Source organism: Pituophis catenifer, unplaced genomic scaffold (genome assembly GCF_029215685.1).
Source record: "Pituophis catenifer annectens isolate HBS135680 unplaced genomic scaffold, rPitCat1.0.hap2 SCAF_7, whole genome shotgun sequence".
Taxonomy (NCBI): Eukaryota; Metazoa; Chordata; class Lepidosauria; order Squamata; family Colubridae; genus Pituophis; species Pituophis catenifer.
Genome location: NW_027256887.1, coordinates 36,252,470 through 36,540,827, shown reverse-complemented (window position 1 = coordinate 36,540,827; position 288,358 = coordinate 36,252,470). Strand labels below are relative to the sequence as shown.

The 288,358-nt window shown below is 40.2% G+C and overlaps 1 protein-coding gene across 1 annotated transcript; it reads left to right on the top strand.

The window, feature by feature from the left end:
- Positions 1-54,195: 54,195 nt before the first annotated feature.
- On the top strand, positions 54,196-174,869 carry PNPLA8 (patatin like phospholipase domain containing 8). Its single transcript, XM_070946877.1, has 10 exons — positions 54,196-54,229; positions 55,894-57,049; positions 58,720-58,869; positions 59,976-60,127; positions 111,044-111,138; positions 113,335-113,506; positions 115,588-115,645; positions 153,649-153,843; positions 172,602-172,797; positions 174,179-174,869. Exons 2-10 carry the CDS (start codon positions 55,979-55,981, stop codon positions 174,451-174,453), a joined length of 2,364 nt encoding a protein of 787 aa, XP_070802978.1. The 5' UTR covers positions 54,196-54,229; positions 55,894-55,978; the 3' UTR covers positions 174,454-174,869.
- The last annotated feature ends 113,489 nt before the right edge of the window (positions 174,870-288,358 follow it).

Genomic DNA, 288,358 nt, shown 5'->3' with positions numbered 1-288,358 from the left:
TTGGCCTAACTTCTCAGGGAAAGCTCATACTTCAAAATTGAAGGCGTTTTTGTGCTTTTCCAGACCGTGAGGAGCATGAATATGTTTCTTCTGCGAATCTGAGCTCTCTGTCAAAAGTTACGTTTTCTAGCTGAAATGTGCCCTATTGCGAAATCTGAGATGCACTTTCGTCTAACTCCTGAGGGAAATCTCGTACTTGAAAATTGAACTTGTTTTTGTGCTTTTCAGACCGTGTGGAGCATGAATATGTGTTTCCTCTGCAAATCTGAGCTCTGTGTCAAAAGTTATGTTTTCTGGCTGAATTGAGCCCTACTGCCCATTCTGAGATACACTTTGGTCTATCTCCTCAGGGAAAGCTCAGATTTGAAAAAATTGTCTCTTTTTAGAGCTTTTCAGAATGTGAATATATGTTTGGTTTGCATATCTAAGCTCTGTGACAAAAGTTATGTTTTCTAGTTGAATGCAGTCCTACTGCCTATTCTGAGATACAGCTTTGGTCTAAACTCCTCAGGAAAGCTCGTACTTGAAAATTGAAGGCGTTTTTGTGCTTTTCAGACCATGAGGAGCATGAATATGTGTTTCTTCAGAAAATCTGAGTTCTGTGTCAAAAGTTACGTTTTCTGGCTGAATTGAGCCCTACTGCCAATTCTGACATGCACTTTGGTCTAACTCCTCAGGGAAAGCTCATACTAGAAAATTAAATGCGTTTTTGTGCTTTTCAGACCGTGAGGAGCATGAATATGTGTTTTCTTCTGCGAATCTGAGCTCTCTGTCAAAAGTTATGTTCTCCAGCTGAAATGAGCCCTACCGCCAAATCTGAGATGCACTTTGGTCTAACTCCTCAGGGAAATCTCGTACTTGAAATTGAACTTGTTTTTGTGCTTTTCAGACCGTGAGGAGCATGAATATGTGTTTCTTCTGCAAACCTGAGCTCTGTGTCAAAGTGACTTTTTCTGGCTGAAATGAGCCCTACTGCCAATTCTGAGATGCACTTTGGTCTAACTCCTCAAGGAAAGCTCGTACTTGAAAATTGAAGGCGTTTTTGTGCTTTTCAGACGTGAGGAGCATGAATATGTGTCTTCTTCTGCGAATCTGAGCTCTCTGTCAAAAGTTACGTTTCCCAGCTGAAATGAGCCCTACTGCCAAATCTGAGATGCACTTTGGTCTAACTCCTGAGGAAATCTCGTACTTGAAAATTGAACTTGTTTTTGTGCTTTCAGACCGTGAGGAGCATGAATATGTGTTTCTTCTGCAAATCTGAGTTCTGTGTCAAAAGTGACTTTTTCTGGCTGAAATGAGCCCTACTGCCAATTCCTGAGATGCACTTTGGTCTATCTCCTCACGGAAAGCTCAGATTTGAAAAATTGTCTCTTTTTTGGGCTTTTCAGAATGTGAATATATGTTTGTTTTGCATATCTAAGCTCTGTGACAAAAGTTATATTTCCTGGTTGAATGCAGTCCTACTGCCTATTCTGAGATACAGATTTGGTCTAACTCCACAGGGAAAGCTCAGATTCGAAAATTGTGTGTTTTTGGTGTTTTCATACTTTGAGTAACATAAATACCTGTTTCTTTTGAAAATCTGAGCTTGTGTCAAAAGTTAAGGTTTTCTGCCTGAATTGAGTCCTACTGCCAATTCTGAGATAAAGGTTTGGTCTAACTCCTCAGGGAAAGCTCGTACTTGAAAATTGAATGTGTTTTTGCGCTTTTCAGACCGTGGGGAACATGAATATGTGTTTCTTCTGCAAATCTGAGCTCTGTGTCAAAAGTTCCGTTTTCTGGCTGAACTGCGCCCTACTACCAATTCTGAGATAAAGGTTTGGTCTAACTCCTCAGGGAAAGCTCGTACTTGAAAATTGAATGTGTTTTTGCGCTTTTCAGACCGTGGGGAACATGAATATGTGTTTCTTCTGCAAATCTGAGATCTCTGTCAAAAGTTACTTTTTCCGGCTGAAATGAACCCTACTGCCAATTCTGAGATAAAGGTTTGGTCTAACTCCTCAGAGAAAGCTCGTATTCAAAATTGAATGTCTTTTTGCGCTTTTTCAGACCTTGGGGAACATGAATGTGTGAATGCAAATCTGAGCTGTGTGTCAAAAGTTAGTTTTCCTGGCTGAATTGAGCCCTACTGCCATTCTGAGAGACACTTTGGTCTAACTCCTCAGGGAAACCTCGTACTTGAAAAATTGAACGTGTTTTTGCCCTTTTTCAGACCGTGGGGAACATGAATATGTGTTTCCTCTGCAAATCTGAGCTCTGTGTCAAAAGTTATGTTTTCTGGCTGAATTGAGCCCTACTGCCCATTCTGAGATACACTTTGGTCTATCTCCTCAGGGAAAGCTCAGATTTGAAAAAATTGTCTCTTTTTAGAGCTTTTCAGAATGTGAATATATGTTTTGTTTTGCATATCTAAGCTCTGTGACAAAAGTTTATGTTTTCTAGTTGAATGGCAGTCCTACTGCCTATTCTGAGATACAGCTTTGGTCTAACTCTCAGGAAAGCTCGTACTTGAAAATTGAAGGCGTTTTTGTGCTTTTCAGACCATGAGGAGCAATGAATATGTGTTTCTTCAGAAATCTGAGTTCTGTGTCAAAAGTTACGTTTTCTGGCTGAATTGAGCCCTACTGCCAATTCTGACATGCACTTTGGTCTAACCTCCTCAGGGGAAAGCTCATACTAGAAAATTAAATGCGTTTTTGTGCTTTTCAGACCGTGAGGAGCATGAATATGTGTTTCTTCTGCGAATCTGAGCTCTCTGTCAAAAGTTATGTTCTCCAGCTGAATGAGCCCTACCGCCAAATCTGAGATGCACTTTGGTCTAACTCCTCAGGGAAATCTCGTACTTGAAAATTGAACTTGTTTTTGTGCTTTTCAGACCGTGAGGAGCATGAATATGTGTTTCTTCTGCAAACCTGAGCTCTGTGTCAAAAGTGACTTTTTCTGGCTGAAATGAGCCCTACTGCCAATTCTGAGATGCACTTTGGTCTAACTCCTCAAGGAAAGCTCGTACTTGAAAATTGAAGGCGTTTTTGTGCTTTTCAGACCATGAGGAGCATGAATATGTGTTTCTTCGGAAAATCTGAGCTCTGTGTCAAAAAGTTACGTTTTCTGGCTGAATTGAGCCCTACTGCCAATTCTGAGATGCACTTTGGTCTAACTCCTCAGGGAAAGCTCGTACTTGAAAATTGAAGGCGTTTTTGTGCTTTTTCAGACCGTGAGGAGCATGAATATGTGTTTCTTCAGAAAATCTGAGCTCTGTGTCAAAAGTTACATTTTCTGCTGAATTGAGCCCTACTGCCAATTCTGAGATGCACTTTGGTCTAACTCCTCAGGGAAAGCTTGTACTTGAAAATTGAAGGCGCTTTTGTGCTTTTCAGACCGTGAGGAGCATGAATTTGTGTTTCCTCTGCAAATCTGAGCTCTGTGTCAAAAGTAACTTTTTCTGGCTGAAATGAGCCCTTCTGCCAATTCTGAGATGCACTTTGGTCTTACTCCTCAGGGAAAGCTCGTACTTGAAAATTGAAGGCGCTTTTGTGCTTTCAGACCGTGTGAGCATGAATATGTGTTTCCTCTGCAAATCTGAGCTCTGTGTCATAAGTTATGTTTTCTGGCTGATTGAGCCCTACTGCCCATTCTGAGATACACTTTGGTCTATCTCCTCAGGGAAAGCTCAGATTTGAAAAAATTGTCTCTTTTTAGGGCTTTCAGAATGTGAATATATGTTTGTTTTGCATTATCTAAGCTCTGTGACAAAAGTTATGTTTTCTGGTTGAATGCAGTCCTACTGCCTATTCAGAGATACAGCTTTGGTCTAACTCCTCAGGGAAAGCTCGTACTTGAAAATTGAAGGCGTTTTTGTGCTTTTCAGACCATGAGGAGCATGAATATGTGTTTCTTCAGAAAATCTGAGCTCTGTGTCAAAAGTTACGTTTCTGGCTGAATTGAGCCCTACTGCCAATTCTGACATGCACTTTGGTCTAACTCCTCAGGGAAAGCTCATACTAGAAAATTAAATGCGTTTTTGTGCTTTTCAGACCGTGGAGGAGCATGAATATGTGTTTCTTCTGCGAATCTGAGCTCTCTGTCAAAAGTTATGTTCTCCAGCTGAAATGAGCCCTACTGGCCAAATCTGAGATGCACTTTGGTCTAACTCCTCAGGGAAATCTCGTACTTGAAAATTGAACTTGTTTTTGTGCTTTTCAGACCGTGAGGAGCATGAATATGTGTTTCTTCTGCAAATCTGAGCTCTGTGTCAAAAGTGACTTTTTCTGGCTGAAATGAGCCCTACTGCCAATTCTGAGATGGCACTTTGGCCTAACTCCTCAGGGAAAGCTCGTACTTGAAAATTGAAGGCGTTTTTGTGCTTTCAGACCGTGAGGAGCATGAATATGTGTTTCTTCAGAAAATCTGAGCTCTGTGTCAAAAGTTACGTTTTCTGGCTGAATTGAGCCCTACTGCCAATTCTGAGATGCACTTTGGTCTAACTCCTCAGGGAAAGCTCATACTAGAAAATTGAAGGCGTTTTTGTGCTTTTCAGACCGTGAGGAGCATGAATATGTTTCTTCTGCGAATATGAGCTCTCTGTCAAAAGTGTCTTTTTCTGGCTGAAATGAGCCCTACTGCCAATTCTGAGATGCACTTTGGTCTAACTCCTCAGGGAAAGCTCATACTTGAAAATTGAATGAGTTTTTTGTGCTTTTCAGACCGTGAGGAGCATGAATATGTGTTTCTTCTGCAAATCTGAGCTCTGTGTCAAAAGTTACTTTTCTGGCTGGAAATGAGCCCTACTGCCAATTCTGAGAGGCACTTTGGTCTAACTCCTCAGGGAAAGTCGTACTTGAAAATTGAAGGCATTTTTGTTCTTTTCAGACCGTGAGGAGCATGAATATGTGTTTCTTCTGCAAATCTGAGCTCTGTGTCAAAAGTTACTTTTTCTGGTGAAATGAACCCTACTGCCAATTCTGAGATGCACTTTGGTCTAACTTCTCAGGGAAAGCTCATACTTCAAAATTGAAGGCGTTTTTGTGCTTTTCAGACCGTGAGGAGCATGAATATGTGTTTCTTCTGCGAATCTGAGCTCTCTGACAAAAGTTACGTTTTCTAGCTGAAATGAGCCCTATTGCGAAATCTGAGATGCACTTTCGTCTAACTCCTGAGGGAAATCTCGTACTTGAAAATTGAACTTGTTTTTGTGCTTTTCAGACCGTGAGGAGCATGAATATGTGTTTCTTCTACAAATCTGAGCTCTGTGTCAAAAGTTACATTTTCTGCCTGAATTGAGCCCTACTGCCAATTCTGAGATGCACTTTGGTCTAACTCCTCAGGGAAAGCTCGTACACTTGAAAAATTGAAGGCGCTTTTGTGCTTTTCAGACCGTGTGGAGCATGAATATGTGTTTCCTCTGCAAATCTGAGCTCTGTGTCAAAAGTTATGTTTTCTGGCTGAATTGAGCCCTACTGCCCATTCTGAGATACACTTTGGTCTATCTCCTCAGGGAAAGGTCATACTTGAAAATTGAATGCGTTTTTGTGCTTTTCAGGACCGTGAGGAGCATGAATATGTGTTTCTTCAGAAAATCTGAGCTCTGTGTCAAAAGTTACGTTTTCTGGCTGAATTGAACCCTACTGCCAATTCTGAGATGCACTTTGGTCTAACTCCTCAGGGAAAGCTCATACTAGAAAATTGAATGCGTTTTTGTGCTTTTCAGACCGTGGAGGAGCATGGAATATGTTTCTTCTGCAAATCTGAGGTCTCTGTCAAAAGTTATGTTTTCCAGCTGAAATGAGCCCTACTGCCAATTCTGAGATGCACTTTGGTCTAACTCCTCAGGGAAAGCTCATACTTGAAAATTGAATGAGTTTTTGTGCTTTTCAGACCGTGAGGAGCATGAATATGTGTTTCTTCTGCAAATCTGAGCTCTGTGTCAAAAGTGACTTTTTCTGGCTGAAATGAGCCCTACTGCCCAATTCTGAGATGCACTTTGGTCTAACTCCTCAGGGAAAGTTCGTACTTGAAAATTGAAGGCATTTTTGTTCTTTTCAGACCGTGAGGAGCATTGAATATGTGTTTCCTCTGCAAATCTGAGCTCTGTGTCAAAAGTTACATTTTCTGTCTGAATTGAGCCCTACTGCCAATTCTGAGATGCACTTTGGTCTAACTCCTCAGGGAAAGCTTGTACTTGAAAATTGAAGGCGCTTTTGTGCTTTTCAGACCGTGAGGAGCATGAATTTGTGTTTCCTCTGCAAATCTGAGCTCTGTGTCAAAAGTAACTTTTTCTGGCTGAAATGAGTCCTTCTGCCAATTCTGAGATGCACTTTAGTCTAACTCCTCAGGGAAAGGTCATACTTGAAAATTGAATGCGTTTTTGTGCTTTTCAGACCGTGAGGAGCATGAATATGTGTTTCTTCAGAAAATCTGAGCTCTGTGTCAAAAGTTACGTTTTCTGGCTGAATTGAGCCCTAACTGCCAATTCTGAGATGCACTTTGGTCTAACTCCTCAGGGAAAGCTCATACTAGAAATTGAATGCGTTTTTGTGCTTTTCAGACCGTGAGGAGCATGAATATGTTTCTTCTGCGAATCTGAGCTCTGTGTCAAAAAGTTACTTTTTCTGGCTGAAATGAGCCCTACTAGCCAATTCTGAGATGCACTTTGGTCTAACTCCTCAGGGAAAGCTCGTACTTCAAAATGAAGGCGTTTTTGTGCTTTTCAGACCGTGAAGAGCATGAATATGTGTTTCCTCTGCAAATCTGAGCTCTGTGTCAAAAGTTATGTTTTCCTGGCTGAATTGAGCCTACTGCCCATTCTGAGATACACTTTGGTCTAACTCCTCAGGGAAAGCTCGTACTTGAAAATTGAAGGTGCCTTTGTGCTTTTCAGACCGTGAGGAGCATGAATATGTGTTTCCTCTGCAAATCTGAGCTCTGTGTCAAAAGTTATGTTTTCTGGCTGAATTGAGCCCTACTGCCCATTCTGAGATTACACTTTGGTCTATCTCCTCAGGGAAAGCCCAGATTTGAAAAAATTGTCTCTTTTTTGAGCTTTTCAGAATGTGGGGTACATGAATATATGTTTGTTTTGCATATCTAAGCTCTGTGACAAAAGTTATGTTTTCTGGTTGAATGCAGTCCTACTGCCTATTCTGAGATACAGCTTTGGTCTAACTCCACAGGAAAGCTTCAGATTTGAAATTGTGTGTTTTTGGTGTTTCATACTTTGAGTAACATAAATACGTGTTTCTTTTGAAAATCTGAGCTTGTGTCAAAAGTTAAGTTTTCTGCCTGAATTGAGTCCTACTGCCAATTCCTGAGATAAAGGTTTGGTCTAACTCCTCAGAGAAAGCTCGTATTGAAAATTGAATGTCTTTTTGCGCTTTTTTCAGACCTTGGGGAACATGAATGTGTGATGCAAATCTGAGCTTTGTGTCAAAAGTTAAGTTTTCTGGCTGAATTGAGCCCTACTGCCAATTCTGAGAGACACTTTGGTCTAACTCCTCAGAGAAACCCTCGTACTTGAAAATTGAACGTGTTTTTGCCCTTTTTCAGAAGACCGTGGGGAAAATGAATATGTGTTTCTTCTGCAAATCTGAGCTCTGTGTCAAAAGTTACGTTTTCTGGCTGAACTGCGCCCTACTACCAATTCTGAGATAAAGATTTCGTCTAACTCCTCAGGGAAAGCTCGTACTTGAAAATTGAATGTGTTTTTGTGCTTTTCAGACCATGAGGAGCATGAATATGTGTTTCTTCTGCAAATCTGAGCTCTCTGTCAAAAGTTTCGTTTTCTGGCTGAATTGAACCCTACTGCCAATTCTGGATTGCACTTTGGTCTAACTCCTCAGGGAAAGCTCGTACTTGAAAATTGAATGTGTTTTTGTGCTTTTCAGACCATGAGGATCATGAATATGTGTTTCTTCTGCAAATCTGAGCTCTCTGTCAAAAGTTTCGTTTTCTGGCTGAATTGAACCCTACTGCCAATTCTGGATTGCACTTTGGTCTAACTCCTCAGGGAAAGCTCGTACTTGAAAATTGAATGTGTTTTTGTGCTTTTCAGACCGTGAAGAGCATGAATATGTGTTTCCTCTGCAAATCTGAGCTCTGTGTCAAAAGTTATGTTTTCTGGCTGAATTGAGCCCTACTGCCCATTCTGAGATACACTTTGGTCTAACTCCTGAGGGAAATCTCGTACTTGAAAATTGAACTTGTTTTTGTGCTTTTCAGACCGTGAAGAGCATGAATATGTGTTTCTTCTCCGAATCTGAGCTCTCTGTCAAAAGTTACGTTTTCCAGCTGAAATGAGCCCTACTGCCAAATCTGAGATGCACTTTGGTCTAACTCCTGAGGGAAATCTCGTATTTGAAAATTGAACTTGTTTTTGTGCTTTTCAGACCGTGAAGAGCATGAATATGTGTTTCTTCTCCGAATCTGAGCTCTCTGTCAAAAGTTACGTTTTCCAGCTGAAATGAGCCCTACTGCCAAATCTGAGATGCACTTTGGTCTAACTCCTGAGGGAAATCTCGTACTTGAAAATTGAACTTGTTTTTGTGCTTTTCAGACCGTGAGGAGCATGAATATGTGTTTCTTCTGCAAATCTGAGTTCTGTGTCAAAAGTGACTTTTTCTGGCTGAAATGAGCCCTACTGCCAATTCTGAGATACACTTTGGTCTATCTCCTCACGGAAAGCTCAGATTTGAAAAAATTGTCTCTTTTTTGGGCTTTTCAGAATGTGAATATATGTTTGTTTTGAATATCTAAGCTCTGTGACAAAAGTTATATTTCCTGGTTGAATGCAGTCCTACTGCCTATTCTGAGATACAGATTTGGTCTAACTCCACAGGGAAAGCTCAGATTCGAAAAATTGTGTGTTTTTGGTGTTTTCATACTTTGAGTAACATAAATACCTGTTTCTTTTGAAAATCTGAGCTTGTGTCAAAAGTTAAGTTTTCTGCCTGAATTGAGTCCTACTGCCAATTCTGAGATAAAGGTTTGGTCTAACTCCTCAGAGAAAGCTCGTATTGAAAATTGAACGTGTTTTTGCCCTTTTTCAGACCGTGGGGAAAATGAATATGTGTTTCTTCTGCAAATCTGAGCTCTGTGTCAAAAGTTCCGTTTTCTGGCTGAACTGCGCCCTACTACCAATTCTGAGATAAAGGTTTGGTCTAACTCCTCAGGGAAAGCTCGTACTTGAAAATTGAATGTGTTTTTGCGCTTTTCAGACCGTGGGGAACATGAATATGTGTTTCTTCTGCAAATCTGAGATCTCTGTCAAAAGTTACTTTTTCCGGCTGAAATGAACCCTACTGCCAATTCTGAGATAAAGGTTTGGTCTAACTCCTCAGAGAAAGCTCGTATTGAAAATTGAATGTCTTTTTGCGCTTTTTTCAGACCTTGGGGAACATGAATGTGTGAATGCAAATCTGAGCTGTGTGTCAAAAGTTAAGTTTTCTGGCTGAATTGAGCCCTACTGCCAATTCTGAGAGACACTTTGGTCTAACTCCTCAGGGAAACCTCGTACTTGAAAATTGAACGTGTTTTTTGCCCTTTTTCAGACCGTGGGGAACATGAATATGTGTTTCTTCTGCAAATCTGAGATCTCTGTCAAAAGTTACGTTTTCTGGCTGAATTGAGCCCTACTGCCAATTCTGGATTGCACTTTGGTCTAACTCCTCAGGGAAAGCTCGTACTAGAAAATTGAAGGCGCTTTTGTGCTTTTCAGACCGTGAGGAGCATGAATATGTGTTTCCTTTGCAAATCTGAGCTCTGTGTCAAAAGTTATGTTTTCTGGCTGAATTGAGCCCTACTGCCCATTCTGAGATACACTTTGGTCTATCTCCTCAGGGAAAGCTCAGATTTGAAAAAATTGTCTCTTTTTTGGGCTTTTCAGAATGTGAATATATGTTTGTTTTGCATATCTAAGCTCTGTGACAAAAGTTATGTTTTCTGGTTGAATGCAGTCCTACTGCCTATTCTGAGATACCGCTTTGGTCTAACTCCTGAGGGAAATCTCGTACTTGAAAATTGAACTTGTTTTTGTGCTTTTCAGACCGTGAGGAGCATGAATATGTGTTTCTTCTGCAAATCTGAGCTCTGTGTCAAAAGTGACTTTTTCTGGCTGAAATGAGCCCTACTGCCAATTCTGAGATGCACTTTGGTCTAACTCCTCAGGGAAAGTTCGTACTTGAAAATTGAAGGCCTTTTTGTGCTTTTCAGACCGTCAGGAGCATGAATATGTGTTTCTTCTGCAAATCTGAGCTCTGTGTCAAAAGTTACTTTTTCCGGCTGAAATGAACCCTACTGCCAATTCTGAGATAAAGGTTTGGTCTAACTCCTGAGAGAAAGCTCGTATTGAAAATTGAATGTCTTTTTGCGCTTTTTTCAGACCTTGGGGAACATGAATGTGTGAATGCAAATCTGAGCTGTGTGTCAAAAGTTAAGTTTTCTGGCTGAATTGAGCCCTACTGCCAATTCTGAGAGACACTTTGGTCTAACTCCTCAGGGAAACCTCGTACTTGAAAATTGAACGTTTTTTTGCCCTTTTTCAGACCGTGGGGAAAATGAATATGTGTTTCTTCTGCAAATCTGAGCTCTGTGTCAAAAGTTCCGTTTTCTGGCTGAACTGCGCCCTACTACCAATTCTGAGATAAAGGTTTGGTCTAACTCCTCAGGGAAAGCTCGTACTTGAAAATTGAATGTGTTTTTTGCGCTTTTCAGACAATGGGGAACATGAATATGTGTTTCTTCTGCAAATCTGAGATCTCTGTCAAAAGTTACGTTTTCTGGCTGAATTGAGCCCTACTGCCAATTCTGGATTGCACTTTGGTCTAACTCCTCAGGGAAAGCTCGTACTAGAAAATTGAAGGCGCTTTTGTGCTTTTCAGACCGTGAGGAGCATGAATATGTGTTTCCTTTGCAAATCTGAGCTCTGTGTCAAAAGTTATGTTTTCTGGCTGAATTGAGCCCTACTGCCCATTCTGAGATACACTTTGGTCTATCTCCTCAGGGAAAGCTCAGATTTGAAAAAATTGTCTCTTTTTTGGGCTTTTCAGAATGTGAATATATGTTTGTTTTGCATATCTAAGCTCTGTGACAAAAGTTATGTTTTCTGGTTGAATGCAGTCCTACTGCCTATTCTGAGATACCGCTTTGGTCTAACTCCTGAGGGAAATCTCGTACTTGAAAATTGAACTTGTTTTTGTGCTTTTCAGACCGTGAGGAGCATGAATATGTGTTTCTTCTGCAAATCTGAGCTCTGTGTCAAAAGTGACTTTTTCTGGCTGAAATGAGCCCTACTGCCAATTCTGAGATGCACTTTGGTCTAACTCCTCAGGGAAAGTTCGTACTTGAAAATTGAAGGCCTTTTTGTGCTTTTCAGACCGTCAGGAGCATGAATATGTGTTTCTTCTGCAAATCTGAGCTCTGTGTCAAAAGTTACTTTTTCCGGCTGAAATGAACCCTACTGCCAATTCTGAGATAAAGGTTTGGTCTAACTCCTGAGAGAAAGCTCGTATTGAAAATTGAATGTCTTTTTGCGCTTTTTTCAGACCTTGGGGAACATGAATGTGTGAATGCAAATCTGAGCTGTGTGTCAAAAGTTAAGTTTTCTGGCTGAATTGAGCCCTACTGCCAATTCTGAGAGACACTTTGGTCTAACTCCTCAGGGAAACCTCGTACTTGAAAATTGAACGTTTTTTTGCCCTTTTTCAGACCGTGGGGAAAATGAATATGTGTTTCTTCTGCAAATCTGAGCTCTGTGTCAAAAGTTCCGTTTTCTGGCTGAACTGCGCCCTACTACCAATTCTGAGATAAAGGTTTGGTCTAACTCCTCAGGGAAAGCTCGTACTTGAAAATTGAATGTGTTTTTTGCGCTTTTCAGACAATGGGGAACATGAATATGTTTTTCTTCTGCAAATCTGAGCTCTCTGTCAAAAGTTACGTTTTCTGGCTGAATTGAGCCCTACTGCCAATTCTGGATTGTACTTTGGTCTAACTCCTCAGGGAAAGCTTGTACTTGAAAATTGAAGGCATTTTTGTGCTTTTCAGACCGTGAGGAGCATGAATATGTGTTTCTTCTGCGAATCTGAGCTCTCTGTCAAAAGTTATGTTTTCCAGCTGAAATGAGCCCTACTGCCAAATCTGAGATGCACTTTGGTCTAACTCCTGAGGGAAATCTCGTACTTGAAAATTGAACTTGTTTTTGTGCTTTTCAGACCATGAGGAGCATGAATATGTGTTTCTTCGGAAAATCTGAGCTCTGTGTCAAAAGTGACTTTTTCTGGCTGAAATGAGCCCTACTGCCAATTCTGAGATGCACTTTGGTCTAACTTCTCAGGGAAAGCTCATACTTCAAAATTGAATGCGTTTTTGTGCTTTTCAGACTGTGAGGAGCATGAATATGTGTTTCTTCGGAAAATCTGAGCTCTGTGTCAAAAGTTACGTTTTCTGGCTGAATTGAGCCCTACTGCCAATTCTGAGATGCACTTTGGTCTAACTCCTCAGGGAAAGCTCAGATTTGAAAAAATTGTCTGTTTTTTGGGCTTTTCAAGAGGTGGGGTACATGAATATATGTTTGTTTTGCATATCTAAGCTCTGTGACAAAAGTTATGTTTTCTGGTTGAATGCAGTCCTACTGCCTATTCTGAGATAGAGCTTTGGTCTAACTCCACAGGGAAAGCTCAGATTTGAAAATTGTGTGTTTTTGGTATTTTCATACTTTGAGTAACATAAATATGTGTTTCTTTTGAAAATCTGAGCTCTGTGTCAAGAGTTACGTTTTCTGGCTGAATTGAGCCCTACTGCCAATTCTGAGATGCAGTTTGGTATAACTCCTCAGGGAAAGCTCGTAATTGAAAATTGAAGGCGTTTTTGTTCTTTTCAGACCGTGAGGAGCATGAATATGTGTTTCTTCTTCAAATCTGAGCTCTGTGTCAAAAGTTACTTTTTCTGGCTGAAATGAGCCCTACTGCCAATTCTGAGATGCACTTTGGTCTAACTCCTCAGGGAAAGCTCGTACTTGAAAATTGAAGGCGTTTTTGTGCTTTTCAGACTGTGAGGAGCATGAATATGTGTTTCTTCTGCAAATCTGAGCTATGTGTCAAAAGTTAAGTTTTTTCGCTGAATTGAGCCCTACTGCCAATTCTGAGGAACACTTTGTTCTATCTCCTCAGGGAAAGCTCAGATTTGAAAAAATTGTCTGTTTTTTTGGGCTTTTCAGACTGTGGGGAACATGAATGTGTGATGCAAATCTGAGTTGTGTGTCAAAAGTTACGTTTTCTGGCTGAACTGAGCCCTACTACTAGTTCTGAGATACACTTTGGTCTAACTCCTCAGAAAAAGCTTGTACTTGAAAATTGAATGTGTTTTTGCGCTTTTCAGACCGCGGGGGAACATGAATATGTGTTTCTTCTGCAAATCTGAGCTGTCTGTCAAAAGTTAAGTTTTCTGGCTGAATTGAGCCCTACTGCCAATTTTGAGATAAACTTTGGTCTAACTCCTCAGAAAAAGCTTGTACTTGAAAATTGAATGTGTTTTTGCGCTTTTCAGACCGCGGGGAACATGAATATGTGTTTCTTCTGCAAATCTGAGCTGTCTGTCAAAATTTAAGTTTTCTGGCTGAATTGAGCCCTACTGTCAATTCCGAGGAACACTTTGGTCTATCTCCTCAGGGAAAGCTCCGATTTGAAAAAATTGTCTGTTTTTTGGGCTTTTCAGACTGTGGGGTACATGAATATATGTTTGTTTTGCAAATCTAAGCTCTGTGTCAAAACTTATGTTTTCTGGTTCAATGCAGTCCTACTGCCTATTCTGAGATACAGCTTTGGTCTAACTCGTCAGGGAAAGCTCAGATTTGAAAATTGTGTGTTTTTGGTTTTTCATACTTTGCGTAACATGAATATGTGTTCTTTTGAAAATCTGAGCTTCTGTCAAAAGTTAAGTTTTCTGGCTGAATTGAGTCCTACTGCCAATTCTGAGATAAAGGTTTGGTCTAACTCCTCAGAGAAAGCTCGTATTGAAAATTGAATGTCTTTTTGCGCTTTTTTCAGACCTTGGGGAACATGAATGTGTGATGCAAATCTGAGCTTTGTGTCAAAAGTTAAGTTTTCTGGCTGAATTGAGCCCTACTGCCAATTCTGAGAGACACTTTGGTCTAACTCCTCAGAGAAACCTCGTACTTGAAAATTGAACGTGTTTTTGCCCTTTTTCAGACCGTGGGGAAAATGAATATGTGTTTCTTCTGCAAATCTGAGCTCTGTGTCAAAAGTTACGTTTTCTGGCTGAACTGCGCCCTACTACCAATTCTGAGATAAAGATTTCGTCTAACTCCTCAGGGAAAGCTCGTACTTGAAAATTGAATGTGTTTTTGTGCTTTTCAGACCATGAGGAGCATGAATATGTGTTTCTTCTGCAAATCTGAGCTCTCTGTCAAAAGTTTCGTTTTCTGGCTGAATTGAACCCTACTGCCAATTCTGGATTGTACTTTGGTCTAACTCCTCAGGGAAAGCTCGTACTTGAAAATTGAAGGCGTTTTTGTGCTTTTCAGACCGTGAGGAGCATGAATATGTGTTTCTTCTGCGAATCTGAGCTCTCTGTCAAAAGTTACGTTTTCCAGCTGAAATGAGCCCTACTGCCAAATCTGAGATGCACTTTGGTCTAACTCCTGAGGGAAATCTCGTACTTGAAAATTGAACTTGTTTTTGTGCTTTTCAGACCGTGAGGAGCATGAATATGTGTTTCTTCTGCAAATCTGAGTTCTGTGTCAAAAGTGACTTTTTCTGGCTGAAATGAGCCCTACTGCCAATTCTGAGATGCACTTTGGTCTATCTCCTCACGGAAAGCTCAGATTTGAAAAAATTGTCTCTTTTTTGGGCTTTTCAGAATGTGAATATATGTTTGTTTTGCATATCTAAGCTCTGTGACAAAAGTTATATTTCCTGGTTGAATGCAGTCCTACTGCCTATTCTGAGATACAGATTTGGTCTAACTCCACAGGGAAAGCTCAGATTCGAAAATTGTGTGTTTTTGGTGTTTTCATACTTTGAGTAACATAAATACCTGTTTCTTTTGAAAATCTGAGCTTGTGTCAAAAGTTAAGTTTTCTGCCTGAATTGAGTCCTACTGCCAATTCTGAGATAAAGGTTTGGTCTAACTCCTCAGAGAAAGCTCGTATTGAAAATTGAACGTGTTTTTGCCCTTTTTCAGACCGTGGGGAAAATGAATATGTGTTTCTTCTGCAAATCTGAGCTCTGTGTCAAAAGTTACGTTTTCTGGCTGAACTGCGCCCTACTACCAATTCTGAGATAAAGGTTTGGTCTAACTCCTCAGGGAAAGCTCGTACTTGAAAATTGAATGTGTTTTTGCGCTTTTCAGACCGTGGGGAACATGAATATGTGTTTCTTCTGCAAATCTGAGATCTCTGTCAAAAGTTACTTTTTCCGGCTGAAATGAACCCTACTGCCAATTCTGAGATAAAGGTTTGGTCTAACTCCTCAGAGAAAGCTCGTATTGAAAATTGAATGTCTTTTTGCGCTTTTTTCAGACCTTGGGGAACATGAATGTGTGAATGCAAATCTGAGCTGTGTGTCAAAAGTTAAGTTTTCTGGCTGAATTGAGCCCTACTGCCAATTCTGAGAGACACTTTGGTCTAACTCCTCAGGGAAACCTCGTACTTGAAAATTGAACGTGTTTTTGCCCTTTTTCAGACCGTGGGGAACATGAATATGTGTTTCTTCTGCAAATCTGAGATCTCTGTCAAAAGTTACGTTTTCTGGCTGAATTGAGCCCTACTGCCAATTCTGGATTGCACTTTGGTCTAACTCCTCAGGGAAAGCTCGTACTAGAAAATTGAAGGCGCTTTTGTGCTTTTCAGACCGTGAGGAGCATGAATATGTGTTTCCTTTGCAAATCTGAGCTCTGTGTCAAAAGTTATGTTTTCTGGCTGAATTGAGCCCTACTGCCCATTCTGAGATACACTTTGGTCTATCTCCTCAGGGAAAGCTCAGATTTGAAAAAATTGTCTCTTTTTTGGGCTTTTCAGAATGTGAATATATGTTTGTTTTGCATATCTAAGCTCTGTGACAAAAGTTATGTTTTCTGGTTGAATGCAGTCCTACTGCCTATTCTGAGATACCGCTTTGGTCTAACTCCTGAGGGAAATCTCGTACTTGAAAATTGAACTTGTTTTTGTGCTTTTCAGACCGTGAGGAGCATGAATATGTGTTTCTTCTGCAAATCTGAGCTCTGTGTCAAAAGTGACTTTTTCTGGCTGAAATGAGCCCTACTGCCAATTCTGAGATGCACTTTGGTCTAACTCCTCAGGGAAAGTTCGTACTTGAAAATTGAAGGCCTTTTTGTGCTTTTCAGACCGTCAGGAGCATGAATATGTGTTTCTTCTGCAAATCTGAGCTCTGTGTCAAAAGTTACTTTTTCCGGCTGAAATGAACCCTACTGCCAATTCTGAGATAAAGGTTTGGTCTAACTCCTCAGAGAAAGCTCGTATTGAAAATTGAATGTCTTTTTGCGCTTTTTTCAGACCTTGGGGAACATGAATGTGTGAATGCAAATCTGAGCTGTGTGTCAAAAGTTAAGTTTTCTGGCTGAATTGAGCCCTACTGCCAATTCTGAGAGACACTTTGGTCTAACTCCTCAGGGAAACCTCGTACTTGAAAATTGAACGTTTTTTTGCCCTTTTTCAGACCGTGGGGAAAATGAATATGTGTTTCTTCTGCAAATCTGAGCTCTGTGTCAAAAGTTCCGTTTTCTGGCTGAACTGCGCCCTACTACCAATTCTGAGATAAAGGTTTGGTCTAACTCCTCAGGGAAAGCTCGTACTTGAAAATTGAATGTGTTTTTGCGCTTTTCAGACAATGGGGAACATGAATATGTTTTTCTTCTGCAAATCTGAGCTCTCTGTCAAAAGTTACGTTTTCTGGCTGAATTGAGCCCTACTGCCAATTCTGGATTGTACTTTGGTCTAACTCCTCAGGGAAAGCTTGTACTTGAAAATTGAAGGCATTTTTGTGCTTTTCAGACCGTGAGGAGCATGAATATGTGTTTCTTCTGCGAATCTGAGCTCTCTGTCAAAAGTTATGTTTTCCAGCTGAAATGAGCCCTACTGCCAAATCTGAGATGCACTTTGGTCTAACTCCTGAGGGAAATCTCGTACTTGAAAATTGAACTTGTTTTTGTGCTTTTCAGACCATGAGGAGCATGAATATGTGTTTCTTCGGAAAATCTGAGCTCTGTGTCAAAAGTGACTTTTTCTGGCTGAAATGAGCCCTACTGCCAATTCTGAGATGCACTTTGGTCTAACTTCTCAGGGAAAGGTCATACTTCAAAATTGAATGCGTTTTTGTGCTTTTCAGACTGTGAGGAGCATGAATATGTGTTTCTTCGGAAAATCTGAGCTCTGTGTCAAAAGTTACGTTTTCTGGCTGAATTGAGCCCTACTGCCAATTCTGAGATGCACTTTGGTCTAACTCCTCAGGGAAAGCTCAGATTTGAAAAAATTGTCTGTTTTTTGGGCTTTTCAAGAGGTGGGGTACATGAATATATGTTTGTTTTGCATATCTAAGCTCTGTGACAAAAGTTATGTTTTCTGGTTGAATGCAGTCCTACTGCCTATTCTGAGATAGAGCTTTGGTCTAACTCCACAGGGAAAGCTCAGATTTGAAAATTGTGTGTTTTTGGTATTTTCATACTTTGAGTAACATAAATATGTGATTCTTTTGAAAATCTGAGCTCTGTGTCAAGAGTTACGTTTTCTGGCTGAATTGAGCCCTACTGCCAATTCTGAGATGCAGTTTGGTATAACTCCTCAGGGAAAGCTCGTAATTGAAAATTGAAGGCGTTTTTGTTCTTTTCAGACCGTGAGGAGCATGAATATGTGTTTCTTCTTCAAATCTGAGCTCTGTGTCAAAAGTTACTTTTTCTGGCTGAAATGAGCCCTACTGCCAATTCTGAGATGCACTTTGGTCTAACTCCTCAGGGAAAGCTCGTACTTGAAAATTGAAGGCGTTTTTGTGCTTTTCAGATCATGAGGAGCTTGAATATGTGTTTCTTCTGCAAATCTGAGCTGTCAAAAGTTACATTTTCTGGCTGAATTGAGCCCTACTGCCAATTCTGAGATGCACTTTGGTCTAACTCCTCACGGAAACTCGTACTTGAAAATTGAAGGCGTTTTTGTGCTTTTCAGACTGTGAGGAGCATGAATATGTGTTTCTTCTGCAAATCTGAGCTATGTGTCAAAAGTTAAGTTTTTTCGCTGAATTGAGCCCTACTGCCAATTCTGAGGAACACTTTGTTCTATCTCCTCAGGGAAAGCTCAGATTTGAAAAAATTGTCTGTTTTTTGGGCTTTTCAGACTGTGGGGAACATGAATGTGTGATGCAAATCTGAGTTGTGTGTCAAAAGTTACGTTTTCTGGCTGAACTGAGCCCTACTACTAGTTCTGAGATACACTTTGGTCTAACTCCTCAGAAAAAGCTTGTACTTGAAAATTGAATGTGTTTTTGCGCTTTTCAGACCGCGGGGAACATGAATATGTGTTTCTTCTGCAAATCTGAGCTGTCTGTCAAAAGTTAAGTTTTCTGGCTGAATTGAGCCCTACTGCCAATTTTGAGATAAACTTTGGTCTAACTCCTCAGAAAAAGCTTGTACTTGAAAATTGAATGTGTTTTTGCGCTTTTCAGACCGCGGGGAACATGAATATGTGTTTCTTCTGCAAATCTGAGCAGTCTGTCAAAAGTTAAGTTTTCTGGCTGAATTGAGCCCTACTGTCAATTCCGAGGAACACTTTGGTCTATCTCCTCAGGGAAAGCTCCGATTTGAAAAAATTGTCTGTTTTTTGGGCTTTTCAGACTGTGGGGTACATGAATATATGTTTGTTTTGCAAATCTAAGCTCTGTGTCAAAACTTATGTTTTCTGGTTCAATGCAGTCCTACTGCCTATTCTGAGATACAGCTTTGGTCTAACTCGTCAGGGAAAGCTCAGATTTGAAAATTGTGTGTTTTTGGTTTTTCATACTTTGCGTAACATGAATATGTGTTCTTTTGAAAATCTGAGCTTCTGTCAAAAGTTAAGTTTTCTGGCTGAATTGAGTCCTACTGCCAATTCTGAGATAAAGGTTTGGTCTAACTCCTCAGAGAAAGCTCGTATTGAAAATTGAATGTCTTTTTGCGCTTTTTTCAGACCTTGGGGAAGATGAATATGTCTTTGTGATGCAAATCCGAGCTGTCTGTCAAAAGTTAAGTTTTCTGGCTGAATTGAGCCCTACTGCCAATTCTGAGATAAAGGATTGGTCTAACTCCTCAGGGAAAGCTCGTACTTGGAAATTGAATGTGTTTTTGCCCTTTTTCAGACCGTGGGGAACATGAATATGTGTTTCTTCTGCAAATCTGAGCTGTGTGTCAAAAGTTAAGTTTTCTGGCTGAATTGAGCCCTACTGCCAATTCTGAGATACACTTTGGACTAACTCCTCAGGGAAACCTCGTACTTGAAAATTGAATGTGTTTTTGCCCTTTTTCAGACCGTGGGGAACATGAATATGTGTTTCTTCTGAAAACCTGAGCTCTGTGTCAAAAGTTCCGTTTCCTGGCTGAATTGAGCCCTACTGTCAATTCTGAGGGACACTTTGGTCTATCTCCTTAGGGAAAGCTCAGATTTTAAAAAATTGTTTTTTTGGTCTTTTCAGACTGTGGGGTACATGAATATATGTTAGTTTTGCATATCTAAGCTCTGTATCAAAAATTATGTTTTCTGGTTGAATGCAGTCCTACTGCCTATTCTGAGATACAGCTTTGGTCAAACTCCTCAGGGAAAGCTCAGATTTGAAAATTGTGTGTTTTTGGTTTTTCATACTTTGCGTAACATGAATATGTGTTTCTTTTGAAAATCTGAGCTTGTGTCAAAAGTTAAGTTTTCTGGCTGAATTGAGTCCTACTGCCAATTCTGAGATAAAGGTTTGGTCTAACTCCTCAGAGAAAGCTCGTATTGATAATTGAATGTCTTTTTGCGCTTTTTTCAGATCTTGGGGAACATGAATATGTCTTTGTGATGCAAATCCGAGCTGTCTGTCAAAAGTTAAGTTTTCTGGCTGAATTGAGCCCTACTGCCAATTCTGAGATACACTTTGGTCTAACTCCTCAGGGATAGCTCGTACTTGAAAATTGAATGTGTTTTTGCGCTTTTCAAACCGTGGGGAACATGAATATGTGTTTCTTCTGCAAATCTGAGCTTGTGTCAAAAGTTACGTTTTCTGGCTGAATTGAGCCCTACTGCCAATTCTGAGATACACTTTGGACTAACTCCTCAGGGAAACCTCGTACTTGAAAATTGAATGTGTTTTTGCCCTTTTTCAGACCGTGGGGAACATGAATATGTGTTTCTTCTGAAAACCTGAGCTCTGTGTCAAAAGTTCCGTTTCCTGGCTGAATTGAGCCCTACTGTCAATTCTGTGGGACACTTTGGTCTATCTCCTTAGGGAAAGCTCAGATTTTAAAAAATTGTTTTTTTGGTCTTTTCAGACTGTGGGGTACATGAATATATGTTAGTTTTGCATATCTAAGCTCTGTATCAAAAATTATGTTTTCTGGTTGAATGCAGTCCTACTGCCTATTCTGAGATACAGCTTTGGTCAAACTCCTCAGGGAAAGCTCAGATTTGAAAATTGTGTGTTTTTGGTTTTTCATACTTTGCGTAACATGAATATGTGTTTCTTTTGAAAATCTGAGCTTGTGTCAAAAGTTAAGTTTTCTGGCTGAATTGAGTCCTACTGCCAATTCTGAGATAAAGGTTTGGTCTAACTCCTCAGAGAAAGCTCGTATTGATAATTGAATGTCTTTTTGCGCTTTATTCAGACCTTGGGGAACATGAATATGTCTTTGTGATGCAAATCCGAGCTGTCTCTCAAAAGTTAAGTTTTCTGGCTGAATTGAGCCCTACTGCCAATTCTGAGATACACTTTGGTCTAACTCCTCAGGGATAGCTCGTACTTGAAAATTGAATGTGTTTTTGTGCTTTTCAAACCGTGGGGAACATGAATATGTGTTTCTTTTGAAAATCTGAGCTTGTGTCAAAAGTTAAGTTTTCTGGCTGAATTGAGTCCTACTGCGAATTCTGAGATAAAGGTTTGGTCTAACTCCTCAGAGAAAGCTCGTATTGATAATTGAATGTCTTTTTGCGCTTTTTTCAGACCTTGGGGAACATGAATATGTCTTTGTGATGCAAATCTGACCTCTGTGTCAAAAGTTATGTTTTCTGGCTGAACTGAGCCCTACTACCAATTCTGAGATACACTTTAGTCTAACTCCTCAGAAAAAGCTCATACTTCAAAATGAATGCGTTTTTGTGCTTTTCAGACTGTGAGGAGCATGAATATGTGTTTCTTCGGAAAATCTGAGCTCTGTGTCAAAAGTTACGTTTTCTGGCTGAATTGAGCCCTACTGCCAATTCTGAGATGCACTTTGGTCTAACTCCTCAGGGAAAGTTCATACATGAAAATTGAATGCGTTTTTGTGCTTTTCAGACCATGAGGAGCATGAATATGTGTTTCTTCTGCAAATCTGAGCTCTCTGTCAAAAGTTATGTTTTACAGCTGAACTGCGCCCTACTACCAATTCTGAGATAAAGGTTTGGTCTAACTCCTCAGGGAAAGCTCGTACTTGAAAATTGAATGTGTTTTTGTGCTTTTCAGACCATGAGGAGCATGAATATGTGTTTCTTCTGCAAATCTGAGCTCTCTGTCAAAAGTTACGTTTTCTGGCTGAATTGAACCCTACTGCCAATTCTGGATTGCACTTTGGTCTAACTCCTGAGGGAAATCTCGTATTTGAAAATTGAACTTGTTTTTGTGCTTTTCAGACCGTGAAGAGCATGAATATGTGTTTCTTCGGAAAATCTGAGCTCTCTGTCAAAAGTTACGTTTTCTGGCTGAATTGAGCCCTACTGCCAATTCTGAGATGCACTTTGGTCTAACCCCTCAGGGAAAGCTCATACTTGAAAATTGAAGGCGCTTTTGTGCTTTTCAGACCGTGAGGAGCATGAATATGTGTTTCTTCAGAAAATCTGAGCTCTGTGTCAAAAGTTACGTTTTCTGGCTGAATTGAGCCCTACTGCCAATTCTGAGATGCACTTTGGTCTAACTCCTCAGGGAAAGCTCATACTAGAAAATTGAATGCGTTTTTGTGCTTTTCAGACCGTGAGGAGCATGAATATGTTTCTTCTGCGAATCTGAGCTCTCTGTCAAAAGTTATGTTTTCCAGCTGAAATGAGCCCTACTGCCAATTCTGAGATGCACTTTGGTCTAACTCCTCAGGGAAAGCTCGTACTTGGAAATTGAAGGCACTTTTGTGCTTTTCAGACCATGAGGAGCATGAATATGTGTTTCCTCTGCAAATCTGAGCTCTGTGTCAAAAGTTATGTTTTCTGGCTGAATTGAGCCCTACTGCCAATTCTGAGATACACTTTGGTCTATCTCCTCAGGGAAAGCTCAGATTTGAAAAAATTGTCTGTTTTTTGGGCTTTTCAGGAGGTGGGGTACATGAATATATGTTTGTTTTGCATATCTAAGCTCTGTGACAAAAGTTATGTTTTCTGGTTGAATGCAGTCCTACTGCCTATTCTGAGATAGAGCTTTGGTCTAACTCCACAGGGAAAGCTCAGATTTGAAAATTGTGTGTTTTTGGTATTTTCATACTTTGAGTAACATAAATATGTGTTTCTTTTGAAAATCTGAGCTCTGTGTCAAGAGTTACGTTTTCTGGCTGAATTGAGCCCTACTACCAATTCTGAGAGAAAGGTTTGGTCTAACTCCTCAGGGAAAGCTCGTACTTGGAAATTGAATGTGTTTTTGCGCTTTTCAGACCGTGGGGAACATGAATATATGTTTCTTCTCCAAATCTGAGCTCTGTGTCAAAAGTTACATTTTCTGGCTGAACTGAGCCCTACTACCAATTCTGAGATACACTTTGGTCTAACTCCTCAGGGAAAGCTCGTACTTGGAAATTGAATGTGTTTTTGCGCTTTTCAGACCGTGGGGAACATGAATATATGTTTCTTCTCCAAATCTGAGCTCTGTGTCAAAAGTTACATTTTCTGGCTGAACTGAGCCCTACTACCAATTCTGAGATACACTTTGGTCTAACTCCTCAGGGAAAGCTCGTACTTGAAAATTGAAGGCATTTTTGTTCTTTTCAGACCGTGAGGAGCATGAATATGTGTTTCTTCTTCAAATCTGAGCTCTGTGTCAAAAGTTACTTTTTCTGGCTGAAATGAGCCCTACTGCCAATTCTGAGATGCACTTTGGTCTAACTCCTCAGGGAAAGCTCGTACTTGAAAATTGAAGGCGTTTTTGTGCTTTTCAGACCATGAGGAGCTTGAATATGTGTTTCTTCTGCAAATCTGAGCTGTCAAAAGTTACATTTTCTGGCTGAATTGAGCCCTACTGCCAATTCTGAGATACACTTTGGTTTATCTCCTCAGGGAAAGCTCAGATTTGAAAAAATTGTCTGTTTTTTGGGCTTTTCAGACTGTGGGGTACATGAATATGTGTTTATTTTGCATATCGAAGCTCTGTGACAAAAGTTATGTTTTCTGGTTGAATGCAGTCCTACTGCCTATTCTGAGATACAGCTTTGGTCTAACTCCTCACGGAAAGCTCGTACTTGAAAATTGAAGGCGTTTTTGTGCTTTTCAGACTGTGGGGAACATGAATATGTGTTTCTTCTGCAAATCTGAGCTGTCTGTCAAAAGTTAAGTTTTCTGGCTGAATTGAGCCCTACTGCCAATTCCGAGGAACACTTTGGTCTATCTCCTCAGGGAAAGCTCCGATTTGAAAAAATTGTCTGTTTTTTGGGCTTTTCAGACTGTGGGGTACATGAATATATGTTTGTTTTGCAAATCTAAGCTCTGTGTCAAAACTTATGTTTTCTGGTTCAATGCAGAAAAGATTTTGAAAATGCAGATTACAAACAAAGTGAAATATTTGGGGATACATTTAACACCAAGATGTAGTGCTTTGAAAGAAAACAATTACAACAAGCTTAAACAACAGATAGGGCAAGATTTGTTGAAATTGGGCAATTTACAATTGTCTTTGATTGGTAGGATTTCAACCATTAAGATGAATTTCTTGCCTAGAATTCTGTATTTATTTTAGACAACTCCAATCAAGCTGGATAAAGAATTTTTTATAGACTTAGATAAAATGATAATGAGATACATATGGCAAAGGAAAAAGGCGAGAATAAAGTTAAAGCTATTACAAGATGCTAAATCAAGGGGGGGGCTTCGGTCTGCCCAATTTTGAATGGTATTATCAAGCTGCAAGTTTAACGTGGGTGAAAGAATGGATAACTCTGAGGAATACTAGACTATTAAATTTGCAGGGACATGATTTGTTGATGGGTTGGCATGCTTTCTTATGGTGCAAAGGAACAAAAATACAAGGGTATTTCAGAAGACATCAAATACATGAAGCTTTATGGCTGAATTGGGCGAAGGTTAAGAAACTTTATTATTTGGCTTCCGGTTTGCTGCTGGCCGCCGCCAGATGCTCCTTCGGGATCGTCAGCTTCCACTGCCTGTCAGAGCTGCCTTCACAACGGAATGGCGGCTCGAAAAAACTCCGTTTCCATGAGGAAACGGAGATAGAGCCGGCAGGGGTGGGTAGAACTCTCTGCAGAGTCCCAAAAGTTTTTCTTTTACTTTTGGGACGGAGCGGATGAGATGCCCCATATCCACAGCCGCTGCTCCGGGCTTTGGGAGACCTCTGCTGATGCAGAGCCAGGCGTCAAGAGCAAGCCTGCGAATTTAACAGATTATTCAAAGAAAATGTGAGCTGGACCTGTAATACTGAATCGCAAGTATTTTACTTATCTTTTAAAAATTACTTAAGAGAAAAGAGGAAAAGAAAGGGAAAAAAAAACCTTTTAAAATGGCGTCTGCCGCGGCTGGAGAAGAGGCTGAAAGGGAAAGTCCTTCCGTTTTCTACTATTACAATGTAGCGGAATAAATACCACTAGCTACATTTGCAGACAAAACTTCGCTCCTGTGTTTTTTTTTTCTCTTTTTCCCCTGGAGACTTGACATTGTTGTTGATTGGAAAGAAGTCTTTTTTCCTGTTTTTTTTTTTTTTTAACAAAGCCTGCCTGGGCGGAAACATGGCATTGAGACTTATAAAGTCAGATAAACAAGTAGGGGGGGGATTCCCCCATTAACAACTTAAAGGAACAAGTTTTAACTCTTCAGTCTCAGAAACCTGATTTTAATATAATAGAATTTCTCTTAGAGGAGATTGAAAGACGGGATGAGATTGTGAATCAGCGTCTTGAAAAATTTAAGCAGGAAATTAAAGAATTGGTGAAATCTAAGTTTGATTTTTTGGAGCGAAAAATTTTAAAAGTGGCTAATGGTTTTTCAGAATTTATGATACAGCTGGATACAAATACTAATTTACTAGAGTCTAAAATGGAAGAAATTCAAGATAAATTGGACAATAGAATTCAAAAAATTGAAAATGATTTGATAAACACTCAGGATAATAGCTCAGAAGAAAAACCTAAAATGGATGCTGTTCAAAAGTCTGGTAATGTAGAAAATCTGCAACAGAGGATTGAAAAAGAGGTTCTAATGGTACAATATAATTTCACAGAATATGCGATAAGATTGAGAGGCTTGCAGGAAAATAACGGAGATGATTTAAGGAGAATATCTTCTGAAATTCTAGCTGGGATTTTAAAGGTTCAACCTGACGAAGTGTTTTGTAGGATTGACAGAGTTTACAGAATAAACTCCTGGATTGCCAAGCAAAGGCAACTGCCTAGAGATGTGGTGATTTATTTCACAGATAAAGAAATTAGGAATAATATTGTGCAAAATTCCTTCAATTCTAATTTGCAATTGTATGGAAGAAAGATTTGGATTTACAAGGAACTCCCACCTAAGATATTAATGGAAAGGAAGAAATTTGGTTTTCTGGTGACTGAGTTAAAAAAAGAGAAATATCCCATTTAGGTGGGATGCCCCAGTTGGTATTATATTGAGATATCAAGGAGAAAGATACCAGCTAAATACTGTTGAAAGAGCGGAAGAATTTTATCAAAATAGGTTGAAAATGAATTTAACATCTTCAGGTATAATACAGGATAAGCAGAAGGAGCTGGAAATAAAGGGAAAATATTGAATTACAGAGACTGTACCAGATAAATTGCCTTTGGATTTATCGGATATCCCAGCTGGATTATCTACAAATTTGAGAAAAGTGGCATCTGACTTTAATGTGATGACTTATCAAGGCAAGGACAAGCATGGAAAACAATTAAGGGATATACAAGGGATAAAAAAGAAACATGAGACACAAAAACAAAACCAACAAGACCAATCTACAAAGCAGAATGAAAACCGACTAGGTGATACACAATCTGTAGAAAGGAAACCACAAAAAGAAAAGAAAAAAAGAAATAGGTTGCATAAAAATAGAAATTTCTAAATCAAGCAACAGTGAAGCCAGTGACTTTAAAATATGAATGATTATGTGAAAACATAGAGGAGGCGACGTATTGGTCAATATCATCCTGAGGATAGTGGCAGATCTCTGCATTGCCGTAATCTTGGGACGTGAAAAGAGCCTTAAACTGATGGATTTGAATTATCCACTTTGGAATTTCTTTTTGTGTTGATAAATATATTATAATTATCTTGAATCAGGCAAGAGAATTATGCTGGGGCACGCAGAAGATCGGGTTGTTACCCACTACGATGATGGGAATCAATAATCCTGATGAAACCCACAATTATTACTATATGGAATATAATTATAATGTCACTCGGGTGGTTGTTTTTACTTTTATACATATAAGAAGATAAATTACTACTGATGGGGGCAGATATGATTGAAGATTTTGAATAAACTGTTGCATTAGCAAGCTATGTTACCCTATTATGGATGTTGGTTCTAATAATCCAGTGGAAAGACTTCAAAGAAGATATTATATGGACGATAAATTTAAAGTCATTGTCTTTTCTTTTTTTATTTAGATATAATGGAATATATATACATATATTTTTAAGTAGTGTGGGCAGTGAATCAAAGATATTAAGAATTGTTGTGTATGGTAATTTTGCAGGACAGTGGGTGAATAAGTTAGTTGGCAGACTGATTAGTTTAAGAAAAGGGATTTTAAGTGATATACTTAGGGGAGTGGAGGAAATGGATAGAGTGGAATAAATGTTAAACTAGATTTTATGGGGAAGGCCGCTTTGAAATGTTATAGTAATATATATAGAAGATTAAATGTTAAAGTAGGACTTATCGTATAGTCTTAAAGTGGAAGGTGGTTTTGAATTGTTGTAATAATATATAGATATAAGTTTGGGAGAGGAGAAAAAAGGGCAGATTATTGCCAAATTGGGAGTTATAATACTATTATGCTAAATTAGAAGTTATTCTACAATGTTATAGTATAATGTCTTTTTTTTTTTCTCTCTCTTTTCTGAAATGTATGGATAAAGGGGGATGTTATAATATTAATAATATTTTTAGTAAGTAAAGGTCAGTATTTAGAGGAGGGAGTAAGTAATCTGTTATGAATTAGGTTTTTTGTTACGAAGAAGTCACAGGGGGGGATGGGTGGGGAGGGGGGGTTAGGGAGGGGGAGGGGGAGGGGAAAAAAAAGGGGGAAAAATTTGTATTTGAAAACTTTTTCAATAAAAAAAAAAGAAACTTTATTATTTGAAAATACCTGCTTGGATATCTACAGCAGAGGCTTTTTCTTATGCCGTAATATTTAGAAAGGAACAAACTATTAGGTATAGTGAACTATTGGATGAAAAGAGTGAACTCAAATTAAAAAGAAACTAGAGGAACAGGGATTTAAGATGGATTGGTTTTCATATATACAAATATTTTCCAGGTATCAAGAAGATTGTAAGCAAGAAGGGTTTTACAATGCTTTGACTAATTTGGATAAGATTTTAATGGGAGCTGATGATCATATTATTAAAAAGCTGTATGGGTTTTTGCTAGAGTTAAAACTGGAAGAAGAACAAGTTAAAGAATCGATGGTAGCATGGGGGAAAATTTTGGTTATGGGATTGATTTAGAAAAATGGCAAAAATTGTGATCTCATAACTATAAAATGACAATGTCTACAGCATATAAGGAAAATTTGTATAAGATGTTTTACAGGTGGTATTTATCCCCATTGAGAATCGCCAGAATGTTCCAGAACAAATCGGAGAGGTGTTGGAAATGTCATCAGACCCCAGGATCCTATTACCACATGTGGTGGACATGCCTAGAAGCAAGGAGATATTGGACTAAGATACACACGTGGTTGGAAACAATGACCAAGAGACCCATAAACTTTAAACCAGAGATATTTTTATTAGGGATTTTACCAGAAATATATAACAAAGAGCTGCAGTATTTAATTGTGAATCTTCTAACAGCAGCTAGAATTGTATTTGCTAAAAATTGGAAAGTAGAAATGATACATACAGATGAAGAAATTATTAGGAAAATGTTGGACTGTGCCGAAATGAGTAAACTGACATTTGAAATAAGTGAGCAGGAAGAAAAACAATATTATTTGATATGGGATTTATTTACCATTGGGTAGATAATAAAAAATTGTGATATATAAGTAAATGTTGAAATACTTTAAATGATGATACAATTGATATATTTTACATAAGAATAAATTTTGGATATGTAATGATATTGTGAAGAGAGGAGAGGGCACTAGGGATGCAAACCGACCGATGTACTGTCTGTACTTGATTGAATGAATGATGTTTGTATGTTTTATTTTTATTTATTTTTGTTTTTGTTTTAAAACAAAAACTTTTACATTTTATATGTTGTGTTTTACTGTGGCTGTTCACCGCCCTGAGTCCTGTTGGAGAAGGGCGGTATACAAATTAAATAAAATAAATAAATAAAATAAAATAAAATAAATGATTTGGGAAAAAAAAAGAAATAAATGTTATGGCAAGAATAGTATATATAAAATTGTGTTAAAGATGGAGCAAAAAGTTGACAAACTTATGACCGGATCAATGCTCTGTTCCAAAAAGATGTATTGTTTGTTTGTCTGTGTGTTTTAAAAAATAAAAAAAATGTTTGCAAAAAAAAAAAAAGAATTTCCCCCTGAATTGGGGTGGCTTGTTCAGCGCTGCTCCTCCCTCCTCATGTTGTCCCCCAAGTGCCTGCATTTGGTATGTTTGGCAGTCTCCCTCAGCTCTAGTTCGTAGAGAGGGGAGGGGCAGCCTACCTTGGGTGGCTTGCCTATTGCATAGGGGAAGCACTGGCTGAAGCCTCGGGCTCATTCACCTTCTGGTGGGTGGAGAAGGAGGGCTGCGTTCCTGTCTGCATCTTCTCACTTCAAAGGGCTCAGTTGTAACCCCCCTCTCTTTTGGGTGGCACGACAGCCCCTCATTCCAAAGGGTGGCTTGGTCAAATTCCTCCCTCAGCTGTTCTTTGGATCTCCCCAAGGGTTCCATCAGAGTTTTTGGGAGTCTGGCCTGTTCCCAGTCCCACATCCATTCCACTCTTTCTATCTCACTCAGGGGTTTTCTCCAGCCCTGAGCACTAGGGTGGGGAAACTCAACCTCATCTACTTTAGGGACTTTTTTCCACCAATACTCAACCCTTTTTGTTACAGTCGCTGGGATGGGCATCTTGGCTGTCTCGGCTTTGATGGTCAAGGAGGGCTGCACTCCAGTACCAATTGGGCTGCTGGGTCCTGGAAGTCCCTAGGTGGAGGCAAATTCTGCCTCTTTCTAGGTCACCTGGAGCAGGCTCTCTTCGGATAGTCCACCCTTTGCCATGATAGCCTGAGTTTCTCTCCATGCACCCCAGATGTCAGGGAGTGCCTGGAGACCCCAGGGCACAGCAGTCCCAGTCGTTTTGATTAGTTTTGAGAGAGTTGGCTCGCTGTCAGGGTTCCAACCGATGCCCTAATTAAATATGACCTTGACGTGGTCAGCTGAAATGTACTTTGTTTTGACTGAAGTGCAAGTTCCTCAATGCATCTGAGATGTTCAATTCCCCACCCCCCTGCCTATTGCAACTTGAGAGCAGGTCAGGAATGCTTTGTGAATTGACACAACCACCTCTCCCTGCCCCGGAGGTGCTTTTGGCTTTTGAGGATATTTATTGTGAAATTGCTTAGTCTATTTGCTTTTACATCCCAGCTCTTTACCCAAGTGGCTTCGGACAATGGGCATCCCTTCCATTACACTAAGTATTGTAGTCTCCCCTTTTACAGTCTAGAGTCTAGGATCCTTTTTATCTCGCAATGTGTTTCTCCCTGAACTACAATTGGCTTTGGGGCTGCCCGGTCCACTGGCCTCAGCTGAGACCCTATTGCTGGCTTTAACAACAAGCTGCTGTGGAAGACTGGATGTACTTTCCCTAGCAGGCAGGGAAGCTTCAGCTCCACAGTGACAGGGTTAATAATCTTCATGATGGGAAAGGGTCCTGTAAATTTTGGTCCTAGCTTTTTGCAGGGTAGTTTTAACCATAAATACTTGGTGGAGAGGTAAACCTTGCTCCCTATTTGAAAGAGTATTTGGGGGGGAATGATGTTTATTGGCTTGTACTTTTTGGGTTTTTGTAGCTTCCTAGAGGGCTTATTTTACATTCTCCCATGCTTTCTTCAGTTACTCCATCCATTCATTTAAGGTCATGGAAGAGGGTGGCTCTCTTGGAAGTTCCAGCATGGGGACAAACTCCATGTCACTGGTGATTTGGAAAGGGGTTAGCCCAGTGCTGCTGTGCACTGCATTGTTGTATGCCACCTCAGCAAAAGGAAGCTGGTCTGCCCAATTAATTTGATAATTTACATAACATCTTAAGTACTGTTCGACCATGGCATTAGTGCATTCCACAGCTCTGTTAGTACTTGGATGGAATGCAGAGCTAAGGCCCTGGGAAGACCCAATGGACCTTATAAACTCCCTTCACAATTTGGCTATAAATTTGACACACACACACACACGCACACACACACACACACACACGGTCAGAGATGATTCCCATAGGAACACTGTGCAGACTGTAAATGTGTTTTATGAATAGTTTGGCTAGTTTATGGGCTGTTGGGAGACTGGAGCAGGCTAGAAAGTGGGCTTGCTTGGAGAAGAAGTCAATCACTGTCCAAATGACTATAACTCTCTGGAAGCTCTACTATGAAATCCATGGCAATTTTTTCCCAGGACTGGGACAGGGAACTACTTGTCCCAGCTACTTGTTCAGCTACTTGTTGAAGCAGTCCTGGGAGCTTCCTTGGTGGTTTTTCATTGCTGCACATGTTGCACAGCTTTTGACTTAGTCCTCAATGCCCTTTTTCATCTTTGACCACCAAAATTGCCTCCTTGCCAGGTGCAGGGTTTTCAGGAAGCTGAAATGTCCTGCTTGCTTGGCGGTGTGACTTCTTTGATGTACTTAGAGGTGCAGGCTGTTGGGGACATACATTTTAGAGTCCTTCCAGGCTAGTCCATCTCTGATGGACCTTCCAGGCTAGTCCATCTCTGAGGGTCTCTGTTGTCCTTGTACCATGGATCAGCTGGTAGCTCAGTTTTTAACTTTTGAGTCAAATCCCCTCCCTCTTCAGCTCTCCGTCTTTGCATTTGTTGTCTGGTGGTGGCTTGTGTGGCTTGTTGGGGGGGAGGTAACATGGCGTGGATGACTTCCTCACACTTGTTATTATATTGTGGTATTCACAACAAGTGTTGGCAACACGGTTGGTCACCCCTAGGGATGTATTTTAAAATGAAATTGAATTGGTTGAAGTACTGCACCCACTGGATCTGTTTTGGTGAGAGCTTCCATGGGGTCCTAAGTGCCTCCAGATTTTATGGTCCATCCATACTTCAGACAGCACTTGGCTCCCCTCAAGGAAGTGGTGCCAGGTCAGCAGAGCACAGCAGACTGCGTATGCTTCTTTTTCCCCACACTGCCCACCTCTTTTAAGTCTCTGTTAGTTTCTAGGAGGTGTACATGCATGGCTGTAGGTTCCCCTCTGCATTTTCTTGGAGGAAGACTGGCCACTGCTACATTGCTGGCATCCGCTTGGATGATAAAAACTTGCTCTGGGTCTGGTTGCTTAAGGATTGGCTCTTTGGCAAATAGTCTTTTGAGCGTCTAGAATGCTTGAATGGGGCTGACTTCATTCCCTCCCCTCCAGTCTTTAATAGCTCAGTGATTGGGAGGGCGATCTTAGCAAAGGAAGAAATGAACTGCCTGTAGAAATTAGCAAACCCCAGGAAGCTTTGGAGTTGCTTGCGGGTTCTAGGGGGTTGCCAGACAGCTTTGACTTTCCCTGGGTACATCTCTATTCCCTCACTGAACACCCGATACCCTAGATAGTCTAGGCTGGACTTGTGGAATTTTCACTTGGATAATTTGGCATACAGGTTTGCCACTAGGAGTTTCTTGAGCACCTGGTGCACGAGCTTGATGTGCTCTTCCAGTGTTTCGGTGAAAATGAGCATGTCATCTTATATACATGTCCTCATATACTTATATGAGGGCCCCTTTGTATAAGTGTTCATGCAGCACCTCATTAATTAGTTGCATAAATACTGCGGGAGGGGGGGCTGCAAACCGAAGGGCATGATTTTAAATTGGAAACTCCCAAGGGTGCAACTGAATGTGGTTTTCCATTCATCCCCTTCCTTAATCCTCACTCAGTAGTATGCCTCTCGCAGGTCTAGTGAAGACTTTTCCCTTTGCTAGGTGGGCTAGCATGTCTTTCAATAGGGGGAGTGGGTACATATTTTCCATGCAGACCACATTAATTCCTCTAAAATCAATGCAGAGCCTTATCAACCCATCTTTTTTTCTTTGAATCGCACCAGTGCGGCCACCCTAGACTTTGCTGGATGCATGAACCCTCTGGCCAAGTTTTTATTGATGTACTCCTTTAACTCCTTCATTTATCTGAGGGTCATGGAGTACAGCTTTGGTTGGGGTAGCTTCACCCCTGGAACAATTTCTATTGTGCAGTCAGTGAGCTGGTGAGGGGGCAGCGTGTTGCATTCTGCCTCGCTAAAAACTTCTGTGAGGTCTCAGTATTCCTTAGGAATCGGGGGGTTCCTGGGGGCTGTTCAGATGTTGCTTTATCATTTTGCTTAGTGTCCTTCAGCCGCTGGACAGCTCTCCCTTTAGGATTGCTGGGACTGCTACGATCCCTAGCCTTAGCTTTCTCTTCAGCCATTCCCACCAGATGGTAGAGGCCACTTGTCTAGCCAGGACAACCACTTTGGTCAATTTTGGTGCCACCATGAAGTGGATGTTTTCCCAGTGCCTGCCCATCTCTAGCCTCACTAGTTTGGTGAGGAATGTGGTGAGGGCTCCCTATCAACAATTCGTTGACTTGCTCAAATCTTATGGGTCAGATCAGGGTTCTCAGCCTGATTCCTAGCTTCATGTCAGTTTGCAAGCTGATTAGGCAGCAGGTGCATCCCAAGTCTATTATGGCCTCTACATCCCTCTGGGCTCTGGATTTCAGTGCCACAATTTTTGCTGGGATGGCAAAGGGGCGGATGGTTTCACTTACCATTGGGTCATCCTCACCCTCATCATTGCTGTCGCTGGGAACTGGTTGCTGAATATCCCTAGACAGAGCTTTGGGTCCAACTTCACTTCTATTGGGAAAGTGCTGTGGGCAACAGAGAAAAGCTCTGCCACCCGCAGCATTTTCCGGACTGGGACTTACAGGAGGACCCAAAGCGGCAACTCCCAGCAAATAAATTTCACTGTGCTGCATGGGATGAAGAGGGGTGGGGAAAGATTTAGAAAACTCATCTTCATAAATGGGGGAAAAAAACTGATGGGGAAGCAACATGCCAAGCGTAAAAAACCCCAAAACCAATCCCACACATGTGCACCCCCGGGTGGACAGGCATATACCATTTTCCCATCTCACGAGGGTACAAAGTGAGGCAGTGCAATGATGGAGGTTTCTGAGTGGTCGCTTTCACCACCAAAGAAGCCTCGCACTGCCCTCCCGGAGTTGCCATGTCGGTTGAGTTGCCACCTGAGTTGAGGTTAGCTGGAGCTTGCCTGGAAGCCGGTAGGCTGGGGGAGTGGGAGAGTACACACAACAGAGAAGCGCGAGCGAGGGAGTCTGTTAGGGAGTGACTGACTGACGTGCATGCACGGTGGTTATTAGGGAGGGGGGAGATGGTGAGGCAGGAAAAGGGGAGCTTTCGTGGTCAACACTCCTAGCCCCGTTATCTGCTTTCCCAACAGAAGGTGCGCCGTAGCAAGAGCACCTCTGACCATGTACAGAGCATGACTTCCTTTCCTGACTTTGTCCTCACTAGCGCCTCGTGTCATCGTTCCTCCTGATTGTGTGAGGGAGAAAGTTTTCGCTGAGTGGCCAGGCAAAGACCACAGTTTGGGTTTCTCCAGGATTCCTGCAGGGTCAGAGCAGAGCTTCAGTGAGGTCCCCAGCAAAAGTAGTGGGGGGGGGAGAAAACAGGTCACCAGAGAACACATGGAGGGCACATGTGGTCTCCAGGTCAGCAGCTGTTTCTCTCACCTGCTGTCCCTCTTGCATGGGAGAGTGAGAGAGAGTCTTTCACAGCACGGCAAAATTTAGCTTTGGGTCAGATTTCACTCCCATCGGAAAAGTGCTGTGGACAGCAGAGAAAAGCTCTGCCATCCGCAGCGTTTTCCGGACTGGGACTTACAGGAGGAGCAACTCCCGGTTGCTAAAGTAAATTTCACTGTGCGCTTTCCCAGGGCCCCGAGGGCCGCCCCCTGGAGCGCCACTGCCACCGTGCTCCTTCTGCCGCCACTGCCACTGTGCTCCTTCCGCCGCCACTACCATGGCTGGAGCTCACCATCAGGATCAGGATCAGTAAGTTCTTGCTTTGCTCCCCGGGAAGGGCTCAGACCAGGCATTTTTTCTTGTGCCTCCTGCCTTGCATATCTCTGGTGGTTCTCACTCTCTTAGCCTTTGAAGGAGGAAGGGAAGGGGGAGAGAGAGAGAGAGAGAAAGAAGAGGAAGGACCACAAACCCTGGCACTAGACGTGGCTTCAGAAGATGCTTTGAAACAGCACAGCAATCTAGGGCTGGAAGGGATCTCGGAGGTCATCTAGTCCAACCCCCTACTCCAGCAGGAGATCCTTACAGAATCATAGAATGGACGTTGGTCTTACCTGATACGTCCGTTCTCGACATGAGGAAAAATGTCAGTCATACTGGGGATACGTCCCATCCAGCCAATGACCGAGACCTTTGAAAGTCAAGGCACCGCCCCTCTGAGGCCGCCCCAGTTCTTCGTTGAGGCGAAGCAAAGGACTCGATGGACGTGTCCTCCTGAAATGACAAAAAATTAATATCACCCCCCCCCCCGACCACCACCGGAACGTACCCCAGGGTGGGGATGACTGACGTTTTTCCTCATGTCGAGAACGGGCGTATCAGGTAAGACCAACGTCCATTTTCCAACGAGAGGGAAAAACGTCAGTCATACTGGGGACATACCAAAGTTCGATGTCGCCCCGGGAGGGAAGGTACAGGTCCGGAATCCGTCAAGCGAGATGCACCGACTGGAGAACCCGTCTGCCGAATGCAGCATCCGAGGAGGCGAAGGAATCAACCTTGTAATGCCTTATGAAAGGACTGATAGTCGTCCATGTGGCCGCTCGACACACTTCCTCGAGGGAAGCCTGAGTTGCCCAGGCGGCTGACGTAGAGGCGCTCCGCGTTGAGTGCGCAGTGATGGAAGGAGGAATCGGAGAATCAGATTGACGGTAGGCTAGGGCTATCACTGCCCGTATCCAGCGCCCTAAAGTCGTACTTGAGACGCGGGTCCCAAGTGAGGAAGGATGGAAAGCCACAAAAAGAGCTTCTGTCTTACGATGACCAGCAGTCCGTGCTATATAAATCTTCAGTGCCCGGCGGACATCCAGTGTGTGCCAAGACCTCTCTAGCCGATGAGAAGGGCGAGGACAAAAATCCGGAAGGACGAGTTCCTGCGCTCTGTGAAAGGGCGAGTTTACTTTGGGCACAAACGAGGGGTCCAACCGGAGCACCACCCTATTGGTATGGAAGATACATAAATCCGACCGCACGGAAAGGGCTGCCAGCTCTGAAATCCTACGGGAGGAAGTGATTGCTACTAAAAAGATAACTTTCAAGGACAAAAAACGCAAGGAAATAGAACGGAGAGGCTCGAAAGGAGGGGACATGAGAGCCGTAAGAACTTTATTTAGGTTCCATGTAGGAAAACGATGTACTGTCGGAGGTTGCAAATTAGTAGCTCCGCGAAGGAAGGCAGTGATAACCGGATGATGGGAGATGGAATCCTTCGAGCCGCAAGACAAAATTGAGGCAATGGCGGCAACTTGACGACGTAAGGTATTGGGTCGCAGTCCCTTACGAAAACCAGCCTGAAGAAATCTCAAAACATGGAGGATTGAGGCTGACGTGGGCAACACCGGAACGGTCGAACACCAAGAAGCAAAGGACCTCCACGTGGCTTCATAAATTCGGAGCGTAGAAGGACGGCGAGCTGCCTGAATCGTGGGAATGATGTCCAACGGAACCTTAGCCATCGCTAGGAGGAGCCGCTCAACCGCCAGACGGTCAAGCAAAGCCAGTCCGGGTCCGGGTGAAAGAGCAGGCCCTGGGACAAGACGACCTTGGAGGCAGGGATCTTCCAGGGAGGGACCACTGAGAGGTTCATCAAGTCCGCAAACCATGGTCTCATTGGCCAGAAAGGGGCCACCAGAAGAAGTTGGGCTCTCTCCTCCAGTAGTTTCCTTATAACCCTGGGAATCACAGGGAGAGGGGGAAAAGCATATAGCAGGCCGGAAGGCCAGGGGCTGCGGAGGGCATCTGTAGCTTCCGCCTGAAGGTCCAGGAACCTGGAAAAATAACAGGGTAGAAGATGATTTGAACGAGAAGCAAATAAATCCAAAACAGGGCAACCAAATTTCGAAATGATGTCCTGGAAAAGGTCCTGGGAGATCGACCACTCGCCCTGGTCCACCTGCGCCCTGCTGAGGGAATCGGCCTGGGTGTTGTCAGAGCCAGAGATGAAATCAGCTCTGATGGAAGCTAGGTGCTCTTCAGCCCACCTGCCCAAAAGAAGAGCCTCGTCCATTAAGGCGCGTGATCTAGTACCCCCTAGTTTGTTAACGTGGGCCTTGGCTGTCGTGTTATCAGTAAGGACTAAGATATGATGACCTTCCACGAGATCCTGGAAATGCAATAGAGCGAGGCGAATGGCCCGCAATTCCAATAAATTGATATTGAGAAGGACTTCCGGAGGGGACCACTGACCTTGAGCCATACGGTGAAGAATGTGGGCCCCCCATCCGGATAGACTCGCATCAGTAGTAAGCTGGAGTCTCTGAGGTTCCCTGAAAAAAGATCCTCGGGACAAGGACGGAGAAATCCACCAGCGTAGGGAACGGAGCACCGATTCTGGAATCCGAATACGCCGGGAAGATGCCTCTAGGTTAGCCCGTTGAAAGGGCAACAAGAGCCATTGAAGCTCCCTACTGTGCAGGCGAGACCAAGGAGTGATGCCGAAGGAGGAGACCATCATGCCCAACAGGCGGGAAAGAACTAACACCGTTGCAGTGCCCGCAGATAGACATTTAAAAACCAGGGCACGCAGGTTGGATTGACGGTCCGGAGATAAACAGACTGTGGACGAAACTGTGTCGATCAAAGCCCCTAAATGCAGGATTCTAGTTGAGGGAGACAACTGGCTCTTGGACCAATTGATCGAAAAACCATGTTCTTGAAGAGAAGTGAGAACCAGAGACAAGTCCACTAAGGCTGTCCGACGGGAAGAGGACATAATCAAAATGTCATCCAAATAAAACTGGAGGCGAACCGGGTGAGAACGGATGTGTCCTATCAAGGAGGCCATAATCTTGGTAAATACCCTAGGGGCCGAAGACAGCCCAAAGGGCAAAGCCCTATCTTGATAGTGAGCTCCTTTAAAGGCAAAACGGAGGAATTGACGATGAGCAGGCAAAATGGGGACATGAAGATAGGCCTCTTGCAAATCAATAGAAGAAAGAAAGTCAGAAGGCCGGATAGACTCAAGGATAGACGAGAGAGATTGCATTTTGAACCCGCGGTATTTAATGTGCCGGTTCAAAGACTTCAAATCTAAAATGGGCCGCCATCCCCCTGAAGCCTTCTGGACAAGAAAGAGGCGGGAGTAAAAACCATGGCCTTGCTGAGAAGCAGGGACTCGTTCAATGGCAGCAATCTGTAAAAGATGATCAATAGCCTCCGAAACTAAACTCGATTTCACAGGATCCCGTGAAACAGGACAAGGAAGAAAACAAGAAGGAGGGGAAGAAGAAAACTCTAAGGTTAAACCGAATGAAATGGTGTTAAGCACCCAAGTGTCAGAAATGGAGGCCGCCCAACACTCCTGAAACAAGGAGAGACGACCTCCAATAGGAGATAGAAAAACTTGTTTATCGAGCCCTACGAGCCCAACGACCTCCCCTGCCTCCCCGATACCCCCTCCTAGGGGGGGTCTAGGTCTCTGTCTAACCTGGGACTCCGGCGGAGGTCTGGAAGGAAAGGATCGCTGGGTCCGAGGTTGGAAGGATGAGGGACCAAAGGCACGAAAGGATTGATATCTTGAGGACGAAAAACGAGAGTCGGCCCGACGAGAGGCAGGAGGAAGGATTTTGCGCCGATCCTTGGTCTCAACAAGTAAGGGCTCTAAAGCAGAACCAAAAAGTGGCCCACTAGAATACGGGGCCGAAGCAAGTTGCCATTTACTGCGCATATCGGCCTGCCAGTTCCTGAGCCACAGGAGACGGCGGGAAGTAACATTGGAACCTAAAGCCCTGGCCGAAAAACGAGTAGAATTCAGTGTGGCATCAGCTGAATATTCGAGAGCCGCTGCGATCTTATTCAGATCCTGGTGTGATCTTGCGTCAGAAAGAGGAAGTATGGCTTGTAATTGTTTAAGCCATAGCAAGGCCGCTCTGTTAAAGAAGGATGCTGATGTCGAAGCACGAATGGACCAAGCCGTCGCCTGGTGCCCCTTCAGGAGGGTTTTTTCTGCTCTCTTGTCCTCGGGTCGAAGAGATTCTTCAGGGGGACCAGTGGGATGAGGAGAATCTGTTAAGGCCACAATGGGAGGATCCACAGCCGGAGCCTGGAGAATATCTGACAGAGGAGGAGCTGAATTATAGAGGCGTTTATCCAAACCATTTGGGCTAGGACCAGCCCCTGGCAAAGCCCACTGACGCTGGAGCACATCAATAAACAATTTAGGAGCCGGGATGGTCTCGGGCTCACTGGTAGGTTCAGCAAACATGGCAGCGGCTGGATCAGTCGAGGATGAAGGAGCAACAGTAGGGGGAGAGGCTCCCAAGCGAGTGACCGCAATAGCTTTAAACAACAGAGAACGAAAAAGATGTGGTTTGAAAAGTCCAATAAAGGCCGGTTGGTCAGGCCCCAATTCTTCATCATCTGACCAGGCCTGGTCTAGATAATCCTCCCCTTCTGAAACCGAGGCCTGATCCGGAGAGGCCAGAATGTCAGGACGCTCATTGTCAAGTAAGGCACTCTGTTGAACCCTTGACCCAGGTTGAGAGGGGGTTGTAACTGCAGGAACAACTGGAGTCTGGTTAAGGCATTCAGAAATAGTCTGGCGGATAGCTCTAGAAATCATTGCCTCCAAGGAATCAGCCATAGGAGTGGGAGGCAGAGAAGGAGGAGGAGGGGGAAGGAGGAGCTGCCGGAAGGGCTGAAGCATGACCAGGGTCAGGCATAGTTTGAAAAAGTCTCTGCGGCTCAGAAGGAGAAATAGTTTGAACATCTCCTAGAATGTCAGGTGATAAATCTCTCACAGATCGGGGAGAGAGTGATCCAGGAGGAGGGCGAGCAGAGGAAGGCTCAGAATACAAGGCCTGATTCTGGGCCTTCAAAAACGCCTTCTCCATTGCTTTGTGCCTGCGCTGCTCCTCACGAGAAGCCCCGGCTGTAGCCAATTGATTATTATTCTTTTTAGATCGTGATTTCTTACTTGGGGGGGGCATTGAGGAAGATGATCCCTCGAGGGGATCGCTGGGGTGGCGCCTGCGAGAAGATGAGGAATACCCCTCCGAACTTTGCCTTGCGGCCGCCATCTTAAATCAATTAGTGCGGACAAGAATGGCGCCAAAAACAAACAGAGGCCAGGCAACTCCTTTAACGGCCAAAGCTCCGCTCCACAGGCAGTCTGCAAGGTCGCAAGCCCTCCGGCTAAAAGCGACTGCTGGAAACTCGGCTGACCTCCGTTCCAGCCGATACGCTAAAGATCGTCCCCCGTTGTGCCGTCTGAGATAGAAGGAGGCAGAAATTAGTCGCTAGCCCTCAGGTTACAGGAGCGACTCAGGCAGTGGTGGGAAGCCTCCGACGGCGGGGAAAAGCTGCTTGGCAAATGCCGTTTAAACGCAGCAACAATTAGAGCCAAAGGGAGCCTCCAGCTGACAGGCGCTCAGCCTGCCGCTCGAATTACTTGCCAATAGGAGAAGATCGCTGAAAACGCTAGAATTGAGGGAAAAAAATGTTCGTCAGGAGAGGATCACGTCCTGTCAGGCGAAGACCGAGACGAAGAACTGTAAAACATCTTATACAAATTCTCCTTATATGCTGTAGACATTGTCATTTTATAATTTTGCAACCACAATTTTTGCCATTTCTCTAAATCAATCCCATGACCAAAATTTCCCCCCATGTTATCATTGTTTCTTTAACTTGTTCTTCTTCCAATTTTACCTCTAGTAAATAACCATACAATTTTTTAATTACATAGTCATCAGAACCCATTAAAATCTTATCTAAAATAGTCAAGACATTATAGAAACCTTGTTTAGAACCTTCTTCATATCTAGAAAGTATTTGCAAATAAGAAAACCAATCCATCTTAAAACCTTGTTCTTCCAGTTCTTGCTTCGATTTAAGTTCACCCTTTTCATCCATTAATTCACTATATCTAACAATTATCCCTTCTAAATATTACTGAGTATGAAAATGCTTCAATCATTGATACCCAGACTGGAGTTTTCAAATAGTGTTGTTTTTTAATCTTCTCCCAATTTAATAACAAAGCCTCACGTATATGATGTCTTCTGAAATACCCCTGTATTTTTGTTCCCTTATACCATAAAAAAGCATGCCACCCCATCAACAAATCATGACCTTCTAAATTCAATAATCTACTATTTCTTAATATTATCTATTCTTTGATCCACATCAAACTTGTCACTTGATAATAAAGTTCCCAATTAGGTAAACCAAAACCCCCTCTCATTCTAGCATCTTGTAACAACTTTAATTTTATCCTCGCCTTCTTTCCTGCCAAATATATTTTAGCACTATTTTATTCAATTATTCAAAAAAGTCTTTCCCCAATCTAATTGGGATTGTCTGGAACAAGTATAAAATTCTAGGCAAAATATTCATCTTAATAGTTGATATCCTTCCAATCAAAGAGAGCTGTAAATTTTCCCATTTCGCAAAATCTGTCCCTATCTGTTGTTTGATTTTATTATAATTATTTTCTTTAAGTGTGCTACATCTTGCTGTCAAGTATATCCCCAAATATTTGACTTTATTTGTGACCTGCATCTTTGATATGTCCGCTAATTCTTCTTTTTGCTTTACCAACATATTTTTAGTCAGAATCTTTGTTTTGTCTTTATTGATTTTCAAACCAGTTATTTTCCCAAACTCTCCAATTTTTTCTATCAATGTAGTTATTGACGTTAGTGCTTCTTCAAGAATAAAGAACAGGTCATCTGCAAATGCTTGCAATTTGTATTCTTTTCAAATTTTCATTCCCTTTATGTCTTTTTCTTCTCTAATATTTCTATTTAGCACTTCTGTTGTTAATATGAACAACAGACGGGACAATGGACAACCTTGTCTGGGACCTTTTTTATCTCAATAGTGTCTGTCAATTCTCCATTTATCATTACTTTTGCCGTTTGTTTATGATATATAGCATCTATTGCTTGAACAGTTATGCCAGTTATGCAACAAGCTATTCACAATGACCAATCAGGTTTCATAAAAGGGAGGCAGATGAAATATAATGTTAGACAAATTATAAACCTATTGGAATATTTGGAAAAAAATAACCAGGTCCCTGCAGCGTTCATATTTTTGGATGCAGAGGAAGCATTTGATCGATTGAATTGGCAATTCCTGTTTAAGATAATAGAAAAAATGCATTTTGGGGAGTATTTTATACATTCAATTAGAGCAATATATCAGGAACAAACAGCACAAATAATAGTTAGTGGAGGTTTAACAGATGCGTTTAAAATTGAGAAAGGTACTAGGCAGGGTTGTCCCTTGTCGCCATTGTTGTTTATTTTAACTTTAGAAGTTTTGTTGAATAAGTTACGTGACTCTGATAAAATAAAAGGAATTGTAATTAGACAGCAGGATTATAGACTAAGAGCGTTTGCAGATGACCTGGTTCTTACTTTATCTCAATCTATAGAAGTGGCTCCCTAAATGCTGGACATAGTAGCTCAATATGGCAAAGTATCTGGATTTAAAGTAAATCTTCATAAAACAAAGATGATAACTAAAAATATGTCCATAACTCAAACAGAAGACTTAGGGAGAATAACGGGGTTTGAAATAGTTAAAAAGGTTAAGTATCTAGGAGTATATATTGCAGCCTCAAACACGAAATTGTTTAAAAATAATTACGAAATTCTTTGGCAAAAAGTACAGAAAGAAATGGAAAATTGGAAAAAGTTACAACTATAATTACTGGGAAGGATAGCAGCAATAAAAAATGAATGTACTACCTAGGTTCTTATTTTTGTTCCAAATAATACCGGTGCTTAAGAAAGATGGAAATTTGATGGAATGGCAGAAAGGGGTTAATCCTTTCATCTGGGCTGGGAAGAAACCAAGAGTGAAACTGAAAATTATACAGGATATACGTGAGAGAGGAGGTCTTAAAATGCCTAACTTAAGATTGTATTATGAAGCAGCTGCTTTATCACAAATTAGTGATTGGTTTAACTTAACTGAAGAAAGAATGTTAAACATAGAAGGTTATGATTTGTTATATGGATGGCATGCTTATTTGTTATATGGAAAAAAAGTGGATAAGGTGTTTAAGGGTCATATACTCAGAAATGCGTTGTTGAGGGTTTGGAAAAAGTATCAATACAAGCTAAACTATAAGATACCCATATGGGCAAATCCCAGACATGCAATAGAAAATATAAGTATAGAGCAAAAAACAGAGGTGATTACTTATAAAGAGCTTCTTTTTTTGGAAAGGGGTAAGTTGCAATTGAAATCTTTAGATGAATTAAAAGAAGAAGGGATAATTTATACTTGGTTTCAGTATGGTCAACTTCAAGCTAGATGGAGGGAAGATCAAAAATTTGGTGTTATGCAAAATGAGGAAAATTTGGTGAAACAGATTAGAGATCAAAGCCAGATGCATATTAAAAGGTTGTATAATGCATTATTGGAAATAGATTCAGAAACGGAATTGGTTAAGGATTGTATGATAAAATGGGCACAAAACTTTCAGGAACCAGTGATGATGGAAACGTGGGAAAAGATTTGGGTCAGAAATGTTAAATTTACGCAAGCACAAAATTTGAGAGAGAATTTTTATCAAATATTTTATAGATGGCACTTAGATCCTAAAAAATTATCATGTATGTATTCTAATTTGCAAGCTAAATGTTGGAGATGTGAATATAATGATGCAACCTATTATCATATATGGTGGACCTGTAAGAAAATCAAGGCATTTTGGATAAAAATTTGGTGGGTGATGCAGAATATTTTGAAAAGAAGGTTGAAATTTATTCCTCAATTGTTCCTATTGGGTATAACTATGGACTGTACAGTATCAGAGACTAAGTTGATTTTGAATCTAATATCAGCAGCTAGGCTGTTGGTAGCACAATATTGGAAGAAGGACTCTTTGCCTACTATTGAAGAGTGGATATTGAAAGTAACGAACCTAGCAGAAATGGCAAAAATCTCAGCATACTTGAAGAACTATACACAAGAAAGATATGTATCGGAATGGAGAAGATGGATTGACTATATTCAAAATAAGTATCAGACAAGAAAATATCAAATAGCTTATGAATGAATGTTAAGTATTAGAAGTATTTTGTTATCTATAGTGGAGTTAAGGTTTCGGGGGGGGGAGTTAGTAGTCTGAGGATAAGTAGGTTAATCTACTTTATGATTGTTAAATGAAACACCTTGTATTTTGCTCTGGGAAGTCTGGGGGGGGGAGGGTGGGATGAGGGGAGGGAAAGGGTGGGGGGAATATGGGGGGGAGGAAAATTTTTGTTTTTTGTAAAACTTTTCAATAAAAAATAAATAAATAAAAGTGGGAGACTCAAAGATTCCTGCAATGCCCTATAATATTCCGCTAGCAAACTATCTGGCCCTGGTGCCTTCCCATTCTTGTTTCTTAATTGCTTCAGTTAATTCCCTCTAACATCTCAGTTATGTTTCCCTCTAACATCTCCTTAATATCTTTAGGAATCCGAGGTAAATTTGCATTTTGAAGATATCATATCACATTTTCCTACTCTATCTTTTCTTTCTCATACAGTTGTCTACAGTAATCCTGTATAATTTTTTTCTTCTCTTTATTTCCAAATTTACTTTGTCCATGGTCATTGATTAATTGTATTATTTTTCTTGATTCTCTCTCTTTTTTCAACTAACCATCTTCCTGGTTTATTAGGAGAACAGAACTAAATAGTTCTGTTTAGTATTTCTAATTTTTTGAGCTAATTCTTCTTTCTCCAGTATTTTATTTATTTATTTATTTATTTTAAATTTATATACCGCCCTTCTCCCTGAGGACTCAGGGCGGTGTACAGCCAGAATTAAAAAACATAAAATACAAATATTAAAAAACAATTAAAATATATATAAATTTGGCCCAAAATTAAAAATACAAACCAATTAAAACATTTAAAATTTCTTCTTAAGCCAGCCCGGCTTGCTGGAAAAAGTGGGTTTTAAGGGCATGGCGGAAGGCACTAAGGTCTTGGATTCTCCTTATCTCTGGGGGCAACTGATTCCAGAGGGTAGGTGCCCCCACAGAGAAGGCCCTCCCCCTGGGGGTCACCAGCCTACATTGATTGGCTGATGGCACCCTGAGGAGGCCCTCTCTGTGGGAGCGCACGGGACGATGGGAGATCGTCGGTAGCAGCAGGCGGTCTCGAAGATAGCTAGGCCCGATGCCATGGAGTGCTTTAAAGGTGATAACCAGCACCTTGAAGCGCACCCGGAAGACCACTGGGAGCCAGTGCAGCTCGCGCAGGAGCGGTGTTACATGGGAGCGCCATGCTGCTCCCGTCACTACCCGCACTGCTGCATTCTGGACCAGTAAGTCCATTTTATGTTTTATTGTATCCATTTTCACTTTGACATCTTTTTTGTGTGGACATTTCTGAAGCTCTTTTTCAAATCTCTTGTAATCATCTTCCAATATTTTATGTGTTTGTCTTTTCTTGGCATTTCTCTTCCTTGTATATTCCATTATCAAACCTCTGGCATAGACCTTCATCGTGTCCCAAAGATTTTGCATCGATGTCTCTTCTTTCTTATTCTCCTTGAAGAAGAAAGCCAATTCTCTCTCCGTTTTTTGTACAAAGTCCTTTTCTTTTAATATGGTATTATTTAAAGTCCATCTAAATCTTCTCCTTTGTCCTTTCCATTTCAATGTCACTAGATTATGATCTACCCAGGTATTTGCTTCTATTTTGATTTGTTCTATGTTCAAAGTCAATTCCATTGCTGTCCATATCATATCTAATCTAGACCAATATGAATGTCTGTCTCCACCATCAGAATTCTTCCTTTGTCGTCTGCATATATTTGCTCAGCTGGTATTGCATTTCTAATATATAAGACCACTCCTCTTTTTTTGCAGTGTGGCAATGATGTAAAGATTTTCCCTAATTTTGAATGTACCAATAACTGTTCATATTGCTTTTTAATATGTACTTCTTGTAGGCAAATTATATCAAATTTTAATTTCTCTAATTTGTGAAATACCTTTCTTCTTTTAACAGCTGAATTAAGTCCATTTATGTTTATTGAAATCAATTTTCTCTCTTCCATATTCATACTTTATAGGCCGGCTTTACTGCTCTAGTTGACCTTAATTCACACTGTTCTTTGTGCTCCACAATCCCCCCTACTGCACCTTCTGCTTTTTCTTTTTTTTTTTATTGAAAAAGTTTTCAAATACAGATTTTTCCCCCTTTTTTTCCCCCCTCTCCCTCCCCCTCCCTAACCCCCCCCTCCCCACCCCACCCATCCCCCCCTGTGACTTCTTCATAACAAAAAAAACCTAATTCATAACAGATTACTTACTCCCTCCTCTAGATATTGACCTTTACTTACTAAAAATATTATTAATATTATAACATCCCCCTTTATCCATACATTTCAGAAAAGAGAAAAGAGAAAAGAAAGGAAAAAAAAGGGAAAAAAAAGACATTATACTATGACATTATAAAATAACTTCTCCACTTTAAAACTATACAATAAGTCCTACTTTAACATTTAATCTTCTATGTATATTACTATAACATTTCAAAGCAGCCTTCCCCATCAAATCTAGTTTAACATTTATTCCACTCTATCCATTTCCTCCACTCCCCTAAATATATCACTTAAAAATCCCTTTTCTTAGACTAATCAATCTACTAACTAGCTTATTCACCCACTATCAAGCAAAATTACCATACACAACATTTCTTAATATCTTTGATTCACTGCCCACACTACTTAAAAATATATGTCTATATTTTCCATTATATCTAAATAAAAAAAAAAAAGAAAAGACAATGACTTTAAATTTATAATCCATATAGTATCTTCTTTAAGGTCTTTCCACTGGATTGGTAGAACCAACATCCATAATCGGGTAACATAACTTGCTGGTGCAACAGTTTATTCAAGATCTTCAATCATATCTGCCCCCATCAGTAGTAAATATCTTCTTATATATATAAAAGTAAAAACAACCACCCGAGTGACATTATAATTATATTCCATATAGTAATAATTGTGGGTTTCATCAGGATTATTAATTCCCGTCATCGTAGTGGGTAACAACCCGATCTTCTGCATGCCCCAGCATAATTCTCTTGCCTTGTAATTCAAGATAATATAATATATTTATCAACACACAAAAAAAATTCCAAAATGGATAATTCAAATCCATCAGTTTAAGGCTCATTTCACGTCCCCAAATTACGGCCATGCAGAGATCTGCCACAATCTTCAGGATGATATTAACCAATACGTCGCCTCTTCTGTGTTTACACCTAATCATTCATATTTTAAAGTCACTGGCTTCACTGTTGCCTGATTTAGAAATTTCTATTTTTATGCCACCTATTTCTTTTTTTCTTTACTTTTTGTGGGTTTGGTTTCCATCCTGGTTTCTTTTCTACAAATTGTGTATCATCTGGTCGGATTTTGTTCTGCTTTGTAGATTGGTCTTGTTGGTTTTGTTTTTGTATCTCATATTTCTTTTTTATCCCTTGTATTTCACCTAATTAGTTTCCATGCTTATCCTTGCCTTGATAAGTCATCACCTTAAGGTTAGATGCCACTTCTCTCAGATTTGTAGATAGTCCAGCTGGGGTATCCAATGAATCCAAAGGCAATTCATCTGGTACAGTCTCTATATTTCGATATTTTACCTTTATTTCCGGCTCCTTCTGCTTATCCTGTATTATACCTGAAGATGTTAAGTTCATTTTCAACCTATTTTGATAAAATTCTTCCGCTCTTTCAACAGTGTTTAGCTGATATCTTTCTCCTTGATATCTAAATATAATACCAACTGGGGCGTCCCACCTGAATGTGATATTTCTCTTTTTTAACTCATTCACCCGAAAACCAAATTTCTTCCTTTCCATCAATATCTTAGGTGGGAGTTCCTTGTAAATCCAAATCTTTCTTCCATGCAATTGCAACTTAGAATTGAAGGAATTTTGCATGATGTTATTCCTAATTTCTTTGTCTGTAAAATAAATCACCACATCTCTAGGCAATTGCCTTTGCTTGGCAATCCAGGAGTTGATTCGATAAACTCTGTCAATCCTACAAAACACTTCATCAGGTTGAACCTTTAGAATCCCAGCTAGAAATTCAGAAGATATTTTCCTTAAATCATCTCTATTATTTTCCTGCAAACCTCTTAATCTTATCGCATATTCTGTGAAATTATATTGTACCATTAAAATCTCTTTTTCAATCTTCTGTTGCAGATTTTCTGCATTACCATACTTTTGATCAGCATTCATTTTAGATTTTTCTTCTAAGCTATTATCCTGAATGTTTATCAAGTCATTTTCAATTTTTTGGATTCTATTGTCCAATTTATCTTGAATTCCTTCCATTTTAGACTCTAGTACATTAGTATTTGTGTCCAACTGCATCATAAATTCTGTAAAACCATTAGCCATTTTTGAGAATTTTTTCTCCAAAGAATCAAACTTAGATTTCACCAATTCTTTAATTTCCTGCTTAAATTTTTCAAATTGCTGATTCACAATCTCCTCCCTTCTTTCAATCTCTTCTATAAAAAATTCTATTATATTAAAATCAGGTTTCTCAGACTGAAGAGTTAAGACTTGTTCCTTTAAGTTGTTGGTGGGGGAATCCCCCCCCTTCTTGTTTATCTGACTTTATGAGTCTCAGTGCCATGTTTCCGCCCAGGCAGACTTTGTTAAAAAAAAAAGCAAGAAAGACTTCTTTCCAATCAACAACAATATCAGGTCTCCAAGGGAGAGAAAAAGAGAAAAAAACACAGGAGCGAAGTTTTGTCTACAAATGTAGCCAGTGGTATTTATTCTGCTACATTGTAGTAATAAAAAATGGGAGGACTTTCCCTTTCTGCCTCTCCTCCAGCCGACGCCATTTTAAAAGGCTTTTTTTCCTCTTTCTTTTCCTCCTCTCTCTTAAGTAATTTCTTTTAAAAAATCAGTAAAATACTTGCAGTTCAGTATTACAGGTCCAGCTCATATTTTCTTTGAGTAGTCTGTTAAATTTGCAGGCTTGCTTTTGACGCCTGGCTCTGCATCAGCAGAGGTCTCCCAAAGCCCGGAGCAGCGGCTGGGGATACGGGGCATCTCATCCGCTCCGTCCCAAAAGTAAAGGAAAAACTTTTGGGACTCCGCAGAGAGTTCTACCCACCCCTGCCGGCTCTATCTCCGTTTCCTCATGGAAACGGAGTTTTTTCGAGCCGCCATTCCGTTGTGAAGGCGGCTCTGACAGGCGATGGAAGCTGACGATCCCAAAGGAACGTCTGGCAGCGACAAGCAGCAAACCGGAAGTCCCGCACCTTCTGCTTTTTCAATCATTGCTAGTTCCTCTTCTTGAAATTCTACTGGCACTATAGTCGTTTGAAATTCCATTTCCATTTCCTTCTTTTTGAAAAATTCTGCATAAAATGCTTTCGCTTTGTCTATTGTATCTATTCTGTATCTTTGGAGTTGCCACGTTAACACTAATCCTTCTGGTATCAGCCATCTATAATTCACACCTTTTTGAAGTAATATTTTGGTCAAAAATTGATATTCTCTTCTCATCTCCCTCACTTTTCTTGGTATTTGCTTCAGAACCACAATTTCTTTCTCCTTACACTTCAATGTTTTTTCTCTTGCAGTCTGCAGTATTTGTGCTTTAATTGATTTCTTACTAAACCTTATATGTACTTCTCGTGATAACTTGTTGCGCATTGCATACCTGGTGTAAACTTGATATATCTCATCCACGCCATCCATCATCTTCTCCTTGGTAATTTCTAGTGCTTCAGCCAAAATTCCTATCATTATTTCTGCCAGATTTTCTCTTCTTCTACATTTTGAAATCTGAGATAACATTCTGATCTGTCCATCTCCCATCCAATTAGTCCACTCCTGACACGCTCAACTTCTCCCAATCTATTATCTATATCTTTAATTTTTTCCTCCCTTTGCTCCTCATTTTTCTCAGCTTTTGCAGTCTCTCTTAATATTTCAGCATCATTTGCTGTATACTCGCCACTTTTTCATCTGTTTTGAATTGTTGTTCCACCCTCTGGACTGTTTGGAGAATCATCTGTAGTGTCGTATCTTTCTCTCTCTCTCTTTCTTTCTCCTTCTCCTGCTTGAAGCATCATCTGAATTGATCGCTGTCCTCCAGATGGCGACGAGGAGGGTGTAGTTAAAGAGGATCCAACTGCCGTTACCTTTCTACTCATTCTGTCCAGTAGTCACCAAAGGCCAAAAAAAAAAAAAAAGCCAAAAAAGAAGAGAATGTGAAAAACAGGAGGAAAAAGGGAAAATAAACAATTCTTCAGGTTCTTCAGTACCCTAATCCACTTTGAGAAAGACTTAAATTAATCCCAATGTCAATAAAAATAAACTAAAAGAAAGTTAAATTAAAAAAGAAAGAAAAAGAAAAGCCAAATAGCCAACCAAAGAGAGAAAAAGAAATCAAAAATAAATCTTCAGGCACTTGTACACCTTAATCCAATTCAGTTATATATGAACAAAGAAAGGAAAGTCCATCAGAGATATTTTAATCAGGGGAAGCATACAAAGAGTTATCACTTAACAGGAACAACAACAACAAATAATAGAAAAAGATTTCAATTTCTTCTGCAGTATTTCTGCCCAAACATTAACAAATCTCTCTCATTCTGCCTTAGACTCCTACTTCTGATAGTTTCCCGAAGAGCACCTGAGTAAACAATACAGATAGTTCCAAATCCCTCAGATATGCTCCAACTTCCAATTTTCAGCAAGAAAATTCAGAGTCCTTGGGTTGTAGCAATAATATAATACAATTGTTTCAACTTGCTACTTAAGTAGAAAAAAAAATAACAAAGTTTCCAGTCCAGTAGATGGCAGTATTTCACACGCCTCTAATATAATCTTTCTTCCCCTCTAATATAATCCAAGAGTTCTTTGTCAGTAAAATGAAAAATGAAAATTTAAAACAATCTTCAGAAAGAGAAGGGAAAAAAATTAAATCCCAAAAGGAAAATATTTTAAATAAAAGGCACAAAGTCTTAAAAATGTAAAACTCTCAATTCTAACAGTCCTTTTCAATCCAGTCCCGGTCAAAGACAAAACAAAGATTTATAGTTCCACCAGTGTAAATGGTTTAAAAATAAAAAATCACTCCAGCTTAATTTCGCCGCTTAATTTCCTTTTATCTCCGATTTAATTTCCACTTCAATCTCAGGGTATCCTTTTATATTGATTTAAACTGAAAGTCTCTCACCGCATCGACTCACTGTCGTTCTATTCTTCTTCCGGAGCTGTCCCAAGTTCAGCAGCTACGATGGCTGCCGTCCCGCCGCTAGAAAAAGGGCTTCTCCCGATCAACCAGGGACTTTGCAGTGTCCCTGGGATCGTCAGGATGTGCCCTCCACTATCACAGTCAAAACAAGACTGCGAGGTCCAAAAAGGACCATCCAGCAGCAGGGTTTTCGGCAGCGATCCTGGAGTCCAGTAATCCTCCGACCGTTCTGTCGTGACGTCAACTCCTCCCCCTATTGTCTGGATTATTTTGGTGCCTCTAACAGAGAGGAAAATTGCTAGAAAGGAGAAGGGATTTACTAGGACAAGGCTGCCATGCAGAGGAAGGCAGAGATAGTCCTTGACTTATGGCCACAATTGAACCCAAAATTTTGGTTGATAAGCAACAGCATTGTTAAGTGAGTTTCACCACATTTTACTCAATCCATGACATCTCCTGGCTCTAACAGTCATGTGCAAGCTAGGGAAGAACATCTGAAGGTGTGTGTAATGTCCTAACATACAGAAGTTATAGTTAAATGTGTGGCAGAAAGTGAACTCTGGGTGTTTTTCCAAATGCAGTAAGTGAGGTTGAATGTGTATAGTTTTAGAAGAGGGGTGTGTGTGTTTGTGTGTACATACACATACAGTATATATAGTAGATAATGTCTCTTTTTGTGTGCCTATACACACTCTACACTATGTAATATGTATGTACACATATGGCATATATACATAGAATTAAATAGTATATTTTGGATGTTCAGTTAGTAGTAAATAAATAGACAGGAGATCTCATATCTCGTTGAGGCCTTTGAGGCAAGGAGAGGCCAGGCAAGACGCCCCTTGATGTGAGTAACTTCAAGTTGGCCACGCCCACACAGTCACATGACCACCAAGCCACACCCACCAAGCCACACCCACAGAACTGGTAGTAAAAATTTTTGAGTTCCACCACTTGTATAAATCCTTTCATTCCACACCATCCAGTCAGAGCTGAAGCAGCTTCTTGGATGAGAAGCGAAATATCTTCAAAGAAAAACCAGAAAGTCCAGTTGCCTCTTGAAAAAGCACCTTTGGAATAACAATTACAATGATTTACTTAACAGCTTAAGTGAAAGGCAAAACTCCCTTAACAAAGATCTTGCTTAGCAGCACAAATTTTGGGTTCAATTGTGCTGATAAGTCAAGGAGTACCTGTATGTATGTCTGGAAGCATAAATTTAGGAGTATGTTTTCTTCTAGAAGCATTTTGCAAAATGTCAGCTACTACTCTGAATTTAAAAAAATAAAAAAGCACGGTATAAATAGGTCATTATTATATGCCCAGATATATATGTATGTATGTATGTATGTATGTATGTATGTATGTATGTATATATATATATATATATATATATATATATATATATATATATATATATATATATATATATATATATATATATATATATATATATATATATATATATATATATATGTGTGTGTGTGTGTGTGTGTAATTGTGGATATATCCCTAAAAGGGTAGAAGCGACGTTTCGGCAGAATCCCATCTGCCATCATCAGGCTTATGTCAGCAGTCATTTTGCACTAACTGACGTTGGTATTTCAAATCTGGTGCTGGTATTCTGGGATGGCTCCACCTTTTCATTCTGATTGGTTGGGAGTCCCAGTATGTGTTTATTGGCTTGGCTTCGGGTGTATGGTCGGTTTTTCTCCACTAGGTGGCAGGGCTTCATCTTTGTGGCTGATTTGAATATGATTCACAAATATATATATTTATAGATATATATATATCAATTTTCTTACTTCTTCGTAGGGTTTATGTGTGTTTTTCTTCTAGCCAGGTTTTCCCTACGTAACCAAGGTTTTTTTGTAGCTCCAGCTCAGTAGAATCACATCTACTCAGTTCTGGGCTTTTTTCCTTTCTAACAGCTAAGAAAATTGATACTGTACCTTTACAGGGAGGATACATAAGATATGGGTGTGTTTGATGAAAGCAAATGAGCTAGAAATGGATCTATTTAGGTCTCCCCCCTAGCAGTTAGAGCTTTTTTTTTTTTTTTTTTAAATTTGATTTATATGCCGCCCTTCTCCGAAGACTCAGGGCGGCTTACAATGTGCTCAGCAATAGCCTTCATCCTTTTGTATATTTATACAAAGTCAGCTTATTGCCCCCACAACTGGGTCCTCATTTCACCTACCTTAGAAAGGATGGAAGGCTGAGTCAACCTTGAGCCTTGGCGAGATTTGAACCTGCAGTAATTGCAGGCAGCTGGTCTTAATAAGCTTAATAACAGGGTGCTTTAAACCCCTGTACCACCAAGGCTCTTCATCTTGCTAGCTGTTAGAAAGGAAAAAAGCCCAGAACCGAGTAGATGTGATTCTACTGAGCTGGAGCTACAAAAAAACCTTGGTTACGTAGGGAAAACCTGGCTAGAAGAAAAAAAAAAAACACACACACACATATATATACCTATATATATATATATATATATGCCCAGTTTTTTTTATGAGCGCCCTCCTCCACGGAGAAGCAATACGAGCAAGGAGAATTCTATACCGTAATATGCAGTATAGGGTTTGGTGGCTTTAAAAGCCAAGATGTGTTAAGCCGATTTTGTTTTGCGCAAGATACGAACGTAAAGCCCCTACACACATTTTACGAAAAATCTGTAATTGCAACCTGAGCTCCGCCCCGGGAAGCCTCCCACACTTACCCATAATGCCCCTCTCTCCCTCCTTCTCATCCTCCTCCACCACAGAGATTTTCAGCCTCGGTCCTCCCGCTCGGCCCAGCTACCATAGAGATTACTGAGCACAAGCCCGAGAGTAGACGCTCTGGCTCCTTGAGTCGGAAAAGCTCTACGGTGTTTGGCCTTTGCAAGAAGAGTCCTGAAGGAAATTGGGAACGGCGACTGTAATCGGTATGGAAAGGAGAAGCGGGGCGATAGGAAGAGGGGAAGCGGGAGGAATGAGGTGCTGGGGGATCGTTCTTATGTCGAGGAAAACCTTTAACCTCCCTTCTTTTTCCATCGAGCTTTTCAAAGCCAGAAAGCTCCAGAAAGTGAGAGGATTTTGGGAAGTCGCATCCCCTTCCCTGTACTTGATTTAAAGCTCGGCATTTCCGCTTCTAAAGGGAGAATGAACCTTCTGGAATAAGAGCAATAGAAAGTGAAAAGCTTCTTATTCTCCCTTTAAGAACACTTTATCATCTCTGATGTTAGCAGCGGAGAAGCAAAGGTGGAAAGAATCCCCCCCCAATTCGCCCCCCCCCCCCAAGTTCCCAGACCAGTTCAGGAGTCCCGAGAGGAAACCAACTCCTCTTTTTCTCCTAGAGGATCCTTTCTTGAATGCGATTGTATGGTGTATATCTGCCCCTATGTACATTCTGGGGGTGCACAATGTATGCAGCCAGAGTATGTATTTCCTAAATGACTCTAACTCTTCCAAAGGATTTTTTTTGTGGTTGTAAAAACCACAAAACTTTTGTCCCATGACCTGTTGACAACTATTTGCCATCTTGTTGCTAGTTTGTGTCTTAAACATCTTGCTTTGCCAGATGCAGTTTTTCTTTCCTGAAAATATTTGCGTGACCCACAGCATGACATGCTGCAAATGGTATAGGGATCTAGTACCCTTTGAATTTGATACAGCTTTTTAACAGGCTTTATTATGCTAAGCACCTGTTTCCCTAGACATTTCTCAAAAGTACCCTTTTAGAGAGATTGACTGCTGTGTTGAAGGTGGATTATTAAAAAAGAATGATTTGTGCAAGAATAGGATGGAAAATCACAGTATTGAAAGAAGAATTAATTGACTGATGAATGATTGGGAAGTTTTAGGGTGTTGTCAATATTTCTGAAATGACTGGGGCTAACAGTTGAGTAATTTATGTTTATTTACTTTGAATTATTCTCATGTTCTTGCAGGCATGTGCCATGCATTTTGGATTTCTCATAATGTTTGTGTGCTAAATTTCTAATTTTATTGATGTGTAGCATATCTTGCCTCTGTATAAGAAGCTAAATCAGGACGTTTAGCACTTTCCTAGATAACTGATCCTGTGTTTCTGGTGATCTTTTTTTCTTTATCACTATTGACACAATTATTAATTTGATGAGCTTCCTTATCAGCCTTTTTTTAGTACTGATAGCACTTAGATTTATATACCATTTCACAGTGCTTTATAGTTCTCTTTAAATGGTTTACAGAGTCAGCATGTTGTCCCCAACAATCTGGGTCTTCATTTTACCAACGGAGGAAGAATGGAAGGCTGAGTCAAACCTGAGCGGGTGAGACTCGAACTGTCAAACTGCTGGCAGACAGCAGTCAGCACAATTAGCCTGCAATACTGCATTCTAACCATTGCGCCATCTCTTTAAACTGGTATTCTCCATGTATTGGAACTACAACTTGGCATTTGTTCAGAATGATTTGGAATTTTGACAGTTGTGTCCCCAACATATGCTTTATGGTTGGAGAAGGCTTTTCTAGGCGAGGAACAAATATATTTCTCTTTAAAATCTTTGTTTACATATGGAACCTGATGTACATAATAAAGTGATGCTCTTTCCTTCTTCTGTTCCAGGTAATATTATGAACCGTAATGTTTGTTTCTAAAATAAGATTTTTTGAGGGAAAGAATTTATGGACAATTTCTATTTTTATAAGTAATGTCAATTCAGTTTCTTTTAGATAAATATGTGTACCTAGCATTTAGTACAAAAAGTCTTTGGAGTGGACAGAGAACTGGAAAACTACACTATTTTTACAGACCTGAACTTTTTTGGAGGACAAGCTATACTCCTTTTAGAGTGTTACACACAAGCAGCCAATACTATAAATGGACAAGAAGCAAAACAGAGTGGCAGAAGTACCTCTACTTCCATTACTGTTTGGGTTACAGAATTTCTAAATTTAGCACTTCTAAGGAATTGTCCAAAAACAATCGCATGTCACGATTGAAGAACACTTTAGAATCTGTCTCCAAGGCTGTGTCTGGCACTCACAGTGAACTAGTTTCACGGCTAGCTCGTCTAAAACCTCAATCTGCTATACTGAAAAAATCGGTTGAAGCTGATGGGAAGGAGAATGGTTTTTTAATCAGCTCAGAAAAATACAGAGAAGTCCCAAGTGTCTATCAGGAGGATTATGATGATAATTTACATGAAAAAAAGACTGTGTCTGCAGATGGAATCTTAGCGTCAGTCAATACCAGTCAAGGTTCTTTGAAAGATCCCTCAGATATCAAAAATAATCTTTTTCATGTTAGCAAATTTGCTACAAACTTTGGGGAAACATACAACTTTGTAGCCCATCATATCAACTGGTACTTTAGCACTGTTGGAATGGATCAAGAGAAGAAAGTGAGTGTTCTCCCCCCTAACCCACCCAAACAAGGTGAAGAAACATTCAATTCCTCAGAAGATGACATTTTAAGTGATGAAAACAGGATGAGCGTAGTATCTGCTTTAGTACCTGCCTCACGGTCACCAAATGCTGAAAAAGTCCCTTCTTCAATTTCCAGTAAAAAGGGTATTTCAAGTTTTCTTTCTTATCCTAGTAATAGTGTACAGGCCTTCGTGGATAGTTACATTGGAGGCCTGGTACCAAAATTACGATCTGATACAAAATCTGCTGTGCAGGAAAAGACTAAAGAACAGGAACAAGAGGACATGTTGAAAGATGATGAGGCTAAACGTGCAGAAGAGAAGGAAAAGAGGCTAAATCTTCAAAGAGAAAAGGTACATGTCTTTCCTGTAGATAAGAATTTATAACTCATTAATTGGCAACAATACAAGAACAAGTTTTATCAACAGCAGTAAATTGAAATCCCCCTCCTCATTGTTATTTCAGGGGAAACTCTCAGTGTATAACTGGAGTAGGCAGCCAACGCTGTCCTCTGCTGTTTTAGACTTCAAGTTCAATCAACTTCAGCCAGCATGGTAGATAGCAAGGTAACATTTAGAGGACATGGGGCTACTTATTCTTGGTATATTTAGAGCCATACACCCTCACTCACAGTTACATGACAATATTCATGGTAAAATATATTTTGGCATGAATGTTTACAGTGGTATCTTAAATGAGGACAAACAATTTATTTGAAGTAATTTTGTATTAAATAGAATAGATGGGCACCATCTTAGTCTACAGAAGGTGCTATCCATGTATATGCAAAAAGTTCATTGTTGCACATCACTATCTTGGGAACAGAAGATAATCCATTGTAAATGGATTTATAATAACCAAATACTGTTTATTTCAAGGCAATCTTTAGTAATCATAAATAATTCATTGTTTTGGACTGGGGTAATTCTGTGTTACAGAACTGTTGTAGACTTACTAGAATTATTATGCAATATGAATACAGATTCATGTCCATGAGCACATGCAATACAGAAATACATGTATTGAACACTTTAAGTCTTTATTGAACAATAAAGACTGAAGACCTAATTTGTTTTTGTTTTTTAAAAAGCTAAACTTATGTTTCCTTTATGATGCCTATATTTTGGTCAATTCTCCCAAAGTCACAGCAAAACTGTAAACTTATTAGTGGCCAGAAATATGATTATTAGATAATCTTTCCTAAACTGATTTTTGTGGACCTGAGAAGAAGAAAAAAAATCTTTGATAAAAATAGTGTCTGACAAAACTAATGATTGTGTTACCAATCAGTTGCCAGTTACCAGGAAAAAAAAAATCAAGTGCAAAATCCATGGTCTTTTCCCTGTTGTGAACTACAGTTCATATCAATTAGTGTGATTAGTAATGGGAATGCCAAAAGTTATATGAAGTGGTATCTGAACAATTGGTATCTGAACTGTTGTAAATGATTGGCTGCTTAAAGATATATTTATTTCATTTTATATAGCTGCTAATCTTGTGAAAATGACTCTGGTAGGTAACAACAATTAAAACTAGCAAGAACATAAAATAAATATGTAACTAGCAGCTGAGATAAACCAACAGACAATAAACACATTCACTTCACAGGCAAACATCTTTTCTTGAAAGATAAAGTTACAAAAATAATTTGGTTTAAAATATGTTTTTGATGTATTTCAGTAACATAACCTTAATATATTTATTTTTAAGCAGTGAAACCAGTCTAAGGTGAAAGCAGTAAGGCTTTATTCACATATTTAATAAGAAGCAAACCATATTCAGCTCAATAGAACCTACATTTCTGAATACATAATTCATTTATTATTATGAAAGGTTTACAAATTAAAATTTCTATCAAGGTGCATAAAATTACTGTTTCACTGATAAAATATTTAAATATATGCTATATATTTGGAGAAGAGAATAAATTATGTGGCCATAGCTTTTTCAAATGGATCAATGCACTTAATTGTTTTGTGAACATTTCCTTGATATTTATAGGGTTTTTTTGTATTGTTTTCAGATTATTGCAAAGGTTAGTGTAGATAATAGAACTCGGGCTTTAACTCAAGCATTGCGAAGATCGTCTACTAGAAGAGTCTGTATCAACAGAGTTGAAGAACTGACATACCATCTGTTGGAATTTCCAGATAGTAGAGGCATCGCCATAAAGGTAATATTTGACTTTAAGGGGGCGTGATTGCCCAGCGGTTAAAGATGCTGGGCTTGTCAGCTGGAAAGTTGACAGCCCAGTTTCAAGACCCGAGCACCGCACAGTGTTACTTGCCCAGCTCCAACTAGCAGTTCAAAAGCAGGCAAATGCAAGTAGATAAATAGGTACCTCTTTGGTGGGAGTGTGACAGCATTCCATGTGCCTTGGCATTCAGTAATGCTGGCCACAACGCTGATTCCCTCAGTTAAGAAACGGAGATGAATCCCCCTAGAGTCAGACACAACTGGACAGGGGAAACCTTTATCTTTACTTTATCTGACTTTAAATAGGGAATAGATCCTAATTGTGACAAAGAGGGAAAAGAGTGAATAGGACATTTTATCCTGTAACTTTTAGATATAATGCTAAATTTGCATACTACTTTATACCTGAATAGGAATCAAGTATTTTAATATTTCGTATAATGGTGGGCAACCTATGAACCTTCAGTTGATTTATTTGGCCTGCTAGCAGTCAGTCTCTTCATTACTTGGCAATCTAAAAGGTGAGAAAGGGAAAAGAATCAGAAATAATACTGTGGATCTAATGTTTCATTTTAATAGCCATAGTTTGCCAACCTGCAATTGTCCCCACTCCAGATAAATTGACTTTAAGAAATAAAGTCCTTGACAGATTTCTGACCTCATATCAAAATTGTACCAGTCACTATTTCTAGTTTTTATAATTTTTTAAAGATATAAGACTGTAGTATAAAGTGTTCTGAAGATAACTGAATTCATTTCTTTGTGATAGTAGAAACTGGCTAACTATATGTGTAGTTATAGCCACTGTATTCTTTGTAATTCAATTCTCTTCTTGTACTGATCTGTGATTTAAAACGTTAGCCATAATTACACTTTAGACAGCTGAAAGATTCCAGCAACCTGTTAATAGTATATTTGTTCAGAAATAATCTTGGCTATTTCACCAGTGTTTATTTTCTCACAAATTGCTCAAGAGTTGAATCAAGTGTTAAATGTCCAAGATTATCCTTACTTTCATTTTAATCTTAGGGAAGGTGTGTGGTATAACAGGATTATCAGCAAAAATCTTTATTTTTATTAAAGGAAAATGTCATTCCATGCTTGCTGAAACTTAGGCAGACAAAAGATGAAGCACTACAGGATGCTGTGAGAGAGGCCTTGGCTGTGATTGGTTATACAGATCCAGTTAAAGGGTGGGGCATTCGAATTCTTTCCATTGATGGTGGAGGAACAAGGTATTTATTTAATTTAAATGCTGTCATATAAACATTTTTCTCTTAGCTCACCAGCAAAACAAATTCCCATAAAAAAATTATGCCTTGAAAGGGATTATGACTAGAGAGAAATGGAGGTTTTGGTGATTTATTTTTACATTTTTATATTGTTATCTTGTCCGTTATCAGGCATGATAAAATACAATATATTTTATCATGCCTGATAGATGTGGGGTAACATTTGGTCGATTTGAGTAAAAAGAAAAAAGATTTAACTTTGTTTGCATGTTCAGTCTGGAGGTTACATGGAAATATAGGGCAGAAGGAAATTTAGATATCATTCATCTGATGCTAAATGATACATTGCTGGTATTCCTCTTAGTATCTGAGAATAGCATTCAGACTACTCTCAATTTGATTTGCACAAATCTCGGTGATACATTAAATTGAAAAGTTAATAATAATGTGTCTTCAAAGATTTGAATATATATTTCCCAGTACTAATGTAATAAGAAAACAACACTGGTAGTTATCTGAATTAAACTAAACTGAGTTTTTAAATTTATATTCCATTTATTTTCTGTTGTTGAGTTCAAATTGGCTAAAATGATTAAATGAAAGTATAAAAATATTAATTATAATTGATATTAAATTAAACCAAATGTATTTATTAAATGTATATGCTGTCCATCTTCCTTTCCAAAGTGTCACTTGGAGCTTACAATACCATAAAATCATAAATATAGAAACATTAAAATAACAGGACTTGGATAAAAACTATTAAGTTTGATAAATAAAATAGTTTTAAAAACTAATAAATTGGCACTAATGAGAACTCTTTCACAATTATGATAGCCAGCAAATTGTTTTCATAAAACTACAAATGTAACTTCCCCAAATCATTTGAGTTGGGTAGTACACATATTCATATTATTAATTTTATTAATAATTCTGATGAAATTTTGTAATATTAACTAGAGGAAATTTCTCTCTCTCTCTCTCTCTCTCCCCCCTCCCTCTCTCCCTCCCCCCCTCTCTATATATAGAGGGGGGGGAGAGAAAACCGTGTATTGTCCAGACACTTCATTTTAGAAGAAAAAAAACATGTCTACTAGTAGTAAAACTAATAATATACATAGTGCTTATAACAATTATTATATATATTAACTTATTTGTAGTCATATTAATTATACTAGCATGCTTATAGTCATAATAGTACAAATAATATATACAGATAACAATAATCTTTCTTCCAACTTCTACCTCTTATATCCAACCACTGATAAAACCAGTCCCATGTTGAATAATACTCTGTCTCCTTTATCTTTTATTTTTAATGTCAATCTATCCATCTCTGTGCAGTCCAATATTTTTCGAATTGTTTTTGTCTGGTGGGGTGTTCTCATTTTTACAATATTGTGCAAATACAATTCTTGCTGCTGTCAATACATGAAGATTAAGTATATAGTCCAGTGTTGAAATCTGGCCGGATATATCCGGCTCATGTGAACCAGTAGCGCCAGCAGTGCGAGGCTCCGCCCACCCACCTGGACGTCATTACGTCCTGTTTTTGATCCTCTGCGTGTGCTCTCATTCCCGAACCAGTAGCGAAGGTAAGTGCATTTCACCGCTGATATAGTCCCTTTATCATAAATTTCTGGTATTATACCTAACAAAAATATTTCTGGCTTTAAATCTATGTGCTGCTTAATCGTCTTTTCCAACCATGTGTGTATTTTCATCCAGTATTTTCTTGCCTTTATGCATGTTCACCACATATGATAATAGGTACCTAGTGTCTGGTTACATTTCCAACATTTGGCGGACATGTTTCTAAACATCTTTGCTAGTCTTGCTGGTGGCAGATGCCACCTATAAAACATTTTGTATAGGTTTTCCTTGTATGCAGTGGCCATTGTCAGTTTGTAATTTCTATCCCAAAGTTTTTGCCATTTATTTAATTCTGTAGCATAACTGAAATTTTTTTGCCCATACTATCATTGTTTCTTTGACTTGCTCATCTTCCATTTTAAAGCTTAATAGGTAACTACACTGCTCAAAAAAATAAAGGGAACACAAAAATAACACATCCTAGATCTGAATGAATGAAATATTCTTAGTAAATACTTTGTTCATTACATAGTTGAATGTGCTGACGACAAAATCACACAAAAATTATCAATGGAAATCAAATTTATCAACCCATGGAGGTCTGGATGTGGAGTTACACTCAAAATTAAAGTGGAAAAAAACACTACAGGCTGATCCAACTTTGATGTAATGTCCTTAAAACAAGTCAAAATGAGGCTCAGTAGTGTGTGTGGCCTCCACGTGCCTTTATGACCTCCCTACAATGCCTGGGCATGCTCCTGATGAGGTGGCGGATGGTCTCCTGAGGGATCTCCTCCCACACCTGGACTAAAGCATCCCTCAACTCCTAGACAGTCTGTGGTGCAATGTGGCGTTGGTGGATGGAGTGAGACATGATGTCCCAGATGTGCTCAATTGGATTCAGGCCTGGGGAATAGGCGGGCCAGTCCATAGCATCAATGCCTTCGTCTTGCAGGAACTGCTGGCACACTCCAGCCACATGAAGTCTAGCATTGTCGTGCATTAGGAGGAACCCAGGGCCAACCGCATCAGCATATGGTCTCACAAGGGGTCTGAGGATCTCATCTCGGTACCTAATGGCAGTCAGGCTACCTCTGGCGAGCACATGGAGGGCTGTGCAGCCCCCCCCCCAAAGAAATGCCACCCCACACCATTACTGACCCACTGCCAAACCGGTCATGCTGGAGGATGTTGCAGGCAACAGAACGTTCTCCACGGCATCTCCAGACCCAATCACGTCTGTCACATGTGCTCAGTGTGAACCTGCTTTCCTCTGTGAAGAGCACAGAGTGAAGTTGCCAATCTTGGTGTTCTCTGGCAAATGCCAAACGTCCTGCATGGTGTTGGGCTGTAAGCACAACCCCCACCTGTGGATGTTGGGCCTTCATACCACCCTCATGGAGTCTGTTTTTGACCGTTTGAGCAGTCACATGCACATTTGTGGCCCTCTAGAGGTGATTTTGCAGGGCTCTGGCAGTGCTCCTCCTGTCCTTCCTTGCACAAAGGTGGAGGTAGCGGTCCTGATGCTGGGTTGTTGCCCTCCTACGGCCTCCTCCACGTCTCCTGATGTACTGGCCTGTCTCCTGGTGGCGACTCCATGCTCTGGACACTACGTTGACAGACACAGCAAATCATCTTGCCACAGCTCGCATTGATGTACCATCCTGGATGAGCTGCACTACCTGAGCCATTTGTGTGGGTTGTAGACTCCGTCTCATGCTACCACTAGAGTGACAGCACCTCCAGCATTCAAAAGTGACCAAACCATTAGCCAGAAAGCATAGGAACTGAGAAGTGGTCTGTGGTCACCACCTGCAGAACCACTCCTTTATTGGGGATGTCTTGCTAACTGCCTATGCTTTCCACCTGTTGTCTATTCCATTTGCACAACAACATGTGAAATTGATTGTCAATCAGTGTTGATACCTAAGTGGACAGTTTGATTTCACAGAAGTGTGATTGACTTGGAGTTACATTGTATTGTTTAAGTGTTCCCTTTATTTTTTTGAGCAGTGTATATAGTTTGCTTATCAATTTTTCCTCTGTCCCTAATAGTATCTGGAGGATACTATTGAATGAATGGAGAGGAGGCAGAGTCAGCGCAGGCCGACTTCTCAGGAGGAGTTCACCTGGAGAGTAGAATTTAAGGAGACACCATGAGGAGGGGCTTTTGCCAGGAACAAGTGGTTTTTTTCGGATTACACTCCTCTGGCTTTGAGTCAGACCTTTTGCCTTGCTTCAAGGAGGATGTTTGCCTTGCTTTGAGGACTGTTTTTGCCTTGCTTTGAGGACGGCTTTTGCCTTGCTTTGAAGACTGCTTTTACCTTGCTTCGAGGATTGCTTTTCCTTGCTTTGAGGACTGTTCTTGTCTTGCCCAAGCCTTGAAGAATTTGCCTTTGGAACTTTTGTGTTGGATCCCACCTTTTGTGTTGTTTTATGCCCTGCTATTTGTTTTGCCCTAGCCCTGAAGACTTTGCCTTTGAAACTGCCCTTTTCTTAAGTCTGGACTTTTGACTTATATACCCTGAGGACTGCCTTTATCTTATGCCTGGACTTTTGCCTTGTGGACTTGCCAGGTAATCTATGGGCTGTTGTTTGAAGGACTGAGGTTGGAACCTTACTGATCGGTGGAGGGCCATATTTAACCATTCCCAAGAGAAATAGAGAACTTTCGGGTGGCTTGCCTAACCATGATCACCTGGGTCATAAGGATGTATTTAGGATATAATAATTCTTGTTCTTCAGAATGAATTAAACTTTCATTGATGAATCTTATTATTGTATGGATAAAGAGCCAGTTCAAAAACTGAGAATGCATACAGTTCTTCAAACTAATATTTAACATCTATCAGAGAGAACTACATTACAGGTAGTCCTCGCTATCAGCTACCAAATTCAGTAACTGTGTTGTGGCTTGCCAGCGACCAGCAGAGCTGGCAGCAGTTTCGGACAGTTAGAAGATTGGGGAGGAACGTGGGCCAGTCCTGGAGTCTGGGGAAGGCTCGGATGATGGCTCTGAGTTGGAGACAGAGAGGGGGCCAAGGCCATCGGGTAGTTCTTTGCTGTCTCCGGAGTCTGACATCAGCGAGGCAGAAGAACAGTGTGAGCCTGTTCCCAGTGTGCACATGCGCAGAGCTGCCAGGAGACAGGAACAATTAAGGAAACAGGTCGACTTGGGAGTAAGGCTTGGAGGTGATTGGCCCCTCCCATAAGACATAAAAGAGAAGTGGACAGGACATGAGTTTTTGCAGGAAACAATTAGTTCATCTGGCCGATTCAAGATTTGAAAATTCTGTTTGTGACTGTACCAAGCTCTGCTGTTTCTGGCTCCAGATGCCACTAGATGTGTTGCTGCTCCTGCCAGCTATCTTAGTCAGTTGGAATCAGCAAACCACTGAAAAGCATTTTCACTTGCACTTCCATCATTTTGTATGGCAAATATAAAAGAATACCATTCACAGAAAGACTCTGTCCCTGTGGCCCAGGAGAGGTGGAGACTGTGGGTCCCATGCTCCTTAGATGTTCCTTTTATACGGAGATTAGGAAAAAACATATTCTGCCAATAACTGCAAGCTATCCTGGCCGCGCTGACACTACCTATCTTCAGTGGCTGCTTAAGGATGAACAGGCCAAAACTACAGCACAGGTGGCCAGATTCTGTGCAGCAGCACTGGGGATTCATCGCAAATACGTGTCTTCTTCACCATAGCAATGTATATAACAACTGTGGCTAACCCTTGCAGTGCTTAGCCATTCCCCTTCTAGCGTTGAACCCATAATGGGCCACACAGTTTAGGGATTGCAATAATTGTATAGTCAGACCATGTAAAATGGACACTGGATTTTATTATAGATTTGGCTGTCATTTATTATTTTAAACTAGAAGTCTTAAGTGTATATATACTGAGTGCTTTTATTTGTTTCTGGTCTAAGACTAATAAAATTGAAATTGAAATTGACTCTGTGCCAAGTTTGGCCTTGTCTTGCGCCTGGAAATTAGCTCTTTGGCAGCGTTCCACTTTAGATAGGTGGGTGTTGATAACCTTCCTCTGAAAGACTGTTCATCAAGTCTTGCGGATTGTAAATGAAAGTAATTTACAGCCGTATGAATTAAAGAGGTTTGCCGGGACTAAGTTTGTGCTGTTTAATTTCTAAGGAAGCCTAGGTCAGAACAGACTGTTTGAATTTACAATGGTACTAAAAAGTAAGTTTACAATTAGTCCTCAAACTAGTGACTGTCACATTTCCCCCTCAGTCATGTGACCACAATTCAGGTGCTTTGCAACCAGCATGCATTTATGATGGTTGCAGTATCTTCCAGTCACATGGACACCATTTGTGACCTTCACAGCTGACTTCCGACAAGCAGTGGGGAAGCTGGCAGGAAGTTGTAAGTTGTGGCCACATGATGTTATGCTTAACGGTCTCTGGTGATTTACTAAATCAAGTCCCCAACCCCTGGGCTGCAGCCTACTACCAGGCCTTAAGCCTTTCCTAACCAGGCCTCAAGCATTGAGCAAGCACATGCACACTGTGGGCAAGCACAGTGGGCAAGCACATGGTCCATTTATGCAAGCAGTGGGTGCATGTGCCTGCCGCTTGCACCAGTAGAGCTGTGTGCAGGTGCTTGCTCGATGCACAAGCAGAACCATCCCCTCTTTTTCCTCCCTGTTGGCCACAAAGCCAAAAAGGTTGGGGGACTCTGTGCTAAATAACTGCAGCAGAAGTGACATAGGTCCTGCACTGTCCCCATGATGTTTCACTTAACAGCCTCATCACTTAGAGGTAGGGTTGCTAGTCCCAATTGCAATCAGTAAGTGACTACCTGTATTAACATCTTTATTGCAACAATCCAGACAACCTAAGATTCAAAATTTTTTAAAAATATAAACATTTCAAAAGTTTGGAAATAGTTCATTGACATTTTTGAGTTTTAAGTTCTTTACTAAAAATGTAGCCTTACAATTAAAATATTAGTAATGATCTAGGTTTCCTGATCAGGAGTACTTTGAAGGACTGACACTGTTTTCCCTCTGTTGGCTGAATAGTCTTAATAATTAAGCATAACAATTATGCAATAATAATAAGGGCTATATGTAATTATAATACTAATTTTGCAAAAGGAAGCTTTACTTAGAACAGCTTTCATATTGCAACAATACCTTTAATACTATCAAACAAAATATCCCAAAGGTGCTTTTTTTTTTTCCTCAAGAGGCAACTAGACTTTCTGGTTTTTCTTTGAAGACGTTTCACTTCTCATCCAAGGTTACTCAGGGCAGTTGAATCCCGTGCTTTTTTATTTTTTTAAATTGAGAGTAATATCTGACATTTTGCAAAATGCTTCTAGAAGAAAACATGCTCCTAAATTTATGCTTCCAGACATACGTTCAGATGGTCCTTGACTTACCACACAATTGAACCCAAAATTTACGTTGCTAAGCAAGACATTTGTCAAGGGAGTTTTGCCTTTCACTTAAGCTGTTAAGTGAATCACTGTAATTGTTATCCCAAAGGTGCTTTTTCAAAAGGCAACTGGTTTTTCTTTGAAGACATTTCACTTCTCATCCAAGAAGCTACTACAGCTCTGACTGGATGGTGGGGAATGAAAGGATTTATACTCTTTGCAGACAGCTGGTCATTTTCATTCTTTCAGAGACTCCTTGAGGCCACCTGGAGTTTTTTCTGTGTCCTCAGGGTCACCTGAGTGATGCAAATGTGCGTGGAGCCTTCTAAGAACTGTTGAAAAGATTGTGATGTAGACTGGAGATAGATGATGTTGTATCCCGCCTCTCTGCTGAGAGAGCTATTCAATTTTGACAAACATGGCCGCTTTGACCCCTCTTTCAAACCAGTGGTCTTCTCTGTCCAAAATGTGGACTTTACTGTCTTCAAAAGAGTGATCTTTGTCTTTTAAATGCAGATGGACAGTTAGATTTGGTGGAGTTCAAGTGGCATGTTAGATTTGGTGGAGTACAAGTGGCTTGCTGGGTTTAAGAGCTGATCCCAGAGGAGCCAAGAGAGACGCTCACTGAGACAGAAGACCCCTGAAGCCCCCTCCTCGGCCCCAAGGGAGACTCATGGCACCCAGTGGGAGCCTGTTTCCAGTGTAGGAAGGAGGGCCATCAGGTTGCGACTTGCCCAGCGCCACAACCGACGGCAGCCCAGAGAGTCCCAAGCCAACCAAAGACCAAGGAAGTGCCAAAGAAGGCAAAAGAGAAAATGCAGGTGGCACATCAAGTTGCGGAGGTCTCTCCCCAATCCAGCGAAGGTGAGGGAATTCTGACCCCCATCAAACCCAGACTGGTCTTCTACAAAAACAACAGTGAGGGGAGGGATGACCCAATGATAAGCGGAGCCATTGCCTCTTTCACTGCCTAAGTGGAGATTATGATACCCCATCAGGAGCCTGGGGGTTTTCACCACCCTGATAGACTCGGGTTGTACCCGCTGCTTGGTCAGTTTGCAGATGGTAGAGAAGTTAGGACTAAGAGTAAGGAAGCTAAGACAACCTATGAAGTTCAAGCAAGCTGATGGCTCAATCATGGCATGTGTACCCACCACATGCCTGACTGAACCAGTGAACATGAGAGCAGGGAGCCATGAAGAGACTGTCCAATTCGTAGTGGCCCCAAAAATGGCAGAAGCAGTAATACTGGGTCAGGGGAGCCACACATCCCGAGAGAGTACAGTGACCTGGTGGAAGTGTTCAGTGAGAAGGAGTCCGACATACTCCCTCCCCATTGTTCCACAGACTGCAATTGAGATATTACCGGGGGCAAAACTGCCTAAGCTGTTGTATGCGATGACCCCCAGGGAGATGGAGGATCTGAGGAGTTTCATGGACCTGATTAGAGGATTTATTCAGCCAGCGAAATCACAGGTGGCAGCCCATTACTTTTCAAGGAGAAGAAGGATGGGTCCATGAGGCTGTGTGTGAATTTCTGTGGAATTAATAGGGTGTGCATCGAGAACATGTACCCCCTCCTCCTCATGAAGGACATACTGGGATACCTGTCCAAAGGGAAGATATTCACCAAGCTGGACTTGAGGGAAGCATATTACCAAGTAAGGATTAAAGAGGAAGATGAGTGGAAGACAGCTTTCAATTGCCCCCTGGGATGCTACCAGTTCCAAGTGATGCCATTTGGGCTGCAGCGCCCCCCCCCGCCATATTCATGCAATTAATAAACGTACTGCACAAGCATCTATATAAAGGGGTCCTGATGTACCTGGATGACATCTTCATTTGCTCTGAGATGGAAGAGCATGTGAGTGTGTGAAGTGCTGAGGAAACCCCTAGGTCCATGATGGCGAACCTATGGCACGCGTGCCACAGGTGGCATGCATAGCCATATCAGAGGGCATGCCAGCTCAGCTCTGGCGTGTATGCACGCGCCGGCCAGCTGAATTTCGGGCCTTCTGGGCCCCCCAGAAGTAGGGAAACAGGCTGTTTCCTGCCTCCGGAGGGCCTGGGGGTGGTGGGGAAGGCCCGTTTTTCTTTCTTACCTGGTTCTAGATCCTCTCTATGCATCTGTGGAGGGCAAAAACAGCCTTTCCCACTCCCTCAGAGGCCCTCCGGAGGCCTGAAAGGGCCCATTTCCCAACTCCCGGTGGGATAGGAAGTGATGTTTTTTGTTGTCCCCAGCCTCCAGAGACTCCTAGAACCTTGGTGGCACAGCAGACTAATGCACTGTTTAGTAACACCAGCTGCCTGCAATTACTGCAAGTTCAAATCTCACCAGGCTCAAGGTTGACTCAGCCTTCCATCCTTTCGAGGTAGGTAAAATGAGGACCCGGTTTGTGGGGGCAATAAGCTGACTTTGTATAAAAAAGAACACCGCTTGGGGGGACCGAAAGCTCTACTAAGCAGGTATATACAAAAGTATGAAGACTATTGCTTAACGCATTGTAAGCCGCCCTCAGTCTCCGGAAAAGGATGGCATATATAAATCAAACCAATAAATAAATAAATAAACTTGCCCTGATCAGCCAGAGGCCGAGTTGGAGTGAACCTGAGCGACCTTATCCTTCAGATATTTATTTGTTAATTTTTATCCTGCCTTTATTATTTTTTAAATAAAATCTGATACAATAATAATATACCGGTAATTATGTTATTGCGTTACATTATATTATATTACATTAATTCTAATGAAACGTTTAAGCTCCCGATATTAATAAAGATAGAATTGTCTACCTCATAGACAATTGAAAGATAACGTGAGAACTATAATGAATATATTTATTTTTTATTTTATTTATTTATTTTTATTTAATTTATATGCCACCCTTCTCCGGAGACTCAGGGCGGCTTACAATGCGTTAAACAATAGCCTTCATACTTTTGTATATTTATACAAAGTCAACTTATTGCCCCCACAAACTGGGTCCTCATTTAACCTACCTTAGAAAGGATGGAAGGCTGAGTCAACCTTGAGCCTGGTAAGATTCGAACCTGCAGAAATTGCAGGCAGCTGTGTTAATTACAGGGTGCATTAAACCACTGTACTACCAAGGCTCCTTAGAATTAGAATTAGAATATTATGAGTGTAATTCTGATAAACAGGTGGCCCTGGTCTCCGTGGATGCACAAAAAGCCTTTGACAGAGTGAGCTGGAACTTTCTCTTTGCACAGTTGAGCGAAATGGAATTCGGGGAAAGATTTACCAGGGCCATCCGGACAGTATACGCAAAATAGACAGCGAAAATACTTATTAATGGGGAGGAGTCTGAAAAAATTGATATAAGTAAAGGTACTAGACAGGGATGTCCATTATCTCCACTTTTATTTATTTTAACCCTAGAGTTATTATTGAATGAGGTCAGAAGAAATCAAGGAATTAGAGGGCTAAGAACCAGAGCGGAAGAGTTTAAGCTCCAAGCCTTTGCGGACGATTTGATATTTGTCTTGGAAGAACCTTTGGAATTGGGACCAATCTTGCTCCAGGAGTTGGAGGCTTACGGGAAAGTAGCGGGATTTAAATTAAATAAAGATAAAACCAAGATCCTAATTAAGAATATGACGAAGAATCAAAAAGTGCAGTTAGAGGAAGAATTAGGGATCCAGATAGTTGAAAGCCAAATTCCTAAGTATTTTAGTTTTTTATCTAAATGCTCGACCATTAAAGAAGACAACTACCAAAAACTACTTGGTCAAACTAAAGAAATGTTGGAAGGATGGAAAAGTTTATAGTTATCATTATTATTTATAATTGCAGTAGTTAAGACGTATATCCTGCCTAAATGGATTTTTCTCTTTCAGACAGCCCCAGTTTTATTAGATACAATTTTTTTTCATTCTTTAGATCAGTGTATACGTAGATTTGTATGGCAGAACAAAAAACCAAGAATTAAATTGAAAATGCTTCAAGAATCCCCTTCCAGGGGAGGATTTGACCTACCTAAATGGGAGCTTTATCATCAGGCAGCTGCCTTAACTTGGATCAGAGACTGGATTGCTTTGAGGAGGAGGAGAATCCTTAGCTTGGAAGGCCACAATTTGCAACAGGGGGTAGCACTATTATCTGAGTCAGGAAAGGCCCAAAAAACATAAATACTTTATGGACCACTTTATTCAAAAGGTTTTGATGACCATATGGGATCGAATAAGAAATAAATATTACCTGATGACTCCGATTTGGCTTTCCCCTTTAGAGGCGATGATACACCCGACTCTTTATAACAGAAATAAACCATTAATTTACCAAGCTCTGTTGGATCCTTCAGGCAAAGTAAAATCTCGAAATACGCTGGTGGAATTAGGCTATGAGCTAGATTGGTGGTCATACAATCAGATCCAATCCAGGACAGCTCAGGATAAAAACAAAGGAGGACTCTATAATTCCCTACAGGAACTTGATAAGATTTTGTTGGGGAAGGATGAGAAGGTATTATCCAAACTGTATCAATTCCTCTTAATGGATTGGATTGGAGAGGAGGTCATCAAGGACTCAATGATGGCCTGGGGAAGAAATTTGGGATACTCAATTGAACTTGAAAAATGGGAAGAAATTTGGGGGAAAACCTTAAAATTAACAATGTCAGTTTCCTATAAGGAAAATATATACAAAATGCTGTATATACCTGCCCCTGGCTAGATTATCGAAGATGTTCCCGGGGACCTCTCCGGTTTGTTGGAAATGCAACGACGCTATGGGAACTTACTTTCATAGTTGGTGGACCTGTCCCCGAGCAAAAGAATATTGGGCTAGAATTCAAAAATGGATTTTAGAAATCATAGGATGTAGAATAGATTTGAACCCGGAAACATTTTTACTAGGCATGAAACCAGAGAACTTAAACAAATCTAATTGGTATCTCGCTCTCCACATCATCATTGCAGCCAGGATCTCGTTCGCGCAAGAATGGAAATCCAAAAATATCCCATCGGAGGCTACGTTAATTGCAAAGATCATGGACTGTGCAGAAGCAGACAAGCTTACTGGACTTTTGCAAGATAGACAAGAATTGGGGTTATATAGGAGCTGGGACAGATGGCATGCTTGGCTGCAAAAAAAGAAATCTTAAGAAGAATGAAAATATTAACCTTAATGTGAATGTGGGTAAATATTTATAGGAGCATTGCATGACAATTGAGAATTCTTTCTTCTGGATAAACTTTTCTTTCTTTTGATTAGTTGGCTTAATGGAAGTTTGTACTTTCTCTAGGCGAAAATTGATACTTTAAAACTCTATATGTATTATATTACTCTCTGCAATTCTATCCATATTATATTTTTTTCTGTATTTTTTAAATAATTTTCAGTAAAAAATTTTTTTTAAAGAAAAATATGGAGAAATATCCGTCCTTAAAATCAACAAGACAAAAACAAAAATGATAGTCAAAAATATGACAGAACAACAAGAAAAAGAATTAGAAGGGAAATTGGGATTACAAAGCGCTAAAAAAATTAAATATTTAGGAATATGGTTGACAGCAAGGTGCTCCTCAATAAAAGAAGATAATTATACAAAACTTATACAGCAAATAAAATTGGGTTTAGAAAGATGGGGTGCACTACAAATATCTATGTTGGGCCGAATTGCAGCCATCAAAATGAATATTCTGCCAAAACTGTGATATGTTTTCCAGACCATGCCCATAAAATTAGATAGGGAATTCTTTATAGAACTGAATCAAATTACACTGAAATTTATATGGGCTGGCAGAAAACCACGAATAAAACTAACAGACCTCCAAGATAGCAGAAGCAGAGGTGGTCTAGGGTTCTCAGATTGGCGACTCTATTATTAAGCAGCAATTTTAACCTGGATTAAGGAGTGGACAAATTTAAGAAATAAAGGATTACTTATATTGGAAGGGCATGATTTTCAAAAAGGGTGGCATGCCTTTCTATGGGATAAAAAAAATAAATCCCATTCATATTTTTTTCATCACAAAATACGAGAGGCTTTAATGCCAATTTGGCAAGAAATTAAAAAAAAATTATATGAAAATACCTGGGTGGGTGTTGACAATGGAGGCAATGATACACCCAAACGCTATGGATATGAACAAAATGGTCAAATATTTTGAAATTTTAGACCCCCAAGGAAATTTATAAAGGAGGCAAGAGCTGGAGAAACAAGGAATTATTGATTGGTGGCCATATTTACAAATAAAATTGTGGTATTCAAAAGACAAAGAGGATTATAGTATTGAACTGGTTCCACAATATTTAGATAAACTACTGATTGGCCCAGATGAAAAATTAATAACCAAATTGTATAATATTTTTTGGAATTTGATAAAGCAGAGGAAATAGTGAAGGGAACGATGATAGCAGGGGCAAAAAAAATGTAGGGCACAATATTGAATTAGAGAAATGGGAAATAATTTGGAAAAAAAAATATAAATTAATAAGATCGGTAAAATATAAGGAAAACCAATATAAAATGTTTTACTGTTGGCATTTGGCTCCCTCAAGATTGGCAAAAATATATCCAAATTTGACTCCAAATTGCTGGAAATGTGGACAGAAAAAGGTACCTTCTACCACTCATGGTGGCTGTGTCCAGAATTAAAAAAATATTGGAAAAAAATTAAAAAATGGTTGCAAGAAATAACAGGTGTTCAATTAGAATTTGTACCAGAACTATACCTACTGGGAATAATGGGAAAAACTTACGATAAGAAGACGAGAGATATGATTTTACATATAACGACAGCGGCGAGATTGACTTTTGCGCAATATTGGAAAAATGTGAAGATCCCCTCCAAAGATCAAATAATTAAAAAAAATTACAATTGCACTGAAATGGACAAACTAACATTGGAACTGAAAGAAATGACATACTCGGAGTATCATGGGAGAAATGGTACAAATGGATTAAAAAGAGAAAGATGAAACAGGCTCAGACATAACAAAATTTGATGAAGTAAAATATATAGACTATAAGTATTTTATAGGGATAAGTTTTGCAAATAGACACAGTTCTGCATAAAAAAATGTTTTTTTTTCTTTTTCTTTTTTCCCCCTCTCTTCCCTTTTCTTTCTTTTTCTTTTCTTTCTCTCTCTCTCTCTCTCTCTCTTTCTTTTTTTTTGTATCTCTTGTATTCTTTTTTTTTTTTTTGCTTGTATTTTTATATGTACGTTTTTGGTTTTGTGTTTATTGGAAAATTAATTTTTAAAAAAAATTTTTTATAAAAAGAAACATTTAACCTGAATATGTCAGACCTGGAAGCCATCTTTTACATCTTAGTGGTACATTATATTCGGAATTATTGAGGTTCCTAAGTCATCAAAGCATTTACAGCGTGGATCTGAATCAATACAAAGAAATTGCCAAGCAGCTACCGCTGTACACTCTCAATCTGATGGTTATCCCAAAGTTTCTGAGCATACATATGTATGTACATGCTTGAAGGCTGGTGTAGCGGAAACTGTTGTGATTTGTCAGCTATTCCAGTAGAAGTATCTTCTGGGATATGCATAAAAATACCCAGACTTTAGAAAAGTCTCAAAGAAATTGGATCAAGCCTTCACATGGTTGCTTTAGGTCTTCTCTGAACAGATCAAATGGGATGCTTCGCTCATCAACAAAATTTATTTTCAAATGATTTGTATAGACATAAAAGGCAATCACTACATGATGATCTTAGTAGATCTTTCATGTTAGCAAAATTCTCCTTAGTGACTACAAAAGCTTCCCCTTCCCCTCCTCCCCCCATTTTAATGTTTTAAATTTCTTTGGTACTTTTAATAGACTACCCTAACTTGATTTGTGATCAAAAGCCACAATTGATTTAAAGACAAGATGACAAAAAGCACTCTGAATAGATTATTTTTCTTGATAATTTACCTCTGTAAAATTCATATTTTGTTCAGTCACTGATTTTTTTTTTGCACTAGTTTCTCTAATACCATATATTATACATTCGATATCAGTCAGAAAATAGTAAAAGAAAGCAAAAACCTGGGTTGGACCCAAAGTCCGTTTTCTTTGATAGGAATCTTTGTTAGTCATAGGAAAATAATCTTTAGATCTAATCGACTGCTATTGAACAGAGTATCTTTCCCGCAGTTCTGTACATAAACTAATTTAGTACACAACATAGCAATTTTAAGGTTTAGCAATATTTAATAAAAATATTGCAGGTTGTAAAGGAAATCCAGCTGTTAAAATATTTTTCATTCTATTATAAATCATTTTCCCCAAATTATTAAGCTTTTTTTGGTATATGCTTTATTTGTAGTTTTCCCTTAACAACCAGCATATTTTATGGACAGTGTAATGACTAGGTCAATACATTTTTTACCCAGTTCTAACAATAATAATACAATTACATATACATGTATATGTATATATATCATTATAATTATAATATATTCTTTTATGTATCAATATAATATAAATACATCTTTTATGTATCAATAAATCAAATAAAAAATAATAAAAAATAATGTATAATACTATTTTCCCAATTTGTACTCCCCCCTTCCCACTTGTTGGAGTTCTTCCATATTCGCCTCTTTATCTTTAAACAGTACTATTCCCTCTTTATGGTACTTTATCGCTTTCTCCAAAAATATATTTAAACATCAGTTACATTTCTTCATACAATGTGTTTGTTGACCCCTGTTAAATCACCAATATTTTAAGTATTACTCAAGTTCCACCATATTTCCAATATCTCAGTTTTCTATAAATGTCAATAAAAATTGTTAATAAAATTTAATTGGTCCCAGGATTATATCTCTAAGTCCCCTGAATTTCTAATCCTTAAAAGCTATAGATTCCAATATATTTTTTGCACATTGTTAATCATAATAATATATTTAGATATGCCTAATCACAGTCTTTCACCTCCTAACCTCAGTATATTTATGGTTATAATAAATTCTATTATATATTTATATATATATATATATATATACGCGTGTGTGTGTGTGTGTGTGTGTGTGTGTGACTATTTTCCCCATTTATACTTTCTATTTGTTTCTATTAGTTTTTAATACAATCACATTATTACAAAATATTATGTCTCTATCTGTCATCTCTCAGCCTTTTTAGAATTTCATCATTTATTGACTTTTTGGTGATTCTTTTATATTTCTCTCTTGGGATCCTGTATTTCTTTCTAACCTTTTTACATAACTAAATGCTCCCTTTGCCTTACCCCTTATCTCCTTCTGTTGCATCATTTGGATCAGTGGTGGGTTTCTGTTACGAAGTGGGGTTGAGGGGTACCCCAGACCGTGAACCAGCTCATGAGCAAACACACTGGGACTGAAATAAATCTGACAGAGGCGTCTTGTGTAAAAATATAATTTACCTTAAAACACTTAAAAGACACTATGTCTTTAAAAAAGCACATTAGTAACAAAGTCTTATCTTGGTTATGTGAAGCCAGGCTATCTCCCTAGATTCCTCTCCACAATACCGAAACAGTTCACAAGAGAAAAAAGCTAACAAGACATTAAGCAGCTTCGGTGTCGATACATCATCGAGGTAGTAGAAGGGCAGCAGCATAAACTTCACAGCTAAAAAGTCACCTGAAGAAAAAACAATTTCAATCTGCAAACGTAGCTTGAAGCTTATAGGAGGAAGAATGTCCAGCAGCAGCAGTCCTGATGATGGCTTGCGTGCTTCAAAACAGCAAAGGCAAGCATCCGTAGGAGTATCTCGGCAACAGCGTCTGGAGTCCTTATCTGTGTTCTCCTCCCTTCTGTAACATTGCATTGAGCTCTGCATCCAGCTTCCAGCAGGAGCTTCTGCATCTAGGTCTAAACAGCGTTTAGGCCCGAGTAGCAAGCGAAAAGGTCCTTGCTTATATGGGGAGTTAACCTGCAATTAACTAGGGCGGGGAAGGCTTGCAGGTAATTGCAAACAGGAGATGGCTTGATTGAAACCATGCTGTTTGTGACTGATCAAGTAGCCACAGCAATCCTGAAAACACTCGTGACAATCCCCTTCTCTGTGGCTATTTGATTTGTTAACAAAACATACATTCATCATTGGGTACATTTACACATCAATGGTAAGTACATTCACATAGCCATCGATATTTTACTCAGGAGATAGTGGTGTTGGTCACGGGGCAGCGGTTTGGTAAACACATCCGCTACCTGTTCCTTAGTTTCACAATATACAGTTTTAATGAAACCTGTTTTCACCAATTGCCTTACATGTTTGCTTTTAATATCAATATGGCGCGATCTCTGGCATACAGCATCGGCTTCCGATATGTTAATGGCAGCCATGTTGTCCTCATAGATATTTATAGGATGCATGGGCTGCCTCCATAAGCTTACCAAAAGATCGTCAAACCAAACTAGGTTATTGGAAGCTTTGAACAAACTCACATACTCGGCTTCCGCTATGGAAGTTGCAATTAGCTTCTGCTTCCCAGAGTACCAATACACGGGGCTACCATTCAGGTATACGATGTACCCCGAGGTACTTTTTCTAGATCTAACATCCCCTGCCCAATCAGCATCCGAAAAACAACTCAATCTTAATTCTCTAGTTGTTTCTGGTTCCAACAACAATGAATAGTTCACAGTACCTTTTAAGTATCTCAGGAGTCGTTTGATTCCACTCCAATGGTACTGTGTGGGATGTTCCGAATGTCTAGATAACACATTTACACTTAGACTGATATCCGGTCTAGTCCAATTTGCAGTGTACAACAGTGACCCAATCACGGACTTGTAAAGGGTCTTAAACTCCGTGCTCTCAGTGTACATATTCTTAAGGACGTCTGTTGCCATAGGGGTATCACATGGTTTCGCCTCTACCATGCTACATTTTTTAAGCAATTCAAGAATCTTATTTTCCTGAGAGAGCCGAAACTCCTTCTCAGTTTTTACGAATTGCACCCCTAAAAATTTGTTAATGCGACCTAATGGTTTTAAAGCAAAACTTTTGCTTAGGTCCTCAGAGAACTTCTTATACCTGTTCTCTGATTTACAAATATATAAGATGTCGTCAACGTACAACAGTACCGTTTCCCTAATGCCCTGATCTTCCTTGACAAAAACACACTCGTCAGCCGACGATGTTGAAAAGCCCATCTCTCTCAGGCTTTTAGTGAGACACTCGTACCATCGCTTACCAGATTGTTTTAAGCCATATAGGCTCTTGTTCAACAACCAAACATCGTCTTCTCGATGGCTTACTCCCTGAGGAATCCTCACGTACAGCTCTTTGTCTAGTTGGGCGTGCAAATACGCGGTCTGAATATCAAACTGATGTACATGTTCGCCTTGCATGGTAGCAATAGTGAGAGCCATTCTCACGCTCTCAGGGCGCACCGTGGGTGAGAAGGTGTCCTCGTAATCATCAGGGAATCTCTGTGAGAATCCCTGTGCTACTAATCCCACCTTATAAACAAAACCTCCATCCTCAATGGGCTTTTTCTTAAAAAGCCACCTGGTGCCGATCACCCTCTTATCCTTGGGCAATCTTGTTGGCATGAATACGTCTAGCCTTTTCAAGCTATCTAATTCTGTATCCATAGCGGCAAGCCACTTCGGTTGTTCATAGTTAGGTAAGGCCAGCACATCCTCATATTTCTGAGGTGTGGCCGAAACCTGGTTGACTGAGGTAACAAAATCGTCATACCTCCTAGGTTTATTGCCTCTGGTAGTTCTAACTGGCCTGTCTCTAGGCGTGTCACTCACGTCAGAGTCATCTGATGAGTCATCTTCCTCGTGACCCTTGCTATGCGTCTCAGAAGCTGGGTGCCTATCCTTCCCGGCCACCCCCATCTTATGCTTTAATATCCCTTTCGAGGGTACCTGGGATGCACGCTTCCCAGAACCAGATGTATCCCTATCATCAGGTAGGTTCTCCGATACATTCTCCGATTGTCTACAACAACTACGGGAAGGGTTCTGAGTAAGAATCTCATTAGCATGGATCTTACTCCAATTGGCCCCTTCATGAAAGGTAGCAGACCTTGATATAACCAGTTTCCCATTAAGGTAGGCAAACCTAAATGCCTTGGAGCCCTGCTCGTAACCAACGAACCTCAGTTTAACTGAGATTCGGTCTCCTTTCCTCCTGAGCTCCTTTGGGACATGAACATCGGCCATCACCCTGAAAATGTGGAGGTGTGCCAAGCTGGCCTTATGGCCGTATAGCACCTCATATGGGGTCTTCTGCACCATGCTAGACCACACTCGGTTCAAGGTGTAATTCGCGTATCTAATTGCTTCCACCCAGTATGCGAAGTTTAATTCAGCATCCTCTAGGGCGCACCGCATCATGGTTTGTAATACACCATTGAGTCGTTCTGTGACGCCATTCTGAAAAGCAGAGTAAGGCGCGGTGCGTAGGTGGACTGTGCCCTTACTCCTCAACCAGCTAGAGAACTGACTCGAATTAAATTCAGTTCCTGTCAGTTAAGATCTTCTTAACCCTGACCTTATGCTGGTTCTTGACTAAGTTACAAAATTCCTTAAACTTAGTCAACGTTTTGTTTTTGGACATCAAGGGGAAAACGAACCCAAATCTGCTATGGTCGTCAACTATGATAAGGAAGTACCGTCTCTTACCAACGGAAGGTGCGAATGGACCCACCAAATCCATATGGACGAGCTGAAACGGGTGTTCGGAGTACCTCTGAGACTCACTTTCAACTTTGCACTCCTACAAATTGAACAATCTAGAAATGTGTTACAATCATTGATCTTGGTTCCCCTTGAGTGTTCGGTTACCTTTTTCACTATAGGAAAACTCACATGACCTAACCTATGATGCATCAAGTGAGCACATTCATTGTGCAACGGCTCACCTATAGAAATTGCATTAGCATTTTCAGGTTCCCTATTATCTGACTCTAAATTAAAATTTAAAAACTTTTTATTGACTTTAATTCATCATTGCAAGGCTTCCTCTGATGAAAGTCTTGATCCTCATCACCTAGTTCTAACTGTGATTCATTGTTACTACCAAATGAGATAGCATAATTGCTAGCACTAAGTGTTTCAGCATTCGTATTGGGGGAATAATAAGGCAAACCACCTATCTTCAAAACCTCCCCAATCACACATTCGTTATTTTTGATCACAGCTGTTCCTCCTGAGAACAAAATCTCCATTCTGGGATTCTCACATATCCTCATTAAGCTTAGCAAATTATGATCTATCTCAGGTACATACAGTGCTCCATGAATCTCTCCTATCCCAGGGATATAAACATCTCCAATGCCAACAACATTCACCTTTTTACTGTTTGCAACTTTGACCATGGATTGATGCCTTCTCAAATTAACAAACAACCTTCGGTCACTAACAACATGGTTACTGGCCCCACTGTCCATTAACCATAGTTGCTGTCGCTGTTCCTTCGTAAGCTCTGACTCAGTAGTTTCCAATATGCCTACAGAATCATCATTAAACCTAAGATCGTTCCCTTTGTTGTCTCCATTTGGCTTTTTACGCCTTCTGTGGTTAGGAACATCTCCACTTGGCTTTCTGCCTGGAGGGAATGACCTCCTTTTACATTTACTATCAGAAGGTGTCTTTAAACTTGCCCTAGCATTCACTTTTTGTGGGCAATCCCTTCTATAATGTTCTCTTGAACCACAATTGAAGCATTCTCTGATAGTATATGCTCTATCTGAACTATCGGGCCTTCTTAAAGGTTTTTCCTTTTTGTGGAAAGCCGCCCTGCATTTTCGCAAGTTATCTTCAGCTATTAATTTGCCAGATAACACTTCTAAAGATAAGTTATTACAATCAACATTATCCAATTGCGATATAAAATTATCCCAGCTAGAATCAAGGGAATTGAGTATAACAGTAATGAGGGTTTGTTCAGACACTGTTTCCCCCCTCAACATCAATTCCTGCCTTAACCTATTTAACTCACATAAGTGTTCATTAATATCTACTCCCGCCTTCAACCTCGCGGAATAGAACTCCCTATAAACTCTGTTTGTAGCATGGGAGCTTTTAGAATAAAATAGCTTATGCAGTTTTACCCAGACTTCTGTTACGGTCAGGTTACAAGGTATACTGGGATATGGTGCAGGGTTAATGGACATCAATAAGATACAAAAGGCCTTATGATGTAAAAGATCAACTTCCAAGGACCATGGTCTAGGTGGGGGTTTTAACAACAATGATAAAACATTCTCTTTCATTAAAATTATTTGAATACTCTTAACCTATTCCTTAAAATTTCCTCCACCCACACTTAAACTTTTAAAATTAGGAGGAAGAACCTGTACATTATTAAACATGGAAAGAGACATTAATTGATGTTCAGGGTGTGGTCCATCCTGGAAAGGGCAATAAGCCATTGGAATGGAAGCACACAACACAGTGTCTTCCATCTGGCATTCTGATGGTCGTTCCTCTCCAATGGGAGGGATTAAAACCTCACGTGGCTTTTAAATACTTTGTCGACTTTGTTATCATAAAATAAGTAGGCATGCCATCCAAATTCAAGATCAAAACTTTCTACATTCAATATTCCAGTCTTTTTCCTTCCAAACCAATCACTTGTTAGAGTCAAAGCTGCTGCATCATAATATAGCTGTAGGTTTGGTAGTTTAAGACCTCCCCTTTCTGGAACATCTTGCATAATTTTCAATTTCACTCTCGGCTTTTTCTCGTTCCAGACAAACTTATTCACTCCAGCTTGCCACACTTTCAATTGTTTATCACTTTTAAGCACCGGAATCATTTGAAACAAAAAGAGAAATCTTGGCAAAATGTTCATCTTAACTGCTGCTATTCTTCCAAGTAGAGACAGTTGCAGTTTTTTCCAAGTCTCCATATCTTTCTGCACCTCTCGCCACAACACCTCATAATTATTTTGAAACAATTTCATATTTGATTCTGCAACCTGGACTCCTAGATATTTTACCCTTGGTACAACCTCAAAACCTGCCCTCCTTTCAAGCTCGTGTTTACGATCTTGTGTCATATTTTTAACTATCATCTTAGTCTTTTTGTGATTCAGTCTAAAACCTGAAACTTTACCATAGTCTTGTATAATGTCCTTCATCAGGATTATTGATTCCATTGGCTGTGTTAGGGTAACAACTAGATCGTCTGCAAATGCCTTTATTCTGTAATCCTCTTGCCTTATCATTATACCTTTCAAGATATTAGAGTCCCGTATTGTATTTAACAAGACTTCTAGTGTTAAAATAAATAAAAGTGGGGACAGCGGACATCCCTGTCTTGTTCCTTTTTCAATTTTAAACTCTGTTGTCAAGCTTCCGTTAATAATAATCTGTGCCTTTTGCTCTTGATAAATTGCTGAAATCGCCTGTACAAATTGATCCCCAAAGTTCATCTTTTTTAAAGTCTTTAGTAGAAAATTCCAATCCACTCTATCAAAGGCCTTCTCTGCGTCCAAGAAAACCAGCACTGCAGGGATCTGTTTGTTCTTCTCAGGATATTCCAATAGATCTATTACTTGCCTTACATTGTCCTTCATGTATCTAACCTCGATAAATCCCGCTTGGTCGTCATGAATCACCTTTTGAATTACTGGCATCAACCTGTTGGCTAATACTTTCGCATAAATTTTATAGTCGGAGTTCAAAAGAGATATTGGTCTATAATTCTCCGGTTTTTTAGGACCGGCTTGCTCTTTTGGTATCAAAGATATGTAAGCTGTTGTCCATGATGGGGGTATTTTACCCCCTTGTTGAATATTGCAAAATAAATCTCTAAGTTCCACCATTTCGACTTGCAGAGTTTTATAATAGGCACAGAAAAAGATACATTGTCTACTATACTGTATGTGTATGTATACGTACACACACAGAGAGCTCTTCTAAGACTATACACATTCAACCTCACTTACTACATTTGGAAAAACACACCCAGAGTCCACTTTCTGCTACACATTTAACTATAACCTCTGTACATTTAGAACATTACACACACCTTCAGATGTTCTTCCCTAGCTTGCACATGACTGTTAGAGCCAGGAGAGGTGTTGGATTGAGTAAAATGTGGTGAAACTCACTTAACAACGCTCTTGCTTAGCAACCAAAATTTTGATGATAAGTCAAGGACTATCTCTGCCTTCCTCTACATGGCAGCCTTGTCCTAGTAAACCCCTTCTCCTTTCTGGCAATTTTCCTCTCTGTTAGAGGCACCAAAATAATCCAGATGATATAAGGCTTCCTGCTGGAGTAGAGGGTTGGACTAGATGGCCTCCAAAGTGCTTTCCAGCCCTGGATTGCTGTCCTGCTTCAAAGCGTCTTCTGAAGCCACGTCTAGTGCCAGGGTTTGGGGTCTTTCCTTCCTCTTCGTTCTCTCTCTCTCTCTCTCTCTCTCTCTCTCTCTCTCTCTCTCTCTCTCCATTCCTTCCTCTTTCTTCTTTCTTTCTTTCTTTTTCTTTCTTTCTCTCTCCCCCTTCCTCTTTCATTCTCTCTCGCTCTCTCTTTCTTTCTTTGTCTCTTTCTCTTTCTTATCTCTCTCTCCCTTCCTCTTTCCTTCTTTCTCTTTCTTTCTCTTTCTCTCTTTTTCTTTCTTTCTTTGTCACTTTCTTTTGTCTCTCTCTTTCCCTTCCTCTTTCTCTTTCTTTGTCTCCTTCCTTCCTTCCTTCCTTCCTTCCTTCCTTCCTTCCTTGTCTCTCCCCTCCTCTCTTCCTCTCTTTCTCTTTCTTTGTCTTTGCCTTTTCTTTCTTTTCTCTCTCTTTCTCTCTCTCTTCCTCTTTCCTTGTCTCTTTCTTTGTCTCTCTTGCCTTCCCTTCCCTTCCTCCTGAAACACCAGCAAAACACACCACTTTGCTCCTGAAGAACTCTGGGAGTTGAAGTCCACACGTCTTAAAGTTACCAAGGTTGGAGACCCCTGGCCTAGGGGAACAATCCACGTTGCTCAAAAAAACCAAAGAAACCCCAAAACAATCCATGTCGCATCTGTTTTAGGGGAGGAGGTTCAATTCATTGCCCAGTTAAAAACTGAAATTAAATGCTCCAGGCTGACAGCATTGCTTCCAATGACATTTGGCTCCAGATCAGATCGGGCTTTTTTTTTTTTTTTTTTTTTTTTTTGCATGAAGGAGGAACACGGAGCAAACAAAAAAAAAGAGCCTCCAGCCTCCAACAAATGCTGAAGTGGCCATCCCCAGTGCTGGATGCCGGGTATGCCTCATTTTTGTCAGACCGCTACCTCTTTGGGGCAAGGGTTGCTTTCTCCTGTGTGCTGCTTAGAGAGTCCAAGCAATGGGTGATAACCTTGTTTGATTGGTCAGAGACTGAGTTGTAATTTGAATGTTTGGTCATGCCTCCTCCTTCCTGTTTAGACTCAGTTTGTTAACTCAGTCAGCCTAGAGAGACATATTCTGGATATCTCCACTGCTTGGACTGATTTAGAAACATACAGCAGAAGAATTATTTGTTAAAAGGCTCCATTTCGGCTGGGAAGCAGTTTCTGGCACTGCGCCCAGCCTAGTGCTGAAGAGCTGAGCTGTGGGGCTCTGCGCCTGCGTTTTATTCTGCAAAGAGGCCTGCATGGCATGTGGAGCCTCCAACCTGTTATTGGATCGTCCTGGACCTGGTACTGTGAGTTTTGGCTGTGGATTGGTGCGGGGAGAGCCGTGGTGTCGGCTCTGCACATTGGTTAGCTGGGCAAGGTCCATGGTGTGGGATTCCAGCTCCCTGGGCAGGCTGTGTTGATATTCACGCTTAAAGCCGTGGTGTAGGCTCAGCGCCATCTTGGATTTCCCCCCCATAGCAGCCTTTATTCCACTTTTCAAGCCGTGGTGTCAGCTTGGTTTGATTGCAGCCCTTAACTGTCCTACACACTGGGGTTTTTGTACACCAGGGAGGTGATTTCAAGGTAATTGGCAGCAATTACCAGTGGTTTTACAAAAGAGAAATTTTTGGCTGATTCACAGTTTCCTTGTGCTTTCAAATGGTGTCTCGTAGTAGATCTCCTTCTCATTCCTCTGCCTCTCCCTCCAACAGGCATCAAGCCTTGGAGGCTTCAGTTACAAAAAAGGGGAAATCTAGATCCAGGATACCAGGTACCAGATCCCAGATCCCAGTCATCTGTTCAAGCCTCAACTTCATCTGCATCTGATAAGGATGCCATGAGGCGACAACCTGTCTTAGATAAACAGTTTGAAATTGCTAAGAAAAGGGCAGAGGCTAACAAAGCTCCTACTTCTGCTTGCAGCAGGGAAATAACTGCCTCATTAAACAAGGAACCTCTGACTCTGGAATCCCAACTGGGTCAGTTTGGTTGGTCTCCCAATGCCTCCACTAGCACTAAGCAACTGCAGACAGCAGATATGGCTGCTCCCTTAGGTACAGCCATTCCTGAACCAGGTTCCTCACAGCAGCACAGGGGCTCCCATGCCTCAGCTTCCTTCACACTTACAGCGGTGGGGCTCCACCCCAAGGAAGGCCAGGGCACTGCACTGTCACAGGACTAGTGCGATATGATTGCCCAAACTATTACTAGGGACATTGATGTTGCCCTTATGCAATGGGGTTTTTCAGCCCCACTGCCAGCGACAGACCCAAATCCAAGAGCCATTGCACCTGTGGATCTGTCAGACAAAGAGTACATTCTAGACTCTTGTTCTCCTTCACCTTCGCAACAAAGTGACTTGTCCTTTCACAGCGATGAAGGGGAGGTGCTGGATTATAATTTTTCTGAGGATGAAAGGTTTATCTGTGAGAAAGCTCCTGTCACAGGTCTGTTTCATCATGATGTATTTAAAATGTTATTGTACAAGGCAAAGACAGCTGCCAATATGGGGGCATTGATTGGGCAACTTGAGGGATCCTCGGACCCTCAAGATTCCATGGCTCTTCTTTTTACTGAGCCTGTCACAGAGCAAGAGGTGGTTCCATCCCCTAAGCTTTTTGTAGACATCATACAACAACAGTGGAATCAGCCCGGGTCCATCTCTATCCCTAGTGGCATGGATCGGAAAATGTATACGGTGGAACAAGAACTTGAGGATCTCCTCACACTTCCATCCATTGATGTTCCAATGGCTAGTTTGGCATCCTCCAACATATCCCTTCCGATTCAGCTGACAGCCTGAAGCTGGAAGATCATAGGGCGGTGTTGTGTCCCAAGCCCACGTAGTTAGTATTAAATACAAAACAGTTCCAAAAAACAAACATATTTTATTAAAACAGCTGAGAATTAACTCATTCTCAGCATATTACAAATTAAATGAAAGCAAAGTTCTCAAAACACCATTCTTCAGTTTATCTCTCACCTTTGGATAATTAGGCAAACTGCCAAAGGCTTTTCTTAGCAACAGTTTAGGAACAGAAGACACTGAGAAGAAAGAAATACATCCAAACACGAAGCAAGTCTCTCAACTGTTGTTTTCCGGCAAAGAGGCCAAGAGTCGTTGCTGGTCTTTTAAACCTTATGGGACGGGCCAATCATCTCTTGGCCCTACTCCCAAGTCGTCCTCTCTGCTTTAGCTGCTCCTGCCTTCTGGCAGCTCTTCTCATACGTGCACTAGGAACAGGCTCCTCCTGTTCCTCTGCCTCTCTACTGTCAGCCTCTGGAGGCTCCAAAGTCTGCACATCACTCCCTGATGGCCCCGGCCCCATCTCTGCCTCCAACGCAGAGCCCTCATCCGGGCCTTCCCCAGCCTCCAGGACTGGCCCATGTTCTTCCTCAGCCTCATTGCTATCCGACTCCACTGTCAGCTCCGCAGGCTGCTGGCGGACCGCAACAGGCGGAGCTTGCTGCTCGTAAGACCCACCAAGAGGCCACCTGGGCCATTCGTTCTGCCACAGCGGCATCCTTTTTCCCTAATTTGGCTTCGTCAAATGCAAGGCAGGGCGTCACCTGAGGACATCCGCTTGCATCAGGACTTGAATAAACTAATTGCTGTCACAGAATATTTGATGAGGTGATGCTACCCTCACCTCTGCTAAGTTTGCTTCTCAAGCCTTAGCGTCTAATGTCCAGACGCCTCCTATCGCTGAGGCACTGGCAGACCGATATGAAATCTAAATGCCGCCTGGCAGTGGTCCCCTTCAAGGGCGGTTCCCTCTTCGGGGAAGCCTTAGAACCTGTCTTCGATCCTTTCTCAATATCCATGGGTGTTTAGCTTTCTAAAAGGGCCCTCCACAGTTCACAGATCCCTTCTTGGGATGTGCACCTCAATAGCAAGCTCTCACGTCCGTTCCATTTGAGCCGTTGAGTTCCGCTCCTCTCAGACTTCTGACTTTTAAGGTGGCCTTTTTCATCGCCATCACATCTGCTCGGCGAATCTCAGAACTGGCGGCTCTTTCAGTAAGGGAAGACTTGTGTATAATACATCCAGACAGAGTTGTCCTCCGCCTTGACCCGACATTCATCCGGAAAATCAACTCCTGATTCCACAGGGCCCAGGAGGTTATATTACCAGATTTTTGTCCACATCCCAAACATCCCAGAGAATGCTGATGGCACACCCTAGATGTCCACAGAGCTCTACGTACATACATCTCTAGAACAGCACCGTTCCGGAAGATGGAGGCAATATTCGTCTTGTTCCAGCCCAAGTCCCTAGGCACGAAGGTGACTCTGTCCACAATTGGTTGTTGGCTCAAGGCCTGTATTTCTCTGGCTTACAATCATCAGGCTCGACCAATTTCTGGATGCATTACGGCCCATTCTACACAAACTGCAGCCACCACGGCGGCATGGGCTACTCAAGTTTCTATCTTAGAGATCTGCAGGACAGCCACTTGGGCATCGCCTTCTCCCTTCATCAGAAACTACAAACTGGACAGGTTTGCCTCAGGTGAGGCAGCCTTTGGGAGATGAGTCTTACAAGTTCTTCCGGTCGATCGGCCCCTGGACGATTCTAATTCCCACCCTAGGAATACTTCACTTGGATATATCTCATTGCTTGGACTCTTTAAGCAGCGCACAGGAGAAAGAACGTTAGTGCTTACCTGAACGTTCGTTCTATGTGCCCTGCATGAGAGTCCAACCCCGCCCTAAACTTCTGGACAGGATCCAGGGCCGGGAGAGTGTGTTTTTTTTCTCATTACAAGTTATGTCTTCTCTAGATCCAGACCTTCATTTACAAACTGAGCCTAAACAGGAAGGAGGAGGTGTAACCAAACATTCAAATTACAACTCAGTCTCTGGCAGTTGCTTTGCTGGGCGTTTCTCCGTATTTCCATCCCAAGTCAGCCACAGCCGCCAACTCCCATCTGCCACAAGTATCACCTTCCCAACAGCCCCAGGTGGCAGCAGGCGGGGGGCCTGCCCTTGGGGCCCTGGGAAAGCACAGGCTTTCCAGATGGGACTTACAGGAGTCCAACTAAAGCGCAGTGCTCCAAAAGACTTTCTCTCCCAGGCAAGAAGCAGCAGGGGTCAGAAGCAGCAGCCACTGACCTGGAGACCACGTGTTTTCCGGTGACCTGTTTTCTCTCCCCAGCTCTCTTGCTGGGAGAGAGAGTGAGTTCTTTGCAGCACTGCGCTTTGGGGACCCATCTGGAAAGCCAGGCACAAAGAAACAGCCTGGTTGAAGGCCAGTACTTTCAGCGTCCATGAGGAATGGCTCCTCGGCCCCAGCCATGCGTTTTCAAGAATGGGCTGTGTGAAATGAGGGCACAGAGATGGACCCAGCCAAAGTACAAGCTGTCCTAGGCCGCAGACAGCTACAGAGTTTCCTAGGATTCGCAAATTTTTGCAGGCAATTCATCCCCTCCTTCAGAAGAAGTTACAGCCCTGCGCCTACACCTCCTGTAAACTCACAGACACAGAGAGGCGATGGGCTGCATGGGAAAAAGGTTTTGCAGTAAGGTGGGCATTACTAACCTGGTTGGGTCCATCTCTGTGCCCTCATTTCACACTTGGTAGCCCAGGTAGTCTAGCTGTTTGTGATGAAATTTGCATTTTGACAGCTTGATGTACAGGTTTGCTGCCAGATGTTTTTCCAGTACCTGGTAGACCAGGGGTATGTGGTTCTCCATGATATCAGTGTAGACAAGGATGTTGCACAGGTAGACAAGGACCCCCTTATAGAGGTGCTCATGCAGCACCTCGTTTATTAACTGCATAAACACCGCCAGGGTCCCCTGCAGTCCGAATGGTATTACCTTGAATTGGAAGCTCCCTAGGGGTCAGTTGAATGCTGTTTTCCATTCATCTCCCTCCCTGATGCGGACTCGGTAGTATGCTTCTCTGAGGTCTGATTTGGTAAATGTTAGGTTCCGAATCAGGATAAGAAAATAAATCGCAGACAACAGAGTGGATGTTGTTCTAAAGGTTTATCTTCCTAAATTTGGCACGCTCCGACAATCACCCAGTGCAATTACAGTGAAATATTGTCAGCTCTAACCTTATCGTGCTTTCCCTTCCCATTTTAAACATAGTGCTACTCCCCCCCCAGATTCCACCCCAAATCCCTCTGCTGATTGGAGGGCTCCAGCTGCCTTCCTCCGGCCAGTAATTCAGTGCAATTAGTTCTGGTTCATTGGGGCCGTTCCGATCGGGATAGGTCTGGTAAGCCTCCGTTAATGCTGGCTAACGCAGCCGGCACCTCATCCACACAAGTGCAGTCCTATCCGCCCTCAGCTGGAGGCCTTGTGAACAGGTGAAGGAAGAGGATTTCACCGTCTGTATGCAGGAGGAGGCAAGTGACAGCAAGGCAAGATATCCGGGCAGGAACGTGGGCTGCACACACTGTCTCCCTCCGTTCCCACTGGAATGACAACCCCGACGACGTGGGCTGACAGTAAAGAGTTTTCCCTTGGCTAGGTGAGATAGCATGTCCTTCATGAGATGGAGGGGGTATGGGTAGTGTACCCACATGTAGCTTCGACCTTTGCTTCTCCCTCTAGGCCCCCCAGCAATGGTATTCACCATGGCTCTGTGCAATTGGTAGAGGTGGCCGTAGTACTCTAGGTGGACTCTAGCAGAGTCAAGGAATAGAGCCAGTTGATCTGAGTCCCTATCAAATTTTCCCCTGAATTGTGTTGGTTTGTTCAGCCCTGCTCCTCCCTCGCCATGTTGGGCCCCGAGTTCCTGTGCTTGATGTGTTTGGCAGTCTCTCTTGGATCTGGTTCGGAGGGAGTGGTGAGGCCTCCTCCCTTCAGTTTGCCTGTTACACAAGGGAACCACTGGCAGCAGCCTCTGGCTCATTCTCCCTCTGGGTAGTGGAAAAGGAGGGCTGCATTCCCATCTGCTTCTCCTTGCTTCAAAGGGCTCAGTTGTAACCTCCCTCTCTTTTGGGCGGCACAATGGCCCCACATCACAAATGGTGGTTTGTTCAAATTTCTCCCTCAGCTGTTCTAAGGATCCCCCCCAAGGGTTCCATCAGAGTTTTTGGGAGTCTGGCACCTTTCCAGTCTATCATCCATTCCACTCTTCCTAGGTCACTCAGGGGTTTCCCCCAGCCCTGGGCTCTGAGGTGGGGGAGTTCAACCTCAGACACGTTAGGGATTTTTCCACCAATACTCATCTTTTCTTGTTTCTTCCTTGCAATGGGCATCTCAGCTTTGATATCCAGGGAGGGCTGCTATTTGGTTCCGTTTGGGCTGCTGGTTCCTGGAGTTCTGCGGGGGGGGGCATGTTCTACCCTGCTCAGGGTCGCCTGGAACAGGCTCTCTTCAGATAGTCCTCTGCCATGGTAGCCTGAGTTTCTCTCCATGCACACCAGGTGTCTGGGAGTGGATGGAGAGTCAGGGGCTCAAGAATCCTGGTCGTTTTTATTAGTTTTGAGAGAGTTGGCTCACTGTCAGGGTTCTGACAGATGCCATAATTAAATCATGAACCTCAAGCCAAGCTTCAAAAGAAATCCAGTTATTTTTGTTATTTTTTAAAAGTTTTTTATTTCTATCCTACCTAACTTCTAATCATGTCACCTACCTAAAAAAAAAGAAAATAAAAAGAGAGAAAAGGGAAAGCAAATCAAAACAACAACAGAGAAGAAAAATCATCTATCCATCGTCCCTTGCCCACTTCAATACTTTAATTGCTATGCTTTTTTAAAAACTTGGCTCCCAAATTCCTCTCCTGGATCTCTATCTCTGTCAGAATCTGCTTCTTGGCTGTTCAATCTAGGTATTTCTCCCACCCAGGGGTGAAATTCAGCAGGTTCTGTCAGGTTCTGGAGAACTGATAGCAGAAATTTTGAATAGTTTGGAGAACCAGCAAATACCACCTCTGGCTGGCCCCAGAGTGGGGTGGGAATGAAGATTTTGCAATATCCTTCCCCCAGGAGTGGGGAGGGAATGGGGGATTTTGCAGTATCCTTCCCCTGCCATACCCACCAAGGCACACCCACCAAGCCACACCACGCCCACCAAGCCACGTCCACAGAACCAGTAGCAAAAAAATTTGAATTTCACCACTGCTCCCACCTCTACCCTCTTCCACTGCCTAGTTCCCAAAATTTCTGCCCAGGCCCCTATCTCCCTTTCAAACATCTCTTCCAACTCTCTTAATGGGAAACGGCATTGGTCGCGTTGGTTGATGATCTCTGGAGGGCTTGGGACAGGGGGTGCTCCTCTGTCCTGGTCCTGTTAGATCTCTCAGCGGCTTTTGATACCATCGACCATGGTATCATGTTGCACCGGTTGGAAGAGTTGGGGGTGGGAGGCACTGTGTTGCGGTGGTTCTCCTCCTTTCTCTCTGACCGGTCGCAGTCTGTGTTGACAGGGGGACAGAGGTCGACCCCGAGGCCCCTCGTGGGGTGCCGCAAGGGTCGGTCCTCTCGCCTCTCCTGTTCAACATTTATGTGAAGCCGCTGGGCGAGATCATCCGTGGTTTCGGGGTGAAGTACCACCAGTACGCTGATGACACCCAGCTGTGCATCTCCACCCCGGACCACCCCAACAATGCCCTTGAAGTGATGTCCCGGTATCTGGAGGCCGTGCGGATCTGGATGGGGAGGAACAGGCTCAGGCTCAACCCATCCAAGACTGAGTGGCTGTGGTTTCCGACCTCCCGATATAGTCAGTTGACGCCATCACTGACTATTGGGGGTGAATCATTGGCCCCCACGGAGAGGGCTCGCAACTTGGGCGTCCTCCTGGATTCACGGCTGTCTTTAGAAGAGCACTTGACGGCTGTGACCGGGAGGATTTTTCATCAGGTTCGCCTGATTCGCCAGTTGCGTCCCTTTCTGGATCGGGACTCGTTACGCATGGTCACTCATGCCCTTGTCACCTCCCGCCTGGACTATTGCAATGCTCTCTACACGGGGCTCCCCTTGAGGAGCACCCGGAGGCTCCAACTGGCACAGAGTGCGGCCGTGCGGGTGGTAATGGGAGCGACATGGCGTTCCCATGTAACACCCCTCCTGCGCGAGCTGCACTGGCTCCCAGTGGTCTTCCGGGTGCGCTTCAAGGTTTTGGTTACCACCTTTAAAGCGCTCCATGGCTTAGGACCCGGGTACTTGCAGGACCGCCTACTACCACCAATGGCCTCCCACCGGCCAGTATGCTCCCATAGAGAGGGGCTCCTCCGGGTGCCGTCAGCCAAACAATGCCGACTGGCGGCCCCAGGGGGAGAGCCTTCTCTGTGGGGGCACCTACTATCTGGAATGAGCTCCCCCCAGAGATACGGAGGATCCCGGATCTGCGCACCTTCCGCCGCGCCTTAAAGACCTTACTATTTCACCAGGCCGGCCTGGCCTAATTTTCCCCCTCTTTTATAAAGATTTTTAAAATTTTAAATATCTTTTAGTATTTATATATTCAATTTTAAATTGGTTTTAAAAGTTTGGGGTTTTAAGTTTGTCGGGCCAAAATTATTTAATTTGATTTTATTCTATTTTTTAAATTTTGTATTGTATGTGTTTTTATTGTTTGGCTGTGCACCGCCCTGAGTCCTTCGGGAGTAGGGCGGTATAGAAATCTAATAAAATGAAATGAAATGAAATGAATACATTTCCCCCCTGATTTAATTCATCAATCACTCTTATTTCCATTGTTATCTCCTCTTTGTCATCTTCTTCCTTCGTTTCTTCTGCTGACTCCTTTTCTTGGAAGTCTTGTTCTTTATTCATCATCCCTTGTATGGTGTTTTCCATTTTTTCCATAATCTTAAATCCTTTCTCCATGGTATCTTTTGTGTTTTGGAAGAGTAACGCCTTCTCCTTCGAAATTCCACCCATTTCTGTCTCATAAAACATCTTGTTTTATTTTTTAAAAAATTCAACTTTTGTCCAACAATCCAAGAACTCTTTATTCAGTCCTTGAGTTGCCCTTCAGTGAGTGCACTAGTCCCAGTTTTTTATATCCCATCGATAAACAATCAGGTCAATTTAGATCAGCGGTTCTCAACCTGGGGGTCGCGACCCCTTTGGGGTCGAACGGCCATTTCACAGGGGTCGCCAAAGCCCTCTCCCGCCCCCCCACGCCTTCACTCACCCTCAACTCTCTGCTCTGTTGGATCGCCGGCCGTTCGCTTACCCCTCCCACTCCCAATCTATTGCTGCCTCCTGAGTCCCAGCTGATGGCTAGAGGGAAAAAAACTGTTTAAATTCTTGCCGCGGGGCTTTGTTAAATTGCTGGCTCGCCCTGCCCCCTTCACCACTATTTATTGCCAATAAATAGTGGTGGGCGAGGGGCGGGCGAGCCAGCAATTTAACAAATGGTTCGGTGTTTTTTTGTAATTTTATTGGCCTGCGGAGCATCAGCATAGGCTAATTAGCCCTTGATTAGATCGGCTCCCGACTCTCAGCTGATTTGCTCTCAGCTGTTTTGCTCAGGGCTCTGCTGCTTGCTGGAGAGATTTTTTCCCCCCTAGCTATGCTGAAAAATGAAACTGAAAGTAAAGCAGGCTGTTGGCTTTGCTGTTGCTGCAATGTTAGAAAATTAGCTAGGCAGATTTCTTTTCTTTTTCCTCACCAAAAAAGGTAGGTGCAAACAATGGGAAATTTAGGGAAAAAGAGGAGAGTTCAAGATTTTAAAACACAAAAGAAAAAAAGCTCTATTTAACTAGGGAATTGTAATAATTGAGATACTATTAATTGTATATTGTGTTGAAAGCAGAAATGGTTAAGTTGTGGTTTGGAGGAATATATGGGAGAAATTATTTGGTTTATTATTATTGGTAAATATAATTAATTGATTTGTAAGAAATTGGATTGCATGGAAATAATTGGAATATTCATGTTCATATTGATTAATATGCAAAAAAGGTAGTTATATAACTAAATGATTTATATTAAAATGTTGAATTTATATTAAACTGTAATATTACATAATTAACCAATGTGAGGATGGATATAAAAATAGATGACTGGGAAGGGGTATAATATAGAATAGAAGGGAAAAATTGAATTTGATTAAGATTAGAGGTGAGGATGAAGGGTAATATTGGTTTTTTACAAAAATAGATAAGGAATAAATATGGCAAAAAGGAAATATAGAAATTATAAATTTAATTGAAATGACTAAACACTGTTTAAATTTGTGAACCGGCCAAATACTCTGTTCAAAGAAAATACATTGTATGTTTGTATGTGTGTTTCTAATTATTGTTATTTATTCATATTTGTTCTCTTTTATTCTTTAAATTTTAACAATTCATTCTTTATCTTAATATCTTTATATTTGTTTGGGGCTGGCTTTCTTCCCTTTCATCTTTTTTATTGTACAGCAATCTTTCTCCTCAAACCTACCACCTCTCTCTTTTCTTTCCTTCTTACTTTCTCTTCCTCCCCCTCTTCTTCTCCTCCCTACTTCCTCTTCCTTTCTCCTTCTCCTCCTCTCTTCCTCCCTCTCTTACCCTCACTTCTACTCTAATTTCCCTTCCCTTCCTTCATCCCTCTCTATTGCTGTATCCTTTTATGCATATGGACTACTCAGAGGGCTGAAAAAGTTATTTCTGACTGGTCCTCACACTTTTGACCAGTCCTCGAACTTACGACTGTCCTCACATTTTACGTTTTTGCCCTATCTTATCACCATGGTGAAAAGAAGCAGTTGTGAAATGAGTGACATGGTTGTTAAGAATGCTGCATGGGCATAAATGTGAGGATGGTCATAAGTGTGAGGACCAGTCAAAAGTGCGAGGATCTGTCAGTAATGACTTTTTTCAGCCCTCTGAGTAGTCCCTATACACATAGCCACGCCCACCCGGTCACATGACCTCCAAGCCACGCCCATAAAATAAGCCATGCCCACAGAACCGGTAATAAAAAAATTTAGAACCCACCCCTGGTTGGGGGTCACCACAACATGAGGAACAGTATTAAAGGGTCACAGCATTAGGAAGGTTGAGAACCACTGATTTAGATAATCCCAAAAATTATCCAAAGCTTCTTTATATCCCCTTTACAGGTTCGATCTTTTAGCAAAGGGGTGGGTAATTGTGGCTCTTTTACAACCTGTGGACTTCAACTCCCAGAATTCCTGAGACAGCCAAACTTGGCTGTTTCAGGAATTCTGGGAGTTGAAGTCCACAGGTTGTAAAAGAGCCACAATTGCCCACCCCTGTTCTAGCATAACATTCAGGGGTCCCTTTAGTTAAGACGACTTCCTTATTTTCATATTTGGATCTCCAGTAGTCATAAAGTAGTTAAAAGTATTCCAATAGCTATTTTAACAATCCTTCATGTAATTTTTCCTTTCATCAGCTGGTGGCACTCTCAGCTTAAATTTCAGTATTACCACTAATCAAGCAATCTTTTAGTTGTAGACCAATTATAAAAGCAGAATAAGTTTTGTGAGTAAACGGTTCCAGCATTTTAAAATGCCTTCCCAGTACCATGTCTTCCCAATTTGAGTCCAATTTTCTGTATATTTCAAAGTTTGTTATTTTTCTCTTCTATGCCCCTCATTTCTGGTCTGGTAGTTTTTCAGAATGCTCAGACGCCGCTTAAATAGATAATTCTGAGCAAATAGTTCTAAATTGTTCCTTGTTAAATTTAAAACAAAAGGAAATCCTCTCCCCCAGTTCATGTCACTGTTCACCTACTTCGCTCCAGCACCAGTCTAAGATGTTCATCGGTTGTCCCAGCTTTGTAGCAGCCATCTCTTGCTGCCTCTTCTTGCTGTGGCTGAGAGGGAAAAGAAACCCCAAGTCAGATAGGAGAGCTGTGACTCTCTTCGACTTCACAGGGTGCCCCTCTTTGCTTTACCACCCATATAGGGCAGCTTTGGCTCCTCTCAGAGCCCACAAACAGGGAGAAGTCAGCATAGTGAATGCGGAAACCCGTTCACTGTGTCTGAGGGCACCGTGACATCAACTGGAAGTCAGAAATCCAGTTATTTATTAGGAGCTTCATGTCGGCATTGACCAGGTGGAGCCAACTCTGACCTCAGTTAATTAGCGCTTTGCCTCTGACCCTGTTTCCCCCTCCCCCCCAACATGTGTCATTAGTCATATTACCCAACAAAGCAATTTTGTGGGTTGTAAAAGTCACTCCTTCTGACAACTGTGGGTTTCTGTGGAGATGACCTCGGCGTATTGGTTGGAATATGCTTTCTTTTGACTGAGATGCCAGTTCCTTGATGCAGCTTTGAACTTTGCTTTCCCATCCCTCTTGCCTATGGCAACTCAAGAGCAGGTCAGTGAGGCTTCAGAATTGACATGTCCAAATTTTAAAGTCTTATTTGTCTTTTCTTGTTTTTCTCTTTCTTTTTTCCTTCCCCCTCCCCTTTTCTTTCTCTTCTTTTGCCTCATAGGATGATCTATCAAATAATGTTAGTGAATCAAATCCAGCTTGGCCCACCAGGTTTCCTAAAATCTGTCAAATTAATCTTTCAACGAACAGTTCAATAAGGTTTTGATATTTATTGTTCTTTTTTTTTCAATTTTTTATTGTTTAAAAAAGAAAAACAACAGTAAAATACAAACAAACATAAATACAATAAAACAATACGAAATACAAACCAACATCAAAAAGAACATAAATTTGTTGCATCGGTGGATTATTTTCCTGTTCTACCTGTTTTCCTCTATACATGTCTATTTTACGTATTCATTTATTCACATAGTTATACACAAATCAATTGTAATTTACTTCTTGCTTAGCTATCTGTGGCTCCTGCTTAGACATTCAGGCTACATTATTTTCCTATATTTATCTTTCCCTCTAACCAGGAATACCATCTCTGCCAAACGAAATAGTATTCAGAATCATCTTTCTCTTGTAATTGCTTTGTAAGTCTGTCCATTTCTGCACATTCTGTTATTTTGGCAACTAGTTTGTCTTCTGTTGGCAGTTGTTCAGATTTCCAATTTTGAGCATACAGTATGCGTGCCGTTGTTACCATATGTATAGTGAGATATTTTATTTCCTTAGTAAATTGTGGGGTAATTATTCCAAGTAGAAAAAATTCCAGTCTCATTTCAACTTTCTGTTTCGTTATTTCTTCAATCATTTTTTTGATTTCTTGCCAGTAATGTTGCGCCTTTCTGCATGACCACCAGAGATGGTAGTATGACCCCTTCTGTGACTTGCATTTCCAACACATTGGTGACACATTTGGGAACATTTTAGCTAAACGTGCCAGTGGTTGATGCCATCTGTAGAACATCTTATAAAGGTTTTCTTTGTAAGGTATAGACATTGTCATCTTATAATTTTCTTTCCATAATTTATCCCATTTATCCAATTCAATAGTATATCCAATGTTTCTTGCCCAAGTTATCATATTTTCTTTCACAATCTCCTCCTCTAATTTGTATTTTATTAGGTAATTGTAAATTTTGGTTATCATTTTCTCATCTGTACTTTTTAATATCTTGTCTAATTCATTTGATTCATTTTGAAATCTGAATTTTGCCCGATCTGCTTTGTATCTTGATTATATTTGGAGATATGGCCACCAGTCAATGTCTATACAATGTCTCGAGTTCCTGCCTCGTATATAAATTCCCTTCTTCGCTCAGTAATTCTTGATAGCTCCTCATTTTTTCTATGTCCATTACATTTGGGTAGATCGATGTTTCCATGGTCGATAACCATCTCGGGATTTTAGTATAATGTTGCTTTCTAATTTCTTGCCAGGTTTTGTACAGTGAGCTTCTAATAATATGCTGTTGGAAGTATCTTTGTTGCTTGTCGGCGCCCTCCCACAAGAAAGCGTGCCAGCCTCGGTTCAAATCAAATCCCTCCAGATACAGCATTCTCTTATTTTTTAATTCTATCCATTCTCTTATCCAATTAAGCGATTCTGCCTTATAGTATAGCTCCCAGTCCGGTAAACCAAGGCCTCCCTTTTCGCGGGTATCCTGTAGGCAATTTTATTTTTATTCTGGCCTTCCTTCCTTGCCAAATATATTTCGCTATTATTTTATTGAGCTCCTTAAAGAAGTTCTTTCCTGGGCCAATCGGTATCACTTGAAAGAGGTAGAGCAATCTAGGTAGTATATTCATTTTTGCTGACGCTATTTTACCTAAAAATGATAGTTGCAATTTATTCCATGTTTCCAGATCATTTTTAATTTGTTTCATCAATTTAATATAATTATCTTCTCTAATCGTTGTTGCTTTTGCGGTAAGCCAGATTCCTAGGTATTTTACTTTCTTTACAATTTATATTCCTAATTCTTCCTCTAATTGTGCCTCCTGTGTCTTTGTCAAATTTTTTGTTAAGACTTTAGTTTTTTGCCTATTAATTTTAAGCCCCACCACTCTACCATATTCTTCTATCTTCGCTAATAACTTAGTTCCTGTTGTTTCCAGTTGTTCCACTATGAACACATCGTCAGCGAAGGCTTGCAATTTATATTACTTTTTCCGTATCCTCAAGCCCTTTATTTCTTCTTCCTTCTGTATTTCATTCAATAGGACTTCCAATGATATTATGAACAATAAAGGGGATAATGGACACCCTTGCCGTACGCCTTTTTGTATATCCAATTTTTCTGTCATGTCCCCATTAATTGTAATTCTTGCCATTTGGGATGAGTATACTTTCCTAATCATTTTTAGAAATTTATCGCCGAATTCCATGGCCTCTAATTGCAATACAAGAAAGTTCCAATTCAAATTATCGAAGGCCTTCTGCGCGTCTAAAAAAATCAAGGCTACCTGTTTATCAATTCTTTGCTCATAGTATTCAAGGACATTTATGATTGTTCTCATGTTATTTTTAATCTGTCTCCTTGGGACAAAGCCATTTTGATCAGAGTGTATATACTTGTGGATGACTGCCTTCAATCTTTGTGCTATGATTGTCCTGAACAGTTTATAGTCCACGTTTAACAATGAGATTGGCCTGTAATTTTTAACTAGTGTTCGCTCAGTGTCTTCCTTATGAATGAGTGAGATAATAGTTTCCGTCCACGATTTAGTGGTTTCTGCTTCTAACAATACATCATTAAAGACCTGGAGTAATAACTCGTCCATCGGACACTGGCACATTTTATAAAATTCCGCTGGGATTCCATCTGGGCCTGGCACTTCGTTGTTCTTTTGCTTTTTCCGTGCTTCCATCAACTCGGTCATTGTAATTGATCTGTTTAGTGTCTCTCTGTGGGCTTCCTCTAATTTCGAGATATTTGTTTTGTTTAAGTATTCCTTAATATTTTGGTCCTGAGTTTCCTCTTGGGTGTAAAACTTTTGAAAGAAGTCCTTGACTATGCGCTTTTTATCTGAATTCAAATGGTATGTTTGGCCTGTTTTGTCTTGTAATTGGTATATTATTCTCCTCTCTTTTTCTTTTTTTAATCTATACGCTAACCAGCGTCCTGTTTTGTTTGCATGTTCAAAGTATTTCTGCTTTGCCAGTTTGATTTTGTGTACAATTTCTGCTTGCATAGTTAAATTTAGTTTATGTTTATCCAAATTTAATTTTTGTTTTATTACTTCATTATCGGGATATTTCTGCAACTGTAATTCATATGTTTTGAGTTCTTCCACTAGGTTGTTCCTTGTTTGTTGTTTATCTCTATTTTTTTTTGGCTGCATACGCTATGGTAAGTCCTCTTATGTAGGCTTTTGTTGTGTCCCACAGATTCTGTAATGGTGTCTGTTCTTTTGAATTTATTTGAAGGAATATTTTTACTTCTTTCTCAATCATCTGTATATATTCTTTGTCCTTTATTATTCCTGTGTCCATCATCCATCTCTTTTGTTTTCTATACCCTTTCCACATTATTTTTATAGGATTATGGTCGGCCCAAGTATTTGGTATAATTTTAATCTCTTGTATTTCCTTCCTGAGATCTGGCGTCATCCAGGCCATGTTGATCCTAGACCATGACTGATGCGGGCTCAAGTAATATGTGTATTGCTTAACTTGTTTGTTTGCCTCCCTCCATACGTCGTATAGGTGTAATTCTTCGACCATGACCTTGAATGTATCTGGTAGAGTTTTCTTTCTGGTTTTGCTTCTTTTATTACTTCGATAGTCGTCTTGTATGTTTGTGATTGCGTTAAAATCCCCAACAATGCAGATGTTTTCATACTCCAAATCTTTTAATTGTATCATGCAATTTCTTAAAAAAGTCACTTTAATTTCCATTGGGTGCGTATATGGATACTAGTAAGATTGTCTTCAATTCTGTTTGTATTTCTATTATTAAAATACGTCCTTCTGTATCTGTATATATTTGTTTCGTCTTTAGATGTTTTTTAACATATATTGCGACTCCTTTCTTTTTATGGTCTCCTAGGGACGTGTATAATCTTCCTAATTTTTGATTTTCCAACAATTTTTGTTGTTGTCTTTTGATATGAACTTCTTGTAGTGTTATAATGTCAATATCAAGTTTTTGCAGTTTTGTAAATATGTATTTTCTTTTAATTGGTGAATTGAGTCCATTTATATTAATCGAAATGATTCCTAATTCTCCTTCCATCTCTATTGGTTTATCTGTTTGTTATTTTCAGTTTTGTTATGTTTCTAGTAACTCTTTGTATCTTTTCCCTCGCTCCCTCTCTCTCCATTTTTTCTCTCTCTGCTTTTCTTTTATCTTCTTGATCTTCTTCTCTTTCTGTCCGCTGTGCCTCATGTCTCCTGGATTCCGCTTTTTCTCCTCTTTCCTGCTCCTCTTCGCTGATGAAATGTTGTTCAAAAAAGTCTTGAGCCTTTTCTAAGCTATCAATCCTATACTTTCGTTCCTCCCAAGAGATAAGTAATCCTTCTGGTAGTAGCCAACGGAATTTTATTTTAAATTTGTTCAGCTGCGTAGTTAAGAAATTATAGTTCCTTCTTTGGTCTCTTGTTCTTCTCGGTATTTGTTTGACAGTTAGAATTTCTTTTCCTTTGTACATCGTTGTCTCTTCTCTCATTTTCCTGTAAATCTCTTCTTTTATCGATTTCTTCGTAAATCTAATATGTATTTTCTTTGGTAGTTTATTTCTTCTTGCATAGTTAGTGTGGACTCTATAAATTTCGTCTATTCCGTTTCTTAGCTCTTCCTTATCTCTTTGGGTTACCTTTGCCAATATCTCAATCATTATATCCCCTAGATCCTTATCCTTTTGTTCTTCCACGTTTTGAAACCTTAAATAAAAGAATGCTTTTTCCATTTCAAGATAGGTTAATGAATCCTCCGTTTCCTTTTTTTTTTTATTGAGTTTTAAACAGAGATATAAAGACAATACAAAAAATACAAAGACATTACAAAGACAAACGAGTTCCCACCACCAACCTACCCACACCATACTTTACATATATGTTTTGATCATCATCAGAATATATATTGCTTTATAAATTAATATATACGTAATACATTGTCAAGTCAGATGTTTTAGATTAGAAATAATCTTGCATCTCCTCTTTATTTATTTATTTCCGGTTTTATTTTTTCTACCCTATATTCTTTCATCTATATTTGTACTGATTTTCTTTTCCAGCCATTGATACCACTGGTGCCACACAAGATAGAATTCACTTTCTTCTTTATCTTGGAGTTCTAGTGTCAGTCTATCCATTTCGGCACATTCTGTTATCTTTGAGATTAGTTTGTCTTTGGTTGGGAGTTGATCTGATTTCCAATTTTGCGCAAACAGTAACTGTGCTGCTGTCAAAATGTGTATGATGAGGTATTTTGTCTCTTTGTTGTGTTGTGTTGTTATCATTCCAAATAAAAAAAATTCTGGAGTGTTTTCTACTTGTTGGTTTATTATTTCTTCAATGATTTCCTTTGTGTCCTTCCAGTATTGTTGGGCCTTTGTACATTTCCATCAGGCATGGTAGTATGTCCCCTTTTTTATTTTGCACTTCCAACTAAAAAAAAAAAAAAAAAGAATCCTCCGTTTCCTTATTAAACGCCCCTTGATCTTGTTCCATCCTCTCCATTCTCTTAGCCGTGTGCTCAATTCTTTCTTCCGTTTTATGAATCCTCTGCTCATTTTCCATTATATTCTGTTGAATTTTTTCTATTTTCTCATCCATATTCTTAATATTGTCTTTTATTTCACCCACATCCAACCTCAATTCTTCGTGGTTTTTCCTTGTCTCTTCATGATTGTGGGCCATCGTTTCTTGCATTCTGTTCATTCCTTCCTGGATCATTGCTAATGCAGCATGGATATTTTGCATGCTAAGAGCGGGGCTCGTCTTGTCCTTTTCCGTGGTTTCAGTTACCTTTTGTTGGGCCGGGGAAGCCATAAGTATCATCTGGCTCGAGGGTGTTTTCTTGCTTGTTTTAGTAGTTGTTACTGAGCTTGTAGTTGCCATTAGTATTTTTTGTTTTATTATTTCCCAACGTTTCATATACTGATCACTGTTTCTAAATCCAGATAAGCTGGGGTTTTTCTGTCTTTTCTTCTTTAAATATCCGATCCTCTGGATTTCTTCCGATTTCGCCTGCTGTCAAATTATGCGCTGTCACTTTCAAGATGGATTCCCCCTCCACTCACTTTCACTCGCCGCTTTTCTCACTTGCCTGGAGATTCCTTCCGCCCGCTTTCTCCCTGCAGCTTGCAAATGCAAATGTACCTTTTAAGACTCTACTTCTCTCTCTCGATCTCCACCGATGCTTTCTTTTATATGATTTTCGCTTCCCTCTAAACAGCTGTCACCGTTTCAGGCCAGCCAGAATGGCTGGTTCTTCCTTGATCCGAGTTAAGGGGGTTTTCCTGAACCTTCAGGGGGGTTGCTGCACTCCCTGATGTCCTCGGAAGTTTCCCTTTCTTCTGTTGACCTCTCCAAGGTCGATAGCGCCTAAATCGGCTCTCAAATCAAGGATATTAGGGACTTCGAGAGCGGAGTGCTGTTCCCTTCGTCCCTAACCCGCTGACGTCACCACCGGAAGTCTTGATATTTATTGTTCAGTTTACTTTAAAAATCTTCAAACAGGTCAGTAAATATATCCAAGCCTCCAAATCGCCTTCTGAGATAAAGTCAAGGCCAAATAGCCACCCAAGTGTTGTTTGCTTTCTCTCCTTTCATTACTTTCACTCAGATTTCACATGTTGCAGTAATCTTCTTCCTCCAGTAGATGGCTCCCCTGCTCCCAATTCCAGCCTTCAACGGAGTATAAAAGTCAAAAACAGCTGGTTGTCAGCCATCGGGGGGGTTAAAGATGGAGTTTAGAAAGGCAATTTCTCCCAATTATCACTTTTCACAATGTTATTTGACTTTTTCCAGGCTTTCTATGGTTTAAAACATCCTTTAAATATTTTTTTGCGTCTGAGTCTTTAGTCTTTCTCTTTGATTTTTAGTCTTTGATCCTTCTCCATACATCCAATCACTGCTTTCTTACTATTTGGAGATTGTTTTTTATAATTTTTAACTTGGGATAAATCTTTACAATAAAAGTGGGAAGTTATCTCACCCAGTTTCACTGTTCTGTCCACTCACCACTCCAGCACAAGATCTTAGTGTATCAGTTGTCCCAGCTTGTGACAGACCAAAATGGCTGTCGTCCCTGCTGCTATTTGGGAGAGCTTTCTTTGGATCAAGGAATTTGAGGTTTCCTCGTGATCGATTTCCTCGCTTCTACTTTCTTCATCACCCCTCCAGGGCGGCTTGACCCTGTAGGGTCTCCCAGAAAGCAGTTGCCAGCTGCATTTCATGGAGCCCGGCAGAGCTCTGCTATTTTCCAGCCGTTCCCGCCATAATATCAACCCGAAGTCTTAATCATTTTAATTCTTGATTTAGACTTTAATTGCATTGTCTTGGCTTTCATCAGCAAGGTGGGTTGAGGCTTTTCCTTGTGCAAGGGCAAATGCCCAAATGTCTGTTAAAGTCATATTAGAACAATTGATACCAAGATATGGTTTGATTGAATCTATTGATAGTGATAGAGGCACACATTTCACAGCCCAGATAGTATAGCAGGTGATGAATCAATTGGGAATTGATTGGCAATACCATTTGGTGAATTGCCCACAGTCTAGTGGGAAGGCTGAAAGGGCGAACCAAACAATAAAAGCCACATTAAAGAAATTAATGTTAGAACTCCAACTGCCCTGGACAGAATGTTTGCCTTTAGCCCTTTTACGAATTAGGACTAGCCCTAGGAAGGATGTGAGAATATCACCATATGAACTGATGTTTGGATTACCATATACGGGAAATGTTGAGATGCACAAATTACGATAGATACAATTTTCCGCTTTCTACTACAAAAAGTGCAGTTGCCGCTACAGCTTGCACACATAAGGGCCAACCTCTCACCACCGGATCCATCAATTTAGATAAAAATGCTATAGGTTTTTCTTTCCAGCCCATGCCTGAGCTAATACTCCCTTAGCAACACCATCCTCCACTGCTACAAACAAGTGAAAAGTTTTTTCCAAATCTGGCAAGCTCAATACTGGAGCCTGTATCAATGCCTTTTTCAAATCTTCTAATCTAGCCTCATCACCATCATTCCACACACCTGTCCATGGTTCCTCCTCCAATAACTTATCATATAAAAACCGAACCTTGTCAGTATAATCATCTATCCGCAATCTATAATTTCCCATTAATCCAAGCAATTTTCTAACCTCCTCCTTAGTTCTTGGCAATGGTTGTGTTATTATTCCTTCTATCCTTTCAGGATTTATTCTTTTGCTTCCTTGACTAATCGAATGTCCTAAATATCTAACTTCCAATTCTACATACTGTAGTTTCCTTTTTGATACTCGCAATCCATGGCTACCTAAGAAATTTAGCAATGCATTTGTCCCTTCTTCAACCTCAGATTTCTTTTCTCCTGACAATAACAAATCATCCACATACTGTAACAACTGAATACCTTTAGGAACACAAAATCTCTCCAATACCTGTTCCAACATCTGCCCAAACAAATTTGGACTCTCTGAGTATCCTTGTGGTAAAACACACCACCTATATTGCTGATTCCTATGGGTATCAGGATCAGCCCATTCAAAAGCAAAAATATCTCTAGACTCCTCTGCTAAGGGACATGTCCAGAAAGCATCTTTCAGATCTATCACACTAAAGTATTTAATGTGGTATCTGACTTAAAAGAGTATAGGGGTTGGTTACAACAGAATGACGGCTAGCAACTAAATTGTTTACCCGTCTCAAATCGTGAACTAGGTGAACCGACCCATCTGGTTTTCGTACAGGTAAGATGGGCGTGTTATATTGGGACATAGTAGGTTCAGTCAACTCATTGAACAATTTTTCTATTACTGGTTTCAACTCCCTCCTCATTTCTATTAGTATATTATATTGCTTTATTTTTACTGGAACCGCACCCTCCTGTAAAGTTACTTTCAATGGAGGGATATCCAGGATTCCCCTATTTCCTTCCGTCTCCCAAACTAAAGGGTCAGTGTTCTTTTCCTGTTCTTCAGTTAATACATTTACAGTAGAATCAGCATTAGCAAACTTAACCTCACATCCTAGAAGAGATAGTGCATCTCTCCCAAACAGATTTATTCCTGCTTCAGGTACTAATATCACATCTAGGTTTATGTTACAGTTCCCCCATCTTAATTTCATATCCTTCAACAACGGTACATCAAAAGGTACACCTTTAACCCCTCTTATTTTCATTGTTCCCCCAGTTGGATGCACCCCTGTAGATAATTTATAGATAGAGGTTCTGGTTGTACTTGTATCTATTAAAAACACATAATCCTCCTCCTCTGTCCCACAAATAAATTTATCAAGGGCTCTTGGCGGGACCCCGATATCAATAGCCCCTGACCCCACTAATCATCCTCTTCTCCCATAAGAGTATAGAGGCGCTGTTCCAGATGCTGAGATCTTCTCCTCTCAGGACAATTTCTTGCAAAATGTCCCTCCTTGCCAAATGCAAAGCATTTTCTACTTCCCATGCCGACACTAGCACCAGGCTTTCTCCACTGGAGGAAACCTCTCCCTATTTCAGGACGCTGCTGTCTTTGCACTGTGGAAGATTGTTTAACAAAACCCTTTCCTCTTCCACCCCCCTCTTTCTTGTCTGCCAGTTTATTAGCAGTCTTTAATACAGACACCATCATTTGACTTTTCTGCCTAGTTTTCGCCTCATCCCTATTCACATAAACTTTCTAAGCTTCTTTCAACAAAACTGTAATATCAGAATTTTGTTGAAAGAAGCTCAGAAGGTTTATGTGAATAGGAATGAGGCGAAAACTAGGCAGAAAAGTCAAATGATGGTGTCTGTATTAAAGGCTGCTAATATCAGAATTAACCCAGTCCTCTATTTTCTGTATCTTTTTCTCTATATCCGGCCATGCTTTCGTAACAAACTGCATCTTCATTAAGGACTCATAGGCTGGTGTTTCAGGAGAAAGACCAGAGTATTTATTTAAACTGTCCTTAATTCTCTCCAAAAACACAGATGGTGTTTCATCCTTCAACTGTCCCACCTCAAAGGCTTTAAGTAAATTTTTCCCTTGAGGAACAGCTGTTCTAACTCCCTGGAGTATTATCCTCTTCAAGTCTCCAGGGGGATTTGAGCCGGTGAGCTGTGTTGCTGTTGTTTGGCTTCACGTTCTTGGTCGTGCCACATCTTCATAGTGGGTGTCAGTTTGCTTTATGTTTGGATTGGAGGGGTTTAAAGTGGCTAATGATGCAGCTGTGGTCTGGCTTCTGGTTTGTGGTCGTGCCTCATCGGTGTGGGTTTCAGTTTGCTTTTTGCGTGGATGTGTGGTGGTGACATCCTGTGTGGTTTTCGTGAGTGTGGGTCTGGTGTCATTCTTTGTGTTAGGGACTCGTTTGTCAATAAGGGCAGGTTTCCAAATGGCTGGTAGGCGGGAGGTATCATCTCGTTTATTCATGCTGTGTGGGCGTTTTTCTATCTCGATGGCTTCTCTGATTATTCTGTTGTTAAAGTGTTCAGTTTTGGCAATAGTTTTGGTCTTTTTAAAGTCAATTTCATGTCCTGTGGCTTTAAAGTGTTGGACCAAGGAAGAAGTTGGTTCCTCTTTTCTGACTGAGTTCTTGTGTTCTTCAATGCGTGCACTTATTCTTCTGTTGGTTTGTCCGATGTATGTGGTGGGGCAGGCGGTGCATGGGATTTCATATACTCCTTGATTTTCTAACTCAATTTTGTCTTTGGGGTTTCTTAGGGTGGTGGATATTTTTCGGTTTGTGCAGAATGCTGTCTTGATGTTGTGTTTGTGGAGGATCTTGCTGATCCTCCACAAGCCAAACAACAGCAACGCAGCTCACCAGCTCAAATCCCCCTGCAACTCAGACTAACCTGAGCACAACCAAGCCCCCACCTAAACAGAACACACCCCCAGCCAATCAGAGCACAGCCAACCCCCCAGCCAATCAGAGCATAGCAAGCCCCCAACCAATCAGAACACACCTCCATCCAATCAGAACACAGCCAAGCTCCCACTCAATCAGTTCACACCCCCACTGGCAGTTAAAAGGAAGAAACAGCTGTGATCATACATTGCTCCTAGAAGCACAAAGCCGAAAACACCAGCCTGAAGATGACGAATGAGACGTTGCCAAGACACTTCCAATTTTACGTGGGAGAAGACCCGAATAACAATTTGCAAAAGGGTTCTCCCATGGAAGAGAGAGAACGTCTGACCACTTGATTACATGGTTTAAATATAGTTTTCAAGTAATACAATGCATTTTACAGCAATACAATGCAAACACCCCCCCCCCCGGGAATTGTTTTCAGGTCTTATATAACATTTTGGCTCTCTTCACATGTTCCGCCCTGGAGTTCCCCTCTAAAAATACCCTTTACAGATGTTTCCATGCTGATTGGCATTGTTCTCAGTAATGGATCATTAGACTCTTCCTCTTTTTCTATCAGCCAGACCCATTTTAGAATGTACCAAAACATTTATTTCCCCAAAACAAGCATCACAGTTCTTCATAACAAGCATCACAGAAATATCACAGTTCAATTTTCCTTTCCAGAATCTAATGCTTACTCATGTCCTAACTACCAGGTTATATAAATCAGATTATATAAAGGTTAAATATGGTGTTACGTAGGTTATACTTTTTACAGGAATAATTCATTTTCTCTCATTAGCACTACTGCTTGATAGATTTTGAGCTTTGTAGCAAGGCTTATTCCACGATGTTCCCACACGTTGGTCAGTAGTCTGCCAAATGCAGAGCTTGCTTTGGCAATTCTGCAGTTGACCTCAATGTCAATTGTCATTGCATGGTGCTGCCAAAGTATGTAAATTGGTCCACTGCTTGCAGCTTTTATCCCTTCACTGTGATGGTGGGCTCTTGGTGTTAGGCTTTTGGAGTTGGCCGATGCATCACTTCGGTCTTCTTTATGTTGATGAGGAGGCCGAAGCTGTCGCATGTTGCTGTGAATTTATACACACTGACTTTCATTTCCTGCTCTGATCCAGCATTCAGGGCACAGTCGTCAGCAAAGAGGAGGTCATGTAGCACAGTCTCCTTTATCTTGGTCACAGCCTTGAGTCTTCGCAGGTTGAACAGTTTCCCATCAGTCCTGTATCTCAGGCTAACTCCTGAGGAACTGTTCTGGAAGGCATCTGAGAACATGGCTGAAAACATTATGCTGAACATTTAATTCTAAACAGCATTGAAAGTTTACATGAAAGCTAGACCTTATTGATTTATCAATGAATAAATAAATGTTGGTATTCAAAATACTTTATCACTATTGTGTTAGTTCATTGACATTAGTTACAGAACACAGGAAAAAGATAAGCACACTCTGATAGAAACAAATTCCCTGAAGATGGGCTCTAGCACGAGTCCGAAAACTCAGAAGATTAAACCTCTGGTCCCGGTGACCAACCCAGATTGGATCCTGCCAAAAAATAAATGTTTGTAGGCAAATTGCATAGAATAAGAAAAAGTATATAAGACCCAAACTAGTATAAGTTTGTCTTAAATATTGGTCAAAACATGTTTAATATTCTTTTATCTATTCCCTGTTTATGAAATATAGTGTGGTGCATAGTTCTGAAAACTTTTGCTTAATAAAAATTTAACCTTGTGGAATTTTTGCTTCATACTACAGGTTTTAATTAATAAATTGTAAATCTGTGAAGCCTACCTTTATTAAGATAAGCTTTAGTGGGACTTTTTTTTTTTTAATTAACTTTACAAGAACACCACAACACAACATACAAAACACAAACATACAATATGTGTTTCTTTTTACGTATCAGTTTCGTTCCTCTTACTTTCTACTTTCTACATTTCCCATTTTTTCTTATCCTTTCTTATCTTTATCTTTATCTTTATCATCCCTTTATTTCCTGTTTTATTCATTTACAAAATTTTACACATTTGTCACATCATTTATTCACTTTTACTTTCCCTAATCTCGAGCCAATCATACCACTTAGTCCATACTTGATAATATTTTGTGTCTTCCTTTTCTTTTATTTCTTTCGTTAATTTATCCATCTCCGCACAGTCCAGGATTTTCTTAATTGTTTCTTCCTCTGTTGGTACCTTTTCGTTTTTCCAGGACTGCGCGTAGACTATCCTTGCCGCTATAATTATATGCAAAATCAAATATCTAATTTATTTACTGAAGGTTCTGTTCAATATCCCCAGTAAAAACGTCTCTGGTTTCAAGTCCACATTGTAACCAATTATCTCTTCTATCCAACTTCTAATTTTAGCCCAATATTTTTTCGCCTTAGGACATGTCCACCAGAGATGGTAATATGTTCCAGGGACTTTTTTACATTTCCAACAATTTGGAGAGTTGTTAGGAGACATTTTAGCAAGCCGTACTGATATAAAATGCCATCTGTAGAACATTTTTAACTGGTTTTCCTTGAATGCCATTGATAGAGTCAATTTAATGTTTAAAAATTATTTCCCATAATTTTTCCCATTTCTCCAATTCTATATTGTAGCCAGAATTTTTCGCCCACCTAATCATGGTGTCCTTAACTACCTCTTCTTCCATTTTATACCTCAGAAGATATTTGTATATATTACTAATTAATTTTATTTCTGTTCTAGTGGGACTTATTTTTAAGTAAAAATGTATAGTTTTGCAATGTTAGTTTCTTAGTCACTGGTGTGGGACATAAACCATGCAATCCTATTTGAGTTTGCTTAGTTTGTGAAAGCCACAGTTGTGGATAATAAGTCATTTTATCATAGCCCTCCCCAGTCTGCGCGCTCTCGGTAGGAGTGAACTTCAACACCCAGAATTACCTAATTAGGAGAGTCATTACTGAATTCAGCTGGTAGCTGAAATTTCCTGCCCTTGGAAGATCCCTATATTAGAGAAAGGCTGGGTTAACACATTATACAGCCCAGTTATGCCATCAACCATTCTTAACCACAGCAAAGTGCTTTGTGCAAACTGACACCATGTTATGTCAGTAGACAGATGTTCAAAATTGTGGATACATTAGTTGGTTCATCAACAGATTGTTCATCATTGTCCTCCTATCCCATCATATCATACATCCCCAAATCTGTTCGAGTGAATTCCCAAACTGTCTTTTGGGATGGAATGCATAGGACATATTGTGCAACAACACAGCGGAATATTACTGGTTTACCCTACATAATAGATTGTAAAGCTCCTCCTAATAACTACCGTGTTAAATGCTTGGTTTTTGTTTAGCAAATGATAACTTGTATAACAGCCCATTTCTCATATTCTATAGGGGCTTAGTGGCACTTCAGACTCTTCGTAAACTAGAAGAGCTCACTGGAAAGCCCATTCATCAACTTTTTGACTATATTTGTGGAGTGAGTACAGGTAAATTTTCCTGAAATACTGTAATGATGGAAAAAGTCAATTATTTCTTTTGGAAATATTTATGTACTGAAAATTAAAGATGGTTTAATTTTATTTTTAGATTTGCATATCATATCTAATTTATAGAAACCAAACAGAAAAACAGAAAAAGTGGTTATTATTATGTGGGAAGAAAGGGTATCAAAGCAATCCCTTAGGAAAATATACACCAAATGGGTTGAAGACCTGGAAACAACAGAATATATTCATCTGGAACTCCACTGTATCTTAATATTGTAGGTTATCCTTGTATAAAACATGAGCAGCTAATTTCTCACACATGACAAAGTTCTGCTCCAAAGTATATCCAAGAAGGCAGGTTTAAGTGTTTGTCTGCAGACATTATATTTCTGTCCTGTTTTGTTGTTCAAGACAGCAAAATAGGGTAGCTGGTTGATTTAATACACTTAGTAGCAGGGTGGATAAAAATCAATGATTTTTTTAAAAAAATCAAAAAAATCAGATTTTTTTTATTTAAATCGGATTTTTTTTATATTTATCAAATTTATTTTAATAAAAAACTTTTGGGGTAAAAATCTATCGTAAGATAGATGGCGCTCCCATGTAACACCGCTCCTGCGCGAGCTGCACTGGCTCCCGGTGGTCTTCCGGGTGCGCTTCAAGGTGTTGGTTATCACCTTTAAAGCGCTCCATGGCATAGGGCCTAGCTATCTTCTAGACCGCCTGCTGCTACCGATGACCTCCCAGCGACCCGTGCGCTCCCACAGAGAGGGCCTCCTCAGGGTGCCATCAGCCAAACAATGTAGGTTGGTGACCCCCAGGGGGAGAGCCTTCTCTGTGGGGGCACCTACCCTCTGGAATCAGCTGCCCCCAGAGATAAGGAGAATCCAAGACCTCAGTGCCTTCTGCCGTGCCCTTAAAACCCACTTTTTCCAGCAAGCCGGGCTGGCTTAGAAGAAATTTTTTAAAATTTTTAAATGTTTAATTGGTTTGTGGTTTTTTAAATTTTGGGCCAAATTTATATAGATTTTAATTGTTTTTAATATTTGTATTTCATGTTTTTAATTCTGGCTGTGCACCGCCCTGAGTCCTCAGGGAGAAGGGCGGTATATAAATTGAAAATAAAATAAAATAAAAATAAAAAAAAGATAGTTTTCTATTTAAGATACATAAATAATTTAGTTTATTCAGCATGAAATGGAGCTTAGTTATGTAGCATGAGGCTGTATATTCTGCAACACTGGGACTATCAGTGAGTCAACAGTGGGTCAAAGGAGTAGCAGAGATGACAGTTGCTCTTTAAAAATTATGATTTAAATCGAGTTGATTTAAATCAAGCCTTTTTTACTAGTGATTTAAACCATGATTTAAATTGTGATTTAAATCAACTCAATTTAAATCAAATCCACCCTGCTTTGTAGTAATAATGTATCACAGATATTACAGTGCAGACTGAATAGAGCTGGTAAGTGATGTTTCAGGTTTCACATGATTGTATTAAAACACTAGGTGGAGCTATACATGAACTTAATTATCATTCATTGGTTTTTCAGAGATGCCTTCAGTGAGATCTGCAAATCTTAAGAACAGATAATATTTATTCAGTTTCTATAGCCGCCCATCTCAATCAATGACTGGGTGACTTACAATTTAAAAAATATTAAAACACAAGAAACATTTTAAGGATTAAAAAAAGCATGTCAGCACTACTGACAAAGTCTAATGTTATATGCAAACTGCTATATAATGTTATCAACCATCCTTTCATTAACTATGACCTTCCAAATATCTTGGATTACAACTCTCAAGTACAAGAAACCTGTTATAAAGAATAATTAGGATAACTTTGCTGCCTAAGAGTTATATCTAATATTTTTATTCAGAATGGCTACTGCAGTAGAAGCAACAATTATGTATATTGATTGAAGCCATGTCAAGCATGTAGGCAGAACCAGGATTTTTCCGAGGTCTTCCTTTTGAAACTACATCATAGCGTAATCCTCATTAATTTCCTGCCTTAGAATCATAGGAATCCATGGTACCATTTTTTTAGCAGTGGTAGATGAAGGAATCTCTAAAGGCCACAGAAAGAGATTCAGGTATGCTTTATGTGGTTTGGAATCTTAGGTTGCCAATCTTTGCATAAGATGATAGACATTTAAATTGTCATTCAAATTTATAAATATTTATTTGCAGGTGCTATATTGGGATTTATGTTGGGATTATTCCATATACCTCTGGATGAATGTGAAGAACTTTACCGGAAATTAGGAACAGATGTCTTTAAGCAAAATGTCATTGTTGGAACAGTTAAAATGGGATGGAGCCATGCATTTTATGACAGTGAAATATGGGAGAAAATGCTTAAGTAAGTTAATATGAAATTATTTGCCAATCATGTTTCTTCAATATAATCCAAAATATAAAACAGAACTCTTTCTCTGTTATATTAATTAGAGCTAAAAGAAGATAGTGTTTTTTAATCAGATGTGGGCCTCCTTGTTTTATTTATTGGTGGCTCCTTAAAAAACCACACCATTTCCTAGGCTTGCACAGTAAGTTACGTGGTCCCTTGGAAAATTTGTATTTGAGTTAAAGAGGCAACAACAGGCCAGCAACCCACTTAACACTGTATCATATACCCTTGGTGTGGAGGTCTTTTTCTTATGGTTTTGTTCTGTCATCACTAAATCCATTTTATGGTTTAAATTTTTTTAGCATAAGTAGGCAGAATGTGGAAATAATTATGATAGGCAGACACTTAATTAGCATAGGAATAAAAGAATGCATTAATCTTATTTTTAAACAGATTTACAAACTACAAAGTAATTGAATTACATCAATACACTAACATGATGCTGTTACTAAACTTGTGTTCCTCACCGAGGCTAGGGAGAAAGTGGTTATTCCCAGGTTAAATCTCATGAGCTTCAGAGCCTTCTACCTACAATTCCCAGTTATCTTCTGCTAGAATATAATCTTGGAGGCAATGCTTTAGACAACCATCCTTTGATTGTTAGTTCTATCATTTAGTCCTCATATGATGATAGATCCTTAATTCAAACACAGATTTTCCGCTACGGTTAATGTTATAGAGATTTAAATCAAATAGTTGTGTTGATTCAACTCTAGCAAACTATATGATTATTTATTTATTACATTTATTTACTGCCCATGTTGCTATCCAGGGCAATTTATGGAAATGAATTTGACAGCTCTGTTTTATGAATATATGAAGGTGAGTTCTCAGAGCTTGTGGGTTGGTTTCCAAATGTTTCGTTACTAGGTTAGGTAACATTTTCAACAATTTAGTGGATGTCAATGTCAGTGTTCTTCTGTTTATAAGGGCTTTGTGTGGTCAGTAGATCTTGTGATGGATCAAGTATGTATCATCAGTGGGAGTCTTGTGATGGGGAGGTTACATCAGGTGAGGCTCATTGGGAGGTGAAGTGCTGGTTGGGGAACTTGCATGGGTTGGTTGAGGTTCGGTGCTGTATGGTTAGCTATGGGGTTGATTTGGATTCTGAGGGGCTCATAGGTTGGTTGTAGATCAATATGTCTGTTGATTAGTGGTGAAATGCAGCCGGTTCTATCCGGCTTGGGCGAACCGGTAGCACTGGCGGCAGGAGGCTCCGACCACCCGCCCGGATGTCATCACATCCCATTTTTGATGCTCTGCGCATGCGCAGCATGTGCAAAGGTGTCGTGCACGCGCTCCCATTTGTGAACCGGTAGCAAAGGTAAGTGGATTTCACCCCTGCTGTTGAAGGAATTGTTTGTGGCGTGCCAGGCTTTGATGAACTCACAAGAGTGGTGGATGGTAGTGTGGCTGATGATTTTTGTGTTGCTCCAATTGAACTGGTGCTGTTTGATATCAGTGTGAGTAGAGATTAAGGATTTGGGGTTTGACTGCCAGCCGGTGTTTGTGGATCCTGGTTTTTTTTCCTGAATATATGTCTAACTGCTATTTTTGAAAAGTTAAGATTGTCATTAAAATTTACTGTTTTTAAATAATCTGTCAAGAAAAGATGGTAATACTGAAAATACTCTAATGAGTTATTCCTTCTTTCTGTAAAAAAAAAACCAAGAATAGTAATAGATAAGAATAAGAATAATTTTATTGAAGTGATTCTAAATCCCAAAGGCATTCAGGATTTAAATTCTTTTTAAAAAACCAAAACCACGATATTAAAATTAATAGAAATAGAGCAATAGAAATTATTCATGGAAATTATTAGAGTCAGTGATGGGGATACTGTGCTAAACAGACATATATCCAAGCTAATTCTCACTTTTAGCACATGCTTTTATACATTGATTTTAATCAAACTAGAGAAATGAATGCAAAAACATGCTCCATACCTGATTGAGAGCTGTAGTTCTTAAGAGGAAAGACAGACAGTGCAAACTCTAAAATTGTAACCTTAGCAATTTATCTGGTTTGTGTAGGGAACGAATGGGATCCGATGTTATGTTTGAAACAGCAAGAAATCCTAAATGTCCTAAGGTAAGTTTATTTTCCTAAGGTGTTTACTATTTTCCTTGAATTTGTTGCTACCCGTGTTTTCCCAAAAATAAGACTGGATCTTATATTAATTTTTGCTCCAAAAGATGCATCAGGGCTTATTTTCTGGTTAGGTCTTATTTTGGGGGAAACATGGTACTAAATGTTTCCATCTGGCTGACAGTCTTAATGGGGGCTTATTTTTGGGGTAGAGCTTATATTACAACCATCCTGAAAAACAATGCTAGAGCTTATTTTCCAGTTTTATTTTATTTATTTACCAAAAATTTATATGCTGCCCTTCTCCCTAAGGACTCAGGCTAGCGAACACAAGTTAAAAACATACAATAATAAAAAGTAAAGTGTTTAAAACCCAGATTAAAACAACAACAATCAAAATAATAAAACCCAAGGATCAGGGTCAACCCATTTGTTGGAACAGCCAAGTCTTTAAGTCCCGATGGAAGGAGCAGAGATCAGGCGCCGTCCGAAGCTCGGTGGGTAACTCGTTCCAGAGGACGGGCACCTACAGAGAACACTCTACCCCTGGACATCGCCAGCCGACATTGTCTGGCCGACGGTACCCTAAGGAGGGCAGCCCTGTGAGAGCAGACAGGACAGTGGGAGGCGGGTAGGAGATGGTCCTGCAAATACCCCTGACCTAAGCCATGTAGGCCTTTAAAGGTAAGTACCAGCACCTTGAAGCAGATCTGAAGGACCACTGGTAGCCAGTGCAGCTCGCGCAGGAGAGATGTTACCCGGGAGTAACGGGGAGCTCACGTAACCACCCACGCGGCCACATTGTGGACCAGCTGGAGCCTCCGGGTGCACCTCAAGGGCAGCCCCATGTAGAGGGAGTTGCAGTAATCCAAACGAGAAGTAACCAGGGCATGAGTGACCGTGCGAAGGGCATCTCGGTCTAGGAAAGGGTGCAACTGGCGCACCAGGCGAACCTGGGCAAAAAAAACCCTGGTCACGGCCGTAAGATGGTCTTCCAAAAACAGCTGGGAATCCAGGAGGACACCTAAGTTGCGGGCCCTCTCGACGGGAGGAAGCACTTTCCCCCCCCCCCCATCGAAAGTGATGGAACTTCTAGAACACGAGACATCGGCATCCATAGCTACTCAGTCTTGGAAGGGTTGAGTCTTAGCCTGTTCCTACCCATCCAGGCCCGTACCGCCTCCAGGCAGTGGGACATCAGTTGGGTTTTATCTTCAGGGAAGCAAGGTATTTATTTTTAATCATATCTTACAAAGTATTGATATCCATTCTTGCTCCCTTCCTTTAAAAAAAGGATGAGCAGTTCAAATAGCCTAACAACTTGTTAGCTGAGACATTCCTTTTTAATTAGTTTATAATATAAAATATAAAAGCAAATAATAGGAAAAATAGGGGAGGGAAAAGGAAAGGGAAAAGTGTAGAAAAGAAAGGGAAAAGAAAGAAAAGGCATTGACTTCAAACTCCCTTTGGTGAAGGAGAATAAGATAATAACATCAAACCTCAACTTTTTATTTTTAGATAACAGTATAAACTAGCCATTTCTACAACAATAAATCTATCTAATCAGTAAAACCCAAAATCAAAGTTTCATTTTTTTCCATCTCAAGCACAAAGTGCAGAAGCAGTTTCCAAATAGAAACAAAGTAGTTGTATTTTTTTTTCTTTAACCAAAGCAGTCAATTTAGCCATCTGTGCTAACTCCCATCAACTTTTGCAGCCATTCATCCATTGTGGGAATCAAAATGTCTTTCTATTTTTGTGCATAATGTAATCTTGCTGCTGTCAACATATGTAACATAAAAGTTCCAATTTTTTTCTTAAGTCTTTTCATTAAACCCAAAAGAAAAGTTTCTGGTTTTATCTTTATATTCACTTTAATAATTTTCTGTATTAGGATATGAATCCTACTCCAATATTTCTTTGCTTTATCACATATCCATCATAAATGATATAAAGTCCCTTTTTTACATTTGAATTTCCAACATTCATTTGAAATACCGTTATACATTTTTGACAACTTGTCTGGTGCTAAATACCAGCGATACATATCTTATAAAATGTTTCTTTTAAATTATAATTTATTGTAAATTTTAAACCTTTCATCCACATATTCTCCCATTGTTCAAGCATTACATTATATCCAAAATTCTTTGCCTTCTGAATCAGGGTTCACCAACCTTTCGGACCTCAGTGACCACTAAATTCCTAATTTTAAATCCTGCAGACCACTAATATGATCTGCCTAATGACTGGCTGGGTGGGTGTGGCTAGGTAGTCATGTGACTGGGTGGGCATGGCCAACTCAATGTCACTCGCGTCGAGGGGCGCCTCACCAGCCCCTGCTTGCCCGTCCCCTCCCAGCCACTCCTCGCCTGCCCACCCAGACTCCTTAGGGCCCCAACAGGAAGCAGTTGTTGGAGCTAAGCAGCTACCATGAGAAAGAGTTGGCAAAACAGCTGGCTCAGTTCAAATTGGATCTGATTGAGAAGGAGGCTCAGCAGAAGCACCACACTAAGGACTACGAGCATAGGCTTTCCAAGCAGAGGGAAGGCCTGAGGGAGTGCAAGGCCAGGTACCAGCGTCTACAGGCTCAGCGGGCTGAGATGGTCAGTCAGTTTCAGGCCATGATGCAGTCCCACTGGAATGAGGCCCCCCGGCTCTTTGCCACCAGTGGCGCTTCCCTCCAACCTTTGCCCAAAACCCTGCACCAGGAGGCCAAAACAGACCCCAAGTCAGAATTTCTGCCCCCCCCCCTTCGACCCACACAAAAAGACCCCGAAGCTGGAGCAACACAAACATTCATTACACATATCCGGCCCAGGGGCCGTAGTTTGAGGACCCCTAATTTAGTGCAATATAAAACATGCAAATAATTTTTCTGTGGACCACCAAAATTTTATCACGGACCACCAGTTGGTGACTGCTGCTCTGAATGATGCAATACTTTACATATTCATTTTTCAAATTCAAATTCAACAACAATTTATAGACCCTAGCAATAATATATTCATCACTACCACGCAGTAGGATTTCCAATTCATTTTTAACAAAGTCAAACCCATAACTCTTTTTATCTCATTTAAAACTTTCTTTCAATTGTAAATATATAAACCAATGGCAGACATGTCCTCCTGATTCTAATGCTTCCTTAGACTTTTTTTTAAAGTTTTTTATTTTTATTTCTCATAAACACATTTACATGTACAGTCATTTATCCATCATTTTTCATTCACCTTATCTTTTAACTTTCATTTTTACTTTTTACTTTTTACTTTTTCAGGGTTGCTCTTTTACCATTTACCTTTACTCCAACCTTTCTTCTTCTCCAACCCTTCTCTTCCTTCCTCTTTCTCCTCTTACTTTCTTCTTTCTTCCTCTCCTTCTCTTTCCTACTTTCCCTTCCCTTCCCCCACTCCTCTCTTCTTCCCCCTTCTAACCTTCTCTTTTACTCCTCTTTCCCCTCCCTTTTCTTTCTCTCCTTTTCCCTTTCTTCTTTCTCCTCTCCTCTCCGTTCCTCTCTCTCTACTCCTTCCCCTCTTTTTTGTTGTTTCCCATTTATTTATTTATTTAGTCAGATTTATATGCTGACCTTCTCCCGCAAGACTCAGGGCAGCTAACAACAATAAAAACAACCCGACAATAAATAAGAGTTAAATAATATTAAAACCAATTTAAAATCCCCAATCCCCAAGTTAAAATCCACAACAGCTCAGGGAAGTTGGTGAAAAAGCCATGTCTTTAGGTCGGCGTGGAAGGTGCGGAGGTCAGGAGCCATCCGGAGCTCGGTGGGCAACCCATTCCAGAAGGTCGGTGTGACCACAGAGAACGCCCTCATCCTGGGGACTGCCAGCCGACAATATCTAGCCAAGGGGACCCGGAGGAGGGCAGTCCTATGTAAGCGCACTGGACGGTGGGAGGCCGGCAGGAGGTGATCCTGCAGATACCCCGGGCCCATGCCATGAAGGGCTTTATAAGTGAGTACCAGCACCTTGAAGTGGTTCCGGAGGACCACCGGCAATCAGTGCAGCTCACGCAATAGTGGTGTTATGTGGGAGTAGCGGGACATACCTGTAACTACTCGCGCGGCTGCATTCTGGACCAGTTGGAGCCTCTGGGTACACCCCAAGGGAAACCCCATGTAGAGGGCATTGCAGTAATCCAACCGAGAGATGATGAGAGCATGAGTGACCGTACGGAGGGCATCCCTGTCTAGAAAGGGTCGTAACTGGCGCACCAGGCGAACCTGTGCGAATGTCCCCCTTGTCACGGCCGTTAGATGGTCCACTAAAGATAGCTGTGAATCAAGGAGGATGCCAAGATTATGAACCTTTCCAAGGGAGCAAGACACTCCCCTCCCATCAACAGTGATGGGGGAGCTAGATCATGGGACGCCGGTATCCACAGCCACTCTATCTTGGAGGGGTTGAGCCTGAACCTATTCCTACCCATCCAGACCCGCACCGCCTCCAGGCACTTAGACTTCACGGAAAGGGCATCCCTAGGTTGGTCCAGGGTGGAGATGTACAGTTGGGAATCATCAGCGTACTGATGATACCGCATCCCGAAACCCCGAATGATCTCACACAGAGGCTTTATATAGATGTTAAAGAGCAGGGTGGAGAGAACCGACCCCTGCGGCACCCCACAAGTGAGGGGCCTTAAGGAGGATCTCTGACCCCCTTCCCAAACAAACCGTACGGCCCGAGAGGTAGGAGGAGAACCACTGTAAAACAGTGCCCCCCACCCCTAACCCCCCGAGACATCGCAGTAAGATACCATGGTCGATGGTATCAAAAGCCGCTGAGAGGACTTCCGGTGGTGATGACATCGTGAGCGGGGTGAGGAAACGGTTACTGCCGTTTCTGGAACCCAAATATTCTCTAATAAGAAGCTCGTTACGAGCTTTCCTGATCCCGTAGAGATCGGGAAACAAGAGGGGAAGCCTTGAAGCCCCTGGACGCGGTGCTAGTGTCGGAGGGGACACAAGACAAACGTCTCAAATCTGTTGGAGAAGAAGTCTGCCCCCAGGGCAGGCAGGAGCAATGGCGGCCTTCTAGAGCGAAGCCAAGAGTGGAGAGCAGTTTTGAGTGGCAGAGCTGAGCAGAGAATCCCCAGAATTGGTGAGACAAGGAGGAATACGGATTAAGAGGGTGTGAACGGGCGGATTAATTTGTGGTGGCGATTTTCGATAGAAGCGCAAAAGCCTGTACAGAACAGTAGCGAGAGGAAGCACAGCCCCACGGAGTGACTAAGCATTATTGAAATGAGTAACTCTAAGACTCTGAAAAGTGGCAGAGAAATAGGAACTGGAGAAGAAGATACAGCGTATAATTAAATAACTTACAGAACTCTGAGAGCTAAGGAGAACTGAAAGGAAAATAAAATTGCCTATAGGACAAAACTGGTGTTAAAAACAATTGCAGTGATAAGATCAAGACAGAGGGTGAGAAACGTGGACTCGAACGGAAAGCAGGAAATAGCCATACCTAAGCCACTGAGGAGACTGGACTAAAAACGCTAAGTACTATTAAGAAAAAGGGGGGTAACTGCTCTCTAGTTTCTATCTGTTAAAGAGCTTGGACATATTGTATATATTGTATATATTGTACAGATAGTAAGTAAAGAGAGATACTAAAGGTAAAGAGGAAATATATACTACAATTTATAATCTTTAAATACAAACTGTGTTGTGAACTTATAGAACTTGGAAAAAGAGGATGGGGAATGAATGAATTATAACTGAGATTGTTTGATTGGAAACACTGTGAAATAAGAGGTGAAAACTGATAGAAAATTAAGTACAGTTGATTGTTTAGTAAACAAAGATAACGGGATCAAAGTGTGGATAGCTTATATGAACAGAAGTAAAACTAGGTGAAGAATTGGAAGAAATAGAGGACAGAATTTAACGTGTAAGAATTATATGTTAGCCTGGGAAAGTTTCTCTCGAGCATTAAAGATGTCAACAATATCTACTATAACGAAAACAGGGAAAAAACCAGCTGTAAATACTACAGTAGCAGTGGCATCACCATTACAACAAAAAACACTAGATAGTATGGTGGGAAAAGAAAAGGAGAAAGAAAAATCGGAAATGGCTTTAAATACCATGCAAAGTATGTTTTCAATGATTCAGGAAACATTATTAAAAACACAGGAAAAGATGGCAGAGAATCAGCAAGAAATGAGAACACTCCATGCAGAAATTAAAAATGAAATTGGAGAAGTTAGGGGGGGACATTAAAAATATGAATGATAGAATTGGAGATATACAACAATCAATAACCGAAAATGAACAAAGAATCAGAAATGCAGAAGCAAAAATAGATTTAGTAGAGACAAAAGTAGAAGCAATGGAACAGAAAACTTCCCAAATAAATAAAGAACTGTCTGATTCCTTAGCAATGCTCGAGATGGAAAAAGCATCATATTTTCTGCACTTTCAAAATATACCAGAAGAGAAAGATGAAGACCTAGGTGGAAAAATGGCAGAGATAATAGCAGAAATAATAGAAAAAGATAAATTGGATATAAAGGGACAACTGGATGAAACCTATCGTGTCCATACAAACTATATAAGAAGGCATCGTTTGGCAAGAGAAATACACGTTAAATTTTCAAAACGATCAACTAGGGATGAGGTATATATGAAATCTAGAGAAGGGATTTTGACATATAAGGTTAAAGAAATCATAGTCTTAAAACAAATACCCCGAAGAATTAGGAACCAGTGTCAGCAATATCAGTTTCTAACAAAGCAGTTGAATAGATATAAAATAGCCTTTATATGGCTAATACCAGAGGGGATTTTGGCCACCTGGGAAGATAAAAAAATACAAAATAGATACATTAGAGAAAGCAACAGAATTCTACAACTCACACTTCAACCAGGAAGAAGATCAAGAAAGTCAAGAAGAAACAGAAAGTAGAAGTCAAGAAGAAGAGCAAATAGAGGCAATACAAGAGAAGGAAGCAAGGACAAGTCAAGAAAAAGAAAGAGAGGAGAGAGAAGGCGCAAGGACGAAAACACGGATGGAAACAAGACATACTAAAAAACAACTATATTAGACAATGGAAGAGGCCTTGAAATTTTTTTCTGTAAATATCTTTTTTTAAAAAAAAAAACTTTTATTTCATAGTCAACATACATCTTAAACAAAAAATCAATCATATATATATATATATATATATATATATATATATATATATATATATATATATATATATATATATATATATATATATTTCCCCCCTCCCTTCTCCCCTAAAAAACATTTAACAAACCTTAATGAAAAACCCCACAAACTAACTATCTATAGATTTATCTATCACTTGTACTTTAACTCTCCTTGTTCAAAACAAAATATAACTTTTCTTGCTTAAAGGTAGTTAATCCCAATTAATTCAACAATAAACAAACAATTTAAAGCCCTTGAAAATATATTGAAAAATCTATAGCCTTGAATTTAACATCCCCAAAAAAATTTCTCATTTAATCCATTACTTAAAATAATTTTTAGATATAATCCATCCAATCATAACCAAAGAGATCATATCTTGTTCACGTTTATATAACAGTTGAAACATCCAGTCATTTAACATCCAAAAGAAATTTTCTTTTTTTAAAAAATCCGTTTTTATAACAGTTGAAACACCCAGTCATAAGTAAAGAAAAAAAAATTTTTAAAAAACCAAACAAATCATATCCTTAATAAAAATCTTAAATACCAATACAATCATTCACCATGTTATCCTGCCTAACAAAGAGGAATAAAATTCTTCCACTTCCATTTCCCCCTGGTTTTTTTCCAAGCCTTCTTCTTCCGCTTTATTCCACCATCTTTTATTTTTACAAGCTTTTGTGTATTCAACTGTAATTTTATCTTCCAATCCTGTGCAGCTCGCAAAGTAATTCCTTTTAAGCAACACACCTCTTTAATTAGGATTAAAAGTCCATTTTTGTAAAGAAATTGTAATGTTCCATTTCTAATCCTTCTTGATATCTTGAAAATCCAAGCTTCTCCCAGCACTTTTCCTCTCATCTGCGTCAAAACCTCTGGATAGATCTCTCTCCATATCTCCGTATTAACCTCCTTCAAGCCCGTCAGTTTATTCATAGTTTGAAAAACATCCTTTCCATGTTCCTCAGGCGCTTTTTTTTCTTCCTCCTCTTTCAACATTACAACTTTGTTAGCAATTTGAGTAATAAACTTCTCAAAGATCTCATCCAGTCTTTCCATAAATGATTTTTGCCATGCATCCACAAAATCCACTGTCAGTATTTGTACATTTGTTGAATTATCTGCTGAGAAACCTCCATTCTGTTCAAAAATCTTTACTCCTGCCATCTTTTCTTATGCTGCAAACTTCATTCAACAAAGCTTCAAAGTACTGACAGCTATAACGACCTTAACAAGCGCAAACAAGCTTTAACAATCACTTTCCTCTTAAGCTTCCATCCTCAATCAGCGCCATTTTGGATCACTTTAAAGCTTTCATTCGAATCTGAAAGGACTCATTATTCATCAGAGTTAAAGAAAGAAAAATACTTGCAAGAAGCTCTCCTGTTTTGTTCTGCCTGCGTGAAAATCAATCCTTGAAATCACTTGTTTCACAGGGATGGTTGCGACGCCTTAATCTGTCAAAGACAGAATCCCGAGTCTGGAGCTGCTTTCCAGGCGTTTGGGGAGCCCTCACCCTCTGCGCCTCCAGGGTTAATCCTGGAGGTTCTGGGGGGCTCTACCCTATACACCTGAGCACTCACCCCCCCCTCTTTGCCCGAGCGGGAAGTTCCAGCCGCCAAAACAGCTGATTTATGCTGTTTTGGCGGTTTTACAGATCCCGGGAGTAGCAGCTCGCAAAGGAGCTGCAGCAGCGCCGGCGGTGCCAGCGGAAGTCTTTTTTTTCCTGTAATTATCAATGGCCTGAGTGCACCGAAAAAAAGATCGCAAATTTTTACTAAACTATGAAAAATAGGAGCTGACATGACTTGTCTTCAGGAAGTACACATAAAAAAAAGATACCAAAAAATATTAGAAAACTCTAAGCTAGGGAAATTATACACATCTTTGACTTCAAAAAAGAAAAGAGGAGTGATGGTTTATGTTAAAGACTGGATCCTTTCGAAATTAATATATGCAGATGAAGATGTCAGAACGGCTATGATTGAGTTTGTACTGGAAAATAGGAAAATATTGTTAGTAGTAATATATGCTCCTAACCAAAATCAACAGAAATTTTTCAAGGGCCTACACAATAAAATAGTGGAATTGGGATATGAAGATATTTGCCTAATTGGGGACTACAATGCAATAGCACAGTGGTCCCCAACCTTTTTATCGCCGCGGACCAATCAGCCTTTGATAATTTTACCGTGGCCCGCTGAGCGCGCGCAGGAGCTTTTGCGCACGGCCCAGGAGCCTTTGCGCTGCAGCGTTCATGTCCCCCGGCCGCTGCGCGGCCCGGTGCCAGGTACTCCACGGCCCGGCACCGGTCCGCGGACCGGGGGTTGGGGACCACTGCAATAGCAGATGTGAAAAAAAATTATAAAACGAGTAAAAAAAACAAGAGAAAAAAGGCGATACTCCCAAAAGAATTTTTTGATATGGCCATGGAAATAAATTTGAGAGATGTCTGGAGGGAAACTCACGAAGATCAGAACCAGTTCACTTTTTACTCTCACCCTCACCAATCCTGGTCCAGGATTGACATGGCTTGGATGACCTCGAATTTTAGAAATGGGGTGGATAAAATAGAGATAGAGGTAAATCAATGGGCAGATCACAACCCAATTCTGGTAAATTAGAAAGGAGTAAAAAGGTTTAGAAGGTGGACAATGAATCAAATAATTTGTAAACAAAAAGAATTTAAAGAAATGCTAGAAAAAGAACTAGAACTGTTTTTTAAAATAAATAAGAAAGAAGATACCTCCATACAGAACACTTGGGACATGGCAAAAGCATATATAAGGGGCCTGACTATAGCATATATAGGGAAAAAGAACAAAGAAAGAAAACAACAGCTAGATAAACTTCATGAAGAATTAAAAAATATAGAACATAAACATCCCCAGAACAAAAAGATAAAAGAAGAATGGAAAGCAACAAAACATAATTGAAACTTGATAAACCAAAAAGAATTAGCACAGAAAATAAAAATGGCCAAGCAGAATTAGTTCGAATTTGTGAATAAAACGGGTAGATGGCTGGCCTACAAACTGAAAAAGATAAGGATAAAAGAATGATATATCAATTTAGAGACTCGAATGGGGAAATCCATTACAGCAGGAAAGAGAAAAAAGAAATCGTCCAGACATTCTACGCCAATCTATACAAACAAGAGGAAGTAGAAGTAGAAAAGATAAAACAATACATAAAAGGATCGGATATGCCTCAAATAACAGATGAACAAAGAGAAATGTTGAATAGACCAGTAACTAAGCTGGAATTGGATACAGCACTGAAAAAGCAAAAAAACAATAAAACTCTGGGACCTGACGGATTACCGGTGGAATTATATAAAACGGTGCAAGAAACAATAGGAGAGACTATGCTGGAGTTATACAATGAGGCCTTAATGAAGACAAAAATCCCACGAACCTGGACGGAAGCAATAATAACTATCATACCCAAAGAGGATACTGATCTTCAACTAATTCAAAACTATAGACCGATATCTTTACTAAATACAGATTATAAAGTTTTTGCCATAATTATTGCGGAAAGATTCAAAAAAGTAGTGAATAACTATATTCAGCCGGACCAAAATGGATTCCTGCTGGGCCATCAAATTAAGAATAATATGAGAGTGATAACAAATGCACTTGAATACTACAAAGCCCATTCGGAGAAACAAGCTGCGCTGGTTTTCTTTGATGCCCAAAAAGCATTCAACAATTTAAATTGGGAATTCCTAAAAGAGCAACTAAAAAGTATGCAATTTGGACCAAATTTGGAAAATATTATAGGAGAAATTTACACAAAACAATCAGCAAAGGTAATTCTAAATGACGATATGACGAATCAATTTGATATAACAAAACGGGTCAGACAAGGCTGCCCACTTTCTCCACTATTGTATATTCTATCTCTGGAGATCTTGTTAAAAAAAATTAGGGAAGACCAAGAAATCAAAGGGTTAAAAGTAAGGCGTAAAGAATACAAGACTCAGGCTTTTGCCGATGATCTTGTACTCATAGCAGAGGAACTGTTAGAAGTAGTACCTAAATTGCTTAAGAAAATAGAAGATTATGGAGAGATGGCTGGATTAAAGATAAATAGAAATAAATCAAAGTTATTAGTTAAAAACTTTACGAAAATACAAGAGACAGAATTGGAGAATAGCATACAAATCCAAGCAACAAATAAAATAAAGTATTTAGAGATCTGGCTGTCACCAAGAACCTCCTCTATAAGAGAAAATAACTATGATAAATTAATAATACAGATAAAAAAAGACTTGGACAATTGGAAAAACTTACAAATTTCATTTATGGGAAGAATCTCCACTATCAAAATGAATACCCTACCAAAATTGCTGTACCTGTTCCAAGTTGCTCCAATAAAATTAGAGAATTTTTTTTTGAAAGTTTAAATAAAATGATTTCTAAATTTATATGGCAGGGGAAACGCCCATGAATAAAACTAAAACTACTCCAGGACTCCAAAGATAGAGGAGGAACAGCACTCCCGGACTGGGAACTTTATTACCAAGCGGCGGGATTAGCATGGTTTAAAGACTGGATGGAATTGAATAATAGTAGAATATTATCCATTGAAGGTCATGACCTACAAACGGGCTGGCACTCCTTCTTATGGGACGAAAGGTACAAATCACATACCTATTTTAAAAGACACACAATTAGGAATGCTTTATTACTAATTTGGCTAAAAACTAAAAAACAACAGTATATAAAAATCCCAATTTGGCTTTCACCGTCAGAAGCATTAAAACACCCAAACCTTACAGAACCCAAAAATATAATTAGATATAAAGACTTAATTGACCATCAAGGAAAATTGAAAACCAAACAACAATTGGAAACAGATTTAAACAGAGAAATTGATTGGTGGACCTTCTCACATATTCAATCGAAACATAAGGAATATATAAACACGTATGAAATATGTAAAGAAAAGCAGGAACTAGATAAAATTATACTAGACTCTGAAGAGAAATTAATCAGTAAAATCTACAAATTCCTACTGCGATATAAGATGGAGGAGGAAATAGTTAAAAATACGATGATTAAATGGATGCAAAATTTTAAATATTCAATAGAATTGGAGAAATGGGAAGAACTCTGGCAATTGAATACAAAAACAACATTGGCAGTGGCATACAAGGAGAATCAGCTAAAGATGTTTTATAGGTGGCATATGTCGCCTACAAAATTGGCCAAAATCAACCCGAAAAATAGCTCAGTGTGCTGGAAATATAAGAACCCACAAGGCACCTTTTATCATCTATGGTGGACATGCCCGGTGGCAAAGAAATTTTGGTCCAACATCAAGAAATGGCTAGAACAAATTACCAAATTACAAATAGATAAGAGACCTGAAACTTTCCTGTTAGGAATCTTCACAAAGGCATATCCTAAAGAAATAAAATACCTGTTAATATATATTCTAACGGCAGCGAGGATAATATATGCTAAAAACTGGAAACTGGAAAAAATCCCAACGGAAGAAGAAATAATGGATAAAATTACACAGTACGCTGAAATGGATAGGCTAACAAAAGAGCTAAAGGAAAAAGATGATACAGAATTCTACAAAGTTTGGAATAAATGGTATCAATGGCATCATGTTACTACTACAGAAACACAACTAGAAGTAATATAGAACAGAAATACAATTGTGCATACAAATAATTTCCTATGGGCAGATAAATTTACAGAGAGAAACCCTAAAAGTAAAGATATAATTCAAATATATGATATATAGACTACTAAAGTAGAAGTCTTAGAGAAAAGAAGAGAGGGGAGAGAGAAATGGTAAAATGAAACTATTAAGTTAAGATTTAGGGGAATAAGTATAACCATATTACCTGAAAGACCAATACGAAACAAATGCTTCAAAAGATTGATTTACTTACAAATTGTTTATTGTATAATGTATTTATATGTTTTTTATGTGTTTTATATGTGTTTTAATAAAGTTTATATTTTTAAAATTAAAAAAAAAAAAGCTGCTGAGAGGTCAAGTAGCACCAGGATGGAGGAATAACCCCCATCCCAGGCCGGCCAGAGATCATTCACCAGGGCGACCAATGCTGTTTCCGTGCTGTGTCTGCGCCTGAAGCCTGATTGGTACGGGTCTAGATAACCAGTCTCCTTCAGGAATTGCGGAAGCTGGTATGCCACCACAGACTCAACAACCTTCGCTATAAAGCGAAGGTTGGATACAGGACGAAAGTTGTTCAGGGAGGCCGGATCCAGGGCTGGCTTCTTGAGGAGGGGACGAACCACCGCCTCCTTGAGTAAGGCGGGGAAGACCCCATCTCTCAATGAAGCGTTGATAATCGCCCAGATCCAGTCTCCAGTCCCCTCCCTGGTTGCCGCAACAAGCCAGGAGGGACAAGGGTCCAATAAACATGTGGAGGCCCCCAGTCTACCCACAATCCTGTCCATTTCCTCCATAGAAACAGGATCAAAGTCAACCCAGATGTTACCTCCAAAATCAGCTCCCATCCCCTCGTTGGATCCTGCCCAGTCAGAGTCCAACCCCGTCTGAATCAGAGCGATTTTGTCTTGCAGAAATTGCGTAAAATCCTTAGCACTGCCTTGCAAGGGGTCCTCCCTCGCTCTGTGATGGAGAAGGGAGCGGATCACTCGGAACAAGGCTGCTGGGCGATTTTCTGCAGACGCAATGAGAGCAGCGAAATAGTCACGTTTCACCGCTTCCATCACCACAAGATAAGACCTAATATGGGTTCTTAGCTGTGTTCAGTCAGACTCAGAATGGGAAGACCTCCAACAGCCCTCTAGGCGTCTCTTCCGACGCTTCATTTCCCTGAGCTCCACGGAAAACCATGGAGCTGCCTGGGATTCCTGTCGGAGGAGAGGCCGCAAGGGAGCGATTCAATCCAGCGCCCCGGTGGCAGCCCGTTCCCAGGCATCCACCAGGGCCTCTGATGAATCGTGGGATAGGTCAGTGGGAAATGTCCCAAGCTCCATCAGGAACCTGTCAGGGTCCATCAGGCACCTGGGGCGGAACCAGTGAGTCGGTTCCGCCTCCCAGTGAGGGTTGGCAGAAGGAAAGTCTAACTGAAGGAGGGAATGATCGGTCCATGACAGGGGTAACACAGAAAGATCACCCCTATCCCAAGCATTTATCCACTGCCCAGAGATGAAAATCAGGTTGAGTGTGTGTCCACGGCTGTGAGTTGGGCCCTGTACAACTTGAGTCAGGTCCATAGCCGTCATGAAGGCCATGAACTCCCGCACCAACTCTGATGTCTCGCCTGCTGACGGGAGATTAAAATCTCCCACAACCATAAGGTTGGGGAACTCAACTGTCAGTTCAGTTAAGACTTCGAGTAGTGTGGGCAGGACTGAAGACACGCAGCTGGGAGACAGGTACGTAATCAACAGAGCCGACTGCACTCCAGGGTCCCATTTCAACAGAAGGGACTTACACCCGCCAATCTGAGGAACAGTGACCTCCCTAGGTCTGAGACCTTTCCTGATGACCACCGTCACCCCATCACCCCTCCCATGGAGTCACGGCTGATGTAATACTCGGAAACCCGGTGGGCATAGATCGGAGAGAGGAACCCCTCCCTCCGCGCCCAACCAGGTCTCCGTGATGCAAGCCAGGTCCGCACCCCCCTCGTCAATCAAATCACGGACAAGGGGGGCCTTATGCATCACGGACCTGGCATTAACATACATCAGCCGGAGTCCCGGGTTCCGCACTCCCATCCCCCCCAGGGGCGCAGGTGGATTCTTTTCTGTTCAATCTAAAGTAGTATTCGAGCAGATTTTCTAATTATCTTTATTCTCATTTCAATTTCTTATTCAATTAATATTTATTTTTATTTCATCATTTGTGTACATTTTTATAATATCTCACTTTTTTTCCCTTTTACTCCCCCTCCCCTTTCTCCTTTTACTTGGCATCATCTGGGTATCTATTTTTTTAAATTGTTTTCTCCCATCTGTTCTCTATCTATTTTATCTCTATCCCTTATTTATATTTCCTTTCTAACCAATCATAAAATTTTTCCCATGTCTTGAAATACACCGACTCCTCTTTATCTTTTATTCTCAATGTTAATCTATTCATTTCTGCACATTCTAAAATTTTCTTTATAATTTCTCCTTCCAACGGGATTTTGTCTGCTTTCCAATTTTGTGCCAATACAATTCTAGCCGCTGTTATTATATGAATAATCAAATATGTATCTTCTTTACTGTAATTCTCTGGTAAAATTCCCAGTAAGAATATCTCTGGCTTTAACTCTATATGTTGCTGCAACATTCCCTCTAACCATGTTTGTATTTTCACCCAATAATGTTTTGCTTCTTTACACAACCACTACATATGATAGTATGATCCTGGCAACTGGTGACATTTCCAACACTTAGCTGATTTACCTTTAAACATCTTAGATAATCTTTCTGGTGGCATATGCCATTCATAAAACATCTTATACAAATTTTCTTTATAAGCTGTTGCCATTGTTAAGTTATTGCCATTTCTCCACTTCTATGGTGTATCCAAAATTCTTTGCCCATGCTATCATTGTTTCTTTTACTTCTTCATCTTCTAGTCTGATCTGCAATAAATAATTATATAGTTTCTTAATCATTTTCTCATCTGTTCTTGTCAATATTTCATCCAGTTCTGATTTCCCCAAGTTAAAGCCATATTGTCTACAATCTGCTTTATGTCTTGATTGTATTTGCAGTCTTGTATACTAATCTATCTCAATCCCTTGACTCTCTAGTTCTTGTTTTTGTTTCAGTTCTCCACGATCTGTCAAGATGTCCTTATATCTAACAATATTCCCCATATTCACAATATTTGGGTATATCACCGCTTCTATTATAGAAAGCCACATTGGTATATTCAGATAATGTTTCTCTTTCACTCTCTCCCACACTGATAACAAGCCATTTCTTACATAATGTCTTTGGAAATATCCATGTATCCTTTGTTTCCCATACCATAAAAAGGCATGCCAACCCAGTTGTAAATCATGACCCTTCAAAGTCAATACTCTTGTATTACTCAATAAAATCCATTCTTTAATCCGTGATAAGGCTGCCACTTGATAATACAATTCCCAATTCAGAAGGCCAAACCCACCTCTAGTTCTTGCATCTTGTAGCATTTTTATGTTGATTCTTGCTCTCTTTCCTTGCCACACATATTTCCATGTTATTTTCTTCAACTCTTCAAAATATTTTTTCTCCAGTTTTATTGATATAGTTTGAAATAAAAATAATATTTTTGGTAATACATTCATTTTTATTAATGCTATTCTTCCCATTAGTGATAATTGCAAGTTTCTCCATTTCTCCAGGTCTGTTTCAATTTGTTTTTTCAGTTTATAATAATTGTCTTCCTTGAGCATCTTGATGTCAGATAAATGCCCAAATATTTCACTTTGTTCACAATTTGGATGTCCAGTTTCTCTATCATCTCCTTTTTTTGATTTTCTCTCATATTTTTGACTAATATCTTTGTCTTATCTTTATTGATTTTCAATAAAGAGAAACAAATAGCTTTGTTGTTTTTGGATGCACAAAAGGCATTTGATAATGTGAATTGGCAATTTATGATAAAATAGTTGAAAATGATGGATTTTGGAGACAGATTTGATCCAAACTATATATAGAGACCAAGCGGCAAAGGTGATGGCAAATGGTGAAATGACAGAGAAAATAGATATTAGAAAAGGAACAAGACAAGGATGCCCTTAATTCAGAAACTCTACCCAATAGTGCCGGATGCAGTTTATCCCATCTTAATAAGTCCTTTTTGATCATTCCAGAGAGGCACATAGTTTTGTATTTGTGTTTGTCAATATGACCCCCCAAATATTTCACCTCTTTGTCAACCCTAAAACCAGACTTTTTAGTCAATATATCACAGTCCTGTGAAGTTATATTCTTAATAAGCATTGTTGTTTTATTTTAAAACCCACTAAAACCCCAAACTCATTTAATTTCATCAAATATTCTATGTTGTTTTTTGGATCTTGCAAGAGTATAACCAAATCATCAGCAAATGCCCTTAATTTATAAACTTCCTTCTTGATGCTTGCTATTTTCTCATCTTGCCTAATATCTCTATTCAAAACTTCGAACACAAAATAAACAACAAGGGACATCCGTGTCTCATACCCTTTTGAATTTCACATGAATTGGTTAGATGACCTTTAATAACAATTTTTGCTTACTGTGACATATAAATTGCTTTAACCCGTTGAATAAAATTCTCCCTAAGTCCTTATCTTCCAAAACTTTAAACATAAAAGCCCAATTTAGATTGTCAAAGGCCTTCTCTCCATCTAAACATCTTCCCCCCCCCACAAGTTTTTTATTTTATTTTACATATACACCAGTGGTGGGTTGCTACTGGTTCAGTCTGGTTCTTGCGATCCGGTAGTAATGGCAGTGGGAGGCTCCGCCCACCCACCTGGATGTCATCTCGGATGATCTGCATATGCGCAGAAGTGTGCACCCGCCCATTGCGAACCACTAGCGAAGGTAAGTGGAACCCACTCCTGATATACACATCAATGTGTGAACAGTGTGGCACCTGGGCATCATACATTTTGGTGCAAATAATAATAACATTAGTCACATTTGTTATGTTCATCAGACTTATATAATTCTAATGTTAATATACATATTTGTATTAAGCTATAGTCATTATTTAATTATTCGACGTTTCAGTGTATTATTCCAATACCAATCACAATATTATTTAAACATACATACTAATAACATCATTCAGTCTCTAATTTTCCCACCTTATTATTGCTTTTATTTTATTATATAAAAGTGTATATAATGTTTCCCCATTTACTTATTTCTCTCTATTCTAGCTTTTAATCATGCCACTCTTATATTAAAAGACGTTTCCTTTCTAACAATCATCTCTTGCCCACATTAATATTTTAATTCTTATTCATTTTTTTACTTGCCTCCCATATTCCTCTCTTAAATCTTTGTTTCTGACTATTCAATCTGAACATTCCTCCCATCTCTACCCTCTTCCACTGTCTAGCTTTCACAGTAACTGCCCATATCCCTGTCTCCTTTTCGAAAATACCGAAAAAACTCTTAAAGTATTTTTGCCTTGTTTTGTTTCATCAGTCTTTATTATTTTTATTGTTGTCTCCTTATCTTCTTCTTTTATTTGCTGGTTTGTCTGTTCTGTTTTTTCCTCCGTTCTTTCTGTTGGCTCCTCCCTTTCCTGGGCGTCTTGATCTTTTCTCATTATCCCTTGTATTGTATTGTCCAGCTTTCCCTATATGCCATGCATTATTTCCTTCATCTCCTTGTGGTTTCGTATTATAATGTCCTTTATACTTTGATACATTAATGCCATATCTTCCAAAATTCCATTCATTTCCCCCTGATGGAGCATTCCATCTTATTTTAATAAGTCCCACTCTTATCCGGTAGTCCAGGAACCATATATTCAACCCTTAAATTAATCCTTCAGTTCCCTTTAAGTAGTCCAGGGAGTTGCTCAAAATCTCTTAAATCCTCTTTATAAATTCAATCCTGTATCATAACATTCAGGGGTCACTTTAATTAGACATTCCTTGTTCTCACATTTAAATCTCCAATAAACTAGAAGCATATAACTCAGTAAATATCTTCAAAATCCTCCAGATGAGTATTGTTTATTCCATATCCAAAGTCTTGCCAGGCTTGTAAATGTTGTATTTCCTTTCATCAACAGGTGGCGCTCTCAGCTTAAATTTCAATGTTATTACGAGAGTAACCAATTTCAATACAATTTGATTTTAATTCAGTTTATAAAAGGAGGGTTAACTTTTTAAGTAAATAATTCCAGCATTTTAAAATGCCTTCCCGAAACAACACCTTCCCAATTTCAAAATCCAATTTCCTATATTTTTAAAAGTTTTTTGTTTTTCTTCCCTTGATCTTTTCTTTCCAATCTAGTATTTTTCTCAAAATGCTCACTCGCTGCTTAACAAATAGCTCTGAGCAAATAGTTCTCCTGGATTTTTCCTTTTGGGATTAGACTTCAAGTAAAAAGGAATCTTCTCATCCAGTTCCAGACACTGTTCACTAACTCCGCTCCAGCAGTCTTAGCTGTTTCTTGCCTGTCCCAGCTTCATGACAGCCATCTTTTGGCTGCCTCTTCTTCTCGTCGTGGCTGAGAGGAAAAAGAAAGCCCCAGGCCAGGCAGGAGAGATGCGGCTCTCCACAACCTCACAGGGCACCCCTCTTTGCTTTGCCACCCCTACAGGGCGGCTTTGGCTCCTTTCGGAGCCCACCAACGGGAAGAACTCGGCAAAGGAGAGCAGAGACCCGCTCTCTGTGGCTGATCCCACCGCGACGTCAATCAGAAGTCTCCATCTAAACATCTTAAAGCTGCCTGATTCTCATTATGATATTATAAATATTCAGTAGTGTTCAAAACAGTCCTCACACTGTTCCTTAACTGTCTTTTTGGCAGAATGATATTCATGAATATATGTAAAACCTTTTAATCTTTCTGCCAGAACTGCAGCAAAAAGTTTATAGTCACTATTTAATAGTGAGATTGGTCTGTAATTCTTTATCTTCGTAACATCTTGACCTTCCCTCGGTAATAACACAATATTAGCTTCTTTCAAAGTTTGAGGTATCTTTTTCCCCTGTAATATATCATTCATATCCTTTAGTGGCTGAACAATTTCATTTTTGAAGCATTTATAACATTGGCTTGTAAGGCCATCTGGATCTGGAGCTTTACCTGATTTCATTTTTGTAATAGCTTCTGATATTTCAAAGGTAGTTACTGAGTCATTCATAAGTTGTCTTTGAGCTTGTGAGAGCTTAGGTAACCATTGTCTTAACAAATATTCATCTATTTTAGACATATCTTAACTCCTGCTTTTTATACAAATTGGAATAAATATTATGAAAATTATGAAATTATATAAGCTCAGTATCTGTTATTACATTGTTGTTGCCTTCACAAATTTTTTTGATCATTCTCTTTTACCTTTCCTTTCTTAGTTTATATGCCAGCCGTCTTCCTTATTTATTTGCAAACTTGAAGTGTCTTTGCTTCACATAATTCAATTTTATTTCTATTTCTTTTATTGTTGGTAACAGTTTGATTTGATGTAAAATTTAAGAATCCATAGGTGTCTTTTGTAATTCAATTTCTTTTTGTCTAATTTCATCCCATATCTTTTGCATCTTTTCGTGGGATTTTTTTTTCTCTAGGCAATTATATTGTCTAAAATAACCCCTCATAACTGCTTTATTAGCATCCCAAACAGTCATTAAATTTATCCCTTTGTCCAGATTATTATGAAAATATTCATTGAATTTCTTTTTACAGTCCTTTACAATCATCTCCTTTTGCAAAATGGATTCATTTGATCTCCATTTATAACATAAACTCTTTTTTCTAAGTACCAGAAGAATTGGATTGTGATCAGAAAAAGATTTAGGTAAAACATCAACTTTTAGGATTTCATTTGCAAGATTTTTAGAAGTCCATATAATGTCAACCCTTGAAAAAGTTTTATGTTGTTCTGATAAGAAAGTATATTCTCTAGCAGAACCATTTCTTTGCCTCCACAAATCAATTAGTGCTAGATTGTCAATCGTCTCAAACAAAGTATTTGTAATTTACAGTGGGAGGGTTAATCCCTTTGGCAGATACTTTATCCAACTCTGGGGAAATCACTCTTCCAATCCCCTAAAATAAGTCAATTCTTATATGAAAAGGGTAATAATTGATCCGTAAGGTATTCAAAAAATTCACTTTTATCATCATTTGGCACATAAAGTCCAACTACTATTGATTTTATTCCATTAAGTACAATTTCCACTGCTACAAATCTACCAATGGTCATCTGATAAAAGATGTTAGGTTTAAATTGGGATTTTATATATAGAACAACTCCATTAATCTTTTTCAAACCAGCAGATATAAATTCCTCCCCATATTTTTTGTTTATTAAATACTTTTTGTTTCTTAATATGTGTTTCTTGAAAACAAATTATATCAACATTGAGTTTTCTTAAATAGTGAAATATTTTTATACTTAGAAAGGGCAATTGCCCTATTAATATTCTATATAATAAACTTAATCTCCATCTTTAGGTAGAATAACAGGTTCCTCTACCAACGTATCAATCACATCTTCTTCAGTGTCATTTTTTTGAGGTTGCTCTACCCCAATTGCTTTTCTGTGTACATTTTTTCAACTGGGTTCAAAATTAATTTGTTTGATCAAGAAATACTTGGCTTTTTCTATAGAATTCAGTCTGAATCTTTGCTCTTGATAAGTGAACTCTTCCAAGTTTGTCCCAGCAGAAAGGAATTTTTTTCTTCTTCAAAATATCAGTAAGAAAGGAATAAGCTTTCTTTTTTCTTAGAATTCTAACAAGAATTTCCTTCAAAACAATTATATCCACATTTTCCATTCTTAATTTAAATTTGAAGTGGCAATCCAAAACGTGATCTCTCATTGTTCTTTTTACAAAGTGGACTAAAACATCCCTTGGTAATTTCCTCATATGCGCAAATCTGGAGTTTACTCTAAATTTTGTCTATTTCAAGGTCAAGGGTCTTTTCTTCCCAATTAATTAACTGGGCCAAGGCTTTAATTATCCTTTATCTAATATCTTCTCCAGACTGTTCAGGAGCTACCCAGAATCTTAATTGAAGCTGCTCTAAATTCTAATTCCAAGAGGGCCTTTTCATCCAAATCAACTTGGCACTGGACGTCTTTCTTCTCAATTTATGCTCCATAAGATTAAACTTCAACAGTTTAATATCTCCAGTCAAGTGTTGTGTCTCCTCACGAAATTTCTTTGAGAGTGTATCAAGTTTTGTTTCAAGTTTTGTTCCATTGTCTGAATTAGTTCATGTGTTAGTTCTTTTTGTATATTCATCCAAAAAGAATCTTAAAGATTCTGCCTCTCCAGATATTTCCATTTTCTTCATCCTCTTGCGTGTAGCCATCTTGTCAGAATATAACTAAAGTTTAAAATTTAAAATTTTAGACTTGTCAATTTATAACATTAAATCCAATGGGTTAAATGATGCTACTGGAGAGTTAATAAGAATTAATAATTCAGTCTTTTGGCTCCCTCATGTGGTCAAACAACCCCAGTGCAATATAAGCTACCAAAAAAAACCCCAAAACACCTTAGTCTGTTCCTCTTTGTTTTAACAGCCCACACAACTGGTGCAATCAGAAGCAATTAAAATCTATTTCTCCCCCTCCTCACAACAGGATCAAAACACTGTTTAGGTAGTCTTTATTTTAAAGGAAAAGTTCAGCAGAGTCAATTAAAGATATAAAATCCTCTAGAAGATTTAAGGCCAAAAGTTTCAAAAGTGCAAATAGTCCTAGGCTAAATTATGACCACAATTTAGCCCAACATTTCTATTGTTAAGTGAAACATTTGTTAAGTGAGTTTTGCCCCATTTTGCAACTTTACTTGTCAAATTTGTTAAGTGAACCACTGAAGTTGTTAACTTAGTAACACGGTTGTTAAGTGAATCTGGCTTCCCCATTGACTTTGCTTGTCAGAAGGTCACAGAAGGTGATCACATGACGCTAGGACACGGCAACCATCATAAATATGAATCAGTTACCAAGTATCTGAATTTTGATCATGTGACCATGGGGATAATATAATGGTCATAAGTGAAAAATGGTCATAAGTCCCTTTTTTCAATCCCGTTGTAACTTTGAACAGTCACTAAATGAACTGTTGTAAGTCAAGGACTACCTGTAGTCTCCACAGTGATTTCCAACTTCTTTATTTTGGCTCAGATACACCAACTCCTCCCCTCCTCACCAACTTAAAGTCACGGAGCTTCAGAAATGAAGGTATTTGAACAAAAAGGAGAAAGCAGGCTGCAGCCAGAGGGAGCCCTTTTAAAGCAAAAAGTAAATATGCAAAAAGCTAGTGTCTAAGAAACAGTGGCAAACTTTATTGTCCATTTTAAATGCCTGGTTTTTCCACAGTGAACTTGCTTTTGGTTTCCCTGCCCCCAACCAGAGACTTACTCAATTAGTTCTTCTTCAAGAAACTCTTTGAGACCATCCAGCCATCAGGGTGAGCAAAAGGGTTGATTTCCAGATCTCCCCCTTTCCCAGGGAAGTTTCTTCTGACTTAGAAAACATTCTAAATTTAAAATTATGGAGAATCGATAGCAGACCAAGAAAAGAATGCTATAAGTAAGACGTCATCTTTCCACTGGAAGCCCATTAGTTGGAACTTTCTTGAATTCCTGTCAGCTGCTGCCGCCAAACTTTTAAAGTAAAGGATTATGATAATTGTTACACAACATAGCATCTAATGAACTATTCCTATTTTAATAATTTAAAGGGTAAACACACAGATATACACACATATGCACAAATAGATACATGCATACACATGCACATACAGTACATACACCCCTTTATAGTCTATAAATGTGGCACTGTGACAGAAAAAATTGCATGATGCTTCTTTTTTTCTCTCCCCCCCCCCTTCATTGTTTCTGCATGTTTTGTTATATATATATACATTGGGAAGCAGAGAGTAAGCTACATGTCGTCTATTTTGAATCATATGAACCAGAAGTAGTGAGTTTACAATGGAACAATCAGATGCCTTTCCTATGGAATGCATTAAGGAAGTGTTTCTCAGCATTTTTTCTCAATAAACTCCAGCCAGTTCCAGGATATTTTCAAACTGTTGCTTTTTTAAACTAGCTTCTCCTATCCTAAAATTTTTGGTCATATTCTATTATGTTTGTAGAGACTTGTAAAGTGTCTTTTTAAAGTGTGTAAAGTCAAGTCACTTATTTTTTTAACATTGTTAGATTGACAGAATAATAATTCACCCCATGTTAACCAGGGAGGAAATCTATTTACCTTCCTTACCAGTTTGGAAGTGCACGCACCGCCCACACGCACAGACCCTCTGCACATGTGCAAAACCTTCTGTGCATGTGCAGAGGGTAAAAACCACATTACTTCCTGGTTAAAACCAGGAAGTAACACCCAGGCAGGTGGGTGGAGCCTCGTGCCACCATCGCTACCGGTTCTCCAAACCACCTGCCAGAATCACCACCAAATCGCCTGATCCGGTCCGAACCGAGAGGATTTCACCCCTGATGTTAACAATTATTTTTAACACAGTGAAGTTTGGTGTGCTTTCTTTCATTAATTTTCTAAATGTATTGGCTATCTCAACACACTCAAAACTATGTATTGCTGATATCTCACAAGAAAAAGAAATTCATCATATTTCAGCTTCACATATGTATTTGATTTTAATTCCCAACTTTTTACCCCAACATTGTTAAAAACTGCTTAGAAGATATAAGAGACTTTTTGTATTTGTTAACTTAGTTGATTGAATAGCATTTTGCATTTTGTGATTGGGCATGTGGAAAAACTAGAAAGGTATAGCAAATGCCACTGATAAAGGCAAGTCTGTGCCCTAGGAAATATATAAAAACGTTTATTTTCTAACTTACTAAGATGCAGAATTGGTCAATTTGTGTCTTATCACTACAGAAGCCTTGAAGACCCAATGCTTATTGTTTTATTCTGGGGAACAATAATACATTCCTTTCTAATTTATAATCTCTGAAACATGATAAAGATCTTGTTCACTTTCATTTTATGTACAGCTTTATTTTTTCTTAAGAAAACTACTTTATACTAATGGAGGGCTAGGACAGAACTTCCTTCAGAAATAGTAACAATTAGCATGCTTTGAGGCTGTGTGTGGTATAACTGCCATTGTGTTAAAATAGGAAGATTTGTTTTGTTTTGAATAATACCATAATTTCCCAGTCTGTTATATTCAACTATATCAAAAATACTTACAATGTGAATGTCAAAACTGAGCAAATTACATGACTTCAGAAGACAAAGGCTAGTACCTGATCAAATGATGGAATGAGGAGCAGGGGCTCATTTTATTTTTTCTTCAAATATGAACTCGAAACCATATCTGGTAATGCCTTCAGACATAACTCTGCCTAGTAAAAAAAAAAAAAAAAAAAAAAAATTAAAGTAAAGGTTTCCCCTGACCAGTGGTGTCCAACTCTATGAGGCAGTTCTCCATTTCTTAGCCGAGGGAGCCAGCATTGTTCCAAAACACTTCTGTGGACATGTCGAGGTACACAGAACACTTCCCACGGAAGTGGTACTGTCAGGTGTGCCTCCGTTCAAAACTCAAGAAAGAAAAACCCCAGACTTCCGGTTGGCGATCTGCAGTGACATGGTGCTGAGTGAGTGACCGCTACTCCTCAACACCACTTGTCACCGTATTTTGGGGATCGTTTCGGGGGCGCGGGACCTGGAGAGCCCCGCGGACAATAGAGAGAGTCGGGTGAGCGAGAAAGTGAGGCGCAAACGCTTCTCGCAAGACCGGGCGGCTCTGTTGAACCAACGCGTGTGAGTCAGCCATTCAATGGCAGACCTATAGCAGTAAATCTAGCGGGGGGGCGAAGCAAGTTGGTGGTTTGACTCTACTTGACTGTACCAGAGAACAGGAAGTGCAGCCATTACAGAGATCTGACAGAGCAAAATTGAAGGACTGGCACAGAGACAATCTAGCAGCGAGAACTATCATAGAGCACTGTCTGTGACTAATGTATCTGGGAAAAAGAAAGGCTTGGAGAAGATTGGAGGCTGAGTAATAAAGAACATTATATTTTTTACAAAGGAAAAAAAAAGGAAACCAAGGGGAAGATCTTTAGATTCCTACTGTAATTTTGATATATTTTTTCTTTTTTCTCTTGATAACCCTCTCTTCAATATTCTGACCTTCTATATATTAATATTAATATTAATATTAACAAGAATTGTTAACTTCTATATTAATTAAGTTTTGATCCTTTCTCATATATAGTATATATCTCAATAGAGCCTATTAAATTTATATTTTACTATTTAACTATACTTACTTGCTTTTATAGTACCTATTTATATTAACTTATTTATATATAGCCATATAAGATTTTGAATCTGAAATCAACATTAAGAATTAAGTTGGTCACAGAAAACTGAGTTATATAATTGTATTTTATTTAGAAAGTAGTGTGATTTAAGTTATTAAGAAAAGTTAGATAAATATGGTGTGTTAGGAGGACTTGAATTAATTATTTGTAAGTATAACCAATTTCTATTAACTAATAAATTATTAACTGCTACATTAATTAAGTTCAAACAAACTATAAACCATAATTTAATTTCTATTACTAATACTACAAACTAAGTGATACCTGTCTAAGATATTGATTGGAAGGGACATAGATTGATAAATCGATATTGATTGATAAATAGACTTTATCAATATCTGAAGAATCAGAAAAGGTATTAGCAATATAAAACAACAGACAATATTAGACAAAAAGAGGCAGCAGCCAGTGTATGATAATCTGGAGAAACATCAAGAGAATAATTAGAGAGCAAAAAATAATCCTGAAAGAAATGACAAGCATGTCATCAACGATCCTGAAAACAGGAAAAAAGACCCCTTCAAATCCCACCATAACTATAACCTCCCCAGCTACTCAGAAGTCAACGGAAGGGCTATCCAAAACGGAAAAATCCACAGCAATACCAACATCGCAAATTGTGCAATCAACACTGACGCTAATCCAAGACACTATGATGGCTATGCAGGAAAAAATGTCAAACAATCACACCGAATTAAAAACAGACATTCATGCACTGGACCAGAAGATGAACGAGATTCAAGTCTCAATATCTAACAACGAACAAAGGATCCAGAAGGCAGAACTAGGAATAGAACAAAACGAGAAGAAGCTAGATACGGTAGACCAGACGTTGACGATGCAAAACAGGGAATTAGAGGACTCGTTGATCCAATTGGAGATGGACAGGGCGTCGTTTTATCTACGTTTCCAAAATGTTGTAGAAGACAAAGAGGAGGACCTGGGAGAGAAGATGGCAGAACTGATCGCGGAAGTACTCCAGCAAGACAAGCAAGAGATCATCAGAGAACTGGACGACGTCTATAGAGTACAACAAACTACGCAAGGAGGAACAGGCTCCCTCGGGAAGTCCACGTTAGGTTCGCGAGGAAAAAAGTGAAAGACATCCTGTACAATATGGCGAGAGAAGGACAAATAACATACAGAGGAAAAGAAATGATAATTTTAAAACAGGTGCCAAGAAGAGTGAGGGAGGTGAGAAAGGATTACAGATTTCTAGCTGTGCAACTGAACAAAAGGAATATGTTATTTAGGTGGCTCCTGCCAGAAGGGATGTTAATCACCTGGCAGGGGAGGAAAATAAAAATAGACAGTTTGAGTACAGTGCAAGACTTTCTTGACCAGTTAAGAGGTGCAGAAGAAGAACAAAGTAGCAAAGAAGAAATAGAGGCAACAAATCTAGAAGAGGAAACCTCACTCCAACGGAATACCAAGGAAGGAACCGCGGAGGCAAAGAAGATAGAAGAAGAAGACAAGGGGAAAAAAACAAGACCAGTAAGAGCCGTAAGAACAAACAGAAACTAAGAACCGGACAAGGAAAATAGGAATGAACGATCTGAGACTAATTTCAGTAAATGTTAATGGATTAAATGATCGTAAAAAGAGGAAATTAACACTTACAAAACTAGCAAAACAAAATGTAGATATAATTTGCTTACAGGAGGTTCACATAAAAAAGGACGAGGGTAAATGTCTAGAGTACAAAAAATATGGTAAAATATTTACCTCATTAGCAGAAAAAAAAGGAGAGTAATTTATGTTAAAAAAGGAATTGAAGCAGAATTAAAATATAACGATACAAAGGGAAGAACTCATATGATTGACGTTACGAGAAGTAACTCCAAAATGTTACTAGTGGGTATTTATGTTCCAAATAAAAAACAGGGAGAATACTTTAAAAAAAACTTCACAAGAAATTAGGAGAAATGGAATATAACAAAATTTGTATAATAGGCAACTTTAATGGAATTGTGGACTCGGATAAAGACCATAAAAGTAACAAAACCAACAAAAATAAAAGGGCAACTCTACCAAAAGCTTTTTTTGACTTAGCTGAGGAATTGAATCTAATTGATATATGGCGAACTCTACATCCAAGTGACAGACAGTACACATTTTATTCCAACCGCAAAAGTCATGGTCGAGAATAGACATGGCATGGGTCACCAGGAAGCTTGCATTAGAAATAGGAATGGCAGAAATCAGCCCAAATACTTGGGCAGATCATAACCCCCTAGAAATAAAGTGGAAGAGTACAAAGAGAAAGAAACAACAGAGATGGAGGTTTAACGTGAAACTATTGAGTGATAAAGAGTGTGTAGAAAAACTGAAAGAAGTAAAGTCTTTTTTTAAAGAAAACAAAAAACAAGGAACATCTCATGAAATAGTATGGGACGCAATGAAGGCCTATCTAAGAGGGGTTGTGATATCATATAGTGCGTATAAAAACAAAAAAGAAAATCCCTGGAAGATCTTTTAAATCACCTAGGAGAAGCGGAAAGAAAACTCCAAGAAAACCCTGGAGATAAAGTAGCAAAAGAAAATTGGCTGATGTGGAGACACAAATTGAATATCTTAGACCAAGAGGATCTAGCACAAAAAATAAAAAGAACAAAACAATATTATTTTGAGAACACCAAAAAGTCGGGCAGGTGGCTGGCTTATAAATTAAAAAAGAAAATGAAAAAGGGACAATTAAAATATTAGAAGACGCTGAGGGTAACCTAAATAAAGAGGAAGATAAATTAGAGTGAGGGAATACTATGAAGCCCTATACAAAGAAGAGAAGGTCTCAGAAGAAAAAGTAGAGCAATACCTGGTAAATGCTGAGCTTCCACAAATAACTGAGGAAGAGAGGGAAATGCTCAATGGAAAGATAACAATTGAAGAACTTAAAACAGCCCTTTTTAAACTCAAAAACAACAAATCGCCAGGCCTGGATGGATTTCCAGGAGAAATATATAAAAAATTAGAAGAAACATTACAACCAAAATTAGTGGAAATTTTCAATGAGGCTTTGATGGGTCCAAAAATCCCAGATTCGTGGAGGGAAGCGCATGTCACACTTCTGCCGAAAGAAGGTGCCGACCTAAAACAAATTCAGAATTACAGGCCAATTTCTCTTCTAAACACAGATTACAAATTATTCATGAGCATAATGGCGGAAAGAACCAAAAAAATATTAAACACTTGGATACACAAAGATCAAAACGGATTCCTCCCGGGGAGGCAAATCAGGGACAATCTGAGAATTGTGTTGGATATCCTAGAACAGTGGTTCTCAACCTGTGGGTCGGGACCCTTTTGGGGGTCGAACAACCCTTTCACAGGGGTCGCCTAAGACCATCCAAAAACACATATTTTCAATGGTTTTAGGAATAATTTTATGGTTGGGGGTCACCATAACATGAGGAACTGTATTAAAGGGTCACGGCATTAGGAAGGTTGAGACCCACTGTCCTAGAATATTATGAAGAACATCCGGAAAAGCAGATGGCCTTAGTCTTTTTGGATGCCCAAAAGGCATTCAATAATCTAAATTGGAACTTCATGACTAAACAAATTAAAATAATGGGATTTGGAACAAATTTTGAAAAGATGATTAAAAACCATTTATGATAATCAAAGGGCGAGTATCTTAGTAAATGGAGATAGGACAAGAACATTCCAGATCAGGAAGGGGGTAAGACAAGGATGCCCCCTATCACCGCTATTATTTATTTTGGCCCTAGAAGTCCTGCTACGAAAAATTAGAAATAATGAGGAAATTAAAGGCCTAAAGATTAGGAAAGAGGCTTATAAAATGCAAGCCTTTGCGGATGACGTGGCCCTAATATTAGAAGACCCATTAGAATCCGGACAAAAAGTATTAGAGGAATTGGGTAAATACGGAGAGGTGGCAGGCTTCAAATTGAATAAAACCAAAACCAAAATATTAACTAAGAACGTAACCGAGGTGCAGAAGAAAGAGATAGAAGAAATGTTGGGATTACAGGTGGTCAAAAAAATAAAATATCTAGGAATCTGGATAACCATAAGGTGCTCATCCCTAAAGGAAGATAATTATACACCTTTAATTAAAAAAATGAAACAAGATCTGGATAGATGGAAGAAAATTAAATTGTCTGTCAGCCTCCGCTTTGCCTGCTTCAGCTGCCATAAGAAACGGGAGGGGAGGGACCAGTTAAGGGGGCGAAGGGAGGGAAGATTGCAGGAGGCGTCTTTCCAATGCAGGAGGTGTCTTTCCAAGAAACGAAACTGAATCTCCAAAGGGGCCGGCTGACCAACTGCCCTACATTCCTGATGAATGACGTTGCCAGATGTGATTCCACCTGACCTTTGGGAGACCTTTGGATTGGATGATGATCAATGGACACGGGGGGGGGAAGCTTACTAGATGCTATTTCGCGTGTTTTGCTCACTTCCAGCTTTACCTGGGTTGCGATCATTTCATATTCAGTAAAAGTACTAATCTCTTTAAAATATGGAGTTTGGGTCATTCTTTCCTGGATATTGAAGGAAGCATACCTGACATTAAGCTGGAAGTCTCTCCAGTCATCCCGGACAACAACCGAGGGGACTGTAAATCCAAATTATGTCAGATCGAGAGAGTGACGGAGAACAGATGGGGGCAGCGAGTTCAACTGCAGCCGCCCTCCAAGCAGAGAAAGAGAATGCGGAATGGTTGGAAAAACTCCGATTAGAGCCTGAAGAAGCCAGATGGTCGAAAGGAGTGGGGAGGCTACCGGACTGGGGGGAAAACCTCCGAGGAGTGACCACTTCCAGACCCCGTAAGAAAGAGGCAGTGTGGATGCAGGAGCAAAAGGAACGCCTCATGATGGAACAAGCCTTGCATCTTATCCATGATGTGGAAGAAAGCAGGAAAAACCGTGAGTCTTTTGGGATTCCTGTGGAGAAGGGGGGAGAAGGCCCCAGGGGGGAGCCAGAAGAGACAGCCTGTGGGGGAGAGGAAGATTTTGAGGAAGAAACATCCCAGGCTTCGGCAGCTCAAGGGAGAGATGCAGCCGGCCAGAGAACCCCAGCCTTGCAGGCCCCCCCTCGCAGACGTAAAAAGCCAAAAATCCCCCCCCCCTTCCTGGGAAGTATGATGGAAATCCGAAAACCTTGGGATTTTTCCTGACCCAAGTGTGGAACCACATGCAGGATTGGGGGGAGGACTACGTATCAGATGCTGCCAGAGTGAGAAGTGTCACAAACGCCTTAGAGGGATTAGCCGCTGAATGGATGGTGGTTCTCCACAATAACAACTCCCTCTTGCTGAGAAATTACAACCAGTTCATGGGGGCCCTTAGGAGGCATTTTGAAGACCACTTAGCTGAACGAAAGGCGAGACTCAGGATGAAGGGCATCCAGCAAGGTCGGAGACCGGTGGCAGAGTATATCCAAGAGTTTCATGAACTGGCACCCTATATGACAGGCTGGTCAGAAATGGCTCTGTTGGAGAGTTTCAAAGATGGGTTGAATGAAGAGATATATCGAGACTGTAGAAGTATGGGGGTCCCCGAAGATTTGCAGAGATGGTAGCTGAGGATGTGGAGATTGAACTGAGACGGAGCCAACTCCGAGGAGGGCATATGGGGGACCAGTCATCTTCCTTCCACCGTAAGGGAGTACCAAAGATGGCTGGGGGGAAGGCCGAATTCAAACCCAAGTCAAAGCCCTTCACCTGTTTCAAATGTGGGAAGGAAGGACACCGGGCTGCCGAATGCCTCTCCAAGCCATTGCCAAAAGCTGCCGGGACCGGGCCAAAAAAGGCGACAAAATACCCGCCAAGACCCGTGGCACCGCCCTGAAAGGAGAAGTCGTTGAGTTCACTCCCCGACATCAGGGTGAGTTGGGAACTCCGACCCACGATGACAGCGAGACGGACTCCGACTCTGACACCGACGATCGGGTGAGTCACACGGAAGAACCCTTGCTCATCCCCGTAGAAGTAAGGGTGCCATCCACAGGGGCCCATGCGCAAATGTTAGCCCTATTGGACTCGGGGTGCACTAGTGCATAATTAGCCCCAAGGTGGTGGAGGAAATGGGTCTAAGACTAAAAACCTTAAAAAGACCCATTGCATTCTGTCAATTAGACGGGTCGATTGCAGGAGGGGGCCCAGCTAGTTTTATGACCGAACCCCTTGAATTGCAGTTGGGGAATCATGTAGAGAACCTCAGATTTATTGTGGCCCCTGGCATGGAGAGACCCCTCATTCTAGGACTGCCCTGGCTTCGAAAATGGAACCCATGGGTGAATTGGAAGACGGGGGTCCTGCGCATCCGCACGGCAGAACCGAATCCGGAGAGGGAAGGCTCCCCCTTGAGGGACAACATAAAACCAGAAAGGGCGGCAGTAGCCATTAACAATATTGAGGGAGAAGAGAAGATTCCAAAGGAATATTGGGATCTCAAGGAAGTCTTTAGTGAAAAGGCATCGGATGCTCTACCTCCCCACAGGGCTACCGACTGCACCATTGAAATACTCCCTGGGGTGAAGCTTCCCAAACCAAAAATTTACCCCATGACACCTCGAGAATTAGGGGAATTGCGAAATTTTATTGACAAGAATCTAGAACGGGGATTCATCGAACGAGCCAAACCGAAGGTGGTGGCGCCAGTAATGTTCCGCGAAAAGAAAGATGGATCCTTTCGTTTGGTGGTCGATTATAGAAATATCAACGCTATTTGCATAGAAAATGTCTACCCCCTCCCACTTATGAAGGACATGTAAGCCCATTTAGGGAAGGGAAAAATTTTCACCAAACTCGACTTAAGAGAGGCATACTACCGAGTGAGAATAAAAGAGGGGGATGAATGGAAAACAGCATTTAATTGCCCACTGGGATGTTTCCAGTTCAGAGTGCTCCCTTTTGGACTACAGGGAGCCCCTGCTGTATTCTTGCAATTGATCAACGAAGTATTGCATGAGCACCTGTACAAGGGGGTGTTGGTCTACTTGGATGACATTCTGATCTATTCTGACAACATGGCCGACCATGTAAAATTGGTGCGGACGGTCTTGAAGAAACTCAGAGCTGCTGAACTCTATGCCAAACTTTCTAAATGTGAATTCCACCAAGACAAAATCGACTATCTTGAATATCATATATCCCATGAGGGAATAGAGATGGACCCTGAAAAGGTTCGGGCAGTATTGGAATGGGCTGCACCACGCACCCGTAAACAATTACAGAGCTTCTTGGGGTTTGCGAACTTTTATAGACAATTTATCCCCTCGTTCGCAAAAATCACACTACCAATTACAGATGAAAAACGTCTGTAATAAAAACGAAAGGGGAAGTAAAGCCCAAATCCTCAAAACCACTGGAATGGACTATGGACTGTCAAGCTGCTTTCGAAAAACTGAAACGGCTGTTTGCGGCTGAACCAGTGCTCAAACACCCAGACATGGAACAACCTTTTGTAGTACAAGCTGACGCCAGTGACGTAGCTGTAGGAGCAATACTCTTGCAAAAAAATGAAAAGGGGGTATTACAACCCTGTGCCTACACGTCCCGTAAACTATCAGAAACGGAAAGGAGATGGGCCATATGGGAGAAGGAGGCTTTTGCAGTTAGATGGGCGCTGTTAACATGGAGACAATTTTTAGAAGGAGCGAAGCACCCTTTCGAAGTTTGGACTGATCACAAGAATTTAGAGGCGTTAAAAACACCACGCAAACTGTCACCAAAACAGGTTCGTTGGGCCCAACATTTCAATCGTTTCAATTTCACCCTACGTTACCTTCCTGGTGGAAAGAACTTCATGGCGGACGCACTTTCCAGATTGCCTCAGTACAACAGCATCAAAAAGGAGGTGGTTCAACCTATGATCCCCTCGACACAATTGGCAATACCTGCTACTACTAGAGCGCAGGCAAAAACCGAGCCAGAACTTTGGGGAATTTACTCAAAAAATTGCGAGAAGCGCTAGAAACTGACGAGTGGTTTAAGAACCACTTGAATGAATGTACCCTTCGTGACGGACTAGCTTGGATTGGATCGAAATTGTATGTTCCGACCACATTAAGAATAACCGTATTGAAATATGCCCATGATGCCAAGGCTGCAGGACACTTCGCATTTGTTAAGACTCTACATCTTGTTAAGAGGCAATTTTGGTGGCCTGCACTCAAAAAAGACATAGAGGCATATGTGGCTAGCTGTCTAGTATGTGCTTCGGCTAAAAGACCTCCAGGAAAACCCCCTGGATTACTTCAAGGTGTGGCTAGACCAAATGCCCCATGGAAAGAAATATCTATGGATTTTATTGTGGACCTACCAGAGAGTGAAGGCTGCACTGTCATTTGGGTAGTAACAGATTTGTTTTCCAAACAAGTACATTTCATCCCTTGCTCAAAGATCCCTTCAGCAAAAACCCTTGCAAAACTATTTATCCGGCAGATTTACCGACTACATGGAGCTCCAAAAAGAATAATTTCTGACAGGGGTGTGCAATTTACTTCCAGTTTCTGGAAGGAGTTTTTGAAGTTGATAGGCTCCGCCCAGGGGCTGAGTTCCAGTCACCACCCTCAAACAAATGGGGCCTGTGAAAGAACCAATGGGGTTCTAGAACAATACCTGAGGTGTTACGTAAATTACCAGCAAGACAATTGGGTAGACCTGTTGCCATTTGCAGAAGTGGCATATAATAATTCCATGCACAGTAGCACCGGTTTCACTCCTTTTAAGGTAGCATCGGGTCAAGATTTCGTACCCATTCCCGAGCTACCACAAGATGATCCCCAGAATCCCTCCTTCATGGATTGGATTGAACAATTAAAGAGCACATGGGCAGTAACTCGGAAGGCATTAGATGAGGCACACTGGGCCCATAAGGCGCAAGCCGATAAGAAAAGGTCCCCAGCTCACATCTATAAGGTGGGCGATAAAGTCTACTTGTCTACTAAATACTTACAGACTACCCAGAAGTCAAAAAAGCTGGGCCCTAAGTATGTGGGAGCATTTCGTGTGATTAGACTGATTAATCCAGTAACAGTTGAGTTGGAATTACCAAAAACGCTGAGACGTATACACCCTGTATTTCATGTTAGTTTATTAAAACCTGAACACTCGTCTCCCCTAAGGACTGGCCAAATCTCCCCTCCAGTTCCCATTCTCATAGAGGGGGAGCAACATTTTGAAGTTAAGGAAATCTTAGATTCTAGGAAACACCATGGTAAAGTCCAATATCTGATAGCCTGGAAACATTTCCCTTTGTCTCAGGCTGAATGGGTAAATAAACGGGATGTCCGAGCTCCCAAGAAAGTACAACAATTCTATACCAAATACCCAGATAAACCATAATTCTTGTATATACTTTGTTTTCTCTCTCTCCTGTTCTTTTCTCTTATCTAGGAATAACGTCTCTTCTGCAAGAGGGGCCGAATGTCAGCCTCCACTTTGCCTGCTTCAGCTGCCATAAGAAACGGGAGGGGAGGGACCAGTTAAAGGGGCGAAGGGAGGGAAGATTGCAGGAGGTGTCTTTCCAATGCAGGAGGTGTCTTTAAAAGTCAATAAAATATTTTTTAAAAAAAGAAAAGAAAAACCCCAACTCCATGTTTGCAGAGAAAAGTACTTTTACTGACCATGAACTGATAGCAATGGTGGTCTTCCGGGTGCAATTCAAGGTGTTGGTTACCACCTTTAGAGCGCTCCATGGCTTAGGACCGGGGTATATACGAGACCGCCTTCTGCCATCAACAACCTCCCACCGGCCAATACTCTCCAACAGAGGGGCTCCTCAGGGTGCCGTCGGCCAAACAATGCCGACTGGCGACACCCAGGAGGAGAGCCTTCTCTGTGGGGGCACCAGCCCTCTGGAATGAGCTGCCCCTAGAGCTTCGTCTTAGCCCCGACCTGCGTACTTTTCACCGTGCCCTTAAGACCCTTCTGTTCCAGCAAGCCGGACTGGCCTAGTATGAATTTTAAAATGGGTGTATGTGTGTTTTAACTCGCGGGCCAAATTTTTATATTCAATTTTTTAATTGGTTTTAAATTTTATAAATCTATGTGTTTTAATATGGCTGTATACCGCCCTGAGTCCTTCGGGAGAAGAGCGGTATAGAAATCTAATAAACTTAAACTTAAACTTAAGAAAGCAAGAACTGAGGCAATAAGTGCAAAAATTACTTTTGAAAGTATTCCCAAATCCCTCCCCCCAAGGACCTGGCTGTAATTCCTCAGCAGGGGAGAATTCTCATGGAGACCCACCATCCACTCAGCTGCTGTCCCCTCCAGGGGCATGGTGATGCACCTCACGCGTGCAGCTTCCGATGTAAAACCTCCATACTCTTGCATATGGTTCCACACTTGGGCTAGGAAAAATCCCAAAACCTTAGGGATCTCCATATTTTACTTCTAGCTGAGGAACCTTTGGAATTTAGCGCCTCCGGGGGACTATTCCCTATACAGGGGGGCCTGGGCTGTAGCCACCACTTGAGTTCTAGCAGCCTGCACTAGGTCTGGCCGAGCTCTAGGCATCTCTTCTGGGATGCCATGGCTTCTGCTTCTCCCCCTGGGTGTTCAACCTCCTCATGCGCAGGCAAGGCATATCTTTCACGTGTTCTCCGACTTTCAAGGGCTTCTTGTAGGAGGTGCAGGGCTTGAGTCACCAGGAGGTCATCTTTGTCAGCTTCCTGCCAGGCTACTTCTCCCCGCTGGTGTCTGGCAGCTGTTACCCCAGGGGGAACCTCCTCCAGAATCTCCATCCGGCCCACACCCAGCGACCATTTGGCTTGGACTGGCTTTTCCTCAATCTGCAGTTCAAACATCCACTCTGAAGCTTCCCAGCTTTGGTGGGACTGGGGAGGAGTCGAGCCAGTCGGCCCCCTGTCCTCTTGGTCGCTGCCTTGGTCAGACATTCTTTGCTCAGCCCCCATGGTAGAGTTTTCTCTGGGATGGCTGTTAAAGCAGATCTTGCTTAATGTCAGGTGTGCCTCCGTTCAAAACTCAAGGAAAAAAAAACCCAACTCCATGTTTGCAGAGAAAGGTACTTTTACTGAGCATGACCTGATAGCAATGAAAAGAAAGCAAGATCTGAGGCAGTAGATGCGAAAATTACATATTGAAAGTATTCCCAAATCATTCCCCCCAAAGACCCTGGCTGAATGTCCAATCCCTAGCTCCCCAAGGTGTCATGTGAGGTGCATCTTCAGATGTTCCCATCCATTTAGTATGCCAGAACAGTTGACCTTGACTGGCTATCAACGTCCATTCAGCTGCGCAGAAGACGATGAGAATATTCCTCCCTTTTCCTCCCTTTCGGTCACATCACGAGACATCTCCACCAGCTTGCTTCCCTCTCCCCAATACCTATACACACACACCCTCCCCATTACTGTGGCAGCTGATAGCAAGCAAGCATCATAGAGGCTGACAGGTACCTATTTATCTACTTGTATTTGTATGCTTTTGAACTGCTTGGGTGACAGGAGCTGGGGCAAGAACGGTGGCTTACCCCATCATGCTATGCTTGGGTCCAATTACCAATCTTCCAATCAACAAGCCCAGTGCTTAACCATAAGGCCACCACATCCTTTTAATAAAAAATACTTTCTTAAAAATTAAAAAATATATAGATCCAATGAAAATATTTTAATCTATATCCCATTTATTCTGTATATGTATGTTGCTGTATATATGTGTTTGTGTGTATTTATAAATATACATATATAAGCATGAATATGAATGATGTAATCCTAAATTGATCTAACATGTTAATAGCTGATTGTTGTAAGGCAGGGATGACGATAATTGGGTAAGGAGCTATAATTGGGTAAAATTTAGTATTTTGTTTTTATTAGGTGGCTGCCATAAGTACTATTGTAAGCAGAGGAACACCACTGAAAGCCTTTGTATTTAGAAATTACAATCACTTCCCTGGAGTAAAGTCTCACTATCTTGGCGGTTGCCATTATAAATTGTGGCAAGCTATCAGAGCATCATCTGCAGCACCAGGTTATTTCCAAGAATATGCACTGGGTAATGACCTTCATCAGGTTAGTTGTAATATTTTATTTTAAATGCTCAAAGTTCTTTGTAGAAGGATGAATAAAAGTAATCATTTATGGATACATACCTAATTTATTTAAATCATACATTTAATTAAAGTTGAGTTAAACAATAAGTTTAAACAGTATCTGATAATGATATTACCTCATGTGACTATTATATTTCACTCTCCGTTTACATGTACATACATATGGGCTGATTGTCTATGGCTCCTTGCCAAAAGTTCACAAAACATGAAGCATCTGTAATTCAAGCACTCATGAGTCTGAATGGCTTTAACCTGACAATGAAGATATTAGTTGTACTGTGATCTGTGGCAGTATTCTGCATGTTTCAAGATATATTGACAAACTTTAATGGCAAGGAGTCTGCTGGGAGAGTTGTACACTGATACTCATAATTGTTTCACTGAATACAAGAGTCCTTTTATACATAACATTAAAATTTTTCTTTGGTTCTGACTCCTGCCTAATGAACCCATTTATTAAGTATACTTTTTTTTTTATGTGTGACACTGCTTGGAGTTCTAAGTCTGTTTCGCATGCTTTTAATTTGATCAAGTAACGGTTTCTCAATCTGTCCCTTTTATCCAACATGTAGCTGGAAGGGAAAGAAGAGCTTTTAAGCAGATTTATTTATACCACCAACTACAATTGCAGAATGTGAGACAATATTCAGATGAAATAAAATGCCCTTATTTCATTATAACATGTCAAAAATGAAGTAAATTTGAAGTCTGATATTTAGATCAGTGTATGTAATCCAGATGCATTCTAAGATACATATCCAAACATATAAAGAGTCATGATGTATTCTATATGATGAATTCTTGGGAAGGGAGATGCAGCCTTCCTGTTAAAAAAATAAATATTTTTATAAACATGAATACTTTTATATGTATTTTACTTTTGCTGATTGACCAGCGTCCTTGGAAGTTATTGGATTGAGAAAAAAATTGTTATATCTATAGAAATTAATGCAAAGAATATTTCTTCTTAAACTCTGAGAGAATAATTATTGCAACCCCTGAATTATCTCAGCATTCCAGGATTAAAATACTGTCTGAGGCATGCATAATGATTAAGATATTTTATAGCCTGGGAGCTATAAGGACAAGATAAAAGGGGCAAAGTTAGATCTACTTCAATTAATGTTAAATCAGTGTTGTTGGAAGGTACAGAATTACACTATGTTGGGCAGATTTAATTTCAAGAGGAAAACTGGAGGAATGACTTTTTACAGCTATATTAATAACTTGCCTGATACTTTACCTTGATAACATTTTCAAAGGCACTAATTTATCTCCCATTTTTAAAATTTAAAAGTATTCTACTAAAACAATGGGGATAAGGCAACTTAAAATTTAGTAAAAGCTGTAGGTCCATTCTCCTTCTGTCCAAAAAACCTTTCTTGTGTGGGTCAGGGCACTGGATTTCTGTATTTAAATAATACCATTTTTAACATTGCTTCCATAGCTGTCAGTGGTTTATTTTTGTTAGATCATCTGTTTAGAAGACTATGAATTGAAAATCTCCTCTATGTTAGACAAACCTTCATAGTGATGATTGATGTGTATTTTCAAGTAAATAAGACTTCAGTAAATAAAACTTTCTGTACTTGAAATAGAGTTAAAGGTTTCTTAGCTGTCCTGATCCAGAAAGTCCAAGGCAAATGACACAGATGGTGTCCTGGACACATGTAGTACTTGAAATAGAATACAGTAACAATAGTACAACCTAAGCAAGAATTCAGAATAGGTAAGAGTGTTAAGTTTAGAACATAGCCAAAGATTGGACCAAGATTTAACAGTTCAAATGCTTAAGCTGAATCAGAAGTGGTGGGTAAATAAGATTTGTGATTTCTAGCATTCGTTGTTTCACTTGAAGGCTTAATATATTAATGGGCCTATATTATACGAATAGGCCTATACATTTAGATGGTGTACAATCTTGTTTAAAGTACTGGGCTAGTCAGGCATACTAGCATACTAGCTTTAATAAAACATTTCACTCACAGTCTTTTCTGTCACTTCTGTCACATATCCTTTTGATGTTTGATACTGGATCACTGATGGTCCTGTGATCTTGGAGGTTCTACCAGAGAATTTGACTTCCAGTCAAAGGAAGCAGACTTTCCCAACCACTAGGAGGCAGCACTATTAAGTATTAAGATTCACTGCCTTGAGTCAAGAGTCATCATATTATCTTCATCTTCCAAAGATAAGCCATCTATGGAGTCATGATATGGTAGTCTGACCATAGGTATATTTAAATAACTTTGTGCCCACGTTATTTATTTCTTTTTCAATGACATAACTAAATATTCTGAAGTATCCACAATTATCTCACTGCTTTAATTTTGTATGGGAACATTTCATAAAATGACAGTTTTATGGTATTAAACAATTATATGAAATATCCACATTTAAATTAAATCTTAGATATTCATATTTAGAAAGAGAAGATAAGTGTAGATCATAACATTAAACAGAACATTTTTTTACAACACCCATAGTTAGTGTGATGGGGAAACTGCTGCTTCTAAAAATGGTGGAGAGATTCTAGTCAGTACTATTTCGATGTGTGCCATAGATGAATAGTCAATTGCTAGCATGAAACAAATATATGAGTAGATTCTGTTTCCTTTTGCATGTTTGCTTTGTACTAATAGATATCAAAATATTTCATGAATTTCATTCACTTTGCAAATGGTAAGCCCTCTTTGTCAAATAGCAATTGGCTATTGTTTTGCAGGAAGGTAAATCACTTTGTACATCAAGCCTATTTTAATTATTACCACCAATTGTACTAGAACTACACAGTAGCACAAGAAGGATGTGAAAAAGTCAATAATATAAATTTTTTGTTTTCCTTCTTTTGAGTTTATAGGAATTAAATATTTCTAGAAGATTTTTAACAGAAGATTTCTTATTTAACATTGTGTTTTATGTCCATGTTTCAGTTAAAAGGTTGCATATGTAGAATTATGCCTAAAATATCAATAGAGGCTAAAAGAGCATAAGAATAATTTCTATCATAATATGGGCTTGCTTTTTGTACAAATAAAGGAAATGTAAAGAAAAGGGTGGGATTCCTTTAAAGTCATCCTTTATTAGTTGTGATATGGAGCTCAGAGAACTGGAGTTCATTTTCTTATAAGAATAGGTTCTCAGTCTAAAATGGATTTAAGCAATCTCTGTATAAACAATCCATAACTGCAACCTCTCCATTTATCAGAGAAGCCTGCTTGTCTGATGCATTATAAGGTTCTGAGAAAAAAGTACATAAAGTTCTCATCCTAGTATATACATAAAGATTCTAAATTGAAAAAGGGTCACTATTTGTATATTTTTAATAAAACTACATTTATTCTATTAACTCTTGCTAAAATAAATTAGCTGGGTTTTATTGCAGGAAGAACATTTTTGTTTCTACCAAAGGGCTAATGCTCCTCAACCTAAATTACAGAACTTAGCCTGGATATGAATTCAGGAACATGACAAGGCACATTCTCCAATGGATGTCCTATTCCTTGCTGTTGAATTTCAACACTGAAATCAGCATAGACTAGAAATTCATTATTGATTATTGATTCATTATTGCAAAGGAATCCTGCACCATATTGCTGCTCTTGTTTTTGCTGTTATTTTATAATGTATTGAAATTGTTCTTCAGCCCTCAGAGTGTATATGGATTGGTAGCCTATAAATACTATTAATATATGAATGAATGAATGAATGAATGAATGAATGAATGAATGAATGAATGAAATTAATTGTAAACCACATCATTATTACAGTGCTTACTTTTTGGTTTAGGATTCAATCCAGATTTATAGAAATGTGCAAATTATATTAAAAATATTACTTACATGCAAATGCATTTTCCTTTGAATTTCATGAAATTTGCTAATAATAACATATGAAAACATTATGCATTCATCTTATCTTAATTGTTCCTTTACCTTATATTTATCAGGCAAAAATCCAATTTCTGGGAAACTAGCTATATTTAAAACCACTTGATGTTTAGTTTAGTTTAGTTTATTTGATTTGTATACCGCCCTACTCCCGAAGGATATAAGAACATTATCTTTTTGAATTTAAGAATAGGCAAATTCCCTAAGAGAAAATATCCATTACAAATCTTTCTCCTTTGTAATATTCTTGTGCTAGTTTGGAATTTGCACAAATACAATAAAGATAAAACAACAGAGCAAGTCTGTGAAAATGAACTAGAAATGCAAAGCATGTCTGCACAGGCATTGAGGTGAAATGGTTGCTATGGAGCCAGCAAGCTCCAAGTATCAGAATTCAGTTTGCTAAATCACATCTTTCAGTGCCATGGTATTTAGTTCACATAACTTCACTGTTAAAAAAAAAAAAGCTGTGCTTGGGAAGAAAATAGGAGAAATACCACAAAAAGTATGACTACTGATATTTTAGATTATTGCTGGTAAAATATTTTATTTTTCAGCATTGCTGATTGAAGACTTTAATTAATAACTAACTTTAATGAGAATATCTACTTCTTGATATTAGTGGCCACATGTCATTTATGGACAACAGTCATTTGTGCAATCATTTTAAAGTATAGAATGTAGAGATTATTTTAAAAGATGGCATGCAGAAGCTAAATCTGGGGAGAGATATGTGTCTGGGAATGAATCCCTCTAGACTAGGTCATTCCAAAGGTACTTTCATATAGTATATCTATATATCTTATATCTCCAGCTGCAAATTGCAAAGCTCTCTTCTCCCATACTGGGGGAGATGATAAAAAATACAATCCCTTGTAAAGGAAATAAAATGCAATAATTTTCTTGGCAATGGGAGCATGTCTTATTTCATAGAAAAAGATGCATGTTTGAAATGAGTTAATTATCTTTAATAAATATCTATGTCTATCAATCTATTTATCTATCATCTAAGGCTTGCATTTATGTAGTAGAGAACATTATACCAAATTTCAGAAACATAGGTGAAAGGTATTTTTAAATGTAAAAAGAAAAGGTGATGATAAGGAACAATGATGCCTCTTTCTTAACATGGTGGAATTGATTGCCAGAAGTTTTGCTGGAAATATAATGGATACATTTGATGGAAATTTTCCATGACAGAAATTGATCACTAACCTAGACCATATAATTAATACAGTATAACTCAAAAAAAAATCTTATACAGCTGCACAAGATGCAAAATTGGGAAATAATGATTGTAGAATCTAAACTCTCTCCTTGCTTTCCCATCCTTCCGCAACCTAAATGTTATTACTCTGGTAGCTTAATTGGAAGCACACTCTTGACAGGAAAGTTGACACTTAACTGAACCAACATTCCCATTTATTTATTTACTGTATTTATTGATGGATGGATGTTGGTTGATTATATAGATGTGGCTGCAAATTAAAGCTGCTATATTTTGAAGTTTGACATATTTAGATATACCCAAATAGATTCAAATTTTCTCACTTTGAGGTACAGAACTACCCATTCTGTGCAATGATCTACACTATGGCTGTGTATTTTTATTCTAAAGTGCTACAATTTATTCTGCTATTAAAATACAAAAATGCAAAAGAATAAAAATATTGTATTAGTTATCATAATGAAATAGTTACTATTTCAACTTCCGGTGGTGTTGTCAGTGTGAGTGAAGCGAAGGAACGGGGATCCGTTCTTGAAGCTCGAATTTTTCCAGCCACAAAGCCTAAATAGGCACTATCAATCCCAGAGAGATTGATAGAAAAAAGAGGAAACTTTGAGGACCTCGGGGGGGGGGGAAAGCAATCCCCCTGAAGGTTCAGGAGAAACCTTCTAATTCCAGTGGGGAAGAAAGCAGCCATTTTGGCTGGCTAAAGCGCTGACAGCTGAGGAGTAGGAAGCGAAGATCGAGAAGTCAACAGAATCGCAATCGGCAGGAGAGAAAACCCAAAAAAGGAGGTACAATTATATTGTTGAACGGTGGAGTGGAGATACCGAGACTCCAAAACCAGAGGCAGAAATACTGCCAAATAAATGCGGCGACTAGGAGGAAGAGGAGCGGAAGAAGCAATTTGACAAGCAGTGACTATGCAAAAGGCAAGATATTAGATGAAAAGAGGAAAGAAAATTAGCTGGATACATTTTGAGGATTGAGTGAAGTTGTGACTATAAATTAAATATATTCATTCCATTATTGTTATTGTTAATAGTACTGTGAAATTAACGGAGGACTTTAAAGAACAAAAAAGATTTAAAGGCAGAAATTGAGTGGTGATTCGAGACAAGGTGGACTTAATGGAGGTGTAGATGGAATAGAACTGGAAAATAATAAGATCAGGGATTTCTAAGGCTGTTGAAACTGGATATTTTGGACATTTTTTGAGACTGACAATAAACTTTACAATTGGAGAGAATTGAAATGAAGGATAAAGAACAGACAGGAGGGGGAAAAAAGACTGGACAGAGAATGATGCAAGACTAGGAGAAGATTACACGGAATTAAAGAATATATATGTTTTTCTTTTAGCCAGGTTTCTCCTACGTAACCAAGATTTTTCTTTCTACAGCCCTAGCTCAGTGGAGTCACATCCACTCGATTCTGGGCTTTTTTCCTTCTGGCAGTCAGCAGGCCCTATGCTGCCCTATGCTGCCTAGTGAGAGACTTATATAGATCTATTTCTGGCTCGTGTGTGTGTGTGTGTATGTGTGTGTGTGTGTGTGTGTGTGTAGGTCTTTGGTTATTCGGGTTTTCTCCCGCGTAAAATTGGAAGTGTCTTGGCGACATTTCGACGAAGTCTCATTCGTCATCTTCAGGCTGGTGTTATCGGCTTCATGCTTCTAGGAGCAATGTGTGATCGCAGCTGTTTCTTCCTTTTAACTACCAGTGGGGGTGTAAACTGATTGGTTGGGGGTTTGGCTGTGCTCTGATTGGATGGGGGGTTGGCTGTGCTCTGATTGACTGGGCGTGTGTTCTGTTTAGGTGGGGGCTTGGTTGTGCTCAGGTTAGTCTGAGTAGCAGGGGAATTTGAGCTGGTGAGCTGTGTTGCTGTTGTTTGGCTTCGTGTTCATGGGCGTGCCACCTTTTCATGGTGGGTGTCAGTCTGCTTCATGTATGGATTTGGGGGGTTTAAAGTGGCTAATGATGCAGCTGTGGTCTGGCTTCTGGTCCGAGGTCGTGCCTCATCATCAGTGTGGGTTTGATGTGTGGTGGTTACATCCTGTGTGGTTCTCGTGAGTGTGGGTCTGGTGTCATTCTTTGTGTTAGGGACCCGTTTGTCAATAAGGGCGGGTTTCCAAATGGCTGGTAGGCAGGAGGTATCATCTCGTTTATTCATGCTGTGTGGACGTTTTTCTATCTCAATGGCTTCTCTGATTATTCTGTTGTTAAAGTGTTCAGTTTTGGCGATAGTTCTGGTCTTTTTAAAGTCAATATCATGTCCTGTGGCTTTGAGGTGTTGGACCAGGGAAGAAGTTGGTTCCTCTTTTCTGACTGAGTTCTTGTGTTCTTCAATGCGTGCACTTATTCTTCTGTTGGTTTGTCCGATGTATGTGGTGGGGCAGGCGGTGCATGGGATTTCATATACTCCTTGATTTTCTAACTCAATTTTGTCTTTGGGGATTCTTAGGGTGGTGGATATTTTTCGGTTTGTGCAGAATGCTGTCTTTATGTTGTGTTTGTGGAGGATCTTGCTGATTCTGTCTGTGGTGCCCTTTATATATGGGAGGAGGGCTTTGCCGTTTTCTTGTTCTCTGTCTTGGGTTTCAGTGGGGGTTTCTTTTTGGATTAGGTTGGTAATCTTATTTCTTTGGAATCCGTTGGATGTTAGTACGTTAGTGAGAGTGTGTAGTTTGGTTTTTAGGTGTTGTTCGTCAGCTAAGCGTTTTGTTCTAGAGATGAGTGTCTTGGCTACGGAGTTGATCTGTGCTGGGTGGTGGTGTGAGAGTGCATGCAGATAGTGGTTTGTGTGTGTTTTCTTCTGGTAGATGGTGTGTCCTAGGGAGCCATTGGATTTCTTGTAGACTAAGACATCCAGGAAGGGAAGTTGGTTGTTCGCTTCTGTTTCCATGGTGAACTGTATTTTGGGGTGTAGGCTGTTGAGGTGTGTGAGGAAGTTGTCCAGTTTTTCTTTCCCATGTGGCCAGATTATGATGGTGTCGTCTACGTATCTGAGCCAGAATTTGGATTTGTGATCAGATTTTTCTAGAGCTTGGGTTTCAAAGTGTTCCATGTAGAGGTTTGCAATGACAGGTGAGAGGGGTGATCCCATGGGTGCTCTTCTATTTGTTTGTATTTTTGTCCCTTATAGATGAAGTATGTGTTGGATAGGCAGTGGTTGGTCAGATCTAGGATGTGCTTGTGGGGGTTATATTTGTTTTGGATAGCTGTCGAGTCTTCTTTGATTGGCACTTGGGTGAAGAGGGTTATGACATCGAAGCTCACGAGTAGGTCGCTGGGCTGTAAGACATGATATTGACTTTAAAAAGACCAGAACTATCGCCAAAACTGAACACTTTAACAACAGAATAATCAAAGAAGCCATCGAGATAGAAAAACGCCCACACAGCATGAATAAACGAGATGATACCTCCCGCCTACCAGCCATTTGGAAACCCGCCCTCATTGACAAACGAGTCCCTAACACAAAGAATGACACTAGACCCACACTCACGAAAACCACACAGGATGTCACCACCACACATCCACGCAAAAAGCAAACCCACACCGATGAGGCATGACCACAAACCAGAAGCCAGACCACAGCTGCATCATTAGCCACTTTAAACCCCTCCAATCCATACATGAAGCAAACTGACACCCACCATGAAAAGGTGGCACGCCCATGAACACGAAGCCAAACAACAGCAACACAGCTCACCAGCTCAAATCCCCCTGTAACTCAGACTAACCTGAGCACAACCAAGCCCCCACCTAAACAGAACACACCCCCAGCCAATCAAAGCACAGCCAACCCCCCCAGCCAATCAGAGCACAGCCAAACCCCCAACCAATCAGAACACACCTCCACTGAATCAGAACACAGCCAAGCTCCCACCCAATCAGTTCACACCCCCACTGGTAGTTAAAAGGAAGAAACAGCTGCGATCACACATTGCTCCTAGAAGCACGAAGCCGAAATCACCAGCCTGAAGATGACAAATGAGACTTCGTCGAAACGTCGCCAAGACACTTCCAATTTTACATGGGAGAATATCCGAATAACCAAAGACCTACATACCAACACCTGCGAAAACCTATGAAACTTTCTTTTCATAGAAAAACGTCAGTTACAATCACACAGTTTGCCCATAAGAACCAAACCAAGAATTTCAGCCAGAAGATGACAAATGTGATTTTGTCAAAACGTCGCTGCTACCCTTCTAGGGATATGTTTGCCATTACACGGGAAGAAACCCGAGATATTAACTGTACACACATATATACCCATGAAAACTTACATAAATACATACATACATACATACATACATACATACATATATATATATATATATATATATATATATATATATATGCGATATTTTTGCAATCAGGGTTTTGTGTTGCTTCCTGGGAGACCCAGATAGCTATTTCTGCCTCTTAAGGCGTCCTCGGTGGGCCACACCCACTTCCCAATTATCCTCCCTGTAAAGGCATAATGTATCTTTTTTCTTTTTTCATAGCTATCTGGGTCTCCCAGGAAGCAACACAGAGTTGCAGTTTGTCAGCAGAAAAAGGGCCCAAGAACTTGTGAATGAGATTTCACAGAACCTAGGGCTGAAGAACAACTAAGTTTACATAGGTAAAACCTGGCTAGAGAGAATATGCACATAAAAGCCTATGAAAAAAGAAAAAAGATACATTATGCCTTTACAGGGAGGATAATTGGGAAGTGGGTGTGGCCCACCGAGGACGCCTTAAGAGGCAGAAATAGCTATCTGGGTCTCCCAGGAAGCAACACAGAGTTGCAGTTTGTCAGCAGAAAAAGGGCCCAAGAACTTGTGAATGAGATTTCACAGAACCTAGGGCTGAAGAACAACTAAGTTTACATAGGTAAAACCTGGCTAGAGAGAATATGCACATAAAAGCCTATGAAAAAAGAAAAAAGATACATTATGCCTTTACAGGGAGGATAATTGGGAAGTGGGTGTGGCCCACCGAGGACGCCTTAAGAGGCAGAAATAGCTATCTGGGTCTCCCAGGAAGCAACACAGAGTTGCAGTTTGTCAGCAGAAAAAGGGCCCAAGAACTTGTGAATGAGATTTCACAGAACCTAGGGCTGAAGAACAACTAAGTTTACATAGGTAAAACCTGGCTAGAGAGAATATGCATATATATATGTATGTATGTATGTATGTATGTATGTATGTATGTATGTATGTATGTATAGGTCGTTGGTTATTCAGGTTTTCTCCCACGTAAAATTGGAGGTTTCTTGGCAACGTTTCGATGAAGTCTCATTCGTCATCTTCAGGCTGGTGTTCTCGGCTTCGTGCTTCTAGGAGCAATGTGTGTGATCGCAGCTGTTTCTTCCTTTTAACTGCCAGTGGGGGTGTGAACTGATTGGGTGGGAGCTTGGCTGTGTTCTGATTGGGCAGAGGTGTGTTCTGATTGGTTGGGGGTTTGGCTGTGCTCTGATTGGATGGGGGGTTGGCTGTGCTCTGATTGGATGGGTGTGTGTTCTGTTTAGGTGGGGGCTTGGTTGTGCTTGGGTTAGGCTGAGTAGCAGGGGGATTTGAGCTGGTGAGCTGTGTTGCTGTTGTTTGGCTTCGTGTTCGTGGCCGTGCCACCTCTTCATGGTGGGTGTCAGTCTGCTTCATGTATGGATTGGAGGGGTTTAAAGTGGCTAATGATGCAGCTGTGGTCTGGCTTCTGGTCCGTGGTTGTGCCTCATCATCAGTGTGGGTTTGAGTCTGCTTTTTGCGTGGATGTGTGGTGGTTACCCTAACAGAATCAGATTCGAAATCACCAACATCCTCTGCACCAGCAAACCACCCAAAAGCAACTTACCCAAAGAGGAATAGACAGCACTACTTAACCTGAAAGAAGACACTAGCATAATAATCCTACCAGCAGACAAGGGAAATGCCATGGTAGTTATTAATACATCTGACTACCAAACCAAATTAACCAACCTACTCCAAGACTCCACATACAAACCCCTAAACACAGATCCCACCACCTACCTGGAAAAAACCACTAGATCCAAAATAAAAGCCTCCCCCATCAGTGAAGAGATCCAGCAAAGAATCATTCCCAGAGGGAAACCATCCAGATGCCCTAAGCTCTATGATCTCCCCAAGATACACAAAGAAGGAACCCCACTTAGACCCATAGTCAGCTCCATAGGCTCACCTCTACAAAACCTAGCCAAATTTCTCGCCAAACAACTACAGCCCTATGCAGAATCCATCAACTCACATGTAAAAAACTCATTCCAATTCATAGAGATCATAAAGAAGCAAAACTTACAGCCCAGCGACCTACTCGTGAGCTTCGATGTCATATCCCTCTTCACCCAAGTGCCAATCAAAGAAGCCTTGACAGCTATCCAAAACAAATATAACCCCCCCAAGCACATCCTGGATCTGACCAACCACTGCCTATCCAACACATACTTCATCTATAACGGACAAAAATACAAACAAATAGAAGGAGCACCCATGGGATCACCCCTCTCACCTGTCATTGCTAACCTCTACATGGAACACTTTGAAACCCAAGATCTCGAAAAATCTGATCACAAACCCAAACTCTGGCTCAGATACGTAGACGACACCTTCATAATCTGGCCACATGGGAAAGAAAAACTGGACAACTTCCTCACACACCTCAACAGCCTACACCCCAAAATACAGTTCACCATGGAAACAGAAGCGAACAACCAACTTCCCTTCCTGGATGTCTTAGTCTACAAAAAATCCAATGGCTCCCTAGGACACACCATCTACCAGAAGAAAACACACACAAACCGCTATCTGCACGCACTCTCACACCACCACCCAGCACAGATCAACTCCGTAGCCAAGACACTCATCTCCAGAACAAAATGTTTAGCTGACGAACAACACCTAAAAACCAAACTACACACTCTCACTAACGTACTAACATCCAACCGATTCCAAAGAAATAAGATTACCAACCTAATCCAAAAAGAAACCCCCACTAAAATCCAAGACAGAGAACAAGAAAATGGCAAAGCCCTCCTCCCATACATAAAAGGCACCACAGACAGAATCAGCAAGATCCTCCACAAACACAACATAAAGACAGCATTCTGCACAAACCGAAAAATATCCACCATCCTAAGAAACCCCAAAGACAAAATTGAGTTAGAAAATCAAGGAGTATATGAAATCCCATGCCCCACCTGCCCCACCACATACATCGGACAAACCAACAGAAGAATAAGTGCACGCATTGAAGAACACAAGAACTCAGTCAGAAAAGAGGAACCAACTTCTTCCCTGGTCCAACACCTCAAAGCCACAGGACATGATATTGACTTTAAAAAGACCAGAACTATCGCCAAAACTGAACACTTTAACAACAGAATAATCAGAGAAGCCATTGAGATAGAAAAACGTCCACACAGCATGAATAAATGAGATGATACCTCCCGCCTACCAGCCATTTGGAAACCCGCCCTTATTGACAAACGAGTCCCTAACACAAAGAATGACACCAGACCCACACTCACGAGAGCCCCACAGGATGTAACCACCACACATCCACGCAGAAAGCAGACTCAAACCCACACTGATGATGAGGCACGACCCCGGACCAGAAGCCAGACCACAGCTGCATCATTAGCCATTTTAAACCCCTTCAATCCATACATGAAGCAGACTGATACCCACCATGAAGAGGTGGCACGGCCATGAACACGAAGCCAAACAACAGCAACATAGCTCACCAGCTCAAATCCCCCTGCTACTCAGCCTAACCCGAGCACAACCAAGCCCACACCCAGAAACAGAACCCACACCCATCCAATGAGAGCACAGCCAACCCCCCATCCAATCAAAGCACAGCCAAACCCCCAACCAATCAGAACACACCTCTGCCCAACCAGAACACAGCCAAGCTCCCACCCAATTAGTTCACACCCCCACTGGCAGTTAAAAGGAAGAAACAGCTGCGATCACACACATTGCTCCTAGAAGCACGAAGCCGAGAACACCAGCCTGAAGATGACAAATGAGACTTCGTCGAAACATTGCCAAGAAACCTCCAATTTTACGCCTTTCAGCTCCAATCCAGGAGCCCTCAAGCAGTCGCATTCACGGTAAACCATTTTATACCAAATTTATATTCGCTGACAAAGAAATAAAGGGAGACTAGTATAGATCTATTTCAAGCTATTTAGCTCTCATCAGCTAGCCATACCCTTACTCGGATTCGAACTTGGGCTGCCTGCATATTAGGCAGTTGTATTAACCTCTGAGCCACAAGTTCACTGTCAGTTTTGGAAAACAATTTTCTTCTTTGCTTCTTAACTGCCACATATTTTAGCTGGGGAAGTTGGGAGGGGATTGTTGTTGGAGCGGTAGAAAGTTAGTCATAACAACATTCTGTATTCACACAAGTACTCACAATATTGGGGTAGACCAGGTGCTTTGACAGAAAAACACTTAATCTCTCCCCTGGCTCAAGCTGATAAAGGGAGGAGAACTTCATTTTAGAACAACCAATACTGTCAGGACCCAAATTAATAACGCAAATAGAGGAATATGGAAAAGTAGCAGGTCTTAAAATTAATAAACTCAAAACAAAGGCATTAACGAAAAACCTCACCAAACAGCAGGAGAAATTATTAGAAGACAAAATGGGTATCCAAACGACAAAAAAAAAATATTTAGGAATATGGCTAACAAATAAAGGTTCATCGATCAAAGAAGACAACTATAATAAATTAATACTACAGATAAAGAAAACTTGGAAATTTGGAGCAAATTACAACTATCCTTTTTAGGAAAAATAGCAACAGCAGAATGTGGGATCTATGAGAGAATGCAAGACTAAAGGGAGGCAGGGATAGCTGAAGTCTATTTGGGAGAATAACGAAGAGTAAACTTTAGACTGAAATAAGAATAAACAGAGCAGATAAAGAACAGATAACGATAAAATAAAGAGTAAGGAAAAAAACCACAAGACAAAAAAGGAAGTAAAGTACTTGTCACCTTTGGCCATGAACCATAGGATTCAGTAAAATCCAAAGCTTATGCATACAGTGCATATCAATGTATATTCATCACTCACTTTGAAGGGTCACTCACATGTCAATGTGTATTCATCACTCACTTTGAAGGGTCACTCACTCTGCATAATCCATTTTCGATATGTTTGACTACTTCAGGATACCATTTGGTGATTGCGTGATCTATTCTGTGAAATTTTAAATTGAGTTTTAATATTTGAGCAGCCTGTTTTGAAGAAATGCTCACTTTATATTATCATTAAATAATTGCTCAAGGGGAACTTCTGACTGAACTTCTGGTGCCTTTGAAAGCGGGATTGTGAGCTCCGCGGCCTGTTCCAAGGTCTCTACGTCTGAGGTCTCCAAATTAGGGCCATAGTCACCCTGGAGGGGAGGCGAAGGCCGTGCAGGTCGAGGAGAGCCGCATCTCTCCTCCCTGACTCAGAAAGCCCCCTCTGAAGACGAAGAGCATCAGCAGTCAAAATGGCTGCCATGAAGTCAGGAACAGTCTGAAAAACTAAGACAGTGCAGGAGCAGAGAAAGTGAATAGTGTGTGAACTGGATGAGAAAATATTTTTTGTTGAAATTGGACCCCAAGAAATCTAAGGGGGAAGTATATTTAAAACTACTTGGTGAAGCGGCGTACCAGGCACTTGGGAAAATACTGAAGGATTTAAGAGGAAAAATTACTTTTTAAAATGAATAGAAACTTGGACTCTCAAAATTAAAGACGTGGCATTGAAGAGGCATTTTTAAAACGCTGGAATTACAATCCCAAATTTTATTTTTCTACCATTACTCAATTGCAGGAGTTACAATTTAAAATAATTAAATCATACTTACTAATAACATCGCAGAGAGGCTGAGCAGACTGAAGCAAGAGTGCCATCTGCTGATGAAAAGGGAACTACCCTGTTTCCCCCAAATAAGACATCTCCAATCGGGCTTTTGAGTGCATGGCAATAAGGCCAAGCGCTTATTTCAGGGTTCAAAAAAATATAAGATAGGGTCTTATTTTTGGGAAAACACGGTAACTATTTAAAGAGACAGAAACTATTTGTTAGATAGGTACAGTACCTGCCCTAAGACCACTAGAGATTTGAATATTAAACAAGAATTTCAGCTAAGAGACCCCTGAATACTATTGAACATATAAAAATGACTTGAAGAAATGTAGATGACCCTCTGGTGAATTTAAATTGACTGGATTGATTATTGAGGATTCATTCAAAGCAGAGATTTGGAAGTTTTGTATTGAATTAATGATTTCTGGACAATTGGCCAAAAAGGAAACTTATTAAATACAGATGCAACACAAGACAGAAGTGAAGAAAAGAAAAGCGGAATGGAGTTGTTTCAAAGCATGGAGGAAATATTTGAGCGTATAGACCAAAAACTGGAAAATATACAGGACAATGAGGAAAGAATGGAACCATCAGAAAGAACAGGGGAAAAAGCAGAACTGAGAAAACAACAGAAAGAAATCAACAAGGACAAATTATTACCAAAGCTAATAATGGTTAAGGAATTAAAAAAGAAGGAACATACTGTAAAAGACATAGAAATGGAACAGGAGAAACAGGAAGAGAGCTGGGGAAAAGAGAAGGGGCAAGGAGCAGATAGTTCTGGAACCAGACAGTGGGAAAGGGTAGAGAAGAGAGAAAAAGTTAGATTATATAAACAGAAGACAGATTTAGATGTAGAGGGAGTAAAAGACTTAAGGGATGAAAATGGGAGGCAAACCAAAAAGAAAGTAAGATTAAAGGTTCAGATGCGAGCAAGAGATGATGGATAAAAGAGGGAGGAGAGGGAAAGGAATCCTTCATAAATATATCTTAATAAATATGTATTAATATTAGAATTACATAGGCTGGTTAATTATTTTATAAGTAGTATAATAGATAATTAGAATAACATTTCAAAACAAATAGATATGAAGAGTGGAATAAAGGAAATAGGAGAAGCATGAATAAGAATGAAACAATAAATGAAATTGTTTGAAATATTAAAGATGCATTAAATATGATTAGCAATGAAATATTGGAACTAAAAAATGGGTGATTAGATAATGAAAGAATATATTTTAATATACATTTGTGTGTTAATAGAATTATACTTTATACTATAGAATTATGTATTAATGATTGTGATTGGTACTAGGAGAGTATACTTGGGCAATGAATAACGAAAGACAAGGATGAATTTTTGATATAAATTGATGTGAAGAGTTAACTAAAGGAAGTGAAAAAAGAACATGTCTTTGAATATTATAGCGATATTGGAAGGAAAACAAAAACGAAATAAAATAGAGATAGAAACAAGAGTAATAATTATTATTAATAATAATAATTTTATATATGTGTGTGTGTGTGTGTGTGTGTGTTTTCGTAGATTTTCACGGATAGAGGTATGCAAGTTTTGGTGTATTCAGCTGCTGCACCCCCCTCCGATCCCCACACAAAGCAAACTGACACACGCCATGAACACATGGCAAGACCTCAAACTTGGAGCCAAACCAAAGCCCAGGATGTGGCATCACAGTCATCTGCTCAGGACATTACATCAAAAAACTCAGGATATCACAACACTAGAACTCAGGATGTTAACACACAGCCCATTACCCAGGTTGGTAAAATACAAAAGACTAATGGGCACACATCAAAACCCTCACCCACACAGGATGTTATGAAACTATTTTAAGAAAATATTCACTGAAATATTAATGTGAAAGTAAAATAATTTGAAGACAACAACCTAAGAGAGCTTACACTGCTGTGTTAAATGTCAGCTCGACAAAGTGACACTTAAAAAAACCTATAATTAAACTGAACAAGTTAACAATTGAGTAGATAAAAGAGCAGAGCCTATGAATTTGAATTATATGTTAAATTCTTAGTACTGTTCAGACCAGTGGTGGTATTCAGCTGGTTCTATCCGGTTTGGGAGAACTGGTAGCAACAGCTGCAGGAGGCTCCGCTCCTGCCTGGACATCATCTCATGCTGTTTTTGATGCTCTGCACATGCACAGAAGGTCCTGCGCATGCGCAGAGGTGTCACACACGAGCAAGCGAGCACGTGCACACTCTCACATTTGTGAACCAGTAGCGAAGGCAAATGAATACCACCACTGGCGCACACACACACACACACACACACACACCAGATAGGAACATTATAAAATAACTTAGTGACTATGATGCAAAAAGCAATTGGAATAGAACAAAGAAACCTGTCTCTCTGGATGTTTCTGATTATAGCTTCCAGTAGCCACAATGGCTGATAAACAATGTGATGGGCCAAAGTTCACATCTGGAAGGCCACAGGTTTTCTTTTACCATATTAAAGGAAGGGGGGAATGAGTTACAAGTATTTTATAAAATAACCAGATAAGAGTAACAACTAAAATCTTAACAAATGCGTAGTAGATACATTGCAGTTGTTCTAGTGTTACATACGTTTGTGCAAAATGGAGCAGTCTGCTCTAGAATATTCAGATTTTTCATTCATTTCTGGAAGTATACCTTTTAGAACAGGAACAGTTGATCCTTCAGATATAGTGAATGCTGCTTTCTGCTTTTGTCTTACAATTTCATGAATTGTACCTTGTCAAGTTATAGACACTGTTGATATTTATTACCTTCAGCTTTAAAAATTAGGGTTATAGACGAAATTAAAGGACATATTGATAAAGTAACACAGTGTTTAGGGATAAATCTTATTTTTGCCAAAATTAAAAGAAAGTGGATCAAAAAGCTACTATTCTTCTTAACTACAGCTGAAGGCAAAATATACTAATTGGTCCAGAAAAAGTTCAAAAAGCTTTTGTAGATTTATTGAAAGCTTAATCAAAGGACTTTCTGAATAAGCTAGTATTTGCATCTCTACTTTATCTACTGCAGCTGTAGTAAAAAGAAATATTGTTTTTAATAAAGAATTCACTTCAGTGTATTGGAACAATAGATTAAATATAGATGTGATTAGGGTATTATTTGGAAGGAATAAATTTAAAAGTAGAAGCAATCTTTCTTAGGCATTCTCCCTGCTCCAACATGGGACTAAAAGAAATTGTTTATTGAAAGCTTAATCAGGTTTTCGTATCAAAATGATCAAGGAAGAAGTAGGCTAAACTGCTTAAGTTTCTACAGTTTACTCTGTGTTGTACCTGGTTTTGCCTTCATTTGTCAATGGATCTCTAGTACATATTGGCATCTTAATATATCTGAACTCCTGGTAAAACAATCAGTGCTTTGAAAAATAATAATTTAGAAACATTCGTGTAATATTTTGAAGTCAAGCACAGACAAGATGCTAGTCTTTTTAGCATATTTATCCAATCTCAAAATGCATACTGCTTTTTTACATCTGTTGGAGAATGTCTATAAGTGATAGAACTCAACGTATGGAAAAATGTGTGACATTTACTTCCTTCTGTTAAGTTTGCTTTACTGGCGACAAAAAAGATACTGGTATCTTGTTATACTATTGTGATATTACTATATCTACCTTATTATTTCCAACAACTCTAACATTTTGCATTATGATTGTTACTGTTATTATTTTATTCACAGGATGGAGGGCTTCTTATAAATAATCCTACAGCATTAGCAGTGCATGAATGCAGATGTCTTTGGCCAAATGTCCCACTTCAGTGTGTGGTGTCCCTAGGAACGGGTCGGTATGAAAACCATGGGAAAACCAATGTCACCTATACAAGTTTAAAAGCTAAATTGACTAATGTCATCAGCAGTGCTACTGATACTGAAGGTTAGTATCAGGTGATCATAGTTGTCTTGTTTTTGTAGTACAATTTTTAACTGCTTTCTTGGACTAAAAATAACATGAAAAGACATTTTGGTTTTGTTTTGTACCCTACATTCAATTGTTTTATTAATCCCATCTCTCAACATCCATAGAAGGATTAAGTGTTTAAGTCATATACAAAGCTAAAGCTTTTTAAAAGTAATGAATACTATTTTTTAAAAAAAATTATTTAAAGAGTTGGCCTTTTTGCTTTTGTCCAACTAATGTCTTATATTAGCTACTTAGCAAATTGAGATTTAATTGGTAGTTGATGACAATGATTGCCAGATTTTCAGTTAATTAGCTATTAGAGATTGCCTATACCTCAATTTTGCCATTATTAAATCTCTGATTATAAAAGTAGGTCTTTGTTAATGATAGGCATAATGTTGGAATAGAAAGCTCCATCTTCAAGGTTACTGGACATATGAACAATGGTAGAATAATCATTTTAGTAATTAAGGAAAAACTGTTAATAGTGAAATCAATACATAATCAAAATGCAAAATGTAGAATGACCATTTTATCATGTTTCACATGAGTATTTCAATAATGTAGAAATAAGCAGTCAATTCAAATTTGAATTACTGTATAAATTCTATGTAATTATTTCTTTATCTTCTTTGATTGATTCTAATTAGGGGTTCACATGCCAAATTAATCCTAAAATTCTTGAATTGGTTGACATTTCAAGAATTTTAGGCATTTCAAAAGCAAGAATTTGCTTTTGCATAGATCAAAGTATCTTGCTTCAAAGAAAACCTGTTACAAGCCAGCTTCAACACACCACTAGAAGGATGGGTTATAATGGTCCTCTCAAATCCCCTGTTGTTGCTTTTTACTTTAAAAAAAACCCTGACATTTTACATAAGAGATGTTTTGTAGAGGTTTGCTAACTTTGATGTACTACTGTATATCAACTTCAAGGCTATTATTTCTGAGATTTTTTTGTTCTAAGTCACATTTTAATTGACCAAGTGTTAATACAAAAGATGTTATACTTAAGGAGAATTAAGGTCTCATATTGAAAGTTGCATCCATAACAAATATCATTGATTCCAAAATGACACCATTCACACAATGACATCAACACATACTGTATATGCTGTGATTGCATATTTGTGACAGCTTGTTCAGAAAATACATAAGATAATGAGTTTATGTAATGACAACCTCACATAATGCCATTTTGCTAATTCTTGATTGTTCCTGCAGACATTTGTATATGCTTACTAAATACTAGAATCTTAATAAAATGTCTGAATTCATACAAATTAATTTGAAGCATTATTCTTTAAATTTTTATTTTAAACCAAATTCTTTCCCATTTCTCTTTTAAAACTAGAAGTTCATATTATGTTGGATGCCCTTTTACCACCAGACACCTATTTTAGATTTAATCCGTTGATGAATGAAGATATTCCTCTGGATGAAAATCGTAAAGAAAAACTGAATAAATTGCGGACTGATGGCATCCGATATTTAGAAAGAAATGATGAGAAGCTGAAAAAAGCTAGCAAAATACTATCACAGGAAAAAAATATTTTACAGAAATTGAGTAACTGGATGAGATTAAAAGCTGATATGTATGATGGCCTTCCAATTCTGTCAAAATTGTGAATATGTAAAATGTTACGCATCATAGGTGCAAAGTTGTATATGGAAAGGGTTCAATATTTGCTAGTCATTATGTAATCATTTTTTTTATTTCAATGAGCAAACAAGCTATATAAAATGCATTTCAATCTCAGTAGCTCCTCAGTAGTTTCTTTGATTGGATCTGAAGGTCCTGTGTGCAAACAGAAGGAAGACCTTCCAGTCTATTTCTTCCTTGTCTCCCAGTCTGTCACCCTCACACTCAATGTTTCTCAGGGTCCTTCAAGCCAATATTCAGCAGGACATGAATATGCAGATCAGTAATTATGATCACTGCCGATGCTTTTTTTTTCTATAAAGAGAACACTTGTAAAATTTGGGATTTAATGATTTCTTGAAATATATGAGTTTTCAGAACCTCACATCATTACCACTTGAATATAAGTGGTGCGGATATATATATATATATATATATATATATATATATATATATATATATATATATATATATGCATATTCTTTCTAGCCAGGTTCCACCTATGTAAGCTAATTTGTTCTTCAGCCCTAGTTCTGTGAAATCTCATTCACAAGTTTCTGGGCTTTTTGAATCCTGCTGAAAAGCAACAACTCTGTGCTGCAATTTGGGAGACTCAAATAGCTATTTCTGCCTTATAAGGCGTCATCAGTGAGCCACACCCTCTTCTCAAGTAACCTCCCTGTAAAGGTATAATGTATATATATATATTTTAAATGATGTCTAAATTTGTGACAATTATGGTACAAAACTTTCAATATATTGTGAATGCAAATACAAAATCATGCAGTTTACAAAATCATGCTGTGTTTATGTGTTAGTGGAAAATTACAGCATGAGAAGAACCATAGCAAATATGTTGCTCTACAAATGATTGAGCCAGAATAAATCAAACTGTTTAATTCCCATTGAGATTAATGACAATAAACAATTTTAAATCCATTGGGAGTAGTTCAGCTAGTTTGCTGATTGAATTACTGTATATTATAGACTTGCAGGATATTATGCTGCCATTAAATGTCATGAAAATTGTCTGATGATGATTTGTGCATGTAAACTGTTTCGTTTTAAAATGTTACATGTTTTGTAGTGTGCAATGCTTTAACTATTTTACTTTATCCAATTTAGTATTTGACATATTGCAATAAAATCTGTCACACTTAATATTTATTTTTCAAAAAAAGTTTTAAAAAATTTCAAAGATTTTGGTTCAGAACAATTACTTTGCTGTTTGAAAAGCAAATCTCTAGAACTGAGTCTTGTATGAAATAAAATAAATATTGAAAGGTCCTCATTGTCCTCATTGTGTGATTTTATTTATTTAGTTATGTGAAATCATGCCAAATTATGTTTTCATATTTAATATATATATCTTCATATACATATTATTTAAGTCAGTAGCAAAGTAAGACTTTCCAGTGAGGAAAGATTTTGGGCAACCTAATAACATTTTCAGTTAATAGGGAAGCCATACGCTAAATTATGAAACCATGTTGGCAGCTGACAGAGTATCAGAAGGACAAGTCGGCAAGCTTTGGGAACTCTACCATTCTGTTTTGTAAGCCATAGTTTGTGTTTGACATGTTAGTCATTTGTGGTTTGGTAAACCATGTTTCAACTGTGATTTAGTGAAAAATACTGTAAGAAACAAATAGTTTGTCTGTGATAAATGTTCCTCTGTGGTCAGTAGTCAACAAAGTCACAATTAGTTAGATCCATGCAAAATAAACTGAGTTCACAAAACATGCTACGCCAAAGCAACATAGGCCATTTATTGCTTAGCAAAATGTGTCAACCTAACCAATATATCTTCCATAACCACTGATAAAGAAGAGCAGCAGATGAGGACTATTATTTTCCTGTCCTTTGTTTCTATAGAAACCATTACCTTTGAAGTAGATGAAAAATCATCTAGGTAAGAGCCCAAGTAAAATCAACTTCCCTCCTGTCAAAGATTTGTGCATTGTTACTAAACTCTTATTTTTAAGATAATTACAAAATTAATCAAATTCATATAAGTGATCATAAATCTTTGCTCCCCAAACCCACCCATCTATTATTCTGAATGTTGTCGCCCTATGTATGTTATTAAGAAATTGGAACTTATAAATTCCAATTTATAAGTAGTTATAAATCAAAAAAAGAATACTGGGCTATGATGAAAGTACTGCAGGTTCCATTCCTGCCTGGTCATGTGTTACTTATTATGTAGATTAGTAGAAATGGAATCAAGAACACAGCTTCTGAAATATAATATGCAGCAATATTTATTACATAATTTGGATGTTTTATATACTAATTCAATGAACCCACAAAAAGTGTTGCTTCTAAAATACCTTACTTCTAAAAATATTGCCTAAAGTGTGGAACTGAACACAACTTGATTAGGGTTTTGCATCTTATTTCAAGGCCAAGAGCCACTTAGCAAGCATCCTGATTCTTCATGCCTGATAGCTGGGCGTATTTTCAAGGGGCAACCCCCCTCTCCCAGAATCCAGGCAGGTCATTCCAGGTTAGCCTGCTCCTCATTTATAAGGTCACTAATAAGAGGAATCTTGATTGATCTGGCATTAACCAGCAACAATCAAAAAATGCCGGCTCCATTGATCTGCTGAGTAGGGTCCAGCATAGAAAGCTGGAATGCATAACTAGTATTAAACATTTGTGGCATCTTCCCTGTTTGAGGCCTGCCCTTTGACTCCCATCAAAATGTCTCCTGGCCATCATGATGTGGATATGGCAACCCCTCCCCCCATCCACCAGAGATTATATTACCTCCTAGCCCTGGCCTAATGATTTCCCTACATTGGGGGCCCTCCATCAAATCACACGCACCCAGACACTTACAGTTAACCTAAGAGTAGTGGAGCGCTCTCCAGACAGCTCCACTTCCGACACAGTACTAGCAATAACATTTAGATTTATATACCACTTCATAATGCTTTACAACACTGACCGGTTTACAATGTCAGCATATAGCCCGCAACAATCTGGGTCCTCATTTTACCGACCTCGGAAGGATGGAAGGTTGGGTCAATCTTGAGCAGGTCTCCTGGCAATGGGCAGAGTTAGCCTGCAATACAGTCTAACCACTGTGCCACCACAACTCCTATAAGGGAATAAATTTCATTGTCCACTCCACTATATAGGGGACCCTTGGCTGCCAGTCCTTAACTGAAGCTGGGGTGGATCTGTATACCAATTTCCATGTGGTCTTGGCACGACCCAGGTATCTGCCATCCAACTGCTCTTCATGACACTTGCAGCTATGTAGCATTCACTCTGGCTGGCTAGCTGCCCCTTGTGTCAGTGCCCCAGCTGCTCCTCCTGCCAGATGCCAATTGCTCTCATCCCCTCAACTGGTCTGGCCATCCTCTGGTCTGAGTTGCTCCCCGCTGAGCTGTGCAAACCACTGTTGTATCTGGATATGGCTTAGCTGTTGTGATGGCTTCCTTGGATGCTGGTTCAGATAAGGAGGAGCCAGCTTCAGGGCCATCAGAGGGGGCGATGTCAAGGAATTGGAGCCTTAGATGGCTTTGGTGTGAAAATTAGGGGAGCCAAGGTTGGAAACAGCAGAGATGGGCAATCAAGATGAAATGGCTCAGGTGACACGGAGGACAACCAGGTTAGAGCTACCAGATAAGTGGCGGGCTGTGCAGACTGGGAAGGACGTGCAGCTGCAACCGTTCAATATCAACAAGGAGTTGCTGCCCCCACCTGATGCACAATACACAGGACAAGACTATGCCTTGTTCTGCCTTGTGTCCTTGTCATGGCTTTGTCTAACCCAGCCATGGTTTTTTAATCTCACTATACTGCAGGCCTGTCAAATTGGCGGCCCATGGGCTGGATACGTCATGCACAGGACATGCCCATCCCAGCTCTGCAAAGAAAAAAACCATTGCAATACATCATGATCTGGCCCGTGACACAATCGAGTTTGACACCCATGCTCTACTATCTTGCTTCCCCTCTTCCTTGCCTTGCAACTTTTGGTGCAGAAGGAACTGCAACTTTTCTTGCTTGGATCTTGGCTGGGTGAATTTTGCTATGTGTGAGAAGTTTTATATCCAAATATACAGGTGAAACTCGAAAAATTAGAATATCATGCAAAAGTTCATTTATTTCAGTAAATGCAACTTAAAAAGTGAAACTAATATATGAGATAGACTCATTACATGCAAAGCGAAATAGTTCAAGCCTTGATTTGTCATAATTTTGATGATTATGGCTTACAGCTCATGAAAACCCCAAATTCACAATCTCAGAAAATTAGAATATTACATGAAATCAATAAAACAAGGATTGTACATAGAAGAATATCGGACCTCTGAAAAGTATAAGCATGCATATGTACTCAGTACTTGGTTTGGGCCCCTTTTGCATCAATTACTGCCTCAATACTCCGTGGCATGGATGCTATCAGCCTGTGACACTGCTGAGGTGTTATGGAAGACCAGGATGCTTCAATAGCGGCCTTCAGCTCTTCTGCATTGTTCGGTCTCATGTCTCTCATCTTTCTCTTGGGAATGCCCCATAAATTTTCTATGGGGTTCAGGTCAGGTGAGTTTGCTGGCCAATCAAGCACAGTAATCCTATGGTCATTGAACCAGGTTTTGGTACTTTTGGCAGTGTGGGCAGGTGCCAAGTCCTGCTGGAAAATGAAGTCAGCATCCCCATAAAGCTCATCTGCGAAGGAAGCATGAAGTGCTCTAAAATCTCCTGGTAGACAGCTGTGTTGACCCTGGACTTAATGAAGCACAGTGGACCAATACCAGCAGATGACATGGCTCCCCAAATCAACACAGACTGTGGAAACTTCACACTGGACTTCAAGCATCTTGCAGTGTGTGCCTCTCCATTCTTCCTCCAGACTCTGGGTCCTTGGTTTCCAAATGAGATGCAAAAGTTGCTCTCATCAGAAAAGAGGACTTTGGACCACTGAGCAACAGACCAGTTCTTTTTTATTTTAGCCCAGGTAAGACGCTTCTGACGTTGTTTGTTGTTCAGGAGCGGCTTGACAAGAGGACTAAGACATTTGAAGCCCATGTCCAGGATCCGTCTCTGTGTGGTGGCTCTTGATGAACTGACTCCAGCCTCAGTCCACTCCTTGTGAAAGACCCCAACATTTTTGAATAGCCTTTTCCTGACAATCCTCTCCAGGCTGCGGTCATTCCTGCTGTTTGTGCACCTTTTTTTTCCACACTTTTCCCTTCCACATAACTTGCTATTAATGTGCTTTGATACAGCACTTTGGGAACATCCAACTTCTTTTGCAATTACCTTTTGAGGCTTTCCCTCCTTATGGAGGGTATCAATGATGGTTTTCTGCACAACTGTCAGGTCAGCAGTCTTTCCCATGATTGTGATTCCTACTGAACCAGACTGAGAGACCATTTAAAGCAGTGGTTCTCAACCTTCCTAATGCCGCGACCCTTTAATACAGTTCCTCATGTTGTGGTGACCCCCAACCAGGGGTGGGTTCTAAATTTTTTTACTACCGGTTCTGTGGGCGTGGCTTATTTTGTGGGCATGGCTTGGTAGTGACTGGGTGGGCGTGGCTAGCTGGTCATATGACCGGGTGGCCATGGCTATGTGTATAGGGACTACTCAGAGGGCTGAAAAAAGTCATTTCTGACAGGTCCTCACACTTTTGACTGGTCCTCACACTTATGACCATCCTCACATTTATGCCCGTGCAGCATTCTTAACCATGTCACTCATTTCACAACTGCTTCTTTTCACCATGGTGATAAGATAGGGCAAAAACGTAAAATGTGAGGATAGTCATAAGTTCGAGGACTGGTCAAAAGTGCAAGGACCAGTCAGAAATAACTTTTTCAGCCGTCTGAGTAGTCCATAAGCATAAGAGGATACAGCAATAGAGAGGGATGAAGGAAGGGAAGGGAAATTAGAGTAGGAGTGAGGGTAAGAGAGGGAGGAAGAGAGGAGGAGAAGGAGAAAGGAAGAGGAAGTAGGGAGGAGAAGAAGAGGGGGAGGAAGAGAAAGTAAGAAGGAAAGAAAAGAGAGAGGTGGTAGGTTTGAGGAGAAAGATTGCTGTACAATAAAAAAGATGAAAGGGAAGAAAGCCAACCCCAAACAAATATAAAGATATTAAGATAAAGAATGAATTGTTAAACTTTAAAGAATAAAAGAGAACAAATATGAATAAATAATAATTAGAAACACACATACAAACATACAATGTATTTTTTTTTTGTAGGAAGTTAGCACCCACCCCTTTCCTGGAAGAGTGAAATATTTTAGGAAATATGAAAAAGGCAGAATATTATATTTCCCTGGGATAAGCATGTTTTGAAGCAGCTTCCATCTTCCTGCCCCCACCCTTTGTCAATGGGCCATTAAGGCCTGGGCCAGTCTATTCTACATAACAAAGATCTACCTCCTTCAGGCAGAGCCATAGTAGGAATTGCCAAAGATCCAATAAAGTTAGGATTAGCCCTCTACACAATAGCAGCAGAAACTCACCACATGTGACCTGGGAAGCACATGTGACCATCAGCCAGCAAGGCTAGCTAAGACCCCCACCGCCTGGGAGTCTGACAACCAATCAGGATACTCTTTCGGGGCCCCAAGAAATGCAGAGCCAGAGAGAGCATAAAAACCCGAGGATTTACTGTATCTGCCCTTTTCTGTTCAGGAACTCACGCCATGTGATCCTGTCCACCATTAAACCATCTTTCCAAGCAGTCTCCATGTTTCCAGTGTCTTTTTCCCCACTTGGAGCAGAACCTAGAAGGAGATTTCTTCCAACACTTTGAACAGAGTATTTGGCCGGTTCACAAATTTAAACAGTGTTTAGTCATTTCAATTAAATTTACAATTTCTATATTTCCTTTTTGCCATATTTATTCCTCATCTATTTTTGTAAAAAACCAATATTACCCTTCATCCTCATCTTTAATCTTAATCAAATTCAATTTTTCCCTTCTATTCTATATTATACCCCTTTCCATTGTCATCTATTTTTATATCCTCACATTGGTTAATTATGTAATATTACAGTTGTTTGATATAAATTCAACATTTTAATATAAATCAATTAGTTATATAACTACCTCTTTTGTATATTAATCAATATACAAAATACGTCACTTCCCGCCTGGACTACTGCAATGCTCTCTACATGGGGCTCCCCTTGGGGTGCACCCGGAGGCTGCAGTTGGTCCAGAACACGGCCGCGCGGGGGATTATGGGAGCAACGGGGCGCTCACATATAACACCTCTCCTGCGCGAGCTGCACTGGCTTCCTGTGGTCTTCCGGGTGCGCTTCAAGGTGTTGGTGACCACCTTTAAAGCGCTCCATGGCTTAGGGCCGGAGTATTTGCAAGACCGCCTTCTGCCGCCGATAGCCTCCCACCGACTGGTTTGCTCACACAGAGAGGGCCTCCTCAGGGTGCCGTCGGCCAGGCAGTGCCGGCTGGCGACCCCCAGGGGGAGAGCCTTCTCTGTGGCAGTGCCTGCCCTCTGGAATGACCTGCCCCCTGAGATACGCACGATATCAGACCTCTGGACTTTTCGTCGGGCCCTGAAGACACACTTGTTCCATCTAGCTGGGCTGGCTTGATCCCATCCTCTCAGTTTTAATTGAATTTGGTTTTAATTGGGTTATTTTAATTACTGGGCCGAAATTATTTAATTGTTTTTAACCTGTTTTTTAAATTTTATATGTTATGTTTTATCTCAGCTGTGCACCGCCCTGAGTCCCGCAGGAGAAGGTGGTATAGAAATATAATAAAATAAATAAATAAATAAATAAATAAATATGAACATGAATATTCCAATTATTTCCATGCAATCCAATTTCTTACAAATCAATTAATTATATTTACCAATAATAATAAACCAAATAATTTCTCCCATATATTCCTCCAAACCACAACTTAACCATTTCTGCTTTCAACACAATATACAATTAATAGTATCTCAATTATTACAATTCCCTAGTTAAATAGAGCTTTTTTTCTTTTGTGTTTTAAAATCTTGAACTCTCCTCTTTTTCCCTAAATTTCCCATTGTTTGCACCTACCTTTTTTGGTGAGGAAAAAGAAAAGAAATCTGCCTGCCTAATTTTCCAACGTTGCAGCAACAGTAAAGCCAACAGCCTGCTTTACTTTCAGTTTTGTTTTTCAGCATAGCTAGGGGAAAAAATATTATTCCAGCAAGCAGCAGAGCCCTGAGCAAAACAGCTGAGAGCAAATCAGCTGAGAGTCGGGAGCCGATCTAATCAAGGGCTAATTAGCCTATGTTGAAGCTCCACGGGCCAATAAAATTACAAAAAAACACCGAACTACGCTCGTAGGAACAAACTACCTAAAGAAATACATGTTAGATTCGCACGCAAAACTGTAAAAGAAGAGATCTACACATTAATGAGAGAGGGAAAACCCTGTTATAAAGGTAAAGAAATAATAACCCTAAAACAAGTTCCAAGAAGAATAAGAGAATACAGAAAAAATTATAATTTCTTGACAACCCTACTGAATCAACATAAAATAATGTTCCGCTGGCTGGTGCCAGAGGGAATTCTAATATCTTGGGACGACAAAAAATATAAAATCGACACGATAGAGAAGGCACAAGAATTTCTTGACACTCACTTTATAATAGAAGAAGAACAGGAAACTAGACGTGATTCAGAAAATACAAACCAGGAACACTCCACGGGGGGAACAAAAAAGAAAAGGAAGAGAAGGAGGCTAGGGAAAGGGAGAAGATGGAGAGAGAAGGGGCTAGGGGGAAAACACAAATGGTAACAAGAAACACAAGTAGACTTAGACTAACAAAGAAAAATTAAGGGAAATGGGACGAGAAGTGAAATTAATTTCAATCAATATAAACGGCCTTAATCTACCAACTAAAAGAACACACACTTTCAAAAAACTACAAAAATTAGACATAGATATTATCAATTTACAAGAAGTACATATCAAAAAACAACATCAACAGTTACTAGAAAATAGAACTTGGAACATTATTCACCTCACTATCAGATCAAAAAAAAAGAGGCATTGCAATATACATTAAAAGCCATATTCAGGCAAAACAAATCTACACAGATGGAGATGGCAGGATACTAACGATAGACATTAAGACATTAAGATGGAGGCCCGAAATATGCTACTGGTATCAATATATGCTCCAAACGGGAACCAAAAAGAATACTTCAAAAAAATACATAATAAAATTAAAGAATTAGATTACAAACATATATGCATAATAGGGGACTATAATGCAATCGTGGATATGGATTATGATTACCAAAGTAATAAAAAAAATAAATCTAGGAAAAAGACACTACCTGACACCTTTAAGGAGATGATTCAAGAGTTACAACTGAAAGATACCTGGAGAGAATTGAATAAAATTAAAAAACAATATACATATTACTCAAATCCCCACCAGTCCTGGTCCAGGCTAGACATGGCCTGGATGACTGCAGAATTAAGAGAAAACATAAAAGAAATCGAAATTACACCGAATGTATGGGCAGACCATAGTCCTATAACAATAGTCTGGAAAGGCCAGCAAAAAAGAGGAAGATGGATGATGGACAGAGAGATCATCAAAGATAAAGAATACATAGAGATGATAAAGAAAGAGATGGAGATATTCTTCCAAATCAACAAGAGGGAACAAACATCATTGCAAGTTCTATGGGATACCACAAAAGCATATATAAGAGGACTAACAATTTCATTTAAGGCGAAGAAAAATAGAGAGAAACAGCAAAGAAGAAACAATTTATTGATTGACCTTGCAAAACATGAAGCAGAATTACAGAATAGACCTGACAGGAAAGAGATCAAGGAAAAAATAAACTTTATTAAACATGAAATAAACTTAATAACAACAACAGAAATAGCAAGGAAAATCAAAATGGCAAAACAAAACCAATTTGAATTCGTAAATAAAACAGGACGTTGGTTGGCCTATAAATTAAAGAAAGAAAAGGACAAAAGACTAATACATCAACTACAAGATGAACAAGGGCAATTGCAGCATATGGATGAGGAAAAAAAGCGAATCGTAAGGAACTTCTATCAGGAATTATATGCACAAGAAGAAATCCAATTGGAAAAAGTTAAAGAGTATATAAATAAAACCAACATTCAAGAAATAAAGGAAACTCAAAGAGAACTCTTGAACAGACCAATATCGATGTCAGAATTAATTGAAGCAAAGAAGAAACAGAACAACAATAAAACACCAGGTCCAGATGGCATCCCGGCGGAATTTTACAAAATTGAGCACCAGCCAATAGATGATGTTTTATTACAAGTCCTGAATGAAGCAATTCTAGAAGCCAAAACTCCCAAATCATGGACAGAGACAATTATTACATTGATACCCAAAGAAGACTCAGATCTCACCCAAACTAAAAACTACAGACCCATATCGCTTCTAAACGTAGATTACAAATTATTTACATCAATTATGGCCCAGAGAATGAAGAAAATTATCGTGGATTATATCCATCCAGATCAAAATGGATTTATTCCAAATAGGCAAATCAATAAGAACACAAGAACAATAATCAATATCCTGGAATACTATGAGCAAAAATCGGATGAAAAAATGGCCTTACTTTTTCTTGACGCACAGAAGGCCTTCGACAATCTTAATTGGGGATTCTTAACATTACAATTAGAAAAAATGGGAACCGGCGATAAATTCCTAAATATGATCAAAACAATATACTCCGACCAAACCGCAAAGATATGGATAAATGGAGAGACAACAGACCAATTTAAAATATCCAAGGGGGTGAGACAAGGATGTCCCCTCTCTCCTATACTATATATATTAGCATTGGAACCACTGTTGAATGAAATTAGGAATGACAATGAAATAAAAGGATTAAGAACAAAAAACCAGGAGTATAAACTACAAGCATTCGCGGACGATGTAGTATTTATTTTAGAAAGACCAAAACAATCAGGATTGAATTTACTAAGGAAGATAGAACAATATGGTGAAGTCACTGGATTGAAAATTAATAGACAAAAAACAAAACTACTAACCAAAAATTTGACAAAAACCCAGGAGAAAGAATTGGAAGAGATGCTAGGAATACAAACAACAACAAAAATAAAATACCTAGGAATTTGGCTTACCAATAAGGTATCATCTCTTAAAGAAGACAATTACAATAAATTGGCCAAACAAATCCAAAAGGACTTAGAGGCATGGAGTAAATTGAGACTATCGCTATTAGGCAAAATTGCTTCAATCAAAATGACAACCTTACCGAAATTATTATACCTATTTAGAACAATACCGATAAATCCAGGGAAATCATATTTCAAAGACCTTGATAAAATGACTTTAAAGTATATATGGCAAGGGAAAAGAGCCAGGATTAAATTGAAGCACCTACAGGACACTAAGAAAAGGGTGGTCTGGGACTCCCAGATTGGCAAACCTACTACACTGCAACAGCTTTAACTTGGATCAAAGATTGGATAACACTCGAAGATAAACGAACGTTAGCATTAGAAGGATTTGACCTGTCGAAAGGCTGGCACGCATTTTTATGGGAGGAAAAACCAAGGCAACATGAGCACTTCAGGAGACACTATATCAGAGGAGCATTGGCAAAAATTTGGACCAAAATAAGGAGAAAACACTACGATAAAATCCCAAGATGGTTATCAACTATGGAGGCCCAAATTTATCCGAACACAATGGATATAGACAAGATGAAAACCTATGACGAATTGTTGAACACAGAGGGAGAAATGAAAACAAGAGACGAACTGAGACAACAGGGCACGGACATTGACTGGTGGTCGTATTTACAGATAAAATCAAGATACAAAATCGACATAAAAAAATTTGGAATCCAAAAAGAAAGAAATGAATTAGATAAAATCATAATGCAATCAGACAATAAATTAATAACTAAAATATATAATTATCTATTAAAATACAAATTGGAAGAAGAAGTGGTGAAGGAAAATATGATTATTTGGGCTAAAAATTTTGGATATAATATTAACCTAGAAAATTGGGAGAAAATGTGGAAGGTAAATACTAAGCTGACAATGTCCGTGCCCTACAAAGAAAATACATACAAGATGTTTTATAGGTGGCATCTCCCCCCCCCCGCACGCTGGCAAGGATGTTCCCTAACACGAATCAGAACTGTTGGAAGTGCAAAACACAGAAGGGGACCTACTACCATATGTGGTGGTCATGCCCAAAGGCCAAAAAATTTTGGAAAACAATTCAGAATCAGCTGGAAGAAATCACCACCCAAAAAGTGCCCCTCAGACCGGAAACATATCTACTAGGAATACTGACAAAGGACTATAAAAAAGAGACACAATACTTGATAATACATATCCTGACCGCAGCCAGAATCACTTTCGCACAAATGTGGAAGCTAGAGGACACGCCATTAGAGGAAAAAATAATACAAAAAACAATGAAATGTGCGGAAATGGACAAACTTACCAAAGAGATACAGGGAAAAGAAGATTCAGAGTATTATTTAATTTGGCAGAAATGGTACAACTAGTTAGATAAAAAGAACACGAAATAAGGGAATACCACCCAATGATACAAAAATAAGGAAATAAAATGAAATATCGTTGTATAAACATTGATACATGATGAAAGATAAATATACATAGATATATAGATATATAATTACCGAAGTAGCTCTATTTTTAAAGTTCAAGCTGTAAGACTTGACTTTTCTGTATAGTTAGTTTATAGTTTGTTTTAATGTCTACGTCTGTATATGTATGTTTGTTTATAAAAAATAAAAAAATAAAAAAAAATAAAAATTACAAAAAAACACCGAACCATTTGTTAAATTGCTGGCTCGCCCGCCCCTCGCCCACCATTATTTATTGGCAATAAATAGTGGTGCGGAGGGGCGGGGCAAGCCAGCAATTAAACAAACGGTTCGGCTGCACCACTGGCTATAGGGCGGCCCTTTGAAGCCCTGCGGCAAGAATTTAAACAGTTTTTTTTCCTCTAGCCATCAGCTGGGACTCAGGAGGCATTAATAGATTGGGAGTGGGTGGGGTAAGTGAACAGCCGGCGATCCAACAGAGCAGAGAGTGAGGGTGAGTGAAGGCTGGGAGGGGGGGTGAGAGAGGGCTTTGGCGACCCCTGTGAAATGGCCGTTTGACCCCCAAAGGGGCCGTGACCCCCAGGTTGAGAACCGCTGATTTAAAGGCTCTGAAACCCTTTGCAGATGTTATGGCTTAATTAGCTGATTAGAGTGGGACACTTTGAGCCTAGAATATTGAACCTTTTCACAATATTCTAATTTTCTGAGATTGTGAATTTGGGGGTTTCATGAGCTGTAAGCCATAATCATCAAAATTATGACAAATCAAGGCTTGAACTATTTCACTTTGCATGTAATGAGTCTATCTCATATATTAGTTTCACCTTTTAAGTTGCATTACTGAAATTTTTTCATTTCATTTTTCATTTTATTAAATTTGTATACCACCCTACTCCCGAAGGACTCAGGGCGGTGAACAGGCACAAAATAAAACACATAAATACAAAAGTTAAAAAACATAATTAAAACTAAATTAAATAATTTTGCCCGAGACAATTAAAATTCCCAATAAATTTAAAACAAATTAAAATTTCAATTTAAAATTTAAAAGAAGGGGAGAAAATTAGGCCAGGCCGGCCTGCTGGAATAGGAGTGTCTTCAAAGCACGGCAGAAGGTGCGCAGATCCGGGATCCTCCGTATCTCCAGGGGGAGCTCGTTCCAGATAGTAGGTGCCCTCACAGAGAAGGCCCTCCCCCTAGGGGCCACCAGTCGACATTGTTTGGCTGATGGCATCCTGGAGGAGCTGGTGGGAGGCTGTTTGTGGTAGTAGGCGGTCCCGTAAGTAGCCAGGTCCTAAGCCATGGAGCGCTCTAAAGGTGGTAACCAAAACCTTAAAGTGCACCCGGAAGACCACCGGGAGCCAGTGCAGCTCACGCAGGAGAGGTGTCACACGGGAGCGCCATGTTGCTCCCATAACCACCCGCGCGGCCGCACTCTGCACCAGTTGGAGCCTCCGCGTGCTCCTCAAGGGGAGCTCCATGTAGAGAGCGTTACAATAGTCCAGGCGGGAGGTGACGAGGGCATGAGTGACTGTGTGTAGGGAGTCCCGATCCAGAAAGGGACGCAACTGGCGAATCAGGTGAACCTGATGAAAGATCCTCCCGGTCACGGCCGTCAAGTGCTCTTCTAAAGACAGCCGTGAATCCAGGAGGACGCCCAAGTTGCGAGCCCTCTCTGGGGGGCCAGCGATTCGCCCCCAATAGTCAGCGATGGCGTCAACTGACTATATCGGGACGTCGGAAACCACAGCCACTCGGTCTTGGATGGGTTGAGCCTCAGCCTGTTCCTCCCCATCCAGATCCGCATAGCCTCCAGATACCGAGATATCACTTCAAGGGCATCGTTAGGGTGGTCCGGGGTGGAGATGTACAGCTGGGTGTCATCAGCATACTGGTGGTACTTCACCCCGAAACCACGGATGATCTCGCCCAGTGGCTTTACATAAATGTTGAACAAAAGGGATGAGAGGACCGACCTTGTGGCACCCCACATATGAGGGGCCTCTGCCCCCCTGCCAACACAGACTGCAACCGGCTGGAGAGAAAGGAGGAGAACCACCATAGTACAGTGCCTCCCACCCCTAACTCTTCCAACCGGTGCAGCATGATACCATGGTCGATGGTATCAAAAGCCGCTGAGAGGTCTAACAGGACCAGGACAGAGGAGCACCCCCTGTCCCGAGCCCTCCAGAGATCATCAACCAACGCGACCAATGCCGTTTCCGTGCTGTACCCAGGCCTGAAACCCGACTGGAACGGATCCAGATACGTCATCTCATCCAGGTGCTGGGGAAGCTGTTGTGCAACCACACTCTCGACAACCTTTGCCACAAAACAAAGGTTGGAGACCGGACGATAATTAACCAACATTGCCTGGTCCAGGGAAGGCTTCTTGAGGAGAGGCCTCACCACCGCCTCTTTCAAGGCGGCGGGGAAGTCACCCTCACCCAACGAAGCATTTATAATCCCCTGGAGCCAGCCTCACGTCACCTCCCGGGAAGCCAGTACTAACCAGGAGGGACACGGGTCCAATAAACAAGTGGTTGCGTTCAGTCCGCTCAGAATCCTGTCCACGTCCTCAGGGGTCACAGGATCAAACTCATCCCAGATAACATTCTCAAGACCTGCCCCAGACCCTCCCCCTGAGACTACCCAGTCGGAGTCCAGATCTTCCCAGATCTGAATGATTTTGTCATACAGATACTGAACAAAATCCTCGGCTCTACCCTCCAAGGGGTCCTCCCGCACTTCCTGGTGGAGCAGGGAGTGGGTCACCCTAAACAGGGTGGCCGGGCAGTTATCTGATGACGCAATAAGAGCAGCAAAATAACTATATTTCGCTGCTTTTATCGCCACTAGGTAATTCCTAATATGGGATCTTACCAGTGTCCGGTCCGATTCAGAAAGACTGGCCCTCCAACTACTCTCTAGGCATCTTTTCTGGCGCTTCAACTCCCTCAGCTCCTCAGTGAACCAAAGAGCCAAATGAGATTGGCACCAGGTCAGAGGCCGCAAGGGCACAACCCGATCCAGAGCTCCAGCGGCCGCCCTATCCCAGGCAGCCACTAGGTCTCCAGTCGAGGCATGTGCCAGAGCCTTGGGAAATGGCCCAAGCTCCATCTAGAACCTATCAGGTTCCATCAGGTGCCTGGGGCGGAACCATCTTACCGGCTCCGCCTCCCTGCGGCGGGGTGCAGCGGTTTGAAGGTTGAGATGAAGGAGCGAGTGATTTGACGTTGACAAGGGCTCGGTAACTATATCACCTATCTCAAGATCACTCAGCCACTGTCCAGAGACAAAAACCAGATCCAGCGTGTTTCCCCCCATGTGGGTAGGGCCATGAATTAACTGGGTCAGGTCCATGGCTGTCATGGAAGCCATGAACTCCCGAGCCACCTCAGACACCTCACCCACGGACGGCAGGTTGAAATCCCCCATGACCATAAGCCTGGGGGTATCAACCGCCACCGTGGCGATGACGTTGAGTAGCTCGGGCAGGGCTGTTGCCACGTGGCAGGGAGCCAGGTACGTGATCAACAAACCCATCTGAACCCCATGACCCCACTTCACAAGGAGGGACTCACAGCCAGCCGTCTGAGGAACAGTGGCCTCCCTCGGTCTCAGACCTTCTTTAATAATAACCGCTACTCCCCCGCCCCTGCCCTGTAACCTCGGCCGATGGAATGCGAGGAATAAATGAACTTTTGCACGATATTCTAATTTTTCAAGTTTCACCCGTATTTTACTCTTTTTACTGTTTCCATCTTCCCTTAAAATATTATCAGACTCCACAATGGCCTGAAAATCAGTATCTCCACTAGATAATTGATAGTAAAACTGAAATTAAGTTAATCAACTAAAATTAGCAAACCCCCAAATAAGTTACCTAGACCAAATCCACATATGAAAGGATAAGGTCTGCAAACACAGAATTAATTAAATTAGATCTCTCAGAGGAACTGCATGTTCATAAGAATAAACATACCTACACAAATAGATACTTCACCCTGAACAAGCTCCCCCTATAAAAATCTGCTGCTGTACCTTATTTCTCTGCAGCCTGCTCCTTAAGGCAAACTGTTTTGCTTTTAGGAATAAATATTTCTTCTTTTGTCACTGTCTGGATCTCATTTTTATTTATTCTTGTGCATTTCTGGCTCCAGTTGTAACCCCAAATTATTCTTCTGACACAACTATGAGGACCAGCTGTAAATCCCCCTCATTCAGCATTGTGGTAACTTTGAATGGTCACTGAACAAATGGTCACTGAACAAGGACTACCTGTATAGAAGTTAAGTAGCTGGACTAATTCTGGTAATCCCTGTTAAGTTTATAGTTAACAATGGAAACCCATTAACTAATCTTCTCCCGGTCACTCTATCTGCCAAACATACTATCCATGATTGTTCTTATTATGTGGAATAGTAAAAAATAATTGCACTGTTATGGTGTTAAAAGAATGAATTGAAAATTGATTATTAATATTGATATATATTGATTTAAATAAGAATAAATTTATTAAAATTGATAAAATTTATTAGAGATATAACTAAAGATTTAATAGAACTTATTAGAATTAATAATATATTTAAATAGAATATTTAATTTAGAAACTGAAATATGACTTGCTGAGATATCATATTTTATCCCTGCTCCTCATTTAAATTTAATTAATCCCTCATATAATGATATTATAGTTTGAAATTTGACTGTATTTGAAAACTAAACAAGTGATATTGGCTTCTGTAATTATCAGAAGGAAAATTTTACTATATACTATAGACAGTGCGTGAAAATTTGGGAACTATTAAATTAGAAAATTAAGATGACAACTACTGGCTTATTAATAATGACAAAACCAGGTAAAAAGGCAATAGCCAATCAAGCAATGTCTATTACGTCATCAGCACAACAGAAAACAATAGACACAATGTTACTTTCAGAAAAAGAGAAATCTCCTCAATCAATTAACATCAAAAACATTCACTCAGTATTATCAATGATACAAGAGAGTATGAACAAAACACAGGAATCAATTGCTGATAACCATCAAGAAAGTAGGAAAAACCATGAGGATTTGAAAATGGACATAGGTGAAATTAAGGATAATCTAAAAAAAATGGATAATAAGATGGAGAAAATTCAACAAAATATTGCTAAAAATGAACAAAGGATCCAAAATATTGAAGATAAGATGGGCAAAGTAGAAAAAAAGATAGAAGAGTCAGAATGTGCTCAAACAATAATAAACAAAGAACTGGAAGATTCAATTTCATTTTTAGAAATGGAAAAGGTGTTATTTTACCTAAGATTTCAAAATATAGTGGAAAACAGAGAGGAAGATTTGAGAGATGTAATGGTGGGAATTCTGGCTGAAGCAACGTTAAAGAATAAAGAAGAAATTAATAAGGAAATTGATGAAATTTATAGAGTATTCACAAATTACGCCCAAAGAAACAGGTTACCAAAAGAGGTTCATATTAGATTTGTAAGGAAGTTGGTGAAAGAGGAAATATACAAAAAAATGAGAGAAAAACCAATTATATATAAGGGAAAAGAAATAATTACATTAAAACAAATACCAAGAAGAATAAGAGAAACAAGGAAAAATTATAACTTTCTGACAACAGAATTACACAAACATAAAATAATGTTCCGGTGGTTAACGCCAGAGGGACTGCTTGTTTCATGGCAAGATAAAAAATATAAACTTGATACACTAGAGAAAGCACAGCAATTTTTTGATAGCAATTTTTTTCCTGAGGAAGAACAAGAATCTGAAACACAGCAAGAAATTGCAAATCAGGAGGACAAACCAAGAAAAATACAGCAAGAAGAAAGAAAAAGAGGGGAGAAAGAAAGAATGGAAAGAGAGGGAGCAAGGGATAAAATACAAATTACAGGAAAAAAAACACTAGGAAAATAAGAACATCAAGAAAATAGAAATTTGAAATTGAGAAAGATTTAAAATTGATATCGATTAACATAAATGGATTAAACATTCCATCAAAGAGATCATGTATTTTTAGAAATTTACAAAAATTGAAGATAGATATTATAACATTACAAGAAGTTCATATTAAAAAACAACAACGTAGTTTATTAGAGAACAAAAGATTAGGAAAACTTTATACGGCACTAACAGAACAAAAAAAGAGAGGTATAGCAATGTACATCCGGAATCATATACAATCAAAGCAATTATTTGCAGATGAGGAGGGTAGGATGCTGATGGTTGAAATTGAAACAGAAAAGAAGAAGATATTACTAGTATCACTTTATGCACCAAATGGAACCCAAATTGATTATTTTAAAAAGATGCACAACAAAATTAAGGAACTGGAATACCAAAACATATGCATAATTGGAGATTTTAATGCAATTGTAAACATAGAGAAGGACTATAGGAGTTGTAAACATAATAAATCCAGGAAAAAAACACTTCCAGAAACATTTTATGATATAGTAGAAGAATTTCAATTACAAGATGCTTGGAGGGAACTCAATTATGATAAACAACAATACACATTCTATTCAAATCCACATCAATCATGGTCCAGAATTGACATGGCTTGGATGACGGCAGAGCTTATAGCAGACATTAAACAAATAGAAATTACAACAAACACATGGGCTGATCATAGCCCCATTGAAATAACATGGAAGGGACACCAAAAGCGTAAAAGATGGATGGTGGATAGAGATATTATAAATGACAAACAATATGTGGATATGATCCAAAAAGAATTGAAAATATTTCTACAAATTAATGTGAAAGAGCACACCAGTCTACAAAATCTATGGGACACAATCAAGGCATATATCAGAGGCTTAACAATTGCCTATACTGCACAAAAAAATAAAAACAAACAACAAATAAAACAAAATTTACATTACATCAATATGAATTAGATCTACAGAAACAGCCATATAATCAAGAAATTAAGGAGAAAATAAATTTAACAAGGCATAAATTAAGTTTGATCACAACAGAAATAGCAAGAAAAATAAAAATCGCTAAACAAAACCAATTTGAACATGCAAACAAAACTGGACGGTGGTTAGCATATAAATTGAAAATAGAAAAACAGAGGAATATTATAATACAGTTAAAAGATGTAGATGGTTGTTTATACCAGAATATTGAAGACAAAAAACGAATTGCAAAGGAATTTTTCAAAAACTTATACGCAAAGGAAGAGATTAGAGAAGAAAATATCATAGAATATTTAAATAAAATAAAGATTCAAGAATTAGAAGTAGAACATATAGAATTATTGAACAGACCAATCTCAATGTTAGAATTAATAGAAGCGAGAAAGAAACAAAAAAATAACAAGACACCGGGAACAGACGGTATACCGGCAGAGTTTTATAAGACATTCCAACAACCATTAGATGATATATTAATACAAGTTTTCAATGATGCATTAATGGAAGCTGAAATTCCGAAGTCATGGAATGAAACAATAATCACATTAATACCAAAACAAGATTCGGATCCCACGGAAATTAAAAATTATAGACCAATTTCTCTTCTCAATGTAGATTATAAACTATTCACATCAATTATAACACAGAGATTGAAAAACCTAGTCAAATACTATATACATCCTGATCAAAATGGTTTTATTCCTGGAAGACAAATTCATAACAATACAAGAACAATTATTGACATTCTGGAATTCTATGAGCAAAGATCGGAAAACCAGTTAGCTCTAATTTTCCTAGATGCGCAAAAAGCGTTTGATAATCTCAACTGGACATTTCTATTAGCACAATTAGAAAAAATGAAATTTGGAGAAAGATTTATAAAAATGATTAAAAAGATATACAACACCCAAACAGCAAAAATACAAATTAATGGAGATACAACTGAACAATTTGATATAAAGAAAGGAGTGAGACAAGGATGCCCATTATCTCCTATATTGTTTATATTAACATTGGAAATATTACTAGAAGAAATCAGGAAAGATACAGAAATAACTGGACTAAAAATAAAAAATCAAGAATATAAACTGCAAGCCTTTACAGATGATATAGTATTCATTTTAGATAAACCCATACAATCTGGACCAAAATTAATGATAAAAGTACAACAATATGGAGAAGTAGCGGGATTGAAAATTAATAAACAAAAAACTAAAATGATAACAAAGAATCTTAACAAGTATCAAAAAGAAGAATTGGAAAATATATTAGGGATACAAATAGCAAAGAAAGTTAAATACTTAGGAATATGGATTACAAACAAAATATCAACTTTGAAGGAAGACAATTATATTAAATTGGCTAAACAAATAGAAAAGGATTTGGAAAAATGGGCAAAACTCCAATTGTCTCTTTTAGGCAAAATCGCTACCATTAAAATGAATATTCTGCCAAGAGTGTTATACTTATTTAGGGTAATACCAGTAAACCCAGGAAGAACATATTTTAAAGATTTAGACAGAATGATATTAAAATTTATTTGGCAGGGAAAAAAAGCAAGAATCAAATTAAAACATCTACAAGACAAAAGAGAGAGGGGGGGAATGGGACTCCCTGATTGGCAGGGTTATTACAAAGCCTCAGTGTTAATATGGATAAAAGATTGGATCGAACTCAAAAACATAAGAACATTAATATTGGAAGGTTTTGACTTAACAAGAGGTTGGCATGCATATCTTTGGGGAGAGAAAATTACAAAACAAGAACAATTTCGCAAACATATTGTAAGAGATAATTTGCTTAAAATATGGAATGAAATCAGAAAATATCACTATGATAGGATTCCTAGGTGGACTTCCATAATGGAAGCACATATTTATCCAAATACAATAGATACAAATAAATTAAAAACATATAAGGACATCTTAAATGAAGAAGGAAAACTAAAAACAAGAGAAGAATTGAGAATGCAAAATGTGGAAATAGAGTGGTGGTCATATTTGCAATTAAAATCCAGATATAAATCTGATATGGAAAAAACTGGAATTCAAATGGAACCAAATCAGTTGGATAAAATTTTATTAGGCCCCAATGAGAAATTAATAACCAAAATTTATAATTTTCTATTGGAATATAAACTAGCAGAGGAAGTAGTTAAAGAGAATATGATCACATGGGCGACGAATTTTGGGTATGCAATAGAATTAAATAAGTGGGAAAATTTGTGGAAAAATATTAATAAATTAACATTATCTGTACCATACAAAGAAAATGCTTATAAATTGTTCTATAGGTGGCATCTACCACCGGCGCGAATTTCTAAAATGTTTCCCGGCACATCTCCACTCTGTTGGAAATGTAAAGCGCATAAAGGGACATACTATCATATATGGTGGTCATGTCCCAAAGCTAAAAAATTCTGGAACAATATAAAAATGCAACTGGAACAAATAATAACTCAAAAGGTGCCATTAAAGCCAGAAACTTATTTATTAGGAATACCTACAAATATGAAAAAGAAATAATATATTTAATAACACACATTTTGACTGCAGCAAGAATTATATACGCACAAAATTGGAAACAAGAAGAGGTCCCGACTCAAGAGAAATTAATATCCAAAATTATGGAATGCGCTGAGATGGATAAACTTACCAAGGAGATCCAAGGAAAAGAAGAATCTGAATATTATCTGGTCTGGCAAAAATGGTATAAATGGTTAGAGGGAAGTGAAAAAAAAAGAGAAGAAGAAAGAAAGAAAAATTGAATAAAAGAAAAGATATCAATAGAGTAAAATAAATTTTTAAATCAAATGAAATTTAAGAAAGAGACATGAGATATCAATAAAATAATATCATTATATAAGGTGAGAGAAATATTGTATATTGAAGAATATAGGATATTGATATTGTAACAATTCAGATATTATAGGTAGATGTTATAAAGATGATGTTTGTTGTAAATTGTTTTACTTGCATTTATAAATGTATTATGTGGTTTCTTAAATTAATAAAAATTAAAATAAATAAATAATAATAATTGCACTGTACTGAACTGTTACCTAATCTGCTGTGCTGCCTCCAAGACAAATTTGCATTTCAGTCTCTCTCAATAATCCCATCATCTGCTTTACACAGGAATATTTCAGCATTGTTGACCCCATGTGGACCAGCTGGGAAAAAATCTAAAGGTGTGTGACTTTTTCCTCTTTTACCTGTGTTTTACCTTTTAAAAATTCCTAAATAGGTCATGTGAGCACATTTACCGCATTTCAAGTTTACTTGGTTTCATTTTTGTCCCTTAACATGGCATCTGGTAAGGGTGAAAATGTATCCACCCAACTTTGCAGGATCTTATTCTGGGTTATTATTAAGAATTGGGAAAGTATTAGATACCTTTACAGTTCAAGTAAAGAACAGCAAGTCTTGCCTTAGAATGTAGCTGAGTGCAAATAGTCCTATCATAGTATGGCTGGCAACAGGACTAAAGCCCAAGATAGGAGGCTTACCAGATTCTGAAGTTGCAAACAGCTGAAATTATTTATAGCATTGATCAGTTTTAAGTATTCTTTTAACAGCTAATCTGTGTCCTGCTGACCATAGGAGTGGAAACTACTTTGAAATTAAACCATCTTGAACCTTAATCAATGATTTGATGACCCTCACCCAAGAAAACTTTCCTCCAGAGAGATGGTTTGTACACCCATATGTGAAAAGAAGAACCTGCTTTCCTGCTGGTGGATATAATTGAGAACTACAAAAATAGGTCTAAAAAATGCCCAATCACGTCAATATGGAACCTGAATGGGCACTTAATAACAGACTTGAATCTACTGGGTATAGAAGTATGGTAAGTGTTAATGGAATTCTGGCCCCCACACAGTAATGTTAACAATTGTTTTTATGATTCAGTAGACTTCAATAGGAGAAACTGCAGTCACTTCAGGAAGAGTTCTCCAAGCTACGGAAAATTAAACAGCATTGGACTTGGTTAGCCTAGAAAAGTTAAATTAGCCAGACCTAATAAGTTACCCAGATCTAATCCACATATCAAAGGATAAGGTCTGTAAATATAAATAGAGTTAAATTAGGTCTCCCAGAGCAGCTGCATGTTTACAAGAATAAACATACCTTCACACACACACACACACACACACACACACACACACACACACATGTCCCTCAAGTGTCACCCTAGAATCAGCACTTGACACCTTGGACAAGCTCCCCCTATAAAAAATCTACTGCTGTACCCTATTTTTTTGCAGCTTGCACCTAAAGGCAAACGGTTTTGCTTTTGGGAATAAATATTTCTTCTTTACTCACAGCTGTCTAGATCTCACTTTTATTTATTCTTGTGCAGCCCAGCTCCAGTTGGAACCCCAAATTATTCTTCTGACATATGGGTGGCTTGTGACTTGAAGGAACTTTTGCCATGCAGCCCTTGAACAGGATTCACCATAAGATGTTTACATATACAGCAGGGCCTGGGGAATGATTAGGGGTAGTTGTACTGATAAACACATTTGACTGTCTCTGGTGTGCATGTGCCAGGTCTGGAACAGGACAACTATCTCCCATTGAACCCAGAGTCAGGCCAATCACTTCTGCAGTGGGCCAATAGCTCAGTTGTTCCACAGCTGGTCTTGGGCTGGAGTTGATTAATTGCTTCCCTTTTCTGCCAAAGCCCAGCTGATCATTGCTACCATCACACAGCTGTTCCTGGTGTCCCATACCAGGCAAGGCTCACAGAGATCCATGGACTGACCTTAAGCCCCAAGCTGCTCTATGCCTCCTTGCTCTGGCACTGTCCAGTTGATCAGCAGCTACTCCTAGGTTTCATTCTGGCAGTTTTCCATGTAGGTCCCAAATCCTGGGGCCTCAGGTTACCAAGCAACAACCTCCTGCTGTGTCAGCACTCAACTGATCACCACCGATCAGCTGCTCCTAGTGGCTTCCCCCCCCCCTTATATTATGTTACTTGTCTTATTTATAGCAGAGCCCCATAACCCTTGGGACGCCAAAAAAGCATCTCCCACAAGGCAGCACCCCATAAAGTAGCAGCAGTAGGCAAGAAAGAACTCACCCCCAGTTTCTAGCAGTCAACTTAAGGTGGCCCACAACATGCATCCACTCCCAGCTATCATTAGAGTGCATATTGATTCTCCTAGACCAGAGGTGTCAAACTGGCAGCCCATGGGCCAGATGCATCACACGTAGGTCACACCCACCCTGGCTCCGCAAAGGCAAAAAACATCACATTACATCATGATACATCACATGATGCAATCGAGTTTGACACTCATGCTCTAGACTGCATATTGATAAATAGGGGAGAGGTCAAAGCTCCTCTACTGCTATGTTACCTCCATGGAAAGGAAAAGATGAGAAAAAAACAGGAGGAAATTTGGCAAACAGTAGGGAACTCTCTGCCTCTGAACAAAGTGAGAACAACTGAAAGACACAGAAATATTGACATTCAATGTGTTTGGAACAGAGCTGGAAAACATATAGAACATGAGATAGTTCTCAATTCACAACAAAACTGAGCCCAAAATTATGGTCTTAAGCCATTGCAGTTTTAAAACAAGTTACCATGTGATCAGACTCAATTTTACAATAATTTTACAACAGTTCTTAAGTAAAACACATGTTAATTAAGTGAATTGCCACTTGATCATGAATCTAAATCCAGATTATGCAGGGAATGTTTTTACCAATTTTTTTGCTGAAAAAACACCATCATGATGGTTCACGTTATCAATGCAACTGGTTATAAATTTCAGCTGTTTGCAAGTACCTGAAATGTGATCATGTCAGGCCTGTTGTGGAATGAAAGGACCAAGCAACATTACTAGGTCAGCCAGAGACAGTTTTATTGCGCAAGGTTCAGAGCCAGTTTTTTACCTGAAGCTTTGAACAAAAAAAAAAAAAAAAACTCTGATACAATGGTTTTTATACATTTCTAAGACAAAGGATTCAGTGAGATCATACATTTTCCATATATGGTTAACATGAGATCATACATCCGATTTTCCCTATATGGTTACATACATTGGATAATATGTTCATCTAATTACTTAAACCATTAATCTTAGTTTATAAAATTATTTTAGCCACACAACTTTTCCTTAAGTGCTCGTAGTTGTTAATGGGAGAGTTACTGCTGTGCTTGGGTAAATTTATTGGATTAAGTAACTCTTTGTAACATATAGATCTTTGTGTCATTCACAGTGAGGTCACTCAGATGTTTTCCATATGGCGGTCCTTTCGTGACATCTAGGTCTCAGAAGATATATTACCACTTAATGAGGTTTAACTGTTTGTTAATATAATCTCCAACAAGCACTTTCCTCTCTTATAATAATGTGAATAGAGAGGTTCTCTCAGAGTTCATGTATCTAAGCACATCTTCCCCTTATAATAATGTGAATAGAGAGGGTCCCCCAGAGCCCATATATCTGACTCTGTATGATTCCTTTCTTTTATTCACATTATTTCTTTTATCTACATTATTCCTCACTTTGAAAGTTTTTCCATGCAGAAACTTTCACCATTCCTTACATGTTCAACTCTTTAGTAAATATTATTCCATTCCTTTGGATAAACAAAGCTAACATATAATATCTAACAAACTATGACTAATCTATGCAAGAGATAGGTATTTCTTGATCTTCACTCTATTAATCCTTGGAGGTATTCCCTCCATTCTTTTTCAGACTCCATTTCTACATATGTATCTGTTTCAGAGTTTCTATCTTCAAGAAAATGCTCTGTCAAAACTAATTCCTTTGCAGTCTGTATCTCTTTCATTGCTCTGATAGATAGCTGTTTCAGCACAGGGATTGCACAAGGAATAAAAGCTAGGCCTGCCACAGCCATATCAACAAGAATAACATTTGTTTAATCCAGCCGGATCCAGGCAACCAAGAAAACCACCTGTCAGTTGTTTGTAACCTCTGACTTATCTTGGAAGCCCTATCCTGCAAATCCTTGGCAACTTCCCTGACCACACCTGATTTATTCATATAGAAACAACAATCTTCTCCCAGAAATACACACATACCTTCTCTCTCTTCGGTTAGGAGGTCTAAGGCACGTTGATTTTGTAGGACCACTGCTGCCAATGAATCTATCTGGTTTTGGACTTCTACCAGGGTTCCAGCGATTTGGTTCAGGCTTTCTTGGAACTCCTCTGATAATTGCTGAAACTGTATTACTGAGTGTGTTACCCCACCTATACCTGTTCCCACAGCAGTTCCTATTCCCATGATTACTAATAGTGGGACTAGGATTGGTACCCATTTCTGAACATGCCCCATGAGAGGAACAGGGATGGTATGTTCTCCACTGACAACACCTATTTTAGGAAAAAGGTGTACTAGTGTGCATGTTCCGGTTCAATTTGTTGGCAAACATAAATACACATCCTTCCCGCAGAAGAAGAAAACTCCTTTTTCCCTTACACATACGCCTATGTTCATGGAGAAAGCATGGGTCCGATGGTTCTTTTCATTAGTCCAGACCCCCAAAGTCCCCGCCACAAACATTCCAGCAAGCGGCTGTAATGGGACTTCTAGTGAAGGGTCCTTTTGCTTATCTCTGAGGATTGGGCCCTCAAAAAGATACCGGGAGGTAGTATTCCAGGGGGAAAGAAGACACATAAACCTGTGTTGGACCTAATGGAGAGCCAGATAGTGAAGCGAGGGGGCTGGAACAGACTGGGGCACCTTTCCTTGGATACATTCCAGGACCTCTTCCATCCTCCCCATCTTGTGATGATGGCAGTTGGTGGTGATGAGAAAGTGAGTGGTGTGCAGAAGGAAAAAGATCTTTGGTTAGTTTTACATCCCTAAGGTTCATTCTAGGACCAAGGTACACTTCTGATGGACATTGTTCTTTTGTCAGGGATCCTATAGGCCTACCAGGTTTCTGATGTCTCTTTATACACAGGGAAGGTGACCCTATGATTTAATAAGGTTTCGACCCAATTCCAGTATCCCTGATATGCAATCTCCTCTTTTCAATTGTTGTAGGGGTCTGTTCTCTTTTTCTATTCCTCCCTTTACTGGGATTGTCAAACTTTTAACCTTAGGTCTAGGGGTTGGTTTAGGACTAAGGTACCCACTCCACCTTCTGATGCCATGTTGTTGGCGGGAGTGGACTTGACCCAAAGTGTCCCCATTCAGTGTCCTGATGCTGCTAGGTCCCCTGGGATTCTTGACATCTTCAAATCCTTCCGCAGAGACAAGGGGGATTTTTTGGACACTGACGCAACATTGGGAACTACTGTTCAAGATAGTATCACTCACTAGACCTTTTAGCTAATAGTACCCAAAGCCATAAATAAATCATAATGACCTAATTCCTACACCCACAAGGCCTTAAGAGTGCAAGACCCGTAGTTTATAAATTCACCACGTCAGGAAGAGGGTTAGGGATATGCGTAACTTGGGAGAGGGTGAATATCAGTCGTGTTAAAACAATACCAACAGAAGGGCTAAAGTATCTGTTGCCCAGAGTCCCCACACCCAATCTTCCTCTAGCATGAGTGTCTTTAAGTAGTGCACACTGGATTCTATTACAGTTAATGGATTTTACATTACAAACTACAGTCATAAAATGTTGTCTTCTTCTGTTCCAAGCTTCGGCCATGTGCGGGGAACCAGCTTCCAGGGTGGTTCAGCAAGGCTGACGATCACCACCATGCGTTGAGAGTCCATTGCCGGTAGGACTCAGCAGGGTGTATTCTTCTTGAACTTCAGCACCAATGGCCTGTCAGTTTTTATTACCTGGTATGTGACTGGAAAACTCTGGTCTGCGGGCTTCAGTCTCGTCCAGTGGATCCAGGATTTTCCTTCTAAGGTCTTAAAAGCACAATTACAAAACCAATACATCTGGGACAGCGCGCAATGGAATCTGATCAGTTGTAGTCCTCTTCAGTTGGGAAACAGCATAGGCAACCACTCAGTCCTAAGGAAGAAAAATACAAAAATAGTCCAGATGTTGAAGAACGCTATTCCCACTGGTTACTGTCCACCAGTCCATTGGGTTCTTTGGATCGTCAACTTCAATGGATCTCCTTGGTGAGATTCCACCTTCCACTTTCACTTGGGGTTTAACTTCCTTCCAGTTCTGGATCAACATCCAATCATCGTGTGGAATTTATGGACTGGAAACTTCAAAGGTGGTGTTTGAGCTAATAGTCCTTGTTTCCTAAAAACTTTAAAATATCTGGACAGTTTATACACATATTGTTTCAATACTTTGTCTCTGGTTTCCAGGGAATCAATGCATATGCTTCCTGGAGTGAAAACTACTCCAAACAACAGTTCATATGATTATAATCTTTCTAGGTTGGGTAAAACTCTTGACACCACTGTTGCTGTAGCATTACTGCAGAGAAAAGCTTCAACCCACCCTGTGAGGTGGTCCACTATGACCAATAAATATTTTACTCTCCCCACTTTTGGTAATTCTATAAAACCACTTGAATACATTGAAATGGTCTTAAAGCTGGTGGTCTCCCACCCATCTGTTGTTTCCTGACAGCTTGTTTATTCACCTTTTTACAAATCAAACATTTGTTTATAATTGATTTTGCTAAAGGATATATCCCAATACAACCATAGCATTTTAAAAGTTCATATACAATAGCTTGAATTCCCCAGTGACTCCACCCATATTTTGCCAAATGAATGCACTATCCCAAATGCATACTTGGAATCCTTCTAAGATGCATAGAGCACCCCCCCCTTTTTTTTATGTGCCGCCCTTCTCCGGAGACTCAGGGTTACAATGCATTAAGCAATAGCCTTCATACTTTTGTATATTTTACAAAGTCAGCTTATTGACCCCACAAACTGGGTCCTCAATTTACCTACCTTAGAAAGGATGGAAGGCTGAGTCAACCTTGAGCCTGGTGAGATTCGAACTTACTAATTACAGACAGCTGGAGTTAAATTACAATGCATTTGTCTACTGAGCTATCCAGGCTCCCTATCCATAGAGCTTAATTTAGTGCATACAATTCAAAGGTTTGAGCAGACCAATTTCGAGGCAAACCCCTTGTTTCCAGGATCTCTTTAGTGTGTCCTTTTATAATAGCATATCCGTTTTTCCGTACTCCCTCCTCCACCCTAGAGGAACCATTTATACAAATTGCTTCTCCTTTCTCCAGGGGGTGTTCCTCCAAATCAGGTCTTATTTTGGAATGTAAATCAATTACTTCAGCACCATAATGTTCTAATCCAAACTGATCCATTGATCTGGTGTTGGCTAAGAACTGTGCTTGATTCAAATTGTGATCTGTAGTTAAAATCAAGTCTGTCTGCTGCATTAAAATTGTTTCATTTTTTTTGTTTAGAATTCTGGAATCAGTTAACCACTGCCCCACTTTTTGCTGAAGGATGGTTCAAGTCAGAACCTTATAATAAGGGCTTCCCCAAAAGGTCAATTTCCTATTTTCTGAGCCAACACCCCTTGTGCAATTCAATTTTCTGTGTTTACAAAGAGATTGAATAGCTTTTCCAAATTTGGTAAACTTAATACAGGAGCCTTGGTTAAAGCTTGTTTCAAATTTTCAAGGCTTCCTCTTTCGTGTCCCTCCCATTTCAAACTTCAAGGTCCAGATTCAATTAATTTTGCATAGAATTACCTTAGTTCTTGCTTGTTTATAGATAGAGGCTGAGACGCCACTCCTTCTATTCTATCAGGAGTGATTTTCCTACTCCTGTTGGAAGGAAAAAAAGAAACCTTTTCCTTTAAGGATTGTTGAAAGGCAGAGCTTCCCCTTCCTGAATTCAAAACTCCCGGCTGGGCAAAATGATTGGAGGTCAGCTGCTTGAGAGTAGAATCAGTTTATTGTTTCTAGGAAGGCAGGCAAGAAACAAATACAAGCACAACGTTCCGAGGCTAGCCTGTCTTAACTGTAAGAGTAACCCTTTTTTTATATCCTAAAACATCTTTTGATTTTCTATGTGACCCTTTAAAGTCTTTTGATTTGGCGTGTGAATTCTTTGATTTGTGTGTGTGATTGTTCCCTGCTCTTTTAATATTGAGCTTCTCATATCTTCCAACACTCCCTTCACTAATTAAGTGTATTCTAATGCTTTGTCCACTTAATCTGATCTCTGTCAATTAAAAACACCACTTCCTCTTCTTTGGATCAGGCAATCTTTAACGCTGTCTTCCCTGCCCATATCACCACTTCTTCCCATTATCACTTGATTCCACTCTCACATTCCTTTCTTCCTTCTACTATTGTAACCCATCTTTGTAACAATTTCTAAAAGGGCAACCACTTATGCTGCTAACAAACAAACAAACAAGCAAACAAACAAACAAATCTGAACTATATTTGAATCAAACTTTAGCATCAATTCTCTGCCTTTAGTAAAATGCAAGTCAGATTCAAAAAAAATCTTTCAAAATCATTTCTTTTATATAGGTTTAATTAAGCGTTTTAAACCTCAAAAATTTCCAGAAGGAAAAAGAAAATCAAAATCAGAATGGCAGTTTTGGGAGGCTCCCCCCCACATCGCCAGCTACACTGAGCTAGAACCAGACAATGCCCAAGAAGAAAGCCCTCGGCCCCGAAACACCCTTCCACCTTTGAGTACAAAGCAGCAAGAATTTGACCCTGGGCCACAAAAAACAGATATCCATATCAGCTGCATCACACCCTCTCTCCACTCACTGTGCTGGAAAATAGAATCAAGCCAAACAATGCCTTCTCAACTGCATCCCCCAGTAGTATAGCTGCAGGAAAAGCACTGCACGATAACCTCTGTGAACACAAAATATCTCATTCCTGCTCACAATACACAGCCGTGACTGTGCTATAGCAGAGCTGCACAATGAAGCCATTCAGACCCCTCAAGTCAACCGGAGGGCACCACACGGCACACCATACCGAACTGTCCTCTCCGACAACTCTCCCAACCCCTCTCTGGAACAAAGAATGAATCAAAAACAGTGAAACTGCAAAGGCAGGTATCAGATATCACCCTTTACCCTGCCTTTCTCAGGCTCATTCAGCAGAGAGAGAGAGATGATGATGAAAAGCCCGCAGCCCACCCTTTTCCTGCTTCTCTCCTCCAAAGGAAGGGGTGGGAGGGAGAGAGAAAAAATGTTTTACAGCAAGCAGACAAGCCTCACTCCCCCTTCACTCAGCATTCTTCCAACAAAGCAACATGTTCTGCATTTCTCTAGTCTCCCACATCCTCACAGTCATTTTCCGCAAATTTCTACTTACTTCACAATAGCAACAACAAAACCTTGCAACTTACAGTTTCTTTATATGAAAGGGAATCAAAGTACATTCACACCAACTTTTACTCTCAACACACTCACATTCGCACTGCAATCAAACTGCTTGCATACACCAATCTCACATGCAAAAATCCCACTTCATGCAAACCAATCATTACAATTATTTCAGTGAGCTTTTTCACAAGCCACTATTATTAAAGAATTTCATCTTCTCTGCAGGTTTGGAAATGATTACATACATACACATGCACACATATCATCAAACATTTCCAGACCTGTGGAGGTTGTTTTCTTTGTTTTAATTTTAACAGAAATCACACCAAATTGATCAAGTCAAATTATCTGAGTCTTCCCATTTAGACAGGCTTTACCTTTTTACTGCCTGCTAAACCCCGGGTGGGAAGAACAATAAACAATTTCTTCTTTATTCTTAGTTCTTTCAGAGTTCTCTGGCTTTTTACGACTGGTCAATTTATCAGAATGTTTATAACACTGCAATTAGTTCTTTTCTCTTACCACACATAAGATCACACACATTTTTAAAAACTTTTTATTGCATAAGGTTTTCTTTCTCCCCTTTCTTTAGTACCACCCATCCTAACAACACTACCCTTGGCTCACGATGCTGGACGTTCCGACAGAAATCAATGAGAACCGCAAGGGTTTAACCACCCACACAATCCCACACAATACTTAATTCCTTAGTTCCTTACTAGAGACTTTAGGACGACGCCTTGTCTCCTAGGGGGGGTGATCAGGCCCCCTCTTCACCACTAAATTGGTGGGTACTTCTTAACAGAGAGACTTGAACTCCCTGACTTATACTTACCTGTTTTCCTTCTTTTTCTTTTCTTTTTTTTTTTTCTTTTTTTTTTTTTTGTTGAGGTCTCTGTGTCTGGCTAACCTTTGAGGATCCTTGACTACTCTGTTCGCCAGCGATCTTACGGCACTCCCTCACCGAAAGATTCTGTGGACTTCAAAGGAATCCTAATGGCTGGCCAGTGGATTTTCCTTGGGGAGGCGTCGGTTCCCGCTGGGGCAGCCTGTCTGGCAGAACAAAAGTTCTTTGTTCCTTAGTCCCATCTGCCAGGGTGCCATAAATGTTGTGGAATGAAAGGACCAAGCAACATTCCTAGGTCAGCCAGAGACAGTTTTATTGCGCAAGGTTCAGAGCCAGTTTTTTACCTGAAGCTTTGAACAAAAAAAAAAAAAAAATAACTCTGATACAACGGTTTTTATACATTTCTAAGACAAAGGATTCAGTGAGATCATACATTTTCCATATATGGTTAACATGAGATCATACATCCGATTTTCCCTATATGGTTACATACATTAGATAATATGTTCATCTTAAACCATTAATCTTAGTTTATAAAATTATCTTAGCCACACAACTTTTCCTTAAGTGCTTGTAGTTGTTAATGAGAGAGTTACTGCTGTGCTTGGGTAAATTTATTGGATTAAGTAACTCTTTGTAACATATAGGTCTTTGTGTCATTCACAGTGAAGTCACTCAGATGTTTTCTGAGTGGCAGTCCTTTCGTGACATCTAGGTCTCAGAAGATGTATTACCATTTAATGAGGTTTAACTGTTTGTTAATATAATCTCCAACAAGCACTTTCCTCTCTTATAATAATTTGAATAGAGAGGTTCTCTCAGAGTTCATGTATCTAAGCACGTCTTCCCCTTATCCCCCTATCTGACTCTGTATGATTCCTTTCTTTTTTTTATTAAAAAAGTTTTACAAATATTAATTTTCCCCCCCATTTCCCCCATCCCCCCATCCCCCCCATCCCTCCCTAACCCCTCCCAACCCTCCCCTCTCCCCATGACTTCCCCAAGGTAAAATCCATCCACATTATATTATATCATACTTTACCACCCCTCTATTCTCCCCCCTGTGCACTATACATTTCTACATAACAATAAGCTATTTTGCCCCCTATAAACTATACATTTCTACACAACATTTAGCTAAAGGCTATCTGGTACTTCCTAGTTTGGTATTTATTCTGCACATAATCTATCCATTTCTTCCACTCCCATACATAAGTCTCTTGAGTCCGGTCTTTTAAGAATGCTGATAACTTCGCCATTTCTGCAAAACTGGCCATCTTCAAAGTCCATTCTTGAATTGTAGGCATATCATCCTTTTTCCAATATTGACCAATCAGTAACCTAGCTGCTGTCACCATATACAATATCAATTTTGTTTCACCCACTGAAAAACCCTTAACTATACCCAGTAAAAACAATTGAGGAAAAAATTGAATTTTTTTCTACAAAACATTTTGTATAACCCACCAAATTTTTATCCAAAAAGCCTATCACTGTGTTTTTTTATTTCCCAGCTGAGCTTCATTATTTTTGGACTAATAGACTTACTGTAGTTTGCCAAGTTCCTTATCAGTATTTTACTACACATGTCCGCATTCCTTCACATTCCTTCACACACTCTTTCCTTTGTTCTCATGCCATGGGGGTGTCGACTGCTGGAAAGCAGCCGGCCTGAATTACTTTCAAAATGTAGCAATTAACTTTCTTAGTTAGTGAGGTGTTTTATTTTCTTTATAACAAATAAATGAGTTTTATTAGAAAACTTTTCTTCGCGTTTCTTTTCAGAATATTGCAAACTTGTCAATCAATGCCCTGACAGCTTTCTTGCATGTCCACCATATATGATAATATGTAGCATCTAAACAATCACATCTCCAACATTTCGGTTGAACATTAGAATACATGCATGACAATTTCTTAGGATCTAAATGCCACCTATAAAACATTTTATAAAAATTTTCCCTCAAATTCTGCGACTGTGTGAATTTAACATTCTGAACCCATATTTTTTTCCCAAGTTTCCATCATAACTGGTTCTCCAAAATTTTGCACCCATTTTATCATACAATCTTTAACCAATTCATTTTCTGAGTCTCTTTCTAACAAAACATTATAAACCCTCTTAATATGCATTGGGCCTTTCTCTTTTATCTGTCTAACCAATTCTTCTTCATGCAACATTAAACCAGTTTTTTGATCTTCTCTCCATCTCAATTGAAGTTGATTATACTGTAACCAAGTTAAATTGATCCCTTCTTCCAACAATGTGTTCAATGTCTTTAGTTGCCATCTGCCCCCATCATTAAAAAGTACTTCTTTGTATGAAAACCCCCCGAGTGACTTTATATTTATATTCCATATAATGTGACCAAGATCCAACCACAACAGTATTTTATAATCCCATTTGAGTCGGTGCTTCTTCCATACTCTCATCAAGGAGCTTCTAAGTATATGGCTATTAAATACTTTATCCACCTTGTTTTCATAAAATAAATATGCATGCCAACCAAATTCAAGATCATAACTCTCAATATTCAATATTCCAGTCTTTGTCCTTCCAAACCAGTCACTTGCTTGTGTAAATGCTGCAGCTTCATAATACAATCGCAGGTTTGGAAGTTTAAGACCACCCCTTTCACACACATCTTGCATAATTTTCAATTTAACTCTTAGCTTTTTCTCATTCCAAACAAATTTATTCACTCCTTTTTGCCATTCCGTTAAGTATTTATCACTTTTGAGCACCGGAATCATTTGAAACAAAAATAAAAATCTAGGTAGAACATTCATTTTAACTGTTGCTATTCTTCCAAGTAAAGACAGCTGCAGTTTTTTCCAGGTTTCCATATCCTTTTGTACCTTTCGCCACAACACCTCATAATTATTTTGAAACAGTTTTATATTTGAATCTGCAACTTGAACTCCTAGATATCTCACCTTTGATACTATTTCAAAGCCTGCCTTCCTTTCCAGTTCCTTCTTTTGATCAGCTGTCATATTTTTAACTATCATCTTGGTTTTTTTCTTATTCAGTCTAAATCCTGATACCATACCATATTCTTCTATAATGTCTTTCATCTGAATTATTGATTCCATCGGCTGTGTTAGGGAAACAACCAGATCATCTGCAAATGCCCTTGTTCTGTAATCTTCTTGCCTTATCACTATTCCCTTCAAAGTGCTCGAGTCCTGTATTGTGTTCAACAAGACTTCTAAAGTTAAAATAAACAACAACGGGGATAACGGACAACCTTGTCTTGTGCCTTTTTCTATACTAAAATTTGTAGTTAAACTTCCATTAATAATAATTTGTGCTGTTTGTTCTTGATGAATTGCTGCAACCGCATGTACAAACTGGTCCCCAAAGTCCATCTTTTCTAAAGTCTTTAATAGAAAGTTCCAATTCACTCGATCAAAGGCCTTCTCCGCATCCAGAAACGCCAGCACTGCAGAAGTCTGTTTATTCTTCTCAAGATATTCCAATAAGTCTATAATTTGCCTCACATTATCCTTCATGTATCTGCCTTCTATAAATCCAGCTTGATCATGATGAATCACCTCTTGAATAACTGGCATTAATCTGTTGGCTAATACTTTCGCAAAAATTTTATAATCCGTATTCAGGAGAGATATTGGTCTAAAATTTTCCGGTTTTGTAGAGCCTGCCTCCTCTTTCGGTATCAGAGAGACAAAAGTTGCTTTCCATGAAGGGGGTATTTTTCCCCCTTGTTGTATGCTACAAAATAAGTCTTTAAGATGTTCAATTATTTCTGCTTGTAAAGTTTTATAGTACACCACAGTTAAACCATCCGTTCCTAGAGCTTTAGCTGTTTTCAGTTGTTTAATAGCAACAATAATCTCCTCAGCTGTTATTGGTAAACTCGTTCTTTCCTTTTGATCATTAGAAATTTTTATAACTCTCTTTTCTTCTAGATATTTATTTATAAGTTCATTCTGTATATCATCTTTAGCATATAGTTTGGTATAATAATCTAAAAAGGCTTCTTTGATTAGTCTTTGTTGAAATACTTCATTCCCTCTATACTCAATACTCCCAATAGTCCGAGTACTCTGCTGTTTCCTCAATGTGTAAGCCAACCATCTGCCCGGTTTATTGGCATTACAAAATGTATTGTGTTTCGCAAATTGTAAGTTAGTTGCTGCTTGTTCCGCTGTGAGCATATGGAATTGATCTTTCAAAAGTTTTATAACTCCTTGTAATTTTTCATCTGTTGGATTTTTTATAAGCAACTGCTCATTTTTCTTTATCTCCCCTTCCAATTCTAATCTTTTTCTTTGTCGACTTGATTTATGTTTAGAGTTCATATAAATCAGTACCCCCCGCATATACGCCTTGCTCGCATCCCAAACAATTTCAATAGGGGTACCCTTATTCAAGTTCATTTCAAAAAATTCCTTCATTTGTTTTTTAAGTTCATTTACATTCTTTTCATATCTAAACAAATTTTCATTTACTCTCCAATATCTTCTCTCATTCTTTCCCATTTCTATTTCTATCCATACCGGGCTGTGGTCAGATAAAGTCCTCAGAAATATCTTTGTTTTCTTTGTTTTTGAGAGTAAATAGACTGTAAGTAAAATAAAATCAATCCTAGAGAAGGATCTGTGTCTATCTGAGAAAAAAGTAAAGTCCAATTCTTTTGGGTTATGCACTCTCCATATATCTTTCAATTCCAAATCTTCTTTCATATAAAAAAAAAACTGTGGTAGTTTGACACATGATTTTGCCAAGCTCTTCTTATCTATTTTAGGATCTATTACTCCATTCCAATCTCCCATAAGTAGGATAGATCTATAGTCCCATTGTAGTATTTTAGAATGCAATAATTTATAAAAGTTTTCTTGTTGCTGGTTAGGAGCATAAATTCCAATCACCAAAATTGGACCATTATCTGTAAGAAGTTCTATTGCTATATATCTTCCACAATCATCTGCTTCTATAATTTTTGTTGGCAATCTTTTATTTGTATAAATCACTACACCATTCTTTTTCTCCAAATTTGAAGCTATAAACTGTGTTCCTAATCTAGAATTTATCAAATATTTTTGATCTTGTATTCTAATATGAGTTTCCTGTAAGCAAATAACATCATTATTAAATTTTCTCAAATAATGAAATATCTTCCTCCTTTTCTGTGGTGAATTCAATCCGTTCACATTCCAAGATAAAAACTTAATTGTCATTTGTAGTCTTCTGAAGCGATAAGAGCATTTGCTGAAGTTGCTGTTCCACACTAGTAGTCTTCAGCTTAGCTCCTCCCATAGCTTCAGATTTTTGTGCTTTACCATTGACTCCCTGTTTATCTTGTGGTAGCTTAGAACTCTGATGTTGTTGTTTCTCTAGAAATTGCTTGTAAGCTGCTCGAGTTATACGCTGATCTTTAGCACTATGCAACATCAGGTCAAGATCTGCTGCCATTTCTCTTGTATTTTTAGGTGGTTCAGCTAAAGCCTCTAAGGGAAGATCCAACAAAGGTTTATCTAAAAAAAAACCCTGTTGCTCCTTGGGTCTCCATTGCCTCCATCTCCATCTGGTTCCTCTGCTCTTCAAGCTCTTGTTCAAATTGCTTCTCTTTCTCACCTTCCACTATGGCTAACACCGAAGAAGTACGTGGAGATGCTGCACCAGGTTTAAAAACATTAAAATAAAATTCTTCCGCTATTTGAAGAGTATTTAATCGATATCTCTCTCCTTGATACCTCAATATTATGCCAACTTGAGTGTCCCATCTAAATGGAATTTGTTGTTTCTTTAATTCCGTCACCAAAAATCCAAAATCTTTTCTATCTCTTAGCATCTTAGGTGGCAACTCTTTGTAGATCCCAATCTCTCTTCCATCCACTTGAATAGTAGAAACAAAAGACTTTTGTAAGATGTCATTTCTTATTCTTCTATCTGTAAAATATATCACCACATCTCTAGGCAGTTGCCTTTGCCTTGCCACCCAAGAATTCACTCTATAGACCTTATCAATTTTGCAAAAAATCTCCTCAGGATCAACCTTTAGCATAACAGCAAGAGCATCAGCACAGACCCTTCTCAGATCCTCTCTATTATTCTCTTTTATGCCTCTAAGTCTTACAGCAAACTCCATAAATCTGAATTGCATCATTGTCACTTCATTTTCAAGCCTTTGCATTTTATTATCAACATTGGAAATTTTCTGATCAGCTTCCTTCATTTTGGATTCTACTTCTGAGCTAAGATGTTCCACTTTCTTATCAATCTGGACCACTACTTCTGACAAACTAGTCATAGCTGTCAATATGTCCCGTTTCATCTTGTCATACTTTTCTTGAACCACCTCCTTAAATTCCTGCTGAGATTTTTCAAATTTCTGGTCTAAAGCTTCATCCTTCAAAGCCACAGCAATAAATTCCTTCAGATCTTTAAATCCAGATTCTTGTGTTTGAGTCTGTGTCTGTGAGCTTAAAGGCTGCTCTTGTGGCTTGTGAGTGGGGGAGGGCCCCCCCCGCAGCAGCTTTAGCTGGCTTTGTCTGCTTTGAAGCCATCCTTCCACGCAGCCTGATTCTTTCTAAAAAAGATGTTCTCTCTCCCTTTCCACCACAAAAGCCTTTCAAAAATTTCCCCAGCTTTAGTCAAGTCCCAAAGGAGGAGGAACAGATCAAATCACTTTTAAAAAAACTTTTCCCTTTTCTTCTGGCCAGCGCTGTTACTCTGTTGTTACTTTGTAACACAATGAGCTCAAGCAATTCCACTTTCGCTTTCAGCTTTCCTTATTGCTGAAGCCGGGTGCCATTTTAAAAAACTTTTACTTTTTCTCAGTTGCTGAATTCATTCACAGGGCTAAAGAAAATACTTGCGGTTTGAATTTCAGGTCCAGATTCCACCCTGTTTATTTTTAACAATTTTCTTGGCAATCACTCATTTCGTTGGTCGCGTCGTCTGGCTCTGCTAATTGCAGAGTCGTCCTCGGAGCTCGGAGCCTCAGCGCGCTGTATAGGGAGCCTCACCCTGCTTCCTCCCCAGAAGCTGAAAAAACGATCTGGGGACTTCAAAGGGGGCTCTACCTTGTCGCGCCAGCTCTTCTCCTGATTCCTCCGGATCGTGGAGTTTTCCAAGCCGCCTCTCAGCTGTAGAGGTGGCTCTTTATGAGCAGCAGGGCTGGCGGTCTTAAAAGGACCGCTTAACGATGACAACGGCTCCAACCGGAAGTCTGATTCCTTTCTTTTATTCACATTATTTCTTTTATCTACATTAGGCCTGCCTCCATTCAAAACCCAAAAAAGAAAACCTCCGATTCCATTGAAGTAGAGAAGTGGTACTTTTACTGAGTTTGAAATGATAGTGGCAAAAGGAAAGCAAGATCTGAACCAAAAGTTACATATTGAAACTTTCCCCAAATCCCTCCCTCCAGGGACCCAGGCTGAATGTCCAATCCACGTCCCACATAGTGTCATGTGGAGCACATCTTCAGGTGCTTTCGTCCATCTGGAGTTCTTGAATGATTGGCCTTGACTGGGTATAAACAACGCCATTCAGCAGCGCAGTAATTCTTGAGAGCAAACCTCCCTTTTAGTTCACATGGGCCTTCATCACACCAGCTCACTTCCCAAACCCCAATGCCATGCCCCCCCTCCCCATTACTATGGCAGCTGATAGCAAGCAAGCATCAAAGGGAAAACCCATGCTGGAGATTTGGCTGATATTCGGCCCTCCTGCAATAGAGGCATTAGCCCTAAGAAAAAAACAAGACAATATAGACAGGATAGAAGCAATCTACCATACAGGGGAGTAAAATAACATTAAGGCTTGTCAGGGTATTAAGAGTCCCCAGCCAAACTGGGGTTACCATTTACATGAGAAGGAGAGCTGCCAGCTGGGATGTGCATCCACGCCCCCCCCGAAGACCACGCCCCCCGAACGCCTGCCGAACGACCCGAATGCCACAAAGCTAAGCCATACAGAGGGTGTACACTCTGTGGGCCCCCTGCCGAGATGCAGGGAGGGCAGGCACATCTCTGAGATGCCGCATCTATGGAGCCCTCAGAAGACCAGCTGATCTGTGGGCTTTGTAAACAGCTGATGCATGGCAGAACAGATGGGTGGCAGAGCACGCACAGGCACAGGGAGCCTGGCATGCCGGAAACGAGCCTGGCATGCTGGATGGGAGGCTCTGAAGCTGCAAAGATGCGAGCAAATTGGCAGCGCATGAGGGGTGGGAAGTATATGGTGCGGGGCCCAGGGGCTGGAACCCCAGGGGCGGGGTAGAGAGCATTTAAGAGGTGTGTCAGGTATGCCTCCTTTCAGTACTCAAGAAAGAAAAACCCCAACTCCATTTTCATAGAGAAAGGTACTTTTACTGAGTATGAACTGAATGCAACCAAAGAAAAGCAAGGTCTGAGGCAATAGGTGTGAAAATCACATATAGAAAGCATCCTTAAAACCCTCCCCCCAATGGTCCAGTCAGGATTATCCAATCTGCATCCCCCCCAAGGGATCATGTGGGGTGCAGCTTCTGATGGCTTCATCCTTCTGGTATGCCAGGACAGTTGACCTTGATTGGTTATCAGCATACCTCCCAGCTGCAGAGAAACGCTGAGGAATACTTTCTCCAATTTACTCCACCAGCTCACTTCCCCCCTCCCAACTATCCAGACAGCTCCCCCGGTTTCAATGGCAGCCATAGCAAGCAAGCAATATAAAAGCGGAGGCTGACATTCGGCCCTCCTGCAGAAGAGACATTAGTCCTAGAAAAAGAACAGAATAAGATAAAATAGAAAATTACATAAACAGGTAACATATGAACAGTGCCATAACTAAGGTTTATCAGCATATTTGGAATAAAACAATTGCAGCTGCTTCGGAGCCCTAACATCTCGCTCATTTACCCATTCAGACTGAGCTAATGGGAAGTGTTTCCAGGCCACCAAGTATTGCACTTTACCTCGATGTTTCCTAGAATCCAATATCTCTTTGACCTCAAAATGCTGTTACCCTTCAATGAGTATGGGGACAGGAGGAGGTTCTTGGTCTGGATGCAGGGGGAATGTATGCTTGGGTTTCAGCAAACTAACATGAAACATAGGATGAATCCTCCGCAAGGTTTTAGGCAGCTCTAATTGCACCGTAACTGGGTTAACTATGCGTACAATAGGGAAAGGACCCACATATTTGAGCCCAGGTTTTTTCGATTTTTGTGTAGTTTGCAAGTACTTGGTGGAAAGGAAAACCCTATCTCCTACTTTGTAATCCCTACCCTGAATTCTTTTCTTATCAGCTTGGTTTTTATGAGCTCAGTGAGCCTTGTTCAAGACCTTACGTGTTACAGTCCAGGTACCACGTAATTGTTCAATCTAGTCAGCCAAGGAAGGTATCTGTGGGTTTTCCTGAGGCAACTCTGGGATGGGCACAAAGTCTTGGCCTGAGGCCACCTTAAATGGGGTAAAACCAGTACTACTGTGTATAGAGTTATTATAGGCAACCTCCACAAACGGCAATAAGTCTGCCCAGTTATCTTGATGATAATTTATGTAGCATCTAAGGTATTGTTCCAACACTGAGTTAGATTTTTCACAAGCCCCATTGGTCTGAGGGTGGTGGGTGGAGTTTAACCCCTGGGCAGAGCCTAACAACCCCAGGAACTCCTTCTAGAAGTGAGAGATGAACTGAACCACTCTGTCTGAGATTATTCACTCTGGAGCCCTGTGTAGTCTATACACATGCTGGACAAACAGTGTAGCTAGAGTTTTAGCCGAAGGGATCTTGGGACATGGGATAAAATGCACTTGCTTAGAAAAAAAATCAGTGACCACCCAAATGACCGTATTTCCTCCACTTTCAGCAACTCAACAATAAAATCCATGCACATATAGGGCAGCTCGCCACGTAGGCTTCTATGTCTTTCTTCAGCACCGGCCACCAGAATTGTCATTTAACAAAATGTAATGTCTTCATGAATCCAAAATGCCCAGCGATTTTAGCATCATGGGCATATTGTAATACTGCCCCCCTCAGGCTGGTGGGGACATACAGCTTTGCTCCCACCCAGGCGAGACCCTCACGAAGTGTACACTCATTGGAGTGGGCTAAAAGCCACTCATCAGTTTTTAATGCTTCTTTTAATTGCTTGCTCAAGTTGCTGGTCAAGGTTAGGTCCCCTTTCACCTGGGCTCTGGTAACCACTGGAGCCGCCAGCTGTTTTGAGGAGATAACTGGATGAATCACTTCCCTTCAAACACTATTGTATTGAGGCAGTCTCGAGAGGGTATCTGCCATAAAGTTCTTCCCTCCAGGAAGGTAGAGCAGAGAGAAATTAAATCGGTTAAAGTGTTGGGCCCAGCAGACTTGCTTAGGTGACAATTTTCGGGGCCTCTAAGTTTTTCTGATCAGTCCTCACCTCAAAAGGTTGTTTCACCCCTTCCAGGAAATGCCTCCACATTAACAGTGCCCAACAAACAGCAAAAGCCTCCTTCTCCCAGATGGCCCATCTCCTCTCAGTCTCAGATAATTTCCAAGAGGTATAGTTACAGGGTTGCAAATTCCCCTTGGCATTGGCTTGAAGTAACACTGCCCCGATGGCCACATCACTGCCATCGGCCTGAACGACAAATGGGGCCTCCATGTCAGGATGTATAAGGACCAATTTGGCAGCAAACAGTCGTTTCAGTTTCTCAAAAGCCGCCTGACATTCCATAGTCCACTCGAGAGGCTGGGAGGGTTTTAGCCTCATCTCTCCTTTTGTTTTCAGGAGGTTAGTAATCAGTAAGGCAATTTTTGCGAATGAGGGGATGAACTGTTGATAGAAGTTAGCAAAACCCAGGAAGCTTTGTAGTTGTTTGCGGGTACATGGGGGAGCCCATTCCAACACTGCCCAGATCTTTTCTGGGTCCATTTCTATCCCCTCATGTGAAATGCGGTACCCCAGATAGTCAATTTTAGTCTGGTGGAATTCACATTTTGACAACTTAGCATACAGCTCAGCAGCTCTAAGTTTTTTCAGGACTGCTCTCACCAGTTTTACGTGGTCATCCATGGTCTCAGTATAAATAAGGATGTCATCCAGGTAGACCAGGACCCCCTTGTAAAGGTGCTCGTGCAGTACTTCATTGATCAGTTGAATGAACACTGCAGGGGCTCCTTGTAGTCCAAAAGGGAGCACCCTAAATCGGAAACATCCCAGCAGGCAGTTGAAAGCAGTTTTCCATTCATCACCCTCCTTAATTTGAACTCTATAATACGCCTCCCGCAAGTCCAGTTTAGTAAATATCTTCCCTTTGGCCAGGTGGGCTAGCATGTCCTTCATGAGGGGCAGTGGGTAGACATTTTCCACGCAAATAGCATTTAAGTTCTTATAATCAACCACCAGATGAAAAGACCCAACCTTCTTCTCCTGAAATAGCACTGGGGTGGCTACACGCGGCCTACCCGGCTGGATGAAGCCATGTTTTAGGTTTTTATCAATAAAGTCTTGTAGTTCCCCCAACTCCCGTGGGGTGATGGGATAGATCTTTGGTTTAGGGAGTTTTACCCCAGGAAGGATTTCTATACTACAGTCTGTAGGCCGGTGAGGGGGCAGCACATCTGATGCCTTCTCACTAAACACCTCCCGGAGGGCCCGGTACTCTTTTGGGATCTTTTCTTCCCCCACAATGTGTTCCATTGCAATCACCGCCACCTCACTCGCCACTTTAGCCATACAATAGCCCCCCCCTCTTCCCTTGCTGGTTAAAGCGGATGTGCAACATGCACAATTTACATGCGGGTTCCATTTTCAGAGCCAGGGGAGCCCAAGTAGGAGGGGTCATTCCATGCCAGGGGCCACAATAAAGCTCAGAGTTTCTTGGTAATCTCCCATCCTCATCTCAATCGGATCAGTTACAAAATGGGTTGCCCCCCCCCCAGCTACCGACTCGTCTAGCTGACAGAATGTGATGGGCCTTTTCATCGTTTTTAGTCTTAGACTCATCTTTTCCACAATCTCAGGGCTGATGACACACCTTGTGCATCCTGAATCTAGAAGGTCTAGCATCTTCCCATGGGCCCCAGTGGAGGGTACCTTTAGTTCCACTTTAGGTCATGGGTCTCCCATTCTGATTTACCAGGAGGTCCTCATCAGAATTAGTTTCAGTTTCACTGTCATCAGCAGGGGTTGGAGTTCCCAACTCATCCTGTTTCAGGGGAGCAAACTCAACAACTTCTACCCCTTTTAGGGTAGGCTTGCGGGGTTTTGTGGGTGGTTTGTCAGCTCTCTTCCCTCCATTAGGGGTCACCTTGGGTCCAGGTTTAGAGAAACACTCAGCCGCTCAGTGCCCCTCCTTTCCACATCTGAAGCACGCAGTGGACTTCGGCTTGGAGCCTCTGGGTTCCCCTGTGGCCTTTGGAGCCCTCTTGTGGGGTGAGGAGGGTGGTTTGCTCCAGGTGCACCCACCGCAGTAGTGATCTCTGGCCAAGTCGATCTCCATGTCAGCAGCCAGCACGTTCCAACTTTGCAGATCCCTAGGGGCCCCTCGAGAGCAGCAATCCTTGTAGACATCCTCATTGAGGCCATCCTTTCCAGCAGGGCTACTTCTGACCACTCTCTCATGTAGTGCACCAGCTCGCGGAACTCCTGGGTGTACTCCACCACCGATCTCTGCCCCGGATGAATGGACTTCATCCTGATTCTCACCCTTCACTCAGCTACTGGATCCTCAAAGCACGTTCTCAGGGCTGCCATGAACTAGTCATAATTTCTCATCAGAGAGGAATCTTCATTATGGAGAAGATTCTGCCACCCCATCCAGGGCCCTGGTAATGCACCTCATGCGTGTGGCATCTGAGGAGAAATCCTCCCCCCAGTCTTGCATGTGGTTCCACACTTGGGTTAAGAAGAATCCCAGTCCTTTTGGATCTCCCCCGTATCTTACTGATACCAAGGGAATTTGGGGCTTTTTTCACCTCCATGGCAATGCCTGCCCAGCAGGGGGGCTCTGGATCGCAGCAGCCGCTTGAGTTCCAGAGGCCTAAGCTGTCTCTTCCCGGGCTTGGGCTCTCTCTTCTATGCAACCAGGAGCCTCAATTTCACCCCCAGGGCGTTCAGCCTCCCCCCCAGCAGGCAACCCATGGACCTGCAATCCATACCTTTCACGGGCTCTTCAACTCTCACAAGCCTCTCTCAGTAGTTGCAAAGCCTGGATCATCAGGAGATTTTCTTTCTGCTCTTCCTGCCAGGCAGCATCTCTGTGTCAGCATCTGGTAGTCGTTACTCCTTGGGGGGGTCTTCTCCAGCTCCAGCAATCTCCCCATGCCCAACAACCATTTGGCTCTCTCCGGCTTTTCCTCAAGCTGTAAATCAGCCATCCACTCTGAAGCCTCCCAGCCGGGGTGTGACTGGGAGATAGTGGAACCAGCAGCTCCCATGTCCTCCTGGTTGCTGTCTTGGTCAGACATTCTTTGCCCAGCCCCCAAGGTAGTTTTCCAGGATGGCTGTTAATTGCAGACCTTGCTTAATGTCAGGTATGCTTCCTTTCAGTACTCAAGAAAGAAAACCCCTGACTCCATTTTCATAGAGAAAGGTACTTTTACAGAGTATGAACTGAATGCAACCAAAGAAAAGCAAGTTCTGAGGCAATAGGCACGAAAATCATATAAAGAAAGCATCCTTAAAATCCTCCCCCCAATGGTCCAGTCAGGATTATCCAATCCACATCCCCCCAAGGGATCATGTGGGGTGCAGCTTCCAATGGCTCCATCCTTCTGGTATGCCAGGATGGTTGACCTTGATTGGTTATCAGCGCACCTCCCAGCTGCAGAGAAATGCTGAGGAAAACTTTCTCCAATTTACTCCACCAGCTCACTTCCCCCCTCCCAACTATCCAGACAGCTCCCCCCTTCCCCCATTTCAATGGCAGCCATAGCAAGCAAGCAATATAAAAGCAGAGCTGACAGGGTGGAGGGTGAACCACCGTAGCACTGACTTTGTTTTCTTCATTGTTTGTCACTCCGTGCCGGGTTTCCAGCTTGCAAGATGAAAATGCTCCTGCAGGGGAGTGATGGAAGAGTTCATCGGTGGCTGCAGGTTCTAGGTCCCATTGCCCACACCAACCCTATCTGGCAGCCCTTTAACACAATGGAGGGAGATGTGCCTGACTGAGGGGGACAATGAAGGGTAGTTGAGCTACTCAACTGCACTGGGCAGCCAAACCATGGACTGGCTGAGAGAGAGGTTTGGAGAGGCCAATTTCTGAGATGGTGGGTTCTGGTGCAGCGGGAACTGGGGGGGGGTGAGGCTGGCCAGCTCCACCTGCCCACTTCCACTTGGCCAGCCCAAAGTTGTGATTGGAGGCAGCTCAAGAATGTGCTAGGAAGCCCACGAGGGGACAGCCACCAGAACCTGCCTCCACCACTGGACACCCGAGTTACTACCTATGGGAATCAACAAAGGCGGGAAGTCGTCATCAGTGGTTGTCTCCCAGTGTTGCTAGCCCACTGCTGACAGATGTTTGGCCAGCAGGAGTCGGGCATGGGCAAGGGCCCTGCCACCATTGGACCACCCCCTCCCCAGTGCTGCGAGTAACATTTCACAGTAGTCTGGATAAGGTGGCTCTCTTCTTGGGCCAGGTGATAGACCACCTGGATCAGTACATGCACCTCTAAACCTCTCAGTAGGCCATGGTAATGGCCATAGCAGCGGTGCTGGAGAATGAGGCTGCCGACTGGGTGGCTGACCTGTATAGTGAACATGGCCGGGAATTGGGAAATGCCAGCCTGTTCTTTGAGGCACTGCATGAGAGATTTGAGGACCACACCAGGGCCCAGAGGGTGGAGGGAGAGATGGAGCCCCCAGCCCCTTGGGTGGCCCAACCAGAGAAGACTGTGCCCATCCGGCCAGCTATGCTGTTTTCAGAGCGGAAAACCAGACCACTGGGCAGCTGAATGCACTGCCCCTGCTCCAAAAGCAAAGATAGGGCAGTTGGGGCAAGGGACAGGAACATTGAAGAAGAAGCCCAAGAAAACTCCGGAAAAGTCCTGAGGGGCTCAACAGGCAGAGGCAATGACCCCGGTGGGTACTGCGGATGAGTCCCGATTGATGGTGGACGGGGGACCCCAGCTCGACAGTTTTGACAGTGATGACTATGGGGAAGTTGACCCCCATGGTAAGTATGGCCATCTGGCCCTTCTGGCTCCTGGTGGTACTAATGGCCCAGCATCATTGATCCTGCAATGTGCTCATCGATTCAGGGTGTTGAGCTTAGCAACAGCTGCCAGTTTATTGGTGAAGGTGAAAAAACTGTCAAAGCCCATGCAGTTTGAGTAAGTGGATGGATTGCTGTTGAGTGGGGCCCCAGCTACCCATGTCCCAGAATGAATGAAGCTGGAGTTTGGCCAGCATCGGGAACTGGTCCGCTTTATAGTGGTCCCAAAAATGACAGAGGAAGTAATCCTGGGGATTGCATGGATGGATAAGTGGGGCCCAACTATCTGGTGGGTGGGTGGTTGTCAACACCAGCATATAGCGGTCAGACCCAACCCATCACCACATGAACAACTGTAGTCCAGGGGATTCAGTAAAGTGTTAAACCTGAGTCCTGGGGTTGTAGAGGCCAAAGCTGCGGGAGAGGCAATTGCTTTCCCAGCAGTATACAGAGATCTAGCAGAAGTTTTCAGTGAGAAGGAATGTGGTGTCCTTCCTCCCCACCAGCCAACAGACTGTGCTATAGAAATACAACCAGGGGCAAGGTTACCAAAACCAAAAATGTAGTCTATGACCCTCAAGGAGCTGGAGGAAATGAGATGATATATAGAAAAGAACTTAGCAAGAGGATTCATACAACCGGCTAGGTCCTGTTCAGGGAAAAGAAGGATGGGGGCCTGCGATTATGTGTAGACTTCTGGGGTATCATTATATTGTGCATGGAGCAGATGTACCCTCTTCCCCTTATGAAGGACATGCTGGCCCGCTTGTCTGAAGGACATATCTTCACCAAGCTGAACCAAAGGGAGGCCTACTATAGGGTTTGGAGCAAAGAAGGGGATGAGTGGAAGACAGCATTCAATTGCCCATTGGGTAGCTACCAATTCAGGGTAATGCCCTTCGATTTACAAGGGCCCCAGGCAGTGTTCATGCGGTTGATCAATGATATCCTGCATGAACACTTATACAAGGGTGTGTTCATCTACCTGAACAACATTCTGATTTACACCAAGTCCATGGATGAGCATGTCTGATTGGTGTGCAAGGTCCTGAGAAAACTACTGGAGACAAATTTATACGTCAAGTTAATGAAATGTGAATTCCACAAGACACGGTTGGACTACCGGTTGGATTACCAAGAGTCCTGGGAGGAGGTAGACCCAGGTGATGCTAGACTGGTAGACCCCAAAACCCCAAAAACAATTGCAAAGCTTCCTAAGCTTTGCGAACTTCTTTTTTTAAAAAAAACACTTTATTAAACTTTTATTACATTAAAAACATAAAAAATTATATCACTCAACAACAGCTATTTGTGGTGTTTTTCTTGTGACAGTAATTCATGTGTTATTTACAAAAATTAAATTGTGCGTATTTACATTCTTATTTTTTCTATTATTTATACTTAATAACTATCTTTAATCTATCTCCATTCTATCCAGTTATACCACTGTTCCCACACATTGTAAAATATTGATGCCTCTTTATCTTTTAAACTCAGTGTTAATTTGTCTATTTCTGCGCAATTCATGACTTTTTGTATGACAAGTTTCTCTGCGGGTGTGCATGGCTGTTTCCAACATTGAGTGAAGGCAATCCTGGCAGCGGTTAGTATGTGTAGTACTAGATATTTTGTGTTCTTCATATATTTTTCTTTTGAAGATCTCAAATCGGAAGAGTTCCGGTTCTAAATCTAATTGTTCGCTAGTAATTTCCTGTAGCCAATCTTTAATTTTAAGCCAATATTTTCGAGCCTCAGGGCAGGACCACCACATATGGTAGTATGTTCCCTCTTTATTTTTACATTTCCAACATATGGGGCTCATTTTAGGGTATATTTTCACTAATCTCGAAGGGGGTAAATGCCACCTGTAGAACATTTTATATGTGTTTCTTTATATCTGCTGATTTTGTTAGTTTATGCTTTCTGTTCCATATATTCTCCCAGTCTGATAGTTTTATGTTGTGTCCAATATTTTGATCCCATGGAATCATGCATCCCTTCTTCCTCCATTTCTACTTCCAGAAGGTATTTGTAAATTTTAGTAATATGTTTTTTGTCTGGTCCTAATAAAATTTTGTCTAATTGTTGTGGTTTAAGATATATTTCATAATCTTTTGTATCTTGTTTATATCGGTTTTGTAATTGGAGATAAGCCCACCAGTCAACTCATAACCCTTGTTCTTGGAGGTCCTGTATTGTTTTTAACTTTCCATGGATATCTAATAGGTCTTTATATTTTAACATTTTGTTCAAATCTAAATTGTTTGGGTGGATTATCGCTTCTGTTGTGAATAGCCAAGTTGAGATTTTTATGTAGTGTTTCTTTTTGACTTTAATCCAATTGCATATTAGCGAATCCCTAATCAAGTGTCTGTGGAAGTATTGTTGTTTTGTAGGTCCTGTTTCCCACAGAAAGGCATGCCATCCTCTCTGCAGGTTGTGACCTTCTATAGCTAGTATTCTTTTATTCTTTACATTAATCCAATCCTTTAACCAAACTAATATTGCTGCACTATAATATAATTCCCAGTTTGGCAGTTCAAATCCTCCTCTGCTCTTCATATCTTGTAATAATTTCATTTTTATTCTGGTTTTTTTCCCTTGCCAGATAAATTTTGCTATTGTTTTATTAAGGTCATTGAAAAAGGTCTTTTCTAATTTAACTGGGATGGTCTGGAACAAGTATAGAAATTTTGGTAATATAGACATTTTTATGGCTGCTAAAAGTGACAGTTGCATCTTAGTCCATAGTTCTAAACCTTTTTTTTGTTTGTTGTAGTAGTTTGTTGTAGTTATTCTCCTTTATTGATTTACAGTGCACTGTCAACCATATACCTAAGTATTTGATTTTCTTGTTGTTGGAGTCCAAGTGTTCTTTCCAATTTTGTTATTTGTAGTTCTGTTAAATTTTTTGCTAGAACTTTAGTTTTCTGTCTATTGATTTTCAGTCATGCTACAGCTCCATATCTTTCTAATTCCTTAATTAATGTTTGTCCTTTCTCTGCTGGTTCTTCGATAATAAAAGCCAAATCGTCTGCAAATGCTTGCGGTTTATATTCTTCATTTCTGGTTTTCAATCCTTTTATTTCTGAATTTTGTCTGATTCATTCTAGTAATACTTCTAGTGACAGTATGAAGAGCAGAGGAGATAGAGGACAACCTTGTCAAACTCCTTTCTCTATATTTAAAGTTTGGGTGTTTTCTCCATTAATTATAATTTTTGCTTTTTGTATCGAATAAATTGCAGTTATAATATTCTTAAATTTAGTGCCAAAATTCATATCATAAACTTGTTGAATCATAAATTGCCAATTGAGGTTGTCAAATGCCTTTTGGGCATCCAACAAAGGTGTTGTGGCTCCGTTGCCTGAGCCTGGGCTATCGACAGATGCAGACTCTGAGAGTGAGGAAGAGGAGTTGGCAAGGCCACCCTCTCCAGGATCCTCCTCTCTGGCAATGCCTCCAGAGGACACCAAAGGCCAAGAGATAGGCCCAGAGCCAAGCACATCCCTGCAGCCACAGGTGGACAGTGACGAAGGAGATAAGTGCTGGTTGGATCCTCGACAGCGGCGCAGGGAGAAGCGTGCACAGCAGAGGGGAAGGCGTGCCAGAGATTAGCTGAGTCACTGGACCACACCCCACAGGGTATAAATGTGGGTGTGGTGGCCAGTTCAGTTTGTGATGAGCAAAAACTAGAAATAATCCATGATCTCTGCGTTACTGGACTTTTGCCTGCCTTGTCGGACTGCATTTGGACTAATCCTTGTATTGCTGAAACTTTGCCTGCTTTATCAGAATGCTTGCAGTCTAATCTTTGTTTTGTGTGAGTAAAGTCTGAATTGGCAGCTAGCCACTGGGTTGCTGCCAGCTTTATCTTCAAAGACTTTGTTGCATGGCTTATTAACTCCAGGCCGTCTGTGGGGGTGCGTGTGTGGGACGGGGACAGAACAAAAGGCTATTTGTTTCTCTGGGTGGGCTTTGTAATATTCTAAACTGTCCATTATTATTCTTAAATTATTCCTAATTTGTCTATTTGGGAGAAATCCATTTTGATCTAAGTGTATATAATCATTCAAAATTTTCTTTAATCTGTTGGCAATGATAGTAGCAAATATTTTATAGTCTACATTTAACAAAGAGATTGGTCTATAGTTTTGTATCAGTCTGGCATCTGTATCCCCCTTCGGGATTAGTGAAATTAATGCTTCCCTCCACGTATCCGGCATTTTAGCTGATATTAATTCCTCATTGTATAAATCAACCATTATTGGTCCTACTTGTTCTTCTATTATCTTATAAAATTCTGATGGAAAACCATCAGGGCCCGGTGTTTTATTACTTTTCTGGGATCTAATTGCTTGATTTAATTCCATCATAGTTATGTCCTTAGTCAGAGTTTCTTTCATTTCGTCTTTTATTTCTCGAGTTCTTTTTTCTCTTAGATACTCCCTAATCTGCTCCTCATCTATTCTTTCTTTCTTATAGAGATCCTCAAAATATTTATGTACGATCTCTTTTTTCTTTTCTATTGTGTATTGGTAATCTCCATTTTCATCTTGTAGTTGGTAGATGGTTCTTTTCTCTCTCTCTTTTTTAAGTTTCTTAGATAGCCATCTTCCTGGCTTATTTTCTTGTTCGAAGTATACCTTTTTGGTTGCCGTCAGGTTTCTAACCAATTCTTCCTGATCCACTAAACTGAATTTGTGTTTATGAAAAATCAATTGTTCTTGTAATTGGGAATTTTGTGGGCTATTCTATAATTTGGTCTCTAATTTTTTGATTGTTTGAAGTAGATTGTTTTGTTGGGCATATTTTTCTTTGTTCTTTTTTGCAACATAGGATATTATAATTCCCCATATAACAGCTTTCATAGTATCCCATAAGTTTTGGGTCGTTGTATATTGGTTATTATTTTTTTTTAAATAAAAATTTAGTGCTTCCTTAATTTTCTTAATCAATTTCTCATCTTTCAATAATTGAAAATCTACTGTCCATCTTCTCCTTGGTTTTTTTTTACTCTTTCAGTTAATTCTGAGTGGGTTGTGATCTGCCCACAAGTTCGGTAAAATTTCTACTTCTGTCACTTCTTCTGCTAATTCTCCACTCATCCAAGCCATGTCAATGCGTGACCATGACTGATGGGGTTTGAATAGAAAGTAAATTGTCTCTTTTCTGGATTTAGTGTTCTCCATATATCTATTAAATTTAATTCTTTGATCATTTCTACATATATTTTGGGTAATTCTCTTTCCCCCCCCCCTTCAAATTTCCCCCATTGTAGTCTTTTTGATAATCTGTTATCGCATTATAATCTCGTATGATGCAAATATTTTTTTCTTTCTAATTCAATAAGTTTATCATATAGGGCTTTGTAAAATTCTTTTTGATTGTCATTGGGAGCATAAATTACCACTAATAATTTTTTTTTAATTTATCTGTATTTCTATTGCCAGAATTCTTCCTTTGGAGTCTTCAAATATTAAGTTTGCCTTTATGTCTTCTTTAATGTAGACAGCTATTCCTTTCTTTTTCTCCTGATCTGCAGAAGCCGTAAACATAGTCCCTAGTCTGGGGCAATCTAAATATTTTTCGTCTGTTTTTAAGATGTGTGTTTCCTGTAAACATATAATATCTGCATTTTGTTTTATTAAGTTTGCCAAAATCCTTTTTCTTTTTGTCATTCAGTTTAGTCCATTTATGTTAATAGATAAGAGTTTCACCTCTTTTTTCATAACCCTAATTATATCTCATTTTTTGTCTTCTGATTGCTCTTGTTTCCCTTTCTGTTCTAATCACTCTCTTTTTTGTTGTTGTTGATTGGTATCTTTTACTTCTTGTTCTTCATCTTTATTTTTTGATTGGTCTTGTTCTTCTTGAGCGTTTGAATCTAGATCTTCTTTGCTGCTTTGGTCTTCTGACCCCACCAGTTGCTCATAAAGTTCCTGTGCTTTTTCCAGGGTGTCTATTTTGATTTTTCTTTCTTCCCAAGTGACCAGCATCCCTTCTGGAATCAGCCATTGTAGGGCTTTGCAAACCTCTATCGCCAGTTCATCCCATCCTTTGCCAAGGTGGTCCTCCAGCTGAGGGACCTCCTGAAAACCAAACACCTAGCTGAGAAGCCTTGACTGGACCACCCATTACAGTGGACAATGGCATGTCAGCAAGCCTTTGAAAACCTGAAGGGATTACTTGCTAGGGAGCTGGTGCTGAGACACCTGGATCCCGCAAAACCTTTCATGGTTCAGGCTGATGCTAGCGATGTGGCTGTGTGGGCTGTTTTCTTACAAGCCAATGAGGGGACTTGCAACCATGCACCTACACCTTGTTTTGACCCATGCCCAAGTAGTTAGTATTAAATACAAACAATTCGAAAACAAACAGACTTTATTAGAACAGCTGAGAATTAACTCATTCTCAGTGTAGTCCAAACCAAATTAAAGCAAATTCTTCAAAACACCATTCCGCAGTTTATCACTGACCTTGGGATAATTAGGCAAACTGCCAAAGGCTTTTCTTGGCAAAAGTTCAGAAGCAGAAGACACCGACAAGAAATGAATACAGTGAAACAAGAAGTAATTCTCTCAACGTTGTTTTCCGGCAAAGGGGCCAAGAGCCGTCACTGGTCTTTTAAGCCTTATGGGAGGGGCCAATCATCTCTTGGCCCTACTCCTGAGTCGTCCTCTTTGCTTTATCTGCTCCTGCCTTCTGGTAGCTCTTCTCATATGTGCACTAGGAACAGGCTCCTCCTGTTCCTCTACTGTCAGTCTCTGAAGGCTACGGTGTCCACACATCACTCCCCGATGGCCCTGGCCCCATCTCTGCCTCCAATGCAGAGTCCTCATCCGGGCTTCCCCAGCCTCCAGGACTGGCCCATGTTCTTCCTCAGCCTCATCACTGTCCGACTCTACTGCCAGCTCAGCAGGCTGGTGGACCATAACACTATCCCTCACCGCAGGGCCCTTCCCCCAGGTCTGATGATCTGGATGCAGCTGTGATGGGAATTGGTCATGGAAGGCTTTCACCAAGAAAGGTGCATGCACGGAGGTTGCATCCTCCCAAGTGAAGTCCTCCGGCCCATATCCCTTCCACTCAATGAGATACTGGAACCGTCTTTTTAGCCACCGAGAGTCCCGAATGCTATCGACCTTGTACTCAGGTGGTTCATCTCCATCTTGTGGCACTGGTTTGAGATGGTCAGGTTGGCAGAGCGGACAGGCTGGTCATTCTGGGACAAGGAGGGATCTATGAAAGACTGGGTGGACATGCATCGAGCGTGGCAAGGTCAGGCAGTAGGCAACTGGATTAATAACTGCCTCCACAGGGAATGGACCAAAGAACTGGTGGTCGAGCTTCTTGACTGGCTGGTCTGACAGAAGGTGCCTAGTGGACCTTCCCGATCCCCATAGCCAATGGCGGTGTCACTTGCCGAGATCGGTCCACGACTCTCTTATAGTCCTCTTTGGCTTTCTCTAGATACCATCACAGCAACTGATGGACGGCCTGCAACTTGGACAGATAGTCATTAGCCGCCAGTACCAGGGAGTTGAGTTGCATGAGGGGAAAGAACCAAGGATGGTATCCCATATTAGCCAAGAAAGGGGTCGTTTATGTGGAGGTGTGCTGCGAGTTGTTGAATGCGAACTCTGGTACTGCCAAATAGTCCAACCAATTATCTTGTTGCTGGTTCACGAAGCAGCTCAGGTATTCTCTAGAATGCCGATAACTTTCTTAGTCCTTAGGCACAAGAACAGTCAACCAACATATCTCTGATAACCCAGTTGGATGGAACAAACTACGTTTCCAGGTCTATGAAGTGCAGCCTACTTCTGCGTAAAGAAGGGTTATGGGCTGTAGTTCATGATCCACTGGATATAACTGCTTAGAATCCAGCAGGTGATGAAGATGCAAAGAAAATAGCCAAATTTAACCATGATAATGGAAGGGCTCTTTGTATAATCGGACTGACACTGAGTGACCAACAGCTAGTCCATATTCATGGTGAAGAGTCTGCTGCCAAGTGTTGGGACACTTTGAAGAGGATTTATGTTCGTGATAGGGTGGGTGCACACATACACTTTACACATAAACTGTTTAGAGCTCGTCTTCTGAAAGGTGGTGATATGTTAGCTCATTTGGAGTTTATGAAAGGAACTTTACAAGAGCTACATGAAAAGGAGCTGATTTTCTCAGAGCTTCATCAAGTCTATATCGTTCTTTCCTCTTTGGCTGAAAGTTATTATGATTATATATCTTCACTGGAAGTCCTGACCAGAGATGAACTGACATTGACTGGCATAACCGGAAGATTGTTAGAAGAGTCCAGAAGAAGGCAAGATAAAGACCAACTGAGAAAGAGACAACCACAGGAAGAAAAACTGTCTTCAATTGCCTATACTGTTAGAAAATGTTTTTCTTGTGGGGCTAAGGGTCATATAGCTAGATTCTCTAAAAAGGGCAAGAAACTGAATAGTGGTAGTCAACAGAGAGCTAAAAAGGATGTTAGTTTAGCTATATCCAGCTCAACTACAATTTAATGAAATCAAACTGTATCCTGAAAAGGATTAGGTAGTTTGGAAGAAAGCGATGGACAAAGAGCTGACATCATTAAAGGATTTAGATGTGTATGAAAATGTTAAGCTACCACCAGGTGAGCATGCAATTGGTTGCAAATGGGTTTATAAACTAAAAACTGGTGTAGATGGGACTGTTACCCATAAGGCAAGATTAGTTATTCAAGGATTTGCTCAGTCAGATAAGGACTATGATGAAGTGTTTGCACCAAGTCTGAGGTCGAATACTTTGCGAGCAGCATTAGTCTGGGCAGCTAAGAATAGTTATAGGATAAATCATATAGATGTCAAAACTGCATATCTGCATGCGCCATTACAACATACAAACCTATATGAAGGTTTGAAAACTGATGGGAAGACTGATTGTTGGAGACTGAAGAAAAGTCTTTATGGCTTAAAGCAGTCTGGGTATGAGTGGAACAAATGTATTGTTAATAAGTTGGTTGATATGGGTTTTGTAGCTAGTATAGCTGATCCATGTTTGTTCAAGAAAGAGAAAGATGGTTTAGTTTCTTTATTATTGCTATTTACTGATGACATAGCATTTATTACAAAATCTGAACACGAAGCAACTAAAATTGTTTCTATTTTACAAAATAAGTTCAGAATTAGGAATTTAGGAGAAATTAAGCATTATCTTGGACTTGATATAGTTAAAACTTGTAAAGATTACAAAATTTCACAAGCCGAGAAAATAAGCCAATTAATAAAACATTACAAAATGGAACTCTGTAAGTCTGCTAAAACACCAATGAGTCAGGATTTTAAACACAGTAATATTCAAAGTCCTGTATTTGATAAGGAAATATATCAATTCTTAATAGACAGTATATCATATTTAAGTAATTGGTCTAGGCCAGATATATCGTACAGTGTAAACCAACTGGCTAGATATAATGCTGAACCTACTGAAAGGCACTGGCAAGCTGCTAAGCGAATATTGAGGTATCTTAAGCAAACAATTCATTATTCATTATATTTAGAGCCTAGTAGTGACTTAATTTTAACGGCATATGCTGATGCAAGTTTTGCAACTGATCTACTTACTCGTAAATCAACATCAGGTATAGTGGTTATGTTGGGTAATGTTTTGATAGGATGGAAATCTATTAGGCAAAAGCATATTAATTTATCAACTATGGAAGCCGAATTTTCATGTTTATCCTTGATATGCACTGAATTGATATATTATAAACAATTGTTAATTGATATAGGGTTAAATGTGAATGATCCGTTTATAGTGTATGAAGATAATCAATCTGCAATCAATATGGCTACTAATTTAGCTGTAAGAACACGGTCTAAGCATACTGATTTGTGATATTTAAATGTTAGACAGTGTGTAAAAAGTAATTTGATTCCGTTGGAGTACTGCATGACTGAACATAACATTGCAGATCATTTCACAAAGGCTCAGGGTGCAATTAAGCACAAAGAGTGTTGTGAAAATTATGGTTTAAGAATGTAAGGTATTATATATCGTCCTACCCAAAGGGGAGAATGTTAGGAAATGATGTTACCTAACTTGTTGGGTTGGCAATATATAAACTATCAATATAGCTTTAAGACTGCTGTATTGCTGTATTGCATCATACTGTGTCCTGATTGGTTAGCTCTGTAGCCAATGTCCTTAAAAGGAAGCTAGAAACCTGGTTTGTTTCTCTCTGCTTCTCTTTGCTAATCATTACTGATCTTTGCTGTTTGCTGTGTTTTGCTACTGTTGCAAATACAGAGAACTGATTATTGTATGACTACAATGACTGGTAAGAAGACTTTGTTATTGGATTATCCCTGGACTATTGTTTTACTATCTACTGCTTTATACGTGTATGACCTGGACTATTTATTGGAGTGTGCCTTATTACTATTTCCCGAAAGTAAACACAACTCAGTGTATCTCTGTGTTGGCTGTGTTATTTCCTAACTACTCTCAATTGCATTTTCAAGGGTGCACACCCTTGCTACTCAAGGGTTGCTCTGCAAATTCCTTAACACCCATTGTCGGTTTCTGGATGATATGCCAATGACAGGCAGATTTTCACATCCAAGGCCATCATCAGCCCTTTCCAAAACTGGGCTGTAAATTGAGTCCCTGTCAGCGTTTCAATGCTGGCATAGAGAGCAGAGGAGAGCGAGAGATAAACTCTGAAACTTTTGCCTGTTAAATCCCTTTGAAGTCGGGTTGTCATGGAAATGAGGGGAGGGGGCACATTCCTGGGAGATGACGAGAAAAAGAAGTCTGAAGAATGACTTGGAAGATAGCCAATGAGAAGCAGAGATTTGGGGATCGGAAAGTGAGGGATTGGGGGGCAAAAGGTCAGTCTTGTCCACGCAGAGTCATGATCCGGTGACTGTGCTCAATTAAAGAAAGATTTCCTTAAAGATTGGCAGTTTGGAAATTCATTTAATTTTGAGATAGCATCGTAGTCTGACAGATGGACAAGACTCACCTTTCCAAGCCAAACTCGCAAACCTCCAGCCCTCCAGCTCCTTACCAGATGTTTGGACGAATTGGAGGCAAGGGTCTGAAGCCATGGCAGCAAGCCAGCTCTCTACTGAAAGTCTACTTCAGATGGCTGTGGACCAGCCACCCCTCCCTACTCTAGCCAGCTTGGATGCAACGGGGCTACCCCCTCCCCCAGCAAAGCTGCAACCCCCCGTTCCCCCCCTGCCACAGAATTACCAAGGACAGATGATCGTGCTCCAGCCCAAGAGAAGAAAAAATGATGAACCTTGGTGGACTTTGCCAAAATCTGCAGAAGCTGAAGTCCCCTTTCCAGACACTAAAGGTAAGGGGAAGCCCCTGAGTGAACTGGGAAGGGCAGATTGGTTATGGGATTGGCAGAAGGCCAGACAGAAAGAAATTTCAACCCTGCCACTTGAAAACCCCATGGAGGAGTTAAAGCAAAATTTTGAACGTGCTGTCAGCCTGGAAGATGGTCCATCCTGCAGGCCCAAAGATAGAAGGAGGCCAGCTGACCCTGTTGAACCAAGTCACCATAGAAGGGGGCCCAGCCCTTCCCCCTCCCACACCAGAAGGAAGGAAAGTGCCAGTTTGCATCCATGGGTTCCTCCTCTACCCAGCAAACATACCAGCCTACGCAAGGCATCACCCCCCCGCCCCTGAATGAGAGATGAGGAAGAAGCCCAACGGTACCCCAGACAGGCACACAGAGCCCGGCCATGGGAGGATTGGCCACTGAGGGCAGAGCTACCCCGGTTCAGAGAGAAATTTGATGGGGATCCAGACCAGGTGGCGCAGTTCCTCGACGCAGCTGAAGTCTATATCGAGAGCTATGGCACCTTTACCCATTCCCCAGAGCCCTGGTCAATGCCATTTCAGAAGGGCTGGAGGGAGAAGCAAAGACTTGGTCATCAGCCCTCTACAAGAATAGAGCCCCCCAACTGCAAGACGCAGATGATTTCTTGCAACTATTGCGGGCGAGATACGAGGAAGTAGGGGAGGATCCATATGTGGAAGACGAACTCAGAAGCCTAGTCCAGAGAGGGAAGCCCATCAAGGAACACATTCGTGAATTCCGAAGAGTCGTGGGCACCTTGCCTCCTCTACCTGAGCAACTACTAGTGTATTTTTTCAGAACGAGCCTAGATAAGTGGATCGCTCAAGTGACCGCTTATCGGGACATCCCAAACTCTGAATGGTTCCGCGTGGCGATGCAAGTTGAAAGGGGACTGCGCACCAACGACATGCTAAAGCAACCAGAGGCCAGGGAAAGATACCAACCGGACCCGAGGCCACAAACCAGACAAGGAACCATGGCACCATGGCCTACCCAAAGGCCTTTCATTCTGCAGAACCCAATGAGATGCTACAGATGTGAAGGAATGGGCCATCTAGCAGCAGCCTGTGGAACCCCAGGCCCAAGGCCAAACCCTCAGCCAAAGGCACGACGAGAACGGGGCCCCAAGCGAGCCACTGATGCACCACGAAGTCTCCTCCCCGGCACAGAGGTCTTCGCCCACCTGACCGAGACAAAGGGAGTCCCAGATGATGGAGACCAATTCCCCGACTCGTATGACAGCGAGGACGAGGGTGAAGACGACCCAATGGTGAGTGGACCCATCCACCCTTGCCTTTTCCCCATACGCCTAACAGCCCCAAAGACAGGTACCCAAGAGACTTTCCAAGCCCTGATAGACTCGGGCTGCACTAGGTGCCTGATTAATCTACCCACAGTCCTAAAATTGGGAATCCGAGCTAAGAAGCTCAACCACCCAATTCGATTTGAGCAAGTTGATGGGACCCTAGTAGGCGGAACGTGCGCCACACACCTGACCGAACCAGTGAAGCTAGAACTAGGGGATCACTGGGAGACGATACGGTTCATAATAGCCCCCAAGATGGCCGATCCAGTCATACTAGGACTTTCCTGGCTAGACAAGTGGGGTCCAATTATCTGGTGGCAAGAGGGGACCCGCAGATTGAGGATAGCCAAAGGGCCCCAACCTCTGCCATTCCAACCAGAACAAACACCCACACACTCGGGCCCCAATGTCTCCCGGCTGAACAAAAGAAAATGGCACCGACACAAGGGCCCCTCCCGAAGGGCACCGCGAAGCAGCTGGGGTCCACATCCAACAGCACCCATGACACAGAGCAGATCCCAAAAGACTACCAAGACCTAGCACAGGTATTTAGCGAGACCGAGTGCGACGTCCTACCTCCCCACTGCGATTCCGACTGTGCCATCGAAATCATCCCTGGGGTGAAACTTCCTAAACCTAAATTGTATGCTATGACGCCCCGTGAAATGCAAGAAATGCGGAACTACATAGACAAAAACCTAGGAAGGGGCTTCATCGAGCCAGTCAAACCACGGGTCACGGCACCGGTCCTCTTCAAAGAGAAGAAAGATGGTTTTGCTAAAATATTAGCTAATAGATTAATGCCAGTTATGCAACAAATAATTCACAATGATCAATCAGGGTTTATAAAAGGGAGACAAATGAGATATAATGTTAGACAAATTGTAAATTTACTGGAATATTTGGAAAAAAATAATCAAGTCCCTGCAGCGTTTATATTTTTGGATGCAGAGAAGGCATTTGATCGTTTGAACTGGCAATTTTTGTTCAAAATAATAGAGAAAATGCACTTTGGGGAATATTTTACACAATCAATTAGAGCGATATACCAGCAGCAAACAGCACAAATTATAGTTAATGGAGGTTTAACAGAGGCTTTTAAAATTGAGAAAGGAACAAGGCAGGGGTGTCCTCTGTCCCCACTATTATTTATTTTGACTTTGGAGGTACTATTGAACAAGATACGTGATTCAAAAAAATTGAAGGGTATTGTAATTAGACAACAAGATTATAGATTAAGAGCATTTGCAGATGACTTGGTTATTACTTTATCCCAACCTATAGAGTCGGCTCCATATATATTGGATATAATTGATCAATACGGGAAAGTATCAGGATTTAAAGTTAATTCACATAAGACAAAGATGATAGTTAAAAATATGACTATACTTGAAAGAGATAAACTAGCAAGATTAACAGATTTTGAAATAGTTAAAAAGGTTAAATATCTAGGGGTATACATAGCAGCTTCAAATACAAAATTATACAAAAACAACTATGAGGTACTTTGGCAGAAGGTACAGAAGGATATGGAAAATTGGAAAAAATTACAGTTGTCTTTATTGGGAAGAATTGCAGCAATTAAAATGAATGTTTTACCTAGATTTTTATTTTTGTTCCAAATGATACCTGTGCTTAAGAAAGATGAAAATCTGAGAGAATGGCAGAAAGGTGTTAATACTTTTATTTGGGCTGGGAAAAAACCCAGAATAAAAATGAAAATTATACAAGATACACGTGAAAGAGGGGGTCTTAAAATGCCTAATTTAAGATTATATTATGAAGCAGCGGTTTTATCACAAATTAGTGATTGGTTTAATTTAACTGAGGGGAGAATTTTGAATTTAGAAGGTTATGATTTGTTATATGGATGGCATGCCTATTTGTTATATGACAAAAAAGTGGATAAAGTATTTAAGGTTCATATATTAAGAAATGCTTTGTTAAGGGTTTGGAAAAAATATCAATATAAGTTAAATTATAAGATACCTTTATGAGCAAATCCTAGACATGCAATAGAAAATATAAGTATAGAACAAAAACAGGAGGTGATTACCTATAAAGAGCTTCTTATTATGGAAAGGGGGGTAATGTATTTGAAATCTTTAGATATACTGAGAGAAGAAGGTATAATTTATACATGGTTTCAGTACGGTCAACTTCAAGCTAGATGGAAGGAAGATCAAAAAACTGGCTTCGTGCAAAATGAGGAGAATTTGGTAAAACAAATTAGAGGTCAAAAACAAATGCATATTAAAAGGTTGTATAATGTTTTATTGGAAATAGATTCTGAGATGGAATTGGTTAAAGACTGTATGATTAAATGGGCACAAAATTTTCAAGAGCCAGTAATGATGGAGACTTGGGAAAAGATTTGGATTAGAAATGTGAAATTTACACAAGCACAAAATTTAAGAGAAATTTTTTATAAAATGTTTTATAGATGGCATTTAGATCCTAAAAAATTATCATGTATGTATTCTAATGTGCAAGCTAAATGTTGGAGATGTGACTGTGATGATGCAACTTATTATCATATATGGTGGACTTGTGGAAAAATCAAAGCATTTTGGATAAAGATTTGGTGGGTGATGCAGAATATTCTTAAAAAGAGACTGAAATTTACTCCACAGTTGTTCTTACTGGGTATAACTACAGACTGTACAGTTGCAGAGACTAAATTGATTTTGAACTTGATAACAGCAGCAAGATTGTTGGTAGCACAACACTGGAAGAAGGATTTTTTGCCTACTATTGATGACTGGATATTGAAAGTAACTAATTTAGCTGAAATGGCTAAAATTTCAGCATATCTGAAGGATCACACACAAGAAAGGTACATACAGGACTGGAGAAGATGGATTGATTATATACAAAATAAGTATCAGACCAAAAAATATCAAATAGCTTATGAATGATTACTTTTATTTGTATAAGCGTTATATAAGTGATATTAGAAGTATTATGTTTAAGAAATAGGATTTTATATATGGGGGGTTAAGAAATTTTTTTTTAGGGGTGTTAGTTTAATGATTGGTTATGCAATTTAGTTTATTGTTAAAGGTCAATAGAAATACCTTGTGTTCTGCTCTGGGAAGTCGGGGAGGGGGAGGGGGGGTTGGGAGGGGGGTTGTGGGGAAACTGTGTTTGTTTTAAAACTTTTTCAATAAAAAAAAAAGAGAGAAGAAAGATGGCTCTATGCATCTGGTAGTTGACTTTCGGGGCATCAATGTGGTCTGCGTACACAACTTATACCCCCTCCCCCTCATGAAGGACATGCTAACCCACCTGGCCAAGGGAAAGATTTTCACCAAACTAGACCTCCGCGAAGCCTACTACCGAGTGCGCATCAGGGAAGGAGACGAATGGAAGACAGCGTTCAACTGCCCCCGGGAAGTTACCAATTCAAGGTGATGCCATTTGGGCTACAGAGAGCCCCAGCCGTGTTCATGCAATTGATAAATGAAGTTCTGCATGACCACCTGTACAAAGGGGTCCTCGTCTACCTAGATGACATTCTTATTTACATGGAGACCATACCCCTCGTATGCAAAGTGCTGGAAAAACTATTGAAAGCGAACCTCTATGTCAAACTGTCAAAATGTGAGTTTCACCGATCGTGTCTGGACTATTTAGGTTACCGAGTGTCAAACGAGGGGATAGAGATGGACCCGGCTAAAGTACAATCAGTCCTAGACTGGCGACCCCCGCGCACCCGCAGGCAACTACAAAGCTTCCTGGGGTTCGCGAACTTCTACAGGCAATTCATCCCCTCCTTTGCAAAAATTGCCAAACCTCTGATGGACCTCCTAAAGACAGGAAGTCCGACAACGAAACCCCACCCAGGACAGCCTCTACAATGGGACTCGGCCTGCCAACAAGGATTTGAGACACTAAAACAAATGTTTGCAAAAGAACCGGTCTTGAAGCATCCTGACCCCGAACAACCCTTCGTCATCCAGGCAGATGCCAGCGATGTAGCAGTAGGGGCAGTCCTACTCCAAAAGAACAGCCAGGGGGACCTGCAACCTTGTGCCTACACATCCCTCAAACTCACCGACACAGAAAGACGATGGGCGGCATGGGAGAAGGAAGCATTTGCAGTGAGATGGGCGCTATTAACCTGGCGACACCTGCTAGAAAGAGGCCAGACACCGTTCGAGGTCTGCACCGACCACAAAAACCTAGAGGCCCTAAAGACCCCACGGAAGTTATCACCCAGGCAAGTCCAGTGGGCCCAATACTTCAATCGTTTCATACCCTGCAGCGGACTACCCTCAGCCCGCCAATTGGCCAAACTGTTCGTAAAACACATCTACCGTCTGCACAGAGTACCCAGAAGAATCATCTCTGATCGAGGGGTCCAGTTTACAGCGAAGTTCTGGAGGGAATTCCTTCGATCCATAGGATCATCCCAAGGCCTCAGCTCAGTGTTTCACCCGAGCACCAATGGGGGGGGCAGAGAGATTGAATGCCATGATAGAGCAGTACCTGAGGTGCTACGTCAACTACCAACAATCGAACTGGGCGGACCTCTTATCGTTTGCTGAGGTCGCATATAACAATGCTGTACACAGTAGTACAGGACTAACCCCATTTAAGATAGTGAGCGGCATCGATTTCGTCCCCATGCCAGAGTACCCAAGGGAGCCTCCTTCCTCAGTTACTTTGACCGAATGGATGGCAATGCTAAGAGAAACCTGGGAGAATGTCAAGAGGGCATTAGACAAAGCAGCATGGTCTTATAAGAAACAAGCAGATAAGCACCGAGACCCCAGAGACCGTTCCAAGTGGGGGAAAAGGTCTACCTCTCCACCAAGTCCTTGAGACTCAGACTCCCGACCAGAAAACTGGGCCAAAATTCATAGGGCCATTTCCAATAGTAAAAGTAATCAACCCGGTTATAGTACAATTGCAGTTGCAGTTACTAGGGAGGATACACCCCGTTTTTCACAGTAGCCTCCTGAAGCCTGTAGTAGGGTCAACTTTAAGGCCAGTGCCACGTGATCCCCCAGGGCCCTTAATTGTTGGGGGCCAGACCCACTATGAAGTACAGCGAGTTCTCGATTCAAGGTGGCACAGAGGGCACCTCCAGTACTTAATTAAGTGGAAGGGCTACCCCTTGTCAGAAGCTTCCTGGGTGAAGAGCACAAACATCCAAGCTGACCGCCTCATAGCTAAATTCCATGCAGATCACCCGGACAAGCCAGGAGGGGGTGGAGTAACCCCTCGGAGGGGGTGAGGTACTAAACTTGTTATTTATTTCACGCAGGCCCCACTGGTAGAGTGAAGGGAGAGGGGCCGGATGTCAGCGTTTCAACGCTGGCATAGAGAGCAGAGGAGAGCGAGAGATAAACTCTGAAACTTTTGCCTGTTAAATCCCTTTGAAGTCGTGGAAATGAGGGGAGGGGGCACATTCCTGGGAGATGATGAGAAAAAGAAGTCTGAAGAATGACTTGGAAGATAGCCAATGAGAAGCAGAGATTTGGGGATCGGAAAGGGAGGGATTGGGGGACAAAAGGTCAGTCTTGTCCGCGCGGAGTCATGATCCGGTGGCTGTGCTCAATTAAAGAAAGATTTCCTTAAAGATTGGCAGTTTGGAAATTCATTTAATTTTGAGATAGCATCGTAGTCTGACAGTCCCTCTGTCTGAAACGACCCTATTAGGTAGGCCATTCAGCTGGAAGATGTGTTGGATAAACATGCGGGCGGTGGTGCAAGCCATCGGTAACCCCCAACATGGGATGAAATGTGCCATCTTCGTCAGCATGTCCACCACCACAAACATGGTTGTGAATCCAGAAGATGGAGGCAAATCCGTCAAGAAGTCTATGGAAATGGTACCCCAGGGTGTTTCCGGTGTCGGCAATGGCTGAAGCAGCCCTGGAGGGGCTCCCGTTGCCAACTTGGCCTGACGGCAGCAAACACAGGACGTAACATAAGCCTGGACATCATGTTGCAATCGGGGCCACCAAAATGTGTGGGAAACTAGATGTAATGTCTTAAAGAGGCCAAAGTGCCCCGTCGCAGAAATATCATGGCACTGCGACAAGGTAAGTCCCCAGAGCGGCCCCAATGGCACGTAGAGCCTGTCTCAGCACTGCAAGAGTTCCTCATGAAACGTCCATGGAGAGGCGGGACCCACCTCTTCCTTCCATTGCTCCACGTAAGCATCATGCTGCTGCGCTTCCCGTATCTGAGCCCATAAATTCACTGGTTCCTTTTTTTTTTTATTGAAAAGTTTTATAGAAGATACAAACATTTTCTCCCCCCCTCCCACCCCTCCACCCTCACCCCATCCCACCCCCCTTGCCCACCCACCCACCCTTTCCCCCTCCCCCTTCCCCCCACCCCCCTCCCTAGACTTCCCAGAACAAGCACAGGGTATAGCATTCACAAACATAAAACTAAAATATGCTAACAATTTGTTGACTTCAAATTCTCCCTAGGTCTTTAACTCCTTATAACTCAAAACACTCTAAACATAAACTAAAGATTAAAAGTATTTCATTCATAAACTATATGAAATTTCTTAGTCTGATACTTGTTTTGAATATAGTCAATCCATCTTCTCCATTCCGATATATATTTTTCGTTTAGTGATCTTTAAGATATGATGAAATTTTCACCATCTCTGCCAAATGCGCGACTTTTAGTGTCCATTCCTCAATAGTAGGTGGTTCTTCTTTCTTCCAATACTGTGCCACCAGAAACCTGGCTGCTGTTATTAAGTTTAAAACCAACTTAGTCTCTGTCACAGTACAATCCATAACTATTCCCAACAAAAAAAACTATGGTGTAAATTTGATCTTTTTCTTTAAAATATTTTGAATAATCCACCATATTTTTATCCAAAAAGCCTTAATTTTTTTACATGTCCACCATGTATGAAAATACATAGCATCTTCACACTCACATCGCCAACATTTAGGGTGTACATTTGGATACATACAGGCTAGGTTTTTTGGATCTAAATGCCATCTATAAAACATTTTATAAAAGTTCTCTCTTAAATTTTGGGCTTGTGTAAATCTTACATTTCTAACCCATATCTTTTCCCATGTTTCCATTATTATTGGTTCTCCTATATTTTGTACCCATTTTATCATACAATCCTTGACTAGCTCTGTTTCTGAATCTATTTCCACTAATACATTATATAACCTTTTTATATGCATTTGACTTTTGTCTCTTATTTGTTTTATCAAGTTCTCATCCTGTTGCAAAATACCAATTTTCTGATCTTCCCCCCATCTGGCTTGCAGCTGTCCATACTGAAACCAAGTTCTAATTATTCCTTCTTCTCTTAATTGTTCCATAGATTTTAGTTGTAGTCTAACTCCTTCTTTATAAAGGAGTTCCTTCTATGTAATCTTATCTTGTTTTTGCTCCACATTTATATTCTCTATCGCGTGTCTGGGTTCTGTCCATATTGGTAACTTATCGTTTAATTTGTATTGATACTTCTTCCAGACATGCAATAAAGCATTCCTTAATATATGACTTTTAAAAGTCTTATCTACTTTCTTATCATACAATAAATAAGCATGCCAGCCATAGACCAGACCATATCCTTCAATGTTTAATATCCTTTCCTCCGTTAAATTTATCCAATCAGTAACTGCTGAGAGGGCAGCGGCTTCATAATACAATCTTAAATTGGGCATTTTAAGACCTCCTCTTTCTCGTGTATCTTGCATTATCTTTTGATTTACTCGCGGTTTTTTCCCTGCCCAAACAAATTTATTTATGCCCTTCTGCCATTCCTTCAAATTTTCATCTTTTTTAAGTATAGGTATCATTTGAAAAAAAAATAAAAACCTTGGTAAGACATTCATTTTTACTGCCGCTATCCTTCCCAGCAAAGACAATTGTAATTTTTTCCAGTTTTCCATCTCTTTCTGTATTTTTTGCCACAAAGGTTCATAATTGTGCTGATATAGTTTCATATTTGTGGTCATAATATAAACCCCTAAATATTTAACCTTCTTTACTATCTCAAATCCTGTTATCCTTTCTATCCCTTCTTTTTGGCTTCTAGTCATATTTTTAGCTATTATCTTTGTTTTAGCTGTATTTATTTTAAAACCAGATACTTGTCTATATGGGTTAATTATATCCATCAAGGCTATAATCGATTGTGCTGGTTGGGCTAATGTAACAACCAGGTCATCTGCAAATGCTCGTAACTTGTACTCATGCTGTCTGATTTTAATTCCCTTTATTGTATCTGTCCCACGTATTTTACTCAGTAAAATTTCCAGCGTCAAAATAAACAATAATGGAGACAAGGGACAACCTTGCCTTGTTCCTTTTTCTATATTAAAAATATCTGTTAAACCACCATTGATTATTATTTGCGCTGTTTGTTTCTGATATATTGCCTTAATAGATTGTATAAAATATTCTCCAAGTTGCATCCTTTCTGTTAATTTCAATAGAAAATGCCAATTCAATCTATCAAAGGCTTTCTCAGTATCCAAAAATACTAGCACTGCGGGGACCTGGTTGTTCCTTCCCAAATACTCTAGTAAGTTAACAATTTGCCTTACATTACTTTTCATTTGTCTACCATTTATAAAACCAGTTTGATCATGATGAATCATTTGCTGCATAACTGTCATTAATCTATTTGCTAATATTTTAGCAAAAATCTTATACTCTGTATTTAAAAGTGAAATCGGCCTGTAGTTTTTTGGATCTGTATGATCTTGACCCTCTTTTGGGATCAAAGAAATAAAAGCTGTCTTCCAAGTTGGAGGTACCTCTCCTCCCTGTTGTATATTGTTAAATAATTCCTTCAGTGGTTCCACCATTTCCTCCTGTAAACTTTTATAATAAACAGCTGTCAAACCATCCGTCCCAGGAGCTTTACCCACTTTCAACTGCTTAATTGCAAACAAAATTTCCTCAGAAGTTATCAATTGATTTAAACTATCCCTCTGCTCTTTTGAAGTTATATAAATGTTCTCTTTCTGCAGATATTTATCTATATCTATATCTTGAATTTTATCACCAGTATACAGTCTTGAGTAAAACTCTAAAAAAAGGTTTTTTAATCAATTCTTGCTCATAAACCTCTTTACCCTTGAATTTTATTTTCTCTATAGTCCTTGATTTTTGCTTTTTCCTTAACAAATATGCTAACCATCTGCCAAGTATTATGTTTAGCATATTGTAAATTAGTTACCACTTGGTCTGCTATTAACATATTAAATTGACCTTTCAGTAAATTAATTGCCTCTTTAATTTTCTTATCTGTTGGATTAACTATCAAAGCTCGTTCTTGTTTTCTAATCTCTTCTTCTATTTCCTTTCTTTTTTCCCCCTGTTTTTTTTCTGTACTTATTATTCAAATATATCAAAATACCTCACATATATGCTTTACTTGCATCCCACACCATTTCCATCGATGTACCCTTTTGCATATTCATAACAAAAAATTCTTTCATAAATTTTTTACACTCTTTAACATTTTCTTCATATCTAAACAAATTATCATTTAACCTCCATGACCTCCTAAGCCCGTTTCCATACTCCAGTTCCGTCCAGACTGGACTATGGTCTGTCAATGTTCTTGCACAAATCTTCGTATTCTTCACCCTGGAAAAGAGGTCGTTAGTAATTAGTATAAAATCAATCCTTGAAAAGGATTGGTGTCTATCCGAAAAGAAAGTAAAATCTTTTTCTTCTGGGTTTCTTTCACGCCAAATATCCCTCAACTCCCAATCATCCATCATCTCCAAAAACGATTTGGGCAATCTTGCTTTTGCTGAAACATTTTGCTTAGGTCCTTCTTGTCCTTTTTAACATCCAAAACACCATTCCAATCACCCAATAGAATACAAGTTTTGTATCCCCACTGTGTCAATTTAGAATGTAGCAAATTATAAAAATTTTCCTGTTGTTGGTTCGGGGCATATACTCCAATTAAAAGTACTTTTTCTCCCTTCATTAAAAGCTCAATCACTAAGAATCTTCCTTGATCATCTGCTTCAATTAATTTAGCAATTAAGTCTCTTTTCAGATATATAACTATACCATTTTTCTTCTCTATGAGTCTCTTGTAAGCAAATTACATCATTTTTAAATTGTTTAAGATAGTGAAATATTTTCCTCCTCTTCTGTGAAGAATTCAAACCATTAACATTCCAGGTTAAAAATCTAGTTCCCATGTTTGGGCCTCTGAAGCATTTGGAGCATTTGCTGATGGACTTGCCTCATTAGACTTTTAGGTCTAGCTCCTCCCACTGCTTCTGTTTTTGTAGTTTCTTGAGTTGCCATCTGGAGTTGTTGCTATCTTAATTCTTCCTTGCGTTTAGCTGTTGCTGCTCTGGTCTGTCTTTGATCCTTTGGTTCTTCTGGTATATCAATTAAATCAGCAATCTGGATTTGTAGCAAATCTTCTTGACTGGTCTTGACTGGTCCCCCCTGGACTACTGTCATCAGCTCTTCTCTCTCTCCTTCCATTACTTCTTTTTTCTTTTATCTTCTGGTGATTTTGGTGACCCAGCCTTTAACACGTTGACATGGAAATCTCTTGCTTTCTATACTGTATTAAGCCGGTATCTCTCCCCTGAATAGTTCACCACTAGGCCGGCTGGCACTTCCCTTCTATACTGTATTTGGCGTTTTCTCAGTTAATCCACCAGGAAGGCATATTTCCTTCTGGCTCTCAACATTTGGGGGGGGATTTCTTTCATTGTCATCACCTCCTGGCCTTCCACTTGAAGCTTCTTTTTAAAGGTAGCCTGTAAAATTTCATTACGTAATCTCCTTGTGGTAAAGTATATTACAATGTCTCTTGGTAAATGTTTCTGTCTGGCCACCCACGAATTAACGTGATATATCTTGTCAATCTGCCAGCCTAACTCCACTTTCTGCTCTCCCAACATCTGTGCCAATGCCTCTGACATCATCTCTTTCAAATTCTCTTGTTTGTTCTCTTTCACCCCTCTTATTCTTAGAGCAAATTCCATATCCCTGTATTGGATCATTGTGACTTCAGCTTCAGCCCTTTCAATTTTGTTCTGAATCTCTCCTAATTTATTGTCCAAAATTTCAGTAAATTGCTTAATTTCTTCAACCTTATCATCCAAAATTTCAATGTTACCTGCCGAACCTTTAAATGCCTATATCATCCCTAATCTCACCTGAAACAGTCTGTATTTTTTCATTAGTTTCATTACTTTTTTCATTAATCACCGTAGCAATTTTTTCCTGTGTAACTTTTAGGGCTTCTTGTAGCATTTCAAACGTTAAAATCTGTGGATCTGTTGGGGGAACAGAGGCTTGCGTTCTAGAAATATGGGCTGGGGAGGTTCCGGCACTCCCAGTTCCTTTAATAGGAACAGTCTTTACAGGTTTTGAAGCCATTTTTCAGTTTAAGTTAATCTTTATATTTTAATCAGAAGCCAAAAAGAAGAGTCCAACAAAATTAAAAATTTTCCCAGTCTTAAATTGATGTCTTAAAATCCTCCTTCTCTCAATACAAAATTTTTTCCCAAGCAAGAGGCTGTCAGCAAAACGAAACTTTCCTGTAACTTTCACTTTCCACACCCTTTCAAGCCTCAATCACCATCTTGTTGCAAGTTTACTGAGTTGTTATTTCCGAAGGAGGTAATGTTCAATGGAGTTAAGTTTAGATACTTGCAGTCTGACTTCTCCTGGCTTGTTCCGCCTGCAGCAATTTAAGATGTTGGAAATCCCCTCAGTTGTTGTTTGCAGAATTGGTCGCGGTGCCTTGCTCTGCTAATTAGCAGAGTTGTCCCAGGTCCAGAGTAGATTGACAGGCTTCTAGGGAGCTCTCACCCTTCGCGCCCCAGAATTTCTCCTAGGGTGCTTGGGGAGCTCTACCTCCACCTGTCAGCTCTCCTCTCTCCCCTTTGCCCGGGGAGACAGTTTCCAAGTCGCCAGACAGCTGTTTTTTGGCTGTTCTGGTGGCTTTTACGATCCCGGGGATTGGGCGCTCAAGGAGGAGCATCTGCGATGCACGCGGAGCCAACAGGAAGAAATTGAACTGGGCAAAGAATAGGGACCACCGAATCTGCCGTTGGTTCAGTTTCTGGGTGGTCTGTAGGAACTCCAAGTTTTTATGGTCTATCCGGACTTCAATTTGATGCCTGGCCCCCTCCAGAAGATGTCTCCGGGCCTCAAACACCATCATAATGGCCAGTAACTCCTTCTCTCAGATGGTGTAATTGCACTCAGAAGGGTTGAGCCTCCGCGAATAATAGGCGCAAGGGAAGAGGGTACCGCCAGACATGTGAGCCTGGAGCAACACTGCACCAACAGCAACATCTGACGCTGTTGTGACTCCAACCCCCGAGCCTGTTTTATCAGAGGGAGAAGACTCCGAAAGTGAAGGAGAGGAGTTGGCAAGGCCTCCCTCTCCAGGACCCTCCTCTCTGGCAATGCCTCAGGTGTCCTCCGAAGGCCAAGAGATAGGCCAGGGGCCAGGCACTTCGGAACAGCCGCAGTTGGACAGTGATGAAGATGAGTCTTGGCTGGATCCCCGACAGTGTCGCAGAGATAAGCGCATGCAGCAGAGGAAGAGGCGTGCCAGAGATTAAGCTGAATCACTGGGCCACACTCCACAGGGGATAAAAGGGGGTGTGGTGGCCAGTCAAGCCTTGTGACGAACAAAACTGAAAGCTAACAAGTCATTCTGCATTTCTGGAACTTTGTTATATGCTCTGCTTGGATTGATTTTTAGACTGGACTTGACTATTATTTGGCTTTTGTAGACTTACTTTGATGTTTCGGATGGAGGAGAAAAACCTCCCTTTGTAAGTAAAAACTTTTGGCAAGCAGCCACTGGGTTGCTGCCAATTCTGTTATCAAAGGAAATTCTTGTCTGCTGGTTTATTTTAATTCTTGGTTGACTGCTGGTGTGCGTGTGTGAGACGGGGACAGAACAGATGCATCTGCTTCCACCACAAATGGACCATGGTGGTCAGGATGCTTCAAGATAGGCTCTTTCATGAAGGCCTGTTTCAAGGCCTGGAATGCCTGCTGCTCGGGGGTACCCCACTGGAATGGGACTTTTTTCTGCAGAAGCTGAGCGAGGGGTGTGGTCAAGGCTGCAAAGCCTGGGATAAAAGTCCGATAGTAGTTGGTGAACCTGAGGAGGCGCTGGACATCCTTCAATCATCAAGGAGGTTGCCAACTACGCAAAGACTCCACCTTGCACGGCTCCATGGCAATGCCCTCGGGAGAGATGTGATGTCCCAGGAACTCAATGGTGGACTGGAAAAACTGTCATTTCTCCAGTTTAGCATACAGATGATGCTCCCAAAGACATTGCAGGACCAGGTGGAGATGATGTTGGTGGCTTTCCCGGGAAGGAGAGTAGATTAGAATGTAGTCCAAGTAAATGATGACAAACTTGTCCAAGAGGTCCCTAAAAATATCATTCATGAAATGTTGGAAGATGGCAGGAGCATTGGTCAGCCCAAACGGCATGACTGTATACTCAAAATGTCTGTAACGGATGCCGAACACCATCTTCCATTCATCCCCAGGACGGATTCGAACAAGATTATAAACCCCTCGCAAGTCCAATTTAGTGAACACAGTAGCCTCCCGAAGCAGTTCCAAAAGTTCAGGAATAAGGGGCAGAGGATACCGGTTGTGCACCATGATGGTGTTTAACTTGCGGTAGTCACAAGAAAGCTGCAAGTCTCCGGTCTTCTTTTTCACAAACAGGATCGGGGCGGACAATGGCGATGATGAGAGCCAGATAAAGCCCTGAGCCAGGTTTTTGTCCACAAAGTCCCATAATGTGGCCAACTCAGGGTCCGACATAGAATACAAATGCCCCACTGGGAGTGGTGCGTCTGGAATCAAATCAATGAGGCAGTCACATGGCCAATGCGGGGGCAATTGGTCCACCTTCTGTTCACTGAAAACATCCACAAAATCCTTGAGGTTGGAAGGCAAGGGATATCAAACCGGACCAGCTCATCCTGCAACTCCTCCGATAAGCCATCCTGGAATGTGTCCATGAGGGCCGCCTCATTCCAGGCTGAATCCTGGCTAAGCAGCCAAAACTCACTGATATATTCCTGGAGCAGTTTCTGGCCCTGCTTCAAGGTCTACAGTCATCTGCTGGCAGTCTGCATTTTGATGGAGTCCTTGTACATAAGTCTGAGATGCTCGCAAAACTCCCTGAAATCATCTAACAGCCTGGACCAGCAGGGGCGTGGCCCAGCGAGCTGCAGAGTCGGAGAGCAGGCTGAGTACAAACCCCACTTTATCCTGGTCAGTGGGGAAGTCCTCTGTTCTCAGGCTGATAAAAAGCTGGCATTGTCTCATAAAAGCAGGAAACATGGCTTGAGTGCCATCAAACTTGTCTGGCATGGCAACATGACATTTTCTTTGGGGAGGGGGAGAAGCTGGAGCTTGGAGCTGAGCCATCTGTGCAGCTAACAAAGCTACTTGCTGCTGAAGCTGCATGTTCTCGGCACAGAGCTGCTCCATTATGATAGAGATTTGTTAATAATTATCCTCGTTGGGCCAGAAATCAAACTGTTGTGACCCATGCCCAAGTAGTTAGTATTAAATACAAACAGTTTGAAAACAAACAGATTTTATTAGAATAGCTGAGAATTAACTCATTCTCAGCGTAGTCCAAACCAAATTAAAGCAAATTCTTCAAAACACCATTCCTCAGTTTATTACCGACCTTGAGATAATTAGGCAAACTGCCAAAGGCTTTTCTTGGCAAAAGTTCAGAAGCAGAAGATGCCAACAAGAAATGAATACAGTGAAACAAGAAGTAATTCTCTCAACATTGTTTTTCGGCAAAGAGGCCAAGAGCCGTTGCTGGTCTTTTTTTTTTTTTTAAATCATTTTTATTTTAGATTAAAAATAAAATAAAAAAAAAAACAAAAAACCCCACAACAATAACATAAAAATATCATCCTTACAAACGATCATAGACAGCATCTCAATCGGTTAAAATCATTTCGTGCTTACAATTCTCCAAATCTCCTCATATAACAATTATTCTTTACTTAAACTAAAAATACATATTTAAACATTTCATATATGCTATCTCATCTCCATACTTTTTTTATCAAACCACTGATAAAATATCTCCCATATCAAATAGTATTATCTTCCTGTTCTCTTATTTCAAATGTCAATCTACTCATTTCAGCACAGTCCAACATTTTCATAATAATTTCTTCATCGGTAATTATCTTCTCTTCTTTCCAGTTTTTGGCAAATACAATTCTGGCCGCTGTTAAAATGTTCACAATTAAGTATTGCAGTTCTTTATTAAATGTCTCTGGTAAGATTCCTAATAAAAATATTTCTGGTTTAAAGTCAATATGTCTCTTTGTCATTTTTTCTAACCACGTATGTATTTTAGTCCAAAATCTCCTTGGTTCCACGCATGTCCACCACATATGGTAATACGATCCTGGAGTTTGATGACACTTCCAACATTTCTCCGATTTATTCTTAAACATCCTGGCTATTCTCGTCGGAGGTAGATGCCACCTGTAAAACATCTTATACAAATTCTCTTTATATGCTGTTGACATTGTCATTTTATAATTATGTGACCACAATTTTGCCATTTCTCTAAATCAATACTATAACCAAAGTTTTTTCCCCATGCTATCATTGATTCTTTAACTTGTTCTTCTTCCAGTTTTGCTTCAAGTAAATATCCATATAGCTTTTTAATTATATGGTCATCTGAACCCATTAATATCTTGTCTAAATCAGTCGAGACACTATAAATACCTTCTTGTTTAAAATCTTCTCGATATCTGGAAAGTATTTGCATGTATGAAAACCAATCTATCTTAATTCCCTGATCTTCTAAATTTTGTTTCAATTTAAGTTCACCCTTTTCATCCAATAATTCATTATATCTAACAATTTGTTCCCCTTCAAATACCACTGGATAAGAAAAGGCTTCAATTGTGGATACCCAGACTGGAATCTTCAGATAATGGTACTTTTTGATCTTCTCCCATGTCAAAAACAAAGCTTCACGTATCTGGTGCCTTCTAAAATACCCCTGAATTTTAGTTCCTTTATACCATAAGAAAGCATCCCATCCCATCAGCAAATCATGTCCCTCCAAATTTAATAATCTAGTATTTTTCAATATCACCCATTCTTTAATCCACATTAAACAAACTGCTTGATAGTATAATTCAAAATCCGGTAGTCCAAAACCACCCCTCATCTTAGCATCTTGTAACAGTTTAAGTTTTATCCTTGCCTTCTTTCCCTGCCAAACATATTTCAAAACCATTTTATTTAAATCTGTAAAAATTCCTTACCCAGCTTTACAGGAATTGTCTGAAAAAGATACAAAATTCTAGGTAAAATATTCATCTTAATAGTTGCAATTCTACCAATCAAAGATAACTGCAAGTTTCCCCATTTCCCCAAATCCTGTCCTATCTGTTGCTTAAGCTTATTATAATTATTTTCTTTAAGAGAACTACATCTTGCTGTTAATTGAATCCCCAAGTATTTTACCTTATTTGTGACCTGCATCTTAGAGATATCCATCAGTTCTTCTTTTTGTTTTTTTAACATATTTTTAGTCATTATCTTCGTCTTCTCTTTATTAATTTTCAAACCAGCAACCTCCCCAAATTCGCCTATTTTTTTCTATCAATTTATATATTGATATTAGTGGTTCTTCAATAATAAAAACCAGGTCATCAGCAAAGGCTTGTAATTTATATTCTTCCTTTCTAATTTTCATTCCCTTTATCTCTTTTTCTTCTCTAGCCTTTCTATTCAACACTTCCAACGTCAATATAAATAACAATGGGGATAAGGGACATCCTTGTCGAGTACCTTTTTCTATTTCAATAGCATCGGTCAATTCTCAATTAATCATTACCTTTGCTGTCTGTTTCGTATATATAGCTTCAATTGCCTGAATAAATTTTCTTCCAAAGCCCATCTCTTCCATTTGTAAATCATAAATCGCCAGTTCACATTATCAAATGCTTTTTGTGCGTCTAAAAATACCAAGGCCATTTGTTTTTCAGGGTGCGCTTCATAATATTCTAGAGTATTCAAAATTATTCTTATATTATCTCTAATTTGTCTTTTTGGAAGAAATCCATTTTGATCTGAATGAATAAAGTTATTCAAGTATCTCTTAAGTCTTTCTGCCAGTATTGAGGCAAAGATTTTATAATCCGAATTCAGCAGGGATATAGGCCTATAGTTTTTGACTTGCTGTGAGTCTGTGTCTTCTTTATGAATCAGTGTAATATAAGCCTCAGTCCTTGAGGCTTGTTTTATTTGTCATTACTTCATTCATGACGTCCAAAAGTGGAAGGCATAAGGATTCTTTTAATGTCTTATAATATTCAACAGGCAATCCATCTGGTCCTGGTGTCTTTCCATTTTTTGTTTCTTAATTGCTTCTGTTAGTTCCATCATTGTTATATGCCCATTTAGCATTTCTTCAATGTTCTTAGGGATCACAGGTAGTTTTGCGTTCTGTAAGTATTTTTTAACTTTCCCCTCTTCAACCTGCTCTCTTTTATAAAGTTGCCTATAGTATTCTTGTATTATTTTTCCCATCTCTTTATTTCCAAATTTACTTTGTCCTTGATCATCAATCAGTTGCGTTATTTTTTTTTTATTCCCTTTCTTTTTTCAATTTATACGCTAGCCACCTTCCCGGTTTATTTGCGTTTTCAAAATAGTTCTGTTTAGCACTTCTTATTTTTTGGGCTAGCTCTTCCTTCTCCAGTAAGTCCATTTTATGTTTTAACATATCCATTTTCATTTTAACATCTTTCTTATGTGGATCTTTCTGGAGTTCCTTTTCAAATCTCTTATGTTCATTCTTTAATATTGTAAAAGTTTGTCTTTTTTTCACATTCCTTTTCTTTATGTAATCTATTATTATACCTCTAGCATAGGCCTTCATTGTATCCCAACAGTTTTGTATCGATGTATCTTCTTTTTTATTCTCCTTAAAGAAAAACTCCAACTCTCTTTGCATTTTCTGTACAAATTCTTTTTCTTTTAAAATTGTATTATTCAAAGTCCATCTGGCTTTCCTTTTTTGACCTTTCCAAGTTACTATCACTGGGTTATGGTCAGCCCATAAGTTAGTGTCTATTTCCACCTGTTCAATTTTTGGAATTAAGTCCATTGTTGTCCATATCATATCTAACCTGGACCAAGATAAGTGCCTGTTTGAATAAAAAGTGTATTGACTATTCTTCCCATTTCTAATTCTCCATATATCTTTCAAATTTATTTCCTCTGTCATTTTAAAGAAAGAGTTTGGCAGTGTCTTTCTATTATGCTTTCCTGTTTTTGTTGTTTTATAGTCCAATTTTTCATCTGCTATTCCATTAAAGTCTCCCATCATGCATATATTATCATAGTCCATTTCGATTATTTTCATATGTAAATTTCGAAAGAAGTCACTCTGGTTGTTATTTGGCGCATATATTGCAACTAGAAGTATCTTCATGTTATTATCAATTATCTCCACTATCAAAACTCTACCCTCTGAATCTGCATATATTTGTTCCGCTTTTATTGAATTTTTAATATATAGAACAATGCCTCTCTTTTTGTGTTGCGATAATGATGAAAATTTTTTCCCAAGTTTGGTTTGTACCAATAATTTTTCGTGTTGCTTTTTAATGTGAACTTCTTTCAAACAAATTATATCGAAATTTAGCTTCTCTAATTTATGAAAGACCTTTCTTCTTTTCACAGCCGAATTGAGTCCATTTATATTTATTGAAATTAATTTTGTTGCATCCATATTCATATTTTATATGTAGGATTTATTGCTCTAGTTGATCTTACTTCCCGTTGTTCTTTGGATTCCACAATCCCGCCAACAGCGCCTTCCGTTGATTCAATCATTAACATTTCCTCTTCTGTAGGTTATGTCGACATCAGTGTAGCTTGTGTTTCTGTTTCCATTGCCACTTCCTTTTCCTTTAAAAAATCTTCATAAAAAGCTCTCGCTTTTTCAATTGTATCTAGCCTGTATCTTTGCAGTTGCCATGTTAAAATCAATCCTTCTGGTATCAGCCATCTAAAATTAACACCCTTTTGAATTAGTATCTTAGTCAAAAATGTATACTCTTTTCTCGCATCTCTCACTTTCCTTGGTATTTGCTTCAAGACTACTACTTCCTTCTCCTTGAATTTCAATGTTTTTTCTCTCGCCACTTGAAGAATTTGTGCTTTGATTGATTTCTTAGTAAATCTTATATGAACTTCTCTTGGTAATTTATTGCGCATAGCACAGCGGTTCTCAACCTGGGGGTCACGACCCCTTTGGGGGTCGAACAGCCATTTCACAGGGGTCGCCAAAACCCTCTCTCGCCCCCCCTCACGCCTTCACTCACCCTCACCCTCTGCCTCTGTTGGATCGCCCGGTCGCCGTTCGCTTACCCCGCCCACTCCCAATCTATTGCTGCCTCCGGAGTCCCAGCTGGTGGCTAGAGGGAAAAAAAACTTTAAATTCTTGCCGCGTGGCTTCAAAGAGCTAGCTGCAAAGAGGTAAATTCCTGGAGCAAATTTTTTTCCCCCTAGCTATGCTGAAAAGCGAAAGCAGGGTCTTTGCTGCATCGTGACAAAATGAGGCAGAGAGATTTCTTTTTCTTTTTCCTCACCAAAAAAGGTAGGTACAAAACTGCAAACAATGGGAAATTTAGGGCAAGAGGAGGTTCAAGATTTTAAAACACAAAAGAAAAAAAGCTCTATTTAACTAGGGAATTGTAATAATTGAGATACTATTAATTGTATATTGTGTTGAAAGCAGAAATGGTTAAGTTGTGGTTTGGAGGAATACATGGGGGAAATTATTTGGTTTATTATTATTGGTAAATATAATTAATTGATTTGTAAGAAATTGGATTGCATGGAAATAATTGGAATATTCATGTTCATATTGATTAATATACAAAAAAGATAGTTATATAACTAATTGATTTATATTAAAATGTTGAATTTGTATTAAACAACTGTATTATATAATTAACCAATGTGAGGATGGATATAAAAATAGATGACAATGTGAAGGGGTATAATATAGAATAGAAGGGAAAAATTGAATTTGATTAAGATTAGAGATGAGGATGAAGGGTAATATTGGTTTTTTAAAAAAATAGATGAGGAATAAATATGGTAAAAAGGAAATATAGAAATTGTAAATTTAATTGAAATGGCTAAATACTGTGTTGGAAGAAATATCCTTCTGGGTTCTGCTCTAAGTGGGGAAAAAGACACTGGAAACATGGAGACTGCTTGGAAAGATATTTTAATGGTGGACAGGATCACATGTCTTGATGGGGCCCTTGTGTTAGTTTCTGTTGCTATTGTGTTGCAAATGTCCTTTGACAAAGGATTGACTTTCTGCCTCTGGCCCATTAACAAAGGGTGGGGGGCAGGTAGGTGGGAGCTGCTTTGTCTGTAAAATATGCTTCTCCATTTCTCATCCAGGGAAATATAATATTCTGCCTTTTTAATATTTCCCAAAATATTTCATTCTTCTAGGAAAGGGGTGGGTGCTAACCTCCTACAACTGTTTAAATTTGTGGAACGGCCAAATACTCTGTTCAAAGAAAATACGTTGTATGTTTGTATGTGTGTTTCTAATTATTGCTATTTATTGCTATTTGTTCTCTTTTATTCTTTAAAGTTTAACAATTCATTCTTTATCTTAATATCTTTATATTTGTTTGGGGTTGGCTTTCTTCCCTTTCATCTTTTTTATTGTACAGCAATCTTTCTCCTCAAACCTACCACCTCTGTCTTTTCTTTCTTACTTACTTTCTCTTCCCCCCCTCTTCTTCTTCTCCCTACTTCCTCTTTCTCCTTCTCCTCCTCTCTTCCTCCCTCTCTTACCTTCACTCCTATTCTAATTTCCCTTCCCTTCCTTCATCCCTCTCTATTGCTGTATCCTTTTATGCATATGGACTACTCAGAGGGCTGAAAAAGTTATTTTTGACTGGTCCTCGCACTTTTGACCAGTCCTCAAACTTACGACTGTCCTCACAATTTATGTTTTTGCCCTATCTTGTCACCATGGTGAAGAGAAGCAGTTGTGAAATGAGTGACACGGTTGTTAAGAATGGTACAATGGGCATAAATGATGACCAGTCATAACTGTGAAGACCGGTCAAAAGTGCGAGGACCTGTCAGAAATCACATTTTTCAGCTCTCTGGTTAGTCCTTTTGTGCACAGGGACTACTCAGAGGGCTGAAAAAGTTATTTTTGACTGGTCCTCGCACTTTTGACCAGTCCTCGAATTTACGACTGTCCTCACATTTTACGTTTTTGCCCTATCTTATACCATGTTGAAGAGAAGCAGTTGTGAAATGAGTGACATGGTTGTTAAGAATGCTGCACAGGCATAAATGTGATGATGGTCATAAGTGTGAGGACCAGTCAAAAGTGCGAGAACCTGTCAGAAATGACTTTTTTCAGCCCTCTGAGTAGTCCCTATACACATAGCTATGGCCACCCGGTCACATGACCAGCTAGCCACGCCCGCCCAGTCACATGACCTCCAAGCCACACCCACAAAATAAGCCATGCCCACAGAACCAGTAGTAAAAAAAATTTAGAACCCACCCCTGGTTGGGAGTCACCACAACATGAGGAACTGTATTAAAGGGTCACGGCATTAGGAAGGTTGAGAACCACTGGCATAGCATATCTAGTATAAACGCGATAGATCTCGTCCACACCGTATGCCATCTCCTCTCTAGGTATCTCCAGAGCATCAGCAAGCATAGAGATCATGACATTCGCAAGATTTTCTCCTTTCTCTTCCTCCACATTTTGAAATCTAAGATAGAATTCTGCTCTATCCATTTCCAGTTCCACTACTGCACTTCTTTCGCTTTCCACCTCTCTTAGTCTATTGTCAAAATCTTTCATTTTTTCCCCCTTTTGGTCGTCCTTCTTCTCAAGCTCTTGTAGTCTTCCTTCAAATTTTGACATTGCCTTTTTCTGACATCCCCTTTTTCTGTCTTTATTAATTGTTGTTCCATCCATTGAACATTCTCATCTGTCTTAAGTAATTGCTGTTCCATCCTCTGAACTACACTCAAAATTGCTTGTAGTGACGCTTCTTTCTCTTTCTCTTTCTCTTTCTCTTTCTCTTTCTCTTTCTCTTTCTCTTTCTCTTTCTCTTTCTCTTTCTCTTGTTGTGTCATGGTCTGGACCGGGCGTTGTCCTCCAGATGGAGATTCAAAAGATGTGGTTGCTGCTCCCACTGTTACTGGTTTTTTACTCATTTTATTATAATCCACTAGTGTAAAGACCAAAAGAGGAGATAAAAAATTAAAAGACAAAAAGCAAAAAGGAGGCCAAAAAGGGAAAAAGAAAAAGGAGAGGCAAAAAGGCAAAAAAAAAAAAGAGGAAAAGAAAAAAAAATGTGGAAAAGGAAAAAAGAAAATCATCCTCTCTGCTTTATCTGCTCCTGCCTTCTGGCAGCTCTTCTCATACGTGCACTAAGAACAGGCTCCTCCTGTTCCCCTGCCTCTCTACTGTCAGCCTCTGGAGGCTCTGGAGTCTGCCCATCAATCCCCAATGGCCCTGGCCCCATCTCTGCCTCCAACGCAGAGCCCTCATCCAGGCCTTCCCCAGCCTCCAGGACTGGCCCATGTTCTTCTTCAGCCTCATTACTGTCCAACTCCACTGCCAGCTCCACAGGCTACTAGTGGACCACAACACACCTCTCACAAACTTAATAAGACTGAATGGCAATGGGCTATATGGGAGAAGGAGGCTTTAGCAGTCTGGTGGGCCCTTATGACAGGGAGACATCTACTGGAGGAAGGTGGGGTCCCATTCAAGGTATGGACCAATCATAAAAACTTTGAGGTTCTCCAAACCCCACACAAATTGTCACCCAAACAAGTCCAATGGGTGCGGTTCAATTTCGCGCTGAAGTATATCCTAGGGGGGAGGATTTTCTTGGCTGATGCATTATCCAGAAAGCCGCAGTATAATGGCAGTAGGGAGGACATGGTACATGCCATAGTATCAATGCTGCAACACATGGCTCACTTGGCCACTCAAACCTGGGGACGATCCCAATGTAGGGAGGGGGTAGATGATATAACCCGGTCCATACGAACAGCCCTGCTCACCAACCCCTGGTTCCAAGCAAACTGGCAGCTACTCATGCAGCAAAATGACATGGCTTGGAAAGGGTCCAAAATATACCTTCCCGGCACCCAGTGCACGGCTGTACTGCAAAAGTGCCATGATGCACGGTTCACTGGACATTTTGGGTTCCTGAAAACTCTCCACTTGATGAACCGGCAGTTTTGGTGGCCTCAGATGAAACGGGACTTGGAGGACTATATTCAGAGCTGCACCATCTGTGCCACCATGAAGAAGTAGCTGGGGACGCCTCCCAGACCTCTTACAGCCTGTGGCGAACCCCACTTGACCATGGGAAGAACTGGCTATGGACTTCATCGTGGAACTCCCAGAAAGCCATGCAACACCATGATCTGGACAGTAATCAATCTTTTTTCAGAACAAGCCCAGTTCGTGGCCTGTCCTAGCTTCCTGTCAGCACAAAAACTAGTGAAACTGTTCATTGTGCACATTTATCGCCTGCACAGAGTGCCAAGGAGGATCGTCTCCAATTGGGGGATACAGTTTACTGCTAGGTTTTGGTGAGAATTCTTGAAAATGGTGGGGTCTTTCTAGGGCCTTAGTTCTGCTTTTCACCTGGCCACCAATGGAGCATCTGAGAGAACCAACACAATGGTGGGACAGTACCTCCGCTGCTATGTGCGGAACCAACAGTCTGACTTGACCGAGTTACTACCATTCGCTGAGGTGACCTATAACAATGCAGTGCATAGCAACACTGGGTTAGTCCCCTTCCAGATAGTGAATGGGATTAAATTTGTCCCAATACCAGTGCCCTCAGGCGGTCCCCGCTGAAGTGAGCCTGAAAGAGTGGCTTGCTGGCATGCAACAGCATGGGGAAATGTCAGGGGGGCCTTACGGACAGCAGTAGAAGCCTACAAAATGCAAGCAGATAAAAAGCATAGTCCGCAAACCCCATTTCACATTGGGGAGCAAGTACCTCAAGCTCAAGGTACCTTGCCAGAAATGAGCCTTAAAGTTCTTAGAGGCATTTCCCATAGTGAGGGTCATCAATCCAGTCATGGTGGAACTCAAACTCCCTTGACTATTAGGTAATAGTATTCCATAGTATTCCATAGCAGCCTCTTATGCCCAGTAAAAACAGTGTCCCAACCAATACCAGTGGGAGGGGAGCTTCACTACAAGGTGGAATGGATCCTGGGCTCCCATAGGCATAGGTGCCTACTACAGTATTTAGTGCAGTGGAAGGGGTATCCCCTGTCAGAAGCCCCATGGGTGAGAAGTGAGCATGTAAGAGCATCCCAGTTGGAGAAACGGTTTCATCGACAACGCCCCCCAAAAAAACAGGCAGAGGGGGGATGATAACCCAGAGATGTCTCATGGTGTCCTTTGCCTTCCAGGTGTCATCCCCATGTTAGGGGGGCCACATGTCAGCCTCTGGGTTGCCAGCTGTGCCAGGTCTGCCATTCAGGCAGGAGTGGAGAGCCGCCAGCTAAGATGCGCGACCATGGCTACCAAAGATCATGCCCATGAAACGCCTGCTGAATGCTTGACAAATGCCCATATGCCACATGGCTGAGCTGCACATATACGCCGCGGGCCCTCTGCCAAGCTGTGGGGAGGACAGGCACACCTCCGAGATGCCTGCTGCATCTACGGAGCCCTCAGAAGGCCAGCTGAGCCACGTGCTTTGTAAATAGCTGATGCACAGCAGAACAGATGGGCAGCAGAGCACGCACAGGCACAGGGAGCCTGGCATGCCGAAAATGAGCATGGTGTGCCGGATGGGAGGCTCTGAAGATGCAAAGATGCAGGCAAATTGGCAGTGCGTGACGGGTGGGAAGTATATGTGGCGGGGCTCAAGGGTAGAACCATAGGGGCAGGGTAGAGAACATTTAAGGGGTGGAGTGTTAAACCACAGTAGCACTGACTTTATTTTCTTCATTGTTTGTCACTCTGTGCCGGGTTTCCAGTTTGCAAGATAAACGTGCCCAATTAACTTGTTGTCTGCATTTCTTGTCTGCTAAATGCCAGAACGTGACATTTAGTATGAAACAGTTGTAGGAGTTTAGGGACTCGGACATCCCAAGCATTTATCCATTTAGACTGTGAGGGAGGGAAATGTTTCCAGACCACCAAATACTGTACTTTCCCCCTATGTTTCCTGGAATTCAGGATTTCTTTGACCTCAAGTGTTGTTCACCTTCGATGAGGAGGGGAATTGGAGGCACAGGTTGGCCTGGTCGAAGAAAAGATACATGCTCAGGCTTCAACAAGCTAACATGAAACACAGTGTGGATCCACCTAAGGGTTTTGGGTAGCTCTAACAGTACTGTAACCGGATTGACAATTCTAACAATGGGGAAAGGGCTTACATACTTGGGCCCCAGTTTCTTTGATTTCTTGGTGGTCTGTAAGTACTTTGTAGATAAGAACACCCTGTCCCCTACTTGGAACTCTTTTGGTTTAGCACTTTTCTTGTCAGTCTGTCTTTTATGGGCTTGATGTGCCTCATCTAGTGCCTTACGGGTGACAGACCAAATACATTGAAGCTGTTCAATCCATTCCACTAAGGAAGGGGGGTTTCCCCTGGGGAAGTTCTGGAATGTGTACGAAATCCTGAACAGAAGCAACTTTAAATGGGATGAAGCCAGTGCTACTATGGATTGAGTTATTGTAAGTAATCTCTGGAAAAGGCAGCAAGTCAGCCCAATTGTCCTGCTGGTAGTTTATATAGCACCTGAGGTACTGTTCCAGAACCGAGTTCCTACATTCACAGGCCCCATTAGTTTGAGGGTGGTGGGTGGAGCTTAGACCTTGGATGGAGCTTAACAACTTCAGGAACTCCCTCCAGAAGTGGGAGGTGAATTCTACCCCCCTATCTGAAATGATGTGGTCAGGAACCCCATGTAACCTATACACATGTTGGATAAATGAGCCATGGTAGCGCAGTGGTTAGAGTTCAGTACTGCAGACTACTTCTGCTGACTGCTGGCTGCCTGCAATTTGGCAGTTCAAATCTCAACAGGCTCAAGGTTGACTCAGCCATCCAGCCTTCCAAGTTGGGTAAAATGGGGACCCAGATTGTTGGAGGCAATATGCTGAATATTACAGAAATATTACAGAAAAATGCTTAGAAAGGGCTGTAAAGTGGTATATAAGTCTAAGTGCTATTGCTATAAATAGTTTGGTGAGCGTTTTTGCAGAGGGGATGTTGAAGCAGGGGATAAAGTGCACCTGCTTGGAAAATAAGTCCATGATCACCCAAATGACTGTTTCCCCCCCCCCTCAGGTAGTTCAACAATGAAGTCCATAGATATTTCCTTCCATGGGGCACTAGGACTGGCAACATTCTGGAGGACTCCAGCAGGCTTCCCGGGAGGCCTCTTAACAGAAGCACACACAGGACAACTGGCCACATAGGTTTCTATGTCCTTTTTCAACGAGGGCTACCAGAACTGCCGTTTGACTAAGTGTAAAGTTTTCACCAAGCCAAAGTGTCCAGCAGCTTTCAAATCATGGGCCTGTTGCAGCACAGTTCCCCTAAGACTGGTGCGGATGTATAGTTTAGTGCCAATCTATCCTAGGCCAATTTGCATGGTGCATTCATTTGAGTGGGACCAGAACCAGTCATCACTTTTCATCGCTCCTTTCAGCTCCTCACTTAAATCACTGGGAAGATTGAGGTCTGCTTTCTCCTGGGCTCTGCTGACCACCGGAGCAGCCAGTTGTTTGGAGGGGATAACTGGGTGGATTACTTCTGGCTGAGCACTATTGTATTGGGGCAATCTAGATAAAGCATCCACCATAAAGTTCTTCCCCCTAGGAAGGTAGCGCAAGGAAAAATTAAAACGCTTTAACACTTTAAAATGGTTAAAGTGTTGAGCCCAACAAATATGCTTGGTTGACAGTTTTTGGGGGTGTTTTTAGGGCTTCCAGTTTTTTATGGTCAGTCCACACCTCAAGAGGATGTTTTGTCCCTTTGAGGAAATGCCTCCAACTTAATAGGGCCCATCAGACAGCAAATGCTTCCTTCTCCCATATTGCCAATTTCCTTTTGGTTTCAGTTAATTTCCTAGAGGTGTAAGCACAGGGTTGTAAGGCCCCAGTGGCATTTGCCTGCAATAACATGGCCCTCACAGCCACATCACTGATATCAGCCTGGACTACGAAGGGGACATCCATGTCGGACTGTTTAAGGATGGGTTTGGCTGCAAATAGCCACTTAAGTTTCTCAAAGGCTGCTTGGCATTTCATTGTCCATTCGAGGGGATGGCTAGGCTTTGGCTTAACCTCTCCCTTGGTCTTTAGGAGGTTGGTAATGGGTAACACAATTTTAGCAAAGGTGAGGATGAATTGTCTATAAATTTTGCAAAACCCAGAAAGTTTTGCAACTGCTTTCTGATGCAGGGGGGCACTCAATGACTGCCTGCACCTTCTCAAGGTCCATTTCTATCCCCTCATGTGATATGCGGTAACCCAAATAGTCAATTTTATCCTGGTGAAATTTGCACTTTCACTGGCGTACAGTTCAGCAGCCCTGAGTTTTTTCAAGACTGTCTGCACTAACTTCACATCCTCCATAGTTTCAGTGTAGATAAGAATGTCATCTAGGTAAATCAGGACCCCCTTGTAAAATTCTCATGCAGCACCTCATTGATCAATTGCATGAACACAGCAGGTGCCCCTTGTAATCCAAATAGGAGACCCAGAACTGGAAGCAATCCAAAGGGCAATTGAAAGCAATTTTCCACTCATCTCCCTCCTTAATCCGGACTCTCTAATAAGCTTCTCTCAAGTCCATCTTAGTAAAGATCTTTCCTTTGGCCAGATGAGCCAACTGTTCTGACCTAGGCTTCCTTAACAAGCAGGAGGCAGGAATTATTGGCAAAACCTCTTTTATTTACATGTCTGTGAATTACGTTCATTCACAGTCAGCAAGGTTTGTCCAAACAGTTTTTCAAAGGAATATTTCTCAACACACCTTATCTTGTTTGGCAAGCTGCCACATGAATTGTTTTCAACTGCAGTACAAGGCAAAACTTGGAACAGAGTCTCTCAAAGTCATGGAATGAATGGTTTCCTGCAAAAGCCCACTCCCTGTTTGCTCCTCTTTTATTTCCTATGGGAGGGGCCAAATTATCTCCAAAGTGTGGCCTTACTCCTGAGTCGACCCTGCTTTCTTAATTATTCTTGTCTTCTGGCAAATCTGCACATGCACTGTAAGGACCAGCTTCTCCCCACCTTCCAAGAAAGTATGAACTCTTAAGAACTTTGTATTTCAAAAGGAGCCTTTTATTGAAAGGGATGAAAGCAAGTCAAAACTCAAAGCAGGCTCTGGGGTTCCTCAGGGCATGCTGTTCAGGATAAAGGAAATTAGGAACCCCTCCCCACCATCTGATGTGGATTCCGACCAATCTGCCGGTGTGAAGATGAATTGTACCAGCCTCTCTGAGAAACAGATAAGAAGAGCTTCTCAGGGTCATCTTGCAATCAACTCATCCCCCCTCCCCTTTCATTTCCCAAGGTGTGAGAATTCTCCAGGCATTCCTGGCACCAGGCAATGGTTATAAATCAGGTTAAAGTTTATACAAAGAGGACCAGGCAGGAAATAGGATACTTAGGACATATAGGAAAAAGAACTAAATGTGACAATTCCAAATCCCCCCCCCTTCCACGAAGAATGGCAGATACATGGATTTGACATGTGCACACTGGGAACGGGCTCCAGCTGTTCCTCTGCCTCGCTGCTGTCTATCTCCCTCTCTGCTTCCAATGCAGAGCCCTCATCCAAGCTTTCTCCAACCCCCAGGACTGGACCAAGTTCCTCCCCAACCTCCTCACTGTCCAATTCTGCTGCCAGCTCCACTGGCTGCTGGTGGGCCACAACACTAACATGTCCTTCATTAGGGGTAGTGGGTAAACATTCTCCAGACACACTGCATTAAGCCCTTTGTAGTCAACGCATAAATGAAGAGACCATCTTTTTTCTCATGAAAAAACACTGGGGCGGCCACCCGCAGCCTAGCTGGTTGGATGAAGCCCTGCTTTAGATTTTTGTCAATAAAGGCTTGCAGTTCCTCCAGCTCTCGCGGGGTCATTGAGTAGATCTTTGGCTTAGGGAGTTTCACCCACGGGAGGATTTCTATGCTGCAGTCTGTGGGATGATGGGGTGGGAGCCCATCTGAGCCCTACTCGCTGAATGCCTGCCTGAGGTCCCAATATTCTTCTGGGATTTTCTCCTTACTGTCTAAGTGCTTGCTCGCTGCAGCTCCTAGCTCCCTCACGGCCTTCACTCTGGGTGGGATTTTGCCTCCCTCTCTTCCCGGCTGTGTGGAATGGATTCATAAAAGCCCCTTCTTCCAATTCACATGACGGTTCCATTTTCAGAGCCAGGGTCATTCAAGCAAGAGGGGACACTCCATTCTAGGGGCTACAATGAAACTCAGTGTCTCTTGGTGATTTATTTATTTATTTAATAAATAAATCACTTGGAGGGCTCAGGACAGGGGTTGCTCCTCTGTCCTGGTCCTATTAGACCTCTCAGCGGCTTTTGATACCATTGACCATGGTATCATGCTGCACCAGTTGGAAGGGTTGGGGGTGGGGGGCACTGTTTTATGGCGGTTCTCCTCCTTTCTCTCTGACTGGTCGCAGTCTGTGTTGACAGGGGGGCAGAGGTCGACCCCGAGGCCCCTTGTACGTGGGGTGCTGCAAGGATCGGTCCTCTCGCCCCTTCTGTTCAACATTTATGTGAAGCCGCTGGGCGAGATCATCCGTGGTTTTGGGGTGAAGTACCATCAGTACGCTGATGACACCCAGCTGTACATCACCACCCCAGACCAGCCCAATGATGCCCTCGAGGTGATGTCCCGGTGCCTGGAGGCTGTACGGATCTGGATGGGGAGGAACAGACTCGGGCTCAACCCATCCAAGACCGAGTGGCTGTGGTTTCCGACGTCCCGATATAGTCAGTTGGTACCATCACTGACTATTGGGGGTGAGTCGTTGGCCCCCATGGATGGGGTTCACAACTTGGGCGTCCTCCTGGACTCACTGCTGTCTTTAGAAGAGCATATGACGGCCGTGACCGGGAGGACTTTTTATCAGGTTCGCCTGATTCGCCAGTTGCGTCCCTTTCTGGATTGGGACTTGTTACGCACGGTCACTCACGCACTTGTCACCTCACGCCTGGACTACTGCAATGCTCTCTACATGGGGCTCCCCTTGAGGAGCACCCGGAGGCTCCAATTGGTCCAGAATGCGGCCGCGTGGGTGGTGATGGGAGCGATTTGGCGCTCCCATGTGACTCCCCTCCTGCGCGAGCTGCACTGGCTCCCAGTGGTCTTCCGGGTGCGCTTCAAGGTTTTGGTTACCACCTTTAGAGCGCTCCATGGCTCAGGACCAGGGTACTTCTGCCACCAGTAGCCTCTCACCGACCAGTTCGCTCCCATAGAGAGGGATTCCTCACGGTGCCGTCGGCCAAACAATGTCGACTCGCAGCCCCCAGGGGGAGGGCCTTCTCTGTGGGGGCGCCTGCCATCTGGAACGAGCTCCCCCCGGAGATACGGAGGATCCAAGACTTACGCACCTTCCGCCACGCCCTAAAAACGTTTTTATTCCAACAGGCTGGTCTGGCCTAACTCTCCCTTTTAAATTGGATTTTAAATGTTTTACATAAATTGGATGTTTTTAAATTTGTTTCTTGAGCCCAAATTATTTAATCTATTTTTAATAGCTTTTAACTTTTGTATGTTTTTTGTATTTTTATCTTGGCTGTTCACCGCCCTGAGTCCTCCGGGAGTAGGGCGGTATACAAATATGATAAAATAAATAAAAAATAAATAAATTTATTTGTTCAACTTGTATGCCGCTTTTCTCCGAAGACTCAAGGTGGCTTACAATGCATTTAAAAACCATATATAAAAACCATATATATCCCCCATTCACATCTCCACTGGTTCAGTTACAAAGTGAGCTGGACCTCCCCCAGCTACTGACCCATCCAGCTGGCAAAATGCTATGGGCACCCTCAGTGTTCTCAGTCTCAGTAGCAGTTTCTCTACCACCTCGGGGTTAATCACACATCTTGTGCACCCAGAGTCCAAAAGAGCTAGCATCTTCCTCCGGGCGCCAGATGAAGGCACCTGCAGCTTCACTGGATGATCATGGATGCTAGATGCTGACTTATCAGGGTGTTGGAGTTGGTCTCATTCTCCTCCAGGGTGGTTGGAGTTCCCAGCTCCTCTTGTCCAGGAGGGGCGAGTTCAACGACCTCCACCCTTTTCAGCGCTGTTTCAGGTGCTTTGCTGGCTGCTTCTTTGGCTTCCTGCACCCAGCAGTTGTTGACTTGGAGCCTGACTTGGTGAGGCAATCAGCTGCTCTGTGCCCCTCCTTCCCACACCTGAAGCATGCCGTGGATTTTGGTTTGACTGCTGGCCCACCTTTGGTAGCTCTAGGGGCCTCTTTTGGGGCAGAGGGCTTGTTCCAGCTGTGGCTTTCACGGTGCCGGTCTCTGGCCAGATCGATTTCCACCTCAGCTGCCAATACATACCAATGCTGAAGATCTCAGGGGGCTCCCCAGGAGATATATGTCTTTTTTTTTTTGCATAAAATTTTTTATTTTTATTTCTCATAAACATATTTAAGTGTACAATCTCTTATCCACCATTAATCATTGATCATTCATCTTATCCTTTAACTTTCATTTTTATTTGTTCAGGGCTGCTCTTTTACCATTTCCTCTTTGTTTTACCACAACCTTTCCTCTTCTTCCCTCCTCTTTCTTCTTCTGTCCCTTTCTACTTTCTTCATTCTTCCTCTCCTCCCCTTCTACTTCCCATCCCCTTCCCCTGCTCCTCTCTTCTTCCTCCCTTTCCAACCCTCTCTCCTACTCTTCTTTCCCCTCCCTTTTCTTCCTCTCCTTTTCTCTCTCTTCTATTCCTCTCTCTCCTTTCCTCTCTTCTCCCCTCCCCTCCTTCCCTCTCTCTATTCCTCTCTCCTTTCCCACTCCTTTGTTATATCCATTTTCAATTTAATCTAGAATGGTATTCAAGCAGCCCTGATTTTCTATTTATATATATCTTCATTTCAAATTCTTTGTTGTTTAATAATTATATCTGTTTTATCATTCATGTACACTTTTATAGTAACACTTTTTCTCTTCCCCCCCCCACCCTTCCCCTTTTCCATTTACCTAGGCGTCATCTGAGTTTCTATTCTTTTTATTGTCTTTTCTCTTATTTGTCTTTTCCCTATCCACATCCTTTCTCTATCTTTATTTAGATCTTTTTTCTAACCAATCATAAAAACTTCCCCATGTCTTGAAATACATCGATTCCTCTTTATCTTTTATTCTCAATGTTAATCTATTCATTTCTGCACATTCTAAAATTTTCTTTATTATCTCTCCTTCCGACGGGATTTTGTCTGCTTTCCAGTGTTTTGCAAATACTATTCTAGCCATTATTATTATGTGAATAATCATATATATATATCCTTTGCTATATTTCTCTGGTAGTATTCCCAATAAGAATATCTCTGGTCTTAGCTCTATTCGTTGCTGTAGCATTTCCTTTAACCATATCTGTATTTTAACCCTATAGTTCTTTGCTTCTTTACATGTCCACGACATGTGGTTATATGGTCCTGGCAGTTTATGACATTTCCAACATTTAGCTGATTTATCTTTGAACATTTTAATCTTTCTGGTGTCATATGCCATCTATAAAACATCTTATACAAATTTTCTTTATATGCTGTTGCCATTGTTAAGTTATAATTTCTCTCCCATAATTGTTGTCCTTTTTCCAATTCAATAGTATAACCAAAGTTTTTTGCCCATGCTATCATTGTTTCTTTTACGTCTTCATCTTCTAATTCAATTTGCAATAAATAATTATATAATTTCTTTTTTAATTGATCTTTATTAATTATTTACAAATAAAAAAAACATATACTGTAATTATCAAACAGATATGAGTTATATATATATGGGTACACAACACAACACATAAAGACAACCACAAAGAAAGATTAACTGGGGGTTTTAATGATCCCCCAGATACCTATTCATAGTTACATCCCGGCAAATCTTTTTGTTCAGATAACATTGACTATTTTGAATACCAAACGCTATCTAATTTTAACTAAGTTTATATTTAATATTATATTGTTTACTCTATGTTTGTTCTCTTCTTTAGCCATATATACCAGCGTTCCCAGTTACTGTAGTATATGGATTCTTTTTTCTCTCTTAGTTTGTCCAATTGTCCACAGTTCAATATCTTATTTATTATTAAGAGCTTAAGAGCCTTGATAGTACAGTGGTCTAAGCACCCTGTTATTAACACAGCTGCCTGCAATTTACTGCTGGTTCGAATCTCTCCAAGGCTCAAGGTTGACTCAGCCTTCCATCCTTTCTAAGGTAGGTGAAATGAGGACCCAGTTTGTGGGGGCAATAAGCTGACTTTGTATAAATATACAAAGTATGAAGGCTATTGCTTAATGCATTGTAAGCTGCCCTGAGTCTCCGGAGAAGGGCGGCATATAAATCAAATAAAAAAAAATATATATAAATTGATCTGATGGTGTATTTGCATTTTTCCATTGCTGGGCCAGTGCCATTCTCGCTGCTGTTGTAATATGGATGAATAGGTGCCAATCTTGTTTGCCCACATCTTTTAGCTTGATTCCGAGTAAGTAAGAATCTGGAGTTAGGGGGAAACTTGCACCTGTTATCTCATTCAACCATTTTTGAATCTTTTCCCAAAACTTCCTAATCTGAGGGCAGGTCCACCACTGGCGAAAAAAAGTACCCCTGGCCGAATTGCACTTCCAACATTTGTCTGAAGATCCAGGGAACATTTTAGCTATCCTAGCTGGTGGAAGGTACCACCTATAAATCATTTTGTAAAAGTTCTCCTTAAATGCTGCTGATAGTGTCAATTTCATTGATCTATTCCATATTCCCTGCCATTCTTCAAGTTGCATCGGTCTTCCTAAGTTTCTCCCCCAGGCAATAATTGTATCTTTTACTATCTCCTCAGCTGTATACCATGATAGCAAAAGATTATAAGTCTTAGATATAAATTTTGTTTCAACACCCAGAAGAAGTCTATACAGTGGTTGTGTCGTTTGGTAGATACCATACTCTTGTTTGTCTTTACAGAATCTAGCTTGAATTTGGGCGTATGGCCACCAATCTATATCTATTCCTTTTAATTGAAGATCCATTCTTGATATTAAGTTCCCTCCTCCATCCATCAGGATATTGTAGGTCCAATTTCTTTTTATATTATAAACAGTCAGGTAGGTTGCCATTTCCAATGGGACAACCCATTTAGGAATTTGGGTATAAGTTTGTTTCTTCACCTTTTCCCATACTTTTATTAAAATTCTTCTAATATAGTGGTTAGTAAAATATTTAGATTGTTTTCCTTGTTGGGCCCACAAAGCTAAATGCCAGCCTTGGTGAAGATCAATCCCTCAACTGTTAATATGTGTTTTCTCGAAAGGGATACCCAATCTCTTATCCAAAGAAGGGATGAGGCTTGGTAATATAGCTCCCAATTTGGGAGCCCCAAGCCCCCTCCTGTAGCATTTTTCTTTTAATTCGTGATTTTTTTCCCTTGCCAAATAAATTTGCTTATTGCCTGATCCAATTTCCTAAAGAAATGTTTCCCCAAATTTACAGGAGCCGTTTGAAATAGAAAAATCCACCGTGGGAGAATATGGGCTTTGATTGCAGCCACCCTGCCCAGAAGTGAAAGCTGTATATTCTTCCATCTATCTAGGTCCTCTACTGTATCAGCCAATAATTTAAAGTAATTGACCTCTTTAATATTAGAGCATTTGTTTGTCAGCCAAATCCCTAGGTATTTTACCTTCTTAGTAAATTTAAGTCCCATGGCTTCCTGCACCTTATTTTTTGATCCTCTGTTAAGTTTTTGGATATCATTTTAGTTTTATCTTTGTTAATTTTTAATCCTGCGACTTCTCCATATTCTTCAATTCTCCTTAGCAATATTGGACCTGAGGTTAGGGGGTCTTCCAAGATGAATACAAGATCATCAGCGAAAGTTTGGAGCTTGTATTCTTCTTTCTTAATCCTCAGGCCTCTAATATCCTTGTCTTGCCTAATTACGTTGAGAAGTGGTTCCAAAGTTAAAACAAATAATAATGGTGAGAGAGGGCAACCCTGTCTGGTACCTTTGGAGATTTTAATCTCATCAGAGATCATTCCATTAAATAGCAACCTGGCAGACCGTTTAGTATATATAGCCTGAATTGCATTTATAAATTTAGAGCCAAATTCCATAATTTTTAATTGCTATGTAATAAAATTCCAATTGACCCTATCAAAGGCCTTTTGGGCATCTATGAATATCATTGCCATACCTTTGTCTGAATACCTTTCATAATACTCCATTACATTTAAAATTACTCTTACGTTGTCTTGAAGTTGTCTATGAGGTAGAAAGCCATTTTGGTCCTGATGGATGAAGTGGGAAAGAAATATTTTGAGTCTTTCTGCTAGTATTGTCATAAAGATCTTGTAGTCAACATTTAAGAGCGAGATTGGTCTGTAGTTCTGAATTAGTGATCGGTCCGAGTTGGGCTTTGAAATCAACGAAACATAAGCTTCTCTCCAGGATTGAAGTATCTTTTTTTTTTTTGGAAATTTTTTTTATTTTTAAACAAAACTTAAAACATAAAAAAATTATCATCCATTACAATTACAGAAAGTGTATTGATCGGTTACAAATCTTTTGTGCTTAATCCTCTATCCAACATTTTCTTATTTAACAGTTTATTACATTATTATTCTCATTTACCAATTATTTAACAGTAAATTGTTCTCTATAAAGGGAAAAAAAACCCTTTATATGTTTTATTATCTTATTCATTTCATATTTCATTTCCATTCTTTCTTGTCTAACCATTGATAAAATAAATCCCATATCAAATAATATTGTTTATCTTCTTGTTCCCTAATTTCAAATGTCAATTTACTCATTTCAGCACACTCCAAAATTTTCTTGATAACGTCGTCATCCGTGGGTATCTTCTCACTTTCCAGTTTCTAGCAAATACAATTCTAGCCGCTGTTAAAACATTCACAATTAAATATCTCATTTCTCTATTGTATATTTCTGGTAAAATCCCCAGTAAAAATGTCTCTGGTTTAAAGTCAATATGTTTCTTTGTCATTTTTTCCAGCCATTTGTGGATTTTAGTCCAATATCTTTTAACTTCTGCACATGTCCACCACATATGGTAATATGAGCCCGGAGTCTGATGACACTTCCAACATTTCTCCGATTTATTCTTGTACATTCTGGCTATTCTCGCCGGGGGTAAATGCCACCTGTAAAACATCTTATACAAATTTTCCTTATATGCTGTTGACATTGTCATTTTATAATTCTGCAACCATAATTTTTCCCATTTCTCTAAGTCAATCCCATGACCCACATTTTCCCCCCATGCAATCATTGTTTCTTTAACTTGTTCTTCTGCCAATTTTACTTCTAATAAATGACTGTACAGTTTTTTAATTACATGGTCATCAGAACCTGTTAAGATTTTATCTAAGTTTGTCAAGTTACTATAAAATCCCTCCTTTTTAGAATCTTCATCATATCTAGACTGTCTTTGCATATATGAAAACCAATCCATTTCAAGCTCTTGTTCTTCTAGTTCTTGCTTTGACTTAAGTTCACCCCTTTCATTTAATAATTCACCATATCTAACAATTTGTTCCTTCCTAAATATTATTGCGTGTGAGACTGCTTCAATAGGTGATAACCAGACTGGAATTTTTAAATAGTAACATTGTTTGATCTTCTCCCAGTTTAATAACAAAGACTCTTGGATCATATGTCTTCTGAAATAACCCTGTACTTTTGTACTTTTATACCACATAAAAGCGTGCCAACCCAACAATAAATCATGTCCTTCTAAAGTCAACAATCTAATATTCCTTAGCGTTATCCATTCTTTAATCCACATCAAGTTACAAGCTTGATAATACAATTCCCAATCTGGCAAACCAAAACCTCCTCTTGATCTGACATCTTGCATCAATTTTAGTTTTATCCTTGCCTTTTTGCCCTGCCGTATATATTTTAACACCATTTTATTTAAATCTTCAAAATATTGGTTCTCCAACTTAATTGGAATTGTCTGAAATAAGTATAAAAGTCTGGGCAGTATATTCATTTTAATAGTTGATATTCTCCCTATCAATGATAGCTGCAAATTCTCCCATTTTGTTAGATCTGTCACTATCTGTTGTTTAAGCTTATCGAAATTATTCTCCTTAAGGGTACCACATCTTGCTGTCAAATGTATTCCCAAATATTTAACTTTATTTGTGACCTGCATCCTTGATACTTCCGCCAATTCTTCTTTCTGTTTTTTTAACATATTTTTTGTCAACATCTTCATTTTGTCTTTATTTATTTTCAAACCAGCCACTTTCCCAAAATCTCCTATTTTATCTATCAATTTGTTTACAGATTGAAGTGGTTCTTCCAAGATAAACACCAAGTCATCAGCAAATGCTTGCAATTTATATTCTTGATTTTGAATTTTCATTCCTTTTTCTTCTCTGATATTTTTATTTAGTACTTCTAATGTTAACACAAACAACAATGGTGACAATGGACAACCTTGTCTCGTTCCTTTTTGTATTTCAATAAATTCTGTCAACTCTCCATTCATCATTATTTTTGCTGTTTGTTTATAATCTATCTAGACCCGTACCAGTCGGGCTTCAGGCGGGGGTACAGCACAGAAACGGCATTGGTCGCGTTGGTGGATGATCTCTGGAGGGCTCGGGACAGGGGTTGCTCCTCTGTCCTAGTCCTATTAGATCTCTCAGCGGCTTTTGACACCATCGACCATGGTATCATGCTGCAGCGGTTGAGGGGGTTAGGAATACGGGGCACCGTTTTGCGGTGGCTCTCCTCCTTCCTCTCTGACCGCTCGCAGTTTGTGTTGTCAGGGGGACAGAGGTCGACCTCGAGGCGTCTCACATGGGGGGTGCCGCAAGGGTCAGTCCTCTCGCCCCTCCTGTTCAATATTTATGTGAAGCCGCTGGGTGAGATCATCCGTGGTTTTGGGGTGAAGTGCCATCTGTACGCTGATGATACTCAGCTGTACATCTCCACCCCAGACCACCCCAACGATGCCCTTGATGTGATGTCTCGCTGCCTGGAGGCCGTGCGGGTCTGGATGGGGAGGAACTTGCTCAGACTCAACCCCTCCAAGACCGAGTGGCTATGGCTTCCGGCGCCCCGATATAGTCAGCAGGTGCCATCGCTGACTATTGGGGGTGAATCTCTGCCCCCCACAGAGAGGGCTCGCAATCTAGGTGTCCTTCTGGATGCACGGCTGTCTTTAGAAGAGCATATGACGGCCGTGGCCAGGGGGGCCTTTTATCAGGTTCGCCTGATTCACCAGTTGCAGCCCTTTCTGGATCGGGACGCCCTACGCACGGTCACTCATGCCCTTGTTACTTCCCGGTTGGACTATTGTAATGCTCTCTACATGGGGCTCCCCTTGAAGAGCACTCGGAGGCTCCAACTGGTCCAGAATGCTGCCGCGCGGGTGGTTATGGGCACAACTCGTTGTACCCATGTGACACCCCTCCTGCGCGAGCTGCACTGGCTCCCAGTGGTCTTCCGGGTGCGATTCAAGGTGTTAGTTACCACCTTTAAAGCACTCCATGGCATAGGACCCGGGTACCTCCGAGACCGTCTCCTGCCACCAATAGCCTCCCACCGACCAGTCCGTTCCCACAGGGAGGGTCTCCTCAGGGTGCCGTCAACCAAGTTATGTCGACTGGCGGCGCCCAGGGGGAGGGCCTTCTCTGTGGGAGCCCCATCCCTGTGGAACGAACTGCCCCCGGAAATTCGTAAGATCTCTGACCTCCGGGCGTTTCGCTGCTCACTGAAGACCCTATTATTCCGCCAGGCCGGACTAACAACACAATAGCTTTTAAATTGGGATATTTAAATTTATTGGGGTTTTAAATCTGAGCCACTTTATTTAATTATTTTAAATTTTATATTGTTGTTTTGTTTGTGTTTTTAAACAGGCTGTACACCGCCCTGAGTCCTTCGGGAGAAGGGCGGTATAGAAATAAAATTATTATTTATTATTATTTATTATTTATAATATATAGCTTCTATAGATTGGACAAATTTCTCTCCAAAGCCCATCTGTTTCAATTGTAGTATCATAAATCGCCAATTCACATTGTCAAAGGCTTTCTGTGCATCTAAAAACATCAAAGCCCAGAGAAAGTCCGTGTTCGAAAGGCTAAAGATGGCAACTAAATTCCTATCTTGGAATGTCAATGGCCTAAATTCACCACAAAAAAGAAAGAAAGTATTTCACTACTTGAAACAATTTAACAATGACGTTATTTGCTTACAAGAAACACATATCAGATTATTAGATCAAAAATATTTGATAAATTCAAGATTAGGTACACATCTTGTGGCATCAGCGCCAGAGAAGAAAAATGGACTAGTCATACATGTGAGGAAAGGACTATCAGCTAATTTAATTGAGGCAGATGATCAAGGAAGATATATTGCAATTGAATTATTAACACAGACTGGAAAAATGCTTTTTATTGGAATATATGCCCCTAATCAGCAACAAGACAAGTTTTATAAATTTTTACATACTAAAATAATACAATGGGACTATAAATCTTTCATATTAATGGGTGATTGGAATGGAGTAATAGACACACAGAAAGATAAAAAAAACTTATCAAAGATCTCAACACCTGCAAAACTACCCAAATCTTTTTTTGATATGATGGAAGATATAGAACTGAGAGATATTTGGAGAGAATGTAACCTGGAGGAAAAAGATTTTACTTTTTTTTCTGATAGACATCAATCCTTCTCCAGGATTGATTTTATACTAAGCACAAATGATTTTATTTCCAGGGTGAAGAAGACGAAGATATGTCCAAGAACTTTAACTGATCATAGTCCGGTTTGGGTGGAATTGGAACAGGAGAGGGGAGAAAGGAGGTCTTGGAGGTTAAATGAAAATTTATTTAGATATGAAGAAAATGTGAAAGAGCTTAAAAAACAAATGAAAGAATTTTTTGTTATTAATATGAATAAGGGTACTCCTATGGAAATGGTCTGGGATGCTAGTAAGGCTTATATGAGGGGTATGTTAATACATATGAACAATAAATATAGACTAAAACAACAAAAGAAGCGTAAAGAGATAGAGGAAGAAATAAAAAAGAAGGAACAATTACTTATATCTAATCCAGGAGATAAGAAAGTAAAAGAAACAATAAATATATTATGAGGGCAATTTAATATGTTAATGTCTGATCAGGTGGCAACTAGCTTACAATATGCTAAACATAATACATTTTGTAATGCCAATAAACCAGGTAGGTGATTGGCCTACATGCTGAGGAAAAAACAGAAATCAAGATAAAATATAGAGGTAAGGAAGTTTACCAACAGAATATGATTAAAAAGGCTTTTTTGGAATTTTATACAAAGTTATATGCTAGTGACTCAATACAAGGTATAGATATAGATAGATATTTAAAGGATGGGAATATTTCAGAATTAACGTTGGAACAGAGGGAAGGATTGAATCAACCAATAACTTCTGAGGAGATCATTGCGGCAATTAAGCAGTTAAAAACAGGGAAAGCTCCAGGAACAGATGGATTAACAGCTGTTTATTATAAGAATTTACAGCTTGAAATGGTAGAACCGCTTAGAGCTCTATTTTGTAAAATTCAATTAGGGGAAGGAGTTCCACTCTCTTGGAGAACAGCTTTTGTTTCACTGATTCTGAAGGAAGATGAAAACTGTATCAAACCTGAAAATTTTAGGCCAATTTCACTTTTGAACATGGATTATAAATTTTTTGCTAAGATATTAGAGAATAGATTAATGCCAGTTATGCAACAAGCTATTCACAATGACCAATCAGGTTTTATAAAAGGGAGGCAGATGAAATATAATGTTAGACAAATTATAAACCTATTGGAATATTTAGAAAAAAATAACCAGGTCCCTGCAGCGTTCATATTTTTGGATGCAGAGAAAGCATTTGATCGATTGAATTGGCAATTCCTGTTTAAGATAATAGAAAAAATGCACTTTGGGGAGTATTTCATACATTCAATTAGAGCTGTTGTGGAATGGAAGGACTAAAAAATATTCCTAGGTCAGTCAGAGACAGCTTTATTACGCAAGGTTCAGAGCCAGTTTTTTATATGAAGCTTTGAACAAAGAAAGAACTCTGATACAATGGTTTTTATACATTTCTAAGACAAAGGATTCAGTGAGATCATACATTTTCCATATATGGTTAATCATGAGATCATACATCCGATTTTCCTTATATGGTTACATACACTGGATAATAAGTTCATCTAATTACTTAAAGCATTAATCTTAGTTTACAAAATTATCTTAGCCGCACAACTTAAGTGCTCGGAGTTGCTAATGGGAGAGTTACTACTGTCCTTGGGTAAGTTTATTGGATTAAATAACTCTTTGTAACATATAGGTCTTTGTGTCATTCACAGCGAGGTCACTCAGATGTTTTTCCATATGGCAGTCCTTTCCGTGACATCTAGGTCTCAGAAGATATATTACCACTTAAAGGGGTTTAACTGTTTGTTAACGTAATTTCCAACAAGCACTTTCCTCTCTTATAATAATGTGAATAGAGAGGGTCTCTCAGAGTTCATGTATCCAAGCACGTCTTCCCCTTATAATAATGTGAATAGAGAGGGTCCCCCAGAGCCCATATATCTGACTCTATATGATTCCTATTTTATTCACATTATTTCTTTTATCTACATTATTCTTTATTTGCTATATTTACCTCAGAGCAATATATCAGGAACAAACAGCACAAATAATAGTGAATGGAGGTTTAACAGATGAGTTTAAAATTGAGAAAGGTACTAGGCAGGGTTGTCCCTTGTTGCCATTGTTGTTTATTTTAACTTTAGAAGTTTTGTTGAACAAGTTACGTGAATCTGATAAAATAAAAGGAATTGTAATTAGACAGCAGGATTATAGATTAAGAGCGTTTGCAGTGGTTGTTACTTTATCTCAACCTATAGAAGTGGTTCCATATATGTTGGACATAATAGGTCAATACGGTAAGGTATCTGGATTTAAAGTAAATCAACATAAGACAAAGATGATAATTAAAAATATGTCCATATCTCAAAGAGAAGATTTAGGGAGAATAACGGGGTTTGAAATAGTTAAAAAGGTTAAGTATTTAGGAATATATATTGCAGCTCAAACATGAAATTGTTTAAAAACAATTATGAAGTTCTTTGGCAAAAAGTACAGAAAGAAATGGAAAATTGGAAAAAGTTACAACTATCATTACTGGGAAGGATAGCAGCAATAAAAATGAATGTACTACCTAGGCTTTTATTTTTGTTCCAAATGATACTAGTGCTTAAGAAAGATGGAATTTGATGGAATGGCAGAAAGGGGTTAATACTTTCATTTGGGCTGGGAAGAAACCAAGAGTGAAACTGAAAATTATACAGGATATACGTGAGAGAGGAGGTCTTAAAATGCCTAATTTAAGATTGTATTATGAAGCAGCTGCTTTATCACAAATTAGTGATTGGTTTAACTTAACTGAAGAAAGAATGTTAAACATAGAAGGTTATGACTTGTTATATGGATGGCATGCTTATTTGTTATATGAAAAAAAAGTGGATAAAGTGTTTAAGGGTCATATACTCAGAAATGCATTGTTGAAGGTTTGGAAAAAGTACCAATACAAGATAAACTATAAGATACCCATATGGGCAAATCCCAGACATGCAATAGAAAATATAAGCATAGAGCAAAAAACAGAGGTGATCACTTATAAAGAGTTTCTTTTTTTGGAAAGGGGTAAGATGCAATTGAAATCTTTAGATGTATTAAAAGAAGAAGGGATAATTTATACTTGGTTTCAGTATGGTCAGCTTCAAGCTAGATGGAGGGAAGATCAAAAATTTGGTGTTATGCAAAATGAGGAAAATCTGGTGAAACAGATTAGAGATCAAAGCAGGTGCATATTAAAAGGTTGTATAATGCATTATTGGAAATAGATTCAGAAACGGAATTGGTTAAGGATTCTATGATAAAATGGGCACAAAACTTTCAGGAACCAGTGATGATGGAAACGTGGGAAAAGATCTGGGTCAGGAATGTTAAATTTACGCAAGCACAAAATTTGAGAGAGAATTTTTATAAAATGTTTTATAGATGGCACTTAGATCCTAAAAAATTATCATGTATGTACTCTAATTTGCAAGCTAAATGTTAGAGATATGAGTGTAATGATGCAACCTATTATCATATATGGTGGACCTGTAAGAAAATCAAGGCATTTTGGATAAAAATTTGGTGGGTGATGCAGAATATTTTGAAAAGAAGGTTGAAATTTACTCCTCAATTGTTCCTATTGGGTATAACTATGGACTGTACAGTATTAGAGACTAAATTGATTTTGAATCTAATATCAGCAGCTAGGCTGTTGGTAGTGCAATATTGGAAGGACTCTTTGCCTACTATTGAAGAGTGGATACTGAAAGTAACGAACCTAGCAGAAATGGTGAAAATCTCAGCGTACTTGAAGGACTATACACAAGAAAGATATGTATCGGAATGGAGAAGATGGATTGACTATATTCAAAATAAGTATCAGACAAGAAAATATCATATAGCTTTTGATTGAACGTTAAGTATTAGAAGTATTTTGTTATCTATAGTGGAGTTAAGGTTTCGGGGGGGAGTTAGTAGTCTGAGGATAAGTAGGTTAATCTAGTTTATGATTGTTAAATGAAATACCTTGTATTTTGCTCTGGGAAGTCTCGGGGGGAGGGTGGGATGAGGGGAGGGAAAGGGTGGGGGGAATATGGGGGGGAAGAAAATTTTTGTTTTTTGTAAAACTTTTCAATAAAAACATCAAAGCCATTTGCTTTTCTGAGTGCACATCATAATATTCCAATGTATCCAAAATTATCCTCAAATTGTCTCTAATCTGCCTTTTTGGCAGAAATCCATTTTGATCCGGGTGTATAAAATTATTCAAATATCTTTTAAGTCTTTCTGCTAGTATTGTAGCGAAGATCTTATAGTCTGAGTTTAGCAAGGATATTGGCCTATAGTTTTTAACTTGTTGTAGGTCGGTATCTTCTTTTGGAATAAGTGTAATATATGCTTCTAACCATGAGTTGGGTATTTCCTTCTGTAACATTACTTCATTCATAATTTCTAGTAATGGGAGACTCAGTGATTCCTGCAAAGCCTTATAATATTCCGCCGGTAATCCATCTGGACCTGGTGCTTTCCCACTTTTTTGTTTTTTAATTGCTTCTGGTAATCCATCTGGACCTGGTGCTTTCCCACTTTTTTGTTTTTTAATTGCTTCTGTCAATTCTATCATTATTATATTCCCTTCTAACATCATCTCAACATCTTTTGGAATCTGAGGTACATTCGCCTTATGTAAATATTATTTAATATTTTCCTCTTCTATCTTTTGTTTTTCATATAGCTTTTTATAATAGTCTTGTACAATGTTCTTCTTCTCCTCATTTCCAAATCTAATTTGTCCTTGATCATCTATTAACTGTGTTATTTTCCTTGAGTTCCTTTCTTTTTTCAATTTATATGCTAGCCATCTGCCTGGTTTATTAGCATCTTCAAAATATTTCTGTTTAGCGTTCCTGATTTTTTGTGCTAGCTCTTCTTTCTCTAGTAATCCCATTTTATGTTTAATCATGTCCATTTTCATTTTAATGTCTTTTTTTTGTGGGAACTTCTGCAGTTCTTTTTCCAATGTCTTATAATCATCCTCTAGAATTTTATATGCTTGCCTTTTCTTAATATTTCTTTTCCTTGTATAGTTAATAATCAGGCCTCTGGCATAAGCTTTCATGGTATCCCATTGATTCTGCAGTGATGTATCCTCTTTTCTATTTTCTTTGAAAAAAAAAGCTAATTATTTCTCCATGTTCTGTAGGAAATCCTTTTCTTTTAATATTGTAGTGTTTAAAGTCCATCTAGACCTTCTCCTTTGTCCTTTCCAGCTCATCATCATTGGATTATGATCTGCCCAAGTATTAGCCTCTATGGCTATTTCTTCTATGTTCGAGGTCAAGTCCATTGTCAACCATAACATATCTATTCTGGACCATGATAAATGTCTATTGGAATAAAAAGTATATTGTCTATTTTTTGCATTTCTTTCTCTCCATATATCTTTTAAATTTATTTCCTCTATCATCTTAAAAAAAGATTTCGGCAAAGTTTTCCTACTTTGTTTTGTTGTCTTTTGTGTATTATAGTCCATTTTCTCATCTACTATTCCATTGAAGTCTCCCATCATACAGATGTTGTCGTAGTCCAGCTCTATTAATTTCAAATGTAATTTTCTATAAAAGTTTTCTTGATTATCACTAGGAGAATATATTGCTGTTAGTAATATTTTCTTGTTGTTGTCTGTCATTTCCACCATCAAAATTCGTCCTTCTCCATCTTCATAAATTTTTTCCGCTAATATTGTATCTTTGATATACAAAACTACTCCTCTTTTCTTACATTGTGGCAGTGAAGCAAATAATTTCCCTAGTTTAGGCTGTACCAAAAGTAATTCATGCTGCTTTTTAATATGCACTTCTTGTAAACAGATTATATCCATTTTCAATTTCTCCAATTTGTGAAATATTTTCCTTCTTTTAGTTGCTATATTAAGTCCATTTATATTTATTGTAAGTAACTTTTTCTCCTCCATGTTTATACTTTGTGTGTTGGTTTTGTTGATCTATTAGGTCTCAATTCACGTTGTTCTTTATATTCTATAGCGCCTTCTAATGCGCTCCCCTCCTTTCCCATCATCAGGAGATCCTCTTCTTATAGTTGGAGCAGTGTCTCTTCCCTTCTTGGCTCAGCATCTTTTTCTCTTATATATTCCACAAGGAATGCTTTAGCATTCCTTTAGTCGATTGAATCTCTTTTAAATCTTTGCGTTTGCCATGTAAACACCAATCTTTCTGGTATCAGCCATCTGTAGTTCACTCCTTTCTGGAGCAGTATTTTTGTCAAAAATTGATACTCTCTTCTCAGCTCTCTTACTCTTCTTGGTATTTGCTTCAGCACCTGTAATTTCCTTGCCCTTCCTTGCAACGCCTTCTCTTTTGCTATCTGCAATATTTGTGTTTTAATTGATTTTTTGGTAAATCTTATGTGGACTTCTCTTGATAGTTTATTTCTCATTACATATCTAGTATATACTTGGTATATTTCGTCAACGCCATCAAACATTTTTTCTTTAGAAATTTCTAGAGCTCCTGCAAGAATTTCTATCATTTTTTCCACCAAATTTTCTCCTTTTTCTTCCTCCACATTTTGGAATCTTAAGTAAAATTCTGATTTATCCATCTCCCATCCTAAGCCGCTTCTATCACGTTCAACTTCTTCTAATCTATAATCCATATCTCTGATTTTTTTATCTCTTTGTTCCTCTTTTTCTTCAATTTTTTCAAGTCTGTCTTCATATTTCTTCATCATCTGTTGTATATTCTCCACTTTTTCATCTGTTTTCTCTATTTTGGATTTTATTTTATTTATTTATTTATTTATTTTATTAAATTTCTATACCGCCCTTCTCCCGAAGGACTCAGGGCGGTGAACAACCACAAGATAAAACACATAAATACAAAAATTTAAAATAGATTAAAAATGAATTAAATAATTTGGCTGAATTTAAAATACCCTATAATTAAAACAAATTAAAATTTACATTTAAAAAGGGGAGAAGATTTAGGCCAGGCCAGCTTGATGAAATAAAAAAGTCTTAAGTGCATGACGGAAGGTGCGCAGATCCGGGATCCTCCGTATCTCCGGGGGGAGCTCATTCCAGATCGTAGGTGCCCCCACAGAGAAGGCTCTCCCCCTAGGGGCCGCCAGTCGACATTGTTTGGCCGACGGCACCCGGAGGAACCCCTCTCTATGGGAGCGTACTGGCTAGTGGGAGGCTATTGGTGGTAGCAGGCGGTCCCGTAGATAACCATGTCCTAAGCCATGGAGTGCTTTAAAGGTGATAACCAGAACCTTGAAGCGCACTCGGAAGACCACAGGGAGCCAGTGCAGCTCGCGCAGGAGAGGTGTTACATGGGAACTCCACGTCGCTCCCATAACCACCCGCGCGGCCACACTCTGCGCCAGTTGGAGCCTTCGAGTGCACCTCAAGGGGAGCCCCATGTAGAGAGCGCTACAATAGTCCAGACGAGAGGTGATGAGGGCATGAGTGACTGTGTGTAGAGAGTCCCGATCTACACCAGATCCTGGTGGATCAGGCGAACCTGATGAAAAATCCTCCCGGTCACGGCCGTCAAGTGCTCTTCTAAAGACAGCCGTGAATCCAGGAGGACGCCCAAGTTGCGAGCCCTTTCCGTGGGGACCAATGATTTGCCCCCAATAGTCAGTGATGGCACCAGCTGACTATATCAGGACATCGGAAACCACAGCCATACAGTCTTGGATGGGTTGAGCCTGAGCCTGTTTCTCCCCATCCCGATCTGTATGGCCTCCAGGCACCGGGACATCACTTCAAGGGCATCGTTGTGGTGGTCCGGGGTGGAGATGTACAGCTGGGTGTCATCAGCGTACTGATGGTACTTCACCCCGAAACCACGGATGATCTCGCCCAGTGGCTTTACATAAATGTTGAACAAAAGGAGCGAGAGGACCGATCCCTGCGCCCCCCCACATATGAGGGGCCTCGGGGTCGACCTCTGCCCCCCTGTCAATACAGACTGCGACCGGTCGGAGAGAAAGGAGGAGAACCACCGTAGCACGGTGCCTCCCACCCCCAACTCTTCCAACCGGTGCAGCATGATACCATGGCCGATCATATCAAAAGCCGCTGAGAGATCTAACAGGACCAGGACAGAGGAGCAACCCCTGTCCCGAGCCCTCCAGAGATCATCAACCAACACGACCGATGCCGTTTCCGTGCGGTACCCAGGCCTGAAACCCGACTGGAACAGATCCAGATACGACGTTTCATCCAGGTACTGGGGAAGCTGTCGCGCAACCACACTCTCAACAACCTTCGCGACAAAGGAAGGTTGGAGACTGGATGATAATTAGCCAATACTGCCGGGTCCAGGGAGGGCTTCTTGAGGAGAGGCTTCACCACCGCCTCCTTCAAGGCGGCGGGGAAGGCACCCTCACCCAATGAAGCATTTATAATCCCCTGGAGCCAGCCTCGTGTCACCTCCCGGGAAGCCAGCACTAACCAGGAGGGACACGGGTCCAACAAACATGTGGTCGCGTTCAATCTACCCAGAATCCTATCCACGTCATCAGGGGTCACAGGATCAAACTCATCCCAGATAACATTCTCAAGATCTGCCTCCGTCACCCTCGCTGGACCTACCCAGTCGGAGTCCAGACCTTCCTGAATCTGAGTGATTTTGTCATGCAGATATTGAACAAAATCCTCGGCTCTTCCCTCCAAGGGGTCCTCCTGCGCTTCCTGGTGGAGCAGGGAGCGGGTCACCCTAAACAGGGCGGCCGGGCAATTATCTGATGATGCAATAAGAGCAGCAAAATAATTACATTTTGCTGCTTTTATCGCCACTAGGTAATTCTTAATATGAGATCTTACCAGTGTCCAGTCCGATTCAGAAAGACTAGCCCTCCAACTACTTTTCCAGCGCTTCATCTCCCTCAGCTCCTCGGTGAACCAAGGAGCCAGGTGAGATCGGCGCCGGGTCAGAGGCCACAAAGGCACGACTCGATCCAGAGCTCCAGTGGCCGCCCTGTCCCAGGCGGCCATTAGGTCTCCAGTCGAGGCGTGAGCAAGATCCTCGGGGATTGGCCCAAGCTCCATCTGGAACCTATCGGGTTCCATCAGGTGCCTGGGGCGGTACCATCTTATTGGTTCCACCTCTCTGCAGTGGGGTACCGCGGTTCAAAGGTCAAGGCGAAGGAGAGAGTGATCTGACCATGACAAGGGCTCGATGACTATGTCCCCTATCTCAAGATCACTCAACCACTGTGCAGAGACAAAAACCAAGTCCAGTGTGTTTCCCCCCATGTGCGTACGGCCATGAATTAGCTGGGTCAGGTCCATGGCCGTCATGGAAGCCATGAACTCCCGAGCCACCTCAGACGCCTCACCCACGGACAGCAGGTTGAAATCCCCCATGACCATAAGTCTGGGAGTATCAACCAGCACCGCGGCATTAATGTTGAGTAGCTCGGGTAGGGCTGCAGCCACGTGGCAGAGAGCCAGGTACGTGATCAGCAAACACATCTGAACCCATGGCCCCACTTCACAAGGAGGGACTCACAACCAGCCGTCTGAGGAACAGTGGTCTCCCTCGGCCTAAGGCCTTCTCTAATAATAACCACTACTCTCCCGCCCGAATACAGGATTTTATATCTTGTATTCCTTGCAAAATCATCTGCATTGTCACATCCTTTTCTTTCTCACGTTCTTTCTCTTTTTCCTGCTGAATCATTGTCTGTATTGATCGTTGTCCTCCTGCTGGTGATGAAGAAGGGGTCGATCCAGCAGAACTAATAACTGCTGCTTTTTTGCTCATTTCTATAAGTAATCCAACTCGACACAGTAAGATAATATATCTTCAAGTTCTTCTCAACCCTGCTTTGGCTTTGAAATCAACAAAATATAAGCTTCTCTCCAGGATTGAAGTATCTTGATGTCTGTTAAGGCCTCGTTAAATACATCCTTTAGTTGAGGACCCAGCAGGTCAATAATACCTTTGTATAATTCACTTGGGAGACCGTCAGGCCCAGGGGTCTTTCCCCCCACTTGCTTCTTAATAGCTCTTTCAATTTCACCAATAGTAATCTCTTTATTTAAAGTGTGCTTAAAGGAATCGGGGATCGGTTCCAATTGAAGTCCCTGTAGATATTCCTCAAGTTTATTTTCTTGACATCTTTCTTCTCTGTATACAGAGCTGTAGAATTCATGGGCTATTTTTATTTTTTGATCCCTATTAACTACCAGATTTCTATTTTTATCCTGTAAGTATTCTATTTTTCTTGCTTCTGCCTCTTTCTTTAATCTATAACTTAATCATTTCCCAGCTTTGTTTGCATGCTCAAACTGTCTTTGTCTGCTTTTCCTAATTTTGTCTGACAACTCCTTTTGGTCTATTACTGAAATCTTGTGTCTAATTAAATCTATTTTCTCTTTGAAGTTAAGATTTCGTGGGTCTAATCGCAACACCTCTTCCATTTTTTCTAGCTCTGATAGTAGCTCCACCCTTTTTGATCTTTCTTCTTTCCACTTGCAGGCTAAGTATTTTATTGCCAATCCTCGCGCTACAGCCTTAACAGTGTCCCAGGTATTTTGTAGAGAAGTGTCCTCTTTTTTATTTTCCATAAAAAAGAATTGTAATTCCATTTTTATCATATTAACAAAGTCCTCGTCCTTCATTAATTCAGCTCTCATGGACCATCTTGCTCTTTTTTTTTAACCCCTGCCCATTTGATTAATATAGGATGGTGGTCCGCCTATACATTCGTACCTATCTCCAGTTCTTTAATCATCTCTTTAATCTCAGATGTTGACCAAAACGTATCAATCTGTGACCACAACCGATGCCTGGGGGAGAAGTAAGTGTGTTGTTTTTCTTTAGGATGTAGATCTCGCTATATATCTGACAGTCCTATTTCAGTTGCCAATTTGTCCCAAATTTTTGGTAGTGTTTTTCTCTGTCCTTTTGCATATTTTTGGGATCCTCTCCCTGGTTCATAATCCTTACCTACGTCAGAGATTGCATTAAAATCTCCCAAAATACATACATTTTCGTAATCGAGATCAGCTATCTTATTATACAGTTTTTTAAAAAAGTTTTTTTGATCAATATTGGGGGCATAGATAATTACTAGTAGAGCCAATTTTAAACCTATTTTAATCTCCAAACATAATATTCTTCCCTCTCCATCTTCATATAATTGTTGAATCACTAATCCTTTACAGTCATATACCGCAATACCTCATTTTTTCTGGTCGGCCAGGGATACATACAATTTCCCAAGTTTGGGACAAACTAACACCCTCTGCTGGTCTTTACGTATGTGGGTTTCTTGTAGACAAATTAAATCGTAATTTTGTTTTTGTAAATTAAGCCAACTTTCTTTCTTTTATTTGGGGCATTTAGACCACTGATATTCACCGAAAACAAGTGCAGCCCCTCTTCCATATCCTCACTTACCTGTGGCTTTCTGTTTTCGTGATCTAGTTTCCACTTGCAATCCGAGTCCATCCCCGACCTTTTCCTTTCCGTTCATCTTCTTCTTCTGTTCGCCATGACTTTCCATCCTTGTCTCCAGTATAATATCCTCCGAGCTCCTGCTCTCTGGTTCCCCTTCACTTTCTCAATCAAAAAGAGTAGATTGAGATTTGTAAAATTCCTGTGCGTCTTGTGGGGTTTCAAGTCTAATCCTCTGACTCTGCCATGTAAACGATAACCCCTCTGGCAGTAATCAGCGATACCGAATTCCATATTTTCTTAAGTTTGTTGTAAGAAAGTCGTATTGTCTTATAGAATCCCGCACACGTCTTGGTAGTTGTGGTAATGCTGTAATATGTTTCCCTTTGTACGTGAATGATTGATTCCTGGTTTTCTGAAGTATCTCCTCCCGAACTGCCTTTTTAGAGAAACGAATGTGGATTTCTCTTGGGAGATTATGACGCCTGGCATAACTGGTGTAAATGCAGTAAATTTCATCAACATCCCTCATTGCGTCAAGCTGGTCCCGTCCTAGAATTCCCGCAATTATTTCTCCCATCACTTTGTTGAGACATTCTTCCTTTTCCTCCACCACGTTCTGGAAACATAGAAAATACCCAGATCTGTCCATCTCGAGCAGTACTATCTCGTTTTCCATCTTCTTATTGATCATAGTATAGTGAGAGTCCATTTTTTCTGTTATCCGTTTTAGCTGTTTTCCTTTCTATAGTTTGTATTCGCTCTTCATGGTTGATTAAAGTATTCTGGATCTCTTCAAATCTTGTGTGGAATTGCCTTGTCTCGTTTGATAAAGTTGCCACATCCGATTTTAATTCCTCAAATACTTTAGAAGTACTTTCTTGATTATTAACTAGCGTATCTTGATTCTTAAGTACCGTATCCTATATGGATTTAAGAATGTCTTGCAGTTCTCAGGATATGGCTGGGGATTTACCCGAGGGTGAGACATCTTCTGCTGATTTCCTTAACATCTGTGGAATTGTTATTGGAGACGGGGAGGAGGAAGATGTAAGCATCTTCTTCTTAAGTGTTGTCATGGTTGTAACCATTTTGGATAGGCCTAACAAATCTCTCCAATCAATCATGCACTGTCACGTTTCTTTGTCAATATCGTTCAGTTTCATATTAGTAAGACTACTTTATCTCAATATTTTTCCTATTAAAGTATGGATTAATCAATTAATTAAGTTGCTGATAATGTGCTAATTATAAAATACATAAATTATCCAGGTACTTGATATTCTAAATAATTTTCTCTAACAGTAATTACACTACTTGACCAATCCTTCAATTAGAAAATGAATTGAAATCAATAACTCTAAGAGTCTATCTATCTTTAATATAATAAGTGTGAAGATTAATTAATTAATTAAGACAAATAAGCTCTAGTTTTACAATTAATTAGTGAATAATCAATAACTCTAAAGTCTATCTATCTTTGATATAATAAGTATGAAGAGCAATTAATTAAGGCAAATGAGCTGTAGTTTTACTATTAAGAAGTGAATAATCAATTAATAATTAACAATTTAATATCTATCAAATGCTCAATAATAGTAATAACCCGTGGATAATAATAATTACCAAACCAATCACAATAAATAATTTCTCAAAGAAAAAAGAGGGTTAGGTTAGTTGTAGAGTAAATCCCAGGGTTGACCACTAGATGGCAATCAAAGAGCAACGTAAGTTCACTTTTACATTCAGAAGATTGTTCCAAATTGACAGCTCATGCAAATGGTGTCTTACTTATAGCTTCCAGAGTAACTTTCCAAAATAGTTTGAACGTATCGGTACTCCCCTTCACCAGATCTTCAGAGAGCCCAGATTTACAAACAGCAGAGAGTTTTATTAAGAATAACAAAATTCGGCCTTCCTCTTCTACAATCTTATCCAAGGGAATGTCACTCTCTCTCTGTCAGTTCACCTCCAAAATCCTTTTGCCACTCTTCTTAAT

What these genes read in the sequence shown, in the direction of transcription:
- PNPLA8 (XM_070946877.1), top strand. Translation starts at nt 55,979, where the DNA reads ATGTCAATTCAGTTTCTTTTAGATAAATATGTGTACCTAGCATTTAGT. An exon ending in ATTGATGGTGGAGGAACAAG is followed by an intron (nt 60,128 to 111,043) that starts GTATTTATTTAA and finishes CATATTCTATAG; the next exon opens with GGGCTTAGTGGCACTTCAGA. An exon ending in TGGGTAATGACCTTCATCAG is followed by an intron (nt 153,844 to 172,601) that starts GTTAGTTGTAAT and finishes TTTTATTCACAG; the next exon opens with GATGGAGGGCTTCTTATAAA.